This window comes from Mesocricetus auratus, unplaced genomic scaffold, assembly GCF_017639785.1.
Source record: "Mesocricetus auratus isolate SY011 unplaced genomic scaffold, BCM_Maur_2.0 Super-Scaffold_4256, whole genome shotgun sequence".
Classification (NCBI taxonomy): Eukaryota; Metazoa; Chordata; class Mammalia; order Rodentia; family Cricetidae; genus Mesocricetus; species Mesocricetus auratus.
Genome location: NW_024429182.1, coordinates 75,675,558 through 75,909,100, shown reverse-complemented (window position 1 = coordinate 75,909,100; position 233,543 = coordinate 75,675,558). Strand labels below are relative to the sequence as shown.

Sequence of the window (233,543 nt, the reverse complement as noted above, 5' to 3'; positions counted from 1 at the left end):
CTCATCCCCAGCTTCATCTCACAGCCGGTCCTTCCGGGCCACCCACCTGAGCTCTTTCTATTTTTACTTTTGCTCTCTCAAGCACAACTTGTGCACACAGAATGAACTTAGATGCAGGTAGAGAGGGTGGAAACAAGCTTGGTGAAGCACTCCCCTTATCAAACACGGCCTCATGTGTCATTAGTGACCTTTAATGCACTGGTGGGTGGAACTGGAGTTCAGTGGTTCTTTTCTTTGCATGTGGGAAGAACCTGTGACTTGCATGTAAACCCCATAATATGGGCATAGCCATAGGACGTCACTGTCGCGTCTTATGTGTAACGATTAGATTATACATGACTGTCCTGGGCTGAGGAGACAGCTTAGTTGGTATAGTGCTTGACCTGAGTTTGAGCCCCAGAACCTGAAGAAAAGGCCAGGCACGGGGTGGACACTTACAATCCTAGTGCTAGGGAGGTAAGACAAGTGGATCCTTGGGACTCCTGGCCAGCTAGCCTAGTCTAGTCAGAGAGTTTCAGGTCAATGGGAGACCTTGTCTTAAAAAGCAAGATGAACTGCTCCTGAGGAATGTCAGAGTTGTCTTCATGCCCACTTACCTGCATGCACACCTGCACACACACAAACACAACTGCACACTCACCTGCACACACAAACACAACTGCACACTCACCCGCACACTCACACAAACACAACTGCACACACACACCTGCACACACAAACACAACTGCACACTCACCTGCATATACACATACACCTACACACACAAACACAACTGCACACTCACCTGCACACACACAAACACAACTGCACTCGTCTGCACATACACCTGCACACTCAACTGCACACACACAAACACACCTGCACACTCATCTGCACACACACAAACACACATCTGCATACTCACCTTTACGTACACCTGCACACACACACAAATACACCTGCACACAAACACACGTATCTGCACACACACAAAACATTAAGTAATGAAAAAACACTGCTGGGCTGGGGAGATGGTCAAGCAGTTAAGAGTATCTATGCTTATAGAAGGACCAGTTTTGGTTCCCAGAACCCACATGGTGGCTCACATCTGTAACTATGGTTCCAGAGAATCCAAAACCCAATTCTGACCTCTGTGGGCACCAGTACACATGTGAAAAAAAATGCAGGCAAAACACAAACTATTCTTAAAATAAATAAACCTAAATTAAAAAAAAATGAAGACAGTCTTGTTAGCTGAGTCACTATGGAGACTTCTTGGCTTGCCTGATGAAGCAGCCACAGGAAATGCCACCTCCAAATGATGGCCAGAAAGAAGCCAGGGCCTCAGACTTGTGGCCACAAACACAAAGAAATGAAGTTTGATAACTTGCCTGGGGGTGGGGAAATCTTCCTTCCTCAGCACAGATGAAATCACAGCCCTTCCCTGACACTCCCCGGCAACCTTGTGACACCCCAAGCAGAGGTCCTAGCTGACCTTTGCCTAGCCCCCGACCCTCAGGCATGGAGCAGTATGTGGTCATCTGTCAGAGAACCATCACTGACAGGCGTGTGAAGGTGAAGGGCGGAGCGACAGGGAGCGAAAGGAAGTACGCTTGCCCCACGGCTGCGTGGGGTGGATGCTGATGAGACACAGTCAGCTTCTTCAGACTAGCGAGTAGGAGATTTGGTTGGCTGCAATAGAGACAAAGTCAGCAAACTATGCAAAACAGAAACAAAGAAATAAAGCAATTTACTGTGACGACATAGTACAAAAAATACAAAACAGCCCCCAAGAACATGCAGAGACTCTCGGAAACCCCCTTCAGCATTGGTATCTGCCCCCTAGTACAATTATAGATTGCTTCCTTCACAGGCGTGTATGGTTAACTACTGATTGTTACCAAGAGATCCTAAGCGCTGCGCCAGGAGAGATGGTCCTGCCTTCTGGCTAAGAGGCTCATAAATGTCCACAGCTGTGCAAATCCACGCTGACCAGGGAGGTACAGTCTCAGGCATGTGGACAGTTCTTACTGTTTGGCTGCACCAGGGCCAGCGACTGCCCTGCCAGCACGTTTCTCCTGCCTAGCTCCACCAATGTTATGCAATAAAAGTGGAAGCCGCTGGTCTAGATCTGCTAGTGAAGACGGAGTCTGAGAGCCCACGTGCACTGGAGCATAGCGGGTTAGAGCAGCAGGATCTGGAACAGGGTGGAGGATCTACAGCATGGAAAGAAGGCTGAAAGCAGACCACAGACCAGCAACCAGAGGACACTGTCTTAAGACCTTAAATGAGCTCACACTGGGAGGCGGGGCCCCAAGAGGAGGGAGCCAGTTCTAGGGAGCAGATCACTCCAACCACCTCTAACTCTTGAGTGGCCACAACGTACAACCACCTCTGACATTTGGTGGCCTTCACTGAGCGGGATCAAGAGTAGGCTCCTTCCAGAGTGGGCACTGGAGAGCGGGAAGAGGAATGTGTCCATGACTGTGGTGTTATGGGTGGCCGTAGAGCACTCTCAACACACAGCCTGAGCTCTTGAGAAACTGGGGAGAAGGGAGAGAAACTGTCTGAAAGGCAGATTCCAGAAGCATCTTTCTGGAGCCCATCATTTTTCTAGATGGCCAGAGAGGCCACCATACATCAAGATGAGGCTCTTCTGACAGACAGGGATAAAGCACTGTAGTGTCTGAAGGGGCATAAGCAACTCCCGCTGCAGGAGACTTTGGAAGTCCTTCCTTATAGTGAAGAAGGAAAGAGAAGTGTCTGTCATGCTTGGTCCTGCAGCTGCAGAGCCTGGGGTGTGACTGCAGCCTGAGTGCTGAGCCAGTGAGGATAGATGGCAGCTTTGTGTTTTTTTTTTTTTAACCTATGTGGAATCAAATTTTCTTTTCTTTTTTTCTTCTGAGGACTGGGAAGTCAAGATTTAAAACAGGGTACCACAAGCAAATAATGAGCTTGGTATGTTGTAGAGCCACGGACAGCAGACATATGCCACAGGCAGGAAGAATGGGTGTGAGCTGTCCTCGTCTCCAGCCTCTCCTCAGAGTGACAGCTGCAGCATTACAGCCGGGTTATCGTTGGTATGCTGCAGGCACTGCCCATGCAGAGCGCTGCACAAAAGAGGATGCAGTGCTAAGTATAACCTGCAGGGAAACTCCCAGAGGCTTGATTGGTTCTGTAGCCAAGTGCAAAACAAGGGGAGACAGAGCCTTCAGCAGCCATAAAGACTTTTTGTTTTATCTTCTGTGTGTGTTGTCTGCATTTATGGATGCAGAGCCGGGTATCCATGGAGGTCAGAAGAGGGCATCGGATCCCCTGAAACTGGAGGTACAGATGGCTGTGAACCCTCTTGTGGGTGCTGGGAATTGAACCTGCATCCTCTACAAGAGGAACAGTGAGTGCTCTTAACTGCTGGGCCATCTCTGCAGCCCCCAGACTTAGATTTAAAAGGTGGGGAAAATGTTTCTAAGTGCGCATTTTCAGTATAATTAACAAATGAAGTACTTTAAAGTGCTTTGGAGGTGGAGGAAACTTGCAGGGAAGAGAAATGTTTGATTGTTCTTGCTGTGTGTGTGTGTGTGTGTGTATGTGTGTGTGTGTGTGTAATGACACTACATACACATATGGGTATATTTTTTGGTTTAAGTTGTGGGATGCTCAGACTGGCCTGAACTTGGGATGCTCTTGCTTCAGCCTCCTGAGTGCTGGGATTCCAAGCAGGTAGATATTGGGACCAGTCACAGTTGTCTTCTAAGATATCACAATTAAATATGCAGTTCCAGGCATTGACTCTGGCAGTGTCTGCCCCTCTGTGTTATCATGAAGGTCACCCTATGTCGGCCTCAGATTCTGCTCTTCCCAGGATCTTACTCTTTTTTTTAAAATTTAAATTAGAAACAAGCTTGCTTCACATGTCAATCCCAGCTCCCTCTTCCTTCCCTCATCCCCCATCCCCCATCAGGTTCCCCAGCCCCCCACCCAATTCCCACTCCGTTCCCTAGGGAGGGTGAGGCCCTCCTTGGAGGATCTCCAGAGTCTGCCATTTCGTTCAGGGCAGGGCCTAGGCCCTCCCCCAAGAGTTCCAGGGTCTTACTCTTAGACAGGGCAGGAGCACACTCGGGTTACTGGAAAAGAGAATTCTCATGGAAGTCAGTCCCTAATGCACACACACAGCCCTGAAACTCACTGGGAGTCAGTTTCCGAGTCCAAGTCTGTCTGGACAGACCAGAAAGACATATCAAGACTGTGTGAGCCGGGCGGTGGTGGCGCACACCTTTAATCCCAGCACTCGGGAGGCAGAGGCAGGCGGATCTCTGTGAGTTCGAGGTTGGGCTGAACCGACAGCCTCCAAAACAATACAGAGAAACCCTGTCTCGTAAACCCCCCCCCCAAAAAAAAAAAAGACTGTATGACCACAAAGCAGTCTTGGGACAACCAGGTGGCCAGTGTCACACTCGGCAGTCTTTCCCACCAATGTGACTGTTGTCTCTATTCTTTCACCTTTTTGAGACAGGGTCTTAGGTAGTGCTCATTGGCCTACAACTCATTCTGTGGTTGTGCACCTGATCTTCTGCTCATATCTCCCGAATGCTGGGATAACAGGCATGTACCACCACACCTGGTTCCCCATCCCGCCATCCCCAGTCCTGCTATGTAACCCAGGCTAGTCTCAAACTCATAATCGTCTCCTCCCTAGTGCTGAAACTATCATGTTAGCGTTCTTCTATTCTTTTAAACGCCTACAGACACACAGGAGCAACACACACACACACACACACACACACACACACACACACACACACACACACACACACACACACACCAGTTTACCTCCAAGAATGAGCAAGTTTTCATATAAACCACAGAATATATTTAATTCAAATTAAACACGAAACTAGAATAACATTCCGTCTTTATCAAGTAGCAATTATATTGTTTTGTTTTGTTTTTTTAAAAAAAGAACAGTATATTTTTCTCCATGTTCTGGCAATCCACAAGGCATGACTCACATCCAGTTTGATGAGGCGACAGAGCCAGCAGTCGCCATCAATGCTCGAGGTTCTGGGGGTTGGAGGAGACACAGACTGTATTTAATACAAAATGATTCTACAGCAAGTCTGAAGGAACAGAAGCTCCCTCTGGTATGAGACAACCAAGTAGCAGGAAGTAGGCAACTTGCATAATTAATGTGTTTATTAAATAGATAGGTGAGTCTCTTAGTCACTCCAAGTTGCTGTCTGTGTTAAGAGCACGGGCAAAGGCTTCCCACACATTTCTCAGCAGTAGTACTCTTTCCGCTGTAGGTATTTTCTTGTTCTATCATTTTTGGCATGATTTTCATCCTAGATAAAGCAAGCCAATTTCTTCATGACACAGGTCATTCGGCTTTGAGGACTGGCCCTTTCCCTTCTCTGTGGGCTGTGGGAGTCTAGTCCTGCGTGGTTAGACCTTCCTTCTCCCACTGAAAGCTTCTCACTGTGTGGTCTGCGGGGACAGAGGCTTGCCTGACCCAGTTCTGCTCACCAGGATGGAGGGCCAAAGGCTGGCAAGTGGCTTTATTCACAATGCAGTACTTTCTGTGTCATTGTCTATGTCCAGCAGAATGTGGCCAGGCACTTCTTTGCTTGACAAGTCTGAATGTATTTCAGGAAAGATGTTGCGAAGTGACTCTGAAACCCTAGAATTGGTGTCTGGACAAAAAACATGAAGAAACGTGGTATCAGTGAGGGTACGGTCCAAGATGCCACCAACGGCACTGAGAAGAGAGGCTGGAAGGTCAGCCCATGCACAAATACAGCCTTTCTAGAGGGTTCAGCAGCCACGAGAAGTCAAGCCCTTGAGACCCTAGAGTTGGCTGCCTGCTACAGCCCACTGGTAGTCTGGAGAGCCTGGGGAGCCCACAGAGATGTGACCCTTGAAATATGCCTGCTTTGAGCAAAGGAAATCCCACTCTCACTCAGACTCTAACGCACTAACTGCGGGCTCCCGACAACATCTATGTTGCAGGAGAAGAGTGCCCTGATAAGAACTCACTTCTGTGGCTGCGATAAAACTCACTCCTGGCAATAAACTACAATCTCAACCTCTACCGAGTCAAAGCTTGCACTGAGATATTCTGAGCTGCAGGACTATCCTGTGCACTGTAGGATGCTGAGAAGAATCCCTGGCCTTTACGTACCAGATGCTGGTGGCACACAGACTACTGACCCCCAGAGTGACAACCTGAAATGTCTCCAGCTACTGTTAAGTGTTCCCTATTGACAACTTAAGTAGACCACCAAATCTCTAAATGCTATTTCTTCTAATACTAACACACTGAAATCTGTTTACAGGTCTCCTTATGTTGGCTGAAAATTCCTTCAGGAAGAGGAAATATTCGGTCCTTAAGCCACTGCCCCTCTCCTTCCATGCTCACAAGGCCCTTTCATTCACCACAGCTCTCTTCCAGACAACCACACACAAGGTCTGGCCGGCTCTGCCTGCTGAGGATATAACAGTGAATGAGACAGACATGGCCTTGATGAAATCCATACATAGGTAAGCCAGGAGACTGGTTTCTGCTCCTTCCCTTATAGCTCTGAGCTATGGTCTACTTTCTCCTGGGGTATATCCCTTTTCTCTCAATGACTCCTGGATCAAGAGACTTGTCCTTGTACCATAATTAGGGGAAGTTCTTAGATTTCGAAGGTGGCAAGGAGTTAAAAGGTCCTGGCGCTCAGTGCTATTTCAGACAGTCCAGGTTTTTTTAAAATTATTTATTTATTATGTGTACAGTGTTCTGCCTGCATGTCTGCTTATGGGCCAGAAGCAGAAGAGGGCACCAGATCTCATTGTAGATGGTTGTGAGCCACCATGTGGTTGCTGGGAATTGAACTCAGGACCTCTGGAAGAACAACCCATGCTCTTAACCTCTGAGCCATCTCTCCAGTCCCTGACAGTTCAGGCTTTATAATAACTAGAAAAGCAATTGAATAGTCTGAATCTCACTGTCCAGAGATACACCAAAAGCAGTCTGTGCATACAGAATTAAGGATGTCACAGACTTGGGGCTCACCCAGAGCAAGGACATGTCTGACTTGTTCAGTACTTTACAGCCATGACTCGCACAAAGCAGATACTATACACCTTGTAGCTGGGTAGTTGATGGGCAGATAAACAGTGGACTGGTGCACACGTCTTTCTAAACCTCCCTTTCACAGCCTCAGGCAGAGAGGTAGGTAGCCATGACTCAAAGGCACAACAAATAAGAAAATTCACAAATTCACTTCTTCCCCCATTACCCTGCCATAGATGGCACTGCCAGTCCACACAAGTCCTAAGGAACAGACAAGCTGGTGGAGCATGCAGAATGCAAAGTCATACTAGCCAGATTTTTGCTTGTCAATCTCTCTACGCATATCTGTCAGACAGAAGGAGGTGCCCAGGGGCATCACTTTTCAAGGTGACAAGCCAGCATGAGTCAGACATGAAACAAAGGCAGCATGGGGTCTCTGGACATTACATTTCTTTCTAACCCCAAGGACTGTGTGACTCCTCCAAGAGGGTCCTGAAGGGGAGGACATTATCTTAGGAGGTAACGGTGGTTGAAGTCTTGAACACCCAGTTCATTGCAGCAAAGAAAAGAGTCACTTTAGAAGACACCCACAGCCTTCTTTACCCCCTTTTTAATGCTTCTACAAATCTCTAGGTATGAATTTATATCTATCTGTATTCCAAGAAAGGTTGGTCTATAAGTTCATTGCTTGGAGTTAAATTCCTATTACAGATAACTTTAAAAAATAACAAGAAATCCAGAAGAGAGAGAACATCAGGTAACAGGCCTTGGCCCCAAGGCACAGAGAAGACAGCATGATGGACTTGGGGTTCTGAAAAGGAACCCATTCTTTGTTGAATGGGTATCTTTATTTGGGAGGCAGGCCCTTCAAAGGGCAGGACTGGCACTCTATAGTTTATGTATGGTATAGATCTAGAAGAATTTTCACTCCAATAATTTTGATTATGTGCTGTAGGGTATAATTCTTTTCTTCAAAAATGCTATTTTGATAATGACTCATACAAGTATCACCCCGGAAAAGCAACACAACACTAAGTGAAGCCACCAACAGCAATGCCAATGCCCAGTCTCTCTGTTCTCACATCTGACAGCCCAGAGCCTTCTATCCCTTAGCAAGCTCTGGTCTGTGAACAAGAGTCAGCTTCTTGCTACCCCAGCCCAGTGGTTCTCAGCTTTTCCTCTTGCTGCCAACCTTTAATAACATTCCCATGTTGTAGTGACCCCCAACCATAAAGTTATTTAGTTGATACTTCATAACTGTAATTTTGCTACTGTCATGGGCTGCAATGTAAATCTCTGTAATTTCTGATGGCTGTTTGGGGGTCACGACTCACAGGTTGAGAACCACTGTTGCAGCCAAAGGGAAGATTATATTCAATCTCATTGAATATCTGACTTCCTGTGAATATGCCAACTACATATTAAACTGCAATTAGAAGTGAAACCCAGGAAATGTTCAGACAACACATGTGGTTGATGAAATAGTGGGTACTATGTTACTATGTGGGCAATGGCATGGGATGTAAAGGAAAATCATACTGCTGGAATAAAATCCATATAGGGCAAATGAGATCATGGACTACGCTGTCTTCAGAAAACAAAATGAGACATTCTTTAAAGACAGGCACTCCTTTAAAGGAGGCAGAGGCAGGCAGATCTCTGTGAGTTCGAGGCTGGGCTGGTCCGACAGCCTCCAAAACAATACAGAGAAACTCTGTCTTGCAAAACCAAAATAAATAAATAAATAAATAAAATAAAGATAGGCTATATGCAGACTTCCGCAACTGTAATACAGAACTGAAACCCCCTGACCTCTGCCTCTCTGGGTCCTAGAAGGCCTAGCCTGGCATGTGACACGACAATAGATAACTATCATTCGCTTACTCGCTGCCTATTATGGGCTGGCTGTTAGAGCCTTTCTTATTCCACTGACTTTAAACTCTTTACCACTTGTGCCCATTGTTGGCACTTGGTACATGAAGCAGGCTGTGCCTTTCCAAGAATGTCTCCGACTCTACAGCACATGCTCTGTCTACTACATCTCAAGCCTGTTGGATAGAGGAAAGAATGCAAATGAAGAAGTAACAAGGCCAGCCCAGACCTGTTATAAGTCTGTGAACACATTTAGTACTTAGAACAATCCAGCAAGCATGGATAAGTCCAGCTCTCCTTAGTGCATGCACTATTAGTAGGGATGCAGGCAGGCAGGGTTAGGGTGACTGGTTAGTGACAGCCATTAGTGCACAAGTATGATCATAAAGTAGCAAAAATGCTTTGGCCAATCAGTTGCCTTTTCCTTACCATTAAACATTCCAATTTCAGTTCTTACTGAATATGGCAGGTCATACATCTAAATTATTTAATAAAATGCTTAAATTAGAATACTCTTTGCTAAAATCCTCCTGCTTTGCAGACTTACAATGAGAGTTTGACATCTGGAATGACTCGGAATCCTTTCCTTCTCCAGAGCTCTGATACTGAACTTTGGGAAGGGTTTGGACTACCAAGTCAGCTTGGCAGCATGCTCTGCCCACAAGAGTTCACCTTAATCCCTTCGGCCTTACTCCAGCTCTTTACGATTAAATAACCCAAACGGGTGAGATCTTTTCAGGATCTCCAAGATAAAGCATGTCATAATGAAGACCGTGCTGCTGCTCTTCCTTTTCCTTGAAAACCACAGGCTACATCCAGGAAGAGTCACTAAGAGCATGATTGATGCTAGGGGCTTCCTAAATTCCAAATGCTGGCCTTCTGCACATTTCTAAGGGTAGGCCAGGGGAGTTTAAGGTACTTTAGGCTAATGCTATAATAATACAAAGGAAATGACAGGGACCTTGTATGTCTTGTGCTAAGAAAATAGTGAAGTTTAAAAAATAAGTAACACCTTAGATCATTTTTAAAGGTAAAATTCCACCTATCTAACTATAAAGTCTAGTGAATAATAAATCAATTAAAATATTCTTTTGTCATAAAACACCACAGGTTTATGGTATTACACAATCGACATAACTGCAAAAACATATCTGGTTTGCAGTTTTCTTTCTAGTCTAGATAAAAGGATAGGAATGAGAAAAATTTTGATGTCATAAGCATGAAAGTTTTAAAAGGCTCAGCCTTAACTAAAGTTGTCATTCAACTCCTGGAAAGCAGATGGATGCATCTGTCCTCCTCCATCATTTCAACTTGACCTAAGCTGTGAACACTCAAAGTACATATCCTACAAAAGGCCAAGGGCTCTGATTAAAGCAACTGTACCATATGGGAGCCTTCTGCTGGCCTAACATGTGCCCCAAGGTATGTTCAGATGAGTCTCATTGTTTTAAATGCCCACATAGCTTTGGAAAGCAAAATGTAAGCACGCTGGAATGCAACAGGGCTTCAAGGTAGTTCAGGGAAGGATTATTTTGGGAAGTTTGGAGGGGGCTGAGAATTTTAGATACCAATTAAGAAGCTCCATGCAGTTACCTTGCATTTAAGAAACAAAATTTAAAATTAAAGCACAAACACAGGGACACACAATTTTCTGTGCTGATGGTACCCTGGTCCTCTTTTGTTGGATGCCAGTGACAGATGAAATGGTACTGAGAAGAGCAGAACACTGGTAGAGGTTTACCCAAACAAAAAATGAAACAACACAGCATCTTACTGAGGGTTTCAAACTGAGATCTCTGCCTAAGGACAGCCACCTCTTAGACTTGGGGCAAACCCAAAGCTCCCAAAGCTTCTGATGGGACAAAAGGCATAATGATAATGCTACAGAATGGATGGCTGACTGATGGCCATGGCATGGGGTCAAATGGCCACCCTGAGCACAAAGTCAAAAAGCACATACACAGAGCAATACTAAGCAGGAACATTTGCAGCTGCAGTTGAAGCTGCTGAGGGTTACAGACCTTAGTTCTGGAAACCTTCCCCACCTGTGAGGGCACTGGGAAGGGCATCTAGTGGGAAACAAACAGCAAACAAACCAATGTGGCTTTGTGCTAATCAAATAAACATCCTGTTGTCATAGGAACAGTTATTAACTACTGATAACATGTGTTAAACTATGCATTATACTCCTAGAAAAAGACCTTTCTGTAGTTAGTTAACTATTATTTTGGGTACAGTGTTAGATCACCATCTGTCGAGAAGACACTTGCGAGGACTGGAGAACCAGAGGTACAGTTCAGTGACTTCCATATGGGACAACCCACAGCTAGGCTGCTGTAATTAAAAGCAAGCTGCTGTTAAGAAATGATGCACAGCCCAAATGACCATTAAAAACACAAAAGAACCCATTCCTTTTAAACTAACCAGAGTCCAGTACCCAGAGTAGAAATATTCTTGATATAATAAAATGATCATGTTTTATATCTATAAAAACATTCTACAAGGTAGCACTACAATCTATAATCAACCCCATGCCTAGGGCAGATCCAAGGGGATGATGGGAAAATCTCCCCTCATCCCAGCCAAACCATTTGAGGCTAGCACAGTGATGTGATCTACTTGGGAGATCTGCCGTCCCAGAGTATCTGATTTAGTATGTATGGCATTTTCTACTTTACCCACTTATGAAATTCTGTACTTAGGATGTGCATCTTTAACTTTTAGAATATTAAGTCCAAGAGGGCCTGGAACTTGCTTTGTAGATGAGACTCCCGATTCTCCTGTCTCCAAGTAAGGGCCACTATGGAATTCATTGTGAACTCCATGCCCATGTCCTACAATACCTTCTACCTCGACTTAAAACGCATTAGACTTTCCAGTATGTGAATGAAGATAATCTTACACCCAGAAGTAAACTGCAGGCTTTATTATCTGTGCCATGGGTATTCATCTTTGTTGTCTTGGCATAAAAGCAGCTGCAAACAAGAGCAGGTGTGACTGCACTCCTAGCATGTATGAGCTGAACCTGACTTAGGAATGACTCCCCTCAAGGGAAGCCTGAGGGTACACTGGACCCTTACTACTCACCAGTGACGATTCTGGAGGCTGTGGGTGCTGCTGGTGCAAGGCCACTATCGCCCACGTGGGTGCCAGGCGGATGCGGGGGTGGTGGCACGCTAGGCCGGTTGCGGGGCTTGGGCACCGGCCGCGGCCTTGGGAGTGTTCCATGCTGCTGTGTGGTCTCGCTTTGCGAGAGATTCTGCTTGGCCAAGGGCGGGGTGCTGGGTGGTGTGGGAGTTTGTGGTGGCGTGGGGCCCGGCTCTGGTCCCTGCTCGCCCAGCCTGGGCTGTGTGGGGGGCTGCGGTGGCGGGTGGCTGGGTGCCTGGATGGGAGGCAGGCTGCTGGAGCTGCGGCGCGTGCCCGGGGCCTGTTGCTGGGGTGGCGATGGGCTGCGTGTGTTCGGCTTTGGGGATGTGCCTGTGCCCGTGCCTGGAGAGCTCTGCCCCCCAGAGTGGCCAGGAGGTGGGTTTCCTGGTTTTGGGGGTGCTGGGGCAGGTTTCTTCACAGCTGCACAGAAGAGTGAAAACAGGATCAGTAAGGGGGGTGTGCAGCTCAGCAGGACCTCATGCCCCCAGCCACATGGCAAGCCCTAGACCAACTCATCCCCAAGAACATCTGACAAACAGCCATGGAAACCAAGTAAACACCGAACCCTCCCCAGGCCCGAGGACACTAAGGAGCCAAGAAGCCAGGAGAACTGTTGTGCCAAGAAGTCTCTTGGGCGGGAACTGGAATGGAAGATGGCCACTATGAACAATAAAAAACCTGAACCCAACATGTAATTAATGACCACTGTCATTGGTCATTTGTGACAAATGCCAAGTGATATCAGACAGTAACAGTGGGGGTAACAGGGCCAAGTGTAAGTGGGAACAAAACTTCTCTGTAAACTTAAAATAGTCCAACATAAAGAATTTATATAAATAGCTAAGTGCATGATATACATATAGACCTTTAGTGACCTGTCATTTTACACGTTCAAAGGAAGAAAACTGAAAACTTAGCTTAACAGAGGCCACAATCCCATATAAAACAGCAAATGAGAGTCCCAAGATTTCAGTGTGGAAACAAACCCAGGAGGAAAGAACAGAGAGGTAGCCCACCCCATACAGAACTCCGCCCAAGGATCTTCTACAGGGGCTAAGGGAGGTGTGTGGAGAGTGGTCACTGAGGACTGAACCCAGGGCCTCCATGCTAGGCGATCATTCTACCACTGGGCTGCAGCCTCAGTCGCTGACTTTGGTTTTCACCATGGAAAGTCTACCAATTCCAGACATATTTTAGATGGAATTCATTATAAGTAGGCCCACAGCTACTTCCCTAATATGAGCGGGGTCAAATCCCTACTCTGAGGCCAGCTGAGATTTGGATAGAATCTGGCGGAAGGACAGGATGTAGGGGTAGAAAGAGGAACCCTGAACATGACAGAGAGAAAGAATCAGGACAGAAGAGAGCAGGTGCCACATATCTGCACACCTGGCCTTTCACACACATCTCATGTCACTGTGGGACTGGCCCAGAATGGAGGAGAATGGAAGCCCAGAGCAGGCTGATTATTTTTAAGCAATCACACACCTAGTAAGGGATGGAACAGATTCAAACCTGCCATGCAACCTCCCTGGTTTCTTTTTCCTCTTCTTTCCCACACTGCTTCTCTTCCTATTTACAGGACCCGGAATCCAAGTGGTACCCACTCTGCTGAACTGGCTAGAACTCTGAAGACCCTTTCCCCATAGAAACAACCAGTCTTCTTACAAAGGGAAAGCTCTCTGAGAATCAGCCACACTCTGGCTGATGTAAGCCTGAGAAGAATGGAAAAAGTCTGGTCTTCTGCTCTAAGCAGTACTAACTGCAAACTCACACTGAAGAAAAGCTCATGCCTGACATTTATAGTGCAGGAGACTCAGGAGAAGCCTGAGAACAGTGCGTAGGGCAGGAGGGCCCAAGGCAGGGCTGGAGTAAAATGGGCTTGTCTAGGACCATGGTGAAGGTGCTGGGATGCTGAGGTGCAGGTGTCCTCTGGTGAGGTCTGGGTGCTGTGGAGCGAACTCTCTGAAAGCAGAGCTGCAGCAGAGCTCAGGTAGGGAAGACTATAGGCAGGACAGAAGGAAAGGACAGCAGTAAGGACAGGGTAGCAGTAAGGATGAAGTGGGGGCCTGTAACAACGCCAGCACTGCCTAAAAGATGCATCAATGTATACTCACATCTGTGGTGTGCTTTAGAAAAAGGATAGATATACACAATGCCACAGGGGAGGAGACTGGCACAAACCTGTAATCCTAACACTCAGGAGGCTGAGGCTGGAACACTTTGAGTGTGTGAGGCTAGCCTGGGCTACACAGTGAGACCCTGTCTTAATACTTGTAACACTTGTCCACTTTTGACCATCCTATGTCTTGACGCTCCCCATATTTTCATTTTTCCTATATACATACAGGATACACTAGGAAAGGTCAAGTTAGTATCCTGTAGCCAGTATGTATCTTTAGGCTAAAGTCAGAACACATACTTTGAAGTCCAGAGTCTTTTTCCTCTTCTACAAAGGCCTTGCATTAAGGTGACATCAAAGACACAGGCCAGACCTCCGACACTCCTCTCCTATGGCCACGGACTGGCAGCTTCCATGGGTCACTGCAATGGTCTAGTCGGCCTTTCTGACAACACCGCCTGTGAATGCCTGTCTTCTCCCCACCTCACCCCAAGCAGCTCTTCTGTTCAGCTACCCTACTTCAGAGTTCAGCTGGCTTTGTGGTGAAAACATTCTGACCCTCCCCAACCTGTTCTCCTTACTTCTTACGAGAGTCTGGATGCCTCTCACAAGCAGCCAGTCCTGTGTCCCTTGTGTTCCCCATGTGCTTACCCTTGCATGTGAGAGTCAAATGACAAGAGCATGGCCAGAAGGAAAGCAAGCAGAGTGGCCTGCCTGCTGTTCCTGGAGCCCCTGCAGCCCACATGCCTGAGTGTGAGTATCTCCCATGCTGAACACACACACTTGAGTCATCAACTAAAGAACTGAGATCTAGTAAGAGAAGAGGCTCTCACAGTTGTCATGCATTGCTCTAAGGGCCTGCTCCTGGACAAAGTGCTGCAACTTCTCTGAAAGCATGGTGGTTCCCCCACTCTCTGGGGGCCAATATGCACACTCCCATGAGCACACGTGCAAGTCCAGGCAATATTATCACATGCCTAGTGCTATGATTTCAGTTCCCTGCCCCCGTTTGTGTGTTGGGATCCAAGGGCTACAAGAAGGTCTGAGGAGGAGCCTCACGAATGGGTTCTTGCCTTTCTGGAAGGAATAGGTGCACCAAGCAGGAGTCTGGTTCCCTGGCACTCTTCTGCAGCACCCTTTCCTTCTGTTCCCTCACCATAAGCTGGGCAGAGACGGGCACCACGGCATTCTCGGATTTCCCAGCCTCCAGGACCCAAAGAAACCTCTTTGTAAGTCAGTCTTTGTCCTATCACCCAGTTATCCTGGTGGCCCCTGGGTATGACTTCACTGCTGTATCATTTCTACACCCTCCTCATCCCTCCTACCTGAAACTTTTCCAATGGGAAAGGACTAATTTTCCCTAGTCCTAATTTCAGAGAGATGTAAAAAAACACACACACAAACTTAGAAACATATGCTTCACACCTGTCCCTTGCTATGATAAATTCACTGTTTCTTGGTAACCAGAATTATAAGACACTGTGAGGTGAGGATCCTTCGTATTCTGGTAAACATGGTAGAAAGCACAGGACAACCTGATCAACATGGAATTTAACCAGCTTGACTTGGAATAAGAGGTGTGGCTTCCTGATGCATCTCTATTGGAACGTGTCCCTCTCTAGACGATGGTTTCTCCATTTCAGCACTACTAACAGATGGGCTGCAAATTACTTCAGAAGCCTGTACACTATGATTGCTTAGTAGTATCCCTGGCCTTTGTCTGCAAAATGGTTGTCACCTTTCTCCTTTTGTGACAATGAAAAACAGCTCTAGACATCAACAATGGTTCACAGTCAGGGACTGTGGTGTTTTGAATCAGAAAGGTACCCACAGGCTATTATGTTTGACAGCTGAATCACCAGCTAGTGGAACTGTTTGAAGGACTGGGAGGTGTGGCCTTATAGGAGGAGGTGTGTCATTGGGGGTGGGTCTTCAGGTTTCAAACGCCCACCCCAGGCCAGTGTCTGTCTTGGTCTGTCTCTCTGTCACCTGTAGATCAGGATATAAAGCTCTCAGCTACTGCTTCAGCACCATGGCCCATCTGTTTCCTGCCATGATAATCATGGACTAACCCTTTGAAACATAAGCAAGCCCTCAACTTAATGCTTTCCCCTGTAAGAATTGCCTTGATCATGGTGTCACCTCACAGCAATGATATATGCATGTGGTAGAGATGGGATTTGGTGATGCGGCTTCTTTGTGTTTGAAAGCAACGGCCCTAGCTGCTGGGTTGAGGAGGCCAAGGAGACAGGTGGAACCGCTTTAGACTATGATATTCCAAACCAGAGAACCCTGAGCTGTGACGCTCCGACTCCCAAAGCTAAGCAACAGAGAGGCTTCAGTGGCTCCCAAACATGGCAAGGCTTGAAACTCCAAATCCCTCGAGACTCAGGAGTGACTCTGCAGAGCTCTTTCTGCTGTTAGGTTTTATAGTTCCTGCATTTGTTTTCTCTGGGTTTTTTTTTTCCTCCAATGTTTTTTCCTCTTTAATGACTGATTTTCCTGCTTATTACTTGGTAAGAGTCATGAAAAAGATTACTCAGAGCTTTCACAATGGACTCTTTGCAGTAATTGCAGGAAGTTCTTCCACCCTCCCCAAGCACAAGGAGTGAGTGCAGGTCACTTACCTCGGCGCAGAGTGTGAGGGCTGGGACCAGCTGCACTGTGAGGTGTGCCCACCGAGAGCTGATGGGAACTGCCACCTGCCTGGGCCTGGCTTGGGCCCGTGGTCACCTGGTTGTTGTTTCTTCCTGGTGCAGGGACAGGTGCAGACACAGAGTCTTTGGGTTTTGGAGGACTGAGGAGGGTAAAGGTGAAGTTAGATGTCATGCATTCCCTGGTATAAAAGCCACGCACTCCATAACATACAGCTGTTTCTTGGGATGGGATTTGGGGGTGGGAAGTTCTAGGACTTCTTACAGATACCAAAAGCCAAGGATGCTCAAGCCCTGTATGTAAAATGGCATTAAAACCTAACTGTCAGCACCTTCCTGTGTTCCTTCAGTTCACTCTCATAATAACCAATACAGCAGAAGAGCTATGGAAATGCTGGATAGACTGTATTGTCTAGAGAATGGCAAACAAAAAGTGTTCGATACAGTGGTTTTGTTTTTAAGATGTGTGTGTGGGTGTGCGCTTGCCAAACATATGCAGGAGCTCAGAGAAGCTAGAAGACTAGAGTTACAGGTGGTTGCAAGCCTGTGGGTTCTGGGAACTGAACTCTGGTCCTTTGGAAGAGCAACAATGAGCCTTCTTTCCAGACCTATAGAAACAGTTTTTAAAAATTATCCGAACCACAGTCAGCTAGATCTGTGGATAGCAGAATCCAGGGAGATGAGGGTTATTTGAAATTTTAAATAGCTTGCATTGGGATAGTAAGATGATATTTACTCAGAGACTAGACATTGAGATTCCCTGCAATAGACTAAGTTTCAGCTTACTCTGTCAGAGAAATTAAGGCCAGTCATTTCAGAGAATCTGCAGGAAACCTCAAGTTCTGTTTTGCATGTACTTAAACTGGGTGTTATTTTATGAAAATAAGGCTTGGGGATTTTTGCTAGCTATTGTACAAAATGAACATTGCAAAGTAACACTCTGATTGATTAAGAAGGGCTTAACTAGCACCAGTTATCTGGATTGAGAGGAGAGAAATTCTGAGCAGCTGCTTGATGACTTAGTCCAAAGCTGACAGCAGCAGGGGAGAGCACTGCAATTCAGGCTTCCTACTTCCTGGTTCACAACTTTCTAGAACAAATATTACAATCATTTTGTCAAGGCTACCAAAGGGAGATGTGAAATGTGCACAAAACTATCTCAAGCAAAAAAAAAACAAAGGGAGACACTCCAAAAGCTTGACATTCCATTCCATTCCTCTGTCTGCAGTGAAACTAACTACTTTCTTAAATATTTAGCTTTGGTTAAACAAACTGAATGTCATGAGGAAATGAAATTCTGTGCATTTGCTTATACTCTCTTTCTGACACAAACAAACAAACAATGTTCATCCTAAAACTACGCCACATATGGAAGAGTGGTCACTAACAAGCCAGCACAGTACCTAAAGCACATGCATAAATCCTGGCCCTGGCCAAGGGCAAAGCTTAAGATTTCCTGACTGAAGAAGAACTTCCCCAGATTATGGGAATCGAGGAGGGCTCAGGAATGCACAGAAGCACTGAGTCCAGCTATGGTAACAGAATAAGAGTCCTACCTTGTGCTTCTCTCTCTTTAATGCCTTCCGCCATACCACAGTTAGTGCTCTGCCCTGAGCTACATCCTCAGCTCCGTGTTGTAGTTTTTACTTTGAGACAAGGTCTTACTGTTACCCAGAATGGCCTTGAACTTGTGATTCTCCCAAGTAACTGAGATTATGGGCTGCACCATCATATTCCTATCTTATCAACAGCTTTACTTCCCACAACCAAAAAGATGCAATGAGAGTTCTCTAAGAAAAATTCATCTGAGTGTGATAAACTATGCCTGGGTAACTGGGTTTTGTTTTGTGCACATTTACTTTACCTCATATATGATTACGTGGCACTGTGTGGATAGTCAAAGATGAGGACTAAGACAATGACAATTAAAAACTTTAGCACTCTCTGGATGGCTCATCTTCTACAGAGCCTTGGGGTCTGAACCAGAGAAAACCATGGCCTCTGCCGAATCAGCACGGAGAACTGGATGACACCAATAGAGTGAAAATCTCCAGTCTGAAGGCATCTCCTCTTAAAGGTGACCTATTGTGAAGCCCAACTCCCAGTGGCATGTCAAAAGTTCAAGTGACTGACCCATGTGTCAGCTCCCTGTAAAACTGAAACCCTGAGTAGTGGTGGGATCTTGTCACCATTTTGCTGTTGGCCTGGTGCAACAGCAGCTACTTGGTGAATCTGTGCAACTGAATGTAGAGCGAATGGGTGACAAATGACAAGAATACTGTGACCCAAATAGCTCACTGCTTTCAAATGCTTTCTAGCTAGCACACTGAAGGACAAGACCAACAGTTATATGCCGAAGAGGCTGAGCATACTATTGGACACCTGTTAGCTTCTGCTTTCCAGCACCAGAGCACACAAACAAGTGTTGCTTTCCTCAGAAAACAGAAAAGCAAACAAGCAATCTGCAGTCTTTGCTCCCCACTAACCAAGGCATGAAGGCAAATCTGATTCACCCTCTGCCACTACATTCTTTGGGCATGGCTACCATGCCAAAGACCGCCACCTGGAAGAAGGCAGGGGCATCTAGCCTTGACTGCCAGCAGAAGTGGGCTTCTTACCTGCTGTCACCCGGGCTCAGCCCCTGCTCCAATATGCCTGCAGAAGAGGGGACAGGCCCACCCCCTGAGCTGCTGTCAGCCCTAGAGCTCTGAGAAGGCGACTCTGGGCCTGCTGGAGCCAAGGCGTTGCCATCTGTGGGCGGGAGTGGCGGCTGGAAAGCAGGGGATATGTGCTTTCTATTTAGAGTGCCACCCCGCCGGTGGGCTTGGAAGTCCATAAGCTTCACACCAAAGCTACACAGAAAGAAGAAATAGTCAACACACCACACAAGCCAACCAAAGAGACGGAAGCCCGCTGGTTCTCATAGGTTAGATCCAGAGTCCACGCTGCCCAGCATGCAGTTAAATGGCAAGGCTGTGTCAGTGGTCGTCCCAGTAACCAAAGTGAGTGTTTGGATCTGGCTTTACACCTTAGCAAAGCCAACACCTCACACTGGTCAGGTTGGTGTGTGCGGCTGAAAGCGAACAAGCAAGCCTCATGGTGAGCGACATGGTGTTCTGTGTTGGTTTCCCATTACCCGATTCCCACCTCAAACCTCTGTGTGGGGAGGAGAGGGAAGCCAAACCCAGACGCGCACCAGTGCTGGCATGAGACACAGACACATTCATGTGTGTACATGAGGAGACAACTGAAAGCTATATATGGCTGGAAAAATAGTTGCTTTTGGGAGGGTGGCATCTGGAGGATGGGGCAGAAGGAAGACACTCTTCATTCAGACCATTAGTGCATGAATTTCTAAACCTTTTTTTTTAATTTGAATAATTAAGATACTGGGCTCCATTAGCTGATATTTATTGGAGAATATACAGAGCAGACAGCTGAAAATGGAGTGTCATGGGCTAGTAAGACTTGTGATACCACAAGTTGTAACTTAAATTCAGGGGACTACCTGTTCTAATAGGCCACCACGGCACAATGGTGAGGACCTGAATGATGCTCAGGTATCAGAACTCATTGATAAAGGATGATGGTGAATTTCAGAGTGAGAGAATTGGGAAATATAGCTGTCTTGAACAGGAGAAGCCCACTGTGAGACTTAGCCTGCCAAGTTTGTCACATGTATGAAGACAGTGTGTTTCTTAACAGCGCTTAGATGTGGAGCTGCTGTAAGTTGCTAGCATTTTCCTCACACAGGGATAAGTTGCCCTCTAAAGGCAAGAATCATACATGGCTTAAATTAGCATTGATTATCTCATAAATTGCCCACGTACAATAGGATGGAAGCATGCCTCTAAATTTCAAACATACATTTCCTCTCTCCAGAACTGTCAAATTCTGGGGCTTCTCCAGTAAATGCTAGACTCAGCAGTCAGCAAATATAGCAAAGCCAAAAATATGTTTCTTCACAGCTCACTGGGAAACATCCTTGTCCTTATATGATCCTCAGCCAGAATCCACATGTGCTAATGATGTTTCTTTTCTTGGCTCCTACCACTCAAGTACATTTAGGTGGGTTAGTACGTGTGACACCATTCCGCCGTGGGGAACATAATGGCATCAAGTAAAGCCTGATGCACAAGGTGCAGATATGAACAATCTCACCCCCGCCCACCTTTGTGGTCAGATCAACGTCTGCAGAGACTGGCAGTGTGGTTCTGAATTATCTAGACTCTGTAAGGCAGGGTTACACAGGGGGCCGTTAAGCCAGTAGCAGATCCATGGGGCAAATATTCTCCTAGGTGATACTTACTACTTCTGAGGAAGTGACCAACTCTACACGTACCTCTCCTTCTTCACCAAGTCCCCTTCCATCACCGCCATGCTGGCAGGTCGCTTCCTCTCCAGGGTCCCCGAGTCAGAGTCATTTCCAGTGTGGGTTGAGTGATTAGAATTCGGGGTAGCAAGAGGAACAAATGCTTCTGATACATTGAATTCTATCTCTGTCGTAAGAGAAATAAATAAATGTGAGACTTGGCACACAGGGGCAGCTCTCCAGTACCCCAGTGGAATGAGAGCCTCTGTAATCCACAAGGGCAGCTCAAGCACTTTCATCTGAAGAATGGATCCAGACCCCAGTGGAGGCAAGCCAAGAAAGGCCAGCTGAGCACACAGCTCTACTGCTCTTAAGAGAAATCTGAGAATTCAGAAAGGAACAAGGAGCATAGAGAACTTACTGAATCATTAAAAAAGTGGCAGAAATCAATATTTGATATAAAATAGAAATGAAAGACATCATCAAAGGCTCACTGCCTATAGCATTTTTTTTTCAAGAATCACTTTCTTGAAGAAAATCACAGGCAGTATATCAATCTTCATTCTCCTACCCTCCTTCGCTAAGCATCAGCAATGAATGATTCTTAGGACAGGAAGACAGAAGGAAGAACTGAGCCCAGCCCTGGCATTGGGAGCTTACACTGTAATGGACTGGGCAGCCGGCTGCACTGAGAAGAGCAGGCTGGGACATGTGGACTCAACACATATGCAACCAGTTCCTGGAGAGGAAGCCGTGGGAACCTCTGTGGATCCCAGGATTGCAACAACAGAAACTGGAAAATTCACCAGCTACAGAATGAAAACGTAATTCTCTGACTTCACAAACCAGCTCCAACCAGCCCTAGCCCTTGCCTGCTTTATTTGTTATCTTCGTACAAAGCAAACAACTATGCAGAGTCAGGAAGAAACCCCACTCTAAGGAACAGCCTCTGTGCAGTCAGCATCACTCCTGAAAACAGATCCTGGCTCCCTTTTCTCAGCACCAAGTTCATCAAACCTTTATCTCTCCAACATCCTAATTTGCTACATGTGTTAAGTTTATTTTATCTGATTATGTGGCTGCCTTCTCAAGAAACCCATGTTCCTTCAGAGAACACATGCAATCATAGCAACTAGTGAGCATTTAATATATACTGTCTGGATATGTTTGCTTGTTTGGTTTTGGTTTTTCGAGACAAGGTTTCTCTGTGGCTTTGGAGGCTGTCCTTGAACTCGCTCTATAGACCAGTCTGGCTCAAACTCACAGAGATCTGCCTGCCTCTGCCTCCCGAGTGCTGGGATTAAAGGCATGCGCCACTACAGCCCACTCCTGAATATGTTTTAATGAAGCTAAGGCAAATGGAAAATAGTAATTATCATTATATCAAAATATAAATGCACATGAATGAAATCTATAGTGAAGCGTGAGAAAGCAAAAGCAATTACATAATAATCAATATGTTTTCTTCTTTTAAAAAATTGGTATATTATCACATAGCTTTAGCAACTGGTGAGCCAAGAACCAGGATTACCTCCAGGGAAGAACCAATCTGCATGCTGGATAATAGGTTCAATCACTGCAACCACGTGGACAGATGTGGCAGCTGCTATTTCAGCCAGTGTTCTGCAAGGAAGTTCACACAATTAAAATGCTCCACCTTGGCCATCACTCATTTCTGCAAGCTGCCAGGGCATCCTAAAGATTACTAATACATAAAGTATTTATATACAGATACAAAAATTAAACCCACAGGCCCTATCCTATGAGTTTGCCTGTAATGACCCAAGGGGAAAAATTATCCAACTACTATCATCCTTCCCCAGCAGAGTGGTAACCACCATCATGTCCATGCATGGGTACCAGGCAGTGATACCAGGGTTTCAAGCTGATTCCAACAGGGCTTGCATTTCCACACTGTAACAGTAGCACACCTGGTAGGGAGACCCAAAATCACCCCAAACTACTGATGCCTATGATGTCACCAAGAGCAAGTATTTTAAGTGTCCTCAAAGACCCTGTCTTCCCATGGCAGGCGACATACATATTTATGCTCTGGTTCCATGACAATCCAGATGCTGAAAGGGTTTGCTAATAGGGCTCAAGAAAAACAACAACAACAAAAACAATCATTATCACTGCCATCAAACTCACACTTGAATCAGACACCACCAAAGTAAGCACCTTGCAATGTGCAGCCACAAAGTTTTAGGTTCTCAACACACCTAAACTGACTTTCACATTATGAAACTGTTGTAGGTTAGACATGAAAGTGTCCAAGTGTTTAAGGTTGGTTCCTAAGTAGTGGATCCAATCTTGGAGAGAAATTGGAAAATGAGGGATCTGACCTAATAAATGGATTCATAATTTGATGGCATCATTAGGAATTGGGGCATGGAAGAAGTTGGTCACTGGAGTGTATGTGTCATGAGCTATTATCTTCTAAGCCAAGCAACATCCATTTTGGGGAGTTCAGCTGCCCCCCCCCACCCTCACCCTGGCAGAAGATGAACCTAGCTGGGTGTGCTGATGGTGTATACCCCTAAACAGAGGGGTGGATCAAGGCATGAGACACTCACCTGAGTATCCAGCTGCTCTTGACCTACCTGGATCTACCTGAAGTGGCCTGGGGTGGGGAAGGGGGATGGACTATTATATAGGCTGAGGAAGACTTGCGTTGGTGCTCCATCTATGTGGCTATGGGGGAAGTCCTCATCCCTGTTGGGTAAGGCTTTCTAGGTGCAGTCAGTTGGGGTAGGAGTGCCCACACCCCTATAAGTAACCCCCACCTAGGTTCTGTAAGGAAGCCCAATAATTCATTGGTCCCCCAGAGTGAACTGTGGTAGAATCATGCCTCAGTTTGTTGCTGGGACCTCGGGAGAATGAACTAAGGCTGCTTTACATCTCCGGGAAGGAATTTTACCAACTGTGCCTTTTTACCAACTCTTTCTGCCATACACTCCTGCTGCCATGAGGGTCTGCCTTGTCAGATGCTCACAGTCATGGAGCCAGCTGATACATCTGAGACCAGGAGCCTACATAAATAAATCCTTCCTACCTTTTAAAGCTCTTCTCTCGGGTATCTCTCACCATAATGAAAAGTCTGAGTCACAAGGAGCCTGATTTAGGAATAGAGACAGGATTCCTAGAAACCTTGATTCTCAGGTCTGACTGCCTCAAATTAATTTCTCCTTGTCTTAATGTCACTCTGACTTTGGTCCCCACCAGACTGTATCACACATTTTCTAACCAAGCAAAACCTTTTGAATCCAAGCATAAAGCAAGCTCTGCTGGCAAATCACCCTGCAGTCAGTCCTGGGCAAATTACTGGTTTCTGTCAGACTCAGCATCCTCACCTACAGATCTGAGAACAGCACTTACTGCAAAAGATAGTGTGAGGACAGAGCGTCATCAGATGACAACTTACTCGCCAGCTGATCCCTTGTGCCCACCTCTTGAACTTAGCCCACACTGCTTAACACCAGTGACAGCTTCCCAAATGCAACCTTGTGAAGTCAGTCTGCTTAGGAGAGTATCAGTTATTTCACACCGCTGTGACAAAAGGACTTAAGGAAGCAGAGATGTGTTTTGCCTCGTGGTTTCCATCACACCAAGGTGAAAGAACTGTCATGGCAGCAGAACTGTTCTGTGGAGGATGTTCATATGGAGGTGAACCACAAGCCAGGAACCAAGGGTCAAGCATCACTTTCAAAGGCAACCCCTGGAGACCTGCCTCCATCAGTTAGGCCCCACTTCTCAATAGCTCTACAACCCCACAAAACAGCGCTGTGAGCTGGGAAACAAGTGTTTAAAACATGAGTCCATGAGGGACATATTAGATTAAAAAACGTGACAGGAACCTTGGCAATCCCCAAAGGGCGCAGGAGAGAAGTTCTAAACAAGCCAGTGGCACACACAAGGCCCTTCATAGCCCATTTGGCCTGAGGCATTTTCCAGTTATCCAGACCATATACACTGTTCTCAAAGGCAGACACCAAGTTCCGCCCCCCTGTGTGCTTTCTGTGGTCTCAGTGCCAGGGGCAGGAAACTATTCCTTCACTAAGGTGAACAAGCGCTGCTCCCTGAGGACGGAGCTTGCCAGCCTCTCCAGTCTGTCACATCCTCTCACCTACACTGCCAGCATGGAGAGGGCTCAGCAGGACACCCAATGTGTGCCCTGTGGTACAGTGCTATTTTGAGGGAAAACAGCAGATGTCAGAGGGAGCTGTGGCTGTCTTTTTCCTTCCTGAGGGCAGGAGATAGCCTAGTGAAAGACCCCTTCCTACAATGTGGAAAATAAATATTCTTGCTACCCGGGACAGGGTCAATCTGTACAAATAAACTGTTGGACCAATTCTCATTGTCCTAGAATGTCTTATACTCAACTGTCCAGCCTAAGTCCATCTTGCCACACATTCACAAAATGTTCCATGGCCCAGCCACAGCAGCATTCCCTATGTACATGCAAAAACCTGTACGTTTTTCTCCTGTCAATTTGTTTTATGTAAGTTAAATTCTCAGGCACAGATATAGACAATGGGTCTGTGCTCCTTGTGCTACACACACACACACACACACACACACTAACGTTTCACCATACAGGGGCTGCTAAGCTGTTGGACTGCTCAGGAGCGGAGGTTCTCTTAGGACAGGGACAATGTCTCCTCTGTCTCTTTGTCTTCTGCACAGAGACAACACCGAGTCCACAGCTGTGCCCTCAAAGCATCAGCTGGATGGAAAGGCAACTTCAGAACACCATGATGAAGTCACGGGCAGTCTCAGTGTGTCTCCTGACTCCACTGCCACCCATGCTGGTTGCCAGGAAGGAGAAGCTTAAGCATGAGGTGGAGAAGAATCACTTACCCTTCTTGTTTGGCCCACAACAGGTTAGGGCCCAGCACAATAGCAATGTTGCTAGGAGTCATTTTATTAACATCACTGGTCTGGGCAAGCTTTGCAAGGAACTTGATTAAATACCTAGAGACAAAACAGAAGGACAAGACCATCACCTAAACACTGAGAATGTCCCTGCCCTGCCTTGTGCTTGGCACAGTGACTAAGGCACTCACTATAGGTCATTGCGGAACTGGGACCCGGCTCACAGAGAAGGCTGCTCATACTTCTCATGCACTTTATTCAAAACAGATTACTGAAGGCTCAAAAGGAGAAAACAGGTCGAATATCATCACACCGATTTAACCATACTAATTTCCAATTTATTTTTCCTTTATTATCTATTTCCTTTACCCCTACATTAATTACACTGTGATTAATAGGAGGATTAATGCGTATTTAATAGTTTTTAAAAAATGAAACCGTATTTGAGATCTCCCATTGTATTATGAAAATATCCAATTTATTGCATATGCTGTTATGCGTTAAATTGTATAAAAATGAAACATTATGAACAACCAAGCTACCTATCAACAAGGAACAGGTTAGGTAAGGTATAGACTACCTTGATGTACACAAGAGTACTATGCAACCACATAAATCATGCAGTGATACCAAAAAAATCTCCAAGATGTATTAAGCAAAGATATGGAGCAAAGCAGGCAAAGGAGAGATGACGTACACAATGTACACTATCATCCATGCTAAAAGAAAAAAGTGGGGTCAGGTGAAGATGGACATGGGAATGGGGTGGGTATAACCACAATGCATTGTATACATACATGAAATTCTAAATATGAAAAGGTTATTTTAAAAAAGCATGTAAAGGGAGAAAAATATGCATCACGAATGTACTTGCACATGGGTACATACATACATAGGCACACATACACACACACACATGCACACACAGAGGCTCTTGTAGAGTGGACAGATACTGAAGAAAACTATAGATTCTGCATCTCAGAACTAGGAGAGAGTTTTCAATGTATAGCTTTTTGAGCTTGGGACCATTGGGATGTCTGTCTTTCATTATTTAAAAAAGAAAACTACTAAAGGTTACAGAGAAAAAGAAGCAACCCAAAAGGTCAAACCCCAACACCCTAAGGATTGTAACTGAGTTCCCACATCACACCGAATAGATTTCCATTATCTGTCATTCTGAGCCAGGTGTGTTACACGTTATCCAGGAGGAATGTTACAGATCCTAGCAGCTCACAAGGAAAAGCCAATCCTTTAGAAGTGGAAAGGGAGTGTCAGATGTAGCTGAGATAAAGACCAAAACCAAGTTTAAGACAGGTAACATTTCGCTGAGCGGTGGTGGCGCACGCCTTTAATCCCAGCACTCCGGAGGCAGAGACAAGCGGATCACTGTGAGTTTGAGACCAGCCTGGTCTACCGAGTGAGTTCCAAGACAACCTCCAGAACAATACAGAGAAACCCTGTCTCGAAAAACCCAAAAAAAAAAAAAAAAAAAAAAAAAGACAGGTAACATTTCATACAAATCACCTCTTGAGAAAAACAAATGTCTGATTTTAAAGGCTTGTTTTTAAATTTGAATTACATTTATTCCTGTGTGTATATCAGAGAGAAAGAAAAGTGAGAGAGAGAAGGAGTCAACAGAAGGGCACATCTTGCAGGAGCCAGTTCTCTCTCTCCTGGGTCCCAGGAACTCAACTCAGCTTGTCAGACTCAGCAGCAAGGGCCTTGCCCACTGAGCCATCTTGCTGGCCCCTTTGCTTGGTTTTAACTGACAGTTCCCTGGGGCTACTTTTCTTCTACACATCTTCCAGGTTAAAGAAGTCCAAGGGAAAACCGCAGTCCCAGAAGGTTGTCCCATAGGAAGTTTTTTTAGAGACATTATTTAATAAGGTAATGAAATATAATCTCCACAGTGACCTGAGCACTATTTTATATGAAAGGGACAGAAACAGTAACTACGGATTATCTGTGTTTACATAAGGGGCAGCTCAGTCTCCAAACACAACACAGCCACCGAAGCTTCTCACAGCAAGGTTTTTGCTAACAGCTGCAGTGTCCAAATGATCAAATCAGCCACATATCAACTACAGACTAGTGTACAGCAGTGCATGCACACCCACCCCATCCCAGCAGCTCCAGATCATTCTGCAAGCATGCTTGAGGTAGGGTCATCTCGGAAGAAGCATATCTACTCCAGGATCACTGCAGCTTCATTTATACAGTCATATACACTCTGATGGCTAATTTGATGTCAACACCTGGGAAGAGGTTACAACTGAGGAAAAGCATCTATTGGCCTGGCCTATGGGCATGTCTGTAGTGTTTTTTCTTGATTAATAACTGATGCAGGAGGGACCAGCCTACTGCAGAGGTGCCATCCTTGGGTAGGTTAGCTCAGACTGTGTGAGCGCTAAGCAGTAAGGCTGGGAGTAAGCACAAAACACTGTCTTCCACAGTCTCTCCTTCAGTCTGTGCCTCCAGGTTCTTGCCCTGAGTCCTGCCTTGAGTCCTTCCCTCAATGATGGATTGCAACCTTAAAGACAAACCCTTTCCCACCCCAAGTAGATTTGATTATGATGTTTATCACAGCAACAGAAAAGAAATGCAAACACATACCTAAAATTAACAAAATTTTGTGGCGGCAACTTCTGACATGTTGTCCATAAATATTGAAGCTTTTTGTCTTGATCCTGCACACTAGGAAAGAAATATATGCAAGAATTTATAAAAGCACACACTATTAATACCTATATTAATGTGCTATTATAGCACCTGTTGATCAGATGCACCTGTGATAGAGGCTTGATTGACAGTCTGTGGTGCTAGTAGGAGATGCTGGAACCTTGCAGAGGCAGGGTGCAGCTGGAAGACTTAGATCCTAGAGGGAGATGTTAGGACCCCAGTTCCTACCTGCTAGCATGAAGCAAACATGCTCCTACCACTATAATGTACAGCATAGCCACAAGCCTGAAGCAACACGAAAAGGACCTCTGAATCAAATAACCATAATAAACTTGTCCTCCTTTAAGCCAATCATGTCACATATTTCTTATAGCAGAAAGCTAACACATGTTCTCTACCAAGTGAAGCTTGTCTATTTTCAAAACTGCAACAGAACAATGATTTGGGAAATAAGAAGTTTTGGAGTCAAATCCCAGTTCCACACTATCTGACTGTGAGCATCTCACCAAGCTTTGCAGGGCAGGGTAAGAATGTTGATTCTGTTGAATGATCTTAAGGCTAGAGGCAGCACTCTGTGAAATTACCATGCCCCAAGCTTGGCACAAGCAGATGCCACTGAAAATTCTGTCTAGGAATGTGTATGTTAATTAGCAGCAGTATAAAGCCTAGCTTTCCTTAACATAAAGGCAGGCTGGTCACAGATCTATTGCCAAGCTCCCAGGAGCCCAGACCTCAGGTCTCTCTTGCTGTCAACTCTGCTTCAAAGCTTCAGTCTGGGGCTAATTCCCGTGTGAAAGTTACAAGAGCTCTGGTTCTACACAGCTTTCATATACAAACTTCCATAAACACAAGATGGAAAGAAAAGAACCCACAGAGCAACAACTCTGTCCTCTAGAGAGAGTGCAGCAGGTGCCCATGATGCTCATGTGTTGTAGAAAGAGGGTCATCGGATTATACTTTAGAGGCCAGCCCCCAAGCCAGCAGGATGGCTTTTCTCAACATTTCTCAACTACAGCATCTATCTGCCAGCAGGTTGATGCCTTCTCCTTAAGGAAGAATTTTAGTCTGGGAACCTAGAGGAGAGTTGAGGTGAGAAGACTAATGATACAAGAAACCCCAATGATGCCAACTGCTGCAGTCCCAAGACAAACTGAGAACTTGTTCTTCATCTTAAAACCTCACCACCTACCAGGGAGAAAGTTTCTTGGTCCACAGTGACTGCAGATCCCTGAGAAGCAACATGGTCATCACCACAAATGTCTCTAGCTAATTGTGGTCAGCTAGGCTAGGAAGGAGAGTGACAGAGTGAGCTCAAGGGGGAGGGGCAGGAGTGGAGGAGAGACTAGTTCTTCCTTCCTCAGGACTGAAGAATTAGGCAATTAAGAGCGAAGTGAAAGGTAACAAGGAGATCACCTGGCTGGCCAAGGAGAAGCTAACAACATTTGAAATACACTGTCCTGTTACTAGCAATTAGAAGCTGAGGGTGGAGGACAAGACAAAGAATGGGCGGAGCCTTTGGGGGCAGTTAGGTCTTCATCTGGATGCCAGCTCTGACAATTCCTCAGCCCAGCTCCTTCCCAAGCCCCAGTTCCTGTATCTGTACAATGAAGATAACTAGAACACAAGCCTATTCTGGATGCTTGATGCTTATTAAGAATGGCAGGAGACAAAAAAAAAAAAAAAAAAAAAAGCCAGGTGATGGTGGTGAACACTATTAATCCCAGTACTCAGGAGACAGAGGCAGGAAGATCTCCGTGAGTTCAAGGCCAGCCTTCTACAAAGCCAGTTCTAGGAGAGCCAGGGCTGTTAGATTTAAAAAAAAAAAAAAAAAACTTGTCTCAGAAAAACAAAACAAAACAAAGCATAGCAGGAGAGAGTCGGGTAAAGCTTAGCACACAGTGGACACTAGGAAAAAACCCAAGTAAGACTCCTCCTAGTCTATTGCTGAATGGTTCAGCCTATAAGCAGCCAGCAGCACAGTTACCCTATAATGCATGCCCCCAGCTGCAGAACTGTTTTCACTATACAGGGGTTTGAGACTAGTCAATTCATTAATGTGGGTGAAGCCACAGCAGTTCAAACAAAAGCACAATTCATGAGCTTTTTATACTAGCAATATTGAGTAAACAGGGTTACATCTTCATGCATACTATTTCAGGGTTCCATGATTCCTGAGAGTGCAAGGACTCATGAACGGGGCACAGTATTTCATTGCTGCTTTGAATTTTTAAAACTCTGAACACTTTAATCTTACCTTGCAACTTGTGTCCATTCTTCATACAGACTGAAAGTCATCAAGGGCTCAGGCAATTCCCGCAAATAAGACTTCAAAGCACCTGAAACCATGAACACATCCTGAATATGCAGAGGGGGGGCAAAGTTGCATCCTGCTGCAAATGAAAGTATCTCATGCAGTCTGCCAAGTGCACAGAACAAACCACAGTTTGGTAGCAATGCTTAGAGAAAGAAACAGTTTCTTCCAGAAATACACAAAGAGAGCAATGGAAAGTAAAATTTGCTTTAAGGTAATCCTATTAACATACAAAATTTCTCCAGGCAAACGCAGGTCATAGGTATGACAGTCAAGGAAGAAATACATATTCAAAATAAACACAAGCTACATCTAAGCACAGTCTTCACTGAAAAGAAATTTACTCTAGCCATGCAAAGCAGTGCTGGCCTCGTGGGCAGAGGACAAGAAAGGAGGACAATGCTTGGCATTCCAAACAGGGTACTGTGCTTGTCACCCTTGCTTAACAACAGGGGGTGAGGGGAGAAGAGGACGCAGAAAGAAGAGAAAGATGTACATGTGTGTGCACACAGTACGGTGTACTAGGAGATCTGACCAGGGAGCCTCGCATTCAAGTACTCACCCCTCAAATGACAACTGCTCGTTCAGCTGGTGATCTGAGAAGACCCTGCTGGCCACTGAGGACCGCAAGGCTTGCAACAGTCCTTGAACCTCACCTGCTACAGCATGGGGGTCTGAATAGAATTCATCTAGGTGAGATGTGGAGCAGTCCAGAGCAGCTTTCAACTTCTTTAATTTGGAGGCTCCAGCCCCAATCCGGAAAAGGCCCTAAAGACAGTAAAAAGCCAGCGGCACCAAGTCAGAGCTTAGCCTCACCCTGGGGAGCTTTGGCTTGCTTATGAGACCAGCCACACTGCCCATCTTACACCTCCATTCCAAGGACTGAAGAGGGCCGTGTGTGTCTAGCACATGGTGTCAGGCAGAACACAGACCTTAATGCCAGTTCTTGATCCATGGAAAAGCCTTTTTATTTCATAGCACTGACTATCAACTTCTACATTATCTCACAAATTAATTAAAAAAATGACATCTCAGTGAAAACAGACCAGACTGCTTGTCACTTTCATTGACCTAAGTGTGTGTTTTTTGTTTTTTGTTTTTTTTTTTGAGGAAAACACATAGGCACTCAACCAAGAACAACAGGTGTTATAAAGGACAGTGGACCAGGGGAGACTTGGGCTTAAGTAGTAAAGCTTCTCCACACTTTATACACCCAGTGATTCTTCACTAGAAATGAGTGGGTAGTGGAGGTAGGAGCTGATGACAATCAAGTATATATGCTCTCCTGGAGAGCAAAAGCAGGCCCAATTGAGAAGCATGGGTAGGGGCTTTTAAAAGTTGAGGTTAGGAACCAGCAGCCATGAGAGCTTCCAGGATGCTCTTGATTTGGGCTGAATTAGATGCCAAAGTCTTATCTGTGAAAACTCACTGTGTTGTTCTCCTACAGAGCCTCTGTTTTTCTGTATGAATGTGAGACTTCAACAAAAGATTCTTTTTTTATTTCTCTTCAAGACAGGGTTTCTCTATGTACCCCTGGCTGTCTGCCAAGACCAGGCTGGCCTCGAATGAACAGAGATTCATCTACCTCTGCCTTCTGAGTGCTGGGATTAAAGACATGTGCCATATCACCTGGCTAACAAAATATTCTTTGAAGGACAAAGAACCATGCATTTTCAATGTAGCTAGGCCCTGGCATGAACTCCTTGTGTGTTTACCTCTCTGTAAGAGGAGAAATAAGAGCTGCCTTGCTTTGTTCATGCAGCTATTTTTGGTATGGATCGTATAAAATACAATATATAAATATACCCTTTAAAACCACTGCACAACACACACAAATGCAAGACTGTCATAAACAAGAGCTTATGGACGTTCTCAGCCACCAGAACATTGTCCCACATCATAAACAGACTGAAGGAGACAGGACAGTGAAAGGTCAGAGTGTATGCAGGCAGAACAAGTGCACACCGTTCTGGAGGCCTCACTTTATTAAATAAAGGTCCGTGGACTTATTGGAAAATATGGATCATGGGGACAAAGGTGTGAAAGCCAATGGTCTATACCTCCACAGTGGCTGTAGAGTAAGTGTGTGTGTGTGGGGGGTGATCTAGACAGAAGGGTCAAATGATTTAGCAGATGGGAACTGGGGTGCCCCTCACCTCCTCCTTCATGCCAGTCTCCAGCAACAGCATGACACAGGCCTCAATAGGGAGGGCAATCTCACGGCCACTCCTCTTCAGGTGCTCCTCCAAGGGTGTACCGAAGGCTGGCTTCTCTGCCCACTTATCTAGAGCAGGAAAGAGTTGGTAAGACTACTGGCTACCTCACGAATCCCTGGGAGTTTTCTTTCCATAGCACCAAAGGGCTCCCTTGCAGACTGGTGACTGGGGCTTGGGTAGAGGAGAAACACCCAGACATTTCGTAAGCTTTTGTCATTTACCAACTACATGTATCATGCCAGAACAACCACTGGGGACAGAGGATCCTAGCATGCCCTATGGCATGCCTTGCATAGGGGAGATACTGATGGTGGGTGGCCCTGGACCAGCACCACACACCATCAACACATGTGGAGCCAGAGGCCTTGCATTAAAATGCAGGCTACATCCGAGTACACTGTCTTTACTGAAAAGAAATTTACTCTAGCTATGGAAAGCAGTCTGACCTCATGGGTAGTGGACAAGAAAGAAACTCTCATGTAAAAGGATAATCCTCAGCATTCCAAATGGGTGCCATGTTTGTCACAGACCAAAAAAGGTCAAGGTGAACTCAAAGTAGGTAACACACTGTGACATGCAATATTGTCCACCAATCTATATCCAGTTTGAAAACCTCTGAGGAGAAAAGCTTCAGTGCATGCAGTTCCCAAGTGTTTTATGACTTTTGGGTTGCAGGTCCTATTTTATACACCACACATCTGTGGCAACTGAGCAGAAATGTGTACAATGAAGCAGTCTAGAAGAATTGGGAACATGGACATGCTGAATTAGAGTATGAGGTGCTTGGCTGGTCTGGCTGCCTGTGGGCACCCCAGAAATCTAGTGCTGCTTGGAAAGCACACAGAAACCAAAGAAGGAACCAACACATGATTCTGTGCAGCTAAGGAAGAGAATGCATCCTCCCAGCCTCTGATGGATGCCCTTCCATCACCATCCTGCTATTGGAGGGCTGGATTTGGGCTATTCAGGGACACTCCCCTCGCCTTCATGTGTGGGATGGGGCCCCTTACACCCATACAGAGAGGAAGGGGGAAAAACAAAATGCCACAGATGCACAGGCCTAAAAAGTGATTAAAAGTTTAAAATGACGGCAGGAGGAAGTGAGGAAAGATGAGAGAAAGCAGGAGACAGAACGCAGTGGATAAAAACACAGACTAGCGTATGAGCCACTCTCGGCTCCTCACTTTTGCCCAGGTCCTAGCTCCAGCCCGGGGAACTTTCTAATAGAAAACGTATCTGAGGGCCACAAGACAGAGGTCTGTGACAGATCTCTAGAAGTCTAGATCTTACCTAGACTACTTTGTCCCTTTTACCTAAAGCAATGATGGTCGACCAGGCTCAAAATGGTCATTTTCTTAGTGGATGCATAAGAGGCACCTGGGAGTTTTGCATATGACACCTGTAATTAATTGCCTCTATAACATGTCCAACCCCAGGTGCTGATTTCAAACAGAAGATAGACAGAAGCTTGGAGGAAGGAGCCCAACACCCTGCCCAAGTCCTGTTTCCTGTCTGTGTAGTCTATTGTAAAACCATGGTCCTGGCTCTCACACTAAAAACCTCAATTTTTGAAATAACTGACAGTCACAAATTCAATCATGGACCTTGAACAGTCTCAGAAGGAATTAGGTACAAGGTAGCCAAGAGAAACGCAGCAGCATTTTGGTGACTGTGTCTCCTGTCAGTCAGAATGCCCTGTAGTGAAGTGTCCTTGAGGCTACACATGGACCATTACTGCACATAGAGCACTAGGAGGGGGACATTTTCCTACACACATGTACCTCTCTCTGTTCCACTGTGAACTTGTCCAGGGAATCACACAATGAACCCTAAAAGGGAGATCCAATCTACCATGGTTTGGGATGAGAAAGGGCAATCTCTCCCCATAAATATGCCACCTACCTTATAAACATTTATAAAAACTTTAAAACCAATGACATGTTGCTTCCTGCCTTTGGGGCAGCCCACTGCAATCTCTCTTTGGAGTGCTTGTCCTACCAAATAAACTTCTGCTTAAGCTTTTCAAGTCTCTCTACTTTCCTTTGAGAAGACAAGAACTGACTGAGACATCTCCCGCCCCATAACACTGAAAGATGACCATACTCCAGTCCTCTCTTGGAATGTTCTAGTAAGCAGAGTATGGCTTACCATCCACTTTGGAGTGTTAGCAACTGAGGGAATAAATGAACTTCTGACCTAGACACAATTCCAAAGGCAAGTTCCAGTTCAAGAGCTGGCCTTCAAAGAACAGGCCTACTCTGTCAAGTACTGCAGCAGGGACACAAAATTTGTAAGGACTCCCCACTTTCATAGTAAGAGCAATGGGACTGTGAAGGACACATAAGACACACACATAAACATGTAACAGCCATTAAACAGACAGGACATATTGCTAAGATGTGGAGATCAATGGTATAGACGAGGGTTGCAAACCACAGTTGTTGAGTAGAACAAGTTGTGGGTCAGGGTGGAGAGTCTGGCTTCAGACACTCTGAGAGCAGGTTGGAGGTTTCCATAGGGGAAAGTATGCTATGCAGAGACCTTTAAAATGTCCAAGAGAAGCCAGAGGTCAGGACTGTTAAAAAGTCTGGCTCAATGGTGGCAACTAATTTTTAACATAAATTTGAATGAGGCATGGCTGTTTGCAACTCCCAGTAAAGACCATCAATGTGACAGCAATGCAGAGACAAAGTACTCAGTGCCAGCTGCAGTAGTTAGAGAAGGCTCCTCAGAGGGAGTGAGTGAGGCATCAAGAAGCAGACAAGCACACACGAGGGAGCTGGTGGGAACAGCACTGAGACACAAGGAAATGAGAGTGCAAGGGGCTGCTGGGACAGGACGGTGGAGCGCAGTGCCAACTACCCAGAACCCAATCACAGGTATGCAAGGGGACAGCGATGGCTCCCAGGTTTCACAGTTGCAGAGTCTGAAAAGGGGCAGTAATGGGAGACAGGAAGGGAAAGACAGTTGGAATAAGAAGCCTACGACTGTCTAAGGTACATCCAACATAAGTAAGCCCAGATTCAGAGGAGCTTATAGTACAGAGGGCAGGGCTTCAAGATGAAGGATTTCTAGAGAAAAAGGATGAGGAAGGGAGGAAGAGAAGGACAGAAGAATGAGAACAGACTCAGAAAAGGCTGGCTGCTGGGTGGGAACAGAATCAGAGACACGTGGAATCCTCACCACGAAGGAAGAAAGATGTCTGCAGACAGTGCTGACTCAGGCTGTGTCAAACACCAAGATGTGGGGAAAAGGTCACTGCTCCTTGGGGGAACTGTAATTTCCTTTAATGGTGGAGTGACCATAGAAGCCAAACTGCAAAGGGTTACTGGTAGGAAGGTGGATGGCAAGGTGGACACTGGAATCCTCCAGGCACTGAGACGGGGGGATTGCCATTGTAGGATTTTTTTCTAGATATGCTGAGTCTTTCTGAGAGAAGGCTACTGAAGAAAAGACAGAGCTAAAAGAAAGGAAGGTATAAAGACAGGTAGAGGTGAGGGGATGGATTGCAGCCCGTGAGGGAGTGACCTGAGGAAGTCAGAGCACACCTCTACATAGCAGTGCTCGCCACACTCCAGCTTTCCCTCTTCTATCCTGCTCTTCTCTGCTCCCTTGACTTTCTCTGAGGAAGAACACTGAATGGGGATGACCACGGAATCCAACCTTGCTCATGTTAATATTCAACTCTTCCCAACAGAGCTTTCACCACTCAAAAGTTAAAATGGTATCTACATCTTGTCCCATGTAGAGCCCAACTGGCAGTGGACATCTCACAAACACACGTTCTAAATGCTCTGAACTTGACAGCAGTCTGTCCCTTGGAAAGATGAGCATTTGCTATGAAGACTCAGTATACTGTTCAGAGACTGGGAACTGGGTGATTTGGGAAGAAGAGCAGCCTGAAAAGAACAGTCAGGTAATGAGACACACTGCACGCATCTGGGATTGCTGAAGACCCTACACAGTCATGCTAGAGGAGCTCTAAACTCCATAGTGCAAAACATCCAGGACACAGAATAACTCAACAGGACTTCCTGAAACTGAGGCAAAGACATGGCATTCTCTAGGGGACCCGCCGCCACACGTTCCTGAAACTGAGGCAAAGACATGGCATTCTCTAGGGGACCAGCCGCCACACATTCCTGAACACCACACATTCGGCCACCTTGCCCAGTCCAGTGTTTGCCACATTCAGCACCTGTCCAGATCCCCTTGCAGTTCAGAGTCAATGGCTCCACAGGGGACGTACAGTCCAAATGTCAGCTCTACGTATTAAACAAAACTAGACTCAGTTCTCCATAACTGTGAGCTAACGGAGGCAACAACTGCAGACCAAAAGTATTTGGAAAGGTTGTGGGCATAGAGTGTTTACCTCATACATACACGATCTTTTGTTCCATCCCAGTGCCAGAAGGGAAAAGAGAGAAAAGAAAGAAAATGACACTGGAAAAGGCTGATCTGTACTGAGTATGTAGACACCTTCAGTTCCTTGTCATTATTTCTCAAATAATGCAGGAGAACAACTATTTTTATGTGGCACTGCATTATTATAATAGACATTGTGCATTATCTAGAGATGTAAAAACACAGGGTGTGTGTGGAGGGTGTTTGCAAACACTATGCTGCTTTACAAAGGGACTTGGAAGTCTGGGACTTTTGTTCTGGAGAGCGAATCCCCTCATGGACACCAAGGGACAAACACATTTCAACCAAAGATGGCAGAGTAACTCTTTCCCCCATCTGCTGATAACCATTCTGATGGTAAATCATCGAGAAGCAACAGCAAGAACTGCAGTTGAGGGAGGCTTTCCACATCCAACTTAAAACTGCACACCAGGGGAGAGTTTAGCACACTGGTGGACAAAACGGCTACGTGCTTCAGTAGAGCAGACAAATACCAGAGTTGGTAAGAGAGAGAGATGGAAGAAAGGTTAGAAAGAGGCAGCCATGGCCGTGTGATTTGATCACAGTAACTGAAGTGGCATCAAGGGCTGGTTTGTCAAATTCTTCCTTGATAAGTCTGGAACACTTTTTTCTAAAACAGATGGATGCTCCCTATGGAACAAAAAACTGACTGGAAAAGGACAGCTAGATGGCAGAGGTTTTCAAACCTGTGCAAGAAGCAGAGAGGCTGTCTGTCTTCAATGGAAGGTGTTGGAAATGCAATGCTCCATTAGTGTGTTAATTTGGGTTTGGAAGAAATTAGAGAATGCAGCAAGAATGAAATAATGCTGGGAAATGCTAGGCAGAGGCTTCATCTCAAGGAAAGGCATGCAAAGGCAGGGTGAAGAAGAACAGGGGCAGAGGGGCAGAGCGAGAGGGGGCATCAGCGGACACACAGGTTACATTACCTTGATGGGCGCGCATTTCGGGAAGGGCCTTTTCTAAGACTGCTAATGCTTTTCTATGGTAATCTGCTTGGGCTTCTAATAACTGAGAACAGACCCACATTCAAAAACAAAAGTAACGTTAGCATTGGATGGACACAGACACAATGGTTGAGCAAAACTGAAAATGAACTCTTTCCAAAAGCTTAAATGATTCAATTTTTCTAATGTGCTAGCATTCAGTCAAGGGAAGATGCTTACCGTCACAAAAAATTTGCCGTACTCCCCTTCTTTGGCCATGAAGTTGTACATATCTGCTGCGAGTTGATCCTGGGTAGAAGATGTGTCACTAACATCAGTAAAGAAACTGGGACCTGACAACAACCTCTGGGATTTCTTAGATGAAACTAAGGCATGTAAACACTCACCCCTGAATGACTATGTTAATCAGGTTGAGGTGAGAAGACCCACCCTAGAAGTGGGCGGTATCATATTTGGGGTTTGGGTCCTAGACTGTACAAAGATGCTTAGCTAGGCAGCAGCACACATTCATCACTCCCTGCTTCCTAACTGTGGATGTGATGGAATCAGTGGCACTTGATGCCACAAGAGACTCTACTTTGAAGTGTGAGCCAGAATAAGCTCTTTCTTCCTTAAGTTGCTTTTGTCAGAGGATTTTATCACTCTAATAGGAAAAGAAAATAAGTTACCAAGGTATTTGCTGGTACACCTTTTAGAAAGCCAAGCACTGAGCATGATTTGGAATTTATTATCATTTGGGCTCTAGGTAACAAAAAAAAAAAAGGGAAAAGGTCATACTTCTATTGCCATATAAATATAAAAATGTGTATGGCCCAGCCTGGTCTACAGAGCTAGTTCCAGGACAGCCTCCAAAACAATACAGAGAAACCCTGTCTCGAAAAACAAAAATTGTGTATGGCAAAAAACCAAGCTACTAGTAACAGTATTTTTGTGTTAGTTGGGCAAACAGAAAGAGAAATGGAAGAAAGACATCATTCTGTGGTGACACTTTTTAATATGTGAACTAAGGTAAGTTAATCACTTATGTAAAAATTGCTGTTATTCTTGTTATCTTGCAGCACTGGATTGCCTGTCAGGCCTTTTACATTCTAGGTAAGCTCTCTATCAGTAAGTCAGATTTCTACTTTTTATTTTGAGACAGAGTGTCACAAAAATCCTAGCTGGCCCTGAGTATGATCTGTAGCCCAGGCTGGCTCAGAACTTGTAATCCTTTTGTCTTAGCTTCTCAAGTAGCTGTGATTACAGGCTTGTACCATCAGGGCAGAAATTTAAAGGATAGATTTGGCATTTAAATATATATTTCTAATGTTTCTAAATATGTATCTATAGATATTTTACATAAATATTAGAAACATATTAGAAAACTATACATACAGCTTGAGTAAGCTTTTTAATGTACTATCTTCTATTTTTCCCATTAAGGTACACAAAGTAATATAAGGGCTTTATCATTTGGAAATGCAAAATAAGAGTAACAAATATCCCTTTAGAATAAATAATAAAGCAAGAAAGTAGATTTCCTGAGACCTCACCCTGCTACTAACCAGAAAGAGGAGGAAAGAAAAACAATGAAAGAACAGTCAAATGCTAAACACACTCAAGCTGGGGACAACCTCTGCTGCCCAACATGCTGGGATTTAGCGGTTGTGTAAGCTCGAGGGTCAGAAAATCGTTAAGCATGGAGTCTAGTGAGTTAAGGAAGAACCACATATTCATAATATATAACAACATGTATGTATATCTTATATATATACATGTATGTTGTGTATATCTTTTCTTTTTTGAAACAAAGTCTCACTATGTAGCTTAGCTGTCCTAGAACTCACTACATAGACCAGGCTGGCCTCAAACTCAGAGATCTACTTGCCTCTGCCTCTGCTTCCAGAGTGCTGGAATTAAAGGCATATGCCACCATACCCAGCTTGCTTAAGGAAAGTATTTCTAAAGAATTATATCCTAACAAAGGGGAAGATTACAGTAAGTTCTCTCAACAGCACATGGAGAGAACTGAGCAGTGTCTGTGGACCAGGCTGTCTAGGAAAGAACACGCCTATGAGACACTGACTCCCAGGTCCCAGGACCCCAGAGACAAAGCCTTTCTCCACTGGCTAAGCTAGTGGACTGTTAGCGGTGTCACTTAAATATGATTTACTTTTTCATATTCTTTTTTTGTTTCTTTGTCTCTGAGTTAGAGTCTCATGTAGCCCATTCTGGTACAAGCTTGTAGTCAAGGATGACCTTAAAGGTCTGATCCTCTCAAGGGTTAGGATTACTACTCCCAGTCTGTGAGGCGCTGGAACTGAATCCAGGGCTCTGTGCATGCCAGACCAGCAATCTACCTACTAAACTAAATACGATCCTTTATAAACACAAAACTATAGTGCAACTCTGTGAGGTATGTTTCATTTTTACCTACTACATTCAGCATTTAACAGTTTAGAAATCAGTAACTGCTACCTTTTTCTTCTCTCTCTCTCTCTCTCTCTCTCTCTCTCTCTCTCTCTCTCTCTCTCTCTCTCTCTCTCTCTCTCTTTTGTTGTTGTTTGTTTGTTTTTCAAGGGTTTCTCTGTGTAACAGTCCTGGCTGTCCTGGAACTTACGCTGCAGACCAGGCTGGCCTTGAACTAACAAATATCTACCTGTCTCTGTTTCCCAAGTGCTGGTATTAAAGACCTACACCACCACTGACCAGGAATAGTTACTATCTTAAGGGAGGGCTGAACAGACCAAAATATAAGAGTCGGAATACAATTTAGGAGGAAATTATCATTTTTGGAAAACTATGAGCAACAGCAGGAATAAAAGAGAATAAAGATCCCAGGAGTCACTAAAGACTAATTTCTTTAGTGCCTCTAAAAGCATCTGAATAAGTGTCTATTTACATGGCTAGACCTGAGGAGAAAAATATCACTTAATAATCTAATCAGTATGGAATTTCTAAAATATTTTTGGAATTAAATTTTTTGATAGAGAAAATTATTATCCTCCCAAATTATAAACCAACTATTGTAGAAAACATTGAACAAAATCCTTCCTGCCTGGAATGGTGGCCCGTGCCTTTAATCCTAGCATTTGGGAATAAGAGGCAGGAGGGGATCTCTGTGAGTTGGAGCCATCCTGATCTACACAGTGCGTTCTAGAACAGCCAGAGATATATATATATTTGGAGACCCTGTCTCAAAACAAATGAACAACAAAAACAACAAAATCCTTCCTTTACTCAATATGAGCAATTTACCATAATAGATGTCATGTTTGTATCAAAAAATGTTTTCACATTATCATCTGCCATTTTAATTGTAACTTTATATTATATTTAGTTTCTTTTGCTCTCTCAACTGATTATTTTCAATAAGCCCAGTTTTTCTTAAACATCTCACTTGTATCTTAAAGATTTATTTTAGTTATACTTAGGTTACATATGTGAATGTACTGTGTATGGGTATGAACGTTCGAGTGAAGGGTCTACAGAGGCTACAGGGGTGTGTTGGATTTCCTAGAGAGGGGGTGGCAGGTAGTTGCGAACTACCCAATGTGGTCCTAGGAACTGAATTCAGGTCCTCTGCAAGAGCGTATGCACTCTTGAGCCACTGAGCGTCTCTCCAGCCCCACTTGCATTTTTAAAAATGTATTTTTTTGTTATAAAATGATGTACAGTATCAGAAAATAAAAAACTAAACTGTGGTTGGGATGTAATGTACGAGACAAGAACAAGTAATAATAACAAAATAAAACTACTCTTCACTATCATTCATAGTATTCCATATGAACTGGGTAAAACACTAAAGAGTTTGAACATTTTTACCCATTATTTACAGAAAACAACACGCAGCTGAAGGTCTACCCTGACAAGGGAATTTCCAAACCTTGCACTGTTCGACTTTATTCCCAGCTTCGTCCATCTCTTCCTTTAGAGTGTCTATTTTGGATGGAAGCCCCTGAAAGTTGGTTCCTGAAGACTTGTGTGCTTGGTTCCACCTGCAAAACAGGAAGAGCCAGACTGAGAAGGAACTGTGCAAAATCAGCCAGGAGAGAGGCCCTGGAGAGACCCTTCCCCCAGGGTCACTTCCCTGGGATAGAAGCTGGCTCCAGGAAGGTTTTTTTCTTTCTTATGTCTGGCCTCCAGAACAGAAGCAAACAGGCACTTGCTTCTCCACAGGAAGGACTCCTGTAGTGCTGCGGGGTGGTATAACCAAGCGTATCCTGTGTACACAGCACCACTGCTGGGACACAATCTGTGGACTCTCTTTTCTGCAGGGCCCCATCACTGAGCCTTTGCCATGAAGCACCCTCTTCTCCGGGTTTGTTCTGAAATGTTCCCTATATCCTGAGAACAAGTCCCTGCTCTTGAGGACTCCTTATGATGTACCCTTCTACCATTTGAGACCTGTGATTGCTTTTAGCAGTAAAGGCTAGGACTTCAACCCTGCAGCTGTGAAACATTTCAGATACATATAGGAATAGCAGAGGGGCAGATGTGGCACACACCTTTAATCCCAGCACTTGGCAGGCAGAGGTAGGCCAGCCTGGTCTACAGAATGAGTGCCAAGACAGGATCCAAAGTTACACAGAGAAACCCTGTCTCAATTCCCTCCCCCCAAAAAAGAAAACCCATACTAGCAATTTATTAAGCTTCTCAGTCTGCTGCCCTGCCCTGTGAATGCCACATTGTACCTACTTCCCAGTTCCAGTATGACACACAGAAAGTGTCCTATGCCTCCAGAAGCAAAACAGCCAGCACTGAGTTTGAGAAAAGCACAGAATTTGGAGTGTGGCATCTTGTTTGAAGAGCAGCTCCAGCTTATGTAGCTTTGTGACTTGGAGCCTAATCTCTGCTTAGGTTGTCTCATTTGTTAAGTGAAGCTGATAAACACTGTCTACCTTGCAGAGGTTAAGACAGGAAGTAAAGGAAGGGACAAGCAGCCAGGCATAGCGGCACACACCTTTAATCCAGCACACACCTTTACTCTAGCACTCGGAAAGCAGAGGCAAGGCCTTTGGGACAGCTAGAGCCACACATGAGCCCCTGTCTCAAACATCACAAACAAAACAAGGAGGGGATAGGCATGAGCTCTTGCAGAGCACGTACCACAGATGCTCACTGGATTAGGTTCCATTTTTCTTAGAGAGCAGAGGCGCAGGAACAAGTAAAGGCAAACAAGAATACTCATCCACTGCCGGGCGGTGGTGGCACACGCCTTTAATCCCAGCACTCCAGAGGCAGAGGCAGGCGGATCTCTGTGAGTTCGAGGCCGGGCTGGACCGACAGCCTCCAAAACAATACAGAGAAACCCTTTCTCGTAAAAACCAAAAAAAAAAAAAAAAAAAAAAAAAAAGAATACTCATCCACTGCAGCTTACCAATATCCACTTCAGTTAACTAAGTATGACGGTGGACATAAGAACAGTGTTGGATATCCTAGAGCACATGTGCTTGAGATGTTGATGCCCTGACAGATAAACCTCTATATTTTGCTTAGCCAAGCACAGTGACAGGCACACACAACCTCACTTAATTAGGTAGCATTCTTTCACCTGAGCAAAACTGTATGGAGGTGAGCATGTTCCCTGGTCTTGCTGTCATGCAGGGTTCTAGACACACATGTATGCATGACAAGGACACAGCAGAACTCTCCTTCAGAGTACTAGACCTACCACCTGCTGCCTCTAGGGCATGGAGTAAATCATACAGACAGCATGTGGTCCCAGTCTGTCTGTGAAACAGTCCTCTTTACAGAAACAGGGTGTTTGTACCAGCCCCATCCTGGCCTTTCCAGTTAGTTACAAGGGCCTCTATACTACGTGAGAAACAAGCAATATCTACTGAAAATAAAGAGGAAGAAATGGGGCAGGGAATCAAATCAGGACTATGTAGATTGACACCTGGCATGTGGTAAGTGACAGTCTAACTTGACAACTACACCTCTTATCATTTCTTAAACCAGATACACTGAACCACTGATTTACAACATTTTTCTCCTTTACCCACACCCCACTAGTGGGTCCTGATTCGGAGATGCCTCAGAGATGTCTACGAAGCAAAGAAACGCAGCAGGAGCTGCTCCCTAAGGCACTTCCGGCAGAGATCCCTTCCTGCACAGAGCCACAGGGAACTCATAGCGCTCCGTGAGCCCTCCACTTCTTGATTGTGGAGGTTTAAGGCCTTCGGAGACTCTCATAAGCTGTCAGGATCACAGATCTATTATCCCTCAACTCCAATGTCTTTCTATTGATACACTTAGCCGAGGATGCTCTAACAACATCCCCACTGCCACACTTGGAAGAGGCTTAAAGGAGATATGTGCAGGCTGTGACCTGGCCAGTGACTGAGGTGTCTGACTCTACAGGCCTGACTGTTGATCACAGGACAGAACTTTGTGGCATTCATCACTAATCTCACAGTCACCTTACCTTGCTCTGACTGAATCCCAGTCCAACACCAGTCTAGCAAGTTGTTTCCTTTGCTTTTGGATGTTGGGAATCTCCACCTGGAGGGAAGAACAGACCACACAGACAAACCAGGGGATTTTAGCTCAATTCTTTAAAGAGCAATAACCTCCTTACAAAAGTTTTTTTTTCTCCTTTTTTTCAATTTAAATTAGAAACAAGTTTGTTTCACATGTCAATCCCAGCTCCCTCTCCCTCCCCTCCTCCCCTGCCCCCACCCAATCCCCACTTCTTTCACCAGTGAGGGTGAGGCCCTCCATGGGGGATCTTCAGAGTCTGTCATTTCATCCAGGGCAGGGCCTAAGCCCTCCCCCATGTGTCCAGGATGACAGAGCATCCCTCCATGTGGAATGGGCTCCCAAATTGTTTTGGTTTTTTAAGACACAAACTTCCCTTACTTCCCCCTAAGAGTTCTACATTAATGCTGCTGCTGATTTAAATTTTAGGCCCACACTAACCATTTACTATCTGATCTCTGCCAGGCTGAGCAGGATAAGAACCCACCTCTGCTATGCCGTAGAGAGGGTCCACTATCTCCTTCTCCACAAAGGCTTCATGCTGTGAGAGCTCAAGAGCTAGCTGATTCTCAGCATCCCCACAGGTCTCCAGCATCTTCCTTTAGGGACAAGATACCAAACAACCGTGCATTCAGTAAACCAGGTACCAAGCTGTCTTGTGCTGCACTCTGCTCTGTGACAGGAACACAGCAGAGCACTACCTGGTAAAGCCTGTACGATGTGTGCATGTGGACTATTACCTAATACAAGTCCAGACTTGTGCTTTAGAATGAGATGAACTGAGACTGACGGGTGGCTCACTGATGCAGTTCTTGCCTACAGTACATGAGGCCCTAAGTTCCCACCTGAGAACAGGAGGCTGAAGGGAGGGAGGGAAGGACTACCATGTACTTAATATGTAGGGAGATAAAGTATCAACGGTGAGGTCACAACGCAAAGAAGAATTAGGTTCTCAACTCAGGTGAAATTAGTGTCCTCAAAACACCCTGAAAAAATGTTGCCATGTGCAAAAGGTCACTCCCTGCATGTGGTTCTATGTCTGTTATTGAGTCTAACCTTAGCCATGCTTCCTCTAGAGTTAACACAAAGTGGGGCGCCAGCTTACCAAGCACAGATGTGTGGGTTCCTCCCCAACACCACAAAAACAAGGTTTTCAGCTGCAGATGAAGTGGCTGACTCATGTGGACCAAGAACACGGTGCTACTCCAACACCATTCTTTCTGTTTGCCTTACATACACAGCTGAAGTACCCCAACACATGTACAAATGTGTAATTCCCCTGGCTCAGCCTTCCCTCTGCCCCCTCTTCTGCACCAGGCCCCTACGTCGCTCTGTGGAGCTTTTTGGGCAACAGAAAGGGTATGGTGTGGTGAGAGGTGGCTGTGGTGTCACAGCCAAGCTGAAGAGTTTTGAATACAGGCTTTGTACTCTGCAGCTGTGTGGTCTCAGGCAGCATCCTTCATCTGTAAAATGGAAGCATTAGTACTGCCTACCTCCTAGGCTGTTTTAAAGGCTAACTGAACTAACACCTGGAGAGAATTCAGCACTGGGCTTGTATACAGCATCACTGCTGTGAGGAAAATGATATTAGTACAAGGAAACAAAGGTGGAAACCTGTACAGGTTTTAATTTCAAAAGACTTGAAGACTTAAACTGCTGTAAACACACACACTCGAGTACGTACATGCATACACACATGTGTGATAATAAGCATTTCAGTTACCCAGATATAATCATTATCCACCATGCCACCACAGACCTATAAGTATACAGTTATATATATGTCAATTAAAAATAAAAATATATTTAAAAAGAAAATAAATGAGGCATTTTCAGAGACCTCTGGCCATCAACCAGGTACTGCTGCCTCGTGTACTCATAAGAAAAGACCCTCATAGAAAGTACGGGACTCTGGACCACCCTGCTACCTGCCAAATTCCAGAAACAGACCTGTGGCTTATCTAGGGTGTGGGCTTAATAGAAGGTGGAATGTGAAAGATAAAGTTAGAGTCTGCAATTAGGTTACCAGAGGACACCGGATGCCCTACCCATCCCACTGACCTTCCGCTCATCGCAGCTACAGCACATCCCACATTCCTTCCCCTCCTCCCTTCCACTATATAAATCCCTTTGGGATGAATAAAGTTGTCGCCTTGATCAGACTCTTGTCTTGGCGTCCGTCCTTGTGTCCCTGCTCCCCATCTTTTTCCTAGGTGTCCACCAGACCCACGTTGAGTGTCCTGCGGGTCGGGATATTAAGGCATAACATTTTGAAACTAAAACAATGACTACATAAATCACATAATTCAGGAAATGCATTCTTTTGAGACCACCACCTTTTGTCATGGTCATACTTAAAGTAAGTGGTTCTGAAGGACAGAGAAGGACTTGTCAGTGCTAACTCTGAGCCTACACTGACAAGCACACGTGCACAAGTTCAAATGCAAGCATGGGGGAAACACATCCTGGCCCCTTGTGCGTGGCTCCTTTTCCACCCAAGCTCCTAAGTAGAGAAAGACATCCCCAGCACCCTGCCCTGGGGTCTCTCACCAAGGTCCAAGCTGCTCCCCAATGGAAGAGCACCCTCTGTTGTGTTCACAATTCCTCTGGGGCTGCCAGACACAACAGCTGCCCACCTCCCCCGGGCTCCAGGCCAAGGGCTCTCCAGAAGCACCACTCTTACCCCAGGAGAGACTCTTCCAGCTGGGCTGAAGCCTCCTGCATGTTCTGGGCAAGTGCGGTCAGAGGAAGTTTTTTCTGGAAGGCAAAGACAAAGTGGGTTTTTATCTGTTGTTTCATAGCCAGTCTTACTGGTCTGCTTCAGGTTACTTAGGGCACCCCTGCCCTCCAGGCAACCTGGGAGAGCTGGCTGTCCCTGTAGATCAGCCTGTGGCTGTCCTTGAACTAAATTAACTTAGGTGCCTGGCACATAAGGGTGTGTTCAGCACATGGAGTGTGCCTCCCACAAGGAGCATGTCCAGCATATGGGGTATGCTCAGCACAAGGGGAGTGCCCCATATGGGGTGTGCTCACCAGGGGCTCAACAGCTGCTACTGTTGCTGCTGCTGTTACTGTTACTAATTAATCAGGCACATAGAGACTGAGTATCACTTATTTGAAATCTTGGGACCACATGTGTTTTAGTATTAGACTTTAGAATGTATGTACTGCCTTTACTGGTTGAACATTCCTAACTTGAAAATCTAAAATGTGAAATGGTCCGAAGTTTGTACTCATAAATATTTTGATTTCAGAGCATTTTGGACTTCAGATTTTTTAATTAAAAATTAAAATTACTAAAAAACAATTCATTTACTGTATGTGGCACCTGCACTAATGCCAAAGTGTAAGTCAGAGGACAAGCGTGGGGGTTAGTTCTCTCCTTCTACCCTGTAGGCTTCTGGAATTAAATCCAGGTCATCAAGCATGATAGCAAGCACCTTTACTGCCGAGCCACTTTCCCGGCTCTCGTTTGTTTCTGAGACAGGGTCTTTTGTATCCTGAGCGGGCCTTGAACTCACTATGTAGTCATGGATGACTCTGAACTTCTGATCCCTCTGTCTCCACATTCCACAGTGCTAGAATTACAGGCAAGTACTGCCATACCCATTCTGTGTGGTGCTGGGGGCTGAAACCAGGGCTTCGTGGATGCCAGGCCAGCACTCTTACCAGCTGAGGTAGATGCCCAGCCCCTAGATTCCAGAGTTTCAGATTGTGTTCTATGAATAGACCTTGCTCTCTAAATAACATCACAAGCAAATGTAATAAATGCTCAACTGCAAAACTTAGGCTAGAACATTCTTAATCTGGGTCTTGATTTGGCTATAATACTAAAATTCAGTTTTAAATATCTAAAAATACCTGAAATACCTTTGTGGGGTTTCTAAGCATAGAGCCAATCATCTTCCTATCAGAGATCTGTTCTTTATCATGTGACCAGGGAACTCAGACCCACAGGTGAAGAGACTAGCCTGGAGCCTCACAGAGGGCGGAAGTGCAGAGCCCAGTCAGGATCTATATGCCACTGGCTAGCATTATCTCGGAGTACATGTAGAAGAGTCCTGGAAATTAACAGAGAAGCTGCTTCTAACAACATAGGGCTTGCAAAATGATGCTTTCATTCTGCAAAGCCATGTCATTCTGTCTTTCCAGGGAAAAGGACACTTGCGTCACACGCTGTCTATTGCCTGTTTTCCTGAACACACTGGCTTGTGCCATTTGGGAGTACTTCTAGACAGTTACCCATAAACATACCATAGTTGTGGCTCTGGAGGAGGGAGAGGGGTGGGGGGAACAGGACTGAGACAAACTTCACTCATGGTCTTTTGTACATTCTGAATTGAAGTTTATCTGGAGAGATGTCTCAGCAGTTAAAAGCACTTGCTGCTCTTCTAGAGGACTTGGGTTTGATTCCTAGCAACCACAAGGAGACCACTACTAGCTGCCATGCTCTCAGAACAGAAAGATCTGAGCATAAGTGAGGATAATTCATGGTTTAGGTGAGTTCCTTTCAAAAAGAGATGAAATGTAAGATAAATGTAGTAATCAAAAGAGGTGGAGCTCATACAATTCTAGAACTCCATGGGTCTGTCTATGGAGAGAGAAAAAATCACAAAGAACCCATTTTGTAAGTGTCATTTGATCCCAACTCTTCGGCCATAATCCTGTTTCCTGGACTACATCAACAAGGACACTCTGCTGAACGACCATCTTATTAATGAAAGCACCCATCCACACTGAAGCTCCACAGAGCAGCTCTCCATTGGTGATGCATGTGCCAACTACACAGAAAGGCTCTCTTTAGCAGTTCTGCTATGTCACAGAGGCTCCCAGGGCTGAGAGAGCTGCTCGTCACCTCTCTTCCCATGTGGTGGAGCTATTGCTGCTCTTGGAAACTTTATGCTCTCCTGAGGACTCCTACTTTTTCTCACCACTGTCATGGCAACTCTTCTTGACTCTCCTCAGAACCTTTACTTTGGCACATTTGCTTGCAGTTGTAAATAAAACAAACAAACAAAAACTAAGGTATCAGACATTTCAGAAATTAGGATGAAGCCCCTTGCTCCTATGGCTGGCCATGTTCCCACCACCACAAATAACTCCTCTCTACAGCCCAGGTGCCGAGCCCTCCAAGAAGCCTACCTAACTACTTCCTTTGCTGTCTGTTCTCAGCCCTCCCACAGCTTCCTATGCCGGCTTATTCACCATGTTGTTTTACAATTATTCAGTGGTAGCATCCATTACCCAACTGGGCCATGAGCACATTTAACCATTTTGTATCTCTTGCTCTCGAACACAGTAGGTATTTGATAAAGACTCAGTTTGCTTTTAATGACTAGGTGTGACAGCTGGGCAGACAACAGAGAAAGATAGGGTATGGCTATATCAAGGACACTGTTTTATGTGGGGACTGCTGGGAATTATGTGGCTGGACTGCAGTGAAAATGAGAGGAAGCAAGGCACGAAGGAGCTGCTGAGGCAAAATGGGATTAGGATAGGAAGAGTCGGGCCATATTCTAGGCAGTGGTAACCAGCAGAGCCCCTTAAGAGGTCCCACTAGTTTTTGGACACCTCCTTGTGTCCAGGTATGCTACCAGCACCAGAGAATATTTGGCATCTTCCCACCCTGGCAACTGACTGGTAATCAGAATGAAGGCTGACTAGAAAGGATGAAAACTGGAGGCAGGAAAGATGGTTCAGAAGAGAGCCAGGATGACAGCCCACACAGTTCAGGTATTCATAACCAGGTCTCACCTTAAAGAGCAGGTAGGGATGAGGCGGGGATGAGGAATTTTAAAGATATCCACAACGAGAATCACAGGGTTGACTAGCAAGGCAGCTACAGGAGGGCGGAGACAAGGATGGAAGGTCAGCAGAGCAGAAGCCAGGCTAGAAGAGGAGCAGTGGGAACAGAACCAATGACTCAGTGTGTCTCTGAGAGGCAGACCAAAGCAAGCATCCCGGACCCATAGGCGTATGAAATGTCCACTCGATTTACACAACTGCAGAATCCTAACTATTGTGCAAGGCAGGGAAAGCCTTGTGGTCAGGTGCCTTGTAAGTAACTGTGGGGAAAAAAGAAGGGTGACACACATGTTATGGTTAACAAAGCAGCAAACACTAGCTTCCTGGTGTGCCACTGAACTGTCATTTTAATGTGGCTCTGAAAGGCATCTAATACTCACATGTCTCCTCTCAACATCGGTGCCATGCTGCCCCTGGAAGCATGCTATCAAGCGCTTATGGGAATGGTGGCACATTGACCGCACAGTGTCCAGACGCCGTTCAATCTGTCAAAACAGAGACAAAAGAGCCGTTTAAAGGTCTTAAGGTGAATTCAGCTTCTTCCACTTGTGGTGTGTACATGGAGGTAGGAAAAGCAAGCTGAAGTGACACTTCACAGCTCTTGGGTGTTGACTGACAGCTCCTATTCACTCATGCCATGGTTTTTGCTGCTGACATTTGATAGTTCTGGGTTGCAGCAGGCTGTTGTGTACACTATGGTGGGTTTAGCAGCATCTCTGGCCTCTACTTATTAGATGCAAGGAGCACTCCATTCCTCAAGATGTCAGTATCTCCAGGAAAGCACAGAGCTAGCTTCCTTACACTGGAATGTTCTAGACCCCTCCAAAGCTGAATCTGAATGTTCAGGCTAAAGGACAATCATGACTATGTCTATGAGGTCAAGTAGTGGCAGTTTACATGCTAGAGGACCATCAAAGCTCTGGTTCAATCAGACTCCTACCTACAGCCACGTGGGAAACGTCAACAGGGATATCAGAAGCGCAGGCAATGGGGTCTTCCCCACAGGGCAGCAGATCCAAAATCCAAGCAGCACAACCGAAACAAGATCAGGATCAAAACCCTTCCATATTAGGTTTCAGGTAGGTTTTGGTTTCTGTTTTAAAGAAGCCCCCACCGCAGAATGGACACCCAGCAGTAAGAAATACTGACCCAGGGGCCCACACATCTTCAATAACCTCCCCAAATCAGACTGCTGGGATATTGCTGTTTATGGCAAAGAGGGCTGCTTGTTACAGGAAGGAATGCAAAAAATGTGTGTTCTGATGACTCATGAAGAGTGAGAGCAAGTCTCAGGGACACTTTCTATTCTATTAAAAAGTCAGCAAATTCAAAGCAGAGTACATTTTGACCCCTAGTTGCTTTGTGCCTGTTTCTCAAAGGTACCTGGATACAAGTAGCTTCTCTTCAGATCCAAGCCCCAGTCATCAGGACTGTGACCTGTAGATAAGCTGACATTCAGGAGCGTGTGCCACGGCAACTCCCTATCTACAGTGGCCACAGTTCAGAGCATCATAAAACTAGTAGTCTCCATCTGCCACAAGAGTAAATGAATAATTGGAATCCTGGAACTTTTTACCAACAGGCCAACTCCATGAGGACAGGAACCCTGTCTGTTTTGATCACTCGTCTCCCCCAAGTGCCTGGTCCAGTGGCTACCAGAGGATCAGAAGGTCTCTACTTTTGACTATGGTAGACAAGCACCTAGTACTCTCCTGTGCCTGGTATTAGAAAAGCAACAGGGGATATACAGCAGTCACTGCCCACTGGGATTCATAGCCTCCTGGCGCAACAGCATGCTACTAAAATAAAAGGCAGCTCTGGCAGAAAGAGGTGGGGGAAGAAGGCAGTGGTCCCTCAGAGGCAGGCTGGCAACACACACCTGGTGGCCTGCAGTAGTGAACAGAGAAAAATCAATCCCTCTCTCACGCTCCACTGTCAGGACTCCCCACCATTTGTCTCACTCTCTCATTAGTCCTCCCAATAAACCCATAGGGCAGAGACTGCCAATATTCTCATTGGAGACCAGTGGAAACTGAGGCACTGGGGAACTAACTCAACCCTAGGCCACAGGGCCAGCTGGAGGCAGACCTGATGGTACAGTTAGCACTGGGAACCATTTTTTTTTCTCCTTCAAGTTAAAAACAGCAGAAAAAAAGAGAGGGAAAACATCTGGAGCAGTTATGATGGACAGCAAAGAAGAGTCTGTGTTATCAAACGAAGGTGTCCCAGAGGGGACAAAGCTTTCATACCCCATAGACAAGAATGGACAGCTACCCTGAGTATCATCAGGCCTTGGCTTTCCTCCAGCTACAAGGGTCTGATCTCAGAACTTCAAGGAGTAAATGAGATAATGTATATTACTGGGGCAGGATGACATGAAAACCTAGCTCTAACACTTGGCTGACACAAACAGTACTCCAGGTTTAAAATGCATGCCCCAAACTAAGAAATGTCAAGAATGTAATTTAACAAATCTTTTTTGTTTTGTTTTCTAAGACAAGGTCTGACTACATAGCAGAGGCTGGCCTTGTACCTAGAATCTCCCTGCCTAAAAAAAAAAAACAGAGCTTTTAAAAATGTACCAGGCGGCCGGGCGGTGGTGGCACATGCCTTTAATCCCAGCACTTGGGAGGTAGAGGCAGGCGGATCTCTGTGAGTTCGAGGCTGGGCTGGACCGACAGCCTCCAACACAGAGAAACCCTGTCTCGTAAAACTAAAAAAAAAAAAAAAAATGTACCAGGCTAGAGCAAGAACACAGGCTGAGACTGCTCTAGGTTCAATCTCCAGCACCAAAACCCAAATCAAGTGGCTCTCCACAACCATGGATTTTAACATCCATATCTTTAGCCAATCACAGATCAAAAAACATTCAAAGAAAGAATTTTAAGATCATGTGTGCACTTTCACTGCTGTTCTCTGAACAACACAGCACAAGAACTATGCACACTGTGAGTAACCATGAGGGGATTTACAGTACAGACAGGGCTCAGTGGCAGAGCACCTGCCTACTACACGTGAATACATAAGTAAGGATACTACAAAAGGACGTGTACAAGCTAAATTCAAATGTTGCACTGCTCTGTATGAAGACATCTAGAATTAATCTGTCTATGGAAACCAAAATGGCTATATTCTACCTGCAGGTGGCTGACAGAATTTGAGATGTGGCAGATTGTGACGACAACCCTTCTCTGACTTCTACCAGCTCCTTTTCTCCACAGGAAGGGATAGGCAGTCCACTGGAGCCAGACTCTTGCTCTTTAGAGTCTCGAATGAGTAGACAGACTGCTGTGTAAGCTAAGGAACCACAAGGCAAGCAGGCAGGACAAGCAGCTTAACAATGACTCCATGCAGCCAAGGCTCGCCCTCCCTGAGCCTTCTGTCGTGGGTGGAGCTGTGAGCAGAGATGAAGCATAGAAAGGCCCCAGTGTCTTCTCCAAGACCAAAGTCAGGGAAACTTCTTGACAGATGGAATAGAGTGGCCCTGGCCAAAGTCTTCTGGCAGGAAAAGGAAGGCAGGTCTGAGCTGAGGACACGAAGAGTCCCAGACGTCCAGCAGGTTATGCTACATCTGACCATATCAATTCACAACCAAACTCCCAAGACCTAAGCACCTCAGAGATGGGGAGAGTCAAACAAAGCTTTAGGTTAAAGCCATTGGGGCTCTAGCAGTGGGCAGAACCTGTCCCATCAGGTACAACATTACAGCAGTGGATCAGAGGCCAGACTGCCTAAAGCCTGTGGCCAGGCCACTGTGCCAAGGGACTCACCAGACCCTGCCCCATGCTAACACCTGGCACTTAGAAGCAGAACTAGCCCCATCCGAACTCCACAACATGACAGAAGGTTTTGGGTCCCCTTCCTCTCACCATCCTGTCCCATGCTTCTCTGTTCTACTCAAACCCATGCTAATTCAGTTATTCTGTTCCACCTAGGAAAAAGGAAGTGAAAGGCCCCACAAGCATCAAGTCTCACCATGTCTATGTCACTCCCAGTCCCCAAGCCCTCCCTTATAACTATCTCCTTTGTCAGGTTTGAACCAGGGCTGTGCATGCTAGGTAAGTGCTTGACCAGAGTCACAATGCCAGTCGCAGATTTTTATTATTTGTTTTCATTTCATGTCTTTAAAGAGATTAAGACAGCTTTATTTTGACAGGCCTGGAGGTATAGACCTCATGGGAGGCTAAGGCAGGAGTACTGTGAATTCAAGTCCTGGAAGGGCTACAGAGTAAGTTTGAGGCCAGCCTGAGCAAATCGGTGAAACCCTGTCTCAAAAAAGAAAGTAGCTAGTGGTGTATCTCTGTGGTAAAACACTCATCCAGCATGCATGATGGCCTGGAATGTGATCCCTAGTTAGGGGGAAAAATGTATTTTGTTACCTGTAGCAGATCTTCACTGAGGACTTCTGTTTTCTCAGCTCTACGGGAAAAATGAAATTCAGAATTAGAAGTGCAGGAAAAGTAACCTGTGAAACTTAAAAATGGGTAACTGGGGATTTCCAACCAAATAGGCAGGAGGAAATTTACACTGGAGGGTATCTTAAGGAAAACAAACAAAGAGACTGAACAGCAACCCGACACAAGAGCCCATGCTGTGGGACAGTGGCCCTTAGCCTGCTCTGGAGAGTCACTCACAGCCTTTCTCCAGGACTGGTCACACAGCATTCTAGACTGACTCCGTGTCTGGAGTACCATCCTGCAATGTGGAAGGTCCACACAGGCCATGCTTTGAGAACCATCTTCTGAAGGCTCAACTTCAGGCACTAAAAAGATCACATCTAAGTTTCCACAGCCAGCCCTATTGAGAAAAGTTTGTCCTAGATATATATCCAAAGTTTGGGTCTCACACATCACAATAGCAAACACTCCTCCTTTAATTTCACAGGGAAAGAAAGCTATTTTCCAGTGTCCTCTTTGCAGTATTCAGAATAACTGCTGGATTCCCTGAACTTCACAGCTTTCAGAAGAAGCCATGTCTAGGCTGCTGGAGTCCAAAGCCAAAGAAAACTGCCCAGAGACCCAATTGCTCGAGACTAGCTGCCATTAGTAGGAAGGTGATTTTAATAGATCCAGCCTAGCTAGAGAAGTTAGGTCACTAGGCACACCCTTGGGTAAGACTTGGTCATCCCAGCCCTTTCCTGACTCTCATGGTTTTTTTGACACCATGCAGTGACCAAGCCTTGCTTGTTTTCCTATGATATTCTGTGCCACCACAGGCCCAAAGCAACAGAGCCAAGCAGCCATGGACCAAAACCTATGAAGTCATGAGTCAAAATAAACCTTTCTTCCTTATCTGTTTCATACATGGGTATACATCCATGCGTACACATGTTCCCAAGTGTGTGGAAGCACATGGGTGAAGAGATGCAGATGCATTTGTGTAGGTATGAATGTGAAAGCCAAAGGTTGATGCCTAGTGTCTTCCTCAATTGTTTTCAACCTTATATACTGAAGCAGTGTCGCCCACTTGAACCCAGAGCTTAGGGATCCAGCTAATCTAGCAAGCAATCTTGTCCTGAAGATACCACATCAGGCTACCACACTCATCATCTTTTTTTACCTGATAGCTGGTGACCTGGAGTCTGGTCCTCACAAACTCATGGCAAGCACTTTACCCATTGAGCCATCTCACCAGCCACCCTTTCCTCAAGTGGCAAGTACTTTGTCACAGCAGAGAATGCTTATCTCTGCAGTCCACAGGACTGCTTACTGACATAAAACCCAAAAGTCCTGGAGTCCAAAATATTATTGTGGTTCAACTTGTGATATGAGAAATTGTGTGCAATACTTACCAAATTTCTGTTAAAAATGAACAAGGACAGTTACAAGGAAAAAGAAAATTCTGAATAGTTAGGGTAGTTTAGAAGAGACCCAAATGAACTAGAAACCTGAGGCCCTCCCTTACTTTCAAGACAGGGTCTCACTATGTAACATTGGCTTAGAACTCACTCTGCATACCAGGCTGGTCTCAGATTTAGAGATCCATCTGTCTCTGCCTCCCAAGTGCTGGAGCTAAAGATGTGTATCACCATCTTGCAGAAATGACTTTTTAACAAACTATGGCAGAATGTAGGGCTGCACAATCTTAGCCTTGACCCAATATAAAAGAGGGAGAAGCTATCTGGCCAAAAAGTGAGGGAGACTCTCAAAATGACCTGAAAACACAGCTAAGAGGAGCCCCATGAATGAGCAAGGGAGAGAAATATCAGTGCCCCTCCAGTCTACGCTTGGGGACAGAGGCATACTTATCACAATGGGCATTGCTACAGAAGATTCCAGCACCAGGTGTGATACAGTGTCCTAGTTAACCTAGAGATGCCTAGAGGAGTGGCTCACCAGATTCTGCAGGTCACCAGGACTCTGCCCTGATTCAAATGCCTGCCCAGACCAGAGGAGCTGAGGCTGGAGACAGAGCCAAACCCCAGTGAGCGGAAGTGGAACTCTGAACTCCATGAAGGAGTTCCACAGCAGCAGCCAACACTCTTAGCATTGGCTTGAGTGGCATGGGCATTGCAGAATGTAGCCCAGGTTGGCCTCATTATACAGTTAAGTATGACCTTGAATTTCTGGTTCTCCTGCCTCTACCTCCTAAGTGTTGGGACTATGGAGGTATATTATACTGGCCTTTTTTTAAATTTTGGAGATCTAGGTTTTAAGACTTGTGAATTTATAAAATTAAACAAATATAAACACAAAGCAAGTAATAACTTAAAACAACTAAAAATCAAAGCCCATTAGGAAGATAGTCTCAATACTGAGCTGCAAATAATTAGTTCTAATAACCTAAGTATCGAATAATAATATAGCCAAAAACTATAGCATGACAGTATTGGAAGGATCTACAAGAGACCTCTAATCAAAGAACAGCAGTTTACACATATTGTTCATGAACACAGATATAAGCAACTGTCATAATAAATGGCTATAATTCCTTACTAGTTGCTTCTGGGGATGGAGACTCTAGAAAAGTAGAGGGAGAACCTACTGTATTTGGTGACAAGCCTTTCTTACAATTACACGCATATATAGTCTCTGTCTCTCTCTCTCATTGCAATTATGCAAAACTTTATCAATAAACTATAACCCTCACACAAAGGAGAGGGCAGGGGTAGAGGTCAAGCGTCTTCTTTATTTTTTTGACCTCCACCTTATTTTTTTGGATCAGCCTCTCCAATTCTGCCAGGCTGCTGCTCAGCAATCTCCACCTCCTTAGCGCTGCTGTGAGCTACCACATTGAGCTTTTTCTGTATGGCTACTGGGAAGATCAAACACAGATCCTCATGCTTGCACAACAAGTGCTTTGAAGACTGAGCCATCTCAACAGCTCACCCACCCCACATTTTGAAAACTGTGCTACTGGTATTTTTACACGGTGAGCTTTATATAGTTAGAATTACTGGTTGCTTATGACAATGGGTGCAAATATCAATATCTACAAAAACTAACAGTAGCAAACCCTTAAAGTACCCAAAATAGAAAGGAAATCTGCAGTATTAGTATCCTTTTCCCAAATTAACTGGGTCATATTTGCTTTAAATTTAGAGACGGGATGGCAGAGATGGCTCAGAGGTTAAGAACACTGGCTGTTCTGGAGGGCCTCAGTTCAATTTCCAGCACACACATAACGGTTTATAACTCCAGTTCCAGGGGATCCAATGCCCTCTTATGGTTTCCTCACATACCAAGCAAGCACATGGTATACAGATACACATACAGGCAAAATACATACATAAAATAAATGTATCTTTTTGTTTTTTTCGAGACAGGGTTTCTCTGTCTTTGGAGGCTGTCCTAGAACTAGCTTTGGTAGACCAGGCTAGTCTGGAACTCATAGAGATCTGCCTGCCTCTGCCTCCCGAGTGCTGGGATTAAAGGCGTGCACCACCACCGCCCGGCAAAATAAAATAATTTTATAAAAAGACTGAATTTAAAAACACTTGATCTGAAAAGACATTGGAAGCCAAGAAATATACATATTATGTTAAAGTGTTTAAAAATTAATCTGCCTGTTCTTGTCTTTATGGATACTTACTACATTCACAAAATTACTTTTAGAAAATGAACCAATGTGGATCTTAATCGGATACTACAGTCCACTGAAAACATTTTTAAAAAATCCTAGAAAGCAGAGGCAAACACCCACAGTTAAATACTGAACAGAACCCAAGGAACCCAGCGACAGAGAGAGAGGAGCGAAGAGCAAATTGGCAAAGAATGGGCTGGCAAAACCAGCAGAGACAGCTGATCCGAACAGGGGAGAGCTCTTGGACCCCAGACCGATCCAGAACCCCTGAATGTGAGAGTCAATGTGGAGGCCTGGGCTACCTATGGGGTCCTGAGCAGTGGATCAGTGTTTATCCCTCGAATACTAACAGACATCGTGTGTCCATAACACAAAGAGGGTTGCTCTCTCTGCCTGGACTCTTAGGGAAGTGCCTGGACCCTACCCTGAATGAAATGATAGACTCTAGATATCCCCTATGCAGAAGGAATTGGCAATAGGGTGGGAGGATGGGGGGGATGGTGGGGGGGGTGCAGGAGGGGGGGTGCTGGAGGAGGGGAGGGAGAAGGAACTGGGATTGGCATGTAAAACAAGCTATTTAAAAGAAAAAAGAAAAAAAATCCTAGAAATTAGGAGACATTGTTTTAAATTGCTAAATCTTGATTGTGGAGTGTTAAGAGAAGCTTTTTCTTTGAGAGGAGCCTTCCCGCCAGCCTGGTTCTAGAGCTGTATCAGTCCCAAATAAACACACAGGAGGCTATATTAATTATGAAGCTGTTGGCCTTGCTTGTTTCTTGCTGGCTAGCTCTGACTTAAGTAATTACCCCACAATTGTTAATCTAAGTATGTCTCTTACCGGAGAATAGTTCCAAGCTTCCTACCCCATGGCGTTACATCTTGACTCTCTTGTGTTTCTCCTTCCCAGAGTCCTCCTGGACTCCTAGTCCCACCTATCTAGATTCCTATTGGCTCAACAGTGCTTTATTGACATAAGACTTCCCCAACAGTGGAGTGCACCTGGTAAATTGATGGCTCTCTCCACATACAGATTACCTGTTGGCCTGAGCTAGCTCTACTGCAGTTCCTCATCAACAGAAATGCTCAGTGACCCAGTCTGCCCTCTTCAATCTGACAGTCCAAGGCTCCATGCTCAACTGTTTTCATTAGTGTATGTTAGCGACATTGTCTAATATATATATAAAAGACTTAAATTTTACTTACACTACCCCACCCTTCTTAATGGTCCCTTCCTATTTCCTAACAATCTCCTTTCTTTTTTTAGTAACAATTTTTACGGTATTTATCTTTACCAGGGATGTAAATTTCTTACCTGGGGAAAGGCCAGCAATTATTCAGAGTAATGGCCAAAGTGCACACTCAGTAAGGAAGTAAACCAGCTATAAAAATTTGCAGGATTTCCTAAGGTGTACTATGTTTATTGACTCTAGTGCCTTCTCATAAGGTAAATGTTACTGTATTAACTCTGACTGGTTGTCATCATTTTTAATTTGTTAGAACAAAGATTGGGAACAATGGATTGAACTAAGACATCTAAAGGTGGGAATAAAAAAAATTAAACAAAACTCTTTGCTAAGCAAGAGTTTTGAGCCAGACATCTTGCTAAAGACTTCAACTCTGTACTGTCAGAGTTTCTTTGTATCCAATGTTCTGTGCTTGAAAACACACTCCAAGTTTCCTGTCTGCAACTGGAAACAATAACACTCAGGAAGGAACTTCCCACTCGCCATGCTACTCTGGGCTTGTTTTTTCCTATGCAGGCCACTCTGCCATCTCACAAGGCATTCATATACAGTTTACTCCACACAGAATATTCTTTCTTTCCTTTTTTAAAATTTGTGTGGGTGTTATATGTATATGTGCATACATGTGTGTATAGGGAGGCCAGAAAAGGACATCAGGTGTCTTTATCACTCTCTTGAGACAGGGTCTCTTACTGAACCTGGAGGTCACAATTTTGGTTGTGTGGCAATTGAGCTCCAGGAGTCTGTTGGTCTCTGTGCCCCCTTGCAGGAGTTACAGACTTTTATGTGGGTGCTGGGGATTCAACCTAAAGTCGTGCTCTGATATGCTGAGCCACCTCTACCCCACCCTAAACTACTACCTCCGTCCCCCCCAGGCAGTACCTTTTCTAAACTCCCCTGTAGTTTTTCTAAAGTCCTAAGATTTCTCCCTAGACTTCTTAAGGCCGCAGAGCATCAAATGTCACAGTTGTAGACTGCCATCTTGTCTCTTGTGATGCATGCCACTACACAAACACTTGTCTAGAGCATCTGTTATGGGAACCACGGGCTTCCTAGTATTGGCTAGAGACCCAGAAGTAACCTGTGAGCTCCCAACCACTGAGCACTGCAGACCAGACTGTGGCATACCCCTTGTCTGAGAGTAGCCATCACTCCTCCTATGCACTTAGTACAAAATTTACCCACTACACAGCAGGGGCTAAGGAATCCTCATTGGATGATGGATGGGTGCTGCCAAGAACAAACTTTTACTTCAAAAGAGGCAATAAAAAAATTCCAAAGGAACCAGGCAGAAAAGCAGACAGAGTAGAGGGCTGCCTTCCCCAGTAAAACCCACAACAACTAAAACCCAACTAAGGCATTATTTTTCAAAGTAAATCTGTTCAAAAATTAGGGGGAAAGAAATGTGTGGTAGTTCAGGTCAGAATCCAGTGTTCACAATGGAGAGGCAAGAGGTCAGGAGTTCAAGGTCATCCTCATCTAACAGCAAGTTTAATGCTAGCCCTAGCTGTACTAAGATTATATCTGTCCTTCCCTTTGTTGCTCGAAATTTAGTGATTCCCAACCAGAATTGACTGTTCCCTTACTGCCACCCTAACACCCTGAGGGCAATCTAGTTTGAGCTTGTGCTGGGAGGTTGCAACTGGTGTCTGGAGAGTGGACAATGTGTCCACCAATCATCCCAGCAAGCTTCTTTCTCCTAATCAGTGCAGAGAACCAGGGACAGAGTCACCAACTTCTATTAGTGTTCCACTGCTGCGGGAACAGACTACCAAAAACTGGGCACACGTATTATCTTGCAATTCTGGAGGTCAAAAGTTCAAAGCAGGTCTCACTGGGCGGAAATCCAGGTGTCAGCACTGCCAGGCTCTCTTCTGGACACTGAGGAGAATCCACTTCCTTCCCTTTCCAGCTCCTGGAAGCCACCCACATTCCTTGGCCCTTTTCCTGTACTGTTCAGGCCAGCAACACGCAATGTGCACTCTGTGCTTTCTTCCCAGTCACAGCCTCCTACACAGAACTGTCAGTGACCTCCTCCTTCCATGGTTATGGACCCTTGTGATGACAACAGGTCCACCTGAAAACCCAGTGTAATTGCCCCTTCCCCATATTGGTACAGCCTCGGCTCCCTTCAGCACACATGCACAAGTTCTGGAGATTACATTGTGGACACCTATAGAGACAGCAAGCATCCTTTTGCCCACCACAGATCCTACATATGGGCAGTGCCAAGGATGAAAAACCTGATTTCAATGATACATTCACACAAATATGGAACCATGCAACTGTGACACCCATCCACATAGGTCCCAACTGGCAGACATACCTGAGGAGCATTCTCATGGGTCAGAACCCTCAGTCTTACGTAACTGTTTTCACAGCCTATTGTGTAAATGCCTACATGTGCCATCGCCTGCTTAGATGTAATGATGGTCACTGAATGAAATTAAGACAGTTGTTTCCCGAGCCCTCTGCCTTTCTGTAGAGTCTATTTGATGTGACTTAAGGCAGGTCTAAAGTGTCAACTTCCATATCACAAGAGTTCTACAAAGGCTGCAGGATACCTCTAAGAGCCCTACTGGTAGCTGAGGTATCACAGCTAAGCTTGCTGGGTGTATCTTAGGCCCAGGCAAACTTCCCCACCTCTGGTGTCTCACTCAAGTCTTACAACAACTCTATGAGGTAGGAGCTACTACTACCTCCATTTCCAGATGAGCACACCTCACCCTCAAGCCTTAGTCGTCTGTTTATTCCAGGATTCAGCAAGCTACATCTGCATGCCAAAGCCAGTCAGAGAAGCTAAGAGAGTTTGTAAAGGAAAGAGGAATGTTTTATGGCACTTGAAATCCAAATGTTGCACACATGATTGTGTGTGATGTGTTAAACTGTTGCACGCACGATTGTGTGTGTATGTATGATGGCGTTAAACTTCAACTTGCCACAACTTGAAATCACCTGAGAAAAAAAGCCTCAGTTGAAGAACTGTCTAGAACAGGCTGGCTTGTGAGCATGTTTGTGGATAATTGTTTTGATTGGTTTTTTTTTTTTTTTTTTTTGGTTTTACGAGACAAGGTTTCTCTGTATTGTTTTGGAGGCTGTCGGTCCAGCCGGGCCTCGAACTCACAGAGATCCGCCTGCCTCTGCCTCCCGAGTGCTGGGATTAAAGGCGTGTGCCACCACCGCCCAGCAATTGTTTTGACTGTTGATTGATGTTTCTCTCTGCTCTTGACTGTGGATGTGATATGATCATCTGCTTAAGCTCATAGCTTGACGTCTCCTTAAGGATGGACTAGAACCTGAAATTATAAACCAAATAAACCCTTACCTCCATCAAGCTGCTTTTGGTCAGGGTGTTTTTATCACAGCAACAGAAATGAAGTAGGATAAATAAACACAGTCTATAAATAAAGTCTACTGGAGCACTGTCAGGCCTCACAGCTGAGTTAGTGTGTCATCAGAGCTCCAGGTACTCACTATCAGGGCATTTAGGAAAGTGCATGCCAACCAAACCAGCAACTCTGACTGGGTTGGGCAGAGACCTTGAAAGCTAGCTTTTAGCATCACTCTGTGGACTGGTATATGGGGCTAGACTCAGTTATATTTGCTTTCTCAATATTCTGCATTATATCCAAGATGTGCCTACTAATTACAGTGAATGGTGGTGGCTGAACTTCTAATACAGCCCCAAAGCAGAGGCACAGCTCAGGGTTGGAGACAGCGGTAACAAAACAAAATGAGGATGTATGTCTCTCCTCATCCCCTCCCCCATCCTTCGGGTACAGGGACAGTACACTACTTTCTCTCTGTTCATCAACAAGCTTCAGGACAGAACCAAAGTAAGAACAGCTCTCTATACAAAGAAGGAGTCAGCTAATTTTCTTGTGGAAAGACCAAGAAAGAAATGTTCCTGGCTTGTAGATCACACTGTGTTATGGTTGCTCAGCTCGGCCAAAAGTAACCATAGATAACATATGGGTGAATACGACGGGCCCAATACTTCACCAAGTTGATTCTTTTCAGTGTAGAGACAATATATTTCCAGCCCTGATGTGCTATTACCAAACATCAATGCCATCCCATTGTCTCTGAGACCGCACAGCCGCCTTTGGTTTATATACTTATATATAAGATCCGCAGTCCTAGCTACACATCCACTTTGATATGTAATGACAAAAAACCAGCACGGAATGTTGAAATAATTTTAATACACTGATTTTAATACTAGTTACCTGGAAACCGATAAGTGCATCTGTGAAGAACAAGGGAAGCTAAGCTGATCAAGAAATCCCAGTGTTCTGCACTGGACACTGCACACATCATGACTGACAGTGAAATCAGAGGTCAGTCTTGCAGATAAGAAGTGCATTTCAGTCCCTAGAACTTCAAGTCTGTGCAACACTGTCGTCTCCTGTCACAAATGCTTCCAAACCCAGAGAGCTGCAGGCGCTGGGTAAGTTCTCCCTGTTTTCTCTCACCAGCTCTGCTGTCTTCTTGAGCTGCTAAAAAGGAATCTGAAATCTACGTAACTGGACTTTTACAAATAAAAGCCCCTCTCATACTTTATACATCAAACAATTTGTTACACATTCCCCACAGTCATGATGTGTGCAGTGTCCAGCTGTGGTTTAAAAGTCCTGAGGTCAGGGGCAGGAGCTCCCATGCACGACACGTAAAGGGAAAAGTGCCTCTCCTGGGGAAGAGCATACAGAAAGTACGTAAGTGATGGCATAGGCAAAGATAGCTAACAGTTCTACACTCCGGATTCCAAAGCATAGGGCTTATTGAGCTTCTTTACAATGGAGTTAAAACTATTTACTTTTTACTTTAAAAGACACAAAGCCTTATCGATCTTAACTTCCTCTTTTCAAACTATTATTTGAATTTCAGTCAAAGACGAAGCCCAACAGTGACATTTTATCATTCTCTCACATATGTGTGTCACAACTTTTTGTTTGCACACAAAATGGAATCTATTTGCTAGTCCTATTTTAATCACATGGCCTGAGTCTCAAAGCTCTACCAAAACTTCTTTCCTATGGCAAGGTCCAAGGAATGTTCTCTGCCACCAGCACACTGCACTTCTCTTGGTGGTGCCCTAGAGGACTCCCCAAATGCCTCATTCCCTTCAGTGGTTTGTGTCATCTGCCTGGACCTGGAGGAGAGTTTCAGATTGCAACTTTTCTTCTAGCAGTCAGAAACAGGTAAGAAACAAACAAGAAAATGCAAAGCAGACAGAGCACGGAGCACCATGGCCTAAGGGAGAAGTTACAGGAAGGGCAACCTATTTATTGCTATGTAAGGCAACAAGAGGCCAGGAGGAAATAAAAACCACACAGCAGTCTGGGGCTCAGTGGCTAAGCAATTACCTAGTATAGAAGAGATATGAGAGATATGAGAGGTTCTAGGGTCCACACACACACACACACACACACACACACACACACACACACACACACACACACACAATACCAAAAGACCACAAATTTAAGTGTTCAGCTGTCCCCCTCCCCTAAGCTAATGCAGTGCTGGAACATCTTGACTTTGAAAAGTGAGTTTCCACAGAAATCAAGCTTTGGCACACATCTGATATAAAAGGTAGCCCTGGGAGGATCCTGCTGTTTTTAGTGAGCCACTCCAGACCCAGAGACTAGTGATGAAAAAATAAAGAGAAAAACAGTGGCTCCTAACCTGAGTTGTTACCACTCTTGGCACTTTGAAAATGGCCAGAAAAGGCCACTGACAGGGGCAGTAAGTGAATGAGCAGTTGGCTGGGTGGAATGGTTTCAGGTTTCAATCTAAAAGGGCATGAGGGATCTTATTTGAAGTGATGGAAAATTTACTAGAATTCACTGAGTTGGACATGTATAACAAGATGACTGTTATGATCCATATACAACCATGTGTCTCCTAACGGCACTGCGATCGCTGATGAACCAATCTCATACACAGGGAAGCAGTTACTGAAGATGCAGCTAAAAGCTCCATCCCTGAGGGACAGTGCACTGTGGGGGCATTTCTCACATAGCTGTAGAGAAGATGCCGCAAACACACCACAGGAAAACAGAGCACAGGCAATTATGTCCAGGCACAATACTTGATAAAGATAAAAGAGGGCGGTTCCCACCTTATATATTTACTGCTGTTCTAGTTTCATTTCTGTGCCTGTGATAAAATGCTCAAGGGGAGGAGGTTAGAGGTTTTTTTTTTTAAGATTTATTTATTTAATATGAATACAACATCCTGTCTCCATGTATGCCTGCACGCCAGAAGAGGGGAACAGATCTCATTACAGATGGTTGTGAGCCATCATGTGGTTACTGGGAATTGAACTCAGGTCCTCTGGAAGAGCAGTCAGTGCTCTTAACCTCTGAGCCATCTCTCCAGCCCCGAAGTTAGAGGTTTATATCAGCTTACAGTTCCAGATTACAGTCCATCACTGAGCGGAACTCAAGGCAGTTAATCGCATAACACACACAGTCAAGAGCAGAAAGAAATGGATGCACATATGCTCACTTCTCGCCTGCACTCAGCTCTACTTCTCCATTCTCACACAGCCGGGGGTCCCAAACCAAAGGAATGGTGCTGCCCTCATTGGGCTGGGTCTTCCCACACCAAATATTAAGACAACACTCTGCAGACACACCCACAGCCAACCCGATGCAGACCATCCCTCATTGAGATTCTCTTCTTAAGCGTTTCTAGCTTATGCCAAGTTGATAATTAAAGCTAATCATCACAGCTGCATTTTCATTGTTAATGAAATTAGAATACTTCTTAAGCCACGCATGGTGGTGCACACCTTCAATCCCAGTACTCAGAGGCAGGTGGATCTCTGAGTTTGAGGTTAGCCTGGTGTATAGAGTGAGTTCTAAAATAGCCAGGGCTACACAATAGAAAGAGACCCTGTCCTTAAAAAAAAAAAAAAAAAAAAAAAAGGAAAGCAAAGAAAAGAAAGTACTTCTTCATTTACTATAGCAGCAGCCTTCTGCATCTCAAGTTTACTGACTCTCTTGCTTTGATAATTTTCTCTTGGGATTGATTTAGTCTCATACTATATGTTGTACAACAAAAGAACAGGCCATACCACACAGCCCAGGCATATCATCTAGATGTGTAAGTATGCTCCATAATGACTCCATAAAGATGAAATCACATTACACTTCTGAGATGTGAACCTGCCCTTAGGGGAAACATGGCTCAATATTCCCATGCCTGGACTCAACACAGAACCACTGAGAATTAACAGCAGATCCTACCTGCCTCCCCCTTTTAAATGTTTATGGTATGTATGCATGTGCGTATGTACACACACACTTGTGTACAGCACTTTGAGCACAAGGTCAATGTCAAGTGTCTTCTCTACAGCCCTCGCCTCCCCTGTTATTTCCCTTTAAAGAAAAAGCTCTGCAGCTGATCCTCAAGCACAGCTGGCACAGGAAGACACTGCAATGAAAGTCTGGAGAAAGCAGAGCCACGAGGACAGGGCAGTGGGACCCTGCAGTGAAGAGCTGCAGGTACAGAGCCAGCCTAAAGTCTCTCACACACTAGGAAGAGCGCATACTCTTCCAGCTCACTGCTGCCTGGAGCACATCTCAAGTGTGTGACTCAAGGCTGGGACTACTCTTGCCTTCTTTTCTTCCAGGAAGCCACCCAGTGACAAGAATCTGGCTATGCCAGAGTCTGAGTTTCATTTCAGGGAAGGAGAGGGATTCAGCATGTGACAGGAACTAGGAACTAGGTCTGTGGAGCCAGATATCCTTTGACTTTGTGTGAGTTTCCACTCCACTGTTAAAATGGTAGTCATCATGACTCCAAGACGGAAACAAATATAACACAGGTTATTTAGAAACATAATTTTTCTCTTTTTTTATATGTGTTTATTTTTATTTTATGTGTGTGGGTGTTTTGCTGCATGTATTATATATGTGCAGAATGTGTGTGTCTGGAGCCTGCAGAATCATTAGCAGGCACTGGATCTAGCTCTCCTGGGACTGGAGTTAAGGATGGTTGTGAGTCACCATGTGAGTGCTGGGGATTGAACCAGGACCTGGCTAGGGGAAAGCAGCCTGTGCTCTTAACCACTGAGCCATCTCTCCAGCCCCAACACCATCTTTCTGATTACTTATCTCATTTACATTACAATCCCTGGAATTATCATAGGACTGTCAGCTATTCAAAGAGGTACAACAAATTTGAACACCCTTCAGATAAAAGTCATGTGTTACTCAAATGACCTTTCCCGAGTTACCAAGCCATTCTAATTTCTCTCCAGAAGAAGGTACAGTGAAAACAGATCTCTTAGTAACGAAAGAACCTCTAACTGAGGGCAGGAGCAGAACAGCTTTTCATGGAAACAAAGGGGTGGTTGTGATGACACATCATACGGAATGGAAGCCACCAGAGAGAACTACTGGTACACTATAAACTGGACATGGAGAGACAGAGTTGGGGGGTGCAGTGCAGCCCTCCATTAAAGGCTCAACATCTTAAGCTGCTGAGCAACACTGATGGGAGGAGGCAGTTCCCAGGTGAGTGTTGACAGGGCCAGAACCAGCCTCTTCCTGGAAGTACCAGTCCCAGAAAGAACCTGCCCTAAGGCATTCAGATTTTAGATCACCATTCATTCACCCAGTATTTATGGAATACAGTAAATGTCAAGAACTGGAGAGGGGGTTAAAAAGAGACAGAAGTGAGTCAGTCCTCACACTTGAGAAGTTCACAAAGACAGAAATGTCAACAAACAACCTCATTCAAAGAGAGTAATGGTCTGTGTGGCAGGACAAGCTTCCAAAGCAATCCATGCAGACTTCAGACAGGACTAGGAAAGGGTGTGGGCAAAACCCGGTGGAAGGGTCAGACTCAGCAGGGCAGAGCCCTAAGAGATGTGGCTACAAAAGCTTTTGTCTTCTAAGGAACCAGGGCCTGAGCCTTCAAGTAAAAACAACAATTCTGAGTGTGGCATACAAGAATGGAGGTAGGAGGCTGACTCAGGCCTTTGCAGCCATCAAGGCAAGATTTAAGAACAGACTCAGAGCCAACTAAGCAGCTATTTCAACAGGCTAGTTAGTACAGCAAAATCACTGGCTGTAAACTACTCACCAGAGAAACCCTTCAGAAAGACAGGGGTGAGGGTGGGGAGACTATAAACTAAAAGGCCTGGGAACTGGGATTCCTGGGCTAAGGGTGTAATTCAGTTAGCAGAGTTCTTACCTAATATACATAAAGCATTAGACTTGAGACTCTAAGCAAGAGGTTAATCCTTTCACAGGGGTTGCCTAAGACCATCAGAAAACAGATGTTTACATCATAATTCATAACAGTAGCAAAATTAGTTATTAAATAGCAACAAAACTAATTTTATAGTTGGAGGTCACCAGGACATGAAGAGCTGTATTAAAGAGTTGCAGTATTAGGAAGGTTGAGAAGCACTGCTTTAAGCACTACCAGGTCTGATGGTGCATGCTAGTAATCACACGATATGGGAGGAATAGGTGGGAACATCAGAAGTTCAAGGCCAGCCTGAGATATGAGCCTCTCTGTCTCAACAATAAAAAGCCACTCCACCCAAACCTAGAATTCCTATCAACAGAGCTCCCCATTTAATACCAGATCAGGAGCCAGGTGTGGCTCAGTGGTAGAACACTTAGTTAGCACATACAAGGTCCTCTTATCTACCCCAGCACCACAAAAATAAGTTTAAAAACTTAAATTGTGACATTGGTACATTATCTTTTATGAGAACACTCAATACACTAATAAAATGATAAGAACCTTTACAGTCCAATCCTTACTCTCTGAGGCAGACACCCACTAGACTCATGCCATCTGACCAGCCTCTGAGCCTCAGAAAGAAGGTATCTCAGCATCACACAAAGTTGAGATCCTCTTCTATTTTCATGACAGATTCTAATGGTGACTCCACCACAAACTAAGCATATGATCTAAAAATACATCCCTTCACCTTCTAGCCCCTCATTTTATTTATTTGCATGATCATTCCCAAACAACCTTTAAGAGTTTACAATTACGAGGCTGGGATGGACCGATAGCCTCCAAAACAATACAGAGAAACCCTGTCTCGAAAAAAAAAAAAAAAAAAAAAAAAAAAAGAGTTTACAATTAAATAGCCAAAAAGAGAATATCCAAACATGCTTTGAAAACACAGGCCCATCTCTACAAACATTTTCAAGATATGAGCGGTACCCAGAACCTGAATAACCAAGCTCATCTAGGTTTCTACAATGACCACAAATCACAGAATTGCCCAGAAAGTTCAAGATGAACATGTTCACAAAATGAAAAGAAAATCTGTTCACTTGGAAAATCGGGGTGAGGCTGCTCTGGAGGGATGATGGGGAAATTCTGGGTGTGGTATACTATAAATCTTGACTCTGTTTTGCTAAAGTTCAGGGAACACTTGGTAGATGAAGAATGCTGTAGATACTCAAAATAGAAAACTCATTTCAAGCACTTTTTCCCCCTCAAAAGGATCCACAGAGTAACTTAATGGAAGCTGAGTGGAGCTGTGCAGCAGGACTGAATTCAGCCGCAGCTGCTATCATGCACACTCATCACAACCCTCTCATGATTCAGTCACTGAATAAATATTGGTTTAGTTCCCTTCCATGAGCCATCATGACTAAGAGGTATGGCCCCCGTCCTAACAGAGAGCGAGGACTGTCGAGGAAAATGAACAATTTTCTTCTAGGCCATGAGTACTCCAACAGGGAAGTTCACGGCATCCTGGATTCTCTCCGCCATCACAGCAATTGACTGGGCCCCTTATTGTGGGCTCCAAGTGACCTAGGTGCTCTGTTGGAAATAATTCCATTAAACCCAAAATAACTCTGTGATCTAGGTATATTATTATTCCCACAGTGCAGGTGAGGAAACTGAGGGCCAGAGAGGTGACTTACCCAGGTTTCACCAGTGAGCTCTGAATCTGGAAGCCATCACAGCAAAGTGATACTCTTGACTATCTAATATACTCATCTTTTTTGACTCAGGATAGTCTTCAGAATAGTAGGTACTATTACTATACCCAGCTCACAGTGAGACATCTAGGCACAGACAATTTTTTTTTATTCAACAAAACTATTGACAAGAAAACCAGAGGGCCCTGTGACATGCAGTAAACCCCAACCAAGCTGTACCGTCCAATACTTGCTTGTTTTTTTTTTTTTTCAGTTTAAATTTAGATTAGAAACAAGGTTGCTTCACAAGTCAGTTCCAGGTCCCTCTCCCTTTCCCTCCCCTCCTCCTGTGCCCTCCCCCCAACCCTCCCTATTATCCCCTCATTTCCCCAGGGAGGGTGAGGCCCTCCATGGGGGTGTCCATAGTCTGTCATTTCATACAGGGCAGGGCCTAGACCCTTCCCCAAGAGTTCAAGGTGAGAGTGCATCTCACACTGTTGGATGGGAGTCCAAAGTCCGTGTGTATACTCGGGATGAGTACTGATCTACTGCCCAAGGCTCAACAGATTAACTAGGCCTCCTCACTGACACCCACATTCAGGGGGTCTTGATCAGTCCCATGCTGGATTCCCAGGCTGATGCCTGGGATTCAAGAGTTAACCTTTGTCAGCACAGACAAGTTAATTAACTTGCAGAACAGGGGGTGTCACAGAGTACTTGTCTAACATACATAAGGCCCTGTGTTCAATTCCCTGATAGAAATAAAAAATCAAAACTACTTGCAAAGAAAATTAGAAAATAAGAGGAACTTTGAACACAGATCCCGGGTATCAAAAATGTTTTCCGAAAGAAGTGACTTCTGAGATCTAATCTAATGGGAGAGTTGAAAATGTGAACAATGGATAACACAAGTGACATGGCTGGTTCTTAAGCTGAGGTGTATGGGGCTGCCAAACTATACAGAGGCAGCTGCAACAGATTGCTGTTGGCGTGAGTGCGGGGTGGGGGAGAGTGGAGAGGGAGTGGGGGGAGTGGGGGGTGGGGGGTTCATGAGACCAACTCAGGAATGCAGAGCCTGCTGAGGAACAGGGGGAAAGCTGAGAAACACAGTGGGGCTCTGGACCTTAAAGTGAGTGTCGGGCAGGCAGCAGAAGGTCAGGAGGACTAAGAGAGCTCTCAGGGCATAGGCACAAGGCCCACTAAGTTCCTGGGGGAGGCAGGAGAGAAAGGATACACAAGACCTGCTCAAAGGAGACTATGCAAAGCAGCAACAAAGCAAGACCCAAACAACTGCAAGCTAAATTAAGACTTAACAGCCTAGAAGGGGCATGCCATTCTCACTTTCCATACACAGCTGGAATTTGGTCACAAACAACTACAGGGGGAAAAAAACCAAAGCAAACCCAGAAAGCATTATGACAGTCAATAAAACTGGACTGAGGTACAGCAAAGGTACTGGCTGAACTACCATGCAGGAACTTTAAAGTAATATGATAAATGCATAAAAGGGCTAGTAAAAAGATGACCAAAACACACGAGCAGATGAGGGTCTGGAAATGTACAGGGATTCTCCCAACAAAAACAGAGAGAGAAAAGTAGCACAAAGTGCCTAGGATCTACAAAACAAAATCAAGTCTATCACTCATGCTATTAGTCCTAGTAGGGAAATGAGGGCACGGGGACAGAAGAAACATCTGTAGAGTCTACACCTAAGAATTTTTCTAAAATAAGCTAAAGAGAGGCTGGAGAGATGGCACAGTGGTTAGGAGCATCTGCGGCACAATCGTGAGGAATGTAGTTCAGGTGCCAGCACCCACTTTACAAGCTGGGTGTCCATTTATGCCTGGAACCCCAACCTCAGTGGGAGCAAGGAAGGATTGCTGGGGCTTGCTGACTTCCAGTCCAGCAAAAGAAACACAAGGCCAGGTTCAGGAAGAGACCTGCCTCAAATGGATAGGTGAAGAGGGACAAAGGGCACCTGGTGCCCTCTTCTGACACTCCCCACCCACCCAAACACAGCCACAAGACAGACAGGCACAAGTAGACACTCTTAAAATAAATGAAGGATACTAACCTAAAGATCCAACAAGACCAGTGAACCAGCTTGGAGGTTGGATAAATATGAAGAAAAAAATGTCAGTATTATAAAAAACAAACTTGTTGAAATCAAAGACGACGTAAATCTTCAAAGTAGACAGAAGGGGGAGGACACACAGGAAACAAGGAAAAGAATGATGGCTGAGTTGCAGAAACACCAAGTCCAAAGGACAACAGAACAACATCCTGAAGAACTGGAGAAAAATACCGTACTTAAAGAGACAAAGGGCAAAAGGCCACCTCCAGGATCCCCCATTCACCCCTGGAGTGGGGAGGGAAAGGCAGAGGAAGAGAAGCCAGGAAGAGCGCACTGACAGACCTGCTCTGGGTGGGAAAGGCTCTTAGGGAGGATGGCAAAGAGCTCTTAAAGCACAGCCAACTCCATAGAGGCTGCCTGCGACTGCCTGACAACTCCAAAGAGGCTGCCTGCGACTGCCTGACAACTCCAAAGAGGCTGCCTGCAGACCTGACTGCCTGACAGACAGTGGGGGAAGGGGAGCTCACTCTAAAGTGGGTATTTCTGCTCCAGACTGTCACTCTTGCTATCATACTTTCAGACTCAATATGCAAGCAGGTATTCAAAGAGCAATGAATCGCTGCTTTCCAGGATAGTTTCAGCACGGTATGGCTTTTGAAAGATTACCAGTTTTCAACTCTCAAGACTTGAACTTCTCTGGTCCCTGAGGTCTTGGGAGACACAGAAGTGTGGGCTGCTGGCCAGCTAGGCTCTTAGAGTTTTAGTGTTTCTCAGACCTGACACGCTGACATTTTGATCTAGGTAATTCCTTCCTGTGGGGGTTGACCTGAGCACTGTGGAATATTTCACAGCACCCTGGCCTCTACCCACAGAGAAATGAGTGACAATGTGTTCTATTCTCTCCGTCCCCCACAGCAGTCACATAAAGAATGTCTGCAGATATTCCCAAACATCCCTGGGAGGAAAGGGGGCCAAAACTGCCCTCAGCATGTCAATATTCAGAAACGAAGTGTATGCCTGTGTGTCAAGGTAACTGTAGTGGCCTGGCTGTTGGGGCTGTGCGTATCTGGGAGCCCTGGACCCTGGGAAAGGAGGGGATACAAACACTTGTTTTACTGTTTATACTCAGATTTCCTCTCCTGAACAGCTAACAATGGGTTCAAGGGTTTTTATTAGTTTGGTTTTGGGGTTTTTGTTTGTTTGTTTTGTTTGAGACAAGGTTACTCTAAAGTTCTGGAGGCTGTCCTGGAACTCGCTCTATAGACCAGGCTGGCCTTCAACTCACAGAGATCCTCCTGCCTCTGTCTCCTGAATGTTAGGATTAAAGGTGTGTACTACCACTGAGAGGCCACATGAATTAGTTTTCAATTTGCATTGTTCAGTAGCTCACTTTCTGTTAAAGGCTGGGTATAATGGCAGTTCTGAAGTGTGTCTAATGTCATACTGTCCTGATCTGAACAAAGCATGAATGAACAAACTGTACTGGACTTCCTTGTCTAGTGACCCGCTTAATAGGTACACCTGGGACTTTTGCTAAATGGCTTCCACTCTTTTTTTTCTTCCTACAACTTAAAAAAATGTGTTTTATAACATTTAATGCATTTTAACCGAGAACAAAATAAACATATTCAGACAATCATCTTAAACTAGCACAGCAGTTCTCAACCAGTGGGTCACAACCCTTTTGGTGACAGAACAACTCTTTCACAGTGGTCGGCTAAGATCATCAGAAAACACAGATGCTTACATTACAACTCACAACAGCAGTAAAATTATAGTTATGAAATAGCAACAAGTAGAGTTTTATCGTTGGAGGAAGTATATTAAAGGGTCACAGCACAGGAAGGCTGAGAAGCATTGAACTACCATGTTGCCCAGTGCTCTGCATTCCTCTCCTCACTGGGCTCAGAGATGCACTGACAGACAGCACATCAGCACACTGCACAGCTGCAACATGTGACTGTGGTCATTGTGTGCCTAAGACTGCCAAAAATCAATTTACAGCTGGGAGAAGTGGTATAGAGCTTTAATTCCAACTCTTGAGAGGCAGAGACAGGTAGATCTCTGTGACTTCGAGGCCAGCACAATCTACATAGGAGTTCCAGGCCAGTCAAGGCTACATAGAGAGACCCTGTCTCAAAAACATAAAACAAAAATCAGTCCGTGAAGCCAATTAATGAACTGGGGGGTGGGGGCAGGATTACTGGGGAAATGCAGCATTCCAGCATGAGTTATCTGGATGCTGTACAAACAGGATGTTAGTTCTCTCTTGCAATCATGAGAACATCTTCAACTGTTCTGGTGCAGTGCTGGTCCTTGATCGTGCTAAGCAGGAGCTCTCCTTCCCACCAGCCCCTGAACTCTTCTATCTCTCTCAGAACTGTGAAGATGAAACCTAAAACACCCATACGTGCATTTGGAGCTCCCCAGGAAATGCACTGGCTCTGTAGGGTTGGGGAATATGTCTAGAAGTTAAGCCTGGAGTCAAGTCCAACCACCACCAAAGACCTGAGGAATCAGGAGCAAATTACTTGGTATCTCTGTGCCTATGCTTACTAGAAAATGAAGCTAGGAAGGATTGAAAGATTCAAATAAATAGGTAGGCAAAGTGCCTACTTCCTAGAAAATGCAAAAACAACAACAAACTGTTTTTAATTGCAACATAAAGTAATTAAGGCTCTAGACTCTGGAACAGATGTACCAGGTCTGTGACCTGTGCTCCTGCCTTACCAATAAAAAGAGATAACAGCAAAAAGAAAAAAAGAGAGAGAGAGAGAGATAACAGCGATCATCTCCCAGGATTTGTTGGGTCCAAAACAAGCTGGTACATGACTAATATTTGGAACACTGCTGACACCTAGCAAAAATCTATTAAGTATTAGCTATCATTACTGTAGTTGTTTTTCCAGAAAGTTCTTCCAGGCAACTGTGTGGAAGATGTGAGCAGGGATGTCAACTTGACAAAAGCTAGGTTCATCTGAAAGGAGGAAACCTCAACTGAGAAAATGCCTCCAAAAGATCAGGCTACAGAGCTGGATAGAGTGGTACACACTTTTAATTCTAGCACCTGGGAGGCAAAGGCAGGTAAATCTTTGTGAGTTCTAGGCCAGCCTGGTCTACATAGTGAATTCCAAGACATCCAGAGCTATATAGCAAAACCCCGTCTCCAAAACAAAACAAAAAAATTAATCAGACTGCAGGCAAGCCTTTAGAGCATTTTCTTAATTAGTGATTGGTGTGGGAGGGCCCAGTTCATTGTGGGTGGAGCCACCCGGAGCAGGTGGTCCTGAGTTCTGTAAGAGAGCAAGCTGAGCAAGCCATGGGAACAAGCCAGTAATCAGCACTCCTTCATGGCCTCTGCATCAGCTTCTGCCTCCAGATTCCTGCCTGTGGGTTCCTGCCCTGTTTAAGAGTTCCTGTCCTGACTTCCTTTGACGATCAACCGTGACGTGGAAGCACAAGCTGAATAAACCAAGTTGCTTTGGTTACGGTGTTTCATCACAGCAATAGTAATCCTGACTAAGGCAGAGGCTAAGGAAGAAAATACCAAAGGCCATAAGAAGATGGACTCAAGTGAGAAGGAGAGGGCCCACACAAATAGGCAGGCATTCTACAGAGGGGACAGACACTGTTCCAACTACAGATTGTGCAGTGCAGGAACTGTCCCAATGGTGATAAGCAGCCTTTGTGAGTGGAAAGTAGGAGCTTCACACAGTCACCAAGAGCATCTACCAAATGCCTGCTGGATACTAGACTTCATTCTAAGGAAGTATCTGAAAGATCTGAGGGTGGAATGAGATCAGTTCAGGAAATGCTGAGCTCCAGGGACCTGCAGACAAGCCAGGGAGCTCGTCCAAGGTGGTTCAGAGGCACCTGGACCAGAGATGCAGCATGCTGTGGGTACCAGCAGCAGCTGTGTACTTTGGGAGCTTGCTATACAGAAGCCTCATGCATGCAAGGAAGACCCACAGCAGGGAACAGAGAAAGAATCCCCGCAAGAAGGAAGGGAAGATACCAGGGAAGAGATGTTTGGAAAGCAAGGATGAATGACAGGTGGCAGAAGAGTTGAGGACAAAATGTATGTGGGTGTGAACTTGAGATGAATGGATAGTGCTCAGGAACGAGAGAAGCACTCTGACCCCTCAAGATCTAATTTCAATGGCTTCTTCCTATATTTGTCCAAAAACGGATACTGCTATCACTCTCTTTCTAGTTTCTAGAGAAACTAATTTAAATATTTCTTTGGGGGCTGGAGAGATGGCTCAGAAGTTAAGAGCACTGACTGTTCTTCCAGAGGACCTGGGTTCAGTTCCCATAGGGCAACTCACAACTGTAACTCTAGTTCTAGGGGATCTGATGCCCTCTTCTGGCCTCCATGAGCAACAGGCACACATATGGCAAACAGACACACATGAAGGTAAAACACCCATACATATACCAAAAAAAAACAAAAAACAGGCAATGGTGGCGCACGCCTTTAATCCCAGCACTAAGGAGGCAGAGGATCGTGAGTCTGAGGCCAGTCTGGTCTACAGAGTGAGTTTCAGGACAGAGAAAGTATGGAAAAACCCCAAATAAGTAAATTAATCAAAAATATATTTTTAGTTCCAATTGGTTTAGGACTCATTCATTAAAATAGTATTCGATGGGTCCTGTGGATACAAAAATAAGCCAAATGGGTATCAGAGGTCAAGATGCAGGCCACTGACAAGAAGTCAGTACCAAGAAGGGAGGGGGGACACTTATCAACTGAGAAGACAGTCAGTAGAGAAAGAGGGGCTGAGAAGGCAGAGCAGACGTGTGTGTCAGGACCTCACCTCAGGAGGTGGGAGGATAAACACATACCTGCCCAAATGACAGAACAGAGTCTGACCAACTAGAGCTCAGGACCAACAGCAGTACCTCCAGTGCTCTCTGGAAATTGGGAAGGTAAGCCAAGGGGAGTGGGTGTGCCTGGGGATGGGTGGAGCAGCTGTGAGAAAAGTGAAAGTCTGGCAAAGGCACCGGGGAAATGGACTGGGAATGAAGCCAGGATGGAAGGCAGCACTACAGCCCAGGGGAGCTGGGGGCCACGAGGTTTTGTCAGTCCCCCCAACCTGTTCAATTGACTGTCTTTTGGGGCTGCACCCCACATCCCAGGAATAGGCGAGAAGTCAAAAGCAGGCACTTTGCAGAAGAGGTGAAAAGAGAAAGACCAGCCACAGTGAGTCTTAAAAGTGATGTTCAAGAGAAAATGGCGTGACTGACTCGGACACACAAGCAGCTCAGGGGGAAACTGCCTCCGAAGGGACTCTGAGAAGGGACAGACTGTGGTCAGAGCAGACAAAGGATCAGAGTGGAGCTTCTAGAAGTGGTATAAATTACATTGCCATTCCCACCAGTAGTGTGTGGCTCAGCCTCTTGCCCTCCCTTGACAGCGACATACCATTAGCTTGAACTTGACCAATTTTACAGGTGAAAAATTGAGTCTTAAAGCTTTGCATTTCTGAAAAGTCACATGCATGGTGGCACTTGCAAGACAGGAGGCGGGCAGAGCTCTGTGAATGAGGCCAGCCTAGACACACAGCCACACTTTAGGCCACCCAGAGTAAGGCCCCATCTCATGAAAGAAACAGAGAGAGAGAAAGTCTCATCTATTCCCAGTCATCTGCATGCAGCTATGAATGTTGTTTATTTTCTCATTAGGTCAGGGTTCACTAAATTGAGAGCTCTGTGCACTAGGGCATTAGCATCGACTGTGGCTACTGTTTTTTTCCCAAACAGTGTTCAACACTGCATTAATTATGATACCACCACAGACCAAGCTACTTATTTTGTGGTACTGAGGACCAAACCTAAAACCTTGAGCACCACAAGTATTCTGCCCAAAATTTAATTGCTTAAATCGGCAGGTATCTATTCTTTCTCTGCACTTTTATGCCAAACAACGAAGTGCTTTACTTCCTATGATAAACTACATTTATTTCTATTAATTTTTTAATGATTTTTCCCTTACACTGGGCATTGAACTGGGGCTTCAAGCATGCCAGGCAAACTCTCTAACACTGAAACTGCTCCCAGCCACTGAGTAAAACTTTTGATCCGTTTGGGATTTACTTTAGCATACGATGGTGAGGTGAACTCTAACCTCATTGTCTCGTGATACCTCTTTATCACACACCAGTGTCATACCAGGACTTGTTCCACTGTGAGGAGCCCTGGAGGCACAGCACAGAGGCAGACCAGGCCAAGGTGAGAAGGAGAAAGGGGACAGGGCAGGGAGAGAGGGGGAAGAAAAGGGATTGGAGGGAAAGAAAGGGAGGGAGAGGGGGGGAAGAAAAGGGAGTGGAGGGAAAGAAAGGGGGGGGGGAAGAAAAGAGAAAAGAGGTGAAGAGGAATGAGGGAAGAAGGGAGGAGAGACACAGCACAAGAGAGAGTATGTGCTGGCAAGCTGGGGATCAGTGGCCTGAACTCCTTGGGCTCAAGTTCAGGGTTGTCACTATACACCACAGCCCAACCTTTAGAATACCTCAGTCATCTAACTGCGAAGAAAGTCGATTCTGATGGGAAATAACTTGATGATTAGAAATTCTCATCCCAGAGAGAACACTTCTGCTTTGGGGAAGCTCACAATTAACACAAGAGCAAGTGTTCTAGAGATTAGTATAAAGAGCAGACACCCACACGGAAGTGAACATCACTCCAGAGAGCAGCCACAGCACGGAACTCTGGCTGAGCTTTGAGAACTGCTGCATTTGCTGAGCTGCCTGCCAGACTGGAAGGAGGCTTTCCTCACCTTGGTGCTCTTGTCTATGGCCTTGATACCTCTGGAGCCTGTGAAATTACATACAGATCCTCTGGAGAGTGGGAGGAGTTCTGGCTCACGAACTGTTACAACCTCCACCTAAAATCTTCAGCAAAGCCTCTAAAAGAATGCCTGAGGAGTCAGTCTACAATTAAGTCTATTGCCTTGTGACTTGCTAACCACTTCCTTAAAAGCAACACGAACACACTACCACCAACAATCCATTTCAAGTCCTTTGACATGGCTCATCTTCCTCCAGTTCCTTGTCTGAAGTGCATTTGTTTTCTCCAGAGAGCCAGACTAGTAAAACCTCAGCATCCTTCCAGGCAGCCACACAGAAAGTGGGCCCATCTAAATGGACTTGGCTGATGGGACTCTTAGAAGAAATGCATAGTTCACAGCTGACTACGGTGGTGTGTGGCTGCCATCCAAACACGTGCAAAGCCAAAGCCGAAGGGCTGCCATGAATTCTAGGCTAGGCCAGCCTGGGCTACACAGTGAGACCTTGCCTCCTACTCCCACCCTACACACACACACACACACACACACACACACACACACACGTGCACGCACGCACACGCGCGCACACACACGCACACACACGCACACGCACACACGCGCACACACGCACACACACACGCACACACACACGCACGCACGCACTCACACACACACACACGCACACACACGCACGCACGCACACACGCACACACACGCACACACACACACCACACACACCACACACACCACACACACACCACACACACCACACACACACACGCACGCACGCACACACGCACGCACGCACACACGCACGCACGCACACACGCACGCACGCACGCACACACGCACGCACGCACACACACACACCACACACACCACACACACACCACACACACACACGCACGCACACACGCGCACACACACGCACACGCACACACGCGTGCACGCACACGCACGCACACGCACGCGCACACACACACGCGCGTGCGTAAATGGGAGTACAGAGTCACCCTCTCCATCTTCCTACTAAAAACCCATATTCCAAGCTGCCATCAAGGAATAGTTCCTGAAGAGAGCTGGGTGAGGATCACCTGGAATGTGAGAGAGTAAGTTCAAAAAGCAAAAAAATATCAAAAAGTGAGACACAAACCTGTCAGCCCAGCTGTGGCCTCCTTGGCAGGTCATGTTACCATTTCCACTCTTCTGAGGACTGGGATCCAATCATCTTCATGAAGGATGCTAGCTTTCTCTCTCTCATAGTTTACAAACCTCACCTTCACCTGCCTCAGCACCAGACTGTAGAGGCCCCTTTCTTTGGTCCCTCCTCAACCCCTCCAAATGTAGGCAACATTTGAGAAGCATTCTCAGACTGCACCCAAAAGAATACCCCATTCCAGTATGACCTGGCTTGTCAACTTCCCCCTCCCCCAATACTTGGCTCAGAAAGTATCATTAAAGAACAAGTTTGCTTTCTTCTGCAAAAATACCATCAGCCTTATAGTAAAGACTCAAATAGGGAGACACACTACATGCCTTGTCTTTGAATAGAGTGGAATTGAGTAACACATAAGATTTGCATTTTAGTAGGAGTTGGGCTGGATAGTTTTGTGTCAACTTGATACAAGCTAAAGTCATCTGAGGAGGGAACATCGATTAAGAAATGGGATGGGAGCTGCCATTCTGTAAATCTGCCTCTTATTGGCTGTTGAATAAAAGCACTGTTAGCCAATGGGGAAGCAAGATAGGTGGGACTAGGAGTCAAGGAGGATTCTGGGAAAGAAAGTTACAGGCAGTCATGATGTAGCCGCCATAGGAATAAGAGGTCCGGACCCTTTTCTCTGGTAAGAGAAATACTTAGATTAACAATTATGGATTAAATACTTAAGTCAGAGATAGCCAGTAAGAAACAAGACAACGGCCAACAGCTTCATAATTAATATAGCCTCCTGTGTGTTCATTTGGGACTGATGCGGCTCTGGAACCAGGCTGGTGGGAAGGCTGCACTCTACACAAATGCCTCTGTGTGATTGGGCTGTACACCATGCTGTTCAGTAAATTATGTTGACTCCTCACATCCTTTGTTAGAGTCTTACTATTCACCCTTGCTATCATCTACAGTTTCAAGTTCATTTTTCATTTGAACTTGGGCTCAAATGTTATCTATTTAATTTGCATACTCTTCTGATCCATCAAATGGCTACATGAGATAGATCTATTAAGGGATAGCATCCCTACTTTTAGAAAATATTACTAACTGTTCATTTAATATATTGCATTTTATTTCTCATCAATAAAATTTGTTGCATGCTGCTTCTCATCTGAGATTCTATAAATTCATATTAAAAAAATAATTCACACTTAAAAAACAAGATTGGGCTGTAGGGAAGTCTGTAAGGCATTTTCTTTATTAGTGATTGACAGGGAAGGGTCCAACCCATCATGAGTGGTGCCATCCCTGGGCCCTGGAGTCTATAAAAAAAACAGACTGAGCAAGTCATAAAGAACAAGCCAGTAAGCAGCACCCCTCCATAGCCTCTGCACCAGCTCCTGCCTCCAAGACCCTGCCCTTTTTGAATTCCTGTCCTGGCTTCTATCAGTGATGAACTATGACATGAAGTATATGCCAAATAACCTTTTCCTCTCCAGCTTGCTTTTCAGTCATGGTGTTTCACTGCAGCAATAGAAGCCCTAAGTAAAACAGGGTTCAAGTGTTCCTTATCATGTTTCTGCAAAGCCAAGTAGGATTAGACTCACAGACTTTCCACACAACAATAAAGATACATCAACACCTATCTTGGAGCCTAAACAAATAAAGGCTGGAAAAGAACTAATCCAAAGAAATAATAGGAAAAAGCCAGTCCACAATGGTATGTTCTATGGTCTCAACTACTCTTGAAAGATAAGGCATGAGGGTCACACAGGGACAGGAGCAGCAATTCTGTTCCCAAAAAGAGGAGAAGACAGGAAAGGATGGAGGAAAATGAAAGAAGAAAAAAAATTGAAACAACAGATGACATATATAATAGTAAAACAAAGATATAGTGAAATTATTAGTTGTAACTAGTCAAATATGCATAACACATTAATATCACCCATGTTAACCAATAAAAGCGGTTATGTCCTCAAGAATCAGAAAACACCTAGTGGTGGTGGCGCACACCTTTAATCCCAGCACTGAGGAGGCAGGCGCAGGCCGATCTCTGTGAGTTTGAGGCCAACCTGATCTACACAGTGAGTTCCAGGACAGCCAGGGTGGTTACACAGAGAAACCCTGTCTTAGAAACAACACAAAACAAAAAGAGGAAACACCTGGGAAGCACATAAAAGTCTGAATTAAAAAAAAAAAAAAGACATGCCATGCCAGTCTCCCTATGGCCCCAGGAAGATCTTCTGCCTCTACCAAGTCTCCCTGAGGCTCAGCCCACAGATAACTAAACTATACATTTCTGGTAAATAAGCTAATTTACTTTTGTACCAGTAGGGCCTAGCACAGAGTAGATACCAATAAATATTACTATTGGTTTATGTATTTTATTTTCCAGACAAGTTGCCACTAGCTCAGGCTGCCTGGAGTTCACCATCCTCCTGTCTGTGCCTCCCATGTCCTGGAACTCTGGCATGTACCACTATGACACCTAATTAGTATTTTAATGAATGAATCTCCAAACAATCAGAATTTTAAATTCCCTAGAAGCTAGAAACGCAACACCAGCATACCTTTTAAACAAAAACAGGGAGGAGGGGCTGAAAAATGAGCCTTTGAGAAGGACCTGCTAAGGCCAGATTAAACATCAATACACCAGATTGGACCACAGTTACTGAGACAGTGAAGAGCTGGCACTCACATTCGCAGATCCTGTAGCAGTGGGAGCAAGGAAGGGCCAGCAGAAGCCCCAAAGAATACATAAGAAAGCAGTACTGGACACACAACACAGAGATGAGAGCCTATTTCAACATGGAGCAGCTACCAACTGTGGCCCATTGTCCTCCACTCTGTCCTCCTTCTGCAGCTTGAACACTGTAGTTCTGTTTTCCCCATCAGTCTGAGGTGTCGTCACCTTAGGGCTGCTTGTCCTCACTGCTCAGCCTAGTGCCACAGTCTCTTAGCCACTCTCCTACACATCCTAGCCACACCTGCTCCCAGACTTCAAGCCTAAAAGTATCGTCTTCACTTTCTTAGCTGCCACACAGAAGGGCCCCCAAATCTGACTGCAGTCATCTGCAAACCATGATCTCTTTAAATTGGAAAAGGAAATTAATGACAGGCTACAAAGAGGCACAAGCCACCAACACTGCCTGTCTCCAGGAGCTGGGGGTGGTGGAAGTCTGCATTTTCATCTTGACATCTGGGAGTTCAGGGGATGTTATTGGCATGTTATTAACGGTTAACACCCCCAAATGCAAACACAATGAGGGTATTACAACTGTCTAAAGAGAGGTATAAACCTGCTGCAAACTGGGTCAATTACCATCATGCATGTGGGAGGAGCCTGTGAGGCCCCACTCACCACTGAAGTACTGTGGGCAGTTAATGGCTGCTAGTGGAGGGGGTATCGTTCTTTTTAACTTATTCCTGCTCGTGCAAACAATCATAATTAAACTCAGTGGGTCACACACAAAAGTTATGGAAGTAGGGGGGTGGAGGCTTGCTGAAGAGAGGGGGTTCATCAGGAGGGAGAGTAACGGAAGTAAAATTGACCCAAATCCATTATATACATGTATGAAATTATCAAAGATCTTTTTTTTTCTTTTCTTTTTGTTTTTGGTTTTTCGAGACAAGGTTTCTCTGTGGCTTTGGAGGCTGACCTGGAACTAGCTCTTGTAGACCAGGCTGATCTCGAACTCAGAGAGATCTGCCTGCCTCTGCCTCCTGACTAGTGGGATTAAAGGTGTGCGCCACCACCACTCAGCATCAAAGATCTTTTTTAAAAGAACAAATATAAAAAAGTACACTGTGATAAACACAACAGAGTTTCAATGAATAATCACATTTCCCTTTGGAGGAAAAACGTGATCAGTTACTATGAGGTGTAAAAAGAAGCGGGGGGGAGGGGGGATGGGGGACGGGGCAGCAATTCTAACGTTTCTGAAAGCTATACTCTATACTGGCTGTCGTTGCATGCCAACAGCCATCCTCTACCCGAGTGACCTGAAAACAAAAGTGCTAAGAAGCAGACATAGCTGTCTTTCTGATTTATAAACAGAAGAAGATATTAAAGGACACAGTGTCAGGTTCCGAAAGGTTATTTCTGACCTGTTGCAATTCTGTTGTCACCTACTATCTCCATCAGCCTGTCATCATGATGTCCAGGTAGTCTATATCCAGAGAAGCCCTAAGTGAACATGTGCCCCCCCCCAGGCACATGTCAGAGACCCCTAGGCTGTCCCCAACATCTTCAATCCTAGCACCCCCATACTCAGTGAGTGAAATACTCTGGTGTATTCCAGGTATGGCTGGGTTTGATTTCAATCAGCCACTCCAGCCCATAATGCATCTGCAAGTATCTGATGACTGTGTGAAATCCAAGCTGGTGGGATTCTAAATGTTTACACCGACAGGTGACAGGTAGCTGGAAGAATCTCTGTGCATCTCTCAACATTTGTCGATATAAATTTTTATGTTCACCTGAGTTCCTCTTGACTTGTTCCATGACTTACAATTTAAAGCATTTATGAAGCACACATTTGACTGACTCGTGTGAAAGAATATGGGAAATTAGAGAAGGAATGCTAATGAAACATTAAAGGGGAGATCAAATGGACGACTAGACCAAAAGGCATCTCTGATAAGGCACACCTAAAAAGGAAAACTATGGAAAGGGAGTGGAAGACAGAAGCTTCTTAGGACAGTCAATACCCAGTAACAATACAGTCAAAACCCTGCCATCAATGAAGGAGTGTGACCCAGGATCAACAGCCCTTACAACTGACTGAAAGAGATTGGACACTGTTTTCACGGCAAACATGCTCTCATTTCATCTGCAGGAATTTGGATCTACCTACTCAACACAGTTTCTCGTCTGACACAGTTTTCCACAGATCTGTTCTATCTTCTGGAATTTGTCTTAGACTCAACTAGTACAGAACACATTATTACTTGACACGATTCACTGCTGTGCTCCGTAAGCCTGCAAAACTAGACAATCTTCAGTCAGGTGAAAACTGAGGGGCTGACTAAGGTGACAGGAAGGATGCCCATCAGGAACAGAAACCATGTGCAAGGATAAAAACAGGAGGAAGCTCAGCACTTTGATCCCAGCACTCAGGAGGGAGAGGCAGGTGTATCTGAGTTGCATGATAGCCTGGTCTATAGAGCAAGATCCATGGCAGTCAGGGCTTTACAGAGAAACCATGTCTCAAAAATTCAAAACCAAAACCAAAAAGAAGAAGAAAAAAAAAGGAATAGAGAGCTCAGGACAGTAACAGCAGGATATAAAATGTAGGGGAAAAACAGGACTTGCAGAATGGCTGGGGGTTGTGGTAGCATTCATGTCATTGGGGAAGGAAGAAAAAATTTTGTTCTGTTTTACGGTCATTGGGGACAGAACTCTGGGCCTCACAAATGCCACATAAGTACACCACTGGTGAGCTGCATCCCCAGCCAGCAAACTTACTGTAAACTCTCTGGTTCCATGGGTCACCCAGGTTACCTTTCTAATTACTCAACCCTACTATTTACTGTAGAGTGTGACTGTGCTAGTTACAAAAAGCCTTCTTTGACAAAGTGGGATGGGTTGGATTTAACCTGTAGGCCAACTTGGTGACCCATGGTGTAGGGAAGAAGAAAATGAAGACTGAGAAAGGCCAGATGAGTTCAATTTCTGCAGCACACTTGGCCAGGCATGTTCAAGACTAAGATGGTAGTATCACCTGGCAGTAGAGTGATGCCTGGACCAGAGCGTAAAGCTGAAAACCATCAACCAAGACGTGAGAGTTACAAGGCTGAGGTCACCCACGGAATGATTTGGGACGAGATGAGACCAACAGTGTTTCCTGGTGCCAATACAGTTGGCTCTCCTCTGTATTCCCATGTGGGGATTCAACCAACATGGGTAAGAAATATTTTGGGGAAAGCCGTTTTTGTCTTAAACAGACTTTTCCTTTAGCATTATTCCCTAAAATATACAGTGTAACATTTATTTATATAGTATACTAAGTAATCTAGAGATGAATTAAAGTATTAGAATAGCAAAGCCAATAAGCAAACACTATGACATTGTATATGAGACCTGAGCATCTGAGAATGTTAGCATCTATAAGGGTCCTAGACCAATCCTAAAGGTACCCAGTGACAAATATACAAGGAGTATGCAGTGTTACATAGGACCATTATGGTCTTCGAAAGGTAGGAATAAAATAACACAACCTTTCTTAACTCTTTAAAAGGGCTTCTCACTTTTAAAGATTTTATTTTGTTAATGAATGCTTTGCCTGTATGTATGTATGTATGTATGTATATATGCATGTATGTAAGTCAGTCATGTATGTGCAGTGCCCAGAGGCAGAAGAGGGCACTTGATTCCCTGAAGCTAGAGTTGCAGACAGCTGTGAGCACACATTTTGATGCTAGGAACCCAGTCCTCTGGAAGAACAGCAAGTACTCTTAAGTTCTTAGCCATCTCTCCAGCTCTAAGGGTTCCTCTTTTTTAAGTAGGGCTTTTATTCCCTTTTCTAAAGTAAACAACTTTAAGTTCAACTGGTAGATTAAAAGGAAAATATCCAACTGGCTAGAAAGTAAGGCAGTTCTAAAATAAAATACCTACCAGCTTTTTTGTTTTCTTCTTATTATAAGGCATTTTATATAAGTATAACACATATGTAAAAAATAATAATGACTGACAAATTAGCAGTCTACATCTTGAGAAGTAGCTCACTACCACCACCACTGACAACTTTTCACGCTACAAGTATTAGTCTCTAAGCTACAGGTCAAAGCAGACAGTCTAAGGGCAGATAAAAATCTGCAGATATGTTTTCTTTGGCCTACAAGGATAGATTTTTTTTTAAGTTGCTAACACTTAAGTATCATAAAACTTTACAGAAAAATCAGCATTCTGGTACATCATTAAAAATGAGAGATGTGGGAAGCAGAGGCAGACTCGCACGGCTAAGCACTGAGCTGAACTCGAGAAATCCAGTGACAGAGAGAGAGGACTGATGACCAAAGGGGTTAATACTGGGCTGGTTTAACCCCAGAAACAGCTGAACTGACAAAGGTTAACTCTTGAATCCAAGACTGATGCCTGGGAATCCAGCATGGGGCTGATCAAGACCCCCTGAATGCGAGTGTCAGTGAGGAGGCCTAGGTAATCTATTGAGCCTTGGGTAGTAGATCAGTATTTATCCCGGGTATACAAATGGACTTTGGACTCCCATCCAACAATGAGAGATGCACTCTCACCCTGAACTCTTGGGGGAGGGTCTAGGCCCCGCCCTGGATGAAATGACAGACTATGGACACCCCCATGGAGGGCCTCACCCTCCCTGGGGAAATGAGGAGCTATTGGGGGGCTGATGGGGGGGCACTGGAGGAGGGGAGGGAAACGGAGAGGGACCTGGAATTGACATGTGAAGCAACCTTGTTTCTAATTTAAATTTAAAAATAATATATATATATATATATTAGAGATGTGGGGCTGGAGAGATGGCTCAGCAGTAAGTGCATTGTCAGCTCTCCCAAAGGTCCTGAGTTCAATTCCCAGCAACCACATGGTGGCTCACAACCATCTACAGTGGGTTCTGATGCCCTCTTCTGGCATGCTGGTGTACATGCAGGTAGAGTACCACATACATAAAATAAATAAATCTTAATATTTTTTAAAAACGAGAGATGTGAGGGAGCTGGAGATACAGCTCAGGAGGTAAAAGAACACTTGCTGATCTTGTAGAGGACCTGGGTTCAGTTCCCAGCATCCACATGGTGGCTCTCAACCATCTGTAACTCCAGTTCCATGGGATCTGATGCCTTTTCTGTTCTCTGAAGGTTCCTGAATACATGTGGTGAACATATATATGCACAGGCACACACACTTACAAAATATATGTTTATCTCTCTTTTTTCACAAGGGAGATGTGTCTAAACTGTATGTACATTCACCAAGGCAACAAGTGGCTGGAGCGAAAATGTAACCATCCCTTTAAATGGACAAGTGTTGAACAGTCCCCATCATTCCCTGTTCTCACGCCCACCTCCCACTTCTGGCCTGGCACTTCTCATACAATATTAATTGCAGCTTCCAATCTCTTGGAATATGGAAGACATTATTTGAAATAAAAGACTTACAAACATTCACATAAGTACATTACCACAACTAAAATAGATCTACAATCCTTTTCATGGGGGGGCACAAAAATAAAAATAAATTTGAAACTTACCAGACATACTTGAAACCACTGACTATAAACCTGACCTGTGATGACAAGAAGTTACCATGGGCAGCTACGTTTTTACACATCCTTTGGGGTAATTATATGCACACACTTTGCTACAGTTACATGCTGGGTTTGAAGCTGTTACCCCAGACTCAGCTGGAGGTTACCTATAACAGCAGCATATATGCACACTACTTCTCCAGAGCCTGAAAAATTCTGAATTCTGAAATCTGTCTGAAGCATGCCTGCCATCATAGCACTTAGGATGCTGAGGCTGGAAGACCAAGAGTTCAAAGCCATCCTGGCCTATACAGCAAGACCCCTTTGTCAAAACAAAAACAAGGGCTTCAAGGGTTTCACATCTGGAACCATGGGTCCTTAGGCCTTCAGGAAATTACATGCAGAGTAGATGGAATGTAATAACTTGTTTCAATGGATTTTTACTTGGTTACCATGGTATCCACCTACGTTTGAGAAACAGAATGATGCATACAAAGTATTCCATAGTCTGGCATGGTGCACCCTCCATTGCATTGCAAACCATGGAGGGTTCTGCCCAGCACCAAGAACTTCTATCATGGGGGTGATTCATAACAGAGACCCATGTTGCCGTCATAAATAAAGTTGATGCTAGGTGACCACATCCTTCTGTGGCTGTTTTTTAACACCCCCCCAAGAGGGGTGTGGACTTTCAAACACTTATAAATAAGCGTTTAGCATTCTAGAATTCCGCAACCTGCAACACTCCTAAGGCAGCCCTCAGATGATCCTATTAAGAAGATACCCAGATGTGGATCTTTTGCCCACTCCTGCTGTATCTGAGGGTGGGTGGTACCACTGAATTTGGTACCTAGCTTCCTTCAGGTACTCTGTTCAGAGATCTCTGGGGGAGAGGGAGAGGTGAAACCCAAGGGGAAGGAAGAAGCCATTATGTCAGTGAGGAGCAGAGTGTTGTGGCAGGCAAAGCAAGGAACTGGTATATGACAGGCATGTACAGGAAGTGCTGCCTGACAGAGAAATTTTATACAACATGGTACCAAGGGACCACTGTGAGATCAGCAGGTAGTCATGCACTTTGGCTGCAGTGATGGACAGCTGCTCTTAGAGAGGTCCTTAAATCTCAATGATCAAGAAAAGGTCAGCAAGGACTATAAACAGGTAAAGTCCACCAGCTATGGGCTATGCAGACAGGGAGCTGATGCCTGGCCCAATGTGAAAGCGGTGGCTTGCTCCAGGACCTGTACTAGACAGGGATATTTGATACTGACAGAAATCTCAGGATTCTTCTAGAAGCATGAGATCCATATTTTTCAGATAAAAAGTACTAATTTTTAAAATTAGCAATAAATGAATAAGCACCAAATAAAGCAAAACAGAATACATCTATGACCTACAAGCTGACAGTCTACCATCTTTGGCTGCGAGTACTCATATAGCCAGAACACTAAAGAGGACTAAGTCAGCTTTCTAAACCTCAGCACTAATGCAGCTGTACTGCACAATTCCTTGTTGTTGACATTGTTCAGGAGGACTCATGTCTCAACCTACCAGATGCCAGCAGCAACACTAGCCCCACCTACCCAAGTTGTGACCATCAAGAAGGCTGAAATATGGCTGAGTGGTAGAGCAAGCACTTGCCCTCAGCAAAGCCTCTAAAAGTCTCCAGATAGGGCCTAGTGTCCCGAGGAAACACAGCCTCGGGCTTAGAGGCACTGAATTACATTACAGCAACATCCTACTCACAGCTTCCAAGATTTGATGGAGGCAGCACCATGTATGTTCAACATCAGAGATCTGATTTGGATACACAACTCTACCATGTACCAGTTCCATGACCTCTTTGATCTCAGGCTTCCTTATTGTTAAATCAGGAATAAACAACATCGCTCCAGAGCTGCTGGGAGAATGCAGCGAAGTTCCTTATGAGAAGTGCATTGACTTAGTGGTTATGGAAGATGTTTACAGATGTTTGTTCATAAACATGACACCTTTCCTGGTGAAAGGGCAGTCGGAGTTCTGTGGTCAGAAGTACATGGGCTGCAGGGGCAGAAGGCCCACATCATGTCCTGTGTGGGTCACTTAGTAGCTGTGCCAAACTAGGGAGTCATTTGTCCTCCTTCATAAAATATAAATGTTAGGCGCCATGGGTGAGAACCAGGCCAAGTGGCAAGGCACAGCCCTTGGATGGTCACATTATAGAAAGGTGAATTTACTGTGACCCTATTAAAGATCTCAGCAAATGAAAATGAGCTCTTCAACAGAGCCAGAGAACCAATGATGCCAAGGTATCAGGTAAAGAAGGAACCAGGAAGTGGTAACCTCCAGGTCCTCTGAGATAAACAGCTGCCAACACAGAGACACAGACCACACCTGGCCTCAAAAACTTTTGTGTAGTGTAATGAAAATACATGCCGGGCATTGGTGGTGCACACCTTTAATCCCAGCACTGGGGAGGCAGAGACAGGTGGATCTCTGTGAGTTCAAGACCAGCCTGGTCTACAAGAGCTAGTTCCAGGACTACCTCCAAAGCCACAGAGAAACTCTGTCTTGAAAACACCCCCCCCCCAAAAAAAAGAAAGAAAAGAAAATACTACAGTAAAATGCTATCTAATGTTCACCAAAATTTACATTTTAGGCATCTTCCTGAGAACTCCAGAGGCTAGGACCCATATTCCCATAGACTTCCCACCCTATTAGTAGAACATGGCCCTTCAGGTTCTCCGAAATCCTTCCCTGGCCCTTGAGATACTTGGGTTTTGGTAACCCTGATTTACCAAATGAAAGCATTTGGACCAACTCCCATCAGGGCAAACTGCCAGGGAAGTACTGCTAGTTACAAGCCCCCCAGGCCTCTACCCCATTCCTCTCTTGACACAGGCGTCTCTAACTTCATACTTCTGATCCTCCTGTACAGCCTCCTGGAATCCAGATAACATGCTCCCACCCCCACCAGCATCCTGACCCCTGGTGCACCATCTGCCTCCACTAGATTATCTGAAGCTAAGAGTTTTCCAGAGAGAATGCCTCTCCATTGCCACAGCAAAACTGAAAAAGCCCTATGGGGTTTTTCTTGCTTGCCTAATCAGTGTCTGCCCATTCTCCTTCTGCTGGTAACAGCATCGCAGTTTACCTTAGGGAAGCAGCACTCCTACACTCTCTGCTTGGGTGGGGCTGAGTCCATTCCACTTCCCAGGAAAGGCATGTGACCCAGAAACAGAGCCAATCCTGGGACTTTAGCCACAGTCACAAAGCAGTCTTTTCCTCTGAGACTTGCCCTGGGGATAATACAAGTCTGTGAACCCAGCCTGTCTAAAGAGTAAACCCTCCTGGATGCCCCCAAATCCAGCACAGGGATGGCCAGGGCAGGAGGCCTGGGAATTCTGGGCTATACAGTTGAGACAGTTTCAACAAAAGCTGTGCTATGTCTGGACTACTACTCACAAGTCAATGAATTCCCTTCCGCTCAGGCACCTTGAATTGTGTTTTCTCATCACTAGAAGAGACCTAATGCTGGCAAGAAAATCTGAAAGAAGATGGAAGGAAAACAAAAGGCTCTGATCATGTCTCCTGTCAGGAGCTTTTGTGGCCTCCTCCATCCAGTGGCAGACAGGTTCTCCTCTGTGTACTTGCCAGCTTCCTGGAAGTGCTTATCTTATGTTTACAATTATGTGAGGTTTGCCTATCTCCTCCACGTATCTACTGAACAGCTCCAGGGCAGAAATCTTGTATATATCTGATTCTTTAATAACACACAGTGGTGTGCAGTGTGGTCTCTTTGTTCACTGAATACCTGACTCACCAAACAGCAGGTGGGCAAAAACAACCCTCCCCACTTTTTCTTTAAGGCACCTACATCATAAGACCACCTTGTAAGCCTTGCCCACACCGCCAATAGACTCATCCATCCTCTGTACACAAACTGCATCATGACAGCTCATTCTTTCTAGCCATTACTAATCCTCCACTTGCTGGTGCTATGAGACTTCATGGTGGAGTTACTCATGAGCATTCCATCCTACAGGAATACCTCACTACAAGGTACCATCTAGAACTCTACACACTGATAAACAGTGGGCATTCACATATATAAATTCCTTCTCTATACAGATCACAGCTGGAAGAAATCTGTGCTAGAAAAGCATTGGTCTTAACCAAATACACCCATATTTGCTCCTGGTGCCTATCTACCACCTGGCTCCATTCAATAATAATTCTCAAGTCTGTCCTCCGTTTTTCTTTCTACCCCTTAGTGTTACTCAAATAGGAATGTTTGCGCGCGCGCACACACACGCACATGCACGCGCACATACACACACACACACACACACACACACACACACACACGAGAGAAAGATCTAGGAAATCAACAGCAAGAGAACAACAGGTTTTCTCCCCAATAAAAACAGATGTTCTGGCTTGAGTCTCACAGCTGCCACACCCTTAGAGCTCTGCAATAGCTACAGCTTCCACTGGCATCTAGCAATAAAGATTTTCAAAGAGTCAAAGGTCAGGGCCAGAATTACTGTCCCAGTATGAATCACCACCACTCTATCCTGTTCACATTTTCCCATACTTAATCCCACAGCACCAGGCAATCTAGTAAGAGCTAGACTCCTGAAGTTAACAATTTCAACAGGCCATCTGTCATGGGATAGGAGTTACAGATCTTGGGAACCAAAGGTACACAGGAAAGACACTCGGAGTGCTTAGTCAAACAGCCAACCCAAGCAGGTAAAGAGGCAGTTTGACTATAGAAAAGCAGGTAGTGGATGGTATTATGCCCCATGTGGGGCATCAAGGATCTTCACAGGGCACAGAGACTATCACTGAGAGACCTGAAGAATGAGAAAGAGGTATCTATCAGCTAGGTGTGGTGAAAAAGGCTTCCGGGATGTCCAGGAAGAGGATAATGCAGAAGAAACAGACCTCCTGTGGAAAATGAAAGTGGTTAGATATGGCTGGAATGTAAAAGTAGGAAGGGAAGCTAAGGGGAAGCAGGAGCCCACAGAACCCTAAAGGGGTTTCAAGATAGAAAGCTCTCAGAACTTTGCATAAAAACAGCAATTGTCCCTTGTCCCACACAATACAAAGCCTAGTAAATAAATAAACAGCAATCTAACAAATCTATCTTGGTACTCACTAAATTTTGATTTTGCCATGCATATGTCTGAGAAAGGGGTACACAACTCAGAAAAATTATTTCTCATAATGTTTTGTTTTTGTTTTTGTTGTTTGAGTCATTAGGATTATTTGCCTTGATCTTCCTCTTTCTTTAATTCTGCAAGCAACAGAAAAGTAGGCATGTCTGGCTTTAAGGGACAGGGACTGATATTCTGGATAAAGAATAATGCATACCAAAATTACATGACGGTTTTTTTTTTGAAACTCAGTAGCAAAACCTAGCAAAAAGTTGAGGGAAATGAAACATTCTAAAAAGCAAATTTAGAAAACTCAAGAGGAAGTAAAAGTATTTTCCTACACATAAAAAAAGAAGTGTCTCACGTGCTTCAACCAAACCAAACTCCCCTTAACTGTCAGGGGAGGAGGGAAAGCGTGAGAGCTGTGAAAAATTCATCTATCTCCGTGCAGAATAAACAGCAAAACGGTTCAGCACAGCTATCTGCCCTGCAAGACCTTGAAATATTTGTTACAGACAAGACAGCAGCCTCCTGAAGCTCGAAAAACCTCAAATCGCTCCTGTTTCACAGCCTACTCATCTACAGTCTCCCCTGTATTCTTTCATTTAAAAAGAAAAATCAATGTTTCCTGTCAAGCACTCATGCAGTATCAAAGAAACACAAAATATGTTTCCGCATCCAAGGTGAGAAAAGACATCCTTTTCCCTTTCTAAAGTTCTAACCTCAAGAACTCGCAACAAGTTCCCAACAGCCTGGATTCTGAGATTGCACGTCTCGATTCCTTCACTGGGAGACTGAACTATAACACCCCTTCAAATCCCTGTGACCAGCAAGCTCTTCTGGAGGAAGGCTGCAACAGCGGTTCGGCGGGGAGAGCCTGGGAACGCCGCCCCCAAAGCGGCGCGCCTAGCACTGCGTTAGGAACACAAGTTTGCGGAGTTTTCGCAGCAGTCACCAAGCTCGGGCTGGCGGGGACAGAGGGAAGTAGAGGCTCGCGTGGGTCCCCCGAGGGCGATGCTCCTTTGGGCAGGACAATGGGCAGCGCCCAAGCCGCAGCTTGGCGCAGACCCCCGCCCCGCTGGCCCAGGCCCGGCCGCGCCCGGCTCACCCCGTTCTTCGGCTCCTCGCGAGCAGGACCGACCCGCCCCCCGCGCGCCCCCCGCCGGCACGCCCCGCGCACTCGCCTGCCGACGGTCTGGTTGGCCAGCTGCTTCATGCGGTTGAATTGCTTCTTCATGGCGGCGGCTGCAGCAGCGGCAGGCCGCGGGGCTCGGGCCGGGGAGAGCTGGGGACCGTCTGGCGGTTCCTACATCGTTTCCCGGCCCGAGAGGCGGTGACCGAGGCTACAATTCGGGCCCGCCCTCGCCGCGTCACTTCCAGGGCCGTCTCCCGCCCCTCCTGCTCGACCGAGTCGGGCCGAGCGGAGCCGAACAAGGCCGAAACCAGAGAGGTGGAGTCGAGCAGGTGCGAACGAAACGCGATGGGTGGAGTTAAGGCAATCAGGGCGGGAACCAGAAACGCCCAGAGGCGGTGGGTGGAGCCGAGCCGAACCGAGCAGAAACGAGATAGGTGGAGCTGAGCTGGGTCAGGCCGGGCCGAAACCAGAGAAGTCTGGCGGAACAAGACCGAGGGAAGCTAGGCGTACTTTGGGATGGAGCCGTACTAGTTGTCGAGCGGAGAGGGATGGAGTTGAGCCAATCGGGGACGGACGAGCGTGGCTCAGTCAAGAAGGGCGGCGCCAAACCCAGCGGGGCACCTGGACTCAGATGGTTCTTTGCCGGATCCCTGCTGAGAAGCACCGAGCTGAGCCCAACCTGGGTCCTACTCTAGTGGGGCCAGCCAGAACGTGGCTGAGCCTAGTAGATCCTGGCTCGGTCGCTCAGGGTGGAACACAGAGAGATGGTGCCTCGCCCACCCGAACCTGGGAGCCGAGCCAGTCTAGAGAGAGAAGAGCCGAGCCGGACCAAGCCAAGCCGAATAAAAAGGGTGTTCTAGTCGAGTGAGGCCAAGTCAAGGGAGTGCGAGCAGAACCTAAGTGAGCTTAAGCTGAGCCGAGTGGACCGAAACTGGTGGGTCAGACCGGGATATATCCTAGCAGAGTAGGAGTGAGCCGAGCCAGATCAAGGGGGTGAACCATCCCTTCCAGGAGCTCCAGGCCCTCAACACCCACACACCTTTCCCTCTGTCCTGCCCAAAGGACAAAGTGTCAGGAAAGAGAGTGTCACGGAAGCCTGCGACTCTTTTCAGGAGCTGCTCACTGGTCCACGGGAAAAGCTAAAAGACTAGTATAAATCAGATGAAGGCCACCTGTAGATTATACACGTAGGCCCACAGCCAAAAGAAACTGGTCCTCACTAGCCCCTGCACTGATGGGTCTGAGTCCTTGCTGCCTTAAATGACCATAGGGTTCTGATTCCTAGCCCCAAAGGCATAGTGGAGAGGGAAAACTTGATGGGATCATTTCACATTGCTCCAACTGAACCAGCTAAGTTTTATGACCTGCAGCCATACTTGGCAGCCCTGTCTCTGTGTAGACAATACTCCCTGCATCCAGGGGGCTGTGGCTTCCTTCACAAGCTATGTGACGGTTTAAAGTATCAACTTGACCGGATCTAGCGTCACTTTAGAAACAAATCTCTGCGCATGTCTGCGAAGAATTATCCACATTAGGTTAAATGAGGTGGGAAGACCCACTCTCAATGTGGGCTGCAGCGTTGCTGATCTGTGACCCCAGGCTGTATAAAAGGGAGAAAGCTAGCTGAACCAGGAGTATGCATAGCCTTCTGCTTTCTGACTGCGGAGGCAATAGCCTACAAGCAGGATCATACTCCCACTGCAGTGCCCTCCTCATTGTGGTGGACCATCCCTCCAACTGGAAGCCAGACTAAACCCTTCCTCCCTCACATTGCATCTTGTCCAGCATTTGCCCACAACGGACAGCAAAGTAACTATAATACAAGGAACATCTTGAGATCAAAGAACAAGAAACTTAAAAATCTGTAGTAATCGGCCGGGTGTTGGTGAACCAAAGAGAGAAGATTTAGAAATCATCTTTCTGCCAAGTGGCTTAAGAATTGAAGTCACTGATCTCTAGACCTCAGACTGTGCTCAACACTGTCTGGAGCAGGAGAGATGATTGCTGTGAAACCTCACAAACTGAATTCCATCCCTGGAATCCACATTGTAGAAGCAGAGAACTGACCGCAGCAAGCTGTCCTCTGACCTGCAAGTGCTTGCTGAAGCACATGCATACCTACTCACATCACACACACACACACACACACACACACACACACACACACACACACACACACACACACACACACACACACACACGTTTTAACTGGTCTACCTACAAACGAAGAGTCAAGCCCCAAAACTGAAGAACTTAAAGAAACAGTTAAAGACTTAAATAAACTATTATGCCCTATAGAAAACAACAGATAGGGTCTGACACAGGAAGAACACATCTCTATGCAAAAGAAACCAAGTCTTAAAATAGATCTTTGAAAGTACACACTTAACGTGATAGGGCAAAATGATACAATGGGAAAAGAGCAAACATCTGAAAAGCCTAAGGGAAGTTCAGAGCTTCCAAAGGAATTCAATAAATACTCCCAAAAAACCAAAATTTATAGCAAAGCATAGGAGAAAACAATGCCTTGCATTCACAAAAGAAACAACTACCTGTAAGAAGTGGAAAACCTCAGGAAACAACAGTGGAGTGACCCTGTGGCTAAACCTAAAATGCTTAGATGCTGTCATAGAAATACAAGCAGCGGTGTGTCAATTAAATGTTAGAAAGATACACTCAAGGAGGGAGAAATATCAGTAAAAATTACTGAACATAAAAAGCAGTGTAAGGCCGGGTGTTGGTGGCACACACCTTTAATCCCAGCACTCGGGAGGCAGAGGCAGGCGGATCTCTGTGAGTTCGAGGTCAGGCTGGACCGACAGCCTCCAAAACAGAGAAACCCTGTCTCATAAAACCAAAACAAAAAACAAAAAAAAAAGCAGTGTAAGATCCAATCAGAATGGCTAAGATTAAAAACACTGATGACAGCTTATACTAGAGAGGATCTAGAGAGGATGTAGAGTAAGAGGAACACTTTATTGCTGGTGAGAGTACAAATTTGTATAGCCACTGTGGAAATCAGTATGGCAATTTCTCAGAAAACTAGGATCAATCTACCTCAAGACCCTGAAATACCAAGTTTGGGCATATACCCAAAGGAGGTACACTCACGCCACAAGGACATTTGCTCAACTATGTTCATAACAGAGTTATTTGCAATAGCCAGAACTTGGAAACAACCTAGATGCCCCTCAACTGAAAAAATGGATAAGGAAAATGTGGTATATTTATACAATGGAGTACTACTCAGTGTTAAGAAACAATGTCATTTTTAAATTTGCAAGCAAATGGACAGAACTAGAAAAAAAAATAAAACCATATTGAGTGAGGTAACCCAGATCCAGAAAGACAAATATAGTATGTACTCACTCCTAAGCGAATACCAGACATAAAGCAAAGTATAACCAGCCTATGATCCACAACCCCAGAGAAACTAGAACCCTCTTCCAGAAACAGATGGAAGCAGTGTTAGATGTGCCTGCTCCAATCTTTGAAGAGAAGGGCATTAGTTTAAAAACTAACATGTGAATAACTGTCTCTCCTATACCCAGTTCTTTTGTTTGCTTGCTTATTTTTGTTTGTTTTACATGTCAATCCCAGTACCCTCTCTCTCCCCTCCTCCCCTGCCCCTATACCCAGTTCTTTTCAGAGAAAATTCAAGGAGCATAGCTGGGAATGTAGCCCTCTTGGTAGAGTGCTTGCCAAGCACACATGGGGCTCTGGGTTCCATCCTTAGCACTGTATAGATTGGCTATGGCAATATGGGCCTGCAATTCATCTAAGGCTCCTAAGTCAGCTTGAGTCAGATGACCTGACTAATTGCCTGCTTGGAGATTTAAAGGTGAAGGGCTCAGCTCTGGGTAGGGTGTGAACTTAGAGAGACATGAGGAGCCTTTAGAGCAGGACTCCTAGAACCTTTTCTGCTTGCAAACCTCACCTGAGGAATTAAAAAAAAATAATTCATTTAGTTTTATTTTATGTGGAGGGTGTGAGGGTGTCAGATTCCCTGGGATTTGGGTTGTAGTCAATTGTGAGCTGCCATATGAGTGCTGGGAGTTGAACCTAAATCCTTTGGAAGAGCACTCAGTGCTTCTGACTGTTGAGCCATCTCTCCAGTCCTGACCTGAGGAATTTTTATGCCACCCCATGTATAAAGTAGGTATGCAAATTAAGCATTTGCTTATCGCATCATATGTATATCATAAAGAATATATTTTAAAACACTTCTTTACCACTTGTTAAATAAAGATGGAAACAAATTACACTGTAATGATTAAAAACTAGCTCCATTTCAAACTGGATTTTAAACTAAGTTACTATGTATAAAAGAAAAACCTAGGAGTGAGCAGGGACCTTAGTCTTAACCTAAGGATTGTTAACCACCAGATGTCTAGACCACGACCCTAAGGTCAGCCCTGTCAGCAGTTGAGTCTTGACAGCAATCTAAAGAGGATGTTGATCTCAGAGCCAGCTGGCTCATCTCACAAAAATGTTACCCATTCCCTTTATTGCATAGTTGTTATCCTAAAATACCCTGCTTCTGTAATCTCCTTTAACCACTACTTGTTCGGAAAAAGAAAATACACACAAGCAAAACAAAAAATATAAAGCCTCATAGAGCAGAAAATCCCCAGAGTTAAGACAGTTATGGTTTGTGCCTTAAGAACTCCAACTCCCAGCCGGGCGGTGGTGGTGCATGCCTTTAATCCCAGCACTCGGGAGGCAGAGGCAGGCCGATCTCTGTGAGTTTGAGGCCGGGCTGGACCGACAGCCTCCGAAAAAATACAGAGAAACCCTGTCTCGTAAAAACCAAAAAAAAAAAAAAAAAAAAAAAAAAACTCCAACTCCCATCTTCTCCTTTTGCAGCAGCTATCAGATTGTCAAAGGAGGCTGTTGTTGCAAAGTTGCTATAAAATAAACTCACATTTTATTTTGTAAGTTGAAAGAAGTTTTGTCTGGTGGTGGGGTCTTTCCCAGGTGGTCTCAAAGTCCACAGCATTTTTGGAGACCCCAGCAAGATTTCTGGGTGAGGCTCCAAGACTTAGGAGTCTGGGAAGCCGGAGATCATGGTTGCCACAAATCAATGGTTACTAACCTGGGAAAGGCCCCCAAGTGGGAGCAAGTCCAAAGTAGACTTAGTAGACCCTAGGCAGGAGTTCAGTCTGTGACATCACAAATTTCCAAATTGAAAACAAAATGAAAGCAAGGATTGCTGGCCAATGTGCATCTGAAACTGGGGCTGATTGTGCTGTTTTGTTCTGTACTGGAATCTGGGCTATTTGCGGAGGTCTTAGGGTGGATTGAATGCTGTTGTTAACTCAGCTTCTGGGAAGAAGAGATGTTCTCTTATCCCCTTGGTAAGGAACTGTTGGGGGTATGAATGAAGGTAGCCACCACATGTCTGTTTTTATCTGTTTTCCTCTGATTTCATGAATGTTCTGTCTTTTTAAGTTATTGTTTGATGGATCCATGTTTTCTGGTGTACCCATAAGTTTTGTTGCAGATACAGGAACCATACTGAGCAAGCAAGGGAGATATCGGAGGGGAGCAAGCACAGCTGCACCAACTGTGCTCCTCCTGTAGGGTCCTCTGTCTCTAGCCATGGCTAACTTGTCTTTCCTCATCTCCCCCTAGGAGCACCCTGGCTGCTGCTGTTCCCTGTGCTGACAATTCTTCAGGTGAGGCTCCCTACTTAGGTGATTCTAATTTGTGATAAGTTGACATTAAAACAAAACAAAACTCAACACAGTTACTTACCTGCTGACAAAAGATGGCAGGAAAATATTAAAGTCAGTATTGGATTTTAACCTTAAGAATAATATAACAATGGACCTGTTCACAACTCTAAGCTTTGATGATGTTGGAGTCTTCTAGGGAGCAGGAGAATTAACCAGCAGGTAAGGGAGGACTGCAGGGTGAAATGGACTAATATGACCTGGGCTTTCAATATATCTCCCTTTTGGTCTACACAGATAATCAAGGGAGCTGTGTGGCATTGTTGTACAGACTCTGTGTGCCCAGCAGGCATAACGGGTAGCTATGAGGTGAAGGGTGGGAAGGTTTGGAAATGAGAGTAATGTACAACACCATGGGAGTTTTGGAATACAACACCTCTTGGCCATAAGTAGAAGTTTCAGTGAACGTTTGTTTTGTATTACAGATATTTTGTTTGTTTGTTTAATGTTCATTTGTTTTGAGATAGGGTCTCTCTCCATAGCTCAGGCTAACCTTATATATCTCAGGTTAACTTCAAACTTATGATCCTCCCTCCTCAGCCTCCCAAGTGCCATCATGCAAAACAAGCTCCCTGATCATGATCAGTGATGTATAGGACTCTGAAGAGAATGAATGGGAAGCCTCTTGCAATGCTGTATGTTATGGTCTTAGAGGATGCAGGGGCATCTGTTACCTTGGCTTATATTTTAGGCATCTATAAGGCAAGAAATGATTTGAGGTCTTCACCCACAAGAGGAAAACTCTTAGGCAAACTCATGACACACGAGTTTCTGAAAAATACTCAAATGTAGCCACTTGTTTTCTGGGGCATCACCATTGTTTCAATGTTTGTGTTTCTCTCAAACCCAAATTCAATATTGAGATCCTAAGCTTAAGGTAGTAGTGTTCAGAGATGGAGATTTGAGGATATGATTGGGTAATTAGGACAAAAAAGTCCTCATGATGGGATTAGGGCTTTTGAAAAGGAAGGAAGGAAGGAAGGAAGGAAGGAAGGAAGGAAGGAAGGAAGGAAGGAAGGAAGGAAGGAAGGAAGGAAGGAAACAAGCAAGCTCGGGAGACCCATGATCCTTTCTCCAGTGAGCACACAGCAAGAAGGTCTGATCTGTCAGCTACAAAGTTGCTCAACAGACAACAAATGAGGTCATGAACTTCCCAATCTCTGAAACTGTGAGAAACAAGTTTGTTGTTTATAAGCCACCAAATTTATGGCTGTTTGTTAGATTATCATGTTGAGTCACCCTCTAGAGAGTCCAGGAAACTTGCTGTTGACCTATTTATTACCTACTGATACCACAGGTGATATACACACTGCCAAGCTGGGACACTAAGCCTGTGAAGTGCTTTACAGGGGGCCACTTCAGGAAAAGATGTGGCTGTTCCCTGTGATGGTTAAGTGTTGAATGTCAACTTGGCAGAATCTAGAATTTCTTGGGAGGCAGCTTCTGTGAATGTCTGTAGCTGATTCCCTGGATGATATTATTTGAGGGAGAAAGACCCACCCCCTATGGGCAGTACTATTCTCTGGCTGGACCCTGGGTTATATAAATGGAGAAAGGGAGCTGAGCCACAGAAAGCAGTCACCACTCTCTGCTTACTGATCCTGGATTCAGTGTGACTGGTAAGCCTCCTCGTCCTGCTGACATGTCTTCCATGCCTACTTCTGTCTTCCCTGCCATTGATCCCTCTGGAACTCTGTGTGTGTGTGTGTGTGTGTGTGTGTGTGTGTGTGTGCGCGCGCGCACGCGCGCGTGTTATAGCTTGAATAAGAATGACCCCTGGGCAGAGCTGTAGTGGTGTACATCTTTGATCCCAGCCCTCAGGAGGCAGAGGCAGACAGATCTCTGTGAGTTCAAGGCCAGCTTAGTCTCCAGAGCTAATTCCAGGACATCCAGGGTTATTACACAGAGAAACCCTGTGTAGGACTCAAACCAAAAAAGAATGACCCCCATAGGCTCATATATTTGATGGTTTGGTTCCTAGTAGGTGGAACTGTTTTGGGAAGGATTAGGAAGTGAGAAGTGAGACTTTATTGTAGGAGATGTGTGTGTTACTGGAGGTGAGCTTTGAGGTTCCAAATGCTCACACAGCAGGCCCAATCTCTCTCTCAGTCACTCACTCTTGCTTTCCCCCTTCTTTTCTCTCTCTTCCTTCCCTTCACTCTGTCTCTTTCTGCCTCCAACTTTCAGATAAATGTAAGCTCTTAGCTACTGTCCCAGCATCATGCCTGCCTACATGCTGCCTTCCTCACTTCTATGACCGCTAGGAACTGAACTCCTGAAAATGTGAATAAGTCCCTAACTAAATGTTTTATAAGCTTCCTTGGTCATGGTGCCTCTTCACAGCAATAGAACAGTGACTAAAACAAACTAAAGGACAAAATAAAGTATTTGTCCCTTAAGTTACTTTTGCCGGGCACTTTATCATAACACTTCAGGATTATCTCCTACAACATTTTAGAATTTCATTTGTTCCTATTGTCATTCCCTCCTGAAGTATCAGTGATTACCTGTAAATAATAAGTAAAATCAAATATATGAACACATATATTAATTCATTACTTTCCTTTTTAAAAGACTGAATCAGGATATAGTTCAGTTGGTAGACTATTTGCTTAGAATGCACAAAGCTCTGCGCTTGAGCCTCAACAATTTACAAATTGCATGTGGTGATGCATACCTAAAATCCCAGTACTGGAGAAGCAGAAGCAGGGGGATGTTGCAGGAGTTTCTTGTCCCTTCAGGTCCTGCTACCCTCAGCCCCAAATAAGCACACAGATGCTATATTAATTATAAAACTGTTGGTTGATGACTAGGGTTTCTTATTGGCTAGTTCTGTCTTAATTATTAACCTATTTCTATTAATCTATGTATTTCCACATGGTCTTGGCTTACTGGAGAGTGGAGGAATCTGTTACTCCTTTTACAGGTACATGGCATCTTCTCCAGCTCTCTCCCTGCCTACCTTTCCCAGAATTCTCCTCATCTCCAAGTCCTGCCTATCTTCCTGCCTTTATTGGCCAAACAGTATTTTATTCATCAAGCAATAAGAGAAATATATATATATAGAAGGACAGCCCCCCATTAGGGGGATTAGAAGTTCAAGGTCATTTTGGCCTCACAATGAGTTAAAAGCCAGGTTGGGTTATAGGAGAAACCATCTACATTTTTTTTTAATTTGAAACAGAGTCTTGCTATATTATCCAAGCTGACTTCCAATACAAAGCTCAAGGGGTTTTTATTACTTAAGCTTCCCAAGAAGCTGGGACTGTGTGTGTGTGTGTGTGTGTGTGTGTGTGTGTGTGTGTGTGTGTGTGTGTGTTTCTGGTCTTAGATTCAAAACCTTGGAAAGGATGGGCAAGGTTTATCACTGCCCTATCTCTACAGAATTTTTGGGGGGAAGTTCAAGACAGTGTTTCTCTATGTCTCCTTGGTTGTCCTGACACTCACTCTGTAGACCAGGCTGGCCTCAAACTCACAGAGATTCTCCTGCCCCTGCCTCCTGCGTGCTGGGACTAAAGGCAGCATGGGTCACCACTTGCCTGGCTCTCCACAGAATTTTTATGGGCATGATTCAAACTTCATAGAAGTAGAGCTTATCCTTTTCTCGCTGCCAGACAACAGACAAAATGAAATATACACCCTTCAATTTTATTTAGAAAGTGTTTTATCGTGATTCATCACGAAATCCTGTAACGCACATCTGAATATGCACAGTTACGAAGCATACACACTCATTTGAGAAACCTCTTTAGTTTCACTGGATTCTCCCCACCTTCCTCATTTTATGCCATTTAAACTTTGATTCCTATTTACTCCTTTCTCATTCCCGTGTACTATTTTTATTACATACCTGTGGTCTAAAATTAGTTTTGCTTGGCTTGAACTTTATAAACATGTAAAAATATCTCTCACGGAACATCCGTTGTTTCCGAAAGAGAAGACAAGGAAAATTTGTACCTCCCCCCAGTCCTATTATACAGTCCAGTTACATTCCATTGCCGAGAACGCTAAGCAAACACTCTGAGCTAGATCCCTAGCCTCTTCCTAACATCTCAAAGGCAAGGGACCTGGCAGGATTGGCGTCCTCTAAAATTTGTTACATTGTTGAATGACACTGAGACGCGACAGAAAGAAATACTTTAAACTTGTTTCTTCTGGAGGGATTTTTCTGCTCTTTGTCCCAGTTCTAAGGGTCCTGCTCGCATTTCTGCCCTGAGTTGACAGTGTTATCAGTTCCTGACCAGCAAAAAAGCAAAAGGAAAACCCAGAGAACCTAACACTACATTTCCCAGAAGGCATTGCGGCTCTCCCAGATTCTTGGGGTTCTCTTTAGAAACTTCCGGGTTGTGTGGGCGGAGCCTAAAGAGCCTTCCAATGAGCAGCTCTGTGGTCTGACTGGCGAGAAGCTCGAGCTGAGAAACGTCATGAGCCAGGCGCCAATCAGCAGGAAGGTGGCTGGGAGGCCCGCGGCGGTGGCGTCACTGGGCTGCGCCCGCCTAGTGAACCCTGTCCCTGCCTCTCTGCTGTCTGTTTCTTGCGGCGTCTCCCTCTGTTCGTCGCCCCCCGTTTCCATGTCCCTGGTGGGTGCCGCACCCCAGAACATCTCACGAACATGGCCACCAGCTCGAGGGAGTCCTCGTTCTCTTCCTGCGCTTCGAACTCTGACTTGGATGACGAGGGAGTGCGCGGCACCTGTGAAGATGCTTCTCTTTGCAAGAGGTGCCTGGGGGCGCGGGGTTCGGGATGGGCGCCTGGGGCCCGGGCCTAGGTAGCAAGCGCAAGCAGGTCACTGTCCAAGGCACACGCTTGGACCCTGGGATGGAGCTGCCGCACCCACCTGGAGCGGCCCTCGCTTCACACCTGGGAAGTGCACGGAGCAGGGAGGGGTTCATTTAAGTCGTAATTACCGAGTGTGTGTGAACCTGGGGTGCCACGACTAGGAGTAAGAGCTGGACAAAGCATACTTGATCTTGGCCTTCAGGTAAGACGGGGTGTGTTGCAAGTATTTACAGCTCTGCTGGGTTGGAAATGCAAGTTTGCTTTGCTTTGTAGGTTACATCCTGTTAAAATTGTTCATGATTTCCCATGTGCACTTGAAACTCGGGCCTATGAGGGGTAGATGATGGGTCCTGGGCCCCGCAGTGTTTGTTTGTAGAGTCAGTACGACACACAGGCAAAGCATTTGTGGAGTGGTAGGAGATGGTGGTGGGGCATTGCCAGTGCAGGTGTGCCTAGAGAAAACACAAAACTTGCATGTCATTCATTGATATTTCTCTTGTAACAAAGTTATTGAGACATTGTGCTAGGCCTTTACTTTGAGCTAATCGGTAGGGTTTTGATGGTTGTGAATACCTAAGGAGCAAAACAGACTTGGTGTGAACATACTAGACTCACAGCCTAGTTGGGAGGAACAGTAAGCTCATCGTTTAGTGTTGGGCTCTTGGAGATTCAGCAGTGTCTTTAGACTTTGGAATTTATACAGGGAAGTTTAAACTGACAAGAAAAGGCTGAGAAAGGGGAGTAGGACAATGTTTAGAAAAAGGGAGCAGGAGCCGGGCGTTGGTGGCTCACGCCTTTAATCCCAGCACTCGGGAGGCAGAGGCAGGCGGATCTCTGTGAGTTCGAGGCCAGCCTGGTCTACAGAGCGAGTTCCAGGACAACCTCCAAAGCCACAGAAAAACCCTGTCTCAAAAAAAAAAAAAAACAAAAAAAGAAAGAAAGAAAAAGGAAGCAGGGTGGGCTTTAGAACAATTAGGACAGAGAGGTATTATGGTGTGGGGAATACTAGCTTTTGGGTGAAGTCTTGTACTTTTTGCAGGGTCCTAGAAACTAATCATAGGGATTTAAAGAGTCAGTTCTGGAGCCAGACTCTGCCCAAGCTGCATAAACTTTAAAAAAAAAAAGCATGTGTGTTTGTGGCGTATGTGCACGCATATGTATGTGTGGGTGGATATACCTGTGGATGCTGGATGTTGAGTGTCCTGCCGTATCACCCTGCCTTGTTCCTTGTTGCCTTGAGATGGGATCTCTCACTGAACCCAAGACTCACTTTTCCATTTAGACTGGCTAACTGGCTAGGTAGCAAACCTTAGCAATCTCAGCAAACACCCCACTCCCCCTCTCCGCAGCTCTGAGGATACAGGTGTGTGCAGTCATGCCCTTCTTTTTTTTTTTTTTTCTTTTTAATTTAAATTAGAAACAAGCTTGCTTCACATGTCAGTCCCAGCTCCCTCTCCCTCCCTGTCTCCCCAGCGTCCCCAGCCTCCCACCCAATCTCCACCCTGTTCCCCTGGAAGGGTGAGGCCCTCCATGGGGGGATCTCTAGAGTCTGCTATTTCATTCAGGGCAGGGCCTAGGCCCTCCCACAAGAGTCCAGGCTGAGAGAGCATCCCTCATTGTGGGATGGGCACCCAAAGTCCATTTGTATGCCAAGGATAAATACTGATTTACTACCCAAAGCCCCATAGAATGTATAGGCCTCCTCACTGACACCCACATTCAGGGGGTCTGGATCAGTCCCATGCTGACCCCTCAGCCATCAGTCTGGGGTCCAAGAGCTCCCCTTTGTTCAGGTCAGCTGTTTCTGTGGATTTCACCAGCCCTGTCTTGACCCCTTTGCTCATCACTCCTCCCTCTCTGTCACTGGTTTCCAGTTCAGTTCAGTGTTTAGCTGTGGCTCTGCTTCCATCAGTCACTGGATGAAGGTTGTAGGATGACATATAAGGTAGTCGTCAAACTCATTATCAGGGAGGGGCATTTAAGGTAGTCTCTTCACTATTGCTTAGTTTGCCAGTTGTTGTCATCCTTGTAGATCTCTGGAAATCTCACTAGTGCCAGATCTCTTCTCAAACCTATAAGTAGCTCCCTTTATTATGGTATCTCATCCTGCTCTCCTCTATTCCCTCGAATCAACCTTCCTGCTCCCCGATGTCCTCCTCTTCCCTCCTCTTTTCCCTATCTCTTTTTGCCAGCACCCTCTCCCCTTCCCCCAGTGCTCCCAATCTGCTCAGGAGATCTTGCCTCATTCCCCTTCTCTGGGATACCATGCATATCTCTCTTGGGGTCCATCTTGTTTCCCAGAGTCTCTGGCAGTGGGATTGTAGGCTGGCACTCCCCTGATCCATGTCTAAAATCCATATATTGAGTACATACCATGTTTGTCTTTTTGTGACTGGGTTACCTCACTCAGGATGATTTCTTCTAGTGCTGTCTATTTGCCTGCAAAATTCAAAATTCCATTGTTTTTTTTCCCCACTGAGTAGTACTCCATTATGTAAATGTACCACATTTTCTGTATCCACTCTTCAGTTGAGGGTATAGGTTGCTTCCAGGTTCTGGCTATTACAAATAATGCTGCTGTGAACAGCAGTGGAACAGGCCGGGCAACACTAACCTCATGGTTGTGCATGTGCATGCATAGCTCTACACACTCAAGCATGCAGGTATACACATGTATATCACGCAGAGTAAAAAACAAAAAATATAAAAGAAAGTGGGAATGACAATGCTGATTTCAAGTGCTTTTGAAGATTCAGTGATATTTACTATCACTAGAGCGTTTAGAGCAGTTGATCATAGTGGGTGTTGCTGGTGGTTGTAGTGTGCATTCAGATTTTTTGCACTGGGTTCTTGTCTGAGATTCTGTATTTTTTTAAACATCCATATCTATATGTATGTCTGTATGAGTTCACACCATGTTGGCAGGGGTTGTCTGCAGAGTTCAGAAGAGAGTGTCTCCTCCTCTAGAGCTGGATTATAGGCAGTTGTAAACCACCCAAGTGGGTGTTAGGAGTTGAACTTGGGGTTCAATATTTGTTCTTAACCATAGAGCCATTTCTTCACCCCCCATAAATGAATCCTTAAGGTATATTTGAGGATTCAGTGTCTTTGGTTTCTGGGATGCTGTGATCAGCATCCTTGAAATTTTTTAAAAATTATATTTATTCACTTTGCATATGTGTGTGTTAGCAGATAATGTAGGGCAGTGCTTCTCAACCTCCCCAATGCTGCATCCCTTTAATACAAAAATTTTTGTGTCATCCCTGCACAGCCACACTAACCTCTGTGTCATTTGCAATTTTAGAGTATGTGTTGCTGAAATATTCACCTTCCTTAAGTCTTGATACAGTCCCTAGGTGAGCTCAGTGTCCCTGTAAGGACCCAGTTGCCTGTAGACACTCAATCCTTTGCGACCACCGTTTCCCACCATGATATCCTGGATCTCTGTCCTGGGGTACAACCTTCCTCCTTTGCGGTTGGCTTTATCAGTTATTAGAACACCACCTACTTTCCTCAGGACCATGGCTTTCCATTTCTTCAAGTCAGAGCCTAGAGTTAATAGTCCATCCTCCAGCAGTTGATTGGCAGTGTCTGTATGTCTCTTGTTCTTTGTTCTTAGGTGACCTCTTCAGTGGATCAGGTGAGTGACTAGAAGGCAGACAACAGCAAGGAGTGGTCCTGCTAGGTATGGTGGGTCTCATAGAAATGCCACAACTCTGGTTCTCATTTCCTCCTCTAATACTTGTGGTGGAACACTTAGTAGGGCAACTTGATACTACTGTGAATTTGTATCTGCTAGTCCTGTCTGTGCTCCTAACAGCTTGTCCATATAGTATGCTTCTCTGGACAACTCACTCTTACTTTAAAAAAAATTGTTTGTGTCTGTGTCTTGCTTGTGTACATGCATGCATATGCACATGTGTGCTCCAGTGTGTGCTGGTGCATGTGCACATGTGTATGTATGTGGACATCAGAGTTGGATGTTAGGTGGCTTCCTCTGTTGTACTTCACTTTATATTTTGAGGAAGACTTTTTCACTGAACCTGGAACTCACAGATTTAGCTAGATTGTTTGACTAAGGAGCTCCAGGGATCTACTTATCTCTACCTTCCCTCACTTCTGCCACTGGTGTGGCAGTCACAGTGTCTGGCTCTTTACGTAAGTACTGAGAATCTAAACTCAGGTCGTCCTCTTTGCTTGCAGAGGAAGAGCTTTGTTTGCTAGGAACACTGGGATTATAGATACTTGTGCTAGGTGTCTGGCTTTTTGCGTGTGTTCTGGGTCCTGGGGGTTAAAATTCAGATCCTCTTGCTTGTATGTCAAGTGCTTTACCTGCTAAGCCATCTCCCTAGCATCTGGTTTGTTTGTTTTTGAGATAATGTTTCATTAAGTAGCCCAGAGAGGTCTTGAACTCCTGTTTTCTGTCTCAGTCTTGTGAGTAGCTGGGACTAAATTTTGTAATACTATATATACTATCAAACTTGACTTCCTTACCCTTCCAGTATACTGCTTTAACAGAAGCCACAGAAGCCATCGAGGGGAACTGAATTAATATCCCTCTAAGAACCTTAACAGTGCTTTCCTGTGGTGACATTAGTCTTTGTCCTGTAGAACACACCTGTAGCCAGAGAAGATGGTTTAATAGTTGTAGTCTCTGTTAGAGGGGAAGGTACTTCTCAGGATGTGTGCTTCAGTTGGGTTGTTTGTAGGAGGCTCCACAAAACAGATTTGCGGTGGTTCAAATGCTAATAGGTAACGCCAGCAGCTCTGTTGGGGTGGCATACTCAGGTGTGTTAGAAGGTTTGTCTAGATTGAAACTGTGCTAGAAACCCAGTCACTTGTTAGCTGGGAGAGAGGGATGCTTGGTATTTTTGTAGATGACACACATAGTGACTGGACTGATTAGTTTTTTGTCAACTTGACACAAGCTCAGATCATCTAGTAAGAAGGAACCTCAGTTGAGAAAATGTCTTCATGAAATTGGTTTATAGGCAAGTGTGTGGTGGCATTTTCTGAATTAACTATTGATGTAGGAGGGCCCAGCTCACTGTGGGCAAGTGACAGTGCTTCCCCTGGGCAGTGGTCCTGAGTTGTAGAAGAAAGCAGGGTGAGCAAGTCAGTAAGCAGTGTTCCTCCAGGGCTTCTGCACTCATGATAGACTATGATCAAGGAATGGAAGCCAAATAAATCCTTTCCTCCCTAAGTTGTTTTTAGTCATTTTTTAAAAAAATCACAGCAGTAGTAAACAAGCTAAGACAGTGATCTTGTTTTTTGTTTTTTTTTGCGGGATGGTTTGAGACAGGGTTTCTCTGTATTGTTTTGGAGGCTGTCCTGGAACTCACTCTGTAGACCAGGTTGGTCTCGAACTCACAACTCACATAGATTCGCCTGCATCTGCCTCCTGAGTGCTGGGATTAAAGGCTTGCTCCACCAACGCCCGGCTAGTAATCTTGTTTTTAATCTGTGCTTAGAATTCAGTATTGCACACATTCTGCAACATTTAACACTCTTGCACAATGCTTTGTGTTAGTGTCCTGAAAGATTGTTTATGACCAGCAGGGAAACAGCATGGCCTCACTATGGGTGTCAAGCCAGCTGCCCTCAGATGAAGGCCTGGCTCATGCTAGTCAGCCAGTTCCTAGAGGTCAAGGCTGCTTTCCTTGCACAGTAAAAGAGATGGATCTTCACAACATACACAGAGGCTGCCAGGTATGAGAAGAAGCAGTGACACTGAGGCAGACCAGTGTATTAGGGGAACTTGCCAGAGGTGGGCAGTGGAAGAGGGTTCTGCAGAGGGATGATGGCGAGCCTACCCACAGAGGGTAGTCTTTATCCTCAGGGATGTGAGTGGGTGGACTGATATGGTCCAGCGGTATTCCCGAGATGTGGGTAGTGACAAAGGGAGCTTTCATTCTCTGCACAGCCCAGCTCTTCACCTCTCTCACTTAGTCTCTAATACATATCCTTGTTCTGCCTGCTGGTCAGGGCCTTTTTTTATAATCACAACTTGAAAATCTTCCAGATGCCTATCAGCCACAATGTACAAATTTACATACAGTGTGAACTTTTACCCACTGTGTCTTCTTATGATTTGCTCACTTTCCATCGGACATCTGTCTAATTAGAAATCTCTACTCAGATGTCTCAGAGTGGCCTCACATGCCATTCTGCTGAAGATTACCCTGGCATGTTCTTCCTCTGCTGCCCGCACCTCAGCACAGTGGCTCTGGCCATCAGTTCACAGGTAAAACAGGGAGACGTGGTCCTGGAAGTCCTCCACTTACTCAGTCTGTTACCTACATCTGTTATTGGTCCTCCCAAAAATATTTCCTTTCTTCCACCTCCACTTCTGGTTTCTCAGTGCAAGCTTAGGTCAGGTGTGATCATAGTTAAGGCACTAGTGCCTCCTAGGCTTTCTCTGTCATTCTTTCTTGTAATATGTATGTCATAGTGAAGCCAGAAGTTTGTAAAAGACTAGCTGGATCATGTCCTGCTTCCTATTGATAATGGCCGTACCCAAGTTGTCAGGGTCCTGCTTGTTCCAACTGTGACCCAGCATCACTTCATCTGATTGCCTTCCTCTGTGCTCTCCTTCCTCAGAGCCGTTGGGCATGCTTGTCCTTCTGCTTTAGATGAGTTGTTTTCATGTAATTTTACAGATGTGTACATTCTCACCCAGAATTCTTCAGTGAGTGCCTGCTTCATCTATTGAAGTGGAGATCTAGACGAGTGAACAGTCAGTGCAGAGTGAATAAACAAATGGAGCGCTTAGAAAGCCAGATAGGAACTGAGCCACACACCTGTCCTACTAGATGTGATTTGTAGAGGGGGTTACCAGAGAAGGTCCCACTGAGAGGATACATCTACAGCAAACACTTACAGAAGCTGAGGGAGTAAGCCCTGTAGACATCTGAGGAAATGGTATACCAGCAGAGAGAGTCATCCCCCTTCCCCAGCATAGCCTGCTGGACCTGTTTTGTAAGCAGCAATACAGAGTGACCGAGAGGGAGAAGAGTCTGCTCATGATAGGGTCTCATAACTTAAACATTTTTAACTGTTTTATGCATACGAGTGCTTTTTCTGCGTGTGTGTGTGTGTGTGTGTGTGTGTGTGTGTGTGTGTGTGTGTGTGCCACATGCACCCCAGGTGCCCGCCAAGGTAGAAGAAAACACTGGATCCTGGTTGTGGCTAGTGGGAATCAAACCTGCATCTTCTTGTAAGAGCAGCAAGTACTCTTAACCGCTGAGCCAGCTCTTCATTCCCTCTGTAACCTCTCTCTTACGAGATAGGAGTCATTAGAGGATTTTGACCTGGAGAATGAAGTTGCCTGATTTGGGTTTTAAAAGGATCAGACAGCTTCTCTGAGGAGAACAGACTGTAGGGGGGCAAGGATGGAGGCAGGGAGATGAAGACTATTACTGTCAGGAGTATCTTAAGCGAGAGCTGCTGGCATTCAGGGCAGGGATGGTTGTGGGGTAGGACTGCAAATCCATCACATTCTGGATTCTTTTGGAAGGCGATGGATGTGAGTGAGACTGAAGACTCTTAAGATGATTCCAGGATGTTTGGTTTAGCTCAGCTGGGATGGGGCTCCCTCAAACAGATGCCTCTGATACCCACATGCCATGACCTGCATGGCCTTGGGATTGACCTGATTGGGGTGGTAGGGGAAAGAAGAAACGACAGACTCATAGACATGTACAAAAAAGCTGGAGTTGGATGGCCATGCACTGTGGAAATACACCAGCAGTCCAGACACTCAGTGTGTTTATTATGTACTGCTGAAGGAGTCAAGCTAGCTGATCTTTGTAGGAGAACAGTCTCAGGCTGCAGTCACCCCAGAGGAGGAAGCAATGGTTGAAGCTGGGCTATTCCTCCCAGCCTGACCTCGGAAAGACCTTGCCAGTACCATGGGTCTGAGGCATTAAGGTTCATGACATGGCTGTGCCCTTATCAGAGGAGCGGTACATATTCTCTCAGTAGTTCATCTGTTCCCCATACCTGTAGCCTTATGCCTTTGTTAATTATTTATCTAACACTCCGTGTGTTTTCTTTGTGGCCAGCAGCTCAGGCATAATTCAGAAATCCATTGCTTAATATTTGTATCTCCTGGAAAAATAATAAACTCAACCCAGAGCAGGGATGCATACCTTTGAGCCACATGACATGGGAGCAGGTTAGAGGGTTACCTCTAGGCAAAGCTAGATTTAACCTGAGGACTTTAGCCCAGCCTTTTCTGGTGCACTGATTTAATCTTGAGAGCTGTGCTCCACAGAACAAGGTAGAGATTTTGATCTAAAATATTTTCAAAGTATGTTTTACTTTCCATTTCAAGAGAAAATACACTATTATAGAAGTGGACCATTCTAGAGTGAAGGTAAATGAGTTTCGAAACTTGCCCATGAATGAAGTAAATTACCATCCCTTTCTTCATCTCTTCTTTCCTCCTTCTGGTTTGTTTATCTCTGTAGCTCAGGATTACCTCAGGTTTATGACCTTCCTACCCCAGTTGGGAATGCATGCATTTCTCACTCAGCCTGCTTTTGTGCCTTGCCCAACCTACCTTCTCTTCTCTTTTCTTTTTTTTTTTTCTTAAATTATATTTGTATGTATATGTGTGTACATGTGTTGGTGCAGTGGAGCACATGTAGAAGTCAGAGAATAATTTGTGGGAGTCAGTTCCCTTTCTACATGGGAAAGGTTGTTAATGCTTTGCAGGTGCTAACAGTGTAATTTTTAAAGGACAGCAGCGAGCACTCTCTCCCTTCACACCTTAATGTGAGCATTTTTATACCTGTGATTTCACAGCGTTCTCATTTCATTCTCTTTTTCCTCATTCTTTTTAGCAGCTGTGCAGTGTCTACAGTATGTTGCACTTTGGGTGCTTTTTTTTTTTTAACCTGTATTAAAAAATGGTTCCAGTGTTGCTATTAAAATCATATTGTGTAGCTGAACAGTTAAGAGCACTGGCTTCTCTTCCAGAGGATCTGGGCTCAATTCCCAGCTACTCACATGGCAGCTCACAACTGTCTGTAACTCCTGTTCCAGAGGATCTGACACTTTTCTGGCTCTAAGGGAACTGCATGCTTGTGATATACAGACATATATGCAGAGAAAAGTAATACTCATCAAATTTCTAAAGAATAGAAAGGAGCCAGGCGTTGGTGGTGCAGGCCTTTAGTCCTAGCACTCGGGAGGCAGAGGCAGGCAGATCTCTGTGAGTTTGAGGCCAGCCTGATCTACAGAGCGAGTTCCAAGACAGCCTCCAAAACAATACAGAGAAACCCTGTCTTGAGAAACAAACAAACAAACAAACAAAAAAGAATAGAAAGGAGGAATGAAATCATATTGTGGCTACCACCACTTTTCCATGTGCTTTCCAGGAAGAGTCTGGAGGTGAAGTTGCAGAATCATCTCAGATGAGGCTATAGGAGTTTACATTCTTCCTCCCTCCTTCCTCCCTCCCTTCTTTCCTTTTTCTTTTTTTTAAAGGCAATGTTTATTTATTTATTTAATTTATTACATATACAGTGTTCTGCCTAGATGCCAGAAAAGGACACCAGATTTAATTGTAGATGGTTGTGAGCCACTATGTGGTTGCTGGGAATTGAACTCAGGACCTCTGGAAGAGCAGCCAGTGCTCTTAACCTCTGAATTATCTCTCCAGCCCTCCTTGTTCTTTTTGGTTTTCCAGACAGGGTTTCTCAGTAGCTATGGAGCCAGTCCTGGAACTTGCTTTGTAGAGCAGGCTGGCATTGAACTCACAGAGATCCGCTTGCCTCTGCCTCCCAAGTGCTGGGTTTAAAGGCCTGTGCCACTACTGCCCAACTGCCCTAGAGCTTTCTATGTAGACTTACGGAGATGCTCCTGCCTTAGCCTCTCGAGTGCTGGATTTAAGGCATATGCCACCATCAGGGATACAAGAGCTCTATCCCCAGGCCTAGATTTGACTATTCTTGAACATTCTATAATGAATTATGTAGTACACATTCTTTCTTCCTTTTTTGACATAGGATTCCACTGTTTAGCCCTGGCTGGCCTGGAACTTAGTGTATAGATCAGGCTGACCTCGAACTTAGAGAGTGCTGCAAATAAAGTCTTGTTCCAGCATGTTTTTGTATTCAATGTAATCTTTGAGTTTTATTCATGTGTATGTCTTCAAAGATAACACAGACACAGATAAATAAAGTAGATTTTAATCAGGAAAACTCCTGCATTCCAACTTAGTCTAGCATGAACTGAACCGAGCTTCCGGTTCAATATAATTGACTGGTTGAGTATTTCAAGGAAGAATGAGAAAAAGAGGTATGCAGAGGCTCAGCTGGGCTAGGGTCAACCCTGGGGAGGCAGAGTTGGCCCATATCATATCTGCTTGGTTTTGCTAACTGGTATTTGTGAAGTGTCATCCCCCTCCTCCCTCCCCTCTTCCTAGGAGACAGACAGGGCCCCGCTGGAAAAACAGTAACTTCATTTAACAGCCTCAGATTTTATTAGACAGGTACCCTAAGGTGGGTTAGGGTCATCCTAGAGATGGGTCCTTAAGCTGTTAGCAATAGATAGTGTTTGTTCAGATCTGTATTGCCTATGGCTAAGGCCTAGTCAGCAAACAGGCTCAGGAGCCTGGCTGATTTTGGTCAGAAGTCATCTGCTCCAGTTTCTCTTGTCTGATTTGTTCATTCAGCCACTGATGGACACTCAGTGGGTCCTGTATCGTCTTGGTAAATAGGTTTTGGTGAACAGATTTCTTGCAGATCTTTCTTGTTTCGGAGTTGTCCAGTTGTGGCAATTCAATATTCTAAAAATGCCTCTTGCATTCTAAGAAACAGGAACTTTCGCTGGATCTCACAGCTGTTAATAATACACCTTGAGGTCACTGAAGACTTAAAGACTGATAGCCTACTGTGTACTCAAACTGTTTGTTTAACCTGCCTTTAGGACAGCAATGTAACAATCAACCCAACTTGTGCTGCATTCCCACGGAATCAGCTTAAAACAAAACAAAAACCCCCGAAATCAGCTTTTACAATCTTAGCTAATGCAAAGCTGCGATCTTAAGTTGCATACCCTTCTTTTCCCCAGACCCAGAGTTATGTGTGTGAGTCATTAGCTGAAATCAGCAAATACAGAAGTTGGAAGCAGCTGCCTAAGATCTACTATAAAGGCTGAAAGCATCCACTCATGGATACTGATTGATAAACAGTATTTATTATCTGGTCAGGTGGGATCATTTGGAGCCAGTGACTTAATCCCTTATAGAACTCTTGTTAAAGATTCTGTCAAGTGTACCATTTCTTCTCCATGTGGTGCTTTCTGTGCTGTTCAGGAAGTACAGAACAAAGGTCTTTGTAAGGGACAGACACATAGTCACATACAAGACAGACACACACACATAAACAAAGCATGCAGACACAAGGACAGATTCACAAGACAGCCTTCAATAGGCGCAGATTTAGACTCATACACAGATGACAGGACAAGAGACAAAGGGAGCACAAAGTTGAGAATTTAGATCTGGCCTTGGTTAAATGACTCTAAAGGGAAGTCATTTTATTTCTTTCCTTCCTGCCACACTGATGTGTATTGGTGACCCAGCTAATCACTAATGTGGTATAATTGTCGAACCCAGTCATAGGGTGGGTTAATTTTTAACCACTACACTGATTTCCCTCCTGGCTTGTGTGTTTACATGTCCCTCCATCGATGCACCAGAACTGCAGTGTCTCTAGATTTCTGGCATTGCCAGTAAATGTGTACCGCATGTTATTATGGTTTTACATTTTATTTTGCTGGTGACTAATTGCATCAAGTACTTTTTTCATGTATTTTTTAGCCATTTCTACATCTTCTGTCTGGTGTGTTCAAAGCTTTTGTTTGTCTTTCTTGATGCTATTTGTTCATTTGTTGGAGGTCTCATGTTCTAGGTAGAGTCTTTTGTCAGGCAAATATGTTGTGTGTGCACGTGTATTTATATGCACAAGAAAATAAAATACTAGAATATCGTTCATAATAGGACAAAAGATAAACTATATATGATAGGAATAAATCTAATGAGAGACATGAAACCTCTCCACACAGACAATTGCAGAATATTGCTGGTAGAGATTAAGATTTAAATGGAAATGTGCTTTCTCACATTGGAAGGTAGGGTGTTGCTAAGATTTCTGAGTCAGGCATGGGGTAGTGCACACTTGAAATCATAACGTGTGAAGTGGAGGCAGGAAGATCAGGAGTTTAAGGTCATTTTTAGCTACATAGTGAGTTTAGGGCCAGCCTAGGACCTTGCCTTAGAGACAAAATAAAACAGAAAGTAGATTTCTGTTCTGTTCAGATTGATATGGAGCCATTGTAGTCCCCAATCAAAATCCTGTCCATCTTTTTTGAAGAAATAGCAGGTTCATTCTAAAATGCATACGGAAGTACAAAGGATCTGGGGGAAAAAGATCCAAATTGTCTTGAAAAGATCAAAATTGGAGAACTTACTCTTACTAATTATAAAGCTTACTGTAAAACTGTGGAATGAACAGTGGCATAGATAGATGAATCAGTCATCACAAAAGCCAGGCAGCAGAGAGAGATGAACACTGGTACTCAGCTCACTTCTTTTTATTCAGTTTAAAACTCGAGCCCATGATAAATAAACATGAAAATCAGGGCCATGCATAGCTCCTGTGAACAATCTTTATTGTGTGCACAGGAACATTCACACACACACACACACACACACACACACACACACACACACACACAGAGGGGGGGGGTTTCTACATTCCAAGAAGTGCCACAGCTTGTGATGTGCACCTTACTTGCTGCCTATAAAGCAGTACCACCCTTCAAGAGAGTGTTAGTATTTGCTGTAATGCCTAGCATGTAGTAAGCATTTGGGGAGGGACCAAGTGGTCCTTGAGGCACCAACCTTGATTCTCAGGCTGGAAGATCAGGAGGGCCCTACCCAGAACCGGTTAGAAGGGATTTTGCACCTCTCACATGAAGGACACATTGTTGTAGTTGACACTCAGACAAATTGAATGTGGTGAGTAAACTTTCTTGAAGGAATAGATTGGTGTTTCCCATGGGAACAATGTGAGGTGGGACACAGACATTTTATGTTTTAATAAGTAAGTTTTTATTACAGTGTGTGTTAGAAGAAAGTACAAGGAATGTCAGCAATGAAAAACAAAAAAGTGAGTGGTTTAAAGACCTGCATTGAGCAGGCAGCGGATGAGTGTTTGGAAATTGAAGCAAGAGTGAATTAATAAAGACCGGGCCAATGTTCAGTGTCTTTCCAAATATGAGAACTCTGTCTCTTTGAAAAGGAAGTTGGGGTCTACAAAGAAGTGTTCTGGGATTTTTGTGCATGGGGGAGCACAGTGGAACTGGCAAGCAGCGTTGGTGCTTAGCATCATGGGCGGTGCAGGGTTAACTGCTGCTGATAGCATTGTGTAAGTGTTTGGTGTCTATTGGGGCAGTCTTTGGTACCTGTGGGTTATTAGTTCTTAACAAAATCAGGACATCCTGCATATGGAGTTTTCATAGTCAGTGTTCTTATGGAAAATTCTTTGTGCCTATTGGTTATTTTCTTAGGATAAAATCCTGAAGTGGGATTGTTGGCTCATTATATATGCATATATTCTGTGCTTTGTATTCCTGTTGGCACAGCACCTTGTGGCACAAATGTGCCTGGTCACCTCCTGGCAGCATGCTTGGGCACCCTCTTCTTCTTCTCTAAATCCAAGGTCTACTCAATTAGTTTTGTTGCCAATTTGAAAACAGAAACAGTATTCTATTTGAGCTTTTATTTTGATTTTAAAATTTATTATTGAGGCTGAGCTTTTTGTTTGTTAATTGCTTGCATTTCTTTGTGAATTGTCCCCAAGTATGTCTTCATCCATTTTTGTTTCTTCTGGGAATTTTGGGGTGTTTTCTTCCTAGTTTATGAGAGTATTTATTTTGTGAGGCTCTAAGAGCTTTGTGATGGGCTTCTGGTAGTTCAGGGTTAATCCTTGCCTTTTAGGTTTATTCGATAGTCAGGCTTAAGTGTCTGTCATGGGAAAGGCAGCCATTTGACTCTGTGGTGTGCAGGTCTTTGCACTTTTCCCCTTTGAAGCCAGATACCGTTTATCCTTTGTGTGTCTCATGGTCTCCGTCAGTAAGGGCTGCCTTCACCTGTGCCTGTAGGTGCCGTAGCTATTTGCTGGCATGGCCCGGCAGTTGTAGCCCCCAAGTGCCTTTCTCAGCATACTGTTTAAGGACCATTGAACATAGATCTGAATTGCTGCTTGAAACTACGTTTTGATTCCTTCTGATCCAAGTCACATGAAAGAGCCGATATTCAAACTCACAGAGTGAGAGTCAGCACTTGGAAAAAACCTCAGAGAGTACAGTGGCACTTTCTTCTAAAAAAGCCTTCTGAAACTCATGGGTTCCATGCTCTGGAGTCCAGTAAGTATTTCTTTGTGTGGATACACCATTTGTTTAGTTAATCTCCTATTGATGGCCTGTAAATCCTAGAATTTGATGCTCATCTTCCTTCCTGCAAGCAGCCTTTTTTCCTTCTTCACCTACCATGTGTTGTAAAAAGTCCTTGTGTGTTGGCTGTTGTGCCTGGTCAAATGGTGAGGCCCTGATCTAACAACTCGGTATAGAACACTCCCTTTCCATTCCCTGTGGCAAGGGTTGGAAAGAACTGTTCTTGGCTTCAACTAAATAGATACCATATTGGTGAGGACGCTGAGAAAGAAGACCTTCCCTGTTTACCACTAGATGGCACTACAGGATTCCTCTGAAAACTTACCCACCCACAGCTCAGTGCAATTCAACACACACTTCTAAACTTCTGGAAACAGTCTTAATCCCTCCTATGTGTAACACATGGTGGTATTTCCTATTTTATTCTCTTCTTCATATTTAAAAGATGAAGATTACACAGTTTTTGAATTTGATAGTAATGAGTCACACACATTGTTGAAAACCATACTGTTTAATTTTTTACTTTTATTAACTTATCTTGTAGTATTAGGGTTAAATGTAGCGCCTTAGGCAAGAACCGTTCCACTGAGCTGTTTTATTTTGTATTTTTGCATTCTGAGACAGGATGTCATTATGTATTTCTGGCTTGCCTGGAACTCACTACATAGATCAGGCTGGCCTAGAATCACAGAGATCCATCTGCCTCTGCCTCCCAAATGCTGTGATTAAAGGTGTGTGCCACCATGACTGGCACTACCACTGAGCTTTACCCACTGTTTAGAGACTGAGTAAACTCAATGTGGTCAAACTGTAAGTGTGCTGTTTACTTTGAACTCTGTAGACATATGTAGCAAGGCCTGGCATTGTGAATATTAAACACCTCGCTCTACGTGCTTCCTCATGGTATCTGCACATGTGCAGACACCAGTGAGAGACAGGCTTTTACAGACTACGGCACCTACTTTGGCAAGGCAGAAATCAACCTTGTTACTTAGTATGTTGTCACACATCTGTAACCTTAGCCCTTGGGAAGGTGAGGCAGGAAGAGTGCAGGTGCTCAAACCAGCTAGGATATGTAGGAGAGATACCGTCTCAGACCCAAGTCAAAAAAGAAGTCTTATTGGTAGCTATAAGGAAAAGATGTAGCATCTGCTTCTGGGAGCAGACTGTACCTTGGAGATGTATTTACTGTACACACCACCCTTAAGTCTTGACATAGTTATTAAGGAACATGGAGTTGGAGGCATGAAGACTCAGGGTGGTACTTAGGAACTTTCTGTTACAATTGACAATCTTAACATAATGTTTACCTAGTGAACAGATGATCACAAATCTCTGTGAAGGGTGAGATGAGGTCATTTTTATTTAGGGTCCTGGAAAAGGAATTAGCAATATGAAGAAGAGAGGTGAGATGTGATTGAAGTAGGAAACGTTGGGGGTAGTGTCATGTGAGCGTGAAAATGCTAGGCAGGTATGGTTAAAAGGGCTGGGAGGCAGTCCATGTGCATTTATTGGCCTTTTGAAGTAGGTGATTTCCCTCTGGATTCTCCATGTGGTTTTTAGGAACCATACTCACTGTCTGTCTTTTCAACTCTTCCAGGTTTGCGGTGAGCATTGGCTACTGGCATGATCCATACATCGAGCATCTTGTGAGGCAGTCTAAAGAGAGGAAGGCTCCTGAAATTAACAGAGGTAAGTGGCCATTTGCCTCCCCACCATCTCAACACCACGAACCCTGAGATTTTATAAATTCATTCTTAGAGAACCTTCCAGGGTATACTTTTTTTTTTTTCTTTTCTTTCAAGACAGGGTTTCTCTGTGGCTTTGGAGGCTGCTCTTGTAGACCAGGCTGGTCTCGAACTCACAGAGATCCGCCTGCCTCTGCCTCCCGAGTGCTGGGATTAAAGGTGTGTGCCACCAACGCCCGGCAGGGTGTATTCTTTACAAAGAACAGGGAAGGTTCTCAGAGTCCTCACCAATATTACTGGTATCTATAAAACCTTTTAATCTCAATCTGATCATAAAAATGGTGTTACTGAAATTTTGTTGTTTAATTTTTCCCATTTATAAGAGACTACATTTTCCTGTTTAAAATCTATTAATGGCTCATTCATATAGTGCTTGCTTAGCATGCACAAGTTTAGGGGTTCACTTCCTAGCAATGAAAAATATGTATGTTCGTGCACACACACTCTTTATAAGCCAAGTATGGTATGGCATGCCTATGTTTCCAGAGCTCTGAAGGCCAAATTAGGAAAATTGTTAGTTTAAAGCCATGTGGACTATACAATAAGGTCCTGCCTCAAAACCAAAACACCAAGCAGAAAAAAAATGATCATGGTTCTTTTGCTATGAACTATCTGAGTAAGGGTAACCTTTTGTGCCTTTTGTTGGGCTTTTAAGTAATTTCATCAAGGATATGAGGCAGAGATATGGTTTTCTTTCTATCCCGGAGAAAACTGATCCAGTGATCTTAATTCATCTATATAGAGTGAGTGTCAGGGGATTCTTAGCTCCTATAGGTGTATCCTTGTAGATAGTTTCTGTGAGCAGTGCAAAGAGATTTCAATACCATGGGTCCCCAAGGTAAGGCCATGCTAGTTTACTTGGCATTCTTCCCCGTGGTCTTGAGGCAGATTTCCTAATGACTGTTGCAGAGCCAGGGACTCTTGTGGCACATGGCTCTCTGATGGCTTTGAGGGACAATGTGTGTTGTCCCTGAACAACTGACAGCTCATTTCTCTGGAATTCTCTTTAAGGATATTTTGCTAGAGTTCATGGTGTCAGTCAGCTTATTAAAGCTTTTCTCCGGAAGACAGAATGTCATTGTCAAATTCTCAACCTTGGGGCTGGGATGGACACCACCTTCTGGAAGTTAAAGGTAATTAAAGGTTCTACTACAGTTGCTCCAGTTTAATTCTTTGAAGTTGATTACCTAGTTTAAAATTGTAAAAATATATTAAAAGAGGGGGCTGTCTTAGCTGGTAAAGCACAGAGACCTGAGTTCAGTCCCTAGCTTATGTATATATTCTATATATAGCCTGTCCATACAAAAAGCTGGGCACTTGCAATCCCAGCACTGGTTAGTTGGGGGACAGAGACAGGTGGGTCCCTGGAAGTTCTTGGACCTGCTAGCTTAACTTACATGGGAGATTTCCAAGCCATTGAGAAATCCTGTTTCAAACGATAAGTAGAATGCACCTGCGAGGAATGATATTTGAGGTGGTCTTCTGCCTCTACATTGCATGTGCATACACAGTGATAGTGCAAACATTTGTGCATCTGTGTATAGATTTTAAAAATAAGTATATTAAAAGTAATTCAATGGCAGACCTTTTCATCCTATTCTACCTGTCTAGATGTGCCCCATAGTCACCCCTACAATAACTGTCAACCCTTTGGTTTTTTTTTTTTTTCAGGACCCGTAAGTTAGATTGTTTCTAATTGTTATTTCAAATGGGATTATACTAAAAATTCTTGTATGTTCTTCTGGGTGTTGATATATAGCAGGAAGAAAAATTTTCCACTAGAATCACTGAGATCAAATCTATGAATTTGTAATTTTGATGGTAGCTAAGATCTGTTGACCACGTAATGTCATTTTGGGTAAGATTCAGAGGTTTGTGAGATGGATGAGCAGGATATGACGTAAAGCCTGTTGTGGTTGTTCTGGTTGGATCTCTGGCTACCCTGAGGGGTAGAGCGGCAGGCTGATCATACGCACAAGGAAGGGACATGCGGCTGCTGAAGTTCTGCCTTGACTCTGTGGCCTGGTTTTTCTGTGAAGTGTCCTCTATGTTACACATTCTTTTTTCAGGTTCGTGCAGATTTCATGACTTCTCTGTGACGACAGTCATGTGCAGTAATGGGTCTGTACACTTTCCCAGGTTTCTTGTACGTGTGGAATAAGATAAATAAGAATGTATGTACATAATCCAACCTGCTTAGATCTTTGGTCCCTAGTCAGTTCACCTGATAAGGACTTTGGTCATCCAAGCTCCCAGCTTTTGTTTTATGTGATAAACCAGTGGTCAGGATGATCTTGGTGTTCTTGTTTGTGTCTACATTCTTCTCTAGGATAAGATAACTGGCATTAGTGTGAGAGCTCAGAATAGTTTCACAGATGGACTAAAAGGGGCTGGGACACAGTGTCTCCCGGGATCCAACAACCAGTGGCTTTAGAATGGGGGCACACATTGTAGTGAGCTCATCAAGCCCTTGTTTACACACAGTGCTGTGGCTTGTTCAGGGAAGCCTTTTTGGTGACATCTTTTCCTTGGGCCTGTTTTGCCCTGTAGTGGTGTTGCATGGTTGGTAGAAGGAACTTGAGCAGATTCTGTGTAAGGGTGTTGCTGTTGAGAGATCCCTCCACTGGGCCTGAGATCCCTTGATCACATGGGTTGCTTTCTTACCCCTTCATGTAGATAATTTGATAATTAATAAACCTGAGATTTTTATTTATGAACGGAAGTTCATCTCTTCTAAGAAGAAAAATTGCCTATCAGTAGTAAGAAAGGAAAATGGCAGAAAGTTTAAAAGCCCTTTGTGGAAAATTTCATGTTTTTATTGATAATCATGTTGCTCTGGAACACTTTTTTTTTTAAAGTCCAAAGTTCCTTTTTTAAGAATTAACATATTTGCCTATGGGTATTTTGCCTGCATGCCTGTCGTCCACAGAAGCCAGAAGAGAGTGTTGGATCCCCTGGAACTGGAGTTATAGATGGCCGTATTCTTTGGAAGAGCAGCCAGTGCTCTTAATCACAAAGCTGTTTTTCCAGCTCCCCGTTTGTTCTTCCAGAGCATGAGTTGCAAACTATAAGCAGCTATAGGCTAAGTCTGGCCCATCATCTGTTTTTGTAAATAAAGTTTTTTTTGGAACACAGTCACTTCCATTTGTTTGTATATTGTTCATAATTAGCAGCCATATGACTAGGGTGACAACACAGTTGATTAGTTACAACAGGTACCATCTGGCCTGAAAATGTTAAACTGTCTTCTGATTCTTTGCCTATCCATGCTCTTACTGTGTCTTATACCTTCCAGCTAGAAAGGCTCAGTCTACAGAGGTTAAGTTATTAGTATGGACTTTTTGCTCTTTCTGTGTGATCTTGTATAGTTGAGGGTTTCCTATAGACAGGAAAGCTTGGACTGTCACAAAAAGAATAAGGGATGAAGGGTGTAGCCCCTTAGGGTACTTCACCTTCTTAATGTCTCTTTAGCTTTGTGGAAGGAAGCAGCATTGACTTTGGCAGTGTGTGAAATTGTCAGCTGTGGTGGCTTCCCTCTGCATCCGAGTGATGCTCTTCCCAGCTTCCCTGTGCAAGCCTGGCCCAGACTTGGGGCCTTTTGTACCAGCTCATTAACTAGAAGCTCTTCAGGCTTGTGGTGTTGATGCACAGAGAATTGGAGCATCAGTGATTGAAGCATGATTAGCTACAGTTGTTTTCCCTGCAACTGGGAAGGAAGCTTAGGTGGCTCAGGAGAGGAAGTGCCTGGACTCGCCCTTGAAAGAGGATACTATCCTGTGAGTTATAGGTCATTGGGAAGTACTGTGTGGGTGCTGGGAATCAAACTTGGGTCCTCTGCAAGAACAGTTTGTGCTTTTTTGGTGGGGGGTGGTTTGAGGCAGGGTTTTTCTGTGACTTTGGAGGCAGTCCTGAAACTAGCTCTTGTAGACGAGGGTGGTCTCAAACTCACAGAGATCTGCCTGCCTCTACCTCCAGAGTGCTGGGATTAAAGGCGTAGGCCACCATTTCCCGGCTCAGTCTGTGCTTTTAACCAGCCCTTGTAAGTGATGACTTCTTGGCACATTCAGATAAATAATGGAGCTGGGATCTGGAAGAAGTTATTGCTCTTAACCACTGAGCTCTCTCTCCAGCCCCTGTCTTCCCTTTTTAAGTGATGACCCTGTGGCCCATTCAGATAAATGGTGCAGCTGGGATCTGAGCCCTTCTCTTCATTAGGCTTCGTTGTAACATCAAGGAAATGATCCTAACCCTATGGGTGTGATGCTTCCTCTTAGTAGCTGCTTCATTCTAAATGAATCCCTAAAATGTTGGACAATACAAATTCTGCATTGACTTCCTGGTGGTTTCTAATTGTTTCAAGTGCTTTTGGAAGAATGCTGTATGTATTGTGTTTTGACACCTCACAACTCCTTCCCCACCATCTCAAATTCAAGCTCTATAGAATTTACCTTTGTTTTTCTTGTATCCATTTTTAAATACATGTATATGTGTGCTGTGTGTGTGTGTGTGTGTGTGTGTGTGTGTGTGTGTATCCAAACACATGGAGGCCAGAGGACAACCTTGCATTATCCTTAGGAACACCATCCACCTCCTTTGAGACAGGGGTTCTCACTGACTTCTAGAGCTCAACAATTAGGCCAGACTGTCTGGCCAAGGAACCCCAGGGGTCCTCCTGTCTTTGCCTTCCCAGCACGGGGATTTTACATGGGAATTAAACTCCGGTCCTCACTGTGAAGACAAGCACTTCACTGACTATCTCTCAGCTTCTGTACTTGTTCTTGATATTCTCAAATACATTCTTGATGAGACTATAGTAATTTGAAAATATTCTTCTGGGGCTGAAGAGAAGGCTTACTACTTAAGAGCACTTGCTGGTTTTGCAGAGAAACCAGGTTCAATTCTCAGCACCCACATGGCAGTTCACATACATTTTTCATTCCAGAGGATTTTTAATGCCCTTCAGCAACAGGCATGGACATGTTGCGCAGACATACATACAGGCTCAGCAAACATTCATACACGTGGATAAAAGTAAATAAAACACTTCTGATCATATGAGTCTTCTGACTTAAAGTCCCTAAGTACCCCCATTGCTGTTAGGCACTCAGTGCTTGCCAAATGCAGTGACTATGCGAGTTAAGGAATGATTCTGTGTGGTTTTCTCCAGGATGAAGGTCTTCTCCCAAATAAATATTTTGAAGTCGACTTTCCAATGATAGTCACAAGAAAGCTGCACACCATCAAGTAAGTGTGGCTTTGCTGGGGGACAGGATGCCAGTTGGTGGAGACTCAGCTCATAGTGTGGTGGGCTGAATGTGAGAGACCCCCTGGAGAGGACTGCCTTTCAGTTCCTGCCTGGCACCATCAGTCCTGAGTGTTGTATGATCTTCAGCAGTCAGTGTATCGTGTGTGACCCTCCTTCCTCATTAATGTAACGTCTCTGAATAGTGAAGATTGACCTATGTACAGCATAGTTGAATACTTGGAAGGTTTTTTTTGTTTTGTTTTTTGTTTTTTATTTTGATTAGGGCTTTGTCTTGGAGTATAGATAGTTACCTGGCCCCAAATTGATGAAGTAATTTCTATCTTGACTTGAGTGTGTGAAATGCTGTGATGGCTGTTCTGAGGGACTTGCAGAGCTCCAGGTGATGCATTTTTCTTTTCCTCTTGCTATCTTGAGTGCCTGTGTTTTTCTTTTTGGGTGGCTCACTCCTCATGGTGACTTGGGAATTGAGTGCTCAGAACCCTTTTTGGAGATGAAGAACCTTGTGCTCAGAGATGTTGATTTGCCCAAGGTCACCTGGCTAATGTGGGTAGAGCTAAGATCCAAACCTGACTCAACAGCCCTCTCTCAGGACTTTGTTTTGTTTTTGTTTTTTATACCCCTGCCCCACTTTAAGTAGGTTTTAGTTTTTTATTAAGAGCCATTTATTTTTTATGTATACAGTCAGCTGTCTGCATGTTTGTGTGCAGGCCAGAAGAGGGCATCAGATCCCATTATAGATGGTTGTGAGCCACCATGTGGTTGCTGGGAATTGAACTCAGAACTTCTGGACGAACGGCCAGTGCTCTTAACCTCTGAGCCAGCTCTCCAGCCCATAGTAGTTATTTTTAAAAAAGCCTATATTTTTTAAAAATTCCATAGACATTAAAACTTTCAGTTTATTCTTTGCATGGGAGTATTTTCAAGCTTTCCTGTGGTCTGTACGATGAGTTTTCCAGCTTTTCTAGATGTTAAATACATTTTACTTAAAAGACTTTTAAGATGATGACTAGCAACTCTTGCAACTGTGTTGTTCTGCTGAGCTCATTAGAACTTTGGGTGAGGTGGGCATGAATGGGCCCTAGATGAAGCTCAAGATGGCTTTCTGGGAAGAAAAGACAGGTTTTACTTGTGCATAGCTGTGTGGTTCTCTGATTTTTCTTTATCTTTTTCATTTGCCAGATTACAGGAGTTACTTTATGAATATTACTGATTTTAAGTCAGTCTTTGAACTCCTAAGACAAAGAACAGCCAGGATCATAAAATATAATTTTGTTTGAGAATAAGAAAGAAACTGGAGGTAGCTGGAAAATACTGGAACATTTAGAAAATTTGTGTTAGCCTTCCTTTTGCTATTTTTAAATCAGATACTTGGTGATCAGTGTGTGATTTGAATGCCAAATGTTACAATGCAGAACCGACCTAACCTGAAGCCTGTATTGACTGAACTGCTCCTGTGTACACAGGGCCAATGTAGGTAGACTGAAAGACGTCTAAAGTACATTAGCAACACACCAAACTTCCCTCATCCAAAAATATGAAATAAAAATGCTTCAGAATCAGAAACATTTTCAACATCCAATTAGGGAAGTGTAATGGTAAAGTCCTTGCAAGTATTACAGATCTCATAGACATTCCAAATCTGTACAGTCTCTGGTCCCAGGCATTTTTTGGATAAGGGTATTCAGTGTGTACTCAGTCTGTGACAGATGTCTTGCATTTTGGCAGTAATTGTATTCATGAGTTAATTGACTCTTTGCTTCTCTTTCCGGTCTTCTCATAGAAACAAGCCGCTTCTGGTCAGACCCATCATGGAGTTACACCCAGAGGACACCCTGCAGATAGGCAAGTAACCTTACAAGAGGCACAGTAGGGATCATAACAACACATTTGCTTGTTTGAGTCATGGTGCCTCTCTTCAGTCTCTTCACTTATGTATTACTGCTCAACAGTTTTCTTTTTGTGCTAGGGGATCAAATCTAGGACCTTCTATGTGCTAGTCAAGCCCTTTACCACTTTAGCCACCTCCCTGGCTATTTATAATTGTTTATGACACATTCTCTCAGTGCAAACCTTCCGGATTGTGTATGTTTTTTTTTTTTTTTTTAAAGATCTCTACCAAAATTTTCCATTGTGTTCAGTTGTGGTTGACAGAGAAGGTCAAGGCATTTAATAGTCATTTAGGCTCTGAGCGTGGCCTTCTCTGGTTATCAACACCTTCAGGCACCCAAACAGACATCCTATTTTACACAGCTGCAGTGCCACGGTCATGTTCCCTGTGACTGGAGTCTTGATTAAATTTCTGCGTAAGTATTTGTGGCTGCCAACCTTTGTTTCCCCATCCAGATTGGCTGTATCTGCTGTGACCATTCACTTTTCTGTAACAGTTATCTGCATGCTTGGCTAATTGGTGTCACATTAGCATCTGTCATAAACATCCTTGCACTTCGCATTACTTTGATCAACAATGTGGAAATGGATGGAGTAGAACCTCTTCCCATTGCACATACTCTCCATGTAGCATTACCATGCTCAGATGTGTTCATTTTTCATCTTTCTTCTTGACTTATAAGTCCCATGATTACAGGGGGTTTATTGTTGGTTGGTTTTTGTTTTTTCTTCAGGATCCTGCTTGGTAGCTTGAACTGACCTAGAACTTAGGTTTCTTTTGCCTATACCTCCTCAGAGCTGGGTTCACAGGCAATGCCACCATGCCCAGCTTAGATCACATCTTCTTGGGCATCCTTGTATTCCCAGAATTGACTCATTGGCCTGTGTATAGTGCCAATAAATTACCAAATTGGTGAGCCAATAACTAAATTAATCTTGTATACAGTCAAGAAATCCACATGTGATGGATTCCCCTTTTCTTTTAAAACAAAAGCAAAATGATATGGAAAATCTCTTATCTAAAAAGAGCATTTACAGTCTTTAATAAATTAATCTCATTGAAGAAGTAGTGGGTTGGATTGATTGAGTTCAGCCCAGATGAGCTTGCCTTTTGAAATGCTTACTTGAAAAATACCAGCACTGTTGAGTCACTATTTGCACCCATGTGAGTGTTATTTATAGACCATGTAATATTGCTCAGATCTTCACTTTGCTCATACCTTTTCCTGAGCTGTAGCTTCAGGAGGCAGTTACCACAGCCTTTATCAGTTACCCTTTGCTCTGGAACAAGCCACTGCAAACCATGTGGCCCAAAGTAGCTGCCATCTGTTTAGCTCACAGTATGGCTTGTCTCTTTGAGTTGGGTTCTTTTGGGTAGACCTTCTTAGCTGCATTCTTGTCTTTGCTAAAGGCCTCCAGTGTTTTCTCAGGCATTGAGCTGACTCTGTTTAGAATTACAGAGCCTTGAAAGTCTCAGTAACTTCACAGTACCTTAGGACAAAATACATCTTTCACACTTCAGTTTATTAATTAGTTGCATTCAGACATCTTAAACATATATGTTATAGCAATTTATTAGTCATTTGAAAAGCAATAGATAAGTTGGACAAGCACTGTTTATTCATTCATACATTTAGACAAGTCTTGTTAAATAGCCAAGACTGCCTTAAAGTTGTAATTCTTCTGCCTCAGCCTCATAAGTGCTAGGATTTCAAATGTGCACCTGTTTCATTCTTAAAAGCTACTAATGAGAACTGCGTATCTTGATACCTTGGAATCAAGTTGGGCACCACCTGTGTCCACATTGGCATTCACAGTATTGACTTTTTTTTTTCTTCAGTGCATACAAGAACTTAACTTTCCAGAGGGATGTTAACATTGGAGGAATTCAGAATGATGTAGTGTTGAAACTGTATTTTGGCCTACTAGTTTGCTCATGTCTGACTGATGTTGAGTATCTCTGTTTCCTACAGAAATTCAAAACATTCTGCTTCATCCCTATGAATTTTCTATGCTACCCAGGATACCCCAGTACACATTTAGGAACCTTGAGCTCATCAGTTTAACATTTTCAATATTAAATATAATCATTTGAGATCAGTGCTGGTTACGTTTTATGACTAAAAGAGAGGTACTCATGTTGTTACGTTTTTTTGCTCAGAGACACAGGCTGGCAATGGCTAAGTTGAAATGTGACTGTATGCTGTAAGTTCACTTCAAAGGTTTTGATTTTTGATTTTTGTTTGTGACCTGCATAGACCACAATATGTTGTGTGCTTCCTCCATCACAGAGTATTTAGGACTGTTTAGGTTTGTTTGTTTGTTTGTTTTAAGGCGGTTCTTGCCATGTTGTCCAGGCTGGTATCAAATTCCAGGGCTCAAGCAATCCTTTTGCCTGAGCCTCATGAGTAGCTGGGACTGTGTGTTACTTAAGGACTTTTTAAGAATTTACGACTGACTAGTAAATCTTGAGTTTTTATGCCTCTCTCTGTTTCAAGGTCTCATCATTATTGATATTTAGGGTATGATTCTGCTGTGAGGTGGCCCTGCTCATAATGGGCTATTTCTAAGCACATCCTTCAGTCATGACAAGCAAATGTGTCTTTAGATATTGCTACATGTTCCCAAGTGGTGAAGTTGCTCCTGGTTGAGAACCACTATTTAAACTGAAGAATGACTAAACATATGTAATGAGGATTTTCATAGTCTCTCCGTTTTGGCCATGTATAAGCTAGTTCTTAATTTTTAAGCCTTATTAGCTGTATTTTCAAAGCTTCTCCTTTGTTAGTCCTCTTAGCAATGAGTCCTCTAAAGTAGTTTTTATTATAAAACTACCATTAGGAATGATAGGTGTTGCTTTTAATTTCCTCCACCCTGAGAACAGGTCTCATGAAGCTCAGGCTGGCCCAGATTCACTCTATAACCGAGGCTGGCCTTCAGCTCCCAGTCCTGCCTCTACCTCCAAGTGCTAGGATTTCAGGCTTTAACCCAATGTTAATTGGCTTTCCCCATCTGGATATGCCTGTTCTGCAAGCATCACACAAAACAGTTTGAGCCTTCCTGTGTTCTCTTAGAAAACAGCCTAGAAGAAAAGGAGGGATATAACTCCCATGGTCATGGGCAAGTCCTTCCTGACATCTTCTCTGGGGAGTGCGCCAGTATGCAGGGCTTTCTGCTTAATCCCTGGTCTCTGGCCAGTGCTGTATTTCATAAAAGTGTGTTTTCTCAGAATAATACAACTTCTTTGGAACTTGCTCTGAGCCCATGTCCCCCACAGGTCTCTTCTGTTCCCTGTGACATAGTGGAGAGGCTTCCTCTGAGGACAGACAATAGTCCTCGTATATCTAAACAGCCGGAACAGTTTTGACTTAGGGACAGCTGCATGTGGTGCTGATGCGTGCTGTTCCAGTCCTCAGATTCTGTCACGTCAAAGGCTCAAGGTCATGGTGTCCAGGGCTTCCTGCCTGCTGTGTAGAATGTCTACTTGACACAGGCTGGGGCTGAGAGCCTCTGATCACTGTGTGCATTCATATCTGCTGTACTTGTGCACTCTTTGCTTTTTACTGCGATACTGGTCCTAGTAAGAGAAGTCTCTCCCAAACCACTTTGTTGCTTCTTTCCGCAACTGTACTGTATTAGAGAGAGAGCTTCATGCTTCAAAATTCTGTTGTGTGTCTTCAGGGTTTTGGTTGGGAATAGAAAAACTGATTCAAGACATCAGTGTATTACTTTTAAGAAGGCACACAGACATATGGGAATTGTTTGTTTCTATTATAGGCAACAAGTGCTTTTGTATTCTTTATATATTTTTTTGATCCAGCACTGCTGTGCGCTGGGGCTGAGTCTGGATTCCCTGTTTATCCTTTATTACTTTACTGACATCTTAGGGGTTCCCAGGAGGTGTTTATATTTTCTTTCACTGTGTTTGAATCATCCAAATGAACTGATGGAGATAAGGGGACCTGTTTATATGCTATAGTTTTTTTCTTAGTCCCAGGGATTAAATACAGGATTTTATACATGCTAGACAGGCATTCCGCCATTTTCAGCACCTTTTGTGAGGGTTCTCAGAGCCAGAATGTCAGTCAGTAGCAGTGGTTCAGGATGGCTGTTGTTTGTCTCACCTTCCCACATGGTCTGTACCATTGAGGAAACAGTAAATAAAGTCCGTGTAGAAATATAATTGATCTGGCCGTAACACACAACTGTTATCCTATCACTCAAGCAGTGGGAGGATTGCTGTGAGTGCAAAGCTAGTCTGAGCTAAACAGCAAGGCCTTGTTTAAAAAACAAATAAAAACCAGTCATTCAATAATTGAGTTTCTAAGGACACACCAAAGTATCATGACTACATTGATGATACTCAAAGTCCAGCATCATTGTGTTTGTATCTATGGGTTTGTAAGTGTAGTATCCAGACAGACAACATCAGAGCTACCTAGGAAAGTGCTAGAGATGCAGATGTCTACTTAGGGAAGGTCTAAGTAGTCATAACTTTGGTTGCAGCCTCAGGTGACTGTGATGGTCGTAAAGCTGGAGAACCACCACAGAAACCATTCCATCCCACCTCTGGCATAGCTGAGAACTCATGTTCTTACTCATTTGTAAATGCATGGCCACATAAGCTACTTTGTTTTAAACATAACACATTAAAAATGGTGTAGTGTTTGTAGAACCACCCACCCAGTATTTAAATAGTTTAGTCTTTGGTTTCTTACTGCCATTCACATTCCTCTGCGTTGAAGAAGTAACTGATAGCTACTTCATTAGTGTATGTACCATAATGTTCAATGCAGTGTCCCAAATGTTCAATCCCATATGTCCTGTAGTGAGGGATTGTGTTTCCTCCCAGTAGCATGCCAGGAAACGACTATAGAAAATGGTGCCCTGGACTGGGCTTGGTGGTGCAGGTCTGCAATCCCAGCTGGAAAAGTTGAGGCTGAAGGAATCAGTCTGAGAAACAAAAAGATCTCATCTCAAGAAAACGGATGAAAATAAAGGGAATGGTGTCTTTGATGTGCTATTAGGTAGAAAAGCAGTTTGTAAAACAGGTATTGAGTAGTCCCATTTTATTAAATACGTGTGTGTGTGTGTGTGTGTGTGAAAGAGGGTTGTTTTACTATGTGAGCTTAATCGTAAAGGAAAAGGCTATAGTGTTATACTGATAACTTTACAAGATGTGATTTGAGTTAGTTTTTTCTCTCCTATCATGTCATTTATTTGTGTGTGTGTGTGCATGTGCGTGTGTGCGTGTGTGTGCCTATGTTTGCAGCTGTGCATGCCCATAAGGAGGCCAGAAGAGGACCAGAAATGGTGTCCTCTTCTATCCTTCTCTACCTTATTGTAGTGAGACAGGGTCTTTCACTGAACCTAGAATTTGCTGTTTCAGTAATAATAATAATAATAATAATAATAATAATAATATCAATGACAATTTAATTAATGCATATTTTAATTAGTTATAATGCTTATTATTATTAGTTTTGTTTGTTCTTTTGTTTTTGAGATAGGGTCTTTCTGTGTAACTCTGGATGTTCTAGAACTTGCTATGTTGATTAGATTGGCTTTGAATTCACAGAAATCCACTTGTCTCTGACTCCCAGGTGTTAGGATTAAAGTACTAATCAGTTAGGATTAAAACACCACCATACCTAGATTAAAGTTAATTTTGAAAAAGCTGTATCTAGGTTGGTGAGATAGCTTAGCATTAAAGAGCACTTTCTATTCTTCCAGAGGACCTAGGTTTGGCTCCCAGCATTTGCAAAAGAGGCTAACAACCATCTGTAACTCCAATCCTAGGGGATCTGATGCCCCCTTCTGACCTGCACATGATATACAGCCATACATGCATGAAACACATCCACACACATAAGAAATTTAAAATAAAGTAACTTTAAAAAAGAAAAAGCCATGTCCATTAAAAGAATGATATCATTGGCTTATGTTGAAATGAGAATTTTTTATTATTATTTGCAGATGGACACATGCTGGATTCAAAGAGATATGCCATCATTGGAGCAGATCTCCGAGACCTTTCTGAATTGGAAGAGAAACTAAAGAAATGTAACATGAATACACAGTGAGATTTTTTTTTAACCCCTTATGTGTTTGTGATTTCCTGAGTTATGAGATGCAGTTAGTCAGTAGTACAGCTTGATATTCACCTCTGGTCTTTATTGTGTCATTGCAATTTAGTGCAGTTTTTTGAGATTTTTGTCAGTTTGTTTGTTTTTGTTTTTGACACAGGGTTTCTCTGTGTATCCCTGGCTCTCTTGAAATTCACTCTATAGACTAGGCTGGCCTTGAACTCAGATCCCTCTGTGTCTGCCTCCCTAGTGCTAGTATGCGCCACCACTGCCTGGTGTTTCTTGAGATTTCTAAGCAGTCTTTTTCTCAAGTCTGCTTTCTACCTGTGATTCCTTTTTAAAATGCTGACCCTAATATAATAAAAGTGTGAGAGAGCCTATAACAACACCTGAAGAAAGAGTTGGTGTCTAGAATACATGGAGATTAACGTGTACCAGATTTTTTCTTTTTATTTTGGGCCACCAACCAACTCCCAAATCATAACATGGAGACTTCTTACTAGTTATGAATGCTCAGCCTAGCTTAGACTCGTTTTTGCTTAGCTCTTTTAACTAAAATTATCTTATTCTCTTTATCTACCTTTTGTTTTTGGGCTTTTTAACCTTTTCTTTCTGTGTGTTCTACTTTTTCTGCCTCTGGCTGGTATGCTGGTCCTGGGTACTTCCCTTTTTTTTCTCCCTCATTCTTCTTTGCCTAGAGTTTTCTTCCTATCTATTCTCTCTGCCTGCCAGCCCTGTCTATCCTTTTTCTGCCTAGCTATTGGCTGTTCAGCTCTTTATTAGACCAGTCAGGTGCTTTGGGCAGGTAAGGTGAAACAGCAATACATCTTTTTATGATTAAACAAATGTAACACATCTTTACACAGTTTATGTTCAGCAGCATAAACAAATGTGACACATTCTTATGTCGTAAAACAAATGAAACACACCTTTACACAGTTAAAGTAATATTCCACAGCATAAGCAAATGTAACACTTTACATAGTTAAATATTGCACAACACCAGTGCTCAGGAAGTACTCCATAAATTCCCACAGATAGGTGGAAGGGAATGTGACAGAATGTGAGGATATGTGATGTGTGCACATCATACGAGACTATCTAACCATAGTAGCTGTCAGATGAAATTCTGGTTTTCTCCCGGCAAGAATGTGTAACTCTGACTGTGTAAGTGTTGGTGACGCAGTGGGTGGTAGGGAGTAGGCTGCGATGACTCGCTGAGTGGGAGTGAACTGGCTCCAGGCTATGGTGATGAGCATTGAGAAGTAGCTTGCAGAGTTGTAATGTGTGACATAAACGTTCTACTTTGGGTGTATTTTCCAAACAAGGTGCTTTATGTTTAAAGTGGGTGTTTTTTTTATTAAAGCAAGCAAAGTAGTAGAAAACTGGAAATGCCTACTAGAAGGACAATGGATGAGTAAAACATGAAGTGCATGACTCAAATCAACATGGAGAAAAAAATGAATTAAAAATCAAGTTGCAGAATAATACCCTCATTGTGGGACCAGATATTTAAAGCTCACACTCCAGATCATTGTATTTCCATAAGTATGTGCTTACATTGTAGAAGTGACTTATAAGTGACCAGAAGGGTCTTCCATGCCAAGTTTCTGGGAGCACCCCTTTGTGGAGAGTAGGGGGAATAATGTGTGGGTTTAGAACCAGGATGCTGGTCAAAGTTAGACTGCGTTTCAACATGTAGTGGGAGGTGTCTGCACACATGAACATGATATTGTGGTGAATATTTGAAGTTAGTACACAGGAGCACATTTAAAGGGAAGATGTGGTGAAGGGAATGTTACTTGGAAGAAAAAAAAAAAAAACCAAGGCTAAGCATCCATTGTAGAATGTTAAAGAAATGAGCAGCTGGGGAAATAAGTGTCAGGACAAGTGTATTTTGGGGATAGAGGTGGGAAGATGTAGGGCCTGGTGTGAACTTAGCCATCCCTGGGGTAATGGAAAGACCCCTGTTCTTCTGAGTAAGGTTCAGAGGATGTGAAACATGGGTGAGCTCTGGGAGATAGATGGAGAGATAGGGAAGAATCAAGTCTTTGTGGATTTTCTAACTCATCTGCTATTGTCAGTGTGGGAACTGGTATCTGCATAGTGACACTCTTTTCTACCTATTGAGCCTATACTCAGCCACAGTGTTACTCTCAGTAGGTCTTGTAGACCCGCCTGCCCCATGTGAGAGATGGCTCTAATGACTTAGTGTTGCTATGGAGTCTGTGTCTCACTGAGTATTCAGAGAGCACTGTTGGTTCCCAGGCCATGGTGCTGTTAGGAGGAGGGAGTGGAATCTCTAGAAGGGGAACTTGGAGTTACATGTTCCTGAAGGATGCTGGAGCCACGGTCCATCCCTTCCTCTGCTCCTGGTTATGAAGTGTACCCTGTTTTGCCATTTGTTTCTGGCTATGTGGAGCCTGGCCATGGGCCCAAAGCAACAGGGCCAACTGGTCTTGGATGGAAACTCTGAAACTGTGTGCCAAAGTAAACCTTTTCTTTTCATGAGTTGCCTCTCAGGTATGTACTACAGGATGAGAGAGAAGTGAGTCAGTGAACGCTGAGTTCAAGCCTCTTGTCCCTTGGGTTTCCAAACAACAGTTTCCAGGTTATAGCATGTAGCATATTCTTCCTTTGACTGGATGATGTATTGATATTCAAGGCCACTGGTGTCCTTAGGTTTGTACTTTGAGAGGATTCTAGTGAGAGAGTCAGCCATGTATTGTTTGGGTTGGATGCTCCTAGGTGACTATGGCATCCTCATCATCGGGAGTCTTAGCTCAGTCAAGATAATTCTCCACAGGCATTATCAGAGGCCTATCTCCATGGTGATTCTAGAGTCTGTCAAGTTGACAACACTAAGTCTTTTTCACGAAGCTTCCCTTCTATTCATAACTTACATAATAATGATTGCCTTTGTAATATAAAACTTTGCCACTAAACGTGGCAACCTGAGTTTGATCCTCAGGGCTTACATGATGGGAGAAAAGAACTGACTCCCACAGGTTATCCTCTGACATCGACACACATACACGTAAATAAATATAGTTAAGGATTTAAAAAAAAAAAAACCTTGGGCTGCCGGGCGGTGGTGGCGCACACCTTTAATCCCAGCACTCGGGAGGCAGAGGCAGGCGGATCTCTGTGAGATCTCTCCAAACAATACAGAGAAACCCTGTCTCGTAAAACCAAAAACAAAAAACAAAAACCTTGGGCTATGGTTCCTTAGTCATTGACTTATTAGATGAGATATATGGCAATATCATTTTTCTCACTTTTGTAACCTTTCTAATAATATAGAAGGAGATTTTTGTCTTGTTTTGTGACAAGTTTTTTATGTACTCCATACTGGCCTTGAACTTGCTATGCAGCCGAGGATGGCCATGAACTTCTCATCTGCCTTTCTCCCACCTCCCAGTGCTGAGATTGCAGGCATGCACCACCATGCCTGGTTCATGCACTGCTGGAGAGTCCAGAGGATGCTAGCCTGAGCTATAACCCCCAGACCATATAACTTAAGGTTTCAGATTTAGACTATATGTTAATTTGGAAAAACAGTCTTCCTTTTAGTGGTTTGCTTTCTGATACTTACCATGTTTTCAGCACAGACTTACTTCTGTCTCCTTGATTCAGGGTTTGCCTGTCTTACTGTGATTAAGCTGCATTGAGTTTAAGATGACCAGTGGAGCTGGGAAGACGGCTTAGTGGATATGAGCTCTCGTTCATATAAGCTGATTGGCCAGTAACCAGACAGGAAGTATAGGCGGGGCTGCCAGACAAGGAGAATTCTGGGGAGAGGAGACAGAGAGAGGCCATGAGGGAGATGCCATGTAGCTGCTGAAGGAGTAACAGGACTGGACATCCTCCAGTAAGATAAGACCGCATAGCAATTCTTAGATTAATAGAAATGGGTTAATAATTAAAGAGATCTTAGCCAGTAAGAAGCCTGAGCTATTGGCCAAACAGTTTATAATTGTTATAAGTCTCTGTGTGTTTATTTGGTACTAAACAGCTGTGGTACCAGATGGGAAAGAACTCCATCTGCAATCCTCCAGCCTAAGACTTGTCTGATAGTTATGCACCACTACACCTAGCCGTTTCTCTATGGGACCAGGCAGAAAAGAAACTTTGTGGGTGTGGGCCCACCCTAAGCAAGTCACTCATACCACCCTGCTAAGGTAGGGTATGTTATAGAAGAGGGAGTGAGAAGTGTGTAAGAGCCAGGAGATAGGGTAAAGGGCTAGGAAATGCTAATCCCTGGACTTGACACAACCGTCACAATCATTAATTAACATCAAGTAGTTTCCTGCACTGATCCACACCAGACCACTGTTGTCAGTAGCCAGTCAGGGAAGGAGGAGGGGCTCACAGAACCCTATCCTTTACCCTGAACTACTGGCTGTTGATAGATTTTGGAAAAGGACTGATTGCTGTTTATAGTTGTAGATCTGCTGCTGAGTCCATCAGACTCCAACAGACAGCTCCAAACCCATGCTCATACAGAAGGCCCTTGGGAATCTTGATAGATCACAAAACAAAGTGAATAAGCATGAATGTGAGAGAGAAATTTGTCAGAAGTGGAGGAAGGGTGAAGAGTGTTCGACAGAGGGGGCGAGAGTAGCCAGTATGTAAGGCATACATATGTGAAGTTGTAAAAAAATATTATAAAGAGAATTATACTTTCTGGATAATTCTATAGGAATGTATTGTTTTTACTGCTTCATAACATATTGTTACTTTGTGTCCAGTAGATCAGTGCACACTAATAATGGAATTTCTTGGGGGAACATAACCATTCAAAACAACATTGTTTTTAGCTTTTAAAATGATTATTTTTTTAAATTTGGTGTTGGGGATGAAATGTAGGGCCTGATACATGCTGGGCAAGCACTGAGCTGCTGAATTTTACTCCCAAGACTTTGTTTTTCAGCTCTTTATGGCAAACCTTCACTTCAGAGGGATTAGATTCTGTAAGTGAGTAGTAGTAATTCCTGCATGTCACAGCTCAGGGGTTTGAAACAGCTCACATCTGGCTAAGGATGCTGTGAATTGGCTGGGCTGAGCTGGGTGGTTCTCTCTTGGAGCCAGGCATGTTGATAGCTCCAAGGGTCCACTTGAGCAACCAACAGATGGGCCAGCTGACAACCATCAGCCAAGATGCTTCATTCTCTTCCCATCACCTGGCCCCGAGTCCACTCATCTTCTGTCGGGATTCCATTGTAGGAAGAAGTCAGGCTCCATTTGGGTGATCACCACACTGTTTGCTGCTGCCCTCAGGTCAGAACAAGGGCCTAAGCAGCCCCAGTTCCAGGGAAGAACAAACTCGGTGATGGGGGAATGTGCAGGGTTCCATTGTCCTGCTACAGTAGCTACCCAGCAGCAGCAGCAGCAGATCTGTCTCCTTTTCTATAGTCCACCCCACATACTGAACTCATTTTCATAAGAGAGATGGACCCCTGCTTCTTGTTCTCTTTTCTGTAGTTGTGTCTCTTGAGTCTTGTACTAGACATTGATCATACAGTGCTTGCTGTGTCTGCGTTTCTTGATATGAAGCGCCAGTGATACAATGTTTCCATAAGTTGATGTCTTGACCTGATAAAAACATATTTACCTCCTTTCTTTTTCCTTAAGATTGCCAACACTCCTGATAACTGAATGTGTACTGGTTTACATGACTCCAGAGCAGTCAGCCAACCTCCTAAAGTGGGCAGCCAGCAGTTTTGAGACAGCCATGTTTATAAACTATGAGCAGGTAAGAGCTGGATTCTGCATGGGCTTCCAGTGTAGCTTTGCCTCTGTCCTCCCATATTCAGTTCCTCTGTCTCCAGCCACCAGTCTGTTCTAGCAGCTCATTTCTCTTGGTCTCTGGACTTCCCACCAGCTAATAGCAGAGATTTTGGAACTTGGTACTTGGGGAAAGTTTTCAAATTTTTCTTTTATCATTGTTTTGTCTACAGAGTCATGGAACTTGGCTTGAGGTAATTTTGGCTATATTAAAAGGAGGAGCAAACTCAAAGACCCTTAGACAAGCAGGGATGATGTTAATGGAAGACAGTGACTATTTGTGACCAGTGTGGAGGATGGAGACTAAGGGACCTGGGGCTGCCACTCATGAGTAGAGTGGATTGTATGACCCAAGGGGCATGGAAAGGTTACTTGTCATTGATGTGGAGGTTGGAGACTGAGGCAGCTTAGAGTGGCCACCTGTGAACAGTGTGGAAGAATGGGGACTGATCGGTCTAGAGTGACCACTCCTTAGGTCCAACCTGGATTTTCATGTGGGCATTTGACCGAGAGTTGTAAGAGCTAGTTTTGTAAGGGAAGTTTGATATACTCTTGTATTATAGTATAAAATGCCCTAGACCTACAGTCACTGACATTGGTCTAATGGCTGCAGGGGAAACAAAACAAAAACCTTTTGAAGCTTTCAAATGATCCAGCTTGACTCTGAATTCTGTATGATGACAAGTTGCATGCATTCCCTGTGCCTCTGTTTCCTTACTTGAGAATAGTATTACTCCTGCTTCCTAGTGTGTTGTGAGACACACATGAGTTAGTATGTGCATTTGCATCTGTGGCACCACCCTAGTTCTGTAAGTGTGGGCTGTTCAGATTCTTCTAAGCTCTAGCTGTTTACTATTGGAAGGGGTGGGGGCGATTATACACCCACATGTACCATGTGTAGCCTCTGTTGTTTCTGCCTTATTCCCTTGAGATGGGGTCTCTCATTGACCCTGAAGCTTGGAGTTTTTTGGCTAGGTTGAATGGCCAGCATAGCCGAAGCGACCCTCCCGTCTTCAGTCCCCCAGAACTAGATTACAGTTACATGTGAACAAACTGGGAGCATCTGAATTAGATCTTCAGGTTTCTGCAGCAACTCTTACCCATGCAGCCACCGCACTAGTCACAGTTCTGTGCTGTTATCGCTTACCTTGTAGAAATTCATGAGATGCTACAGAGCAGTAGGCAGGTAACAAGCAGAATTCATGCTAGCTGTTTTTTATTTCTTATTATTTACTTGCTTAGTTTTTTTTTTTTTTTTAAGATTTACTTATTATAAATACACTGTTCTCTTACATGTTGCTTGCAGGCCAGAAGAGGGCACAAGATCTCATTATAGATGGTTGTGAGCCACCATGTGGTTGCTGGGAATTGAACTCAGGTCCTCTGCAAGAACAGCCAGTGCTCTTAACCTCTGAGCCATCTGTCCAGCCCTACTTACTTAGTTTTTTTTTTTTTTTTTTTTGAGACAGAGTCTTACTGCATACCCTGACTATCCAGAAACTTTCTGTGTAGACCAGGCTAGTCTCATATTTTGGTGATTATCCTGCTTCTGCATCCCAAGTGTTGGGATTCTAGATGTGCACCACAATAATCAGCTTTTCTTTAAAAAAAATCTCTTTTTAGTGGGAGCTCACTGTGTAGCTCTTCCTCAGCCACTGTATCATTTCCTTTTTATTTCATTGCATGTAAGATCAATGAGAAGACTTGGCCATACAGTTTAATTGTGTCCAGGTAGACCGGGTTTCAGTAACTCCTTCTCCACTCCAGTCTGGGTTCAGGTTCTGGAGTCGGTGGCTCTTGGTTGGCTGGCTGCCCTCCTTCCCACTTTACAACAGCAAACATTCCTCAGCCTGTAGTCCCTCCAGGACCACTGACCATGGAAGCCAGCCCTCAACTTTTCCCTTGATGTGACTGCATGGGCATTGTCTACTTTTAGGATGCACACCCATGGAGGATGAATGACTGCCACATGTCCTGTGTGTGTTGCTTTGTTCACCCGCCTCTTCTGTGCTCTCTGTGCAGAAACATTTATCTAGCACACTCTAGAAGGTGGTGGGCTGGTTCTGACTCAAGACCTTCCATTCGTAAGCACGCCTGCAACTGTGCCAGATTTCACTGCACTGCCCTAGCTATCCCTCACCTGGTTCGGCTCCCACCATCCTCACTTTGTCAATAGAAACGAAACTTAAGTCAACTGTCCTCAACCATCCAGCCTCACAATGTAGAATAGTGCTTATATGCGTTTCCTAGAAAGTTGTTACAGTGACAAAGCCTTATTGATAATCGGGTGATGATAAAGCACACTTTGCTTTTCATATACCTGTGCTTGACACTGCTGTGAGTTGTCCATGTATTTGCTTACTTCATTATTGTACAAATCCGTAAGGCTGTCGTTAGTACTGCCCTGGTAGAGTTAAGTTGCCCAGTTTCTCCAGAGTCACAGTGATTATCAAGCTGGGATTAAAGCCCAGGCAATAAAGTGAGGAAGAATGTGCTCTCAGACCCTTTTTGCCCTGACACACATGAGAGAGGATAGCATTGCTGCTGATCTGCCTGGGGTGTGGGGGTTCTTGTCTTACTGGTAAAGTGATGTCTTTCTGTTCCCTTATACGTGACAGGGTAGTGTGTGTATGCTATGACAGTGTACAGTAACACCATGTCCTCTGGCCCTCAGGAGGCTGAGGCAGGAGAAACACCAGTTTAAGGTTCACTTAGGCAAGAGACTATCTCAGAAACAAAATAAAGCCGAACGATAGGATAGGTTATACTAAGACAAGCAGATCTCTCTCTGACCCCAGACCTTAGTCTTCTGCCTGGGAAATAATGCTGCCTACTTTGTTAAATGCAGTAAAGACAGGTTAATTTGCCTCTTGAAAGCACATGGTAACATTCTGTTCACATTTCTCTAAGCTTTGCTTCTTCTTAATTTTTTACATTTATTTACTTATTTTCATTTATTTTTGTATTATTTATGTTTCTACATGTATATGGCCACATATGTGCCTGTTGGGGTTAGTTCTCTTCTACTATATGAACCCTGGGAATTGAATTCAGGTAGTCAGACTTGGCAGCAAGTGACTGCCTGCTGAATCCTCTCACCAGCCCTATGCTTTGCTCTTGCTGCTGCTTTTTAAGGGGGGAGGTTGCGTAGCCCTGGCTGTCCTGGAACTAGCTAGGTAGACCAGGCTGGCCTTGAACTCACAGAGATCTGCCTGCTTGTACCTCCTGAGTGCTGGGATTAAAGGTGTGTGCCCAACTATACTTTGCTATTAAGAGTTCATCTTAAAATAATTCTGTGTAGGGCTGGAGAGATGGCTCAGCCGTTAAAGGCTAGGCTCACAACCAAAAATATAAAATAATTCTATGCCTGTTTCTGTATTTTTGTTGCCTACTTTCACAGGTATATGGTATTTCATTTTATGAAAGCAATAGAATTGATTGAACTTAATAAGTATTTATTCCCATATTCTTCCAGTTACACATACCATTGCATCTTTGCACATGTATGTGAGCCTCTCTGCCAACAATGGAATTGTTGTACTAGGTGAGCATGTGAGTGTGTGCTGCCCTTTGTGGGGGGTGCCTCAGATCAATTTTGTATCACACAACCCTTCTGAGCTGCTCCTGTGTGTATTACCAAGTGTCAGCCTTGACTGGATATTGTGTTTTGCTTACTTAGGACACAAACCTTTAAGGTTGTGGCTAACCAGCCTTTTCCCTTCTCAGGTGAACATGGATGACCGATTTGGGCAGATCATGATTGAAAACCTCCGGAGGCGACAGTGTGACCTAGCAGGAGTAGAAACCTGCAAGTCACTAGAGTCACAGGTCAGAGCAGATACTGATCACTTGTCATTCCCTTAGGCAGCAGCACAGGACACTCTCCGTGGCTGATACACAGTGAGAAGCCCTGTTATGTCTGTGACATAGACAGAGAGTGCCCCTGATGGTAGAACTCAAGTCTTACTTGTCCCCTTGATATAGAAAACCCAAATTTACATTGCCTACAACTCATTATTTTCATTATTCAGATTTTTTGCACAATTTATTTTGTATTATGCAGAATTTCAGACAAGCATAAAAGTAGAAAGAATAGTACAGCAAACACTCATACCCTATCAGCCAGCTTCAGCAATTGTCAGTATTTTCAGTATTGTCCTTACCCCCCCCCAATGTTATTTGTTGGTGTTGTCAGAATATTTTTAGACATGTACTAGGCAATACATGTTTTCACCATGAATGCTTGCTAAAGACCCTCCTTCTGTTGCTCTTCCATCCAAGATAATGTTACTCAACAATAGCTCCTTCATGCATCAGATTCTCAGACCAACTTCAGTTCTTCCTGATAGTTTAAAAGCATGTTTTATAGTTAGTGTATTTGACTTGGCATCTGTCCATAATCACACTTTATAGGTGATTAATACAGCTTTGTATCGCTCTTAATCTATAGTAGTCTCTTTAAGAAAAAGTCATTTATTTGCTAGAGATAACCTCCCATACCTGCTACTATTTAAATAAACTTTGTCACATGACTACTAAGTGACATGTTTTGAAAGCTGATTGTGGTAACTCACACCTACCGCTTCATAGACTGAGACAGAAAGATCATATGTTTGAGACCATCCTGGGCTAGCAAGCTCCAAAATTTGCCATGCTATGTTACATGGCAAAACTCTGAAACCAGCCATCCATCCAACCAAACAAATAACTGTTGTCCATTGAAGAATATTTTTCTTTCTGTCTCTATACTCTAGTGGGTTTCCTGAGGAAAGCATTGCATGTGCATATAGAAAATGGCAAACTGAAAAGAAAAGGGACTGGGCTTAGGCTTTCGAAACAACTACTCTCAGAGAAATCCTGTGTGCCTTAGTCTCAGAGTTACGTCCTGGGCTTGGAATCATCCATGTCTCTCCACCCCCTTTCAGAAGGAACGGCTGCTATTGAACGGGTGGGAGACGGCATCCGCAGTGAACATGATGGAGCTGTACAGTGGGCTTCCTCGGGCAGAGGTGAACAGGTATGTGAGTGCCAAGCCCAGGCTCCAGGTGATTGGGAGTCAAAGGCTGACTGTCTGCGTTCTTTAGCACAAAGCTAACCTTGACCAGACTTATTTTGAAATAAGGTAAATATTGGTAAAAGCTTAAGAGAGTAACTCATTAGCCTCTGGCTAAGATAGCACCTTTGCAAAAGCAGATGATTTGAAACGAAATAAGCAGTTACACCTGGAAAATTCCCAGAGACACCTCTGCAATGGAAACTTTGTGTAATCCTTGTCTTGGAGAGAAGATGATATTCCCCATGACCTCTAAGGGATAAGACTTTGGATGACATCTTTAAATGGACTCCTTTGTTGTGAAAGAACAATATATTCATTGTTCTAAAACTATCTCATTAAAAAAAAAACACCTATTTCATGCTGAGGGCATGAGGTCAAATGGTCCCTACATAGATAAATCTTTATTGATACATAGACTCTGGTTTCTAAATTGGTGGGTTCATACTATACACAGTGGTTGCAGAAGTCAACTCCCTTTTTAAAGTTTAATGGATCATATCTATATTTGTAATATCAAAATATTGAGATCTCCATATTTTATTTATATGCTTGCATAGCAGTGTAGATAAGAACAACTGATATTATGGTCATTTTAAAGAGAATTTAAAGTGGCCAGATCCAGACATTTACTCATGTGGTCTTGCAACTTATTTGTTTTCGTGTCTCCATTAAGACAGTGCTAGGGAGCATCGCTGTGCAGGCTTATGTCTGTGCTGGTGCCTCCTTGGTTCATTTCTCACTTACTCTGTGCTTCCTTATCTGTCCCTTCCCCTTTCCTTTGGAGACTTAGAGGTACAATGTGGGGTGTTTGTTTTTCTTATGTCCAAGTATCAGTTATCTAAGCAGGAGATGCTTTGAGAGTGCCATCTCATAGGTTGATGCTTTCTGGGTTCTTTTGGAAGCTTCTTTTTTTATCAGACTGGCTTCTACTTGATAGGTGTTGGGGTGATGTTTGCAACATCCCTGGTATGATGTCTATAATGCTGTTGTTCTGGCAAATTCATTTTAAATTGTCAAGGAATAGTAACTCACTTCTGAGCAGTCCTTTGTCTCATGTAGCGATGGTCTTTTGCAGATAGCAACATGTAACCCTAACAGACCAGGTATGACAAGAGATGAACAGGCCTCCTGACTGTGAATGTTGCATGGGATTTGTCAGCACTTTGTTGTCTGCTCAAGGGATACCGGATCAGAAGTGGTCCTGAATGTACCTGTTCTTAGGAACTTATGGCTAATGAGTAGCTTCACAGTTTATACTGAATCCCGTCACCTATGTTTAGTTAGTCTCCATTCTGGAGTCTTCACTAAGGCATTGCTTTTTCTTTTCTGGCACTATATTAAGTACTGTACTGTGGATGTTTTGTCAGTCAGCGTCCATTACTGTGGCACATCTGAAAACAACTTAGAAGACATGCATTTTGCTTCACAGTGTAGAGATTCGTCCCATGGCTAGCTGGCCCATTACTGTGAGACTATGGACTGTATGTAGCACAGCCCACTCACTGTCCTCTCATGGCCAGGAGTCCAGAGAGGATGACATGCAGTGGATGCAAGCAGGGCAAGTGTGCATTTGTGTCTGTCTTTGGACTGTGATGTCCAGGATGGACCTGTAGACTGGGATGCTCTCTGAGGTGTCCTTCCTGTAAATCCTGTGCAGCACACTTGGTTTCTTTAGTTAGGTGCTAGTAATCGTACCTGGGCTAGCAATACTGGCTGTTTTTCTATCCAGCCTGCCTATCATTCTGTTTTGGTTTTTGGTATTAGTTACTTTCTGTTGCTGTGATAAAACACTTAAACCAAAAGCAACTTGGGGAGGAAAGGGTTTGTTTGGCTTATATTTCCAAATTGTAATGTAGCCTTGAAGGAAGTCAAGGCAGGAACTCCAGACATGAACTGAAGCAGAAACCATAGAGGAATGCTGCTTATTGGCTCATTCTATCACAGGTCCATGTTCAGCTACCTTTCTTATACAGCCCAGGATCTAGGGATGGTGCTGCTCATAGGGCTGGTTCTCCAGTGTCACACAGACATAACCACAGAACAGTCTGATCTACACAATTCCTCAAGGTTCTCTTCTCGGGTGACTCTTAGTTGTGTTCAGTTGACAATAAAAACTACCCAGATCCTTTTTAAAGTTTTATTTTTTATTTACATGTGTCTGTGTTTGTGTGCTCTATCTGTATGGGTGCCTGTGGAGGCCAGAAGAGTGCATAGGACCCCTTGGAGCTGTATTTACAGGCAGTCGTAAGCTGCCCAGTTTGGGTGCTGGTAACTAAATTCAGGTGTCCTCTGGAATGAGTGCTGAGAAATGGACTCAGGGCCCTGGAAGAGCAGGGAGCAGCCTTCCCTGTTGAGCATTTTTCCAGCTTCTGGGCTGCATTCTTTTCAAATCTTTCTGTTCTATTGCTTTTGGTTTCTGAGTTTCACTGTAAACAGTCCTGCTACTGCATACCATGTGCTTTGCTTACTTGAAGGTTCCACCACCAGGTAAATAGTCCATCATTTTGCATCTCTGGCATGGGCAAGATGCAATCAGGTTTTTGTCACACAGTGTGACAAGGGTGACTTTGTGTCCTGTTCCTAGTCCATTTTCATTTCCACCATAAATTTCCTTAGCATTGCCATGTTTTCTGGGTTTTTACCAGCATTCTGACTTCATTCTGGCCTGCCTCTCTATATTTCCTACACTCCTCCAGCCCCTCCAGCCTTCTTTTTTTTTTTTTTTTTTTTTTTTTTTTTTTTTGGTTTTACGAGACAGGGTTTCTCTGTATTGTTTTGGAGGCTGTTGGTCCAGCCCGGCCTCGAACTCACAGAGATCCGCCTGCCTCTTAACTACCAAGTGCTGGGGTTAAAGGTGTGCGCCACCAACGCCTGGCTCCTCCAGCCTTCTTAAAGGCCATCCAGTAATCAGGTCTGTGGCAGCAGCAAAACCTGTCTTACTCTCTGTCCCAAATTTTTGCACTAGCTAGCTTTCTGTCACTGCAACAAACACTTAAGACTACTCCTGTATAAAGGGAAATATTTATTTTTCCTCAGAGTTTTAGAATCGTCCAGTCTGTGACTGGTGGGCCCCACTACTTATGACCTGTTGTGAGCATGTTAGATAAAAAAAAAAAGTCATAACTCATGACCTGGAAGCAAAAGAAAGGAAGAGGAATGGACTAGAGCCTTACAGTTCTATTTGGGTACACGCCTCCAGGCACTTAAATTCCTCCCACTAGGTCTCCCCCAACCCACTTCTCACTAGCATCACCCTGGGACAAAAATCCTTCAACATCACTGTTCTTCAAACCATATTAGATGTCTTTAAGTAAGAGTATTTGGGAAGCAGCAGTACATTGGGGAGAGTCATTCTCCTTCTAGATGTGGTCATTAGGCTCATATGCTATAGAAATAAGTGCACAGCTACAAAACCTTCCATGTGCATACATGCAAGTGCACACAAAGATTGGAAATGACCTGTAAGTAGTGGGGATGTAGATCTGTTTTTGTTTTTGTTTTTTTTTTTTTTTTGGTTTTCTGAGACCAGGCTGGCCTTGAACTCACAGAGATCTGCCTGCCTCTGCCTCCCGAGTGCTGGGATGAAAGGGGTGTGCCACAACCACCTGGCATATGGATATGGGTTCTTGTTTACTTCATTCTGAAACTCTTTGGTTGTACCTATAACCCATGTTTGTACATTTTTCTGTATATATTTACTTGGATTTAAAATGATTTTTTGGTAAAGTCATACCGTATATCTGAATTTTCAGATAACAAAGTGTTACAGAGTAAAAACCAAGGAAACCCTTCCTCTCATCCACTTCCTGTTTATTTTACTACTCATCTGTTCAGATAGCTTACTTTACAGGTTTTGTTTGCATTTACCCAAATTATTTTGTACTCCACAAAACATGTGCACCCTGCTTTCTTTGCACTGATGGTGGTATACTAAGCACACATTCCTTGCTAAACACCCTGTCTGAAAAGCTCCAGGATTTGTCTTGGAAGTTATCCTGCTAATCCATACAGATCTGCCCTGGTTCAGTCTGACTGTGGATACCCGTATGAACATGTTTTAGTCCATAGAAATGGTCTACTATAGTTCCGTTTTTGCTTCTTCTAGATGGAAACTGTGGTGTTGTAGAAATGCTCTTGGACATTTATCTTTGCGTTCAGGGTAAATTTTTAGAGGTGGGGTCAATTGCAGGGTCAGGGGATGTTCTTTCTTTGTATTGAAAGAGGTAGGAACATCGATGGAAATGTCTTCATAAAATCAGGCTATAGGCAAGTCTATAGGGCATTTTCTTAATTAGTGATTGATGGGTTAGGGCCCAGTCCATGGTGGGTGGTGCCATCTCTTGAGTCCTGGGTTCTATAAGAAAGCATGCTGAGCAAGCCATGATGAGCAAGCCATGATGAGCAAGCCAGTAAGCAGCACCCTTCGGTGGCCTCTATATCAGCTCCTGCCTCCAGGATCCTGCCCTGTTTGAGTTCCTGTACTGGCTTCCTCTGCTGCTCAGCAGCAATGTGGCCAAATAAACCCTTTCCTCCCCAAGTTGCTTTTGGTCATGGTGTTTCATCACAGCAATAGAAACCCTAAGACAACTATCTTGTGTTTTTATTTATGTTTGTTTTCTCATAAATGAATTTGAAGACCTCTTGTTTTTCTTTTCTATTGGACTGATCTTTTCTTCATCTTTTAAATTATTGTATACTGAAGTTTTAGAGATCTGTAAAGAGTTACAGGGCAAAGAAAGTAGTCCTTTGTCATTAGCATTCCAGATACTTTTCTAGTTTATTTGTTTTGACTTTGGAGGTAACCCTTCCTCCTCCCCTTTTCCTCTTTCTCTTCTCACCCTTCCTTGTTCTCCTGCCCCTTCTTTTCTTCCCACTCCTTCTTTATTCTCCTTTCTTTAAGTCTGTGCTGTTCCCCTGAGCTAAACTTCAACACTTTCTTCTTTTGGGAAATTTATTTTAATTTCATGTGTATGAGTGTTTTGTCTGTATATATATGCACATGGTGTCCCCAGAGGCCAGAAGAGGGAACCAGATCCCCTGGAACTGGAATTAAGGACCATGTGGGTGGGTGCTGAAAATTGAACCTGGATCCTCTGGAAGAGCAGCACCTCTCCAGTCCCTCCCCACGCCCCGTTTCTTGTATGCCACAGCATGTATACTGTTGTGTGTCCAAATTCTTTCCATGTGGTATCATGAACATGCCGTAACTGTGGGCCAGCATCTCCCTTCCTAATTGTGATCCACATCTCCTGTTGTGACTTGTGCACAGAATAGAGTCCCTCGAGTTCCTGGATGAACTGGAGCTTCTGGAGCAGCTCATGCGCCATTACTGCCTGTGCTGGGCCACCCGTGGAGGCCAGGAGCTCGGTAAGAGAGTGCTGCTGTTGCCTGGGCTGGAGGCAGGGCAGCCGCCTTCTCCCAGAAATGAAAGGCACACCAGGCAGCTCAGATTCAGAGAACTAGAGAAACGTGTGCATACCTACGGTGTACCCAGGGAAGTCATCGTTGTTCTTCCAGGTTTTTATAGCACAGAATTAGGTGAATTCTTTAAACAACAAATCCTTACACAGCCAGCCAGCCAACCCTTGTCAGGCCTGCCATGGGATTTCTACAGTTGGGAAGGTTGAAAACCTTGAGAGGTCAAGTAATATCTTAATAAAAATAACACAGATCATTTGCTTTCTAAAAGACCCACAGAACTTCCAGGTTCAAGCAGGGACCTCAGCACCTGGCTCTCCAGGTTTGGATCCAGCCTCTGCTGACTCCTGGCCCAGTTGTTCTTGTTTCCCAGTAGCTGGTTATTCCTGAGTAGAATAGCCCAGCAAGACCACATGAGTTTCCAGGTCCCTGGTGGCTTCCCACAATGTGATCTGAGTGACAGCTGGTAGTCCAGCTTGCTTGGGCTCCACAGTTCAGCTCACAAAGTCCTTCCAGCGTGGTTTTGGATGGAAATCCCTTTATTGTTTATATATATATATATATATATATATATATATATATATATATATATTGGAACCTCCTCCTATTAATAAAGGAAATTGCAGTTGGAACTTGGGAAACTTGTAAAAGAAGAGCACAGAAGCTCTGCCTGTAGCCTAGTCTCGGGCAGCTGATAGTGATGCTTCCTCTGCTCTTTGAAAAAATACATAATTTATTTCTTTATTTGCCCTTTTGGTTTGATTGTTTGAGATGTGTAAGGTAGCCTGGTCTTAAACTTGGCATTCCTCCTACTTTAGCCTCCCAGAATTACAGGTATGCCTTACCTGGCTTCATGTTTTGAGGTTTCAAGAGCCTCACACTTGTGAAAGCAGAGAAACCATAAGGAGGGTAGGACACTGCCCTGGGCTCCACCCTCTGCCCTTGTGCTGAACTCTTGCCTTATCCTCAGAAGACCTGAATTTATATGTTCATAACTGAACACCTGTGTTTTCCAATTTCATCAAGTAACATAACTTGTTACTAACTTCTTGTTACTAACTTTTCAAAGAATAGAACTGTAATGAGTGTATTAAATTCTATGACAAGACTATGTCTGAATGTACTTAACCTTTCCAAGCTTTAGGAAATACAGGTTTCTAATGAGTTTACGTTAACTGCCGTTGAACTGCTTTTGTTTTTCTACCCCTACGCCACCTTTTTTTTTTTAGGGGTGTGCTTTGGGAACAGCATGATCTGAAACCAAGGCTGGCCTCAAACTTGTGGTCCTCCTGCCTCAGCCTCCCAAGTGCTGCGTTTACAGGTGTGCACCAGCATGCTCAGGTTGGGATAATAAACATGTTAACGTCCGAGGCTTCTTTGGTGTGTCAGCACACAGTGAAGAACAAACTCTGTGCTTGCTCAAAGTTCAGCAGTTAGCAGGTAGATTTTGGACATTTACTGCTGAGAGCCCATAAATTGTTATGAAATGCTTTCTTAATCCATTTTAAACCACCCATAAACAAAAGCTGGCCTGACCTCTCACTTTCTTCTGAAGTCTTATTTCACTTGGGAAGAGTCCGAGGTCCAGCAGTGAGTTGTGCTGATGCCCAGGGTCAGCGCATGGGCACGTAGCAGTGTTGTCCCCCACCCCACCCCCATCCAAGTGCCTTTGCTCTGCCACAGGCATCTGACTGCACCTGTGTTTCCTCCCCTTAGGTTTGAAGGAGATAACCTATTAATCTGTTGAAGGTTCGTCTGAGGTGGAAGCTGAAGTCTCTAGCTGAGGGAGTGCCCTGGGCCCCCTGAGGGATGGGTAGCCTCATCTCTATTGTTAGCCTCCTTGCACATCCAGAAGAACCCTTGGTTACAAAGGAGGTCACACCAGATCCTGTTCCTGTCACTTATCATTGTTTAAATAAATCTCACTTGCCATTTGTCTGTGTGTTGGACTTTGCTGGTGTCCGTTGACGTTCTTTGCTCTATGGGGAGAGCCATATCCATGGCAGCTAAAACCCAGGATCCTGAGTCTTACTCAGACCCTGGTTTATCCTGTGAGTCAGAATCCATTTGGGAATTTACTCCTCCCTGTACTCTTTATTGCAACACCTCATGGCTCCTGACCCTTGACCCTTGACCTACCACAGATAATGGAGCTCTTCTCTGGTGGTGCTGCTACCTTAGGTGGGCTGGCTTGCCTCTTTCATTCTAGTTGTCATGGCAGGTTGCATAATATCTCCTTAAAATACCCTAGCTCCAAAGGGGTCAAGACCATGATGGGGAAACCACAGAAACAACTGATCCGAGCTAGTGGGAGCTCACTGACTCTGGACTGACAGCTGGGGAACTTGCATAGGACCAAACTGGGCCCTTTGACTGTGGGTGACAGTTGTGTGGCTTGGGCAGTTTATGGGGCCACTGGCAGTGGGACCAGGATTTATCCCTAGTGCATGAACTGGCTTTCTGGAGCCCATTCCCTATGGAAGGATACTTTGCTCAGCCTAGATTTGGGGGGGAGGGGACTTGGTCCTGTCTCAAAGTGATAGGACAGCTTTGTTGACTCCCCATGGGAGGTCTCATCCTCTCTGAGGAGTGGATGAGGGGTGGGGTGGGGGGAAAATGGGAGGAGCAGGAGTGGGGGGGGAACTGGGACTGGTATGTAAAATAAAAAGATTATTTTTAAAAAAAGGTTAGGTAGACCATTAAAAAAATACCTTAGCTCCTTGGAACATGTACATATGCCACCTTTTGTGGCAAATGGGTATTTTGTCAATGAGTTTAAGATAAGGGTCTCAAAACAAGATTATCAAGGTCATTTGGTGCTCTGATGAAATCACAAGGGTCCACATAGCCAGACAAGAGCAAAGCCAGACAACAGATGGTGACAGATTGCGGAGGAATGGGTTTTGAAAATGGTGGAAAGGTCCAAGAGATAAGGAATATAAGCAACTTCTAGAAACTAAAAAGGCCAACGGGCTGAGAGATGGCTCAGAGGCTAAGAGCAATGACTGCTTTTCCAGAGGTCCTGAGTTCAGTTCCCAGCAACCACTTGGTGGCTCACAACCATCTATAATGAAATTTGGTGCCCTCTACTGGCTTGCAGGCATACATGTAGGTAGAACACTGTATACATAAATCTTAAAAAGAAACCCTGGGGCCATATTGGGAAGCTCAATTTAATGGAGCAAGTCTGTGATTTAATAAGATAATGAATAGAATAAAAAGCATATCACCACTGGAAAATGTGGGCTTTTTTTTTTTTTTTGTAGCCTATGGCAGTTTGAAAGAAAATAGATCCCATAGGCTCATAGGGAGTGACACTATTATGAGGTATGGCCTTGCTGGAATAGATGTGGTTTTGTTGGAGGAAGTGTGTCACCAGGGGGTGGACCTCAAGTCTTAAGCCACACCCAGAGTAGCATTCTCTTCCTGTACCTACCACAGTTAAACCAAGAACTGATAATTTAAAGAGACCCATAACCCCCAATAAAATAGAAGCAGTCATTAAAAGCCCAGGGCCAGATGGTTAGCACAGAATTCTACTAAATTTTCAAAGAAGAGTTAATGCCAGTACTCCTCAAATTATTCCACAAAATAAAGGAATTGGCAATTGGGTGGGAGGCTGGGGGGGATGGGGGGTTGCAAGAGGAGGGGAAGGAGAGGGAACTGGGATTGACATGTAAAACAAGCTATTTAAAAATAAAATTTTTAAAAATTATTCCACAAAATAGATGCAAATAGGACATTGCCTAATTCTTTCCACGAGGCCAAAATTATTCTGATACTTAAACCACATACTCAGCAAAGAAAGAGAATTCCAGAAGTTTCCCTTATGAACATAGATGCAAAAATTCTCAATAAAATACTTGTAAACTGAATCCAAGAACACATCAAAACAAATCATTCACCATGATCAAGTAGGCTTCATCCCAGAGATGCCAGGATGATTCAACATATGTAAACCAATAAATAATTCGTTATATAAAAATACTGAAAAATAGAAACTGCACTATCTCATTTGATGCAGAAAATCCAACAGACCTTCATGATAAAAGTCCTGGAAAGATAAGGGATAAAGGGACATACCACAAAACAATAGAGGCAATTTACAGCAAGCCTATATCTAACATCAACCTAAATGGACAGAATCTTAAAGCATTTCCACTAAAGTCAAGAACAAGACAAAGTTGTCTACTCTCTCCATATCTATTTGTGATGGCTATTCTTGGTTGTCAACTTGACTACATCTGGGAAGAACGAAAACCCCCAAATGGGGCATACCTGTGAGAGGTTTTTGTTTGTTTTTTGCTTGATTTGAAGAGGGAAATTTATTTAATTTTTAATTTTTGCTTAATTTCAATTCTGTCATTTAAGATGGGAATACACACTTTTAATCCAGACCGTCAGCGGTGGAAGACCTGCCTCCAATCTGGGTCATGACTTCTGCTAGAAGCCTGTACAAGAATATGGAAGAAGGAAGCTTTTTCTCCTTGCCTGCTTGCTCTTGCCATCACTACCAAGTCCATTCCTTTGCTAGCATTTGAACCTACTTATTTGGGATTCTAGTGTACTTTAAAGACCAGCTGAGGCATCCAGCCTGGTGGACTGAACAACTTCTGAATTTTTGGAACTTCCATTGACAGCCCCCCATTGCTGGATTAGCTGGACCACAGCCTACTAAAGTCAGTCTACTAAATCATTTCTGTTACTCTAGAGAACCCTGACTAATCACTGTTCAATATAATACTAGAAGCCTTAGAGTGGCAAGACAACCAAAGGAGATCAAAGAGATACCAATAGGAAGGGAAGAAGTCAAAGTATATTTATTTGCAGATGATATGATAGTACACATAAGTGGCTTTAAAAATTCCACTATGAAACTTCTGCAACTGACAAACACTTTCAGCAAAGTAGCAAAATACAAAATCAGTAACCTTATAAAAAATGACAAAAGGAAACACCATAATCACTTCAAAAAATATTTTGGATGACTTTAATAAAGCAAGTGAAAGGACTGTATGATAAAAACTGTAAGACATTGAATTAAAAAAAAAGATAGCAGATGGTAAGAATTTCCATGCTCATGAATCAGTAGGGTTAATAGAGTGAAAATGACCACCCTATGAAAAGCAATCTATAATCAATATTCCAGCACAATTCTTCACAGAACTTGAAAGGGCAATTTTTAGCTTCAGATGGAAACACACACACACACACACACACACACACACACACACACACACACACACACACACACGATAGTGAAGACACTCCTGAATATTAACTTCTTGAGGCATCACTATCCCTGGTCTCAAATTGTAGTATAGATCTATAGTAATAAAATCAGCATGGTATTAGCATGATCAACAGAAACATTGATCAATGGAATCTTATTAAAGACTCAGACATAAGTCCATATACCCATGGACACTTTATTTTTTATAAGGAAATCAAAAATAAACAATGGGAAAAAATCAACAGATAGTGATGATGAAACTGGAATGGCTGCATGTAGAAAAATGCAAATAGATCCGTGTTTATTATCCTACACAAAACAACTCCAAATTAATCAAAGTCCTTAACATAAGACTAGATATCGTGAGTTGACAGAAGAAAAAGTGCGGAATAGGCTTGAACTCATTGACACAGGAAAAGATTTTCTGAACAAGACACCAACAGCACAGGTACTAAGAACATGAAATGGGACGTCATGAAACTGAAAAGCTTCTATAAGGCAAAGGATACCATCATTTGGATTAAGTGGACTACAAAAATAGAAAAACATTTTTACCAACTACACATCTGATAGGAGCCTAATATCTAAAATATATAAGTAACTTTAAAAAAACAACCAAACCAAAAAAAAAACCACAAAAAAACCCCCACAAAAAAACGACATCAAGAGAGCAAGCATCCCAATTAAAAAGTGGAGTACAAGCTAGGTGGTGGTGTGCTCACCTTTACTCCCAGGCATATCTTTGAGGTCAAGGCCAGCTTGGTCTGCAGAGAGAATTCTAGGACAGCCAGGGATAAAAAAAAAAAAACCAAAACAACAACAACCCTGTTTTGAAAACAAAAAGTGGAGTATAGATCTAATCAGAGAACTCTCAAAAGGACACTCAAATGGCAGAGAAGCTCTTAAAGAAGTGTTCACCATTTTTAGTTCTCAGAGAATACAAATAAAAACTATTTTGACATTTTATCTTATACCAGTCAGAATGGCCAAGATCAATAAAACAAATGACTGCAGATGCAAAACAGGAAGCCCTCAGTCATTGCTGTTGGGAGTACAAACTTATACAGTCACTGTGGAAATCAGTGTGGCAGTTTTTCAGGAATCAGGGAATAGATCTATCTCAAGATCTAGATAAATCAAGCTTGGACATATACCCAAAGGATGTTTCAATTTACTGCAGAGACACTTGCTCAACCATGTCTATTTCTGCTGTATTCACAGTAGCCAAAAATTGGAAATAACATAGATGTCTGTCAACAAATGACTGGAGAAAGAAAATGTGCTACATTTGCATAATGGAATATTACTCAGCTACTAAAAAAAATCATGAAATTACCAGATTGATGGGTGGAGCTAGAAAACAAAAATCCTGAGTGAGGTGACCCAGACTCAGAATGACAAATATGGTATGTATTTGCTTATATGTGGGAATTAGCTGTTACGTCTTCAATATGCAAACTACAATCCATATAACCACCACGGTTAGGTAAGTATGGAGTAAGGGAATAGTGGGGAAGGGATGGATCTTCCCCTTCCTAAGGAAGGGGAAATAGAATAGATAGTTATGGATGGATAGAGTAGAGAAATGAATGGGAAGATCAAATAGGGAGGAGGTTAAGAGGGGGATGGATAGCTAAAACTAAGGAAACCTAATGCAGTAGAATCTTCAAATATATATACATGTATGAAGGTGATCTAAATGAAATTGCCAAATAGTTGGAGAGATGGAGCCCAAACTGAACATCTCTTGTCACCAAATGAAGCTTCCAGTGTCAGAAATGGGTTATATCTAATGGGGTTGTTAGCCAAAGGGGTCCCATGGGAACTCCCAAACAACCCATGCTATTGCCAAGGCAATTATTGGTTGCTCCCCACAAGCTGACAGTAAGACCCTATTGCTGATGACAACACCTACACAACTCATTGAACAGGGAGAAGGCAAGCTGATGCCTACACAGAACCTTCACTGCTACGGACTAGTGTTCATGGTACTGGAAGGTACTCTGCTTGCTACCAACCCAGTTACACACCTTCCATCTACAATATGACCTGTCTGGAACATGTGCCAATGCAATAGTGACACAAAACTTGTGAGAGTAGCTAACCAATATCTGATGGAATTTAAGGCACACCCATGAGATGGAGCCTATTTGTCTTAGTCACTGTTCTATTGCTATGAAGAGAAATCATCACTGTGACAATCTTATAAAGGAAAGAATTTAACTGGGGCCTTGCTTACAGTTTCAGGCAAGCAGGGCCCCGGAGCTAAGAGATTTACATATCAACCCATATGCATAAACAGATAGAGACACTCAGGGCCTGGCATAGGCTTTTGAATACTCACCTCCAGTGACACTTTCTTCAACAAGGCCATACCTTCTAATCCTTTCAAATAGTTCCACTCCTTGATGATAAGCATTCAAATATATGAGCCAGTGTGGACCATCATGGTTCAAACCACCACCCCAACCCCCAATCTGCTCTGATGGCCAGGAACCTGAGACCAGATAGGATAGGGACCTAGGGGAAAACCAAATACTACTGTTCTAAAAGAACATAGCAATAAAACGACTTCTAACTACATTCTGCTGTATCCATAGATTACTGTCTCACATAGCTATCATCAGAGACACTTTCTCCTGTAGTAGATGGGAACAAATACAGAGACCCACAGCCAGACCATGTGTAGAGACTGGGAGACCTTCCCAGTCCTAAATTCCTCCCCTCAAGGCTCAGGAAATCCTACAGAAGAGGAGGTAGGAAGATTGCAAGAGCCAGAATGGATGGAACACACTAAGGAAATAAGGCCTTCAAAACAGAGTAGGACCAACACACATATGAGCTTCAGAGCTGTGGCAGCATGCATAGAGCCCGCACAGGTCTGCACCAGCTGGGGTCCAGGCACTGAGAGAAGTGAACACAAACCATCTTCCCTAACCCAGAAGCAATCTCCAATTGACAATCACTCACAAATGAAACACTAGTTTTCTCCAGTGGAGTCTCACTGGGGACAGATACCATGGGTAGGCCCCGTGCCCAGTGGTAGAGGACCAACATTAAAGTGAGACATCTTTGGAGGCTCTTTGTCTCATAATGCTTGTCAGGGCATCTTTTCCCTTTTTCCTTTCTCTCTCTTTTTAACTTTACAGGTCCTTTGTATGTATGTGAAAGCCTCCAGTTTTCTGTTTTTGTGGATTCCTACGTGTACAAATGTGTGTGTCTCTGTGTCTATATGTGTTTCTTGTGTTTTGTCTTCGGCTATTTTTCTCTGTTTTTGTTTTATTTTATTTTATTATTATTCTTTAGATGCCTGTTTGTTTCCTAAGGAAAGACAGGAAAGGTATGGATTCAGATGGGAGGGGAGGTAGGCAAAATCTTGGTGGATTTGAGGGAGGGGAAACTATATATTGTGTAAAAAAATCAATTTTCACTAAAAGAAGAATAAGGGGAGGGGAAAAACTGTTTTGGGGGGCGGTTATTATGCCCCTCACTCAGAATATCTTTCCCAAGACTGTAAGCAGTTGTGTCTGTGTGGTGACTGGGGAACAATGTCTAAAGACTTCTCAGAGAGGAGTTTTTTTCAGAGACTGAGAAACACTCCTTTCCGCGTCTCCAGTCCCTCAGCCCTGTTCTGTGCTCCCCCACCCTATCACCCTCCTCTTTCCCCACTTGGCTCCTGTCTTCAACGCAGTCTTTTGCTCTGGGTTCAACAACACAAGTGAGTAGTTAGAAGCACCAGTGTGGACACTGCACTGTGAACACAACAATCAGGATAATGCTCAAGTTGTAGTCCTCTCTCTCTCTCTCTCTCTCTCTCTCTCTCTCTCTCTCTCTCTCTCTCTCTCTCTCTCTCTCTCTCTCTGTCTCTGTCTCTCTGTCTCTCTGTCTCTGTCTCTCTCTGTCTCTCTCTCTCTGCAGTGCTGGGGATGGAACCCTGGGTCTCTAGCACGCCAAGTGCTCTCTCTGCCACGGTGCTACATACACAGCCCGAGAAGTATTCTTTACTTCATCACGGGAGGCTACCAGGATTAGAATCACTTGGTGATTCTTTGAAAAACCTGCACTTAGGGTCAGGCATGATGGCACATGCCTTTAATCCTGGCACTGGGGAGGCAGAGGCAGGAGAACCTCTCTGAGTTCTAGGCTGGCCTTGTCTAAATAGTGAACTTCAAGACACAGAGCTCAAAAACAAAACACACAAAAAGCCCTATACTCATGTTAGGTTTTTAGTCATTAGAACCTTTGGAAGACCTCGGCGTATCCACACGTTGCATCCACTCATTTTCTCCAACTGTATGACATTTCTTTCTTTTTAATTTTTATTTTATGTGTATGAATGTTTTGTCTGCTTTTTATAAACACACCATGTACCTCCAGTGCCCACAGCAGTCAGAAGAGGGCATCATCGGATCCTCTGGAGTTGAAGTTATAGGCAGTTGTGAGCTGCCCGGTGAATGCTAGAAACTGAATCCAGAATCTTTGCAAGAATAGTCATTGCCCTTCATCACTGAGTCATATCTGCAGTTCCCTGTATAGTGTTTCTTAATTGACAGGTAGCAGAATTCAGCCAACAGTCGATGAATTCTACAACTTCACTTTTTCGTTTCATGTATAGTACTGCAGCAAATACCTCTGACACTGTCATGGGGAATTGAGAAACAGGTCACTGTAATTGGGGGGAGGTGGTTTCCATTCTCAAAGATGCTCCCCTAGCTTTTTGAGAAACAGGTCACTGTAATTGGGGGGGGGTGGTTTCCATTCTCAAAGATGCTCCCCCAGCTTTTTCCTAATGAGTATGTGTTTTCCACTAAAGTGACTTGAAAATATATTTTCAGTCAGTCTGTGCATGCCTTTAATCCCAGCACTCGGGAGGTAGAAGCAGGTGGATCTCTGTGAGTTTCATGCTCCATGCCAGCCTGGTCTACAAAGCAAGTTCCAGGACAGGCTCCAAAGCTATGTAGAGAAACCCTGTCTCCAAAACAGAAAGGGGGAGAGGAAGAAAATATGTTTTCTTTGTTTCTATCACCTTGTAAAAATTACATTAAATTCCAGGCTTCATAAAGTGAGCATGGTGGTGCAAACCTGTAACCCTAGAACTCGGGAAGCAGAGGCAGAAGGAGCAGTTCAGCTACTTAGCAAGACCAGTCTAGGTTACCTGAGTCAAGGGATGGATGGATGGATAGATGGAGGGAGGAGGCAGGGAGGAGGGAGGGAGAGAGGACAGAAGGAAGGATAGAGTACAGGGAAGAAGGGAAGGGGAAGAGGAAGGGTAAGGAAGGGAAGAGAAGAGAATGCCCAGTTGGTTTAAAAAACAAACAAACCTCTTGATGGCTTGGTAGCTAAGAGCACATATTGATCTTCCAGAGGACATGAGTTCAGTTCCCAGCACCTGCATCGGGTAGCTCACAGCAGCCTGTGACTGCAGCTCCAGGGGTTCAATGCCTCTGGCCTTCTCAGGACCCTGCACTCACATGCACATGCCCCTCCTGGCCCCCACATGTACTTTTTAAAGTAAATACTTATTTTTTTTACATTGATGTTGTGTTTGGCTTTGGGTTGGCGTGACATGGAGGTCAGAGGACAACTTTGGGAGTCAGCTTTCTCCTTCCACCATGTGGGCCAAGGGACTGAACTCAGCTTGTCAGGCTTGGCAGCAAGTGTCTGTACCAGCTGATCCTCTTGCTGGCCCTAAGGCAAATCTCTTATTTATTTATTTTTATTTTTTTATGTGCATTAATGTTTTGCCATGGGTGTTGGGTCCCCTGGAACTGGAGTTACAGACAGTTGTGAGCTGCAGTGTGGGTGCTGGGAATTGAACCCAGGTCCTCTGGAAGAGTAGTCAGGGCTCTTAACTGCTGGGCCATCTCTCCAATCCTTTATTTATTATTTATTTGTTCATTCATTTGTTTATTTATTTATTGTTTTTATATCTCAACCAAAGTTTCCCCTCTTCCCAATTTCCCCACCCCACTCCTCTTCCAGTTCTCCACTGTTTCTCTTCAGATACAGGCTGGCCTCTCATGGATATCAGCCTGCAGTGAGACTAGACTCTTCTTCTTCTAAGGCTGGATGAGGCAACCCAGTAGAAGGAATGGGTTCCAAAAGCAGGCAACAGAGTCAGAGGCAGCCCCTGATCTCACTGTTAGGACTCTCACAAGGAGACCACATTACACATCTGGAATGTGTATGTGGAGGGCCTTGGTCGATCCTATGTGGGCTCCCTGGTTGTCAGTTCAGTCTCTGTGAGCCCCCATGAGCCCAGGTTAGTTGGTTCTATAGGTTTTTTTGTGGTGTCCTTGACCCCTCTGGCTCCTACAATCTTTCCTCCCCCTCTTCCATAAGATTCTCTGAGCTCCTTCTAATGTTTGGCTGTGGATCTCTACATCAGCTTCCGTCAGTGTGAAGCCTCTCTGATGACAATTGGACTAGGCACCAATCTATGAGAATTGCAGAACATCATTAGGAATCATTTCACTGACTTTTTTTGTCAGTCATGTCTGGTTCTATCCTGGGTCTCTGAGGTATCCCACCTCTGAGTCCTGGCCCTCAGGGTTGAGCTCCCTCTCAGGGTATGGGTCTCCAGATGGGCCAGTCATTAGCTGGTCACTCCCACAGTTTCTGGAGTTTACCCCAGCATATCTTGTAGGCAGGACAAGTTGTAGGTCAAAGGGTTTGTGGCTGGGTTGGTGTCCCAATCTCCCCACTGGAAGTCTTACCTGATTACAGGAGATGGCTGGTTCAAGCTCTGTATCCCCCATTGCTAGGAGACTTAGTGTCATAGAGTCCTGGGAATTTCTATTGCTCTGAGTTTCTAGCTCATCTCAAAGAGATGCCCCCAGATGCCAGATGTCTCTCCCTGTACTCTCTTCCACCATCGTCCCCTGACCTGGTCCCTCCTATTTCCAGACCCATTCTCTCTTTCAGCCTCTTCTCTCATCCACAGGCAATGTTCATTCTATTTCCCCATTACAGTGAGATTCATCATCCCCACCTTGAGCCCTCCTTTGTTACTTAGCTTTTCTCCTTTGCTTTATGGCCAGTATTCAATTATGAGTGAGTACATACCATGTTTGCCTTTCTTGGTCTGGTTACCTCAGTCAAGATGATCTTTTCTAGTTCCATCCATTTACCAATAAATTTCCTAATGTCATTGATTTTAACAGCTGAGTGATGCTCCATTGTATAAATGTACATTTCTTTATCCATTCTTCAGTTGAGGGGCATCTAGGTTGTTTCCAGGTTCTGGCTATTTACGAATAATGCTGCTATGGACATTGTTGAGCAAGTGTCCTTGTGATGTGAATGTGCCTCCTTTGGGTATATGCCCAAGAGTTGGTATTGCTGGATCTTGAGGTAGATTGATTCCCAGTTTTCTGAGAAACCACTATGCTGATTTCCAAAGTGTGTTATACTCATTTGACAGTATTAGTTAATTTCTGTTGCTGAAACACCATGACCAGAAGCAACTTATGGAAGGAAGTGTTTATTTGTGTTTATTTGTGCTTATGGTTCTAGAGGCATGAGAGTCCATCATGGCGGTAAGATTGGCAGACATCAGCAGACATGGTGGCCTGAGCTGAAACCAAGAACTCATAACCTCAACCCCAACTCCGAAGCACAGAGAACAAACAGGAAGTAGAGCAAGACTATACAAATAAAAGCCTGCTCTCAAGAATGCACTTCCTCCAGCAAAGCACCACTACCTATTTTTTACAGTTTCCCCAAACAGCACCACCAAATGGGTAGCAAGGGTTCAAATGTCTGAGCTTGTGGGGTGTCGCTGTAACGATAAGCAGCACACTTGTTGAGGGTATAGGGAACTGTTTAATTGTAGAAATTACTCACAAGAGAAAATGGGCAACCAAGGTGACTCAGCACAGCTTTCGCCACAGAACTGGAAGCCAAAAAGAGAGCTTGTGCCTCTCCTTCACAGTCTTTTATTATCACCGCCGTACACGCCTCTAGCCACGCCCAAAGTGGGCAGGGCTAGCGGCGTAGTTCACCCTAATGTTAATGTCACTATTGTAATCATAACTAATATACTAAGCATCACTTTGCTGTGTTTCCCTAACTCTTGCTGTGTGGGACTTAGGGTGGGTTAGACCGAGCTAACACTGGTACACCACTGAGCATGGTATCTGTTTAGATTAGCCTTCAGTAGAATCTAAAATACATATTTGGTACCATTGAAAGATGGTGATTGTTCACAGGCCATCATGGTGTAGACACCTCTCTGTGTAGGCAGTCCCGTATTGGGTTTGAATTTAGTTTATCTAAATGGAAGTATATGGCACATTCTGTTTTATGAATTAACTTTACTGTTGATTTTGTTGCTTTCCTTCCTTTCTCCTTTCTCCCCCTGCCCCTCAAGACAGGCTCTTACATAGCTCAGGCTAGCTTTGAACTTACTATGTAGCTTAAGCATGTTCTCCTGCCTCTGCCTCTCAAGTGTGGGATTCTAGAAATGTTTCCACACACCGGGATTAATTTGTCTGTTTTTCAAATAGAGTCTCATTATATAGTTCAGGCTGGTCTGAAATTTGCTAAGTAGTCCAGGCTGGCTTTGAACTCATAATCCCCCTACATGTGCCTCCTAGGTTCATAAATTGTCTTTTTACTCCAACATTTCTAAGATACATAGAGATCAAAAACAAAGATTAAGCTGGGTGATGGTATTGCACACCTTTAATCCCAGCACTCCGGAAGCAGAGGCAGGTGGATCTCTGTGAGGTCAGCCTGGTCTACAAAGCTAGTTCCAGGACAGCTAGGGCTGTTATACAGAGAAACCCTGTCAAAAAAAAACACACAAAAAAAACTCCACAAAAACCAAAAACCAAAGATTAGTAGTCCTCCCTCCTCCATAAGTCTAGATTGTAAGCATTTTTTATTTTTATGGAACAGGAAGAAGTTATATATTTTTCATAATTATTTAAAATGTAAAATCCTTTCAATTTGTAGTTCATAAAATAACAAGCCACTATCTACAGTTGGCCCAGGGGCATAGTTTGCCAGCCTCTAACACACATGTCAGCTACACACCACTTACTTAGTCAGCTGTTCTGTGTCCTGTGTGCAGTAATTCTAATTCATTACTGTAAGTTACTCGGCAGTGAACGGCCCTGTGTGGACCCTAGAAATAGTTACTGAGCCAAAGTGTGTGACAGTCTACTCTTTGATTTCTATTTATGCATATTTACATTCTGCTCAAGTACACACGAGAAAGCCTGTGTTACCCCATCCTGAATCGCACTGGATATTAATCACCTTTTAGTTTGGAGTCCAGACATCTCCACGATGTTTTCCTGCTTGTTCTTCATTTAGTTCCCAGGGCTTTTTTTCACCTGCGAGTTCATTACTTATCAATTCCCAGATTGTGTCTTTGGCCTATCCGTCCCCCCACCCGTGACATTTTTCATAATTTATAAGGTTTCCATGTGTGTGTGTTGAGGGCGGGTGCACATGCACATAGGTGGGTGTGGAGGCCAGAGGTCCCAACATTGCTTCCTCCAACATTGTCCACCTGACCTTTGAGACAGGGTCTCTATTGCACTTGGACCTGACTGACTCAGTCAGACTAGCTGCCTGGAAAATCCCAGGATCCTCTGTCCTCAGCTCCGCAGCAGCACTAGGTGAGCGCTACTACTCCTGGCGTTTTATGTGAGTACTGAGGATCTGAACTTGGGTCCTCATGCTGTGGGACAAACACTTTACTATGCCTCCAGCCCCTGTAATAACTTTTTACACAGTAGAGGTAATGATGCTGCATCTTTAAAAAGAATAGTACTGCTCAAATACTCCCAAATGATTTTTATTTCACGAAACTATTTTCACTAAAATTCTTGTCAGCCCCACTTCACTTTGATGCTAATTAGCTAACCAGTATCTTGCACATTCACAGATGATTCATGTCTGCGTGACACGGCACCTGCATGTAAAGTACTTTCCCCCAGTTTTGGGCCTTGTTTCTAGTGATGACTCTTCTGATTTACAAGGTCTGTTTTGTGTCTCGGGAGGAACGATGGGCTCCTTTACGAGAGTGCCTCACGTTAGGTCACACCTCTCCACCATCTTTACAGGGATGCTCACCGTGTTTTATTTTAGTGCTGCTATGGTTCCCCTTATACGGTGACCTTTGGTTCACTTAGCGTTTATTTTGAGGATTCAGTTTCAACATTGTTTGATTTTTTTTTAAACCAGGCAGTCCTACACTATGTAGGTACCTTTAGCCACTGACTACAAACCCAGTAATTTCCATACATATTCTTGAGTCTAAAAGGACTCGTTTAATTTTACTCGTCCTGGCTTTAAATCAAGAATTCCTTGGAACACAATGCATGCCTTATCTTTGCCTCATAGTGTTTACATGTCAAAGAGCTTTTTTGGTGTTGTTATTCCGGTTGCTAGATTGTTCGTGTTTTCCCCTAAGCAGCGCTGAGTGGAGAACCTTGCCCATATTATACTACCTACCGCGTGTCTTTCTTGCTCACTCTCTCCCCCAGTGTAACCGTTGATGGAAACAAATGGTCGACTCCAGTTTTGCTGTTTGCAGGGGTGTGGTCTGGCCACATGGTCTGCCCTTTACCTCTCTGAGTCTTGACTCTGAACCCACCTCCCGCAGAGGACTGGGTACATTAAATGAGGTCATAACCCATTGTGTCTGGGGTTATCCGTTGGTATCCATGTATCCCCACCTCCATTTGTCTCTGTGTGTGTGCACATGAGTGAGTGCGTGTACAGAGACCAGACATCAGGGTTGGGTGTGTCTTCCTTAGTTTTTCTCCACCTTATTCTTTTTCATGATTTATTAGTTTTCATTTTATGTGTATGAATGCTTTGCCTCATGTATGTGTGCATGTGCATACTAGTAACCACAGAGGTCAGAAGGGGCTTTGGGATCCCCTGGAATTACTTATGGTTGTGAGCTGCCGTGTGCACATTGGGAACCAAACCTCTGCAAGAACAAGTGCTTTGAACCTCTGAGCCATCCCTCCAGCCCCCTCCCCCAACAGTCACCTTATTTTTTGAAACAGGGTTTCTCACAGAACCTGGGACTTGCTGATATGAACTAGCCTGCTGGTGAGCTCCAGAGTTCCTCCTATCTCCATCTCCTGAGCACTGAGAGTAGAGGCTGTACCTAGCTTTTCTTTACAGGGGCACTGGGTGTCAAGCTCCAGCTCACATGCTCACACTGCAAGCGCTTCACTGACTGAGCCACTGGCCCACTGACTTGTGTTCCTTTAGACTTCAACCCCATCTCACACTGTCACTTCACCTCCTGTCAGCATCTGGCTCTTATGCAACAAGCCAGCTCCAGGCTGACTACACAGTATACTCAGCTGGGCCCTTGACTCTTTGTCCTGTCACTCCTGACTGCTGCCTGGAGTCCTGCTCTCCTTGAAGATCAGTGTCACTTCATTTCCATTCTTGTGGGGAAACCCTTGGCTCTCCCATAGTGAAAACGTGTGGCTTCAGTCAGAGGCCACCACATCCCTAAGTCCCCTCCCTAATCAGGTTTCTGGCTGGGACCCTGACACCCTTCCTTCCTTTCTTGGCCTGTGGTACTGAGACCCCAGAAGGACATTCAAATCACTACTGTTTCTTAATTCTCACAGGGAACATTTGCATCTCTAAAAGGATGATGGAGAATGATACCTCATACTGTCAGCATTCCTGAAAGTGTGACAAAGAAGGGTGTCTGGCCTATTGTTGACCCTGGGGTCAGGTCATTGGTGGTGTCACAAAGTCCAGGGCAATTTCTCTGAGTGTGGCTTTTGCCCTCACTTTCTACCTCATGGAACAGCTAGTTATGGTGACTGTGCTGCCTATAAACTCCTGAGATAGTGTCTGTTACTCATCTCTCTTCTGGATGGATAGGTGTGCTGAAGGATGACTAAAATGTAGACCTTCCCTTTACTATGAGTAATGTTAGTGGTCCAGGAGACCAGGGACATTCCTTCTTGCTCTGATGTGTCTGGTTTAATGGCTCCTAGAAATTCTGAAAAGCCCATGGTAGCTGTGGCATTTTTGGCAAGTGAAACCCCCAACTTGAAGTGACTTAAGGAAGGGACATGAGCAGAACAGATGGCTAGACCCAGGGTCCATATGGGCCACCAGTCTTGCTCTACTTTCCTCTGAGCATCTCTGTCCTTCTCTTGCTTTTCTGTCACAGAGGTGAGCGTGGCCCCCAGAACCTCCTGGTTTGCACCCTCTCTCTCAGCAAGCCACAGAGAAAGGGCACTTTCCACGACCAGAAATCCCTGAGCCAATGAGTGTGGCCTGCGGGGTGGAATGTCTGGTGAGCAAGGTCCCATGCCTCAAAGGTTGGAGACGACATCATTTTGGGGAGTTGAGCATTGGTGGGAACTCACGTGCTACCCAATTCATGTGAACTGATGGCTTTCCCAAGCATAGTCAGGGTGCTATTATCAAAGGAAGGAAGAGTTAAGTCTTAACAGATATCCATCGCAGAGATGGAACAGGGGAAAGAATGTAAGAGAAGAAGAGAGATTGCAGAGGACCACAACCATTTATACTGGACACAAAGAGACTAAAACCAAGTAAGGGAAGGCATGACAGCCACACCTGTATCTCTATGGAGACTTAGGCATGAGATTTCTTTTTTTTAAAATTTAAATTAGAAACAATCATATGTCAATCCTAGCTTCCTCTCCCTCCCCTCCTCCCCACTCCCCAAACCCCCCAGCCCCCATCCAATCCCAATTCCACTCTCCAGGGAGGGTGAGGCCCTTCATGGGGGCTCCCAAAGTCTGTCATGTCGTCCTGGTACAGGACCTAGGCCCTCCCCCATGTGTCCAGGCTGAGAGGGCATCCCTCCACGTGGAATGGGCTCTCAAAGTCCATTCGTATGCCAGGGATAAATACTGATCTATTAACCGAGGTCCCAAAGAATGCCGAGGTTTCCTCGCTGACACCCACGTTCAGGGGGGGCTAGATCAGTCCCATGCTGATCTCTCAGCTAACAGTCTGGGGTCTATGAGCTCCCCCCTTGTTCAGGTCAGCCATTTCTGTGGGTTTCACCAGCCGGTTTTGACCCCTTTGCTCATCGATCCTCCCTCTCTGCAACTGGTTTCCAGTTTAGTTCAGTGTTTAGTTGTGGATGTCTGCCTCTAGGGAGGAGATTTCAAAGTGTGAGTTGTGGTGTCCATGATTCAGTGGACTATTATTGGTCATAAGAAGGAATGGAATGCTGAGCCTTGCACCATGGATGAGCCCTGGGGACAAATCTGATTCCACTTAGATGAGGCATTTAAAGCAGTCAGGTTTGTACAGACAAAACAGATTGTGGTTTTTGGGAGCTAGGCAAGGGGGAATGGTAAATTATTTGGTGGGTATAATGAATTTGTTGTCTGAGTTTGACTTGCACAACATGGGATGGTTTTAGTGACAGATAATGGTGAAGGTTGTACAATAGTAACTGTACTTCATGCCGTTCAAACATTGCCGTGAAAGAAAGCTAAAATGGCAACTGGCTGTGGTGACCCACATCTGTAGTCACAGCACTTGGCGGGTAAAGGTGTGAAAAGTTCAAGATTAACTTTGACTATATAGAGAGTTCAAGGCTAGCTCAGACTACATGGAGGCCCTATCTCAAAAAAGTACATACACAAGGTCTGGCAAGATGGCTCAGTGGGTTCAGGCATTTGGTGCCAAGCCTGAAAATCTGAATTGGATTCCTGGGGCCCACTTGCTTGAAGAAGAGAATGGACTCCTGCAGGTTGTCCTCTGATTTCCATGTGTATGCAATTGCACACTCAAGCATGTGTACACATAGCCACGCCAACAAACAATTAATTAATGAGTTATCTAACTCATTGAAAACTAAACCCACAGTGAAGAAGGAAGACTTTTCGCCAGGTATTCTTCTTTACTCCTTTAATCCCAGAAATGGAGAGAGAGAGGCAGGAGGGTCTATGAGTTCCCGGCCAGCCTGAGCTACACAGTAAAACTCTTTCTCAAATGAGCAAACAAACACACAAGTTAAAATGATGAATTTTATATTGTATAATGATAAAATAGATAAGCCATTCTAGCTGGGCCTGGGAAGAAGAGCTCCTTTTGCCCTGTGCCTTTAACAATACGTTGATCTCGAACTTTCCTCATGATCTACAATCAGAAGAGACCGATGAGCACTTGATGAATGTGGCAGAGTAGCTTAGATCTCCTGGACATGTTACCACCACGAGCGGAACTGTTTCTGAGCAGACAGTGAGATCATCAGCTGCAAAAGACCAGGTCAATCCCTGGCTGCTGGGATCTGTAGGGGGACGTCAGCATTACTAAATAGAGGCTCAGTCATTGGCCTGTGGCTATCAGAAAGAGGAGCCTTCTTCAAGAGTCAACTCTATATTCTAGACAAGTATTTTGCTGCAGGCAGTAAGGTGGGTGTGTATGTGTGTGTGTGTGTGGTCTAGTCCTGGGAACTTTTGTATGCTAGGCAAATGCTCTACCATCAAGCTATATCCATATTCTTGTTTTTGTTGTTTTTCGAGACAGGGTTTGTCTGTATGACACTACTGTAGCTCTGGCTGTCCTGGAATTCACCATGTAGACCAGGCTGGCCTCAGACTCAGAGATCTGCCTGCTTCTGCTTCCCAAGTGTTGGGATTAAAGCATGCACCACCACTGACTAGCTTCTTTTTCTTCATTAAAAAAAAACATGCTTTTTTTTGGTCAGGCAGTGGTGGTGTATGTCTTTAATCTCAGCACTCAGGAGGCAGAGGCAGGTGGAGCTCCATGAGTTTGAGGCCAGACTGATCTACAGAGCGTGTTCTAGGACAGCCAAGGCTACACAGAGAAACCCTGTCTTGAAAAAGCAAAACAACAACAAAAAGACATGCTTTTTGTGTTAATTTTATTAATTTTTTGAGATATTATCACATTGTGTAGTGTTCGCTGTCCTGGATCACAATATAGACCAAGTTGGCCTTGAGATTTTAGAGATCCGCCTGCCTCTGCCTCTGGAGTGCTGGGACTAAAGGCATGTGCCACCACACCCCATTTTTTAAAAAGACATCCTTAACAGTCATAACTGGGAAATGCTGCTGGCATCTTGTTGAAAAACACTAGAGAGGCATCTAAATAGCTTACCATGTACAGACAGGTCTCCCACAATGAAGACTTGCCCCTTCCTAAATGTGGATAGTACTCAAATCTACACACCCATATACACTTACGCCCTCACCTATACCCTCCTAGGTGTCTTCCTGGTCTTTGTTAATTTTCAATGACTCATAAGAAGTTTATAGCATAAGGATACACTTCTAAAATTAGCCTGTTGCATAACATCCTTTAAAGCTAAGAGCCAGGGGTTCTGCTCAGGGCACAGGGCAGCGGAAGGAGGAGGGAGGGGCACCAGTGAACCATTCCCGCATCAATATGCAGATGTAGATATGACAAGTTTAACACGCAACAGACTTTCTGGAGGTTGTAGGGAGCATTTGGGACAAGGAATGGAAAGCACACAAGGAATAAAAGTTTAATATGATATAATTTTTGTTTTTGAATAACTGAATGAATGCTTGCCATTTCTGTGTTTCCGGAAAAGCACTGCCATTTGAGGATACTTCATTTGGACACATCAGAAATTGAAGTTTCCATTTAATTGGCCAAGATTTTCTGTCAGAAAAAAATCAGAAAAATAAAAACAGAAACATAAAAGTGTAATTATTCATTCTGTTCCCTGCTTCTCCTCCCCTCTTCTTTTTGTTTGTTTGAGACATGAGTTCCCTACAGAGTTGGCTGGCCTCAGCCTGCTGACCCTCCTGCCTCAGTGCTGGGGTGACAGGTGCTTCTCCGTATTCTGTTCTCCCTGCTGCATATAAGTGTTTCGCCCTAGCCAGTTTCTGTGTGGATGAGTGAAACTCGTGTGAGTATTTCAACTTTAACTACTTTTTAAAGTTGTGTGTGGGTATGCGCTCTGGCAGTACTCTGGCATGCATGGAGAGGTCAGAAGACAACCTTCGGGGATTGATTCTCTCTAGTTACCTTGTGGGTCCTACAGCCAAGCTGTCAAGCTTGTTGGCCAGTACCTTTATCCCGTGAATCCTCTCACCACTCTGTTTTTGGTTTTGCATTTATTTCCCTACCACGGTTTCATGTATTCAGGTTGGCATTGAAATTTTTATGTAGTCAACGCTGACATTGAACTCCTGAATGAACAATGGAAGCAACAAATCCTTCCATAACACCCCCTACATAGTCTATGTTCAACCTTTTGACTTTGTGATCCTATGTTGTCATCTACAAGATCCATAGTCAGAACTACACAACTAAGTTACCCCCAAAAATTGAAAACAAAAACTCATAATGCTTTTTGCCAGTTTTCAACATTTTGTTGGGCCACATTTATAGTTCTCTGGGGTGCATGTGGCCTGTGGTCCACAGGGTGGATAGGCAGGAGGACTGTCTATGAATTGCTCATGGATTTATAGACCTTTTGTCTATTATTTTTTAAACAAAAAAACCTTAAGACTTAACATTCATATTTTCTCTTTGTTATCTTCTTATCCTTTAGCTCATTAACCAACCTTTTTTATGATTGGGATAAAATATTAAACACTGCTTCTGAAGAAAAACTGTATTTTTTCTCATTATGTTAGACTGCTTTCTGCAGAACTTGTGGATTTTAGAGAAGAAAGATAATAAAATAAACGTGGAAGCTGGCATAGTGTTTTACACTTGTAATCCCAGCACTGGGGAGACTGAGTCAGGAGGGTCTTGAGTTCAAGGCCAGCCGGAGCTGCAGAGTGAGACCCTCTTTGAGTAAAACAAAGCAAGTGTGTCGAGGCAGCAAAGCTGCTTGGACCTGGAGATTGCATCTGATCTTCAATGAGTTGCATGCAGTCTTTGAACCTTGACTCCCTGTCTGCCTGCCTCACAGGATAGGCACGAGGAGTAAGTAGGGTGGTGTTTGTTAACCATTCCGTGCACAGCCTGGACCAGGACTACTGATCATTAACCGGTATTGCTATGATAACAGTTTAATGACTGCAATAATAAAAGGCATAGCAAAGGTTTCTGGTTTTCCATTCTTTTTATGAGAAAAAAAAACAGTGAGAAAGAGAAGAAGAGGGACAGGGAGAGAGAGAAGGGAGGGAGGGAGAGAGGAAGCGAAAGAGAGACGCACAGAGAGACAGATGGACAGACACACACAAAGATAGAGACAGGTTTACTATATAGCTTAGGATGGATCTTCTGGCGATTCTCCTGCATTAACCAGCCTCCTGACTGTTGAAATTATAGACACAAGTCACCATACCTAACCTAAGGGTTCTGATTTTAAACGATGTTTATTCACTGTGCATTTTCTATATTTATGGTGATAAAATATTGCCTTTAATGGCTTCAAGACTGAATTCTATATTCTCTTCTTTGGAACTGTAGGTTCACCTCTGATTCCCTCTTTATATCCAGAACAACTTGCCCAAAATAGAAACAGTATGTATCTAAAATCAGATTGGGTTTACTCTTAGCTTTTACTGAAGCAGAACACACAGAAAAAAAAACCATTGCCACAGTATTATCAGTTATCACACAGTGAACACACCCACAGCAGCATCCATGCCATGACACCGTTTCCACCTGGTGACCTCCCAAAGCTAACACGATTGCCAGTTTTGTTCGTTGCTGAACCCTGCAGTATACAGAATGCATTGTTTTATGTCTGCCTTCTTTTTCTTCTTTTTTTTGAGATTCTTTTGCAGGATCCACCCCACCCCACCCCAACCCCCCCTGCTGCCCAACGCTTCTCTCATCAAAATATTATCATGTTTATGTGTGGTATCTCATGTAAGCCTCAATAAAGCAGTTAATATTTATTAAGCCTAGTTGAGATTAAGTCTAGCTGAGACTTGGAGAATGGATAGACTTTTCTCCGAATCAGGGAACAATGTAGGTGGAAGAAACGGTCTGTCTAAAAGATTCAAGGGAGACTGGAACTCAGGGGTATTGAGGAAACCGGTGTAGTCAGGCTTCGGGAGTAGAAATCCCATGTTTTTAGAATTGTCACACCCCAGCTGTACCCTGTATTTTTCTATGAATACAAGAATACATAAATAACAATGCCATCACTGTTCAAGTGAATATGCTCTTACATATGGGAGATTTTTATTACATGTATAAATATATGTGTACATGTGTGTGTTTGTGTATGTGTACACTCTTACATGTAAATTAAGGTGTATTTACATGTGTGTGATGATTGCTTTAAAATGTCTACCAATTTAATATTGAAAAGATTATTTATATTGCTTTATTTGATTTTTCCCCATGTTTATTGACCCTTTGATTTCTCCTTTCCTTTATTTTCTTTCTCTTTCCTTCTGTGCTGACAATTGAACCTTACCCAAGCCTTCGGCCACTGAGCTAATACCTCAAGCCCTGACTCCTCCTTTTGTATATGTTTTCTAATTTGGATATCAGGACACAGGAAGAAGAATGAAACAGGAGAAATGGGAGCTTCATGATCATGCATATAATGAAAGACAGGTGACGCTTGGATACAGTGAGATCGAGAGGATGATGGGAGGATGGTCCATTATCACCCTGCCTTAGTGATTTGCTGTCTGTCCAGCAGCTTTCTGGCTGGAAGGAGTTCTGAAATAGTCAACCTGTGGTTCAACTAACCATAGGTTATCGTGACATGGGTCCTGGTGGCTTCTATGAGAAAGGGGGTTGGTTGCTTAGGTTCAAACACATCCTGAAATTTGAGGCTGGAAACGATTCATTTCCTGTAGTCAGATTGCCCCAGGCTCCAAGCCACCGCACAGGCTGAACAACTGCAGAGCTGTTTCCACAGAACCACAGCCTGGGTTTAGGAACACAGATGCTCACTCTTTACCTAGCCCCAAGGATTATCTATCAGTTCTATTTATTAAAGAGCTGGCTCCAAAAGTGTTAGTATTTATGTGCTGAGAGCTTACTTAGCCATGTGGGGAAAAATGCATGTATATTAAAAAAGTACATATATATTGAAGACATATAAATTCTACATACATATAATTATATTGAAAACATTTCCACCAATATTTTATTTTTATTATATAGCTATGACTAAGAAATTGAGTTCTGAAATAGCATTCTTTTTTGCATATGTATGCGTGTGATGTATATGCATGTGTGTGGGCACCCTTGTATGTAGGTATGTGCATGTGTGTATACATATGGAGGTCAGAGACTGATATTGGGAATCTCCCTCAACCATGCTTCCTGTCATTAAGGCATGGTGGGTTTCTTGCTGAACAGTGCTCACCGGTAGGACTAGTGTATGAAGCTAGCTGTCTCTGTCTCGAGAGCTCTGGGATTATAGGCAGGTCTCCCTCCCTGCCCACCTGGCTTTTGTATGTCTTCTGGGGACCCAAACTCCAAGAGTCCTCATGATTTTGTGGAAATGCTTAATCCACTAAAGCAGCTCCACAGCTCCATAGTCCATAATATTTTTTTTGAGACAGGATCTCACTGTGCATCCCTGGCTGTCTCAGAACTCAGTGTGTAGATCAGGCTGGCCTTATACTCACAGAGATCCTCCTGCCTTTGCTTCCCAAGTGCTGAGATTAAAGGCGTGTACCACCACCATGCAGGTAGTTTCTCAGACTTCATAATCAGATTGAGCAAGGCTATTCTCATGTCTTCTTCCATGTTGCTTTTCATGGGAAATTTTAAAAAAATTTGTTTTTAACTCTTGTTTTTATTATTTAACTGGACATCTCTATGTCTTATGAGTGTATGCAGTGTTTGTGTGTGTGTGTGTGTGTGTGTGTGTGTGTGTGTGTGTATGTGAATGCCAGAAGAGGGAGTGGGGTCTCCTGCTGGATCACAGGCAGCAGTGAGCTGCATGATATAGGTGCTGGAAACTGAACTCAGGTCCTCTGGGAGAGCGGCAGGTGCTCTTTACTGAGCCATTTCTCCAGCCCCAGACATTGGGATTTTTATCACAGTGACTGCTATAAAATCAACCTCACGAAAATAGAAGATCCATTGCCATTAAAAGGCAAGGTAGCCAGTCATGCTGTTGAGCTGGAGTTGTCTTGAGTCCATCTTGAAGTGTTTTCTGAGAGACACTGAGAAGCATCACTGTTTTCTCTGGAAATTTAAAGTGTTCACACTTTAAAGTGTGAACTTGAGGGAGCTCAAGGCCATTCCCTGGCACAATCTGCAGGGTAATTTACTAGATATTCTGCGGTTTGATCCGGTGTCGTGGTCATGATATCATCACAGATCTGCCCACATTCTTGCATGAACGGAATAGCTGTCCATGCAAGAAAAGGGGAGGGCAATGAACTATCAAATGCAAGCTGCCTTTGAACCCCATCTGGACCTGGTGGCGGGCTACAGGGACATCTTAAAGTATTAGCATCCAAATAAGAATAAAATAGAGGCCTTGGTTATATCAACCAGGGGTTGCAAAGCTGTGAAGTCATTAGGAAAATTTTATCACCCTAGCCCACTGGGATCTTTGTGGTTTCAGAGACCACACTGTGCAGGGTAAAAAAGCTGCTGGGTAGCTAGAGGCTTGCCACTTGCTTTGGAGCTGTGGGATCCAAGCTTGCCTCCGGGGGGGAGGGGCACGTTTAGAGGACTAACAGCTAGTTGGCCCAGGCAGGAATCAGGGAATCAAATCTAGTTTGATGTTTGGAAGAGTTGAAGTGGGTCAGAAGAGTCTAAGTAGAACAGCGGGGACAGGCATGAGAGCATGTGTCTGCTCAGCTCTGTGGACCCCTGCGGTGTGAGGTGAAATGGCATGGATGGCCTGCGTGACTGGACAAGGGCTACCCTTTGAATGTGAAACATCTCCAATGCTCTCCTGTGTCTGAACACTCCATCCCCAGCTGGCCGTGGGGGCTGTTTTGGAAGGCTGTGGAACCTTTCAAAGGTAGTATGTTGCATCTTGAGTCTCTGGCCCCCTTCCAGCCTGCTCTCTGCTTCCTGACTGCAGGATGCAATGTGACCAGCCACTAGTGACATGCAGCACTGCCATCTCCACCATGATAGGTGGGGCTCCTTCTTAAGCTAAGATAGTCCCTTCCTCCCTTAAGTTGCTTCCTTGTTGGAGATACTGTCACTGGACTGACAGTGCTGGGAGCAACCGTCCTGGTGTTTACAGAGTGCCTTTCTTTGTCTTCCTGTGCCCATGGTGGGGCTATGTTTCTTAGACCCTTCTGCCGTCAGGTGAAGCCATGTGACCAAGTTCTAGCCCATAAGGTATACCCAGAAGAGAGACTTATTTCCAGACCCAGCCCATAGCAACCTCTTGCAGGACCCTCAACATTCTCTTTATACGTTTGCTCAAGGACATCCTAGGGCTGCAACATGCGGAGCTCAAAGATGGAAATATCCTGGTGACCACTTAATGGAAAACTGTGTGGACAGTTTTGTGGCCAATGAACCCATTATTATTATGTTAAGGCACTGAAGTGTTGGGGGCATACTTGTAATGGCTCTTAACCTGTTCTCATAAAAGCCATAATGGCCACGATTGATTGGGTCCTATCTCAGTGTATTTACACACAAGTCTATGGCAGTGGACCCCATCCATATACTAGAAGAGGACATTGGAGTCTTCCTGGCAGCAAGTGAAGAACACAGTATTCTGCTCCCCAAATGCAGAATCCAAGTACCGAACTGTGTTATACTGGCTCTCAGGGTGAAAGGAGTGGATGAAAAATAGGTAGGCACAGAGACTGGTTCCTGCAGTGTTACTGCTGGGAGCCTGGGAGATGGGGAAACAGGATATGGTCCACACATAATGCAAGGTGTCTGAAGTGCTCAGCAATACAGGTGTATAGTGAGTGCTGGCTCTATCTATCTATCTATCTATCTATCTATCTATCTATCCATCTATCAATCATCTATCCATCTGTCTATCTATCTGTCTACCTAATTTCTGTATGTGTATAGGTGTGTTTGTGTATGTATGTGTGTGCATGCATGCATATCACAGCTTACGTGTGGACAGCCTTGCATGTTATTCCTCATCTTCCACTTTGTTCCTTTAAGACAGGGTCTTGGCTTATTGGATGCTATGAGCACTAGGCTAACAAGCTCACTGTGTCTGGGCATTCTCTTGCCTCTGCCTCTGCCTCTCTGTGCAGTAGGAACCCTGAAATTATAGACTTGCTAGACCACCTCAGGCTTTATGTGAGTTCTAGGGACTCAAACTCAAGTTTCATGCTTACACAACAAGGACTTTACTCACTGAGCTGTCTCCCTATTCCTAATTAGAGGTTTTACAACAAGAACTGGTGCTGGTCTGGGAGGAGACAGGTGAGAATTTCTCTGGAAGCCCCACGGGGAGTGTGTGGTGACTATCTTATCTTGTTGCTCACAAGGACACAGAAAGAAGGCTGAAGAAGCATCTCGTGCAGTGTGATGTTGAGGTAGGAGGAGGCAGGGGGCAGGATGGAAGATAACCAACATGAAAGCAAGCCCCAAGCCTTTGGCCATGCAGAGATGCTCAGGGAGGGCTGTGTCAGGGCTCTGGCTTGCAAGGCAGTCAACACACTGCCTAGCCTTTGTCTGGGTGTATCTACTTCTGTCCTAGAGTAGATACTTGTAATCTGCACCACTGTCTTCAAGTTCTTTAATCTCTTTGTGTCTCCTTTAATCATCTGAAAGTAGGGACAATGAGTAACAGGACTTATCTCACGGCTGTTGTGAAAAGATTCAGTGTGCTTGTGGGACTGGACGTGCAGTGCGCTATTGGTAAGTGGTAGAGATGATCATTAAACTCCCTAGTCTTTAATAGTAGTCCTCTATCATCTCTATACACAGACACTCAAGTCCTCCATCTCTTTACGTAAGACACTCAGATCAGAACTCTCAGCCCTGCAGAATCCCAAAACTCAGTGGTTAGAATAGTGACGGACTCACGGTTGCTATTTAAATATTTGTGAGACAATCAAAGAAGGAAGCAAATTGTACCTTCTTTTTTCCCTCTCTCCCTCTTCCCCTCCCTCCTTCAGTCTCTTCTCTCCTTCTGCTAGTTCATCTGCCGATCTACATTTCTTGAAAGTTGATGGGTTATGACTGAGCTTATTCTTTCCTTCCAATAGTGGCAAAGTGTGTGGCATAAAATGTACCACTTAACTACAAAGTGTGCAGTTCAGTGGCATTCAATATCCTCAACTGTTTATCCATCTCTGCCATTCATCTCTAGAACATTTTCTCCCTCAACAAAAACCCAGGTCCCCTTGAACACTTTACTCCGGCTCTGGAAACCACTAGCTTTAAAAAAAGCATTATTTATTTATAAATCTATTTATAGATAATAGATTAGATGATAGATAGATGATGGATAGATAGGGTTTGTCCAGAAGTCAGAGGACAACCTGCAGGATCGCAGGAGTTGGTCTTCTCCCTCCACCTTGTAGGTCCTGGAGACAAACTCAGTTATGAAGCTTGGAGAAAAACTACTTTACCCACTAGGCCATCTTGTCGCGCCCCCCCCGCCCCATTTTACTTTTGAGATAAGGCCTCCTAAAGGCAGGGTGGCCTCAGGCTTTCTCTGTAGCCAAGGACGACCTTGCCCTCTCCCGTGCCCACCTCCCACGTGCTGGGACCACAGGTGTGTACTACCATGTCTGGCTGTGTGGTGCTAAGACAGCCCCAGGGCTTCGTGCGTGTAAACAAGTACTCACCCAACCGAGTCCCGTCCTGGCCCTGTTCTTCGTCCTGTATTTATGAATGTGACTGTCTGGGTACATCACACAGGTGCAATTACATTGCCCTTTGTGACAGCTCACTGTTTTTATAACCCTAGGCTGTGTCTTCCTGAAAAAGTGCTTTCTCTTCTGTGACATGCTGTAAAGACGGTGGTGCCTAGGTCATGGAGGAGTCACCATGTCGGTCATGGAGGAGTCACCATGTGAATGTGAGACAGTATACAAGGCTGTATGCCAGGAACTGGCACACAGACGTGTACAGTGTAACCCAAGTATGTATTCTAAAGTTGATGGGCATTATTATGTGTGTACTGTTTTATATGGCTATTGTAGGTGTTATAGCTCTGAGGAGAAAGGCTTCCCCAATAGAAGTGTTACAGTTTTGAGGGGGGAAAGGCTTTCCCAGTGGAGTGGTATAGCTCTGAGGGGGAAGGTTTCTCCGATGTAAGTGTTAAGCTTTGTGTGTGTGGGTATGTACCCTGCCGCAAGTGTGAGGGGAAAGGTATCCTGGCAGTCGGGAGCCAAGGAGTACCACAAAGTCACACTGCACAACGAACTTCACACAAGAGATTGGGACGATGAGTGCGTCTGCTCGAGTGAGAAGCAGCAGAGGACTGGGCAGAAGACAGGGTTTGTATAGGGTTTCTTGGGGAGGGGGAGGAGGAGGGGGAGGGGGAGGGGGGGAGGCAGAGCTTTCCAGGGTGGAGATTTCCATGGTGAGGATTAGGGAGATTTTAAATCTTTTTACTCTGTTGGGCAGAGCTTGGCTGCCTGTTTCTGGAGGGACTGGAACCAGCCCTTATGGTATGCCTTGATATAGATTCAGTTGTTCTGAGTTACATGGCCAGCTCCTGGCTTGCTCATGCTGAGTTGGGATTTCAGTGCAGGCAGTCTGAGTTGGGGGAGACGGTGCATCTCATTGGTGGTGCCCTGCCTTCGAGTGTGTGAGGCTGCAGGTCCCACCCAAAGTCTACCAATTTTACCATACACAACAGTGCCACATTGTGTCTACGGCCCCAGCCAGCCAGCAGCCACCATCTACATACACACTTGCTGGGTCAAGTTACCAGGATGAGTGTGGAAATGGTCCTAGGTGAGACGAAGGTACGTGACGATGGTGGAACATGAATGGTAGAAGAGTTGGCTGCTACTGAGTGTGCAGTTCCCTCCTGGTGGGGCCCTCCTTATGCCTGTGCATACATGCTGGCCACCTTTGGACCCTGGAGAGACGAGGCACCATGGAGGGGGCAGGGAGTATGCTCTGCACGTGATGCAAGCAGGCCACACCTTTCCTGTCGCTGGCACCAAGCCCGGCAATCATTGATCCCACGTGGCCCTTGCCCTGTTGAGATTAGAAAAAAAAAGTTTACTCTTCTGGGGCACCGCCCATCCAGGCTTTATTGCTTTCTGGACACCTTTGGGGACCGTCTGCAGTCCTTTAAAAGAGCAGCCTGTAGCGGACCAGTCTCTGTCCTGGAGATAAGTGCGCTCACATTCTAGTGCAGCTCGTGCAGCTCCTGGTAGCTCCGGCTCGAACCTTTTCGCACTCATGTCTGGGGAGGTGAGTTTGTTGCCTGGGCAAGGGCACCGCGAATATGTTCAAGGCTGGGAACCGGGGCTTCTGTTTGGGAACCACTGCCACCCATGTTTCCTCTTTTTTCCCTACGGCAGGCACCGATGTGTGAGGTGGACCTAGGTGGGGGCAAGGTGAAGGAGACCAACACGGTTGGCAGATGCCGTGTGTCCTCTTATGAGCGATACATACAGCCGTGTATGGCAGAACTTTTGGGCTCTGCCCTCTTCATCTTCATCGGGTGTCTATCGGTCATTGAGAACAGTCCAAACACCGGGGTTCTGCAGCCAGCCCTGGCTCATGGGCTGGCCTTGGGTCTCATCATCGCTATCTTGGGAAACATCAGGTGAGACCAGCTCCCCGCATTTAGCCTAGTGCCAATCTGGAGAGTTCTTGGGCATCCGCTTGGGGGTCTTACAAATGAGTGTGGGGTGGGGTCATCTAGCTCTGCAGCCTGTGAATTCTGTGGGCAGATCATACTCCAAGTCTATTGAATGGGAATAATACTGTTACATTTTTTAAAAGTTATTTCCCAAGCCAACGCACATCTATTGCTAACTATGCCTCTGCTCTATACTGAGTTCTCTTTTGATGCCATTCTATTCTCATGACAAATTGATGGAATAGGTCGTGTTATTCCCCCCCCCCCACCTTTTTTTTTTCAAAAGAGAAAGTCCACATCACCACTGGTATGTGCTAGAGGGGCGGAGTCAAGTTCAAGCTGCTTGACTGAGTGCCCAAAGTCGAGCGCCTCAGAAGAGAGTGTGAGGTGTTCAACCCTCTCTGTTCTTGCTGTTATGTTTTGGAAATGGATTAGGAAAAGTGAAGCAGCCAGGGTTTTACTTATCCACTGGGGTACACAGAAGGCTGCTGGGGCTCCATCCAGACAGGAGGTTTTTTTTTGTGGGGCCAGAAAGATGACCCTTCTCTTGCTTGGCTTTTAGCTGGGTAGGGGCTCAGTGGGATGGGTTGTGGGGGAGGAGGGCCATTACCTAGCAGAGCCAGCTGTTAAGGTGGCTAGCCCCCACTAGAAGCATCTGACTGAGTGAACTGCGCTAGGGTTGTTCTCTATTTAATTTCACTGAGAACCAGATCTGAGTGGGAACAGCGACATGTTGTTCTCTGGGAAACAAGAGACAAGGACACTTTCCTGTCTCTTTAAATGTCCAAGGGAGGCCGTGAGCAGGATGGAAAGCACATGACCTTCTATCTAGGTAGGCCTGTTGGTTTCCTGGCTGGGTGACCAAGGTGAGCCGCTGAGCCTCGGTGCAATTGTGTGACACCGAAGATGGCAACAGCTGGGGCTCAGGGAAGCCCCGAATATGACTAGCAGGCAGGGACGCATGCTGAACACACGCCAACATCTTGATTTTGCAATCTCTGTGTGTGGTGTGCAGATTTGAGTTTCTGGAGTGCTGAACCAAGCTCTGAAGAGCCTGGGAGAATTCATGCATGCTCTCCCTATGTGTCCCCCCCCCCCCAGAGCCTGGCTTTAGGGGCTGTTCTACCCATCCCCAGTTTCCTCTGTGTTTCTCATCTCATCACAAGGCTTTTCAAGGAAAATGGGGATTTGCTGCATTTCTGCTTGTGGCAGGGCCCAGGCCGACTCCAGCCTGCAGGCCCAGCTTGGGGGATGGGCTAGAGTACATATTCTCACTCCTTAGTGAGCCTTGGACCTTCCTTTTCCTCCTCGTTGTAGCGGTGGACACTTCAACCCTGCTGTGTCACTGGCAGTTACGCTCATTGGAGGTCTCAACATCATGCTACTTATTCCCTATTGGATCTCCCAGCTGTTTGGGGGACTGATTGGGGCTGCCCTGGCTAAGGTCAGTGATCCCTGCTGGGACTGGGCTGGTGGCTTGTCTCTGATGGGATTCCCTTCCCCTTCCCCCTCTTTCCTTAGGATTGATACTCAGTTTATGCTTGAAATCTTTCCATCAATCAAAAAAGCTAGTTCTGGGGCCAAGAAGATGTCTCAACGGTTAAGAGCACTGGCTGCTCCTCCAGAGGACCTGGGTTTGATTCCCAGCACCCACATGGCAACTCACAACTATCTGGAACTCCAGTTCCAGGGGTCCCACATGTCCCACATCCTCTTCTGGCCTCTGTGGTTGCCGGGCATGCATGTGGGACACAGACACACATGAACACAAAACACTCACACACATAAAAATAGAATATTTTCTAGAAAAGCAAGTTCTTTTTAGCTGCAGGTTCCCCATCTGCCAGCACTGGTGATGGAACATAGCTTCTTCAGTATGCTAGAGAAGGGCTCTGCAGAGACTTCATCCCCAGGCTGGGCCAAAGATTTTATAGCTTTACACATAATGCCATGGGCTCCTTCCTCCATCCCTTCCTCCCTTCCTCCCTCCCTCCATGCTCCCTCCTCCTTTTCATTCCCCCACCCCCTGCTTCTGACTCCCACCAGTGCCTGCTCCCTGAGGCTGACTCAGCCTCGCCCCCTCAGTCTGCCTTCCTAAGGCGTGCAAGTCCTGCCTGCATGTCTTCAGCTTCCAGAGCTAGTTTTGTGCTCTTTTCCTCAAAGGGGGTGCTCTAAGAAGGCTAGGCTTTAGGGCACAACACTGGTCCCTCAATTTTCAGGTGAGCACAGCAAGGTTCAGAGAGGTCTTGTAGCTCCCAAAGTCACATGTGAAAACGGGAGGAACTGGGATATGGGCCCAGATATGTCTCACTGTAGGTGGGTTGGAGCACAGGCCTGCCTGCTAGGCCTCCGTGCCCAGCTCCCGGCTGCTCTCTGTCCTAGGCTGAGTGGTTTTTCTCCACAGGCAGTGAGTCCGGAGGAGAGGTTCTGGAACGCATCCGGGGCGGCCTTTGCAACAGTCCAGGAGGAGGGGCAGGTGGCAGTAGCCCTGGGGGCAGAGATCATTCTGACAATGCTGCTGACACTGGCCGTGTGCATGGGCGCCGTCAATGAGAAGACAAAGGGCCCTCTGGCGCCATTCTCCATCGGCTTCTCTGTCGTTGTGGATATACTGGCAGGGTACGTGTCCCTCAGCAGTGGGATGGCCATGTCCAGATGTGGGCCCACATCAGGGCTGAGTGCCACAGCCTCAGTTGCCAACAGGGGCCAGGACAGTGTGGCAAATGGAGCTCGCGGGCTGGTTTGGGGCAGACACTGGGCAGTGGTGGGGTGTGTGGCAGCAGTGCTAGGTGATTTTTGGTTGTGTGAGAATATGGTGACTTCATTTAAGGCCAAGTCAGAGATCTGGATTTTTATAAAAATTCCTAATTTCTATAGTAGAAATAAAACATTCCCGAAGGGTGTTGCCTCAGTCTTACGAAAAATTTACCTCTACCCATGGTCCCTTTTATTTGAGCCTCTTGTTAGTTTTGGGAAGGCATTAAGGAGACAGAGTTGGGTAAGGAATCATTTCTTCCATTGTACAGGTAGTCAAATTGAGGTTCAGAAAGTCAAGAAATGACTTAGGGTCATTGAGAGTCTAAATAAAGTGACAGACCTGGGACAATCACCCACAAGTTGATGAAATGTGTAAGAAGCCGCTTCCAAAAGTTCAGTCCCTTTCTTCCTTTTGGATACAGAACCAAACCTTTCCCAGGGCTCAGGTCTCTTTGCTAACTAGGGTGTGCTGGGAATGCAGTAGATCAGTAGTAGTGGTGCTTTTCTGCCCCCTAGTGGCAATTGCTTTACTTACATGTGTGCTCCACCACTTGAACTGGCTTCTGGGTGAAGGCATGGGGTCTGCAGACAGAACCCAGGGCTAGAGGTGCGCCTTGGAAACAAGCTCCTTCTGGTGAGTCTGAGGTACATGCCCTGTTTAGTATGCTTGGGAAGCAGACCCCCTATAGAGGAGGAGGGCCCAGATCTGTGGCATGAGGACCTCAGTGAGCCAGCCACTCTATAGTGGTCATCAAGACATGCACATTTTGTCATTTGTTCCTGGCTACAACCTATGGGATGGACATTTTCATCCCAGTGGACATGCAGAGAGGCTAGACAAAGGTTACAGAGTGGGGTTGCCTGGGCTGGACTTTGAATGTAGGTCAACTGAACTCCCAAGTGGGTGACGTTCCTCGAACTTTGCTTTATAGACTTTGGAAAGAAAAGTTTCCATTTTTAACTCCTGTCATGACTAAGCAAGTGTTTTTGCTGGCCACTGTTCTAGAAGAGTGTGTGGGGAGTGGCCTACACGATGGTCATGTAGGAACCATCATTTGTCTACCTGGTACTAACACCCTTTACAGTCTCTGAGATCCACCCAGGACACCCTGGTATGGCAGTTTAGAGAGGGTATCTGGGTGGAGCAGTCTGAGATGCTGGTGAACTGTGTATCTCTGTGTCTGCAGGGGTGCAATCTCTGGAGCCTGCATGAACCCTGCTCGTGCCTTTGGACCTGCTGTGATGGCTGGCTACTGGGACTTCCATTGGATCTACTGGTTGGGTCCCCTCCTGGCTGGCCTCCTTGTAGGACTGCTCATTAGGTAGGATGGTGACAGGGAGATGACAGTTAGTAGATGGCACTCACTGGGACTTGGAGAGGAAGGGGAATCTTCAGAGGGAACTAACCTGGCTCTGTTTAGGGCCATTGGCTCCAAGTGACAGAAATCCACTTTCCAAAGGGGTCCAGCTGGCTCTTAGGATTGAGATGTTCACTTGTGGCTCTGGTTCCAAGTAGTGCTCTAACCTGTTCCTGGGGACTTGAGATATCTCAGAGACTTGCCTTTCCCATGTGTGGGCTTCACCTTTAGACAGGCTTACATTTATTTATTTATTACGTATACAATGTTCTGCCTACATATCAGAAGAGAGCACTGGATTGAATTGTAGATGGTTGTGAGCCACTATGTGGTTGCTGGGAATTGAACTCAGGACCTCTGGAAGAGCAGTCAGTGCTCTGAGCCATCTCTCCAGCCCCCAAGCTTACATTTTTTATTTAAAATTTTTTTTGTGCAATATGTTTGTATCATATTCTTTTCCCTCAAGATACCAACTCCTCCCAGGTCCTCCTCATCCCTCTTCAACTGTGTCTGGAGAGCTAGACCTGGGTTGGCTGTGTAGCCTTCTTGTACCATTGCCTACTGTAGTCCAGGGGCCTCAGGCCATGCCTAGGGCCTGACGTAAAACACCACTAATCACTCTGTTACTGATTTCTGAATGACCACCACAAGCATCCTTCTGCTGGAGGGGGCTGAACTCAGGAAGCCACCTGTCTGCAGAGTTCCGAGCCTGTGGCTTTGTAATGGGAAACTGGGTCTTTCTCCCACGGGCATGGAGACCTCACAGGACAATTTCCTTTTAGGCTCTTCATTGGAGATGAGAAAACCCGCCTAATCCTCAAGGCTAGGTGAAGAAGTGCTGCTGGGCATCCTCACTGCCTGGAGTCCTCAGCTGCCTGTCCTGAGCTGAGGACAGGACTACTGGATCACTTCCTGCAGGACTGAGCTCAGAAGAGCCACTGTGGCAGCAGCTGACCTTGGCCTGGCTTCTCAGGCAGACCAGATGGATGCTGCTATGTCCTGAGCAAGTTCCCATAACCTGGACTTCCTTTGTGTTCATGGACTGCGCCTGGGGAATGTGTGGCCAGCAATGTCTAAAGATAGCTGGAGACCACACAGACAAAGAGCTTTTCATGAGAGTGCGTGTCACAGGAGAGATGAGCAGGTGGAGAATGTGGCTGGCTGCTGAAGCTCATTTCCCCAGCCTGCTTTCTTTCTTTTTTTCATGTGTTGGGATTGGAGTCCAAGGTCTCATGCATACCAGGGGAGCACTTTGCTACCGAGACTCCTGCTCTCCCCGCCCTCTTTCCTCTTGACTCCACTGTTACAGAAGGGATTTCAGGAGCCCAATGACCTCTTCACTTCTCCAGCTGCCAATCTGATGCTGTAATAAATGTCTCAGTGTTTCCTTACAGCTGTCTTAGTCGACATCTCTTTCATTTAAGACATAGACATGGATGGGGAGGAAGTCAAGGTCTGGTGGAGCTTTACCTGCACAGAGTCTGGCTAAACATAGCAGAGGCCGGTTTCCTGAGTTGATGTAGGGACTTAGGGTATGGCCCCACTCGGAGCCTGTCCACACTCAGGCAGACCCACTGCGGCACTCAGGAGCATGTGTTCATTTTCTTAGACTATTTAAAAGATTGTGCTGAACACTGAATGTAGAGCCCAGTGTCTTGGTGAATGCCCAGTACTGTCTGGATAGGGACCAAGCCCATTCATTGTACTCCAGCTGGGGATGAGATGGGGGTGGGGCAAAACTGCAAGGGTTCCCCATGGGAGAATAGCAGCAAGCAGTATAGACTAGGCCCAGGGAGCCAGTGGCACGTGGGCGGGAGATATGAGTAGAATAAAGAAGAGATGTAAGACACAGTAGCACACATCTTCCAAGTACAGCATGTAGTTTCATACATAGATTTGATTCCCAACACTTACATGGTGGCTCATGACTATCTCTAACTCCAGTGTCAAGGGTATCTGGCTCCCCTCTCTGGTCTCCTGGGCATTGGATGCACATGGTGCACAGACATAAATACAGGCAAAACACCCACACACATAATCCAAGAATGCATCAAAAATATCATGTACCATGATCAAGTTGACTTCATCCAGAGATACAGAGATGGTTCAACATGTAAAAATAGATAAATGTTTAAAAAACTAGATAAATGTAATCTACTACACAAACAGATTAAAAGAAAAAAAACCCACATGGTCATCTCATTAGGTAATGAAAAAGCCTTTGACGAAACCCAACATCCCTTCATGATAAAAGTACTGGAGAGATACATCAACATAATAGAGACAATTTACAGTAAGCCCATATCCAATATTAATCTAGACAGAGAGAAACTCAAATGGAGCATGGTTCCTTAAAATCAGGAACAAGACAAGGATGTCCATTCTTTCCATACCTATTTAATAGTACTTGAACCCTTAGCTAGAGCAATAAGACAACTGAAGGAGATCAAGAAGATACAAATGGAAAAGTAAGAAGCAAAAAAAATGTATTTGTGGGTTATACAATTTTTTTTTACATAAAAGACCCTAAAAACTATGCTAGGAAACTTCTACAGCAGCTAACACTTTCAGCAAAGCAGCAGGATACAAAATTAACACACAAAAACCAGTAGCCTGCCTGTGTACAAATGACAGACTGAGAAAAATAAGGGAAACCACATTTTTAAAATAGCCTAAAATTTTTCCCCTTGGGATAAGTCTAACCAAGAAAGTGAAGGACTTGTATAATAAAAACTTTAGCCAGGCGGTGGTGGCAAAAATGGAGTGGTGGTGGTGATGGCGGCACATACCTTTAATCCCAGCACTCAGGAAACAGAGACAGGCGGATCTCTGAGTTCAAGGCCAGCCTGGTCTACAGAGTGAGTTCTACGACAGCCAGGGATACACAGACAAACTCTGTCTTGAAAAACAAAACAAAGCAAACAACCCCCTTCCACCCTTCCACACTTAAAGACATTGAAGAAGACATCAGATGATGGAAAAGCCTCCTGTGCTCACGGATCAGTAGGATTAATACAGTGGAAATAGCCATCCTACCAAAAGCAATCTACAGGTTCAATACAATCCACATTAAAATTACAACAGGCTGTAGTTCTCATACCCAAGAACACCTGATTTTTAACAAAGAAGCTAAAAATACACACTGGAGAAAAGAGAGCATCTTCAACAAATGGTGGTCAAACTGGATAGCTGCATGTAGAAGAATTCATGTAGATCCATACTTATCACTGCACAAAACTCAACTCCAGATGGATCAAATACCTCAACATAAAACCAGATATCCTGAATCTGACAGAAGAGAAAGTGGGGAATAGGATTGAACTCATTGGTACAGGAAAAGATTTTCATTATCAGAGGCACTAGGAACAACAATCAAGAAATGAGACCATAAAACTGAAAAGCTTCTGTATGGCAAAGGACATCATGATTTGGACAAAGTGGCAGGCTATAGAATGGAAAAGAGCTTTACCAATTACACATCCAATAGAGGGTTAGTACCTAAAGTATATAAAGAACTACAAAAACTGGACATCAAGAAAACAAATAAAAATGGGGTACAGGACTAAGGAGAGAGTTCTCTAAAGATGAAACACAAATGGCTGAGAAACACTTTAAGAAATGGTTAATGGAATCATGAGATTCGCAGGCAAATGGATGACACTAGAAGAAACCATCCTGAGTGAGGTAACCCAGTCACAAAAAGAGAAACATGGCATGTACTCTCTCATATATGGATTTTAGACATAGATCTGGGGAGTGCCAGCCTACAATCCCATGGTCAGAGAGTTTGGGAAACAGAAACTTCATTTAGTGGCTGATCGAAGAAGAGGCAGACTCCCCTCGGTTAAGTACTGAGCTGAACTCAAGAAAGCCAGTAACAGAGAGGGAGGACTGATGACCAAAGGGATTAAGACTGGGCTGGTTTAACCCCCAGAAACAGCTGACCAGACAAAGGTTAACTCTTGAATCCCAGGCATCAGCCTGGGAATCCAGCATGGGACTGATCAATACCCCCTGAATTTGGGTGTCAGTGAGGAGGCCTAGGGAATCTATTGAGCCTTGGGCAGCAGATCAGTACCCATCCCAAGTATACACACGGACTTTGGACTCCCATAGAACAATGTGAGGTGCACTCTCACCCTGAACTCTTGGGGAAGGGTCTAGGCCCTGCCCTATATGAAATGACAGACTATGGACACCCCCATGGAGGGCCTCACCCTCCTGGGGGAATGAGGGGATAAGGGGGGGGTGGTTGGGGGGAGGGCACGGGAGGAGGGGAGGGAATGGGAGAGGGACCTGGAACTGACTTGTGTAGCAACCTCATTTCTTATCTAAATTTAAACTGGAAAAATAAATAAAAAATAAAAAAAAGAAATGGTTAATGGGGCCAGACAGTGGTGGCACATGCCTTTAATCCCAGCACTCGGGAGGCAGAGGCAGGTGGATCTCTGTGAGTTCGAGATCAACCTGGTCTACAAGAGCTAGCTCCAGGACAGCCTCCAAAGTCACAGAGAAACCCTGTCTTGAAAAAAGGAAGGGAGGAAGGAAGGTCAGTATCTTTAGTCATCAGGGAAATGCAAATCAAAACTGCTTTGAGATTTCATTTTTACAGCAGTCAGAATGGCCAAGATCAATGAAACAAATGATAGCTCATGCTGGTGAGGATATAGAGGAAGGGAAATATTCATTGCTGATGGGAATGCAAACTCACACAGCTAGTATGGAAATCAGTGTGGCAGTTTCTCAGAAAGCTGGGTGGGAATAGATCCTTGGGCTTTCTGACTAGTGTTCTCATTAACAGAAGATACCAGAGGATCGAGGTAACCATCAACCCAGCCATAAACCCTGTGATGTACAACGGTGACCTGACTGTAAGAAATGCTGGTGCACTAGCGGCACAATGTTGTAGGAGTAACCAACCACTTTCTGATTGGCGTTAAGGTCCCCTCCGTGAGATGAAACCCATGTCTGACACTGTTCAGGTGGCCAAGAACCTGAGACTAGATAGGCCTTTGGCCTAGGAGAAAACCAAATGCTATTGTTTTGCTAAAGGAACATAGCAATAACATGGCTCCTAATGATCTTTTGCTGTACCCATAGATCAGTGCCTTGCTCAGCCATCATCAGAGAAGATTCCTCTTGTATATGGGATCCAACAAAGAGACCCACAATGGGACAATGAGCAGAGAGTAAGAGATTTTGGGACACTCAGTCCTAAAATCGGTGTCTTCATCAGGCTCCTCAATCCAGGGCACACGGATCTTTGTGGAAGAAGACTTGTAGGGAAAAGGGGCCAGCCAAAGAAACACACCCTGAGCAGAGCCAAAGAAACACACTTTGGCCCAGCAACCATAATCAAGGAAATGTACCCTGACCCTGAAACCAGTGCTAAATAAACACACTTTGTCCCTGGAATCAAAGCCAGTGAAAGAAATACACCTTGGCTCTAAAATTGGAGCTGAAAGGCCAAAAAGGACCAGTGGAAGAAACATAATTTGGCCCTGAAACCAGAGCCAAATCTGACCCTAAACCTGTGTAGAAAACTAACCAATCCCTGAGCAGGAGACCTAGCCATCTTAAGCTCAGGGACTGAAATCTGATCAATTCCCACCCTAGAAATCTCCCTGGAAAAACTCTGCCCCTTAAGAAAAAACCCTGTGTCTGTTCAGCTTGTGGCTGTTCTGACTGCCCAGCTGATCTCTGCTACCCTGGCAGAGGGCAGCCACTCTCCTGGATTCTTCCCTTCCAATAAATCTCTTGAATGAGGTTTGGCTGAGACCTTCCTTGCCAGAGCAGAGACGACCCTGGTTGGAGCAGAGCAGAGCAGAGCAGGGCTGAAACACTTTTGACTGTGGAAACCTTCCCCGGCAAAGCCAAGTTGTTACACTCCATCCCTGGGGGACTGGAGCCCAGCTGTAACAACTTTGCTGGGGAAACCCTCTCCTGCTGGAGCAGAGCTGATACACTGGGGAAGCCTTTCCCTGAAGCAGGGATGTAAACTGCTATGATTACTGTGACCTGTGGTATTCCTTGGCTCCTGAGGGCCAGAATACCTTTCCATCTGAACTGTAACACTCAGCATTCTTTGGCTCCCAAGTGCCATAATCCATCCCATCGGATCTGTCAAAATGTTTACAAGAGTTAGAAACATTTAAAGAGCCAATGGGGATGAAGAACTCCAAGGAAACAGTACCCTCCAGACACAACAGGACTGATGTACATATGAATGCATAGAGACTGTATCAGCATGCATAAAGTCTCTACAGTTTCAAGTCAGACGTGGTCCCAGTGCAGAAGTGGGGAAGTGGACACAGGCTCCTCTGATCCCTAAACGGGAAACTATCTGCAACTGATACCTGATTGCAAAGTTAAAATCAGTTTTCTCCAACGAAATCTCACTGGGTATTTTAACCACACTTCAGGGCAGGCCCCATGCCAAGCAATAGATGGCCAACACAAAACTAACTCAGTGGTAATTTTGTAGACATTTTGTTTCAAATTGCTTTGTTTGGGTATGTTTTATCTTACTGTTTTTTCTCATATATTATGCTTTCTGGTTTAGTGTTTTTGTGTCTTTTCCCCCTGTGTATGAGTTTTTGTTTGTTTTCTAAAGAAAGAGAAAGAAAGAACATGGAGTTGGTTGGGTGGGGAGGATCTGAGAGAGTTTGGGGAAAGGGAAAGCATGGATCAGAATATATTGATTTTTTTCAACAAAAGGAAAAATTAAAAAAAATCTGGGTCATTTATGTAAGAAAATCATTTTGATACTGTGAAGTAGCTCCAGGGAAGGCCATTTTCAAATACAATAAAAAACCATGCATTTCTATAGTCTAAGCAAAGCACCCAGGGTAAAAGTGAAGAGTCATCTTTACTGGAGAAAAGGCTCCATTACAATGAGTACAATGTCCATGCATATGCACACAAATCTCATATCTATTTCTATATCTTTTTTCTGAGTTCCAAGATTTTGTTTTGCTTTCTTTTTTGGCATTTTTTTATTGAGCTATACATTTTTTCCAACTCCCCTTCCCTTCTCCCCTCTCCCATTTTACCCTCTTTCCAGTTCCCCATGCTCCCAATTTACTCAGAAGATCTAGTCTTTTTCCCCCTTCCTAGATGGATCCATGTGTCTCTCTTAGGGTCCTCTTTGTTGCCTAGGTTCTCTGGGGTTGTGGACTGGCTGCCCTTTGCTTTATGTCTAATATTCACTTATGAGCGAGTAATATTATATTTGTCTTTCTGGGTCTGGGTTACCTCATTCAGGGTGACCTTTTCTAGTTCAGTTCAAATGCCTGCGAATTTCAAGATGTCATTGTTTCTTTACTGCTGAGTAGTATTCCATTGTATAAATGTAACACAGTTTCCTTATCCATTCTTTGGCTGAGAAACATCTAGGTTGATTCCAGGTTCCAGCTATTATGAATAATGCTGCTATGAACATAGCTGAGCAAAAGTCCTCGTGGTGTGAGTGTGCATCCTTTGGGTATATGTCCGTAAGTGGTATTGCTGTGTCTTGAGGTACATTGATTCCAAAATTTCTGAAAAACCACCATACTGATTTCCAAAGCAGCTGTATAAGTTTGCATTCCTACCAGCAATAGAGGAGTGTTCCCCTTGCTCCACAACCTCTCCAGCATAAGCTGTCATTGGTGTTTTTGATCTTGGCCATTTGACAGGTGTAAGATGGTATCTCAGAGTTGTTTTGATTTGCATTTCCCGGATGTCTAGGGATGTTGAGCACTTTCTCATGTGTCTCTCAGCCATTTTAGACTCTTCTATTGAGAATTCTCTATTTAGTTCTGTAGCCCACTTTTTAATTGGATCCTTTGGTGTTTTGGAGACTTGCTTCTTGAGTTCTTTGTAAATTTTGGAGATCAGCCCTCTGTCAGATGTGGGGTTAGTGAATATCTTTTCCCACTCTGTGGGTTGCCTTTTTGTCTTGTTGACTGTGTCCTTTGCCTTATAGAAGCTTCTCAGTTTCAGGAGGTCCCATGTATTAATTTTTGTCTGTGTTACTGGTGTTATGTTCAGGTCTCCTGTACCAATTTGTTCAAGGGTGCCATCCACTTTCTCTTCTAAGAGGTTCAGTGTGGCTGGATTTATGTTGAGGTCTTTGATCCATTTGGACTTAAGTTTTGTGCATGGCAATAGACATGGATCTATCTGCAGTCTTTTACAGGTCAGCATCCAGTTATGCCAGCACCATTTGTTGAAGATGCTTTCTTTTTTCCATTGTATATTTTTAGCTTCTTTGTCGAAGATCAGATGTTCATACATGTATGGGTTAATATGAGGGTGTTCAATTCAATTCCATTGGTCTACCTGTCTATATTTGTGCCAATAAAGTTGTTTTCAGGACTACAGCTCGATAATAGAGCTTGAAGTCAAGGATGGTGATGCCTCCAGATGTTGCTTTGTTGAATAAGGTTGTTTTGGCTACCCTGGGTCTTTTGTTTTTTCTATACAAAGTTGATTATTGTTCTTTCAAGGTCTGTGAAGAATTGTGCTGGTATTTTAATAGGGATTGCATTGAATCTGTAGATTGCTTTTGGCAGGATTGTCATTTTTACTGCATTGATCCTACCTATCCAAGAGCATGGGAGACCTCTCAATTTTCTGGTGTCTTCTTTAATTTCTTTCTGTAAAGACTCAAAGTTCTTGCAATACAGGTCTTTCACTTGTCTTGTTAGTGTTACCCCAAAGTATTTTATGTTGTTTGTGGCAATTGTAGAGGGTGATGTTTCTATGATTTCTTTTTCAGCCCTTTTATCGTCTGTATATAGTAGGGCTACTGATTTTCTTGAGTTGATCTTGTAGCCTGCCACTTTGCTGAAAGTATTTATCAGCTGCAGGAGTTCCCTGATAGAGTTTTTTGGATAACTTATGTAAACTATCATATCATCTGCAATAGTGAAAGTTTGACCTCTTCCTTTCCAATTTGTATCCCCTTGATCTCCTTTTGTTGTCGTATTGCTCTAGCTAGAACTTTGAGTACAATGTTGAAAAGGTATGGAGAGAGTGGACAGCCTTGTCTTGTTCCTGATTTTAGAGGAATCACAATGAGTTTCTGTCCATTTAGTTTGATGTTGGATGTTGGTTTGCTGTATATAGCTTTAATTATGTTTAGGTATGTTCCCATTATCCTGGATCTCTCCAAGACGTTTATCCTGAAGGGGTATTGGATTTTGTCAAAGGCTTTTTCTGCATCTAGTGAGATGATCATGTGATTTTTGTTTCTCAACTTGTTTACATGGTGGATTACATTGATGGATTTTCGTATGTTGAACCATTCCTGCATCCCTGGGATGAAACCTACTTGATCGTGGTGAATAATTGTTTTGGTGTGTTCTTGGATCTGATTTTCCAGTATTGCATCAATGTTCTTGAGGGATATTGGTCTGAAGTTCTCTTTCTTAGTTGTGTCTTTGTGTGGCTTGGGTATCAAGGTTATTGAAGCCTCCTAGAAAGAGTTTGGCAAAGACCCTTCTGCTTCTATTGCATGGAATACTTTGAGTAGAATTGGTATATGCTGTTCTTTGAATTTCTGGTAGAATTATGCACTGAGGCCATCTGGACCTGGGCTTTTTTTTTGGTTGGGAGAGTATTGATGACTACTTCTATTTCCATAGGGGTTATAGGTCTATTTAAATTGCTTATCTGTTCTTAATTTAATTTTTGCAAGTGATAGCTATTCAGAAAATTGTCCATTTCCTTTAAATTTTTGAATTTTGTGGAGTACAGGTTTTCAAAGTATGACCTGATGATTCTCTGAATTTCCTCAGTGTCTGTTGTTATGTCCCCCCTTTCCTTTCTGATTTTGTTAATTTGCATGTTCACACTCTGCAGTTTGGTAAGTTTGGATAAAGGCTTATCTATCTTGTTGATTTTCTCAAAGAACCAACTATTTGTTGTGTTGATTCTTTGTATTGTTTTCCTAGTTTCTACTTTATTGATTTCAGCCCTCAATTTGACTATTTCCTGGCATCTATTCCTCCTGGGTGAGTTTCCTTCTTTGTGTTCTAGAGCTTTCAATTGTGTTGTTAATTCTCTAGTGTGACTATTCTCCAGTTTCTTCATATGGGCACTTATTGCTATGAACTTCTCTCATAGCACTGCTTTCAAAGTCTCCCATTATCAGTGTGTGGAGTTTTATATGTGATTTGAGTTTTAGTAATGTTTCTTTTACGAATGTGGATGCCTTTGTATTTGGGGCATAGATGTTCAGAATTGAAACTTCATCTTGGTGGATTTCTCCTGTGATGAGTATGAAATGACCTCCTTCATCTCTTTTTGTAGGAGTGAACCCCAAAAAGCTATCTGCCCAACAGGGCGGGGTCAAGATAGAGATAAAAGAAAGTGAAAGGAAAAGGGGCTTCCCTTTTCTCCTGGAAGCCAGCCATGCTTCTAACTCCTGGTCGGTGCGACTCTCTCTCTCTCTCTGGTAATTAAATATATTGTTTTCCCTATATAGCTTCGAGTATCGTTAGATCTGGTGTCAGGAGTGGGATGGTATCTCAGAGTTGTTTTGATTTGAATTTCCCAGATGGCTAAGGATGTTGAGCACTTTCTCAAGTGCCTCTCAGCCATTATAGACTCCTCTATTGAAAATTCTCTATTTAGTTCTGCAGCTCACTTTTTAATTGGATCCTTTGGTATTTTGGAGACTTGCTTCTTGAGTTCTTTGTAAATTTTGGAGATCAACCCTCTGTCAGATGCCCATTCATACAACAAGGATGTCTCTAACGATACTCGAAGCTATGGAAAACAATATATTTATTTACCAGAGAGAGAGAGAGAGAGAGAGAGAGAGAGAGAGAGAGAGAGAGAGAGAGAGAGAGAGAGAGTCACACTGACCAGGAGTTAGAAGCGTGGCTGGCTTCCAGGAGAAAAGGGAAGCCCCTTTTCCTTTCATTTCCTTTTATCTCTACCTTGACCCCGCCCTGTTGGGCGGATAGCTTTGTGGGGTTCACTCCTACATCTTTTGATCGATTTTATTTTAAATTCTGATTTGTTAGATATTAGGATTGCTACCCCTGCTTGTTTCTTGGGTCCATTTGATTGGAAAATCTTTTCCCAACCATTAACTCTGAGGTAATATCTGTCTTTGAGGCTGAGGTGTGTTTCTTGTATGCAGCAGAAGGATGGGTTCTGTCTTCGAATCCATTCTATTAGCCTGTGTTTTTGTATGGGCGATTTAAGACCATTAATATTGAGGGATATTAATGACCATTTATTGCTTATTCTTTTTTGATTTGGAATGGTTGTTGTTATTGGAATTACATGTGATATTCCACCCCTTTTTTCTTTTGGCTGTTGGTAAGGTGGGATTATCTAACGCCTATGTTTTTCTGGTTGTAGTTAACTTCCTTGGGTTGGAGTTTTCCTTCCAGAACTTTCTATGGGGCTGGGTTAGCAGATATGTATTGTTTGAATGTAATTTTGTCATGGAATATCTTGTTTTCTCCATCTATTGTGATTGAAAGCTTTGCTGGGTATAGTAGTCTGGGTTGGCATCCATGGTCACTTAGTGTTGGTAGAATATCTATCCAGGACCTTCTGGCTTTCAGAGTTTCCATGGAGAAGTCAGGTGTAATTCTGATAGGTTTGCCTTTATATGTTACTTGTCCTTTTTCCTTAGCTGCTCTTAATATATTTCTTTATTCTGTATATTTGGGGTCTTAATTATTATGTGGCGAGGGGACTTTTTTTGTGGTTCACTTGCTTTGTGTTCTGTAAGCTTCTTGTACCTTCATTGGCATGTCTTTCTTAAGGTTGGGAAAGTTTTCTTCTATGATTTTGTTGAATATGTTTTCTGCCCCTTTGAGGTGGTTTTCTTCACCTTCTATACCTATTATTCTTAAGTTTGGTCTTTTCATGGTGTCCCATATTTCCTGGATGTTTTGTGTTAGGGATTTGTTGGACTTATGATTTTCTTTGGTCGATGAATCAATTTCTCCTAATGTATCTTCAACACCTGATAGTCTCTCTTCCATCTCTTGTATTCTGTTGGTTATGCTTCCATCTGCAGTACCTGATTGTTTGCCCAGCTTTTATATTTCCAGCTTTCCTTCAGATTGTGTGTTTTTTATCATCTCTATTTTAGTCTTCAACCTTTACACTGTTTGAACTGTTTCTTGCAATTTTTGCTTTGTCTTTTCATCCATTTGTTGCAAGTTTTTTTTTGCTTTTTCTTCCATTTTTTTTTGGTTTGTTTTTTCTTCCATTTCTTTGAGAGATTTTCCCATATCCTCTTTGAGGGCCTCTATCATTTTCCTGAAGTTGTTTTTAAGGTCATTCTCTTCTGCTTCATTTGCATTGGAATGTTGGAGCTTTTCTGGTGTGGAGTCTCTAGAATCTGGCAGTGTCATATTTGTGTTTCTGTTGTTGAGTGTATTTTTGTATTTTTTCCTTCACATCCCTTCTTCTAGTGGGTGCAGAAAGAGCCTCTTACTGGCCTAGTGGTTAGGGGACTAGAGTCCCCTTTCAGTGGGTGCAAGCAAGTCCAATACTTTGGTAGTTCTCCTCTTCTTGGTCCTAATCCTGGTCCCATGGGTACAGAAGAGGACCGGGAATCTGGGGTGCGTAGGCTTCCACTGGGAGGGGAGATTCATTGGCAGTCTCCAGGCACTGGAGCTTGGGCCCAGAAACATATCCCGAATTTCCTGGTCCAGTGGGTGGAGAAGAAGACCGGGAAACTAACTGGGGTGTGTATGCTTCCGCAGGAGGGGAGGCTCTGTGGCAGTCCCCAGGCACTGGAAGGCAGGTCTGGATACAGGGCCCGGTTTACCTGGTCTCGTTGGTGGAAAAAAAGAGTTTGTGTTTTCCTTATTGCATGTATTTATGTTTTCAAGTCCTGTTCTGTTTCTTTCATCTGTTTGATCACTTTTCCTTGGTTTTCTTTAAGGGATTTGTTGATCTCTTCCATTTTTTGTTTGTCTTTTCCTCCATTTCTTTAAGGGGATTTTTCATTTCCTCTTTAAGGGCTTCAATTATCTTCATAAAGTTATTTTTATGGTTGCTTTCTTCTGTTCATCTGAGTTGGGATGTTCAAGACTTGTTGCTGTAGAACCACTAGTTTCTGGTGATGCTGTATCATTCTTTGTGTTATTGAATATAATCTTACCTTGTTGTCTATCTATCTCTTCCTCCAGTAGGTACAGGTGGAGCCTTGCTTCAGGGGGTCTCTCTTCCTCCAATTGGTGTAGTTGGAGGCTGTGGTTCTGTTGAATTCTCCTTCAGGTGCAGGTAGGGATGAGCCTTCAGTGCTTGCTTCTCCAGGCGTAGATGGGATTAAGACTCAGATGGTCTCTCCTCTTGGTGGAGGTGGAGCCATGAGTCTGGTAGTCACTCTTCCAGGTGGAGGCATTGCTATAGTTCTGGTGATTATTGCTTTCGGTACAGGATTCTCTGGTGGTTAGATAGTTTCTGGTGATTGCTGCTGTTGCTGTGGCCTGCCAAGGTGCTGACACTGTCTCCCAGTGTGCCCAGAGGTACTCCTTCTGGAAGCTCCTGTTGTTGATAATTCTGGGCCTCTCACTCAGCTGCTGACACTCTCCTCCCCTGCTTCCAAGCCTCTTGCTTGGCCACTGATGTTCTCTCTCATTTCCCCCGCCGCCCCCCCCCCCCGCCCCACACAGCTTCTAAGTGGTTCGGTGGTATGTTCGGCCACTGACACTCTATATCTCTTGGCTCCCAGGCCTCTCTAGCTAAGCTGCTGGTTCTCTCTCTCTCTCTCTCTCTCTCTCTCTCTCTCTCTCTCTCTCTCTCTCTCTCTCTCTCTCTTCCTCTTTCTCTCTGTCTCTTTCTCTCCTGGCTTTCAGGCCTTTTCTGTCTACATATCTTTAAATCTTCAAAAATTCTGAATGGCTACCACCAGAACTTTCAAGAAAAGGGCTGGAAATTAACAGAGCTTCTGGGGCTGGCAGGGTTTCTGTCTACCTGGAACAACAGAATATGATCTTATTTGGAAGTACAGTCTTTGTAGATTCAAGTAAGGGAACTATCAAGATGAGACTATATTGGCACTTTATACTAAATGCAAGGAGAGTCCTTGTAAGAGACCAAAAATGACACAGGATGCATGGAATGCAGTAATTGAGCACATGGGAAAATGGGGAGACTGTCACAAGTCAGCAACATGTAGAGTCAGCAGAAGTGGGAGGAGGCAGGAAGTCTTTTCTCTGGAGCCTTTGGAGGGGCCACATCCTTTCCGATATCTCAACTTTATGTCTCTTGGTTTCTAGAACTGTAGAAGACTAGATTTGTCAAACTAAGTTACAAAGTTTGCGAAAATGTATTATAGAAGCCCCAGGAAGCAAAGGCAGCAGACACTCTTATTGTCATCTTCCAGCATCATTATGGCACTTCAGAGTTACTCAAGGTCACAGTATGTGGACAGATCAACTTGCTAAGATGAACTGTTTGACCTAAGAGTCTAATTTCTGTTTCTGAGTAATGGACACTATTATGTCTTCTGCCTTGGCTCTTGTCCATTTTTCCTTCACTGAAATGGGGTCTGAAAAGCTTTCAACTGAGTTTCACAATACAGTTTTCATTTCAATTTCTCAACCATAACCCGCCCCCCAGCATATGAATTCATCTTGCTAATCCTACATTATGTGGTTCAGTGTTTTCTCTATAGAAGGCTGTCATAATGTACCACCTTTAGACACTTGAAATCTCATATTCAATTGTCAGACCCAAATCACCACAGACAGCTCTGTAATGAAAGGAAAGGTCAGGTGACTTGCAGAATTCTGCCACACTGAGCTACACTTTTTGGCTACTTACTACAGAGATACATCTAGATGTTGGCACTCTGTAGTGACTCAGCAATTAAAATTCTTGAAGTCTTTGCATAGTATTGAAGTTTGTAGCACAAAACAGGTTTATAAAATCCATGTGAACTGGTTTGTGGTGGTGGCACATGTCTTTAATCCCAGAGGCAGGTGGATCCTTGTGAGTTTGAGGCCAGCCTGGTCAACAGAGCAAGTTCCAGGACACCCAGAGTTACTCAGACAAACCCCTGTCTTGGGAAAAATCCATGTGATAAGAGTGATAGAGCCCTTCATCTGGAACCCGCTCTGTGTTTAGTGGGTGGACTGAGCCATCTTACTGTTCTTCCTACGCTTTCTGGATGTACAACTGAGAATACACATACACGGCAGCTGTCCTTCTGCATTGATTCCAAGGCCAAGGGTCATGATTGTCATGATGAGAAAAGCTTCATGGAAACCACAGAACTTTTCCTTTCTATCAAAGTGGTGGTCAAGAGCAACACTGAAAGGTTTGGTAGCATACACCTGTAGTTCCAACACTAGGCTGAGGTAGAAGAATTAAGAGTTTGAGGTAAACCTGGACTAGAAAGATCTTGTATTCCATCCCCCAAATTAAAAAAAAAAGTAATACTGTAAAGGATGATAGAATTTGCCACCTTCAAGGAGAGCATCCTTTTTGACATAGCATATTTTGGACTAAAAGCACTTGGAAAACAGCTAGTGCAAGAGAGGGCAATCTGACAATTCTTCCAGAAGAGGTACCTATGTGAAAGATGCTCACCTCACCAAGAAGAAATGTTCTCATGATGAGAGATGGGGAATTAGGACTGAGAGAATTCTACACAGATTTTTTTATTAAAACCCTGTGTCTCCCTCCCTTTGGCAATCCCAGTCTGTGCAATCATTACTGTTTCTTCTGGTTGATAGACAAGCACTCAGATTTTGTCACTTTTTTGGGCCTTTATCTGGAAGACCCTCTCACAGATAAAGCTCTTTTCTTCGGCTATATGTTAATATACTCCTCAGGCCCAGCAGGAGACACTAAGAGAATAAGCCTTCCTTTTCTACATCTATATCTTTAAGGAGGCAGCTAGGATTCCTTCCAGTTAGGCTGCCATGCAAGTCTTGTCAGAAGCACATGTAGTATGTCTGTCCAACATCAATTTTGCCTTGGGGTAAAGCAAACCATTATTTGGGCTAATGGTAACAGCAGTTGGAGGACTGCTGTACAAGAACCACTGTGGATTAACAATATGTCCCTTCTGCTGGCTATGGAGGGCAACTGTGAACGGACATGAAACTCAGGTTCTTTTTACCAGTTACAAGGATTGGCCTTGAGCTCATTAAATATTCATTTTTTTGTTTTTAAATTTTTAATTTAAATTAGAAACAAGCTTGCTTCACATGTCAATCCTAGCTCCCTCTCCCTCGCTTCCTCCCCTGCCCCCCACCAATCCCCCCAACTCCCCACCCAATCCCCATTCTACTCTCCAGGGAGGGTGAGGCCCTTCATGGGGTATCTCCAAAATCTAAATATTCATTTTTTCAAATAAAGACATCCTTCAAATTATAGTAAACCAAAGGTAGACATTTATTGCAGATATTTTACATACAAGCTTTCAAGAAGACATCTAAGTGAACATTAATACAAAATGAAGACAGATGTCCATTTACACTTGGTCCTAGAATTCATTCAAGTGGAGGTGGAGGCTGTGGAGCATACAAATGATTCAGCTGCTCCTTCCACTAGGGTTTTCCGAATCCATGAATCTTGACTCTCACTGAGCACCAGAACACACAAGATATTTTCTTCACTCTATCTACCCACCTTTGGCTCTCAGGGATAGGAGAGGGAAGGATTTCCCTGTTACTGAACACAAGTGGCTTGTCCTTTTTGCTTACTAAGCAAGCTGGGCCAGCATTGCTGTCATCTTAAAGCATGAGATGGACTCAGTGTGGCCCGGAGCTGACATACAGTGGGTAGTCAAAGTACGAGTCTGGCCTTTCTATTTCTTCATTTCTACCAAGCTCCACTGCTTCATGAACATGAATACTCCTGCAATTTTGGCAAATAAGTTTAACTACTAAGAAAGAGAAGTTGTGATTTATCCAATTAAATTCAGGAAGTGGTAACAATACTAAACTTTTCTTTTGGTTTCTGGTCTAATACACATTCCTTGGTGGCAGGATGCTCTGATCTATTTCATGTGTGAGTTTTCTTCTTTACAAAAACATGTGTTTCTTTCCAGGTCAATGAATTAGGTTGAATATATAACAAAATCATCAGTAAGAATTAGGAAGGTATTTGTGAAAATTAATGAAAGCCTAGGAAGGAAATACAGTTTCTAAAATGTCTTTGACAGAATGCCAGAGAATAAAGAATTTGTTTATACATATACCATTGTTCAAAAATAGGACTTGAGACAATCTCCAAAGAAATACGACAGAGTAAAATAAATAGGTATATGTAGTTGGCTGAGGTGAAATCTTCTGTTGAGCTTTCCAGCATCCAGAGCAATGAGGGAGAAAATAGCAAGTTATAAAAATCACAGTGTTTCTAAGATTAAAAAAAACCTGTTTTTCTCCTTGAAGTCCTTGGTATTGAGATCTGTGGATCATTACAGAGGTGATAAAGATGTATTACTCAGAATGCCATCACTCATTCTAACTTTCACGAGTCAACTGACAAAAGAGAAACACATAAGCACCTTGGACTAAGATAGGAAGACCTGTTTCTTAAGAACTGAGAAAAGGCCCACTAGATTAACACACATCCTAACAGACTGTTTGTGATTAGGATTATAGGTAGAGAATCCAAACCTACCTAGCTGTATCTTAGACAAAGGAGACAATCACTTTGTCATGGTGGAGACAGAACAGACCTTGGATAGTTCCTGTTGCTTGGAAAATGTGTCAAAACGTGTAGTTCAAACTGGTTTTCTATTTGTAATTTACAGAAGGTCTTCAGGATGTGATTGCAGTTCCTCCAGGTGGGGTGACTGACCTTCCACATCACCATGAACTTCTTGCTAGACTATCTTCTGCGGCAACACTTCCTTGCTGGAGTACAGCCACCATGGCTTCCATCATTTTTGTGTCTCTTTCTCTGGTTAGAGCATGGTCTTTTATATAACAGTACATAAGTATTTGTGAACAAGTCATCTACTTTCTGAATCATGCTTCCATGTAAGTATCAATCCTGTGTACATGTTACTAAGTGGCAATTTATACTAATGTGCATCTTTCCTAGAGCTGGAATTTCAGAACATCTACAAAATTATAAGCACAAGCCCACTGGCACCACACAATCTTACTGGTCTAGGCACAGTACCAACATGAAGCTGAAAGTACCATTAGAAGTCTCTAATTCAGACAATACACAGGAAATAAGCTACTGAGGTGTCAACAATTATAACATTTCCAACAAATACACATCACAAACAGTTATCAGCATTTACCTGAGTCACCTGCCTTCCAACAGGCTACACTCTATGTTGGCACCATAGAGTGCTTTTCTTTCTAGTGTCTACCCTCTTTGATACTTTGTTGAATGGGTCTCAAAAGATTCAAATATATTCACATAAAAATATCATCTCTAGATGTTTTCAAACAAGAGAGCATCTGACAGGAGAACAACCTAGTAAGAGCCCTGACTATAGTTTTCTTTTCACTATACTTGGGACTTCTTCCTCCCCAAAGCAAAAGCTACATTTGGTTACCTATGTATTAAAGGTATGAATGCACAGGCCTCATCTTCAAGTAACTGGTTTGGGAAGATAAAATTCCTGAATTTCATCTGTAATTCTACACAAGTTAACTATTTATCCACCAGAAACTTTCTGACAATATTTACCTGGCTAATACCTGGGGATTATCAAAGACATTTTCCCCCTAGATGAACAGGTAAATGGGGAAAATAAGGTGGTACTCTAGAGTGGAAGTTTATAAATACTTCTACTTTCACTGAGTGAACCATAGAGCTGTGTAATTATTTAGGGCTCTATAGATCCTACAAACAGGAACTAGAAGCTTCAGAACCAGAGGCTAGTATGTGTAACAGTCAACCCTGGAAATGTAGTCTGGACTGAGGTAGCTCTTTGATCTAAAGCAGGCCTAAAGAGTCCACTAAGTGTTTCAGGTCTCATATCCTTCTTCCTTACCATGTTATACTTTTAGAAATACTATTATATTACACTGACATATAGAGCTAGGCAGTTCGAAATATGCCAACATATCAGTAGGTCTTATTTTAGGTTAAGAGTCAGAGATGTGATGGGGTAGAACTAGACTTTGAAATCTGATTTTCTCTTAATGAGACAGCACTAATATGCATCCTCTCCCATCTGAGTGGGTCAAGGTAGTCTAGAAAAAATAGACTAGAGCACCTAGAACAATGAAGAGGTAAGTATAGATTTGTGATGAACACCAGAAGGATCACTTGTCCCTGGAGAAGGAGCAGCCACTGGAGTTAAGTCTTCAGGAACAGAAAGGGAGATGAAGAGTAAATAAGTGCTTCTCTTGGTGGAGGATAAGGTATTAGCAACACCGCTCCATTAGCAACACAGGGAATTAGGATCAACTCTTTGATAAAGACGTTTAAAGAAAGCTATAAAACTTTTACTCTCATTTTATACCCTCAAAGCAAAGATAGATCTGGTCAAACCTCTGAGTTCTACCCACATATAAAAATCCATTGTCAAGTTGCTGCCAAAGTCTCATATGGGTGATAACACTATAAAACTTTCACTATTCATAAATTTGAAAAGAACTCTCACCCACGTGTGAAAGTTTTGAAAGTTGCTGGACAATAGCTTTAGCCTTAACATTCTAATGGGAATTTTATTCTGAACTAAAAAAAAAAACCCTTATTATCTCACTTTACTGGAATAGTCAAGGCTCATAGGAGAGAGGCAGACTGAGCATGTTAGAACAAGAAGTGAGAACAGATGAAAAATCTAGCTTACTTATATTCTCAGGCCTGTCTTGGGACCACAATTTACAGATAGGAAAGATTGCTTCTTAGGGTGGGACTAGGATAAGATGACTGACAGGGCATGTGGAAAAGAAGCTCATTGTCAAAAGGCCTTCCTGAACTCATCACTCTTCCCCCTTAGTACATTTTCTGGTGAGTACCCAGAGGAAGAGTATGGCAGTAGCTTTTCTCTCATGTGGACTTCCCGGTGTTTGGTGAGGAAAGAGCTTTTACTGAAATGCTTGCCACACTGGGCACAGGTGTAGGGTTTCACTCCAGTGTGGATTTGCCGGTGTTCTCGAAGCCTTGCACAGTTATTGAAGCTCTTCTCACAGTCCCCACATTTGTAGGGATTCTCTCCAGTATGGACTCTGCGGTGGGCACTGAAGTGAGAACTGTTGGTGAAGCTTTTCCCACACTCTGCGCACTGATAGGGCTTCTCACCAGTGTGGGTTCTCTGATGGATGATAAGGCTTGAGCTCTGACTGAAGCATTTCCCACACTCCCCGCATCTGTACGGCTTCTCTCCAGTGTGAATTCTCTGGTGGGCTCCAAAATTTGAAGAATCATTAAAGCTTTTCCCACAATCAAGACATTTGAAAGGCTTTTCCCCCGTGTGGATTCTTTGGTGTCTGATTAGGCTCCTGCTTCTACCAAAGCACTTCCCACAGACACCACACTTGAAAGGGTTCTCTTTCTGGTGGGTCATCCTGCACACAAGACGGGCACTCCTTCCAAAGTTTTCTCCATATTTGAGAAGCCTGTATGGTCTTCTCCCCATGAAAGGCCTCTGATGCACTGTAGCCTTCCCTGTATCTCTAGGTTGAGACATCAGTTTTCCCTGTCTAATTCCTTGAAGGTTTCCCCACTGTCTTCCTGAGATGCATTCCCTTTTATAGTATTTACTGGGGTTGGTATTCTGTGAAACAAATCTCTTAGACTTTTCTATTAATGCTCCATTGGGCTGTTTGTCCTTAAATATTACCTGTGTTGGGTCCTCCTTAATACTATTTTCAATTTCAAAATCTGGAAAAGGAAAAAAACAGTAAAATTTCACAAAACTCCAATATTAACAAAAATAATTAATCATGCCTACAATGGTTATACGATCCTCTAATGTTTGTGGCCACACATAGTGACTTGACTGATTCACCATGCTTTATCCTCTTTCAGTTCTATTAAAAGGCCAATGACGTTTTGCTACCATGTTGGTCCTCAGAATTTTTTCAAACTGAATTTCTGTCCAAGCTATCATTTGCCATCTATATCCTTGTTAACTTAGCAACAACTTGGTTTACCTCCTTGAAGTTGTAATTCATTCTGTTTTTATTCTTTCACACCTATACTAAAATATTACATTATACTTCATTTGAATAAACTCTAAAGAACAACTCCAAATTCTTCAAGATACTTTTAAATTCTTCAATACCTTAGCCAGGTTCTAGCCTAGAGTACTATTTTCCCAATATGATCTTGTAGCTTGCTTTTCTGGTTACCTCATGGGCCACAATAATACAAATACTCCTTTTTTACTGCTTCCAACGCTAGATTTTCATTACACTCCATTTACTAGAAGGTAAATCTTGGATTTAGCTTCTCTGTGGAGTTTTATGGGAAACATGATGTAGTGAAAAGCCAGAGCTTGGAATGACATAGTTTGGTTCTAGCAACATCCTGGTCACTTACTTGTGTTTTTGTTATTAAATTTTAATTATGGGAAATTCATACACAGAGAAGAATGAACAGTGTCGCATTTATAAAGAACTACCACGAACTATTTTACTTACCTTTATGACTAATTCAGTTTCATCTCCATTCCCATAAACTCCCTGCTCTCTACCCAGATTACTTTGATGCAAATTCTAAAAGACATATTATTATCATCCACAAATATTTCATAGGTTGAATATCTTGGGCTAGGTTTGATTTCCAAACCCTTGTGATTAAGCTTGTACTATGCCATCTTGTTCCTACTTGTAGGTGTCAACATGACTCCCCTTCCACACATTTAAGTGAAACTGCTAGCTATGGCATGGGTGGGGAAGACAACGGCAGTCAACAGTCATTCATTAGTTTATACAAGAAGTCGCAGTAATGTTATTTTCAATTAATACTCCTTTTGAGATTTTGTTATTAGATTCAACATCGTTATGGGATTTAGAGGAAGTCATAGCCTATTAGTTGACTCAGACAGTAACTGATAATTTGATTACATTCTGGAGGTCACCTAAAATAATATTTTTCAGGGACTAATTTTACAGTTATTAAAAATGAAGTTGGGACTGGAGACATGACTCAGCAGTTAAGGACTTGGGTTGGTTTTCCAGAGGACTAGGATTTACAGCTCACAACTATTTGTAACTTTACTTCCAGGAATCTGACACTTTCTTCTGGCCTCAGTGAACACCAGGCATACACATGATACTCAGACATATGTCAAGGCAAAATAACCCCACACAGAAAAATGAATAAATAATATTTAAAGAAAGAAGTTATATTAGACTTACGCTTTTGTGTTTTGTTTTTTTCAAGACAGGGTTTCTCTGTGTAGCCCTCCTGGAACACATTCTGTAGACCAGGCTGGACTTGAACTCAAGAGATCTGCCTGTATCTGCCTCCCAAATGCTGGGATTAAAGGTATGCACCACCACCACCTGGCTGAACTTATTCTTTATGATTTCTCATATAAATATCACCAGACATAATATGTATGAAGTCCTTGCTCGGCTGTATCTGGACATTAATTCTTTTTAATGAGCCTGTACAACTAATTCAGGCAAACCAGACACATTGGCTTTAAGAAATCAGTGTGAAATGTCTCACATTCTGACGTATCTTGTGGCTACAGAAAGACAGTGCTCACATTCTCCAGGACATAAAAGTGTTTGGTACCATAAGACAAAGTGTGGGAGTTGAAAGAATTTGGATACACAGATGTGTAGAGCTGAATATGTTCAAGGTGTGGGTGGTTGGGGAGGGATCATGAAGCATGGTTTAGATATGAGAGAGCTTAAGGAACATGAAGAAGACAGCAAGTAGTTTTTTTCAAGTAAGCATAGAGAAAGAAAATACTAGTACATATGCCTTGAATGATAGGATGATCCCAGATTAAAGATGGCTCAATCAAAACATGGGTGAGAAGCTGGGCAGGATGGAGCTTGCTTGCAATCCCAGAACTCAAGAAGTAGAGGCAAGAGGATAATGAATGCCAGACTAGCCTACGCTACAGTTGGGACCTTTCTCTTTCTCTTGGGACCCTCCACCCACTTAAAAAGTATGGTGAGAAAAAGTTTGGTTTTGAGACTTTCATAATCTAGGCAAGAAATAGAGAAAGACAAACCTGCAGTAATGGCTATCTGTGGCAATGAAAGCAGGGGCAGGCAGAAGTGACAGTCTATTTAGCAAGCCATGCCATCTGCCTGGATGTAAACGCTCAGTGAGAAGACGTTCAAATGATCTTTTAAGGACACCTGTGGGGTTTTAGCTACATTTAATGCTTGTAATGATTGAACTGGCAGTTAAATGCCAGTGAGGACAGACATGGGCAAGAGAGGCAGGCTGCCGAGCTCAGGACCAGGACAAAGCCTCTCATCTTGTCGCTGACCAGGACAAAGCCTCTCATCTTGTCGCTGCCTATCCTTTTCCTCATGCACATCACACAACAGTGAGATGCTTCTGATTTGAGCTTACTGACCTTCCTCCTCCTTCAAGTTTGTTTCTTAAAAGGTAGAATCTCACATTCCTCTCTATAATATTTCCAGAAACAAAACACTGTCTGCCCACCAAGACAAGGCTAAAGTCCCAAAGCCTGAGTCAACAGAATGTGAGCAGCTTAGCTCCCCCTTGTAAGGGAAGTACTATAAAAACAGGACCCATTGTACTCAGTTGTATTTTCCTGTTCCTCTGACAGCAAATACCATTCAAATATCTCTGAGTGAATAAATATGCATGAGCTATATGCCACATGTACTGATATTTCAAGAAGTCATATTTTCTCCTCACTTCAATTAAAAGCCCCAGTGACCCTTACCAGCTGGGCTTTGGGGTAGCCCTGTAGGTTCTTGGAATTCTGGCTCTTCTATAATTTCCTCATCACTCATTCTCTCAGTACCAGAATCTTCTAAAACTGCTTCCTGTGAGGTCTCCTCAGGTTCCCAGATTGTAGGCTCTTGGGGTTCAACTACAATATGTCCTCTTTCTTGCCTTGAGAGTGATGGAATTTCTTCTGAGGTATTGGTGGAAAGGGTAGATGCACGGCAGTTAATGAGGGCATCCATCTCCTTGTAAAATGCACAGGACTCCAGTACATGGCCATTCTTCACTTTTCGGTAACTCTTCTGAAGGCTTTTGAACTTGGTTCGGCATTGCTCTGGTGTCCGGAGAAAGCCACACTCTCGAAGTTGCTCAGCCACGACTCCATACAATTTGCTCTTCCGATGACAGGCTTGTAATGCTTCATAAAATCGAGTCTCACGAAGGATATCAAGAAAGGTCTTGGTTTCTTCATAGCCCCAATGCACACCTGCCATTCAAGGATAAAGCTTAATCATATAAGGAGCCGGAGTTTCCCTATTACACATTCTATAAAACATAATGGTATATGGGTCCTATTCAGGGAGAAATACTGTGAAACACTATTTTTTGGACATGATAGATTAGTGTACTCATGAATTCACAGAAGGTATGGCTACTTGCAGAAGACCTATACAGCCAGACAAAATTCTAGTATAGTGCGTGTGTGTGTGTGTGTGTGTGTGTGTGTGTGTGTGTGTGTGTGTGTGTGTGTGTGTAGCACTTCACAGCTTCTGGAGGAAAGAGAATTATTCTTTTATGAGAGTGTTCCCACTGGCAGGTTACCCTTGCTTCAGAGGATGTCCCCACATAAATGTACATATGGGCAACATGATAGATAGACAGATAGACAGACAGAAAGACAGACAGATAAGAAATCCATGAAGTTGGAATGGGGACTTGGGGCGAGTTGGAAGGAAATGGAGTGTGGATATGGTATAATCAAATTTCATCATATACATGTATGAACTTCTGAAGGACAAATAAAATTATAATTAAAGTTCTATTCATGATAGCAACAGGAAATATGGAATATCCAGAAACAAGCTTTGTAAAAATTGATAAAGTCTGTTAAAAATCTGTAATTCTTTATTCAAAGACATTAAAATAACTAGAAAAAGGGAGATGCTTTCTGGATACAAAAACTCAAGTTGCACAGACATCCATTTTCAAATGAATAGGCAAAATTCCCAAAGAACCAGAATTTACTTGGAAGAGTAAGTGTAGTCTTCCACACTGCCATTGCTATGGAGACTAACTGAAGGGCTTAGCTACCTAGAAGTGTCTTTTTCAAGTAGTTCAGAACAATGGATTATAACCCCAAAAGAACAGCCTGAAATCTACTACTTCTTTCGCTAGAATCAGAGCTATGTCCAAGTAGTTCTGAGTCTAACTCATCCAATCTTCTAATTTCAGAGATAGTACAATCTGTACATCAGACAGCAGAATACAACTTTTCTCAGTAGTTTGTTAAACATGTTTTTGTTTTGGAAAAAGTAGTATCTAGCCTCAATATTTACTGGATACTTCCAGTACCATCATTGGACTCCTACTCTTGAAACCACCCCCAAGAGCCTCATATTTTTTGGTTTTCAAATTGGTAAATTCCTGTATATGCATGACAATTTTCCCATTTGTCAGCATATCTGCTTATTTTAGGCACATTCCTTCATGAACACACCTGATTTATTTTTCTATTCTACTGATGGATTTACCATCTTTATTACAACAGACTAGGAAAGATATCAGTAATAACAGAGATGCATTTTAGCCTTTTTAGAGTACTATCACCTGTTGTGTCCTGCTGAACACCATAATAACACTGTGAGTTCTTAGTCATATATCCCACAGGAGAAAATTGAAGCCCAATGTTGTTACATGATATGCTACTGTCAAATAGTTATTAACTGGTTGTTTAATTCTGTGAGTCTTGGTGCCTAAATTTTCCACAGATTTGCATGGTGTACCTTTTTATTTTTTTATTTTTTGGCAAGATCTTGCTGTGTAGCTCAAGCTGGTCTCAAACTTAGCAATCCTCCTGTTAGGTCCTGAGTGCTAAGATTACAGGTTTGCAGCATCAGGCCTAGGCTTCTTTTATTTTAATGCCTGTCTTTTATATAGGGTGCATTTATTATAAGGAGTGTATTGTTTTTATTTTAACGTGTTAATCTTAGTTTAGTAAATTTGTAATTAGTGATGTATTTAGATTTATTTCTACCAGAATGAGAATGGCTCCCATAATCTTCTACAGTGAATGCCTGGATCCCAGTTGGGGGAACTAAGCAAGATGTTAGTATCAGGAACAGGGTACTACTGATGTGATAGGTCTCACCATGATGGTGTTTTGAAGAAATGTGGAAGACTTTGGACTAGGGAAGTAGATTGAATGCTGCTGTAAGGGGTTTAGTGGGCCATCCCAGCAGGAACATGGAACGCAGTAGTGTATACCAGGGAGGCTTGGTTCAAAAGGTTTCAGTGGGAACAATTATTAGCTAGAGACCACTGGGATAGAAACCATTCTTATGATATTTTGGCAAAGAATGTGGCTGCTTTTTGGCCTTGTCCTAAGAATCTGCATAAGGCAAACTGAAGAGTTTTGGACTATTTGCTGGCAGAGGAGACTTCAGGACAGCCTAATACTTAATGCATTATGTGGTTATTAGTGATGACTCTTATGTGGGTCTATGATGAGAAAGAGCAAGTGGGGCAAAAAGAAATACAGATTGTACAATTTGAGGAGAGAAGAGCAACAGGAAATTTAATTCTGGAGCCACATCTTGTGTTCAAAGAGATGAGATCTTTAAAGACAGGTCTGATGTGAAATGGAATAAAGAGCGGTGTCCTCAGGACAACACCCCATTCAGTTAAGTTTCCAACTTGCAAAAAGGAAACGCCAAGGAATTTTCTGCTCCTAAAACAAAGGAAAGCTTACTAAACAAATGAAAGCAAATCAAGCCTTATACAAATGTAATTTAAGGAGAGGGCTAGACTCCATTCCAAGCTTGCAGCAGTACTTACTTGGCAACTTCAGCCACATGATTCTGGCTTTAGAATCATGAAAAATACAGTAGTAAAGGGACTGTGAAATCTCCCTCCCTAGTTAAGGAAAGCCAATAGGAACAGGTATGTAACAGGGAGTTCTTGTATGGAGGTTCAGAAAAGTCACTGTGTGAAGCTGTGAATGTGAAGCCTGGATTGTGTTGGAGACCCCAGGGATGTTGGAGGTACCAAAGCCATGGAATGTTTGCAGGGAGGGTTGCATATAGGGAGTGAAATGAACTCAAAAGAGAGAGTGTGTTACAGTTAGTAAAGCTGTAAGGTAAAAGCCATCAAAGGCTTTTGACATTGGATACAGAACTACAAGACTGGGAGTTTGCCCTGCTGGGTTTTGGTCTTGTTTTGATCCAGTGTTTCCTAACTATGTATTCTGTGGTGTTCTATGTTGGAAGTATGTAATGTGCTGTTTTATTTTACAGGTGGTTACAGAAGAGACTCTGGGCTTTTAAATACTCTTGAGACTGAAAGATTATAGGGACTTTTGAAGTTGGTATAAATGCATTTTATCATATGGCAACAAGCCTATGGGGGCTTGGGTGTGGGATATGGTGGTCTGAATGAGAATGGTCCCCATAGGTTCATATATTTGAATGTGTGGTCCCTGGCTAGTGGAACTGTTTGGCAAGGGTTAGGAGGTGTGGCATTGTTGGAGAAGGCATGTCACTGGGGGAAGGCTTTGATATTCTAGAAGCCCACACCTTTCCCACCTCTCTCTGCCTTCTGCTTGCTGATAAAGATGTAAGATCTCAGCTACTGCTCGTCTGCTGCCATGCTCCCTGTCATGATGGTTATGGATTCTAACCGACTAGAACTGTGAGCTCCAACAAACTCTTCTGTAAGTTGTCTTGGTCATGGTATCTCTTCAGAGTAACAGAAAAGTAACCAAGACATCTTGTTTCTCTATCTATCTATCTATCTATCTATCTATCTATCTATCTATCTATCTATCTATCGAGGCTAGAGATGGGGTTTGGCTATATGGTCCAGGCTGACCTCAAACTCTTGCTGTTTCTACTTCCCAAGTTCTGGGATTACCTGTGTGTCACCAGGACCAGCTCTTGCTATTGCTTTTATGTGACTCACTGTTTTGTGTTCTGTTTACTCTCCTTTCTTGCCTTTTAAATTGGGCAGAAAAAGTTTTTATTTCATTTTCTCAACTCTTTCCCCTGTTACTGCTATACTGTGTGGACTAGTAAGGCATCCTTCATTCATTACAATCTAATACAACTGATTATACTAATCTTCAAATAGTAGACACTTAGAACTCTTTAGCTCCATTTACCTTTCTTCCATAGGAAGGACTATAATAACTATGAATTATTATTAAATATATAATTATTTATATATTTATATAAATTTTATATAAATAGAAGAGGGTGTTGGTACACTGGAACTGGAGTTATAGATTGTTATGAGCTGCCATGTGGATGCTGGGAACTGAACGTGGATACTTCGCAAGAGCTGCATGTGCTCTTATCCACTGAGTCATCTCTCTAACCTGGCCCCCAGTTATTTAAAAATCATGCTTAGCTCTAGCTTTAATAAGAGCCTGCAGGCTCCTCAGAGCTGTTAATCAGGCTGTGCTGGGGACAGCAACAAACACCCAAGTGCCCTTTTAGTTGTGGGGTAACATTGCAGTGAAAGCAGCATGGAGTGTGGTAACTCTCCCCAGGATTAGTCTCATCTACTACGTTCTTCACAGGAACACACTTCTATCTTCACACCAAGAAAAAAATCACAATTCTTACCACTTAGGTTTTGAAACAAAACAGGGGCAGCACGCACTTCAGACTTGCGTATTAACTCAATGCCCATTTCATCACCATCCGAGTCTTCAGCACCTTCATCCTCCTCTTCCACCAAACTGACCTGTTCGTTAGCACTAATACCAATTCTCCTTAGTCTAGGGAGAGAGATCACAGCCTTTGGCTTATCAGTAGATGAAGTATGGGCTGTAGGGTTTAACAAGGCATCCATGTCCTCAAAGAAGGCACAGGGTTCTAGCATGTGGCCATTTCTCACTTTTCGATAACTTTTCTGAAGACTTTTGAACTTGGTCCGGCACTGCTCTGGTGTTCGGAGGAAGCCACATTCTCGCAACCATTCAGCCACAGCACCATATACCTGACTATTTCGGGGACAAGCCTGGAGTGTTTCATAAAAGCGAGATTCCTTGAGAATTGCAAGAAAAGTCTTGGTTTCCTCATAGCTCCAGTGCACACCTGCAATTTTTTCATCTTCTAAACCCCACTGCTGCTGCTCTCGCCACACTTTCCCTGAATTTCTTGCTGGGGTCTGAACAGCACGCACAGATTTCTCTTTAATGCAGTTGCTTCTCAGGACACTATTCCTCTTATTTGAGGAATGAAGACCTACAGTCCACGGCTCCTTTCTTTGCTCCAACTGGGCTATCTTGTTAGATGTAGACACAGTGCCTCCTACAGTAAGAGAAACATATTTCACAGTAGGCACAGATATCATTACTACATACCCCAGTCTCCTGTTGAAATATGTTCTCCTGGACTACTTGTTTATACACAGCCTTCCCCAGCCAGGACCATGTAGTTTTTTACATGACTTCTTTGGCACAGAAATCTTGAAATGGCATTTTACTCTCATGTATACACTGCTTCCATCTAGCCAATTCTTTCAGGAAAGCCTCAAGGTAAGACATATTTCATTAGTTTTGACTCTTTCTTTTGGATGATACTGTATCACACTGTAGAAAAGGTTGGAATTACTGATGGCTTCAAATTCATAACACTCCTTCTGCTTTAGACTCCCAAGGACTAGGATGTAGTATTTGTTTCCTTTATTTATATATGCTCCCAACATACGTTCTTGTCTCAATATGCACACATTCACACGCACGCATGCACACAACTGGGGCTATTAGAGAAGCAAAGGATTTTTATTAAGCTATATTAATCAGTCTGGAATTGTCATGAAACAGAGAAAGCAAACTAGAATAGACAGTCCTTCAAGTTCAAGGATTAACTTGGAATACATTAAATGCCTACACATGGGGCTGGGGAGGATGTTCTGTTGGCAAAGTGTTTGCTATGTAAGCATAAGGACCTGAGTTTGAGTCCAGCATCCATGTGAAGGGCAGGCTTGATGACATGTGCTTGTAATTCCAGCAGAGGGATCTCCAGGGTATAAGCTCTCAGCTACTGCTCCAGCACCACAGACACCAACCCAGAGGGTTAGAGTTCATGGCCATCATGGCAAGGAGCACAGCATCAGGCATATGAGAGACCATGCTCCCAAAAATATGGTGGAGGAAGACACCAGTCATTGATCACTGGCCTTTAGATACACAACCTTCCCCACCCATGTACATATATGAGACCTAAACCATAGGAAAAAGGTAATTGACCCCAGTCTTGGAATTGTTTTATACAATGAAAGCAGAGGTAATAAAAGTTCCAGCACAGCAAGGAAAATAATCAACAAAGTAAAGAAGTAGCCTGCAGTACAGGGGAAAATACTTACAACCATATACATTGTAAGATGTTAAAATCTAAAATGTACAAAGAGTCATAAAATTCATAGAAAAACATCTGATAAAAATGGGCAAAGAATCTGATGTGCAAATGGCCAACATGTTCATGAAAAGGCACTCAATGTCATTAACAGAGAAAAGCAAATCAAAATCATAATGGACTGTTACTTCACATCTGTTAGAATGGTTACCATCAAGAATATAAAAGATAGTAAATGCTGGTGGGGATGTATAGAAAATGACCCCTATGCACTGCTGGTGGTAATGTAAACTCATTCAGCCACTGTGAAAAACAGTATGGATGTGATGTGAAAAATGAACCTGAAAAGTTAGCTGGAACAACTATCATGTTTCCCATCTCTCCCTCTTCTGGATATGTTTGTAAAGGGAACCAAATTACAGTTGAGGCACCAGCACTCAGCACATTCACTGCAACATAATTTACAAAACCTAAGGTATAGAAAAAACCCAAAACATTTATCAATGGATGAATAAAGAATATTTGAAAATGACTCAATGGTTAAGAGCATTGGCTGCTCTTCCAGAGGACCTGGGCTTGATTCCTAGCATCTACATGGTGGCTCACAACTGCCTATAATTACAGTTCCAGGGTATCTGATACTCTTCTGGCCTCCCTGAGCACTAGGCACACAGGTGATGCATAGGCATTACATGTAGGCAAAATACTCATACACATAAAATAAAATGAAAATAAAGGATATGTGAAAATCTATAAACTTGAGCATAGAAAAGAAAACTATAGAAAGAATGGAATCCTTCTTATATCTAAAACTTTTTAGATATCTTGGACTCAGCATATATTATATCAAATGAAATAAAGCCAGACAGTGAAAGACAAACATCATACTATCTCAACTTTAAGTGAAATCTTAAAAAAACTTCAATGTATAGTGGTTTCCAGTGTTTGAGGTGGGCGATATGAACAAATACAAAGAACATATTTTAAGTATCCTTCCTGTTAACTGTGTGAGGTGATGGATGTACTAATTGTGGTCAATACTGCACAATGTGTATAAAATAATAATATTTCACATTTTATTTACATAAAATTTTATTTGCCAATTATATAATAGTAAGTCTGGAAAAAATTTGGCAGAAGAAGAAAACATTCAAATAAAAACTTTGGCGAGGACATATCAAATAAACAATGTAAAATTGTTTTGCTTAAAGAGATTAAGAGTAGGGAATATTAACTTTATAATTTAGCTTCCTGGTCTGGCACATATGAAAGATCTTTACGTCCAAAGGAACTGCAATCTACTTTGTTTTCCATGAAATAGAAAAATAATCAGTGAGTTCACTTTTTTTTTTGAAGTCAGGGTTTCTCTGTGTAGCCATAACTGACCTGGAACCCACTCTGTAGACAGGCTGACCTCAAACTTACAGAGATCCATCTTCTTCTGTCTTCTAAGTGCTGGGATTAAAGTTGTGCACCATCACCACCTGGCAGTGCTGTGATATTTTATAATGGTTATGTTTTTTATTTTTAAATTTCTTTGCTTTTTAACAAAAGACAATTGATTTGCCTTTGTCCATTTATGAGATGGCTTATTTTAAATCTCTGAACTTGAAGTTTTTATTACTTTAGGCCTAAATTAGTTAGTGTGTGTGTGTGTGTTTGTGTGTGCACCAGAGTATGGATATGGAAATAGGAGGACAGTTTGTGGAAGTTGGTTCTCTTCTTCTACCTGAAGATGAGGTAGAAGGGATGAAACTCGAGTCACTTATCTCAGCAACAAGCACTTTTACTCACTGAGTTATCTCACTAGTCCTAATTTTTGTACTTTAATTTAGTATTGTCTAATAGAGTTTTCTGGGATAATAGAAATGTTCCATAACTGTGCCATCCAATATGACAAGTGAATACCTTAAATATGGTTAAAAATGAATTTAGTTTCATTTAATTTTAATTAATGTAATAAACTTAACATTTATTTGATTAAAACATTTTAAAAAAATTTTATGTGTGTGTGCACATGTGTGCCTGTATGTATACCATGTGTGTAGTGTGCTCAGAGATCAGAAGATGCTGGGATCTCCTAGAACTGGAGTTATATATGGTTGTGAGCTACCATATGGGTGCTAGGAAACAAACACATCCCTGGAAGAGGAGCCAGTGCCTTTAACCAGTAAGCCAACTCTTCAGCCCCAAAGTGAAAATGTAAATGTATACATGGCTAGTAGTTACTCACCAGACAGTACAGGATTATATATCTATAATGTATGCTCTATAGCCATTGGTTATAAATTGATATCAGTGCACATTTGCATCAACAACTTGTTGTATACATGTGTGTATGTCTTAGCATCACCCCAGGTATTGTTCCTCAGGCACAGTCCAACCTTGTATATGTGCACTTGTGTGCATATGTGTGTAGAGGGCAGAGGCCAGCTTCAGGTAGCATTCCTTAAGCACTGTCCTCATCTTTTCTTTTTTGAGACAGGGTCTCACTGTGCAGCCCTGGCTGGCCTGGAACTTAATTCAGAGGTCTGGCTGCTTCTGCCTCCGAGTGCTGAGTTTTAGGGACTATGCCCTTTCACCTGTTTTTTTATTGTATAGTTTTAGAGAAGTTCTCTCACTGACCTGTAACTCATCCAGTAGGCTAGCTGGTTTGCCAATGAACCCTAGGGATCCACTTGTCTCTGCCCCACTCCCAGGACCAGGATTATAAGAATGTACAGTGTTCATTCTCTCTCCCCCCCCTTGGGTACTGAGGATTGAATTCAGGTTCTTATGCAAGCACTTGACCAACTGAGCAACCCCTCCAGCTTGTTTACCTTTTTTGTATTTTAGGGGATCAAGTATACCATTGACTGGTCAGTGAGTTCCTGGGATCTGTCTGTCTCTGCCTCCCCGTCATGGGTTTATAAGCACATGCCACCATCCTTGGCTTTTTTAAAATGTGAACTTTAAGGGCCAAATTTGTGTATTCATACTTACAAGCTCTTATTGACTGACCTGTCTCCCCAGTCCTGGCTATGATACCCATTACTCCCTGATTTCTGAATTAAAACTCATACATGAATGAATACTAATCTCTCCTGTTACAGTAGATAGAGACAGTCCTCTGAAAACTTACCTGGAGAGTGACACTATAGTGGCCATATGTGCCTACACACTTGTCTACTTAAATAATTCACAGTATGCTACTGAGGTTATTAAATTTAAATTACTTTTTTATTCAGTATTTAAGTTTTCTATCCATCCAACAAATATTTAACAGGTACTCATCCACCTGTTAGTCAGCTAGCTCTATGTTAGGTGTTGTGGTCACTATTGTTAAATAAAAACAAACTGTAGAAGACCTGGTGACTTCACAGATCTCTAAGCTGGTGGATGTATTTCCTGTACTACAAATATGGTATTCATATATAACTCCTGTTCAATGTTCTAATTATTATTATAATTTTTTCTGGAAAGAGTACATATGGAAAGGGAACACATAAATAATTACACTACACAATCCATGGGGATCCTTTAGGCCAGTATTTTTCAACCTTTCTAATGCTGTGACCCTCTAAATACAGTTCCTCATGCTGTAGTTACCCCCAACCATAAAATTATTTTCGTTACTATTTCATAACTGTAATTTTGCTACTGTTATGAACTGTAATGTATATACTGTCTGGAGATAGAAGTTTGCCAAAGGACTCTTGACCCACAGGTTGAGAAACACTGCTTTAGTCACTAACATTTACAACCCTTTATCACCAGTAGGAACTAAAATATAAGAAATCTGCCAGTCTTTTATTTGTAAAGGAAAGAGTGCTTACCCAGGGAAACCATGCTCTCTGCACTTTCTTTCCTGATTTCGTGGTAGAGATCTCTGTGAGTAGGAATCTGATGCACACTCTTTTTGTAGGAAAAGCTTCTCACTGTGTGGACATCTTTCACTGGTTCCTGTAACAACACTAACATCAGTGACTACCCAGACCACAGCAAAGGTCTTCAGAGGATGAACAGCCATGGGTGAAGCAGAGAAGGGCCCTAAAGAAGGACTGAGTTAAGGAAACATGAACGTATCGTGTGTCAAGTTAAGTGGGATATACAGTAAAGAATTAGGATGAGATAACGGAAGAGAACTAACTGATCCAGCAAGGAGTTCCACTACTGAAAAGACTGAGTCTAACCTCTTCTGGAAAAGAAATTGAGGGAAAAATTTTCTTTGGAAGAAGTATAAACAAGTAAAAGCATGGGAAATAACTGTCTGAATTCCCTAGAAGGAAGACAGGGAGAACAATTACAATTAAGTTGGGAGTAAATTTACCTGGGTTGTCACCTCCTGATCTACAGTGTTCCACTCTTCACTAGTGACAGGAACCCAGAGAGAAGAGTGAGCTAGAAAAAGAGAGAAAACAATTATGGTAGATAGTACTCTGAACTTTGGCTGTTTAAACTTATGCTGCCTCTCCTTTTAAGAAATGAGAGCACATTAAAATCTACAGATAGAGCCGGCCGGTGGTGGCGCACGCCTTTAATCCCAGCACTCGGGAGGCAGAGGCAGGCGGATCTCTGTGAGTTCCAGGCCGGGCTGGACCGATAGCCTCCGAAACAATACAGAGAAACCCTGTCTCATAAAACCCCCAAAAAATCTACAGATAGAAATGCATGATTTTTTCAATGAGTTCAGAGCAATGCCCAAATCTACCTTATTCTAATGCTGGGCTCACCATCAAATGCTTCCGGAATAAGCAGGTAAAGTGCGTGAGGAAAGGGCTGGGAACTGGAGAGAACAAGTTCCACTGAAGGGCACAGCATACGCTTAGCTCCAGTTGATGCTTCAGTGTGAGACTGTGGCACTTGAAGACTTATCACTTCTGACATTACCAAGAGAATCCAGATGCTGGCTAGGCTTTATCTAAACTTGACATAAGCTAGAGCCATTTGAGAAGAGGAAACCTGTATTGAGAAAATGCACCACTCCACACCCCTGCCAGACTGGCCTATGGACAAACCTGTGGGTTATTTTCTTCATTAATGACTGATCATTGCAGACAGCATTGGCTCTGGGCAGGTGGGAGTAGATGGTATAAGAAAGCAGGCTGAGCAAGCCATGATGAGCAAGCCAGTAAGCAGCATCCTCCGCAGCAGCTCCTGCCTCCAGGTACCGTCCTGTTGTAGTTCCTGTTCTGACTTCCTTTGATGTGTAAGTGTAAGTGAAATAAACCCTTTCCTTCCTAACTCGCTTCTGGTCATAGTGTTTTATCACAGCAATAGAAACCCTAAGTAAGAAATAACCTGACTAATGCCACAAAATTAAAATATGGGGAGAGGTGGGTTATGAACTCAGGTCTGCTTGCTTCTTCTAGCCCAAGATCACAGTGTGGGGGCAGACAGAAATAAATGAAGTCTTTAGACAGGATCCTTCCACACCTCTCTACTGGCCTGGGATGAAGCCACACTTCGGGAGATGGAAAGGTAACTGGTCTGGAAGAGACAGACAGCTTTCTCCCTTCTATCTGACTTGTGTTCATATGGAGGGCAGCTAGGTCCTGCCCTTGTCTGAACACCAGCTAACTGCTTGAGTCCCTTGTTTGAGAAGTCTCACCTTCTACGCCTCTCATATATCACTCTGGGATGCTTTATCTTGTGAGTCAAGTTTGGAATAAAAATATCTTGTTTTCATTTCTCAACAGTTTTTCAAGTTGTTTATACACATTACATGACTAAAGACACAAACTGAATTTTGAACAGAGACATTAAAATAGCTGACCAAGATTCAAAGTTGCCCTGGACAATCTAAGTTTCCCTAATTTCCATCTTTATGATCCTCTTTTATTTTGGTAGCACATATTCTCTGACTCTTGAAGCAGATGAACATTTTCTTTACAAGTATTCAATTTATTTTTCAAATGGGTATAAAAGGGACCTACACTGAGCAAACCATAGTGCAAACCTACACAGCCTCTGATCTGGGTACACTCTGAGTCCTTCTTACCATTCTTAGGTAATGGCCTACGCTCTCGGTTTTGGTTCAGTTGTTCCTGGTATCCTGAGAGGAGGCTTTCAGCTTCTTCCTGAGAAACAACCCTATGCTGGGTCTCCAGTTGCTCTGGTTCAAAGTTGGCTACTTCCCACATAGTTCCAGGTGGGGCTTGCTTCTCTGAGTGTAGGGGACTATTGACCTGCAAAATAAAGTCAACGTCATAAAGGGAACTGTAGGAAAAGAACCACTAATCAGGGTGAAATGCTCCTCCCAAGGGCATTAAAGGACAAAAGAACTGCGAAGGAATGAAGTCTTGATGGACTGAAGTTGGCTCACAGTGGTTCGGGAATAAGGGAACATAACACTCTTTATCTGTATTTTGGAGGGGGGTCATTACTATAAAAGACCTTGTATCTATCAGGTGTACAGAGAACTAATCAGAACAGCAGTTAACTGAAAACTTGTAAAATCAACTCCCGAACACATCCTGTGCAAGGTGAAACTACAAACCTGGCCAACACTGCAGGATTTCACGAGGCTAACAAAAGGGTGTTGAAATAACTAACCCAGCACGCAAGGACACCGGAAAATGACGATCTGGCAGTTAAGCTGGATGAATGCCAAGGACCATGGCACTAAGAGTACTTCACAAGACAATGACTGGAATAGTAAAGGATTAGAGAGGATTCTGGGGTATTCCATGACATCTCCCCCTCCTGCCAAAGACAAACTCCGTGAGGTATTAACTATTTAATACTGTCTATATAGCTTTGGCAGACACATACCAAGGACTAGAACAAACTGGTCATTATTTTAGTTTAATTTGCAAGATAGTAGTTCAAACAAAATTCTCCCCTCCATTTAATATGCAATACATTCTGCTTTTAGGGGGATTCAGCTTATGGATTTTTAAAAGTCCCATTTATTTCTATAATGAGTTCTTCCAGCAGTGTAGCTCTGCCTACCTGCCTTTCCCATCCCCTTCATTCAAAATTGTCTCTCACCTGCTTTCTCAGTCTTCTGGTCTCTTTCTCCAAATGAACGACTAGGGCCACCGCCTCCTCTCCACTTTCTGGACACTGCTTCTGCGCCCAAGCCTGAATCTTCTTGGGCAGAATGGTGAGAAACTGTTCAATTACCAGCTGCTCGAGGATCTGCTCCTTGGAACGCATTTCTGGCTTCAACCACCGGCAGCAGAGTTCCCAGAGTTGACTGAAAGCTTCATGGGGTCCCGTCACATCCTCGTAACAGAACTGCCTGAAGCATTTACGAAAGGATTCACATTCAGTGCTGCCTGATGGGTCCAGAATGGGCTCCGATGCCCACTCAGAGTCCTTTTCCACTTTCATTATGAGGCACTCCTCAACTTCCACGTCCACCTGAGGGTCCAGGACTGTAGCCATGATCCAACCAGGGCCAACAGGTCTAGCTCCAAGTAAGGGCCCAGGGACGCTTCCGAGGGACCCCTACGTAAATGTCCTTGTGAATATGGAACTGGAGGGAGATAAAAGACAGTACGTCAGCTGGAACGAGGAACTCCAGGCTGATTAATCAAATTTTTATTAGGATCTTGAAAAGGTGAATGTGCACCCACCCCAAAAGTCTGCAAACCCGCCCTCTTCTCCAATCAAGATGTGCCCCCTCCCATGAGGATCTCTAGGGTGCAAGATCGGAAAGAGAACCACGCGCTGGGCTAGCAGGGAACACAGAGGACGGAGGACGGGATGGGCGGAGGCGCCGACCGGGAGGGGGTGTGTCCGCGAGGCTCTGTGAGGCTCTGCCGGCCCAGGGGTCTTGGTCGGGGTCCAGGCCGCTGCAGGTGTCCCGCCCGGGCAGGAGTACAGGACTGTCCGAGGCCAGGGTCGGGATCTTCTTGGCTCCCAGCAGCGCTCGCAGCACTCCGAACTCCCCGCACGGGGCTGCCAAGGGCCTCGGCCAAGGTTGGGGGTGGGGGAGAAGAAGAAGAAGCAGCAGCTGGATGAGGCAAGGCCTCGCGGGGCTAAGAGCTGGCACGCAGCCTCGTCAGCTCGCCCAGTGGAGAGCGCGGGGGGCGCTGGGAGCCGTGGGGCCACGCATGCGCCGCTCACGACGGGGGGGGGCGTTGGGGAGGGGGGCGTGCGAGGCTTCCTCGCAGGCAAGGGGCAGGCTGCGTGGAGGAGTCTCGCGAGAGCGCACAGCACCGTGACTTGCTGTCGAGAGGCTTTAGGAATGAGGGTGCGAGGGATGTTCTCGGGGTGGGGGCGGAGGGACACGTTGAGGACGCCCCCTGTTCCTCCAGAGACCGTTAAGCACAGCAATGAGCGCCCTGCCTCAGGCCCTGGAGTCATTTCTTTAGTGAAAGGGGCTGTGTGTGTGTGTGTGTGTGTGTGTGTGTGTGTGTGTGTGTGTGTGTGTGTGTGTGTGTGTGTGTGTGTGAGAGAGAGAGAGAGAGAGAGAGAGTGTGTGTGTGTGTGTGTGAGACGTGTGACTCCTTTGTTAGGTGGATGGATTACAGGCAGGAGTGCTTGCTGTCTGTGATCCTTAGTTGGAGCCTGCTCTCCTGAGAAAGGACATGTCCCGGGCTCTGTTCAAATGTATGGTCAGAAGTCTCGTTTTCCTTTTGGTCAATCTCTTAATTGTGTAAGGCTCTGGGAAGGTCTTAGTGGCCCAGCATGATCAAAAGGGCACCTGGGACCTTGTAGAACCAGGCCTAGATTTCTCTACTGCTGCAGAACTTCATAGCTAGATGTCTCAGACCCTGTCGGTTCATGAATATCCATCCTGTATTTATGGAGGGCCTACTTTGTGATTGTATTTTAAGTTCTTGGCATTCATTAGTGGGTAAAACAAATCTCAGAGTCAGTAGCTTGTTAGGAAACAGGTCAATGACTTATTTCTCAAAGGTTTTTTTTGCCATAATTTGCCTAATTCTAGCATCTCAGAGGCATAAAGCACCATATGTGTACAAGGCATAACTTGAAGGAAGGTCAGAGGTAATCTGTGGGTGCATCTAGTATCTATCAGGGCATAGATTAGAGCTGGCACACAGCTTGTCTTAACGGCATTTTAAAAAATAGTATATATTTAGTACTGGTTTCCTACCAGACATGGTGAAGGGGGTGAACCAAATCAGGAACCTCATACCATATTTGAGTTCTCAGTCTGCTGGGCGTGGAAAGCATCAACAAGCCACAGATAATGGCCTGTGTAAGAAAAGAAACACATTGGAGTTTTGGTCTAGATAAGAGGTCTGGGTAAATGTCTTGGAAGAAGCATTACTAGGAATGAGACCCAAAGGACAGAGCAAATAAGGATCGAGCAAGCCTCGTCTTTACAACAATCCCATAAAGAGGATGGGGCACCTCCATTTTAGAGTTTAAGGCACTGAGACCTCAGTGGGGTGATGCAGGTGCTAAAGGTTATGGGGAGTCACATGGAAACCCAGGTTCAGATTCAGACAACAATAAGGTCTTTTATGTTTGTGGCCCATCTATTGGTATTAAGCCAGGTGTGTATCTGAGCATCTCAAAGTCATAAACGTGATGGTTTGCTGGATTTAAGGAGATTGTAACTTGAAGTGAGTGAGGTAGAGTTTAAGACAAGAGGGAGCTGGATGTGGTAGTTCATGCTTGTATTCCCAGAACTTGGGAAGTGGTGGAGGCAGCAGGATCAAGATTCCATGAAGCCAGCCTGGGCTACATGAGACCTTTACAAATTGGTTGTGTGGCGTTAGGCAATGGTAAGGACCGAATAGGAGTAGCCCTCTTAGGAGTAGCCATTAGATGTTACCTTTTACTGCTTGACTGTAAAATGGGTCAAGACTTGCCAGGCCAGGTTAATTAAAAGAAGTTGGCTAGCAGTGGGATAAGCACACTTTCAAATGACGGGGCATTACGTCCATCGTCCCCACTAGGATGCTAGCTTAATGAAATATGAAATGGGATGCAAAACATTGCATTTTCAGATAGTCTCCCTATGCAACCCAGCTGTCCTTGACTTGTATTTCTGCTTCTACTGAGTGCTGGGGTTACAAGCACACATCACCATGTCTGCTTGGAAATGTGTCTCCCTTCCGCCTCTGGATTTGTGCAGCAGCTTGTCAGAGGAAGTAAATGGAAATTTTTCATTTGTTTCTGGTTAAGACTTTGCTTTCCTAAGGTCTTGTTTCAGAAGAAAACAATCATCCTTGGATGACTAAACCTCTTACTCTGTCACCCAGGCTTAAGTAAGACGAAATTTCAAATCTCCCTTGGGAAGTTGCAGCCTGTCTTTATTAAAAGTCTACCTTGAGCAGAAGACATTTGGGCTCACCTTCATTATCTCTTATGTGCAGGCATCATTATACACGTTGTGGTCATACTCATGTCTCAGTGGGGAATTTCAAAGGAATACAAAAGTAGAATTAGCTCATGTTCTTGCCTTCCATCTGTAGCCGTTAACAGCTCTTGGCTAATCTGTCTACTCCATACCTCCACCCAGTCTCCTGATCCAGGAGTATTTTGAAGCAAATTCTGAGCATTCTGTGTATTCTGCGCAAGCATCAGAATGTATTGCTGAAAGTCAGGGGCTCTGATTTGAAACAACTTCAGTAACATTATAAGCCCGCTCTAGGTGCATCAACAATTTTTTTGAATGGAGGCTTTTAAAGGACAACAATTGTCCCCAAGTTTGTTAATTAAGTATTGCTTTTACATCCACACAAGTGTTTGTGTCTTGAGAAGAGCACATTTGCCAACAGAGAAGTGAATCCATAAGTGGGTCAATAAATGCAAGTTGGAGACACTGGAGAGTGGTTATTTTCCCAAGACTTTAGTAATTGGAGGCTTCTCTGTGTTCCCCAAAGGAGCACTTAACCCAATTACTTCTTTGGTAGACCCTCTCCCCACGGCTGTCATTTTACAAGTCATCCTAGCCATTTCTGGAACTGCTCCCCCTGTCCATGGTGCTGACCCAGCAGTCCTTTGGCCAGCAGTCTGAAGAACTGTAACTTAGTTTGGCTAATATGATTTAATGTAGGATTACTGTAAAGGCGATGATTAAATATGCATTAAATAACTGCAAGAAGTGCTGTCTATACATGTGCCAAGTAAAAACTAACCCCACATTCCAAGCTGGAAAGCGTCCCAGTAATACTGGTTAGCTTTCATTTCTTTTATGCGCTCATAAGAGAAATAGCCAGACATAGACAAATACAGCATCTTTAATTATGTGTCTGTTTCATAAATGTATTTTCAAGTATTATTTTTTAACTAAAGGTAATTATTCACTTCACAAATAAAAATGCCTTCTTACTGGATAATAACAGTAATTGTTAGAATAATGTGAAACATCTTAGTTCTTAGACTGTTGTGCAATACAACAGTAAGGAATGTTCAACTATTTTTCCCCTCCACACAGAGACAGGCAGAGACAGCCAGGGGAATGAAATTTTGTGTGCCAGTCAACTTATCTACCACTGTGTTATACTCTTAGCCATCAGCTATTTCTTGATATGTTCATGTAGCTCTTAAACATTTTTTGATGTGGGCTGGAGCAATGGCTCTATGGTCAAGAGCACTGGTTTCTTTTTCAGATAGGCCCAAGTTCAATTCCTAGCACCCATCCAGTATCTTACAGCCATCTTTAATTTCAGTTCCAGGGGATCCATTACCTTCTTCTGACCTTCTTGGACACTAGGCATGCATGTGGTACACAGGCATACATGCAGGCAAAGCACTCATGCACATAAACATAAATTTAACAAAATTTAGTGCATAAGTTTTTTTATGAGGCACCTGCTAGGCACTATTAGGGCAGATAGATAATATGACTTAAGCCTTTTACTCAAAGTGTTTACAGAGTTAATACTAAAATGGAGAAAATTAGAGTTAGCTTTATTAGAATGAATGTGGTTGAGGTATGCATGAAGGCCATATTACAGAGCAACAGCATGTGGAGTTGTCTCAGCTCTGCCTCTCCCATGTGTATGTGTGCATATGTTGTGTGTGTGTGGGGTCTGGAGATCAACTTTGGACGTTTTCCTTAGGAGATGTTCATCTTAGTTTTGGGGGCTCAGAACTCACTAATGAAGCTAGCCTGGCTGGACAGCAGCCCTGCAGTTATCTTTCTTTTTCTGCCTTCCTAGTGCTGGGATTACAAGCATGTGTCACCATGTCCAGTTTCTTTCTTTCTTTCCTTCCTTCCTTCTTTCTTTCTTTCTTTTTTTTTTACTATTTTTTATTTTTAAATTTAAATTAGAAACAAGGTTGCTTCACATGTCAATCCCAGATCCCTCTTCCTTTCCCCTCTCCTCCCATGCTGTCCCAACAACCCCCACCCCCTCCTTTCCCTAGGGAGGGTAAGGCCCTCCATGGGGGTGTCCATGGTCTGTCATTTCATCCAGGGCAGGGTCTAGATCCTCCCCCAAGAATCCAGGGTGAGAGTGCACCTCTCATTGTGGGATGGGCACCCAAAGTCCATTTGTAAGCCAGAGATGAATACTGATCCATACCCAAGGCTCCATAGACTGCCTAGGCCTCCTCACTGATAGCCACATTCAGGGGATCTTGATCAGTCCCATGTTGGATTCCCAGCCATCAGTCTGGGATTCAAAAACTACCTCTTGTTCAGGTCAGCTGTTTCTGGGGGTTAAACCAGCCCAATCTTAACCCCTTTGCTCATCAGTCCTCCCTCTCTGTCACTGGGCTCCTTGAGTTCAGCTCAGTGTTCAGCTGTGGGTGTCTGCCTCTGCTTCCATCAGTCATTGGTTGAAGGTTCTGTTTCCCAGACTCTCTGGTCATGGGATTGTAGGCTGGCATTCCCCTGATCTATGTCTACAATCCATATATGAGAGAGTACATACCATGTGTCTTTTTGTGACTGGGTTACCTCACTCAGGATGGTTTCTCCTAGTGCCATCCATTTGCCTGCAAATTTCAGGATTATGTATTTTTTTTCCTGCCGAATAGTACTCCATTGTGTAAATGTACCACATTTTCTCTATCAAATCTTCAGTTGAGGGGCATTTGTCTTGCTTCCAGGTTCTGGCTATTACAAATAAGGCAGCTGTGAACATAGTGGAACAGATGTCCTTGTTGTATGAATGCACATCTTTTGGATATATGCCTAAGAGTGGAATTTCTGGGTCTTGTGGAAAGCTGATTCCCATTTTTCTGAGGAATCTCCATACTGATTTCCAAAGTGGCTGTATGAGTTGGCACTCCCACCAGCAGTGGAGGAGTGTTCTCCCTTTTCCACATCCTCTCCAGCATAAACTGTCATTGGTGATTTTGATTTTACCCATTCTGACAGGAGTAAGATAGTATCTCAGAGTTGTTTTGATTTGAGTTTTTCTGATGGCTAGGGATGTTGAGCACTTTCTCAAGTATCTCTCAGCCATTTTAGACTCCTCTATTGAGAATTCTCTATTTAGTTCTGTAGCCCACTTTTTAATTGGATCCTTTGGTGTTTTGGAGACTTGCTTCTTGAGTTCTTTGTAAATTTTGGATATCAGCCCTATGTTAGATGTGGGGTTAGTCAATATCTTTTCCCATTCTGTGGGCTGCCTTTTTGTCTTGTTGCCTGTGTCCTTTGCCTTACAGAAGCTTCTCAGTTTCAGGAGGTCCCATTTATTAATTGTTGACCTCAGTGTCTGTGCTACTAGTGTGTTAAGTTCAGTTAACAGTCTCCTGTGCCAATTCATTCAAGGGTACCTCCCCCTTTCTCTTCTAAGAGGTTCAGTGTGGATGGATTTATGTTGAGGTCTTTGATCCATTTGGACTTAAGTTTTGTGCATGGTGATAGACATGGGTCTATCCACATTCTTCTACATGCCAGCATCCAGTTATACCAGTACCACTTGTTGAAGATGCTTTCTTTTTCCGTTGTGTATTTTTAGCTTCTTTGTTGAAGATCAGATGTTCATACATGTATGGGATAGTAGCAGGGTGTTCAATTTGATTCCATTGGTCTACCTGTCTATATTTGTGCCAATATCAAGTTGTTTTCAGGACTACAGCTCTATAATAGAGCTTGAAGACAGGGATGGTGGTGCCTTCAGATGTTGCTTTGTTGAATAAGGTTGTTTTGGCTATCCTAGGTCTTTTGTTTTTCCATATAAAGTTGATTATTGTTCTTTCAAGGTCTGTGAAGAATTGTGCTGGTATTTTAATGGGGATTGCATTGAATCTGTAGATTGCTTTTGGCAGGATTGCCATTTTTACTATGATGATCCTACCTATCCACGAGCATGGGAGATCTTTCCATTTTCTGATGTCTTCTTTAATTTCTTTCTTTAAAGACTCAAAGTTCCAGGGCAGAGGCCCGAGGTGAGATCTGGGTCCCCATCTTAGGTCTGAATCCCTCCTGCTCACCCTCTCTTAGATCCCCTGACCTGGGGACTGCAGCCAGGTCGACTTGCCCCTGGACTCCTGACCAAGCAAACAGGAGCCTGCAGAGAGAGCTGGTCCACTCCTGCTTGCACTCAGGACAGAAGACAGAGGACAGAGAGCAGAGAGCAGACAGCAGACAGCAGATGCCAGAGAGTATTGGATTTTCTTGCACTCACCGAAAGGGAACCCTGATTGCCTGCCCACCAGGAGAGGAAGAGGCTCTTTCTACACCCACTTGAAGAAGCAATGGGAAAGAGGCAATATGAGAACACACTCAGCAACAGAAAAACAAATATGACACCCCCAGATTCTAGAGATTCTACACTAGCAAGACCTGAACACTCCAGTGCAGATGAAACAGAAGGGAATGACCTTAAAAAAACCTTCATGAAAATGATAGAGGCCCTCAAAGAGGATATGAGAAAATCCCTCAAAGAAATAGAAGAAAAAACAAACCAAAAATTCCAACAAATGCAAGAAAGGGAGGAATATACGAAGCAAAAATTACAAGAAACAATTCAAACAGTGCAAGGGTTGAGAGCTGACATGGAGACAATAAAAAACCCACAGTCTTAAGGAATTCTGGAAATAGAAAAACTGGGGAAACAGTCAAGTACTACAGATGCAAGCATAACCAACAGAATACAAAGATGGAAGAGAGAATTTCAGGTGATGAAGACACACTAGGAGAAGTAGATTCATTGACCAAAGAAAATCTTAAGTCCAACAAATACCTAGCACAAAACATCCAGGAAATATGGGACACTGTGAAAAGACCAAACCTAACAATAATAGGTATAGAAGAAGGTGACGAAGCCCAACTTAAAGGGACAGAAAACATTCTACAAAATCCTAGAAGAAAACTTTCCCAACCTAAAGAAAGACATGCCAATGAAGGTACAAGAAGCGTTCAGAACACCAAATAGAGTGGACCACAAAAAGTCCCCTTGCCACATAATAATCAAGACCCCAAGCATATAGAATAAAGAAAGAATACTTAGAGCAGCTAAGGAAAAAGGTCAAATAACATATAAAGGCAAACCTATCAGAATTACACCTGACTTCTCCATGGAAACTTTGAAAGCCAGAAGGTCCTGGATAGATATTCTATCAACACTAAGAGACCATGGATGCCAACCCAGACTACTATACCCAGAAAAGCTTTCAAATAATATAGATGGAAAAAAGAAGATATTCCATGACAAAACCAGATTTAAATAATACATATCCACTAATCCAGCCCTACAGAAGTTTCTAGAAGGAAAACTCCAATCCAAAGAAGTTAGCTACAACTAGACAAGCATAGGTAATAGATATAATCCCACTTTGCCAACAGACAAAAGAGAAAAGGGGTGGAAATCCACATACAATTCCACTACCATCAACCATTCCAAAACAAATAAGAATGAGTGATCAAAGGTCATTAATATCCCTCAATATTAATGGTCTTAACTCACCCACAAAAAGGCACAGGCTAACAGAATGGATTCTAAGACAGAATCCATCCTTCTGCTGCATACAAGAAACACACCTCAGCTTCATAGACAGATGTTACCTCAGAGTTAATGGTTGGGAAAAGATTTTCCAATCAAATGGACCCAAGAAACAAGCAGGGGTAGCAATCCTAATATCTAACAAACTAGCCTTTGAACTGAAATTAATCAAAAGAGACGAAGAAGGTCATTTCATATTCATCACAGGAGAAATCAACCAAGATGAAGTTTCAATTCTGAACATCTATGCCCCAAACACAAAGGCATCCACATTCGTAAAAGAGCCATTATTAAAACTCAAAACACACATAAAACCTCACACAATTATAGTGGGAGACTTCAACACCCCACTCCCACCACTAGACAGGACTACTAGAAAGAAAGTTAACAAGGAAACAAAGGAACTAATAGAATTTATGACCCATTTGGGTTCAGCTGACATCTATAGAACATTCCATCCAAACACAAAGGAATATACCTTCTTCTCAGTGCCATGTGGAACCTTCTCAAAAATCGACCACATACTTGGCAGTATATCAAACCTCAACAGGTACAAAAAATTGGAATAACTTCATGTATCTTATCAGACCACCATGCTTTAAAGTTAGAATTCAACAACAACAC

The 233,543-nt window shown here is 43.9% G+C and overlaps 4 protein-coding genes across 17 annotated transcripts; 2 read left to right on the top strand and 2 right to left on the bottom strand.

The window, feature by feature from the left end:
• Nucleotides 1-4,826: 4,826 nt before the first annotated feature.
• Arhgap17 (Rho GTPase activating protein 17) lies at nucleotides 4,827-95,765 on the bottom strand. 11 transcript variants are annotated; one of them, XR_005880490.1, is made up of 22 exons: nucleotides 95,589-95,765; nucleotides 55,237-55,276; nucleotides 51,238-51,342; nucleotides 47,736-47,809; nucleotides 45,540-45,651; nucleotides 45,000-45,076; nucleotides 42,456-42,567; nucleotides 38,810-38,878; nucleotides 38,573-38,654; nucleotides 33,162-33,289; nucleotides 31,662-31,773; nucleotides 30,949-31,030; nucleotides 28,629-28,709; nucleotides 26,001-26,114; nucleotides 22,672-22,763; nucleotides 21,171-21,327; nucleotides 19,447-19,680; nucleotides 16,802-16,971; nucleotides 11,993-12,472; nucleotides 10,927-10,974; nucleotides 9,335-9,383; nucleotides 5,531-5,669 (listed from the first exon to the last, which is right to left on the bottom strand). XR_005880490.1 is itself a non-coding variant. In XM_040754862.1 (21 exons), exons 1-21 carry the CDS (start codon nucleotides 95,639-95,641, stop codon nucleotides 5,539-5,541), a joined length of 2,529 nt encoding a protein of 842 aa, XP_040610796.1. In that variant the 5' UTR covers nucleotides 95,642-95,765; the 3' UTR covers nucleotides 4,827-5,538. The 11 variants fall into 11 exon arrangements, 10 of the variants coding, with proteins under 10 accessions (XP_040610796.1, XP_040610801.1, XP_040610847.1 ...); XM_040754862.1 differs by lacking the exon at nucleotides 9,335-9,383 and having other exon boundaries at nucleotides 4,827-5,669; nucleotides 10,951-10,974; XM_040754888.1 differs by lacking the exon at nucleotides 10,927-10,974.
• Nucleotides 95,766-95,783: 18 nt separating this feature from the next.
• Lcmt1 (leucine carboxyl methyltransferase 1) lies at nucleotides 95,784-153,701 on the top strand. 2 transcript variants are annotated; one of them, XM_040754941.1, is made up of 12 exons: nucleotides 95,784-95,868; nucleotides 101,174-101,217; nucleotides 122,120-122,211; nucleotides 123,279-123,400; nucleotides 127,435-127,511; nucleotides 129,314-129,375; nucleotides 135,397-135,499; nucleotides 141,141-141,261; nucleotides 145,020-145,121; nucleotides 146,219-146,310; nucleotides 151,619-151,716; nucleotides 153,484-153,701. In XM_040754941.1, the coding sequence occupies exons 4-12, from the start codon at nucleotides 123,374-123,376 to the stop codon at nucleotides 153,504-153,506; spliced, it is 705 nt and encodes a 234-aa protein (XP_040610875.1). In that variant the 5' UTR covers nucleotides 95,784-95,868; nucleotides 101,174-101,217; nucleotides 122,120-122,211; nucleotides 123,279-123,373; the 3' UTR covers nucleotides 153,507-153,701. The 2 variants fall into 2 exon arrangements, with proteins under 2 accessions (XP_040610875.1, XP_005064507.1); XM_005064450.4 differs by lacking the exons at nucleotides 95,784-95,868; nucleotides 101,174-101,217 and adding an exon at nucleotides 105,742-105,993.
• A 28,344-nt stretch (nucleotides 153,702-182,045) lies between these two features.
• Nucleotides 182,046-188,141, top strand: Aqp8 (aquaporin 8). Of its 2 annotated transcripts, none has more exons than XM_040754847.1 (6): nucleotides 182,046-182,239; nucleotides 182,347-182,597; nucleotides 183,951-184,077; nucleotides 185,038-185,252; nucleotides 186,578-186,712; nucleotides 187,531-188,141. In XM_040754847.1, the coding sequence occupies exons 1-6, from the start codon at nucleotides 182,228-182,230 to the stop codon at nucleotides 187,577-187,579; spliced, it is 789 nt and encodes a 262-aa protein (XP_040610781.1). In that variant the 5' UTR covers nucleotides 182,046-182,227; the 3' UTR covers nucleotides 187,580-188,141. The 2 variants fall into 2 exon arrangements, with proteins under 2 accessions (XP_040610781.1, XP_040610787.1); XM_040754853.1 differs by having other exon boundaries at nucleotides 182,051-182,239; nucleotides 182,350-182,597.
• Nucleotides 188,142-203,092: 14,951 nt separating this feature from the next.
• Zkscan2 (zinc finger with KRAB and SCAN domains 2) lies at nucleotides 203,093-225,119 on the bottom strand. Of its 2 annotated transcripts, XM_040754835.1 has the most exons (8): nucleotides 224,673-225,119; nucleotides 224,083-224,572; nucleotides 223,091-223,277; nucleotides 221,420-221,490; nucleotides 220,926-221,052; nucleotides 215,374-216,063; nucleotides 210,528-211,019; nucleotides 203,093-207,523 (listed from the first exon to the last, which is right to left on the bottom strand). In XM_040754835.1, exons 2-8 carry the CDS (start codon nucleotides 224,479-224,481, stop codon nucleotides 206,601-206,603), a joined length of 2,889 nt encoding a protein of 962 aa, XP_040610769.1. In that variant the 5' UTR covers nucleotides 224,482-224,572; nucleotides 224,673-225,119; the 3' UTR covers nucleotides 203,093-206,600. The 2 variants fall into 2 exon arrangements, with proteins under 2 accessions (XP_040610769.1, XP_040610774.1); XM_040754840.1 differs by lacking the exon at nucleotides 224,673-225,119 and having other exon boundaries at nucleotides 224,083-224,653.
• Between the last annotated feature and the right edge of the window lie 8,424 nt (nucleotides 225,120-233,543).

Excerpts from the sequence above, each read along its gene's own strand:
- Arhgap17 (XM_040754862.1), bottom strand. The coding sequence starts at position 95,641 with ATGAAGAAGCAATTCAACCGCATGAAGCAGCTGGCCAACCAGACCGTC. Across the intron at positions 42,568-44,999 it reads TGGGATTCAGTCAGAGCAAG|GTGGAACCAAGCACACAAGT; the intron begins GTAAGGTGACTG and ends CCTGTTTTGCAG. Across the intron at positions 16,972-19,446 it reads CTGAGCCCGGGTGACAGCAG|TCCTCCAAAACCCAAAGACT; the intron begins GTAAGAAGCCCA and ends TACCCTCCTCAG.
- Lcmt1 (XM_005064450.4), top strand. The coding sequence starts at position 105,887 with ATGGCCACCAGCTCGAGGGAGTCCTCGTTCTCTTCCTGCGCTTCGAAC. Across the intron at positions 129,376-135,396 it reads AGAGGACACCCTGCAGATAG|ATGGACACATGCTGGATTCA; the intron begins GCAAGTAACCTT and ends TATTATTTGCAG. Across the intron at positions 135,500-141,140 it reads AAATGTAACATGAATACACA|ATTGCCAACACTCCTGATAA; the intron begins GTGAGATTTTTT and ends TTTTTCCTTAAG.
- Aqp8 (XM_040754847.1), top strand. Across the intron at positions 182,598-183,950 it reads GCTATCTTGGGAAACATCAG|CGGTGGACACTTCAACCCTG; the intron begins GTGAGACCAGCT and ends TCCTCGTTGTAG. Across the intron at positions 185,253-186,577 it reads GTTGTGGATATACTGGCAGG|GGGTGCAATCTCTGGAGCCT; the intron begins GTACGTGTCCCT and ends CTGTGTCTGCAG.
- Zkscan2 (XM_040754835.1), bottom strand. The coding sequence starts at position 224,481 with ATGGCTACAGTCCTGGACCCTCAGGTGGACGTGGAAGTTGAGGAGTGC. Across the intron at positions 223,278-224,082 it reads CCAGAAGACTGAGAAAGCAG|GTCAATAGTCCCCTACACTC; the intron begins GTGAGAGACAAT and ends TTTATTTTGCAG. Across the intron at positions 216,064-220,925 it reads AGAGAGCATGGTTTCCCTGG|GAGGCACTGTGTCTACATCT; the intron begins GTAAGCACTCTT and ends CTCTTACTGTAG.